Source organism: Dama dama, chromosome 30 (assembly GCF_033118175.1).
Source record: "Dama dama isolate Ldn47 chromosome 30, ASM3311817v1, whole genome shotgun sequence".
NCBI lineage: Eukaryota > Metazoa > Chordata > Mammalia > Artiodactyla > Cervidae > Dama > Dama dama.
The window spans coordinates 26,948,269-27,236,626 of record NC_083710.1 but is presented as its reverse complement, the minus strand read 5'-3'; the positions used below and the strand labels follow the sequence as shown (position 1 = coordinate 27,236,626).

Below are 288,358 nucleotides of genomic sequence, written 5' to 3'. Positions count from 1 at the left end.
TTTACAAGCCTTAAAATCACAGAAGTATGACTTCCATCAAATAGCTGTTTGCTATTTTCCATTTCAACATTTAGTTATGTAAGCTATTTTTAACATAAATAAGTTCAATCATGTACTCAGAGTACCTATAAAAGGGACTTTTGAAACTTACAATAAATTTCTCCCAACTCCCCTTTATTCATCATTTTCTAATTATGATTTGAAAAATCAAAGTCATTATTTAAATTTGAAAGGCCAAAAGATCTAAACAGACATTTCTCCAAAGAAGACATACAGATGGCTAAGAAACACATGAAAAGATGCTCAACATCACTCATTATCAGAGAAATGCAAATCAAAACCACAATGAGATACCATTACACGCCAGTCAGAATGACTGCTATCCAAATGTCTACAAGCAACAAATGCTGGAGAGGGTGTGGAGAAGAGGAAACCCTCTTACACTGTTGGTGGAATGCAAACTAGTACAGCCACTATGGAGAACAGTGTGGAGATTCCTTAAAAAACTGGAAATAGAACTGCCATATGACCCAGCAATACCACTCCTGGGCATACATACCGAGGAAACCAGATCTGAAAGAGACACGCATACCCCAATGTTCATCGCAGCACTGTTTATAATAGCCAGGACATGGAAGCAACCTAGATGCCCATCAGCAGACGAATGGATAAGGAAGCTGTGGTACATATACACCATGGAATATTACTCAGCCGTTAAAAAGAATTCATTTGAATCAGTTCTAATGAGATGGATGAAACTGGAGCCCCTTATACAGAGTGAAGTAAGCCAGAAAGAAAAACACCAATACAGCATACTAACGCATATATATGGAATTTAGAAAGATGGTAATGATAACCCTATATGCAAGACAGCAAAAGAGACACAGATGTATAGAACAGACTTTTGAACTCTATGGGAGAAGGCGAGGGTGAGATGATCTGAGAGAACAACATCGAAACATGTATATTATCAAGTGTGAAACAGATCGCCATTCCAGGTGGGATGCATGAGACAAGTTCTCGGGGCTGGTGCACTGGGATGACCCAGAGGGATGGGATGGGGAGGGAGGTGGGAGGGGGGTTCAGGATGGGGAACACATGTAAATCCATGGCGGATTCATGTCAATGTACCACTACAATATTGTAAAGGAATTAGCTTCCAACTAATAAAAATAATTGGGAAAAAATAAATAAATTTGAAAGGCCATTTTACTTATCAAGTGTTGATGGGTCTTCCATAAGCCACAATAAAAAGCCACTCAAAAACTCAGAGGAGAAACAGTGATTAAAGACGTTGGGCTCTGGAAAGATTAACAAGGTTACTTCAAATAGTAGAACCTACATGTTTGCTGTGGCTGTCCGGTGTCTGGGAGTCTCTGTGTGCATAGCATGAAGGATGAAGAGGAACTGGGGATTTACAGTGACATGAAAAAACAGCTGTAATTTTAAAAATTAAATGCAGAATATTTCAGCTTTGTAAAAATGTTTTTACAGAAGCAAAAAATGTAGAGTCCCTCATGCCCCCATCTAAACACTGATTCCTTCTATATTCTCCTTGAAAATATCTACTGATATCTGAGAAAGGGTCCCCCTGCCTTCCAGATGCTAAAGGATCATGACTCATTAGTCAAACAAGGTGCTCACATGTCCTCCCCGCCACCTCAAACCTCTATGCAGCTTTTTACAAGATGTTAATAGTACACATTGCCATGCCAGAGACAGAATACAAATGTGTTAGGCTTTCATTTTCATTTTAATGTCATGAGAAACTCATCTATAAAATAGGCTGAAACCTGCTTTTGTGTTTTGCGAATGTACTCTAAGATGACAACTTAGCAAAAATATTTTTATCTAACTCTTTTTACTGGATGAAGATGAACATTATCATATCAAAATTTCTCTTTTCCTTTTCTCTTCCCATTCTCTACTTGTTTTGAATGTCTGGGAACGATTCTGCACTTGTGCTTTCACTTAATAAATATATAATACACAGTGTGCATAAACTAAAAGTTTAGCATCTTTATCATATTTCATCATTTTCAGTACAAGCAAAACAACATACTACAGTACCAAGGCAAATAATATAGTCTTAGTAAGGGAATTATTTTAAACTACTGTTCAACCATTTATACCTTTATTCGAGTGATTTTGGATCTTGTCCTAAAATCAAAATATAGACAATAGCAGCTTGCTGAAGACCAAAGAGGAGTTTCTTTCTTTTATCAGCCCATTTAACCAATTTTTTTTAACACCTGCCACATCAAGCCCTGTCTTAGACAATTGGAATATAGAGACAAACATATAAATTGGACATTTTCCCTCAAAGAGCTTACATTTTGATGTATGTTGAAGGAAAATATGAGTTCAGAAATAAACCTAACTGAACATAATTTTTCTAAGGTGAGGTCATTTTAAAACTTGCCAAATTTAGAAACAGCTAACTTTTTGGAGGCTATACTTTGGTTCTTTCAAGTGTGAGATAGAAATTTCAAAACTCCAAGTGCTGAGGTCTGGCTTTGTGATTTTTGGATGTTGCTCTTTTTCTTTTTTTAAATTTTTAATTCCTTCATTCTCTGTCAAAGACAATGCTAAATGTCATTCAGATATTCAGCCAGTTCAGTTCAGTCACTCAATGGTATTCAATTCTTCGCAACCCCATGGACTGCAGCATGCCAGTCCTCCCTGTCCATCACCAACACCCAGAGCTTACTCAAACTCATGTCTATCGAGTTGGTGATGCCATCTAACCATCTCATCCTCTGCCATCCCCTTCTCCTCCTGCCTTCAATCTTTTCTAGCATCAGGGTCTTTTCCAATGAGTCAGTTCTTTGCATCAGGTGGCCAAAGTTTTGGAGCTTCAGCTTCAGCATCAGTCCTTCCAATGAATATTCAGGACTGATTTCCTTTAGGATTGACTGGTTTGATCTCCTTGCAGTTCAAGGGACTCTCAAGAGTCTTCTCCAACACCACAGTTCAAAAGAATCAATGACATTTAGCATTGCCTTCCCTGAATTTTGGACTTCCCTGGTGGCTCAGATGTAAAGCAGCTGCCTACAATGCAGGAGACCCAGGTTCGATCCCTGGGTCAGGAAGACCCCCTGGAGAAGGAAATGGCAACCCACTCCAGTATTCTTGCCTGGAAAATCCCATGGACAGAGGATCCTGTTACGCTACAGTCCATGGGGTCGCAAAGAGTCGGACACGACTGGGCGATTTCACTTCCCTTCCCTGAATTTGGCTCTGTGTTAAATAAGTAGCTTTTTCAAACAGACTAGTCATCCTGCCCACTTGAGCTGGCAAAGGTTTCTGGAACAAAGCCATGGCTGTGATGGTTTGTGAGAGTCAAGACCAGTCCTGTGGGCACTGTCATTTCAGTGCCTCTAGAGATGTGTGTGTTCTTCCCTTTCTTCCTTTCTTCCTTTATTTCTTCCTCCTGCACTCCCTTCCTTCCTTCTTTCCCTTCTTCCTTCCTTCCCTTGTTTCTTTCTCTATATTTTTCTCTCTCTCTCTCCATTTGTTTATTTATTGATTTTTACAAAACACCCTACTAGAGATTAGTTAATAGAATCTATATAAACTGATGAGAACTATTTGCATTTTACACTTAAAACACATTCAGTAAAATCATGCATCACTTTTGAGGGATATTCGTATAAACTTTCACATTTCGTCGTCAAAGGAAAGGCAACAAGAAAATATTTTGTGTTTGTTAGTTTCTCTTTTTTTTTCACTTTATGTTTTTACTTAGACACCAACCACAACTATCTTTAAAAACTGTTTACTGAGAACCAAGTAGTGCTTAATGAGTGTGAAGCCCATGCTAGGTGCTGGAGATAAGGTGATAAAAGCCACAGCCCCTAAGGAACTCTGACCCTAACAGAGCTCCTTTAATAGCCAATGTTGGTTAGTTTTAATTTCCCTTTTCACTTTTAGTTCCACTGTACATAGTGTTGTTTGTTAGTCTCATCCCAGGTTGTCTCTGCCGATGGTTGCTCTCTGATTTGAGGAGTTCTCCTCTCAAACTCTGCTTGTGAACTTGCTCAATGTTCACTTTAAGGAGAAATTGTCAAAGTCTGCCTCCTCTAACCCCACCTGGCCTTGACCACCTGCTGTAATCACTGCAGGACTATGACCATGCTTACTGGCAGCTGGAAGCTGTCTCTCTTCTGGCCAAACTTAGTGTTCAAGCTGTTGCCCTTTGATTTTTTGCAATCCATTAAAATTCTATGTCCTACAACAATGCAAGGAAGGAGCTATAAATGACTTTCACTGAGAAGAACAACTTCAAAATGACAAGTATATCACCATTATGCAGTATTGAATAGCAACAGAATTTGACTTTGATTGATGTGAGTTGAAAAAAAAAAATTAGGCATTTCACAGAATCAACAGGAGGGCTGGAGAACCAGGCTTAGTGTTACATACCTGGAAAAAACAACAGCCCACATCACACACAGAACTGATCTGCTAAAGAAACTTATTTCCACACTGAGCTCTGAGTATTGCAGCTTGCATTGCAAGCCCTAGTACTCTGAGAATGACCACTCCCATACAAACTCATGACTTTCTGCTTCTTTGGGTCCAGAGGGCTCCAATTCCATCCTTGGGGTAGGTACTTGTGACTGGCAAAACTTCTAAGCCCAGAGGCAAAGAAGGATGGGAAAGCAAGCCTCTGGCATTTTCAGTTTCCATAAAATAAGGTTGATTCTTCTTCCCCCTAGACTTACAAGATCTCAGAATATTACTCCAAAGATAGGCAGACAATTCAGATGCTGGACAGCTGAATAGAAAGACAAATGTCGGTTTCAACATCTGAATTGAAAATTGTCATCATATTGGTCAGAATCGTATATGCTGAGAAGCTGACAGGCTACTAAGGCCCTAGGCAGGTATTCTTATTTATCAGCGTTTATGGTCAGTTTCCCACAGGACACACACTATGGGAAGCGCGCGCGCGCACACACACCCACACACACACACACACACGGAAAATAAAATCACAAGCATACTTGCTCCTGAACAAGAGCTAAAGAGTTAATTTTTCTAAATGCTGGACAAGTCTATGAAAAATGGAAGCTGAATAGAAATGAACCATTTAGGATTTTCTTCATTTGCCTTTTTGCTTGTTAATGACATTTTAAAAAATATTTTCCATGCTAATTTTGGTAACTGAATACTGGATTGAATGCATTGAATGTATTCTTCAATCATATTACTGAGAAAGTTTTTGTTGTTAAAATCAAAAAAGTCATAATAAGTGTATGAAGTTCTAGCCTATGAAATATATAAGGGCAGGTACTTATTTTTAATATGGGAGCCTAAAATGTTAGATGCAACTGAGCAAGAGTACAGAATTTTAGCATATATAGTTTGTAAGAGCTTTAGTTTATATTCATAGAGTAGGATGCTGTATAGTAAACCCATATAAAGAGGAAAACTCACAATTTCCATTTTTCTCTTGTTTTATATTCATGTTGAACATGCCCATACATTATATAACACTAAAGTTGCTGAACTTTTGTTTTCTTTACTGGGAAACTGCTTCATAGCTCAGGGAACTCAGCTCGGTGCTCTGTGATGACCAAGAGGGGTGGGATGAGGGCAGTAGGAGGGAGTCCCCAGAGGGAAGAGAATATGTATACATACACCGGATTCACTTTGTTGTAGAGCAACATTGTAAAGCAATTATATTGCAGGAAAGAAGGATGGCCTTCCCTGCTGACTCAGACAGTAAAATATCTGCCTGCCATGCAGGAGACCCGGGGTTTGATCCCTGAGTTGGGAAGATCCCTGGAGAAGGGAATGGCTACCCGCTCCAGAATATAATCTCATTCTTTACTTCAGTTGTTTCAAGCAAACCAGACAGTTGAAATAAATCTGATCCACTATTACTGTTCTCAATGGTTACTCTTGTATACAGAGCACCAGCACACTCTGTTGGCCACTTAGAATAATGAATGTGGTCCCCATGTCAGCGCTCTGATGTCATTAAGTTCTGCTAAAATTATATGATTTTCATGGAGAAATCTAGAATTTTGGTATTTAGGTAACAATAATGTAAAATATTACATTTTACATGTAAAACGTAAAATTTCGCCCTCCTCGTTAGTATAGTGGTGAGTATCCCCGCCTGTCATGCGGGAGACCAGGGTTTAATTCCCCGACGGGGAGGCAACACACCCTTTTGGAGAAGGAAATGGCAACCCACTCCAGTATTCTTGCCTGGAGAATCCCATGGACAGAGGAGCCCAACAGGCTACAGTCCACGGGGTCGCAAAGAGTTGGACACGACTGAGCGACTTCACTTTCTTTCCCTTCCTAATGCATCTATACTGGCAGACCTAATCATCTGAAGGGCAATGGGATGAGGAAATGAAAAATACTTTTAGGTTATCACTCATCATGTAGGCAGACAGACCCTGAGTAAGAAATTAGAATCATCCCCTGGTATCCACAGTGCACTGATTCCAGGATCCCTGGCAATACTAAAATATGTAGATGCTGAAGTCCCTTATACAAATGCCGTAGTATTTGCATATCACCTATGTACATCTGGGTCTTCCCTGGTGGCTCAGATGGTAAAGAATCTGCCTGCAATGCAGGAGACCCAGGTTCCATCCCTGGGTAGCAAAGATTCCCTGGAGAGGGAAGTGGGTTGCCCACTCCAGTATTCTTGCCTGCAGAATCCCCATGGACAGAGGAGCCTGGTGGGCTACAGTCCATGGGGTCACAGAGTCAGACACGACTGAGCGACTAACACTTTCAGTTTATATACATCTGCTATACTTTATTTTTTTTTTCTTTTTTATTTTTTTTCCAGTGGGTTTTGTCATACATTGATATGAATCAGCCATTGATTTACATGTATTCCCAATCCTGATCCCCGCTCCCACCTCCCTCTCCACCCGATTCCTCTGGGTCTTCCCAGTGCACCAGGCCGGAGCACTTGTCTCATGCATCCCACCTGGGCTGGTGATCTGTTTCACCATAGATAGTATACATGCTGTTCTTTTGAAATATCCCACCCTCACATTCTCCCACAAAGTTCAAAAGTCTGTTCTGTATTTCTGTGTCTCTTTTTCTGTTCTGCATATAGGGTTATCGTTATCACATTTCTAAATTCCATATACATGTGTCAGTATGCTGTAATGTTCTTTATCTTTCTGGCTTACTTCACTCTGTATAATGGGCTCCAGCTTCATCCATCTCATTAGGACTGGTTCAAATGAATTCTTTTTAATGGCTGAGTAATATTCCATGGTGTATATGTACCACAGCTTCCTTATCCATTCATCTGCTGATGGGCATCTAGGTTGCTTCCATGTCCTGGCTATTATAAACAGTGCTGCAATGAACATTGGGGTGCACGTGTCTCTTTCAGATCTGGCCTCCTCAGTGTGTATGCCCAGAAGTGGGATTGCTGGGTCATATGGCAGTTCTATTTCCAGTTTTTTAAGAAATCTCCACACTGTTTTCCATAGTGGCTGTACTAGTTTGCATTCCCACCAACAGTGTAAGAGGGTTCCCTTTTCTCCACACCCTCTCCAGCATTTATTGCTTGTAGACTTTTGGATAGCAGCCATCCTGACTGGCATGTAATGGTACCTCATTGTGGTTTTGATTTGCATTTCTCTAATAATGAGTGATGTTGAGCATCTTTTCATGTGTTTGTTAGCCATCTGTATGTCTTCTTTGGAGAAATGTCTGTTTAGTTCTTTGGCCCATTTTTTGATTGGGTCATTTATTTTTCTGGAATTGAGCTTCAGGACTTGCTTGTATATTTTTTTTTTTTTTTCCCAGTGGGTTTTGTCATACATTGATATGAATCAGCCATGGATTTACATGTATTCCCAATCCTGATCCCCCCTCCCACCTCCCTCTCCACCTGATTCCTCTGGGTCTTCCCAGTGCACCAGGCCGGAGCACTTGTCTCGTGCATCCCACCTGGGCTGGTGATCTGTTTCACCATAGATAGCATACATGCTGTTCTTTTGAAATATCCCACCCTCACATTCTCCCACAAAGTTCAAAAGTCTGTTCTGTATTTCTGTGTCTCTTTTTCTGTTCTGCATATAGGGTTATCGTTATCACCTTTCTAAATTCCATATACATGTGTTAGTATGCTGTAATGTTCTTTATCTTTCTGGCTTACTTCACTCTGTATAATGGGCTCCAGCTTCATCCATCTCATTAGGACTGGTTCAAATGAATTCTTTTTAATGGCTGAGTAATATTCCATGGTGTATATGTACCACAGCTTCCTTATCCATTCATCTGCTGATGGGCATCTAGGTTGCTTCCATGTCCTGGCTATTATAAACAGTGCTGCAATGAACATTGGGGTGCACGTGTCTCTTTCAGATCTGGCCTCCTCAGTGTGTATGCCCAGAAGTGGGATTGCTGGGTCATATGGCAGTTCTATTTCCAGTTTTTTAAGAAATCTCCACACTGTTTTCCATAGCGGCTGTACTAGTTTGCATTCCCACCAACAGTGTAAGAGGGTTCCCTTTTCTCCACACCCTCTCCAGCATTTATTGCTTGTAGACTTTTGGATAGCAGCCATCCTGACTGGCGTGTAATGGTATCTCATTGTGGTTTTGATTTGCATTTCTCTAATAATGAGTGATGTTGAGCATCTTTTCATGTGTTTGTTAGCCATCTGTATGTCTTCTTTGGAGAAATGTCTGTTTAGTTCCTTGGCCCATTTTTTGATTGGGTCATTTATTTTTCTGGAATTGAGCTGCAGGAGTTGCTTGTATATTTTTGAGATTAATCCTTTGTCTGTTTCTTCATTTGCTATTATTTTCTCCCAATCTGAGGGCTGTCTTTTCACCTTACTTATAGTTTCCTTTGTAGTGCAAAAGCTTTTAAGTTTCATTAGGTCCCATTTGTTTAGTTTTGCTTTTATTTCCAATATTCTGGGAGGTGGGTCATAGAGGATCTTGCTTTGATTTATGTCAGAGAGTGTTTTGCCTATGTTCTCCTCTAGGAGTTTTATAGTTTCTGGTCTTACATTTAGATCTTTAATCCATTTTGAGTTTATTTTTGTGTATGGTGTTAGAAAGTGTTCTAGTTTCATTCTTTTACAAGTGGTTGACCAGTTTTCCCAGCACCACTTGTTAAAGAGGTTGTCTTTTTTCCATTGTATATCCTTGCCTCCTTTATCAAAGATAAGGTGTCCATAGGTTCGTGGATTTATCTCTGGGCTTTCTATTCTGTTCCATTGATCTATATTTCTGTCTTTGTGCCAATACCATACTGTCTTGATGACTGTGGCTTTGTAGTAGAGTCTGAAGTCAGGCAGGTTGATTCCTCCAGCTCCATTCTTCTTTCTCAAGATTATTTTGGCTATTCGAGGTTTTTTTGTATTTCCATACAAATTGTGAAATTCTTTGGTCTAGTTCTGTGAAAAATACCGTTGGTAGCTTGATAGGGATTGCATTGAATCTATAGACTGCTTTGGGTAGAATAGCCATTTTGACAATATTAATTCTTCCAATCCATGAACACGGTATGTTTCTCCATCTGTTTGTGTCCTCTTTGATTTCTTTCATCAGTGTTTTATAGTTTTCTATGTATAGGTCCTTTGTTTCTTTAGGTAGATATACTCCTCAGTATTTTATTCTTTTTGTTGCAATGGTGAATGGTATTGTTTCCTTGATTTCTCTTTCTGTTTTTTCATTGTTAGTATATAGGAATGCAAGGGATTTCTGTGTGTTAATTTTATATCCTGCAACTTTACTATATTCATTGATTAGCTCTAGTAATTTTCTGGTAGAGTCTTTAGGGTTTTCTATGTAGAGGATCATGTCATCTGCAAACAGTGAGAGTTTTACTTCTTCTTTTCCTATCTGGATTCCTTTTACTTCTTTTTCTGCTCTGATTGCTGTGGCCAGAACTTCCAACACTATGTTGAATAGTAGTGGTGAGAGTGGGCACCCTTGTCCTGTTCCTGATTTCAGGGGAAATGCCTTCAATTTTTCACCATTGAGGGTGATGCTTGCTGTGGGTTTGTCATATATAGCTTTTATTATGTTGAGGTATGTTCCTTCTATTCCTGCTTTTTGGAGAGTTTTAATCATAAATAAGTGTTGAATTTTGTCAAAGGCTTTCTCTGCATCTATTGAGATAATCATATGGTTTTTATCTTTCAATTTGTTAATGTGGTGTATTACATTGATTGATTTGCGGATACTAAAGAATCCTTGCATTCCTGGGATAAAGCCCACTTGGTCATGGTGTATGATTTTTTTAATATGTTGTTGGATTCTGTTTGCTAGAATTTTGTTAAGGATTTTTGCATCTATGTTCATCAGTGATATTGGCCTGTAGTTTTCTTTTTTTGTGGCATCTTTGTCTGGTTTTGGAATTAGGGTGATGGTGGCCTCATAGAATGAGTTTGGAAGCTTACCTTCTTCTGCAATTTTCTGGAAGAGTTTGAGTAAGATAGGTGTTAGCTCTTCTCTAAATTTTTGGTAGAATTCAGCTGTGAAGCCATCTGGTCCTGGGCTTTTGTTTGCTGGAAGATTTTTGATGACAGTTTCGATTTCCTTGCTTGTGATGGGTCTGTTAAGATCTTCTATTTCTTCCTGGTTCAGTTTTGGAAAGTTATACTTTTCTAAGAATTTGTCCATTTCATCCAAGTTGTCCATTTTATTGGCATAGAGCTGCTGGTAGTAGTCTCTTATGATCCTTTGTATTTCAGTGTTGTCTGTTGTGATCTCTCCATTTTCATTTCTAATTTTGTTAATTTGGTTTTTCTCTCTTTGTTTCTTAATGAGTCTTGCTAATGGTTTGTCAATTTTGTTTATTTTTTCAAAAAACCAGCTTTTAGCTTTGTTGATTTTTGCTATGGTCTCTTTAGTTTCTTTTGCATTTATTTCTGCCCTGATTTTTAAGATTTCTTTCCTTCTGCTAACTCTGGGGTTCTTCATTTCTTCCTTCTCTAATTGCTTTAGGTGTAGAGTTAGGTTATTTAATTGGTTTTTTTCCTGTTTCTTGATGTAAGCCTGTAATGCTATGAACCTTCCCCTTAGCACTGCTTTTACAGTGTCCCATAGGTTTTGGGTTGTTGTGTTTTCATTTTCATTCATTTCTATACATATTTTGATTTCTTTTTTGATTTCTTCTATGATTTGTTGGTTATTCAGAAGCGTGTTATTTAGCCTCCATATGTTTGAAGTTTTAACAATTTTTTCCCTGTAATTGAGATGCTTGTATATTTTTGAGATTAATCCTTTGTCTGTTTCTTCATTTGCTATTACTTTCTCCCAATCTGAGGGCTGTCTTTTCACCTTACTTATAGTTTCCTTTGTAGTGCAAAAGCTTTTAAGTTTCATTAGGTCCCATTTGTTTAGTTTTGCTTTCATTTCCAATATTCTGGGAGGTAGGTCATAGAGGATCTTGCTGTGATTTATGTCGGAGAGCGTTCTGCCTATGCTCTCCTCTAGGAGTTTTATAGTTTCTGGTCTTACATTTAGATCTTTAATCCATTTTGAGTTTATTTTTGTGTATGGTGTTAGAAAGTGTTCTAGTTTCATTCTTTTACAAGTGGTTGACCAGTTTTCCCAGCACCACTTGTTAAAGAGGTTGTCTTTTTTCCATTGTATATCCTTGCCTCCTTTGTCAAAGATAAGGTGTCCATAGGTTCGTGGATTTATCTCTGGGCTTTCTATTCTGTTCCATTGATCTATATTTCTGTCTTTGTGCCAGTACCATACTGTCTTGATGACTGTGGCTTTGTAGTAGAGTCTGAAGTCAGGCAGGTTGATTCCTCCAGTTCCATTCTTCTTTCTCAAGATTACTTTGGCTATTCGAGGTTTTTTGTATTTCCATACAAATTGTGAAATTCTTTGGTCTAGTGGGTTTATCCTGTTTGGGACTCTCTGGGTTTCTTGGATTTGGGTGGCTATTTCCTTCCCCATTTTAGGGAAGTTTTCAGCTATTATCTCCTCGAGTATTTTCTCATGGCCTTTCTTTTTGTCTTCTTCTTCTGGAACTCCTATGATTCGAATGTTGAGGCGTTTCACAGTGTCCCAGAGGTCCCTGAGGTTGTCCTCATTTCTTTTGATCCTTTTTTCTTTTTTCCTCTCTGCTTCATTTATTTCCACCATTTTATCTTCTACCTCACTTATCCTATCTTCTGCCTCCGTTGTTCTACTCTTGGTTCCCTCCAAAGTGTTTTTGATCTCATTCATTGCATTATTCATTTTTAATTGACTCTTTTTTATTTCTTCTAGGTCTTTATTAAACAGTCATCTGGTATACTTTAAATTGTCTTTAGATTATATAATATCTAATACAATGTAAGTGCTATATAAATAGTTGTAAATATAATGGAAATGCTATAGTTGCCAGCACTCAGCAAATTCAGCTTTTGCTTTTTTGAGCTTTCTAAAAAAAATTTTTTTTTAATATTTTTGATCCAAGGTTGGTGGAATTCCAGGATACAGAACCCTAGGGTACAGAGTCTTGACTGCACTCATTCAACTCAGCACTTTCTAAATACCTGCTGTCTGTAAGAGAGGCTAACCATATGGAAAGATGGCTAAGACGGTCCTGCCTTGTCACTCTGAAAAAATGGTAGAGTTGAAATGTTTATGAAATACTTTGGGTACTAAGTAAGCAAAACCTAGATAAAGTTTAACTTTTAACTGTCCAGTACCACAATTGTTAGCATTGTGAGAAATTTAATTCTCAGAAATAAGACAGAGATGAGCATGTTATTGAGCTTCCCTCGTGGCTCAGCTGTAAAGAACCCGCCTGCCAACGCAGGAGACAAAAGAGACGTAGGTTCAATCCCTGGGTCAGGAAGATTCTCTGGGGGAGGATGTGACAACCCACTCCAGTATTCTTGCCTGGAGAATCGCATGGACAGAGGAGCCTCACACGCTACAGTCCATGGGGTTTCAGAGTCAGACATGACTGAAGTGACTTAGCACACATGTATGAACATGTTATTAAGACCACAGACTCTTTTATTTCCAATATTCTGGGAGGTGGGTCATAGAGGATCTTGCTTTGATTTATGTCGGAGAGTGTTTTGCCTATGTTCTCCTCTTGGAGTTTTATAGTTTCTGGTCTTACATTTAGATCTTTAATCCATTTTGAGCTTATTTTTGTGTATGGTGTTAGAAAGTGTTCTAGTTTCATTCTTTTACAAGTGGTTGACCAGTTTTCCCAGCACCACTTGTTAAAGAGGTTGTCTTTTTTCCATTGTATATCCTTGCCTCCTTTGTCAAAGATAAGGTGTCCATAGGTTCGTGGATTTATCTCTGGGCTTTCTATTCTGTTCCATTGATCTATATTTCTGTCTTTGTGCCAGTACCATACTGTCTTGATGACTGTGGCTTTGTAGTAGAGTCTGAAGTCAGGCAGGTTGATTCCTCCAGCTCCATTCTTCTTTCTGGGACCTAATGAAACTTAAAAGCTTTTGCACTACAAAGGAAACTATAAGTAAGGTGAAAAGACAGCCCTCAGATTGGGAGAAAATAATAGCAAATGAAGAAACAGACAAAGGATTAATCTCAAAAATATACAAGCAACTCCTGAAGCTCAATTCCAGAAAAATAAATGACCCAATCAAAAAATGGGCCAAAGAACTAAACAGACATTTCTCCAAAGAAGACATACAGATGGCTAACAAACACATGAAAAGATGCTCAACATCACTCATTATTAGAGAAATGCAAATCAAAACCACAATGAGGTACCATTACACGCCAGTCAGGATGGCTGCTATCCAAAAGTCTACAAGCAATAAATGCTGGAGAGGGTGTGGAGAAAAGGGAACCCTCTTACACTGTTGGTGGGAATGCAAACTAGTACAGCCACTATGGAGAACAGTGTGGAGATTTCTATAAAAACTGGAAATAGAACTGCCATATGACCCAGCAATCCCACTTCTGGGCATACACACTGAGGAGGCCAGATCTGAAAGAGACACGTGCACCCCAATGTTCATTGCAGCACTGTTTATAATAGCCAGGACATGGAAGCAACCTAGATGCCCATCAGCAGATGAATGGATAAGGAAGCTGTGGTACATATACACCATGGAATATTACTCAGCCATTAAAAAGAATTCATTTGAACCAGTCCTAATGAGATGGATGAAGCTGGAGCCCATTATACAGAGTGAAGTAAGCCAGAAAGATAAAGAACATTACAGCATACTGACACATGTATATGGAATTTAGAAATGTGATAACGATAACCCTATATGCAGAACAGAAAAAGAGACACAGAAATACAGAACAGACTTTTGAACTTTGTGGGAGAATGTGAGGGTGGGATATTTCAAAAGAACAGCATGTATACTATCTATGGTGAAACAGATCACCAGCCCAGGTGGGATGCATGAGACAAGTGCTCCGGCCTGGTGCACTGGGAAGACCCAGAGGAATCGGGTGGAGAGGGAGGTGGGAGGGGGGATCAGGATTGGGAATACATGTAAATCCATGGCTGATTCATATCAATGTATGACAAAACCCACTGGAAAAAAAAAATAAAAAAAAAAAAAAAAAAAAAAAGAAGTACAAAAAAAAAAGACCACAGACTCTGGGAACTTACTATATCTACTCACATCTGCCCATGATTTATTTTAATATCTCAAGAAAAAGGTTTCTAGACTCATATAAATTATAAGCATATCTTGGGATGAAAATAATGCTGGGATTTTTAGTGCTTGTTATGTGCCAGGTTCTTCTCTAAGGGTTCAGCCTATGTGATCTCACTTCATTCTCACAGCCATCATATGAGACGTGACTCTTTTCCCACCTTGAAGAGATGCAGAGACGGAAAGCACGAAGGGCTTAAACAATTACCAGCAGATCACACAGCTTGTTATACTTGACAGAGTCAGGGTTCAAACCCAAGCACAGGATATAAGAGCTCTCGATTTTATCCTACACCGCAGGTGTTTCTGTGTTTAACCTATTGTATAAGAATGTGGGGAAGATAAAGAATGCTTAGCAGTGGCTTTTGGATCTTTAAAAAATCACTGATCTAGACAGCAATACCGCATCTGGTTGTCTATGGCTGAGGACTAGTCATGATAACACAAACTAATAGGTGTGTAGCTTTTAGCTATTCAAGTGATTCCCTAATAACATGTCAGGTCAACATTGCTATGATGAACAACGGATATGTATAGTCTATGATAATCACAATGTTTCTTCCTTCAAACTTGACTAAATACATTTTATATGTGTTTTTTTGCACCTGAAGCATTTGTGATATAGATGTGTATGTTTATATACATATAATGTTTACATATATATAATACAAATAAAGCATTATATACATATACTCTTTATATATGTATATGCTTACATATATACATGTAAACAAAGCAGCTTTCATGTACATATATATATATCCTGTTTCATAAAAGAAGAAAGGGTATTTTATTAATTACCATAAGTCAGACAAATTCTAATTCATCATCAATATACACTGAGATGCTCTGGTTCATTAATATTCTTGTTAATAAAAATTCATTTATCATTGATTCACATGCCTATTTGCTTAGGTCTCATAGTCATTTAATTTGTTTACTTCTCTTGTCTTCCATGAGATTGCAAGCACATTGAGTACTCAGATTAAATTCATGAGTCAGTTGCTTATATAACAGTTCCAAATGTTAAGTATGGAAAATAAATGCCCCATCATCAAAATAAGGAAATTATTAACATTATAAAATAAGCTCCAAATTTAATGACAAATATGCCAATTTTAATAAAAGCAAGTTGTTTCTTAAACAGTTGTCACTTTTTAAAATTGAAACCGAAATGATTATGACTTAATACAAATGAGAGATTCATACACATGCATATTTATAGTATTGTGCCCATAAGGAAACTCAGTAATAATCTGATTTGTAAAATCAAATTTGTTATGCTCCTTTAATTAGGAGCAAATGGGAAGGTACAAATAGGGGCCAATATCAGAGAAAAGATAAGCTCTATCTTAGGTGATTCAGACAAAATCAAATAGCAGAAATTGCATTTTATAATATCTTTTGTCTCCTAAAAACATTAATAAATATATGAAATCACTATTTCCATAATGATGGAGAAAGCAATATTTATGAATTTCAATATAAATGTAATTATATAATCTTGCTCTAAGTTCCAAAAAAAGGAAAAAAATGACAATAAGCTATGGCAAAGAAACGCCTTTAAAGCACTCTCTCATATATTACATTGTTTCTATATGTGAAATATAAATGGTTCAAATCAAAATCACTTATTATTGTACAAAACACACATCGGGAGTTGTTCATACTAGTCAGTGACTATTATTTGGAGAACTCTGAAACTGGAAATCTTAAGACCCATCCAACATTGGGGCAAACTCTTGGTGACTCCATGATGCCGAAACATGGAGTGGAAATGTCTAACCTGAATTAGTCAGTTTTGTGTTTTCTTTTCTTTCAGTATTAACAACAAAGAACTGGTATGAGTTTATTTTTATCAGGCTAAAAGCAAACTTAAACAGTCTTTTCCAACATTATTTGAGTGGAATAACACACTGCAAGAGATGAAATTTAGTGGTTACCATAAAGTCAAGAAAGAAGTTACCCCTGGGTATAGAGAAAGGAAGCCTGATGTATTAGGGAGAAGCACACACAAAGCTTCAAAGATACTGACAGTGCTTACTTTACTGACTTGTTTTAGTACTGCGTCCATAGGTGCTCATTTTAATTCTTTAAATTGTGCATATGTGCTATATGTCCTTCATTCAATGTAAGACAAAGTTCACAAGAAAAAAAATTAAAGGTTAAAATGATTTTAAAATCACTGAATAAACACATTTGAACTTCCTATATATCTATTGTTAGCTTATCTATTTGTTTGATAGTTACTGTGTTAGATTATTTTATATTTCTCTGGTTACCATAAAATTCTTTGTTTCTGCATGTTAGTCCTTAATACGTTTTAATTAGGATTAAGTTCTACTTCAAGTTAAAAAAAATAATAACAGTGGTCAAAAAATACAGAAGTTTATTTTTTCTCACATTAAAAAAAAAAAATGTCATAGGCTCTGGCAATCCAAGAATGATGTGATAGTATTGCTCAAAAAGTTCTCATGGACCCAGGCTCCTTCCAGTTTTCTGAACCATGAACCTTAGGCTATGACCTTACTATTCATAATATGAAATAGAATGTCAGCCTCCCATTCAAGTTCTCAGCAGCTATATAAAGTGAGTGGGATAAGATGGAAGGAAAAGTTGCAATATATTCCTATTAACACCTCATTGACCAGGTGTTGATCACATGGTCATAGCTTCTTACAAGAGAGTTGGGAAATGTAGTCTTAATTCTGATAGCCTTCTTGCCCTGCTAAACATCTTTTTTCTATGAAAGAAGAGAAAAAATACTAATAAATCCTAAGTGACCTGAGAATAATGTGGCAATGTTAACCATAAGAAATAGTATCTTTCTGATGATTATGTTTACATGTTTAAAAAATCTTTCTCTCCTTTAATTTAGAGTTTATCAGATTAGAAACTCCCTCTACTGATCTGTATCTTCTATCTTGTAAATATTCAGATTCATCAACTATGTTTTTTAAAGGCCCCCATTCAGTATACTCTATTCTTTCCAGCAATACTTGATTGTATTTTAATATAATAAACTAAAAGGGAAATATAAACATAAAATCAATATGTTGTTAGTTTTATTAAATTACCATGAAAATTAAAGTGTAATACCTCTAAGAATAACATTACCAGTTTTTTACCATTCATTTGTTGACTATATTGAGCATGTTAGGTAAATTTTAATGTAAAAATATTAAATGTAAGCTAGGAGTGAAATTTTCTTTTCTCCTATTCATAATTTGACCTTAACAGTAAGTGAAAAAATTAGTATAGTTTCCATTTCTTTCAGTCATTTATCGAAAATAATATATATATGTTAAGTTCAGACTACTACAAAGAAAAATTATTTTTCCTCATCCTATTTACATAGCTGAGCCAGAGTTTAAAAATTTTTTTAAATATTTATTTAATAAAGTCTGCTTCTTTCTCAGTTTTCTAATAACCACTTAATGCACCATCTTTAAGTGAACAACCAAAGAAAAAATGTTGACTCATCCTTCATTCTGAATTTCAAATAATTGTGATAAATCAAATTTCCTGTCTCACAAGTAATAAGTTTTACCTTTTTTCACCAATATTAAATCAAAGTACTATTACAGTATAATATTTGATAGTCAAAACAGACGAAAGAATGGAACAAAGAGAAACTCTAAGAAACTAAAGTGTAATATGTACATACTAAAGTGAAAGTGTTAGTCGCTCAGGCATATCCAACTCTTCGCAGCTCCGTGGACTATAGCCTGCCAGACTCCTTTGCCTGTGGCGTTCTCCAGGCAAGAACACTAGTGAGGTTAGCCATTTCCTTCTCCTGGGGGTCTTCCCAATCCAATGATCAAATCCAGGTTTCCTGCATTGCAGGCTGATTGTTTTCCATCTGAGCCGTCACTGCTCACTTTTGTTCTAGAAATGTTGTAACTGTCTGTTGCATAAACTGAGAGTCCTCTGATTTACACAGAGAAAAATTAGGTATAAGTAGAAAATGCAGTGATATCATAAAGTACTCATATACAAGTTGAATTCATAAACATTTTAATGGCAAACCTTCAGTTAAAAATTGCTCAGAAAATCATGAAGCCGAATTTTGCAGTCAACTACTAAATCCCAACTTGGAGATTCAATCTGATGTTAGAGTCTTCTACTCTGGGAGAAGGGTTTCTTGATTTACTTTCAGCTTCAAGTCTGCCTGTCATTTAGCACAAAGATAATGTTAGGGGCTGATTGCCTGAGTGTTAAGGTAGTTAGAGGGACAAGCAACTTTTTTTGTTTGTATTTGCTCTCTGTCTTTCCTCCCACTGTGTTAATTCAAGTCTCCTTCCAGGCTTAAGCAAGTCTCTAATGAAGATTGTACTTGGCGGTTGCAACCTGGAAAGTTTATCCACAGCCTGATATGGTGACAAAGCTTGCTCTGTTCTTGGCAGGGTGGCTGAATTTAACAAGAGCTCTGGAAGTCCAGGTGACTGTCAATCCTAGCTCTACTGTCTAGTAGCTGTGTGAACTTTAGCAAGTTAATTAACCTCTCAGTGCTTTGTAGGTGATTTGTATGATGGGTGTGATTATAAGAGAGATACACGAAAACAGATAATAAAAATAGATGCCTTGCATCTATCAAGTACTCAAAAAATATGTATCATCATCATATATTCTATATCAGTATTGATATATGTATAAGTGTATGTATAAACATGACATTTAAAAAGAAATTATTGAAGTAGTTTTAAAAGTATTGAAAAAAAGTTTTGAAAGAAAGTTTAAGAAGAAAGTTGGGTAGGGGCATTGGAAATTAGAGTTGTTCGAGACCAAAACACTGAGAAGGAGAAAGAGAGTGATTGAAATTACAATTAATCTCTTAAAAACTGTTATGATGTTGCTGTGCAGAGTACTTTTCACTCCACCTTGGATGATTCTGTTTGCCAGATCTGAGTTGTTACCCTAGATTTATATGTGATTTTTAATTTCTTGGGTAGTAATAGATACCCAAATTCCCCAAGGGTCAAACAAGCCTTGATCAGTGGACAAGATGCTGATTTCAATCCACCATTTCAAACATCTCTTTCATCACTACCCTCCCCTCTCATCAAATGCTTGCTGCTCGCTGTTTAGGGAACGTAATTCCTACCTCTGGGAGTTTGCATGAGTTATTGTTCTTAAATAGCCTTTCCCTAACTCTCTCTTCCACTGGTGAAGTCTTGCTCTTGTTTTAATACCTAGCTCAATCATTTTGTCCTTCCCTTACTCAACAAGGTCAGCGGCTCTCTCCTCTGAGGTCCCCCAACTCTTTCCCCAAGCTTACTTCACCTCCATTCTGCCTCACTTCGTGGTCTTTTATCCAAGATCACTAGACTATTAACTCTTTGATGGCAGGTGTTTGCTTATTTTGTTTTCTCCAGTATCTAGCACACAGCCTGGAATATAGAGTAAGTACTCAAAGAACTATTGTCATGATTGAATAAATGTAAGCTCCTTATGAAAAGCTGAGACATCACGTGAAGTATTACAGGAACTCAGAAGAAAGAGAATGGAATGTCATATTAACACACAATGATTTTCCAAGATACGTATTTCTTGTATAGAGACACTTGCATAGACTCATGTACTTCCTAGGAGCTAGAAAAAGATGAGATGATTCTTGCTTTTCTAAATTTACAGTCAAGTTAGGGAGACAAGACCAGTAAGCACTGTTCAAGATAAAATTCAGAGGTTTACAGAAGTCTAGAGATGGGGAAATCATATAGAGCTAAATTAGCATAAGCAAAGATAACTTTCTTGAGGAGGTGAGACTAGCGTTTGATGTCAAAAAAGACAGTGTTTGTACAGCGTAGGGGAAAAACAGATGGTTTCCGAGATGTGCGAAGCAAGGAAAAGCAAAGGGAGCCTGGTGTGTATGAGAACTGCTGAAACACAGCCCAGATTGCATGTTAGGAAGCCGTGGGAAATCATGGGAGACCAGTAGGTCGGGCCAGATTCTAATGAGGCTTTTAAAGTTACTGTTAACTAAAGTTTGAGATTTTTCCGGTAGCTGAAGCAAATGATTGATTGATGAAGCAGGGGGTGGGGAAACATTGCGCTGACTAAATGTTGACCATTATAATTTTCAGCGCAACAGCTGCTACTGAAATTGCAGTCATTCAAAACGAAAAATAGACGCTGTTGTTCTGAAATAGCTTGGACTATTTGGAACCCTGGAGCCTGAGTGCATGCGATGTGGTTTCACTAAGAACATGATGGAGTGCGGGTTCCTGTTTTTCTTTTTTTTCCTAATGACTTGTTCTATGGATTGAGAATTCAAACTGAGCAACAATTTCACAGTCGGAGTTGGAGTGTGGGTTGTATAAAGTTGCAGAAGCACTTTTCCAAAGACTTGAAAACTCCTCCCTACTCCCTAATTACACTCTCTAACTAGAATGATGTTTGAAAAACATCAACTGCTTACTTTCCTGACTCCTACAAGTCTATTTATTATCAACTCATTATTTACATTGTATTACTTGCTGATAGTTATTTTACCAAAGAATTTAGCCACGAAGTTTGAGTCTATTTACTTTAAGATAAACATTTACAAAACTACCCATGTCATGTAAATATTTGAGGTAGGAATAATCCATAAATATTGTTTACAATTAAACTCATGATTGCTTATTGTTTTCTACACCAGATAAACAATTTTTTTCAAGGTCATCATTTTAGTTTCTTAGGGATTATCAATCTTTATAAGTTGAATAAATTATTTTATAGTTCAACATTAATATACTATGCGTCCTTGTTTATTTTCTGGCCCACCATCTCTATACCTCTAATTTATTATAGGTGACTTTGCCGTATCAAGAGATTTGGACATCATCTCATAGTAGATATTTGAAAACAGAGAGAAGCTAAAAAAAAAATCACTATGTGTTGAATATATAATACTGGCAGCAATAGAAAGATGAATTAGAGGACAAAGGGAGAGATTTAGAGGCAGAGGGACTACTTAACAAAATAAATGGTTAGGGCAAGAACAAATTGTGCAAAAAAAAGAGAGAGAGAGAGAACCAGATTGAAGAGCATTTTAGGGGTTGAGTGGGACTTGTTTTTAGACAAATTGAATCGATGGGTACATATACAACTACCTACCAGTGGTGGAGTCCCAGACATGCTTGCTAAGGGTAAAAATGGAGCTCTCTTGGTTACTGTAAGGAGAGAATGGTAGAGGCTTCTCTGGGTAGTGGGTTGCTATAGCAACAGTATCCTGTCAAGCACAGAGTCCCTTTGTCTCTGCTGGTGACCCGTAGAGGTTTCCAGAAGGCTGAAAATGTATTTGCATCCTGGACCAATTGCCTTTTTTTTTAACAGAAAAGCAATCATCAGGTGGCTATCATAAACATGGTTAAGATTTGAACAGAAGCCTTATCTCATCTTATCAAATGTTTATGGGACTAAAACAAGTTTTATGTAAAAGTAGACTCCTTAAAACTTTGACTCTGGGAAAGTTGTTTAACATCTGTGTTTTCATATTTCTTCACCTGTAAGACAGAATAATAATTATGCCTATCTCATAAGCTTGTGATACGGTGCTTAGAAAGTGACAAGTTAAGTAAAACGTAAACATTAGCCATTACTGCTATTGTCATTATCATCTGCCTCATGTGAGTAGGTAGCGTAGTGTAGTAATTCAAAGCATGAGCTCTAGGAAGAAAATACCTGGGTTATTTATTTCAATATGGCACTTTTTAGCTGTGTAAACTTGGCAAGTTGTTTAACCTCCCTGTGCTTCTGCTTCCTCATTTTATTTTTCTTTAATTTTTATTGGGGTGTAGTTGATTTACAGTGTTGTGTTAGTTTAGGTGTACAGAAAAGTGAGTCAGTTATACATGTACATATGTCCACCTTTTGTTTTAGATTCTTTCCCATATAGACCATTTCAGGATATTGAGTAGAGTTCTCTATGCTATACAGTGGATTCTTATTAGTTATCTATTTTATATACAGTAATGTGTCTGTTTCCTCACTTTAAAAATGGGAAATAACTGTATCTACCTAACAGAGATGTTACATCAGTTAATTGAATTAATATTTATAAAGTACCTAAATTGATGCTTTGCAATATAGTAAATATTTAACAAGTATTTATTAAATAAACAAACAAACATAGACTATTCTTATCAGAGTCCTCTTATCATTCTAATATTCTCATGTTTCATTTTATAATAGTTATTTTTTAATTTAATTTGCTCTTATATTTTCTATGGCTTCTGAATTTAAAGAAAGCAAAAAGGCAGGCAGGAAAGACAACTAAATGTATTGCATTTCTACTTTGTTCCAGGCACTCTTGGAGGTACTGTATCATTTAATCCTCACAAAAACCGCATGAGTTGTTTCATTTACAGCACGCTACAGATAAGAAAACAGACCTGGAAAACTGGAATAACTCAGTGCCTCACAGGTGACAAATGTTTAAGCCTGAATTGAAATCCACATTCTCTTGATTCTAACACTAATATTCTTTAAATTATAAACAGAATTTCTTAAATAAGTTTAAAGTAAATGATAATAATTATTAACAATCATGATAATCACTGATAATAATTATGTACTCTTTTTTTTTTCATTTTATTCCCATCAAACCTTACATTTTTAGTAGTTAACAGTTTCTTCTGGATATTGTACAATACATCAATTTATCAACCTGTTATATTATTCCTGGGTGAGGAAAGTATAGCATTCTAACAAGGGAGATATTTAATGATTAATTTATGATTGATTATTCGATTAGTGGTGGATTCAATGGAAAACAGATCCTACAACATGACTTTAAAAGCCCATTAAAATATATAAATGAATGCAGTTTTCTATCATAACCATATCATTTGCTTTTTTCAAACTAACTTACACTAATTGTTTATCTTATAAAAATTATGTGTATCACTTTACATCTAATAGTTTTATTAGGTTTTAAGATGACAGTGAGATTGCTTTATGTCCTTTAAGACAAAGGAAACAGCCATTAAAATTATTTCTAAGGAATTGATAATGCCTCAAACTTAAGAGTTCACTCCCTTTAAAGCAGAAAATTAGATTCCATCTTGGATTTAAGATGAATGAAGTATTTGAGATACACAAAATCCATCATTGCATTTTTCATCCTCACCAAACTTAGATTTAATAAAAATGACTTCATCTGCTATTTTCAGGTTAATTTTCAGTTCAGCATTTTGTCAAATGATATTTCTAGCTAGAGTCCCCAGTTGCACAGAAGCAGCGATTTCCACATCAAAGTTTCAAGGAAAATAGAAACACATTTTCAGATGGCAAGAAAAGAAAATAATTACTGCTGTTAGTCACTCCTCAAGGGCCAAGGAGAAAATGGAAATGAGTTTAGATGTGGATGAAAAGGTGAAATGTGGTTCTTCTTTGTCACTGCCATGCATTCATTACAAAGCAATCTAATAAGCTACAGCATCAGAGGGAAGAAATAAGGATGCCATAAGTATGTTTTCTCTTTTCAAGTTCAAATAATCCATAATTTCTATTGCCTATCTTTTAGAAATTCCAATGAAGATATTTTCCACCTGCAAATTTGTTGGTGGCTATGCTTTCTATTCATATTATTTTAACTTACACTTAAAATGGAAGCATTGTATCCAAGGATTTGTTTTCAACAATGTAGCTCAGCAAGGACAATGACAGCTGCTCAGAGGTAATCTATTCAACTCTTCTAAACAAATGCAATATTCTGAGCACATATGTTTACATTTCTACCTATCATTCTGAAAAAATAAATAACCTCCATTACTATAACCCATACCTTAACCTAAAACCTGTACAAGCTAGTGAATAAAACCTTTGGGAAAAAAACATACAAAACTCATCCTAAGCAAATTCATGGTTAACCAGCATTCAGTCAGTTCAGTTCAGTCACTCAATCGTGTCTGACTCTTTGTGACTCCATGGACTGCAGCACGCCAGGCCTTCCTATCCATCAGCAATTCCAGAGCTTGCTCAAACTTATGTCCATCGAGTCAGTGATGCCATCCAACCATCTCATCTTCTGTCGTCCCCTTCTCCTGACTTCAATCTTTCCCAGCATCAGGGGCTTTTCCAATGAGTCAGGTCTTCACATCAGGTGGCCAGTGTTGGAGCTTCAGCTACAGCATCAGTCCTTCCAATGAATATTCAGGACTGATTTCCTTTAGGACTGACTGGTTTGATCTCCCTGCAGTGTATACCATGAAATATCAAAATTTACAACACTGAAAACTTTTCTTAAGAATTACTGTTTCAAGAAGTGAGAGCTTCTTTCAGAGAAATTGGAGCAAATCCAGTAGTATCTATGCCTTACATAGGAAAAGCTTAAAATGTTTGTAAACAGAGGGAAGGAAGGCTGGAATATAGTTGAAAAATTCACCATGGGAAACAGAAGTCACGTGCCTTCAACCATTACTAAGTATGTTATTCTTAGAGATGAACAAAGGGAAACGGGCATCAGGGAGCACTGAGATTTGTCATAAGAAGAAATATTTTTAACAGAATGAATGTTGGATATGTCAGAGATGTTCTATTTCCCTTGATTTCCACACTCTGTTTTTAACCACCCTGCTTCGTGCCCTGGGAGGCTGAACTCCATCAGTTGCACAGGCTCTTTTGACTTCCAGTTGGATTTGGTCCATGGAAAGTATTAGCACCTGAAGGAGCGTGAGATCCCAGCATTTATCACCCTGCTAACCCTTGCCAGCTTGCAGGCTGGCAGGGTTTGTCACACCAGCAAAGGCCAGAGCACCTGTTTGGCATCCCTCTCCTGTAGCACGGCCACAGTGAAAGCAACGGTGACATTTTTTCATGGACTCCGATATCCATTCCCCTTCAGGTCTAGGATGCTAAGAATTTCCGGCTTTTGCCAGTCCTGAGGTATGGCATCCCTTGCTGGTTTTGCTGGGGTTTTATGTTTTGTTTTGTTTGGTTTTTGTTTGTTTGTTTTATTTTGTTTTTTAGTCTAGCCCACAATTTCACAAATATTTCCTTTATTAAACTACACTTAATTACCCCCATTTGAGGGTGCCGTCTTTTCTGCTGACAAATATATGGAGCAAATACAGGCATTCTCAGCATTAAATTTTCAATCTCTTCCTTTAGCTACTAAAGAAATTAAAATGTCTTTAAAGCCGTTTAAATGATTTGGGGGTTTATAAATAACAGACCACTCCCCTGGATTAGGTAAGCCTCGTAATTAATGATAATTTAATACTGAATTTAAAGTTTACCTTTTTCTTATGAGAGCAGAAAAGTGTTTCACAACTTGGTAAATTATTGTATCAAGAGAAACAAACCTAGGTACCTTTCCAATTGAGTATTTTACCTCAATTGGAAAATTATGAAATTTTCTCATCTGATTTTGATTGCTATGTCCTACTTATAAATATATCAAATAACCAAATCTCTCATTTTTTTCAAACTCTTAGACATATTATTTACCTGTCACAACATATTTTAAACAATGGCAAAATTATATATTGATACTACTGTATTTGAGTCTTTATCAATATCTTAATATTCACATGGGTATCAAAGAATGGATTTTTATTTTTAAGACCCACAAGAGCAAAGCTCCAAACATAATCAGTATAGACAAGCTCTAGGATTGACAGGAATGGTCACCTTTAGTCCATTTGTGACATTCCCACGAATGTCATTCATTCCTGTCCCAGTTTCTCAGTATTCTTTTTCCCTCACCTGAAAATAAATGCTCAATCAACCAAGTTCAAAATAGAAATGAAAATAGTAGGCTGACACACACATTTTTTCAATGTTCCCTTTTGTAACTCTTTTTATCCAATATGTATAACCACATCAATAAGCTTTACTTGCCAAACTCCACCATGATATTTTTATTTACTTGGTCAAAAGGCAAAGATAATACTTCTCTATTAAATTTAATATGAACATGGAAAAGCTAACCTATCACTCATATTTAAACAGATCATAAACAGCATTATAATGGTATCAATATAGCAATTTTCCAGATGGTGAAATGGAGACTCAGAGAGAGAATGTGATTTTCTCAAAGTTACATAACCAGTAAGCTATAGAACTTGATCTTGAACTCAGGTCTCTTAACTCTACTTAACTGCTTTATTCATCACATCTTGTGAACATCCTTTGATCCAGTGGAGGAGAAAAGCAATAAAACACTAAACACCCAAGTCAGGATAAAGAGAGGAAGGGGAGACTCAGATCACTGATAGAAAACATCACCAAGTTTAGAATTTTAACTAGGACCAGCTTTACCTGAGGGGAAGAGACCTGAGACGTACAGTGTTCGTCATTGGCCATTAATCTCAAGAGAAGAGGCCCACTGGGCATAAAGGAAAAGGAGGGAATGCAGATTTCTTCCCCTAACTTTCTGTCTTAACACCTTTACTTTGATCTCTCCCAAGAGGAAGAGTTAAGAAATAGGTTAAAAATAAGTAATTACATCAATAATTTATTGACCAAGTTGTCCAGAAAGACTTGGAGCACTAGATAAATTAATGCCAACCATTTACTTGATGTGATACTAAGTAGCTGTTGGATTTGATGCCTGGTTATTTCATTCGTGTAGAACTCACTTCAGTGGAACAGGTATGCAGACTCCAAACCACAGTGGAGGTTTCAAAATTTGACTTGCCCCTCATTTGTTTGCTTCTCAGAAGGAATTACTCCCTTTCTGAGACTCATAATTAAAGCAAGGGGAAAAAGGAAATTCAATATTTTCATTGTACTAGGAATTAAACCATGTAGAATATTATCTGATGGAATTACCTTGAATGTGATGTTTGAACATGTGTGGGTGCTTATCTCCATTCTTCAGTCATTGATTCATTCAGCTGACATCTGTTGAGCACCTTCTAGGTGAAAAGCACATACCAAGGATTTCAGAAACAAAGGAGAAGCCTTGATGGTTTCAGTGGCTGAAGAGCCAGAAGACTGGCGAGAAAGACTGAGGTGCAAATGCCCCAGAGTTCCAGCTTGAACATCCTTGGAATACAATGCAGTCACATTTACACAAATGATAAAAAATGGTGCATGGAATCCCACTGTGTGCCTACAGGACCCCAGATCCTCTCTCAAGGAGTCCCAGGGTGGACTATCTCCTGTCCATCCATCTTGCTGCCTGGGCCTTCACACCCCAATCTGGCTCCATGCCTTATGACTCCATCTTCTACTCTTTCCAATAAGATCCTCTTAAAGTTCCCATGGACCACGTTGCCACTGCCATTCTGTCTTGAGAAGCCAGGGCAAAGACACATTGTCATCCCTCACTCTGTGATGGGTACAGTGCCAGCTTCACTAACGGATGATCAGTACAAGGACACAAGACTCTTCTTTCAAAAGGGCCCAGCACTTGGAGTTTTCTGCTCTCTGTTTACCACCTTGAAATCCTTAGTAAGTATTTCTTTCAGTGTGTGTTTTTGAGTTAAAGCCCAATGGGACAACACATAATGCACCAGAACTTGCAGCCTAAATCCACACATGCCTGCCCCCCAACTCCCACCACCTCTTGACTCCATGGTAGAAGTCCCAAATAGCCACTTCCCACCCTCTCATCCCCTGGGTCCTGTCCTCTTTCCACTCATTGCTTCCTCTCTACTCCCTGACCTCTGTCATTTTCCACCCAGGGTAGCAACGGGTCCATACTGGTGGGGAGAGGTCTACATTCCTCTTGTTGTCCTTCACCCCCGTAGGAGCCTGGGCAGTGGTCATGGGGCAGGTCTGGGTCACTTGCATGTGCCCTGTGATGTCTAGAGAGGATGCATGGTAATGGTTATCCCATACCTGGGCAGGCAGGATCATAGCATTGGTGATGAAGGCAAACCTCTGTTACACACTTGATCCAACTCCACGTGTTCCAACTTGGAGGAGACAGTCTCTTGGGACTGAGGGTCACCCAGACAGTGATGCTTGTGATGGCTACCAATAGGAAATGAAGATTTACTTCCCTGCCCTTTCTGGGGTCCCAGATTTTCATCTTGCACTGGGGCTGCAGATTATGTAGCTGACCCTGAATAGATACATCATACCTATTGGATATTATACTGAACAGAATAACTTATCCTACTGTTCCCTTTAATATGATAGAGTATGACGGAAAACGTTCACCATGTTAGAATAATGTGCAGTCAGAGAAACTAATGCTTGGGATATGGCCTTGACTGGCCTGAAGGAACCTCCATGCATAGAGGTGTTGAGGCAAAGGAGATGATTCATATGGTTAAAAAAATTACTTATATACAGAAATTTAAAAACTAAGTGAATATATTGAGAATTATGGAAGCCAGATTTCTCACTGCTTGAGAAAATACAAATATAGAAATGAGGAAGGTGAGAATAAATCTTGAAGTCTTGGGTTGGAACTGTGAACTCATGGTTTTTAATATATAAATAGATGGATGAGTATAAAAAGAGATAGAGATCTAAGTGAGCATATACATATGTGTATGTGTGTATATATATTTCTAGTTTTGAGTTCTGCAAGCCCAATGTGGTGGTGGCGGTTTAGTCTCTCAGTCATTTCCGACTCTTTGTGACCCCATGGGGATGGCCCACCAGGCTTCTCTGTCCATGGGATTTTCCAGGCAAGAATACTGGAGTGGGTTGCCATTTCCTTCTCCAGGGCATCTTCCCAACCCAGGGATTGAACCCACATCTCCTGCACTGCAGGTGAATTCTTTACTGACTGAGCCATCAGGGAAGCCCCATACCTAGCATCCTAATCTTGGTTTCTAAATACTGTGCTCCACTAAACAAAACCAGGACTCCTTGGAAAAAATGGATGATTCCAGAGCAAGAAACGTATACTATGGAGCTGGAATTCTGTGTGGTCCCAGAAAGAAAGGAAGGGATTGAAGAATATTGGGGCATGGCAAGGGAGCAAAGAAAACACCTTAAAAGGACAACTTGAGCAGCAAAATAAAAAATAACAATCAGTTATAACCCATTAAATAAGATGGGAATCCATGAGTCCATGCTGATATAATGTAAATGAAGGAGTGAATAAGCTAGTGGAAGAAAGGATTGCTTTATATAATAGTAAAACACCAACCATTAAACTGGAAAGAATGATGAACTGAGAATACCCCCTGCTGGCAGTCACCTCAGTAAAAATTGTTTCAAGAAACAGTAATCAATGGGTGATTATAAAAAAAATGAGGGGTTTCCCTGGTGGCTCAAGGGTAAATAATCTGTCTGCCCATATAGGAGACGTGGGTTTGATCCCTGGTCTGAGAAGATCCCACATGTCACAGAGCAACTAGGCCTGTGGACCACAACTATTAAGCCCGAGTTCTGCAACAAGAGAAGCCACCGCATCAATAGGCCCATGTACCTCAACTAGAGAGTAGCCTCTGCTTGCTGCAACTAGAGGAAAGCCCGAACAAACAAAAATAAATAAATAAATAAAAATTTTTTTTAAAGAGTGAAAGTTTGAAAGAAATGAAATTATTTACCTAGTCTCAAAGTTGTTCCCCAATTACTTTTTTTCAAAAATGAGTGTTGAACTTTGTTGACAGCTTTTTCAGCATCTATCAAGATTATCATATAGCTTTCATCTTTCAATTTGCTAATATGTGTATCACAACCCACTTACTTTAAAGTACTTATGATTTATTTAAAAATTAAAATAATAAGTGCATGCTGACATAAATAACAATTTTTAGTAAAATATTTTTAAAAAATCAGTGAGAAAACAGGCATTCCTTAATTTTTTGTAATTATTAATTACAAAATAATTACAAAATTATCAATATTGTGATTACTGAAAAATAGCCGATTTTCATATCTCCTTCTACTTTCTCTGATGTGACATGTTGTTTTGGTTGAAGTAGGTAAAAGATATGTAGTCTCACACAGATACATAGTTGAAAAATGAAAGAGTAATTTAACAGTCTTTGCAGATAAAGTTTAATATTCTTTGGTACTGTAGCAAAATTTAACATTAGTTTCTTAAAATATATCTTGAAAAAATTTTTATGAAATAAAAATCAATTGATGAAATTGTCATATTCTTTTAAATTCTATGTATCTTTTTTAGATTAATAGACTTTACTCTTAATGGCTTTATATTTATTTTTAAAAGTGAGCAGATAATGCTGAGTTCTCATATACACCCCTACCGCACACAGTTTTCCTTAAGATTAAGATCTTACATAATTTTGGCACATCTGTTAAAATTAATGAGTCACATCTGAGACATTATTATTCACTGAAGTCCATTGTTATGGTTGTTCAGTCGCTCAGTCGTGTCCGACTCTTTGCAACCCCATGGACTGCAGCACACCAGGCTTCCCTGTCCTGCACTGTCTCCCAGAGTTTACTCAAACTCAGGTCCATTGAGTCGATGATGCCATCCAACCGTCTCATCCTCTGTCACCCCATTCTCCTCTTAAAGTCCATAGTTCACATTAAACGTTGCTCTTTGTGAGGCACAGTTCTCTGGGTTTTTACAAGTATATAATGTCATATATAGTGTCATACGACATAATTTCACTGCCCTAAAAATCCCCTGCACTTCAGGTACTCATCTTTCCCACCACCACTACTCCCCAGATGGCTGTCAGCAATCAAGGTGCACACTGTCTCTGTAGTTTTCTCTTGTCCAGAATATCATAGCTGCAATCATATAAAAATTAGATTTTGCAGATTGCCACCTTTTGCTTACTGATATGCTTTTAAGATTCCTCCATTTCCTTTCATGACTTGATAGCTCATTTCTTTTTATTACTGAATAATATTCCATACTGCTACAATTTATTTATGCATTCACCTATTGAGGACATCTTAGTGGCTGCCAATTTTTTTTGGCGATTAGGAATAAAGCTGCTATAAGCAAATGCATGCAGGTATTTGTATGAATATCAGTTATCAACTCAATTGGGAAAATATCTAGAAATGTGATTTCTGGATAGTACAGTAAGACCATAGTTTTGTAAGGAACTGCCAAACTGTTTTCAAAAGTACCATTTTTCATTCCTAGCAGTGACAAATAAGAATTATTATTGCTCCACAGTCTCTATAGCATTTGGTATTGGCAGCATTTTTTTTTATTTTAGCCAGTTTAATAGGTGTTTGGTGGTACCTCATTGTTTTACTCTTCTAAGAGAGTAAGAATATTTAATAGAAAAATGTTAAGCATATTTAATATTCTCATGGACTAAACATGCATGGGGAAAAGTGGACAGAGAGCTTTCTGCAAGAAACTAGAGACTTTCTTTCTAAAATTTTTAAATCTGAGAGCACCATTAAGATGAAACATAATTTAAAGATTTCAAGAAGCATTGGTTTTACACCATAATGAGATGATTCTACATCAGACATTTTCAAATTCTCTCAGAGATTTTTTAAATTGCTATCTGCGGAATACATTATTTTAGTAAAACCTGGAAACACTTGCCACTAATTTGAAAACATTTTTGAAAGTCAATCAAAGATTTGGAAAGCGTGTTAGCCCTACTGCTTACAATTCCATTTAAATTAGGGGACAATCGTGTGAATTTCTATATTTCTTCTGTATGTCTGTATAAACTTGGAACTGAAGAGCAGAAGCCCGTACCTTGATGTACCACTTTATATAAGAGAAATAATGACAAATTTCTCTTCATTGAGTGTAGAATTTCTATGAAATGTTCCAACATTTGGGCTGCCCACAGTATTAGTTGGATTTCCTTGGTGGCTCAGACAGTAAAGAATCTGCCTACAATGCGGGACACCTGGGTTCGATCCCTGGATTGAGAAGATCCTCTGGAGAAGGGAACAGCTGCCCACTCCAATATTCTGGCCTGGAGAATTCCATGGACAGAGGAGCCTGGCAGGCTACAGCCCGGGGGTCACAAAGAGTTGCACAAGACTGAGCGATTTTCACTTTCACAGTATTAGTTATAGGAAATATTTTTATCAAACCTGACTTTATAAGCTCTCTGGCAAATTTAGTTGGTATATTTTACCATGTAAACCATACTCTCTCTGTGCGTATACCCGTATATTCCATTTATTTACTATCTCCATATCACTCTTGTTCTACAGTATGAGGATGTGATAACACTTCACACTTTAATTTTCAGATAAATCAAGTTTCTTTGGTGTTGTGTGAACCAATATACTTACTGCATTTGTGTTTGGCTGTTAGAAATAGTTCATGAGATACAATGTGCTCAGTTGCTCAGTCCTGTCTGACTCTTTGCACCCCCAAAGACTGTATAGCCTGCCAGGCTTCTCGGTCCATGGGATTTTTCAGGCAAGAACACAGGAGTGAATTGCCATTTCCTACTCCAAGAGATCTTCCTGGCCCAGGGATCAAACCCACCTCTCTTATATCTTCTACATTGGCAGGCGGATTCTTTACTACTGAGCCACCTGGGAAGCCATAAGATATAATATTAAGATATAATACAGCTCAGCTACTTTTTCATTTTAGAGGAGTGGTATTTAAGGCTGTTGGCTCAGCACATGTCATTAACACTGTGGATCTTGGAAGTTGGAACCCATTTGTTAAATATGAAGATTCGCATAGTATAGAGAAGAACAAAGAAAAGTAACCTACGCACACCTAGAGCTTTCAATATTGAAGACATAGTGCCATCTGGTGGGAGGAAAAAAAAGTAGAGGAGAAATACAAAACGCAGGGTCCCCACTAATGGCAGAAAGATGCTGGGAATCAGACAAAGGCAGGCAGGGGAATCGGGGAGAGAGGGCCATTTCTGAACCCTCAGTGGTCAGCTTGTTGCTGCAAACCGTGCTGTCAGGAGGGTGTCTCAGATGGGAGAAATTTTCTAACCGTAATCTTCTAACCTTCTTTCATTCATTCATCGTTCATTCATCCTTTCACCCATTTTCTTAACAACTGTTTGTGAAGCACTGTCCTAAGCCAGACATCATAGAGTTTGCACCTGGTGGAAGGACATGGACTATAGATAGATCTTTTTAAAGAGGTATTTGATGCTTCAGAGAAAGAATTAAATAAAGCAGGACTCCAGGAGTGCTGGATGGAGGAAGGGCAGGGAGGTGGTGCTCCTGGCCTATACTCTGATGCTTTGGGCCATAACTGGATCGAACTCAAGAGCAGCCTGTGGGACACCCAGGGGAAGAGTATCACAAGCAGGAGAAAGAGCAAGGGCCAAGGTTCTGAGAAAGGTCTGAGAAAGGGACTTGGCTTATTTGAGAAATAGGTGTGTGCCCAGAGTCCAGTGAGCGTTGGGGAGACATGGATGAGATGAGGTCCAGGAACAGGGGCAGAGCAGATGATTCACCAGTGTCTGCACGTTGCGAACCGAGGGACAATTTCTCAAGGAAATTGAGAGAAGCTAGTGTTTATTACTTTCAACTGAATGAGGGCAAGGGAAATTCACCTCATTTCTACATTAAATAAATATTTATGAGGGCCTGTTATTTGCTATACCTTGTGAAAAATACTGAAAACACATAGATAGACATGATGCTGTCAATGATGCCAGTCTAATGGGGAAAGTACGTTAACATAATTATAATAAATAGTCCTATCAGATAATAGTAAGGCTTGAATGAGATACTACATATAAAACTGTTAACAATTTTTGGGTAGGCTGTAAATAATAAATAAAGGTTAATCCCTTTATTTATTTATTTATTGGTTTACTTTGCAGTTGAACGGGATAAGAAGGCATGCTACAACCACCCATAAATAACAGAACGATGCTAATTTAGCATTGATATGATTGTAAAACTACACCAGCAATATCGCAAAAATATCCATGAGGTATCCTCTGTATTCTCTAATCATCAAGATAAAGAGTATATATCTAAGAAGAGGCAGTTCTACTAGTTCTTACCTAGAAAAGGTGTTAATTCATTACTAAAATACAAAAATGAAAGTTCAAAAGTGTTCATAAGTACGGCAGCCTCTGTGTCAATGTTACCTAGAATAAAAGGAGAGGCTGCCCACGTATATATGGTAAAAAGAATACACATTTGCCTTGACCAAGAGGTGCCCCCCCTGGATATGTCTACCTGCAGAGACGCCCTTCTGCTGGTCACCATAAATGACCAGTCATTTAAGAATGAAGGGCTTAAAAATTATGTTAACCTTACCCTCAGATTCACACTCACCTTCTATTTCTCAGTCACAATTAACTTTCATGACAGCCTTTTTTAACTACTTGATATTCTCAAAACCATGTGCACTCTGGATTTTTTTTTCTCTCTACCCAGAATGTTGCCCTCTCTTCACTACTCACCACCACATCTGACTCATAACCTCACGTATCCTTCCTTCAAATGTCACCTCCTCCAGGATGACTTCCCTGGTTCCTTCAGGTGAAATCCGGAATTTTCTCTTATGCTTCTCTGTAATGCTATGTATGTGCTCAGGCATGTCCGACTCTTTACAGCTCTACAGACTGTAGCCCACCTGGCTCTTCTGTCCATGGAATTTTTAGGCAGGAATACTGGAGTGAGCTGCCAGTTCCTTCTCTAGGGATCTTCCCGACCCAGGAATCGAACTTGCAGCTCTTGTGTTTCCTGCATTGGCAGGTGAATTCTTTACCACTGCAGTACCTGGGAATCCATGACAAATCTATTTCTTCTAGAATTTTAACTTGTTCCTGCATGTGTTTATTTCTCCATCAGAATATAACCTTGAGGCTAAGAGATTATCATCTGTTCATTTTTGCATTTTATATACTTATCACAGTGTTTGGAACATGATAGCACCTAAGTTTTTTCAAACTATAAGTCAAAATGAAGAGAAAATTCTAAGATGTGAGCTAGGAAGGGTCTTTTCCAGTTTCTGACATGAAAATATTTCCTGTAAACAAGTGGTCTTAAATTCACCACAAATTGCTGAGCCTCCCTTTTTTTTATTTTTTTATTTTGAAGCAAGTTATTTACTTATCAACATGATTAAAGTTGAATGTCCTTGGATATGCATTCCAACAGTTTAAAAAGTCTAAATGGAGAAATACAAGTGATATCAAATACCTAATTATTTTTCTTCTCTATTAGGTTTCAAAGATACACACTGTTCATTGTTTTCCTCCACATAAAATAAATGACAAAGCATAAACGTAGAAGTGATTCAGGGACATATTAAGAAATGGAAGCTGAGGTAGGGTTTTCCTGGAACCCGCATGTGCAGAGGCTTGCTATCAAAGACGAGCATTTATGCCAGCTTCAGAGTAAACCCTCTTCCCCCGCTGTCGGAAGGCAGCGTGTATAGCAACCTCACACTTTCTAGCCACTATTCGTCATCTTCAAACATGGTCATCCTAAACTAGTCCAACGTGGAGACTGCACTCTTCAAAGGATCCAGAAGCACAGCAAGGCTTAAAATATCACTCAACAGAAAGATAATGGTGCTTTGGCAAGGCTGTGTCATTTGATCGTTCGTTCTTTCATAAGTGCCACTAAGCACCTCTCTGGCCAAGCGTCAGGTTCAGCTAACAAGGTGTAATTCAAATCTCCAGCGAGATTGGGCAGGAATGTGCACCAGCTGATCAAGGTCCTGGCGGGATGAGAAAGCAGAGCACCCTGGGTCAGGGCTGGGTCCACAGCTTTGTCAGGACAGGAGCCCTCCCGGGGCTGAGGAGGGCCACTGCTGCTGTCTACACAGCATCCGAAAATAGGAAGCACCCGGGTGGCTACACCTGATGCCATAATCATCAACGGTCTTTCCTAATAGGAAATCGATCAAGTTGAACAAAAATCAGAACCTGGTTTAAAAATGTAGTATCTCCCTAGCGGCCAGTGAAAAGCTAGTAGGCTTTCAGTGAACTTAAAACATTCCTAGAGTAGTGTCTATATGTCAATCCCAGTCTCCCGATTTATCCCCACCTTCTCCTTATCCCCGGTAACCGTAACTTTGTTTTCTACATCTGTGACTCAATTTTTGTTTTGTAGATGAGTTCATTTGTACCCTTTTTTTTAGATTCCACAGCTAAGCAATCTCATAGGTGTCTTTCTCTGACTTATTTCACTAAGTATAACAATCTCTAGGTCTATCCATGTTGCTGCAAATTGACATATACAACAGTACCATACATAAAACGGATAACTAATAAGGACCTACTGTATAGCACAGGGAACTCTACTCAGTGATCTGTAATGACCTACATGGGGAAAGAATCTAAAAAAGAGTATGTGTATATACATACATACATATATATCATATGTATAACTGGTTTACTTTGCTGCACGCCTGAAACTAACACAACATTGTAGATCAACCATACTTCAATAAAAAAATTTTTTTAAAAAAAAAAGAACATCCCTAGAGGGGAGAAAACCCCTGGTGAGTACTGCCAATCTGTCAGGCTCTGTGGTGGGCTCTTTACCTAAAGGCTCTTGCTTTTACCTTCACCATCAGCCTATTCTTTTCATGTCATTATGCCCACTTCACAGACTGAGGAAACTGAGGGTCAGAGAAAAGTTATAAAACTTTTTCAAGTTCTCACGAGTGAGAAATATCACAGCTAAGATTTGAACTCAGGAATCAAATTTCCTTCCCACTATAGCAAACATCTCTAGTTTATTCCTGGTCTCAAGCTTTCTAGGTCTTATAAGCCCCCTTTTCATTACTCTAACCAGTCTTTATTCTTCTTTTCATCTCCTTCTCCCTTACGCTTTCTAAAGCTTTCAGAAAATGAACCAACTTCATTGCATGCCTCTCAAGATTTTGTTTCTAACCTCCAAAAATGTCAACCAAGTACAAGCAAATTTTGGACTCATTGTTTGGAAATTGCACACTTTCTTGTGTAGGAACCATTTCCAAACATAAGGAAATCAATCACACTTCAGAGTAGATTCAGAAACAGGTCAAAGAGAAAGTTGTTTCCTTGTAGAGACGCTCTCACCAGCAGCAATGGGTGCAAATGTATCCTCAATATTCCTTGTTGTTCAGTCGCTCAGTTGTGTCTGACTCTTTGCAACCCCATGGACTGCAGCATGCCAGCCTTCCCTGTCCCTCACTATCTCCCGGAGTTGGCTCAAACTCATGTCCATCAAGTCAGTGATGCCATCCAACCATCTCATCCTCTGTTGCCCTCTTCTCATCCTGCCCTCAATCTTTTCCAGCATCAGAGTCTTTTTCATTATACTTCACCCATATATAATGTCCTAAAACTTCACCTTATCTCCAAATAAAGCTATTTCACCCCGGCTTTTTGCAGAAAACAAATATTTCACTGGACTTTCACTGATTGTTTTTTCTTAATTCTAATTTTTCAAATCAATGAGCAATAGCAACTAGAGAACAAATTTGCGTAAAGGACTTAAATTTCTGGAAATGTTTGCTAGCTGTATGCCAGGTATATGTGAGTATTTATTTTCTGATATGTACCAAGATTTGAATTTTTAGACTTTTGGATTATAAAGGTAAACTACAAATGTTCATAGTTTGCTGGACAATTTCCATCACCCCATCAGTCTCCTCACTGCCACCTCACAGTCTCCATATACTGCCCTTCATCAAAAACTACAGTACCTGCTGGATTGGCTATCTTTCCACCCATGTTCTGTCATCATCCTGACCAATAACACATCATTGACAACACATACGACCTCCCAGAAAACAAGCTCCTTGAACTCCAAGGATATTCGCTTCCATTCAACTTCAAATACCCTCAGACCATCATTCCAAACTAGCTAGTGTTATCACCCAGAACAGTTGATGCTTGTGAAACCCGAATCCCAAGGCTGCTGGAAACAACTGAGAAACAATCACGCATACTTCTCTCAGATGAGTTTGTCTGCTGACTCATGGGGGACCTGTCTTAACTGAGTCTTCAGTTACCATCCCTTCTACCCTAAGAAATTCCCCTTTACTCCAGATGGTTTCTTCCACAATCTTCTGTAACTTTGCTAAAATTTCCTACCCAAACATCTTTCCCATGTTTATTTTTCATTTACTTATTTCTTTCATTTACTTATTTCTTCATTATAAAATATTTATTGAACACCTATAATTGGCCAGATCCTAAATTCAGGGTCTGAACTCCCACTTGGCAAGGAAAATGGGGTCCGTTAGAGAGGTAAGTCTTCAGCTTCTTGTCATGTCATCTACGAAGTACGTGGTACCCCTACTCCTCTTTTCTGGCTTCTCTGTATCAGGGTTCCCACACTGCTGAAGATGCTTCCATCTTTCCATCTATACTTGGCTTCTTCATTCCTTCCAGGCTGCTCTTCTTTACCCCAGCCTTTGGCTGGGCTATTGGCTCCATGTAAGCTGCACAAAAACATCTCAAATATCTCTAAGTTAAAAACAAACTGAGCAAAGAAACAAACAACAACAACAAACAGCAGCATGTAGCTGATTGACAATGTTGTCGTAGCTTAAGGGGGGCGGCAAAGGCACTCGGCCTTTGGCAGAAGCCAAGATTACCCTAAAATATTTCACATCATCACATGTCCCATCAACATGTTGCTGTGTTTTCACTGTGCTGATATAGTTGATGTCTACAAATTTATAGACTACTACAGCAATCTGAACTGTGAAGGTTGCTAATTTAAAATTATTTGAGAAATCTAAATTGTAACACTGAAACAAAACTTGACTGATTTTAAACTGACATCATATATATTCTTTGCAAATAATAGTAAATTTAACCTCTAATTGAGTCAGTCTCTTTGTTTTCAGGATCTGAGGACAGTAGTCAACAGTATGGATTTTTTACTAGTGTCAAAATGCCTTTTGGATTTACGAGCAAGACTTTTTGTCATCATGTTTCTAGGTGATTTCTTTCCTCAGGCCGATTTTTTAGGGATTGGAGGGAGGCATGGCCTTTATCAAAGTCACCTTGTTTTACAGAATCCAGCTCTACCAGCTTCTCTGAAGGTGTCAGGAGGAGGTCAGCTCCATAGATAACACCATAACATGGAATTCAAATGCAATTCACTTAGGTCTGTACTGATATCCTTTCTGAAGTTTCTTAAATTAAGAGCAGACTTTTAAAGGAGACCTGCTGTTGAAAACATAAGAAACTTCACAAACGACCTTAGATATTTTAGGAGGGCACATCGGGCATTAATTTCTGTTATGAACTAACCATATTTAGCAGACTGTCTTTTTGTATACCTACTTCACTCCACTTTAAGAAAAAAGTACAGGACTGCTTGCTAAATGGGGGAGATCACTGAGAACCACTCCAGCTAAATCATCAACTATTATTAAAGCACTGTCAGGTTTAAGGAACATATGGTGAAATCAAAGACATGCTGTCTCTCTCTAAGTTTCAGACTCTACCTTTCAACTATTTTCTAGTCCTATATTTATGAAGCATCATAGTGTGCATAGCTGTTAAGTGAGATATGGACTCTGACTCCAAGTATTTATAGTCTTGTAAAAAGAAATTTGGCCTGCTTCTAAATAGCTATAAAGCTGAGATAGCTAGGATAAATGCTTGAGGAAGATATTAGAAAATATATCATGGGAGTGTGGGGAAGTTAAAAACAGAGATGTTTTCACCTGGATGAAAGCTCCAACTCATCATGTTCCAAACTGTACACCTATATTCCCCTTGTCTCATGCACTTACTCACTGCTTTCTTCAAATGAAATGTCGAAGTACTGAATATATGCCAGGTATTGGGCTATGTTGATGACAGAAAAATGCATAAAATTCAATGCCTGCGCTCAAGGGAATTTCCATCTACTTCCTCAAATCTCTCCTGGTACATTGTGTCCTATCTCATAAATGGCACCGTCATGCTCCCCTTCCATCAAGCCAAGAACTTCAAAATCTTTCATTCCTTCTCCTTTATATTCAGTTGGACCAGAAACCCAGTCAGTTCTCCCTCTTTTCTTTCTATTCAGATTGTCTCATCCTAAGTTTAGCTATTTGCTAATAGTTTATTATAGTAAATTGCTGACTCCCCGCATGGGATCTCTCCAATGTCCTAGTCAACACCTCGTTGTTGTCACTGTTGTTCAGTCGCTAAGTCATGTCCGACTCTTTGCAACCCTGTGGACTGTAGCCCGCCAAGCTCCTCTGTCCATGGGATTCTCCAGGCAAGAATACTGGAGTGGGTTGCCATTTCCTTCTCCAGGGCATCTTCCCGACCCATGGATCCAACCCACATCTTCTGCATTGGCAGGTGGACTCTTTATCACTGAGCCACCTGGGAAGCCCTGAATAATTACATATTACTAATATTTACATATTACTGGATATTTGCATATTACTAAAAAGTGGAAGGAAAAACAACCATCCATAATCCAGGTTGGACATGAAATAGTGAAGACACTGAAGCCTACGGTAATAAATTTTAGCTATGTGTGCATGCTCAGTCGTGTCCAACTCTGCGACCCCAAGGATGATAGCCCAGAGACTCCTCTGTCCATGGAATTTTCCAGGCAAGAATACTGGAATGGATTGCCATTTCCTCCTCCAGGGGATCTTCCCAACCCACAGATTGAACCAGCATCCCTTGCATCTCCTGCATCACAGGCAGATTCTTTACCACTGTGCCACCTGGGAAGACATATCTCTAGTTCATAAGGACTTTGGCCCAATTATTACAAGTGCTTTTTTACTGTCTTCACACTGAAAGTAGTGATACCTCAAAATGGTTAAGAGAAAGGCATTAACATTAGAATTCTCACTTACATTATCAGAACTAGTCCTCCTCTGCGCGTCTGCTATATGTTGCTAAAAGACCAGCTCTGGAGTATGAATTCTCACACTCCCACATTACTCCTTCCAGCAAAGTTATAGAAATGACAAGCAACCCATCAAAACATTTGGCAGCTTAATACCTGTGCCTCACATTTCAGTGTCTCCTTTGATGTCGTAAGAAAAGCGGGTGGTTTCACACAAGAGAGCAAGATTGGGAGGTGTGTGTTTCGACTTTAACTATATCTCAATGTGATCATGTTACTTGAATTTTTGGTTCTTTCTAAACGAGAAAGACTCCATTGTCACAAAGTCAAGTCTGAAATAAATGATTAAAGGAGGTGCCCATGTTGTGTTAGTAGCGAATTTAATCTGAATCTTAAATCTCTACCATAAAATTATTCTGTAACGAATTAGGAGTTTGAAGTAAAACAATAAAAGAAATTTTTGCTCTACCTGAAAGCATTTAGAATTTATCAGAACTATTATCTTCAGTTCCAAGCATTGTAGTTTAAGGAGAAAATGGTTCAATGGAAATATAACTCAGAGAAAATCACCAGGTTGGTGAAGAACATGAGACACAGGCTATCAAGAACTGTTGAAGTAATTGGGGTGTTTATCTTAGTAAAACTGAATATTCAGGAGGGAGTTGATGATTATATTCAAGTATCACTTGAAAAGAAGGGTTGTATTTGCCTAATAAGACACTAGGATTTAACATAAACCCAATGGGTAAAAGTTCCAGGTAGGGAGAGAAAAAAAACAAGAAGTAATTTTTTTGATACCTCAGGAAAAGAAAAGGCTTCCTTGGAAGGTTGTATAATAATACATTCCTTATCAGTAGAGAAGATTAAAGAGCCACAGTGACCTAGTGGCTGATTCTATAAAACGGATTCTGATCTTAAATGAGTTGGTCAGATGACCATTGGGATCATTTGCAACTAAAGATTCTGTGATTCACTTATTCTATGAAAAGAGTTCTCATAAAAGTGATAAAGAGCTTCTGAATAACATATTCCAAGCATAACAACTGGAACAAGTTATTACTTAAATATAAAATATTCGTTTTTACACTCTGAAAAAAGATAATTCCAGCAGATTTTTCACTCATCTTCAAGGATCCTAGCAACATGTTAAGTAGACAAATTGTTAGAAATAAAATCTTTTTTCCCAGTTTTGTCAATTCTTTTTTTTTAATTAAACTTTTTGTTTTCCATTAGGGTATAATTGATTAACAATATTGTGATAGTTTCAGGTGACCAGCAAAGGGACTCAGCCATAAATATACCTGCATCCATTCTCCCCCAAACTCCCATGCCATCTTGCCAATTCTTTATGAAACAGCTAAAAGAGTACTTGGAGATGAAGTCTTCATCCAATGAGATGTTATAGAGCAAGCAAAAAAGCAAGCGGCAGTGTGGATAGTATTTAATTAAGGGGAAAAATTGAGAAACAGAGAGTATTAATGGTAGTACAATATTGTAAATGGATTTAATACCATTGACTTGTACACCTAAAAATGGCTGTGATGGCAGACTTTATGCTGTGTATATTTTACCACAATAAAAATAAAGGCAGTGATTATACTGAGGATAAAGAAAGAAAAAAGAGTAGAGAGGAAGGAGGAGGGAGGGAGAGAGAGAGGGAGAAAAGAAAGAAAGAGAGAAAGAAAGCAAAGCGAAGAGGAGTGAGGAAGGAAAGAAAAAAGCAAAGGAGAAAAAACATCTGAATATACACTAAACTACTAAGTAAGGGGTTGTTATTAAGAATAAATTTAACTTTTTGCTCTTCCATAATACTTGAAAATTTTTTCAATAATTCTATATTATTTTTTAAAGTTTATTTAAAATGATTGTTAAACTAAAGCTGACAGAGAACCAACCTCTCTTTAGCACTCAATAAATATGAATTGACTCATTGGAAAAGAACCTGATGCTGGGAAAGACTGAAGGCCAAAGGAGAAGAGAGCATCAGGTGATGAGATGGTTAGATAGCATCGCGGACTCAATGGACATGAACTTGAGCAAATTCCAAGAGATAGTGGAGGACAGGGAAGCCTGGTGTGCTGCAGTCCACGGGGTGGCAAAGAGCTGGACACAACTTAGTGACTGAAGAACAACAACAAATATGAATGACTTTCATTATAGAAGTTCTCAAAATATATTTCTGCCTTGAATACAATTTATTTTGGATGGTACTCGGTATTAAATGTCTATTAGATTTAAATAGAAACCAAATAAATTAAAAAGATAAATACAAAACAAATGAATAAAAAGTGAGGAAAGGAAAGCACTATTCCTTTATTCATGAAGATCATGATCAAAGAGAAAGGATAAGAAATGCATACACAAAATAACTCAGGGGCATATTTACCAAGCAACATATTCACAGAGCAGGCTTCACTAGAGAATAGTTAAAAAAAAAAAAAAAAAACAACTATGTACATAAATGATAAAGAATCTTAAATAAGGCCAGGGTTAAAATTAGATGGAGTTGCACAGAAATATTTTATGGATGAAGTAGGGATATTAGTGCAGGTTTCAAAGAAGGAAAAAGACAAGGAAAAAAAAGTTAGATTAATTGTAATTGTATGACTCCTCCTCTCTAACTTTTAATTATTGTACACTTTCATGGATTGTTAAAAAGAAAAGCCTACTCTGCATCTCTGTTTCCAAGGACATCCATCTTATATTTGCTAATTACCATTGTAGTTTAGTTTGGAGGAGAGTCTTATGTTATTCAGGTTTAGGAATCCAGGTGACAAATTTGTGGTTCTTCTTGGGTACACCATGTTTCAGAACATACTGTCAAAAAACCTTTGCTCCAACTTGTATTTGAAACAATAAGAGAAGTCACAAAAGGTAACTTAGGTAACTTTTCCTCCACTTAATCTCACAGCCACTGTGATGGCCCACTCCAGCTCTCCCATTGTTAGGTAGATACTGTTGTTGATGACCTGATGGGTAACTTCATGCATTAATATGGGCTCTTGAACTTTTATTACACTTCTTTTGGCTTGTATGGCTTTTTAGTGAAAAGCAACACTTTAATTTTCTTACAGACAACCATTTCAAGGCTGAATTGCCCATTTATATGACGTCCAAGACCTAAGCGTTCTCTAAATTATGGGCTCTGTAGATTTCATGATCACTTTCATCAGAGATAGAGGGAAAAGGAAAGGGGTAGATTAAATGTACATTTCCCTGGTGGTTCAGACAGTAAAGAATCCAGGAGACCAGGGTTTGATCCCTGGGTCAGGAAGATCCCCTGGGGGAGGGAATGGCTACCCACTCCAGTATTCTTGCCTGGAAAATTCCATGGACAGAGGAGCCTGGCAAGCTACGTCCGTGGGGTAGCAGAGAGTCAGACACAACTGAGTGACTAACACTTTCACTTTCATTAATATATTACCACTTTTAGCATCTGTGGTAAAGAATGGACTAGATGGCCAATTTGCTTAAGTGTTTTAAATCATTATTTGCCTTTCTTTGCAGAGGTGCAGTTGAAGCAACCCAGGATTCTAGACTTGACTCTTTAAGGAGCTTTGGGGAGTTATGATGTGTCTCACACATTTCTAGACACTCACTCACACTCACACACACACATGCATGCACACACACAGCTTATTTTTAATCCTCCAAACCACCTTGTAAGAAGGTATTTTAGGCTCGCTTCTTAAAACTAAGAGATGTTCACAGAACTTAACCAATGAACTCATCATCAGACAGAAATTCATAGTGTAACCAGATTTTGAACAGATTTCTTTTAACCCCCTGAACTTGCACCTCTGAGGTCTGGCATCCTTGTGGGTCTTGTGATCATTGGGCTGGGATCTCACACTCATGAGCATGGAGCCTGCCATTCCCTTCATGATGGGGTCCCCTTCCCAGCGGTCTCTTCCAATACACTGATGTTGCATGCTTCTGCATTCTAAACCTCCGCTCAGGAAAGCAGCTACTCAGTCGCTCTCCCCTCCACCCCCATGGAGCATGTAGTGCCTGGTGGGCTGGCCCCAGGCTCACCAACATGGACATGGACACCCTCTCTCCTAACTGTGCCTCAGTGCTTTTGGAGTGCTTGCTCAGTGTTCCAGGGGATGCCATGTAATTGAAAGGTTTGCACACTTCCTTGTTAGCATTCACGAAAGAGTTGCATTGAGTTTGATGTTCTTAACTCATCTGAACCTGTCTCAGTGTGTTGATTATACAATTCAAAGTGTAGACAAGGTGACTTACTTGATGAAAAACTCAGTCCTACTTCCTGGGCTTTTAAATCTACGACAGAAGATCCAAATTCTCAGCTCTACTTCCTCTCAAGTCACTTAGTCCTACAGGCTCTCATCTGCCTTTTCAAAAAGCCACTAGGCATCCCTGGCGGCTCGGTGGTAAAGAATCCACCTGCCCATGCAGGAGATGCAAGACATGGGTTTGATCCCTGGTCAGGAAGATCCCCTGGAGAAAGAAATGGCAACCCACTCTAGTATTTTTGCCTGAGAAACCCCATGGACAGAGGAATCTGACGGGCTATGGGCTCGCAAGAGTCAGACACAACTGAGCGACTAAACCACCATCACCATCCTTTATCCCTTGTAATTCTTTGTGAAAATGTGCTTCAGATTTCCAGGCGTGGCATTCAGGATTTAAATGAAAAACTGTTCTTCCTTCAAATAGGTCTGATTTTTACAAATCAAAAGTGCTTACTTTTAGGCTATGATTTTCCTAAGAACTCAACAAGCTGTACTTATTTTAAACTTCAAAGCAATTTCTTTGTGTCAGGGACTTTTTGAAAGAATAAATGCCTCCCTTTCAGTGGGGGGAGGGTCTTGAGATAATTAAGGAATGTGAAAGCAGTTTCAGAAAATAAAGATGTTGGTTGAACATTATAAAAAGTTTTAGCCTCAATAGTCTACATTTCCCTTGTTCATTTTTAAGAGTCCATCGAATTTGTTAAAGATACTTTTAATGTATTGTTTGGTTTGGTTTAAAGAGTCACAAAATTTTTAAGATTATTTAAAGTAATAGCTCTTTGACATCATCTTTAGCCCTTGAAACAGCATCTGAAGTAGACAAATAGGAATTTTTGGCTTAAAAACTGTGAAGACACAATGGACTATAGAATACCTCAAATTAGATCCTTTGAAACTTTGAATTTCTTCATGCAATTTTCATTGTTCAGAAACTCTATGAAAAATGTAAGTTGCACACTTTAATCCTTTAGATATAATTATACAGGCACACAAAATTTATTCTACAAAATGGCACCTATTTTATCCATATATTCAGAGGTATAACTATTGCAAGCCCATATTTCCACTTTTTAAAATCTGTTAAAGTTCTTATGTTGTTCTAAAATTGATAGTAATGATGGTTTCACATACTGTGATTTAACTAAAAGTGATTACACTATATAGTTTACATGAGCAAGCTGTACAGTATATGAACTATGTACCAATAAGCTGTTTTAAAATCTATCATGTACCATTATATTACATATTAAGTTATAAAATTAAATTTTTTAAAATGTTTGCACTTCGGAAATTAATTTTTTATTCTACTATTGTTCAAACTGTCATTCTTTCCTGAAATATATATTTACAAATATATCTCACAAAACAAGCACTGTGTTGAGGATCAGGATTCATTCAACCATATTTATTAATACACTGCTATATTTAAAATGCATAACCAACAAGGGATTACTGTGTAGCACGAGGAACCCTGCTCAATGTTATGTGGCAGCCTGGATGGGAGGGGACTTTGGGGGAGAATGGATACATGTATATGTATGGCAGAGTCCCTTAGCTGTTCACCTGAAGCTATCATAACACTGTTAACCAGCTAGACCCCAATACAAAATCCAAAGTTTAAAAAAAAAAATTGCTGTCAAATATCTTTCCAGGAGCTAAAATTACAGTTGTGAATAAAACAGATAAACATTCTTAACCACATGGAACTTGCAAAGTAATGAAGGATAACAGTGAGCAAGTATACTAGTAAATAAGTAAATAAGTCTCATGGCAGAAAACATCTGCAGCCACTAGACATGGGCAACTAGGTTCCTGCTCTGGGCTTCGAAGTTTAGAAGCACCTGTTCTGATCCTTCGCCGGCCATGCACCTCCTGTCTGCACAAGCCATCCACAGGGTGAAGGGTATGTGTTCATCCAGCCCTGAGGGCCGGGGTGTCCACAGGCCTGTAGCTGTATGTTACTGCATGAGAAAGCTGAAGGTAGGAAGAGAGGTGTGGAAGGCTGAGGTTTCCCCTTGCTCTCTAGCCCTAAGTCCTATACACATAAGAATATGCACGTTGGGGCTTCCCTGGTGGCTCAGTAGTGAGGAATCCACCTGCCAATACAGGAAAGACAAGTTTGATCCTTGACCTAAGAAGATTCCACATGCTGCCAAGCAACGACGCCCATGTGCCACAACTCCTGAGTCTGTGCTCTAGAGCCCAGGAGCTGAAACTGTGGAGCCCACAGAGCTAGAACTACTGAAGCCCACGCGCCCTAGAGCCTGTGCTCCGCAAAAGTGAAGCCATTGCAGTGAGAAGCCAGTACCCCGTGACCAAGAGTAGTCCCTGCTCACTGCAACTACATAAAAGCTTGTGCAGCAATAAAGACCCAGCAAACCAAAAGTAAATAAATTGAAATTTATAAAATCTTTAAAGTAAGAAATGTGTACTTTTGATTGATTGTTACAGGCTGGACTACTTCACGTCTCTGTAGGGGTATAAATTAACTTGCAGAAAAATGATAATTATGAATATAACTACCATTCATCATGATGTAAATAAATTTTGTCTGGTAGAGTTTCAATCTATTTCTACTCTGTAAAAAAGAAAAAAATTAAAAGACAACCTCAAACATTTTACTACTTTATAGAATACTTGCCAGCTTTGCATCTATTAGCAACTTCATTTCAGCATTCCTGACTATACACATGTGTGTGTATGTATATGTACGGGTGTGTTAAGTTGTGTCCAACTCTGCGACCCCCTGGACTGCAGACGGCCAGGCTCCTCTGTCCATGGGATTTTCTAGGCAAGAATACCTGACTGGGTTGCCATTTCCTTCTCCAGGGGATCTTCCCCACCCAGGGATTGGCAGGCAGATTCTTTTCCACTGAGCCACCAGGGAAGCCCTGCGACATATATGTATACATGCACATTTATACATATGTCAAGGGTCTCCTTTGAATTTGTGCAAACATAGGTTCTTCCCTCATTAATTCATTAATGAGTTAAATGACATCTTTATACATATTCATTTTTCCTTACAGGATTTTACCTTGTGAAAATTGCACTTCAGAAAGAGTTCAAAGTTTAAAATAGGATCATCAGAGAAGGTCTCACTGGTAAAATAATATTTGGGCAAAGGCTGAAGGATATTAGAGAGCAGCAATTTGGTTCTCTGAGGTAAGAATGTTTCAAGCAGAGAGAAAAACAAATTCAAAGGTCTAAGAGAGAAGACATAAATAATGAAAAAAAGAAATTGATTCACTTCCATCTCTTACGACCTATGTACAACTGAGGTTTTTGAGAGCAGACACAAAACAACAAACAAACATTGTATGGATATGGGTGACAGACATCTGGAGTCTATGTAATTCAAAATACACATTTCTGAGGGGACATAGCAAAGGAAATAATTGATTCTGCTTGGATGAAGAGACAGAAGGCTTCCCTATTGAGATAACAATGAACATTTGGTAAAACTGGCCGACAATCAGCAATTTAATCATGCTGCTATGTGTCTGTCATTTTGAATTGACCTTGTCTAGTCATTTTGAATTAAAATGACATTCAAAATAAATTTATTTTTTAACAGTTATCCTAGATCATGAAGACGCTAAATTTAAGAAATTAGTCTGAACACAAATCACCTATTTGAATAACGCTGTCTACTAGCAAGCAAAAATTCTGTAGTTATATTTCTAATAGAGTTTTGTCCTTAATTTCATACTAAAATAATCTTGAAATATGGTTGTTCAGAATATTCAGAATTAAGATGCATTAACTGGTCCCAAAATCATTGAGATCTGAGTGGTCAGTTAAGTCATTTCACTGTATTGCATTTTAGAATGTATAGAGAGAGTTTAAGAACTTTAAGAAATTAGAAAAGAAGTCATATTCTACTAACCAAAACTTAAAATCTGTAATAATTGAGAGATTACTGTCTCACTTTACATTTTGCCCCAGAAATGAATAAGGCTCAGAGATAATAAACTTGATTTATGGATACAAAACAGGTAATTTGTATTTCCTATTATTAACAAAATATTCTCTGAGCTTCTTTTGGAATGTCAAAGCACACATGAAAAGAAAATAAGTTTCACCAGCAAATAAGTCATTCACATATTTTTAAAAGCTGACAGAAGAAGCAGGTTGTCTGACCAGTTTTTATTCCATTCATGCTCTTTTATGTGAGAGACACCATTCTGAAATTTTAAAACATTAGGCCAAAGGATGAAGGTACATAGTGTTTTGAAATATTTGTCTGCATTCCCCAGACTTTCCTTAAAATGCATAATCGTTTGGGGCAGTATAAATAAATGAATAGCTCTATGGAGATGCATGTATGTCCGTGGTCACAAGCAGAGTCAGAGAGTCCCTGCTACCACTTTTGTACTCGGCTCTTCTTGTCAGCCTACAACAGAAATAGATCCTTGTCCTCCTTCCAAGAAACAGCACAGCAAAGCATGCACAAGACAGCAAGGGGTACAAAGAATACTCTGAAATAGTGCTTAAAAATTATCATCACAAATACAATGAGAATCTACATCCTGACCCCACCTTAGCTACACGGACGTTAAGTTCTGGTTTCCAGAAAGTGTCAGGGTCTAGTAAGCAAGAATGATGAAGCAAATGATCAGAACATTGTTGATTTCACTCATGACTACCTTTGATGGCTATGGTCACGAGTGCAGAGCAGCATTGATGCCACTTAGCGTGAGAGGCGGCTAGAAGAGCACCTGTAGGAAGAGACTGCCAAAGGCTGCTCTCAAGAGGAGGAACAGCAGAGAAGGAAAAGGGGAGAGGAGCTTAGCAGCAGGAAAAGGAAGCTCTTATTTCTTTAGATCTCGCAAAACCTGGGAAGAAGCTACACAAAATTCAGAAGTTTGGGATGCAGACAAGAAATCTACACGCAAACGTGGTATTAACATGGTTTTTAGATGTCTGGCTGGTGAATTGAAGTTGATTTCAGGAAACCTCAGCAGTTTAAAGACAGCTGGAATGCAAGAAACTCCTTCACCTAAAGGGATCTACAAAAATATGTATCTTTGGGCAAAAGGTCAAAAATGAGGAGAAAAACTACTGAGTTAACACTGTCTCCTGATTTACGATGATTAAACTTGTCAGCTAGTTTTGTTAAAGTCCAATTTGGAGGGCAAACCACTGTCCATGTCAGTGTCACAGATATTCCACATAAAGCAGTAGATCTGTAACGTTCCTAATCTAAGTCACTTGAGGCATCAAAAGAAAAAGGCTCTGTGTGTTTTTGTGTCTGTGTAGTTGGATTATACACAGGCATTCATAGAAAATTATTTTCATTAGTGTTGTATTTTGAACATTATCACATTCTAACTAATCTCCAGAAGGTGCTGTAAAGATTAAGAATTAAGCAATTTGAGGTTATACTGGCTCTAATGATAAATTCATTTTATAGATCCTCAAAGGTTACTAAATTAAGGTACAAACTTCAAATCTTTCAAAATTTATGTGCTGCTGTTTTTTTAAATTTTTATTGGAGTATAATTGCTTTACAGTTTTGTGAAGTGAATCAGCTATATAGCAAAGTGAATCAGCTATACATGTAGACATATCCCCTCTTTTGGGTTTCCAGAAAGCACTGGGTAGTTCCCTGTGTTACGGTAGGTTCTCAGTTGTCTATCTTCTGCAAAGTGTCAATAGTGGATATCTGTCAATCCCAATCTCCCAATTCATCCTATCCTCCCTTTCCCCCTTGATGTTCATAGGTTTGTTCTCTATATCTGTGTCTCTATTTCTGCTTTGTAAACAAGATATCTGTATCAACTTTTTCAGATCCCACATACGATATTTGTCTTTCTCTTTCTGACTTACTTCTGTGTGACAGTCTTTAGGTCCATCCTCATCTCTACAAATGATTCAATTTCATTCCTTTTTATGGCTGAGTAATATTCCATGATATATATGTACCTATGTATCACTATCTTATTCAAGCCATTTTGTAGTAGCAACTCAATTTCCAGTGGCTAGTACAAACCACCCCAGTCAATCAAGTAATCTAGTTTGTCAAATGTTTGGTTCATATTATGAAAAACACAAAGCAGACATGTGGAAATCTCAGCCTTTAGTTTTATGAAGCCATTTCTGTATCTCCTGGTGGAAACACTCCTTCTTGGAAACTTAGAAGACTTAAATCATAAAAGTCCCAAGTTGCAACAAAGGGAAGCAAACATTTGCTAATAGACCACTGGAAGGAACTGTGAGAGGAGCCATACAGATAGTCATTCTGATGTTAAACATTTGTTGTGATTAATGTTTTATTGACATTATAAGATTATAACTGCTATGCTCTTATCAAACAAGTAATTGTTTCATCAATAATTAATTTTGGCAAAATAAGAGCATTTCTCCCATATAAAAATTAAATATTAAAAGAGTATGTGATGCAGTTAAAATTAAGGTAATCAGCACGCAACTTATTCAATGCCACAACTGCAAATCCTTTCAGGAATGAAGCAAGTGGATAAAAGTTTCATAAAACTAAACATTAGATATATACATGATGCTATACATTTACTGTAGGATTTGAGCCATAGGACAAGCATAAAACGTGGATTATAAGCTTTCCATATAATAAAAAATTCACTTCGTGTATACAGATGCTCAGAAAATATAATTTAACTGGGAAATAGATGGAAAATAAAAATGCTTTTTGAGACTTCGTAATTGCATAAAAGTTTTTAATGCACTTTTATGGTTCGGAAAAATTGGGCTGGAAATGAAAAATAACTCGCAACATTTATAATTAACTCCTTTGTCAAAATGTTTTCAGGCAGCTAATTCTTCAGGAAATGTAGCATGGTCCACTGCCAGTTAGAATGACTTAATGCTTTATTTTCCCTAGGTAGTATCTCACACCTGTTTCTAATATTTGTTCCTTTGAAATAATTCCATGCACTTGGTTCACTGATTTCTCCTTTTCAAGTCTGCCTAGTCTAAAAGAGTTGAGCATAACTACTAAACCCAGGTGGTCTAGAAATCTTTATCACTGCAAGAATTGCGGTTAACCCCGCTGGGTGGCAGCGGGTATGATGCTTAACAAAACGCTCCACTTTCTTTAAAGGAATCACATAGACCACACGGTCCTACTTCTCCATTCGTGGAGTTGCCTAATGAGATGGGTTAATGGATCTGACTTCTTCAAATAAGTGATAAAGCAACTTCCAACATAAACATGAATCATTATGCTCCAAGGAAAGCAGTGGTGATAAATTTCTTTTTGTGGTTTTGAAATCCAGCTAAAGATAACCTGAGTAAAAGCCGTGGGCATGTGAATCAGTTTATCCCTGTAACGTGTTGGAGCTTTATTTCCATTTGTATAGTGAACTTTTGCCATTCAATTGAAAGCCATGGATTCACAAATATATGATCTTAGATTCATTGAGCATGTATGAAAAAAATAATTATTCATTGTTTATTCTGAAAGAATTCCTGACCTTACAAAAGCCACAGTTTGGTGACAAAAGCAGCTAAAACCACCAAAGAAATGTAGTAAATGTCAGAGTTTACTACCAAAGTTCAAAGAAGGAAGATGTAAATCAGAACTGTAGGAGAAAAACCGCAAATCTGACATGATGTTCCAGGGGATTTAACCTAAGCTGGACCTTGGGGCCAGGAGGGACTAATCAAGAACAGAGTTGGAGAGAGTTTTCCCTGATGAAGTAACAGTTAGAAGGTCAAAAACAGTCATCGTGTTCAGAAAATGTCAGGCAGTTTTATGGGACTGACACATGGACCATTTGTGGAGGTGATAGACAGCATTAGTGGGTAGGCAGGCATTTGATGACGAGGTCATGATATCTGCACTTGCTTACTTGAGTTTTATCTACAAGTCTGAGTAACCAGTGGAGGATTTTAGGCTATAAAGTGACATGATTACCTGCATTTTTAAACGAATCTCTGGCAACCTGCTTTGATTGGCAGAAAATCAGGTTATATATAGGAGAGATATGGGATAAAGACCATAAATAGTGGCGATTAAAAGATCCCTGGGTGGAGAAGATCCCCTGCAGGAGGGCACAGCAACCCACTCCAGTGTTCTTGCCTGGAAAATCCCATGGACAGGGGAGCCTGGAGGGCCACAGTCCATAAGTCGTAAAGAGTCAGACACAACTGAAGTGATTTGGCACACAGAGAGATGGTAAGAAGGCCGTTAGTTTCCAGGGACTGAGGGAAGGGAGAGATGAATAGCAAAGCACAGAGGACTTTAACGCAGTGAAATCACTCTGTGTGAATCTGCAATGGTGGATACATGTCATTATGCGTACATGCTCAGTCACTTCAGTCATGTCTGATTCTTTGTGACCCCGTGAACTGTAGCCCGCCAGGCTCCTTTGTCCATGGCATTCTCCAGAGAATACTGGAGAGGGTTGCCATGCCCTCCTCCAGGGGATCTTCCCCACCCAGGGACTGAACCCTGGACTTCTGTGTCTCAAGCATTGCAGGCAGATCCTTTACCCACTGAGCCACCTTGGAAGCCCTCATGTCATTATGCATTTGTCCAAATCCATAGAATGTATACCATCAAGAGTAAGCCCTAATGTAAATTATGGATTTGGGTGATTAGGGTGTATACATGGAAGTTCATCAGTGGTAGTAACAAACATACTACTCTGGTGACCATGTTGACAATGGAGGAGGCTGTGCTTGTGTGGGAAATCTCTGCACCTTCTGTTCAATTTTTTGTGAACCTAAAACTACTCTAAGAAATAAACTCTATTAATAAAAAGTAAAGTGTTCCTGTTGTCTTTTTTTCTAAACAGTTAATTAGACTAGATGGTGGAGTGCTAAAGAGTCAACCACGTTCCTTCCCTAAAGAAGAAATGTTGAGGAGGTCCGCTGCCCCGTGCATTGTTCATCTTCATAGTGTGGACCAAGCTCTGGTAGGATGTAAGGAATACTGTGCTCTATGTCACAAAAATATTTGAAGATATTTCCAGATAATTCAGGAAAGTGGAGAAATGCTTGATGCATTTCAAAAAACTCTTGTATTTACACATATGTATGAGATCTAGAAAAACGCTATAGATGATCTTATTTGCAAAGCAGAAATAGAGACACAGATATAGAGAATAAACTTATGGATACCAAGGGGAAAGGGGGAGGTGGGATGAATTGGGAGACTGGGATTAACACACATGCACTATTGATACTATGGATAAAATAGATAACTAGTGTGAACCTACTGTATACACCAGAAGCTCCACTCAGTGCTCTGTGCTGACCTAAATGAGCAGGAAATCTGAAAAAGAGGGGATATATGTATATGTGTAGCTGATTCACTTTGCTGTATAGCAGAAATTAACACAATACTATACACTAATAAAAATTACTTTTAAAAAAAAGATTCTAAGACAACCTTGTGCTCTGCAACCTTTAAAAAGGTAAAGTTCATTTAAAAAATTGTAAAAGTCACAAGAAAATCCTGAAATCAGTGAAATACTATAATGTTGTACAGAGAAGTTCCCCCTCCCTCTCCCTCACACGGAGATAGCATCAGGTGGTTAAACATTCCAAAAATGTTCAAGTGCTTGAGGTTTTGGTCTCATAAAAGCCTAGTTAGTCATCCTTCTAAGTAAAACAGATTTCAGAGATCAACAGTGTCCTTATTTCATCCCCTTTTTCCTCTTTATATAAGAGGAAGCTGACCACAGTGTATTGCCTAAAACCACCTAAGATAATGGCAGAATTACAACTAGAAACCCCAACCATTTGTTCTTTCTGCCTATTTATGACTTCCTTTAGTAAATTATTTTAAAAACTTTTTTCTGCTTTATCGTTCCTCCAAGTCTCATCTCAAATATTTACCATAATAACGTGTTATCCAAAAGTGATCATACTTTACAGAAGCTTTATTCAAAACATCACTTACAAGGCTATAACATTATGTAACCTTTAACTTTTGAAGAATATCATTTCAACGTGTCAATGGGTTTTATACAAATATTTCCATCAGATTGAGTGTGCCAGACGCATTCTATAGAAAAGAGGAAATCATCGCCCAAAGGTTATATCCAGAGAGTTCTCAGCAAAAATAGAAAGAACAGATTTGGTAAGTTTTATTAAACACGATTTGGCTAGAAACCATATGATTATTTAGGTAATAAAACGAGCATATGTTGTAGAAATACAGGTTAAGCTGTGATTTCAACAAGTCGGCCATTTCTAATTTGTGGGCTTTGATGTGAAATCCCAGTATTTTCAAAGGCGAAGTCCTGGTAACAACTGGGATTGGAGTATTTGGTGGATGGTAAGAAATCTAGGTGAAACTTGAATTTAAATTCACTGTGTCTTTGGATAGACTATACTTGTACTTATTCATTGATGAGGAAGGAAGAAAAAAAAGATCACTGGAGGACTTTTTAAAAGAGGTGACTGTGCTTGTGAGTTTAGTTTGTGGAAACAGGGGGTGAGAGAGAAAGCCCCATGGTACAGTAAATCCTTCCCCTTGAGAAGCACTGCCCAGTGAATAATAGGTCTTGAATTGAATTGTCAATTCCTTTTGCTTTGGGAAAAAGAAAAAAAATAAAAAAGGGTGTGGAAAGATATAGGAAAGTCTGTCTCAGGGGTTAAAGGACGGCCATCTGAATGGTAAAGGAACTGCCGTCTGAATCTTTCTCACATCTCCAATATATTCTTTTTCATCTCTGACTAGAAAAATAAAAAAAATTGTTTTTTTGACCCTATATATTGGTTTTATTTAAACATTCCAAATGAACAACTTCTTGAGATATTTATAAAGTACTCTCAAAACAGTTTGAAATCTTTTTCTGATTTTCTTCTGTCATTCTATAATGACAACTATATAATTGTCAATTCTATAATTGTCAATTCTATAATGGGAACTCCTGAGATTGTCAGAAGGTATGTACATAAATTAAGATTAGACAGTTTTTCTCATCAGACTTCATACCTTTGATTCTCATTCAACATGAATTGTGAAGATGCAAAGATAACAACAAAATATTTCTAGAACCAAACTCTTGAAGTAACTTAGCCAATACAAATGAAATTGCTCATAATTCAATGTCAGTTCATGTAAAACAAATCATCCTTAATATCAATAATACCTCAACATCTTAAAACTGTATTGGCCATTTCATCAAGGTTTGCTTTATCAGCACTTATTTTTCACTTCTTTTTCAGTTTCTTTTTTAAAAAATAGTACAAGTTTTTATCAAGTTGAGGAAGTTCTCCATTTATGGTTTGTTGAGAGTTTTTATTTTACCCATGAATAGTGGTTCAGTTCAGTTCAGTCGCTCAGTTGTGGCCAACTCTTTGTGACCCCATGGACTGCAGCACGCTAGCCTTCCTTGTCTATCACCAACTCCTGGAACTTGCTCAAACCCATGTCCATCAAGTCGATGATGCCTCCAACCATCTCATCCCTTTCATTCCCTTCTCCTCCTGCCTTTAATCTTTCCCAGCATCAGGGTCTTTTCAAATGAGTCAGTTCTGCCCATCAGGTGGCCAAAGTATTGGAGTTTCAGCTTCAGCATCAGTCCTTCCAATGAACATTCAGGACTCATCTCCTTTAGGATGGACTGGTTGGATCTCCTTGCAGTCCAAGGGACTCTCAAGAGTCTTGTCCAACACCACAGTTCAAAAGCATCAGTTCTTCAGCACTTGGCTTTTTTATGGCCCAACTCTCACATCCATACATGACTACTAGAAAAACCATATCTTTGACTAAAGTAATATCTCTGCTTTTTAATATGCTGTCTAGGTTGGTCATAGGTTTTCTTCCAAGGAGCAAGTGTCTTTTAATTTCATGGCTGCAGTCACCATCTGCAGTGATTCTGGAACCCAACAAAATTGTTTGTCACTGATTCCATTGTTTACCCATCTATTTGCCATGAAGTGAATAGATTTTGGATTTTGTGAAATGCTTTTTCTGTATCTATTGATACTATCACACCATTTTCCTTTTTTTTCTTTTAAGCTTTATTGAGGTTAAACTGATATACAAAAAATTGTACCACATAATGTATACATCTTGGTAAGTTTGGACATATACATACACCTGAGTTACCATCACCACAACCACAGTACTAAACATATTCATCAATCACATGGCTTTACTTACTCTATATAATTGATTAATCTAACTAATCTTGCATTCCTACAATGAATCCCACCTCCTTGTGGTGTATGATTCTTTTACACATTGTTAAATTTCATTTGTTAACAGTTGTTGATGATTTTTGCAATTGTGTTCATTAAACATAATTGGTCTGCAGTGTTTCTTTCATGTAATGTCTTCATATAGTTTTAGAGTAATGTCAGTCTCATAGTAAGAGCTTCTGTTGTCTGGAACAGGTTGTAGAGAATTGGTATAATTTCTTCCATAAATGTTTGGTAGAATCCCATAGTGGTACGATCTGAACCTGGCGATTTCTTACTTGGAAGATTTTTTATATAAACTTTCTTTGATAGTATAGTCCTATTCAGATTATCTATTTCTCCTTCTGTGAAATTTGGCAGTTTGTGTCATTCAATGAATCAGTGAATTTCACATTTGTTGTCAAATTGATGGGACGTCCCAGGTGACGCTAATGGTAAAGAATCTGCCTGCCAATGCAGGAGACGTAAGATATCCGGGTTTAATACCTGGGTCGGGAAGATCCCCTGGAGAAGGGCATGGCAATCTACTCCAGTATTCTTGCCTGGAGAATCCCATGGACAGAGGAGTCAAATTAGTGGACATGGAGTTTTTCACTGGGGGACAGGGTCTGATCACTCCCTGGAGTGAAAATCTGATTCAGTCACTTTTGGGTAGAATGCTTTGCTTTGCTTTTTTTGCTTCTTTAACCCACAAGTTGATTCTGATGGATTTCGAGGTTTAAGAACCACTAATGCACAAGAATGGTCAACAAGTTTAATTAATTGCCAGAGATGAATCATTTGACCATATATCTTCTCAGAAGGGTGTACTCTGCTGAAGCAGATAATCCTCCTGGTCTGCAGGAGTGCATAGTGCAGGCAAAAACCTATATACAGCTATTTCCACCTGTAGAGTCTCCTTATAAGCTCAAGGTCCCTTCCAAGGTGCTTGGAGTATTCTCAGTTTTGAAAGCTTTGCATTCAAAAATGCATTATGTGTAGGGTGTTTTATTACATGAAGGGAAAGGCTGGAATAATCCACAAGATAATGAATTCATTTTGGAGATATCAGTATGAACTCACAATTTAGCTTAATATAAACAGGTATGATTAAGTACAGAAATATTTATAGAAATAGAAAATTTATAGATTAGAGATTTGTTTTAAATTAATTTATGTTGATGTATATTTGATGTAGGGCTTCCCAGATGGCGCTAGTGGTAAAGAAATTGCCTGCCAATGCAGGAGACAAAAGAGACGCCAGTTCGATCCCTGGGTCAGGAAGATCCCCTGGAGGAAGGCATGGCAACCCACTCCAGTATTCTTGCCTGGAGAATCCCATGGACAGAGGACCCTGACGGACTACAGGGTCACAAAGGGTCAGACACGACTGAAGCGACTTAGCACTCACACATATTTGATGTAGCTCAAATCTGCAGGCTCTTTGTGATAAGCATTGATGCTTGTAAGTGTGCTGGTTAGTATATATTATGAGTCTCCATCTTACTTAGGTTCCTGTTTGGGAATGTTGACTTTTGGTTTACAGCCACAGAGGCATTCCTGACGGTCACAGAAAGGGTTGGACACAGGAAAGGCGGATGTAATCTTGTCTTGATCTGGACCAGGGGCACAATGATTCTGACTGAATGCATGCCTCGGCAGTTTAAAAACTCCTGTGGTGATGGTGGTGGTGCTTTAATTGCTAAATCATGTCCAACTCTTGTGACCCCATGGACTGTAGCCCACCAGGCTCCTCTGTCCACGGGATTCTCCAGGCAAGAATACTGGAGTGGAACTGAATGCATTCCTCAGATGGTTTAAAACTCTTGTGGTGGTGGTGGTTTAGTCGCTAAGTTGTGTCGAACTCTTTTGTGACCCCATGGACTGTAGCCCACCAGGCTCCTCTATCCATGGGATTCTCCAGGCAAGAATACTGGAGTGGGACTGAATGCATGCCTCAGGCAGTTTGAAAACTCTTATCACACTTTATCTGGATTTGCTTACTCTTTTACTAAGGCATGTTTCTTAAGGGAACTTCTCTCTCTTGCTCAGTCACTCTCTCTGTTTCTCCCTCCTTTTCTTCTTCCCCACCCCTTCCCCTTTCCTACTTGTATTTCAATGAATGACTGGGCTTCTCACCCTGTGTTTGAATCTACAATCTTTACAGAGTGAAATTAACACATTTAGGGGTGGTAAGTGAGCCTTTTTTTCAGCTGTTAACTCTCAACATATTTATTGTTTTATAAGATGCACAAAGATTAATCTTTTTCTGCATTCCTGTGGTATTCACTTACTACCTCACTTGAATGAATGAGCTGCAACTCACTACTATCACCGCATACAGTCATAGCTTCAATTTCATGTAAATAACTTCACTGCTATATATCTTCATGGTTTTCCATGTTGGATAGGACTGTGAGAAGAAACTATTTTTTAAGCTGCTGTAGACAGAGTCTCTAATCCATTCACACCTGATACACGACATAAGAAGCAGCCTGCTCCCAAACGCGCTCAGCTATTTCATACTTAGACGTGTCTTTCACAGCATCTGCTTTAGCTCTCTGACCAGCTGCGGCTTACACTCGCTGTCAAACAACAGAGAAAAAAAATGTTTGCTATGTCTTAGCATGTGCCTTTCGGGCACAACCTACCTAACATTCACTCATTTATTAATAAGTTCAATGGACATTCATCAGATATCTAATATATACAAGACATGATCGTAAGCACTGCTGACGTAAATGCAGAAAACAGAAATGGCATTTTGATCTCCTCTATCCAAACATAGACAGTTCATTCTATTTTATGTTCACTTGTTTTAACTAAGTAAACATGGAATAAGGACGTCTTGTATACACATTATTCTAATAGCTACCATTTGCTTTTGCTTTCTCTTTGAGCTTTCTCTTGACTTGTTTGAATAATAATTATCCTACATATTAGAAACAATAGGACTGGAATTTCTGACACATTTGAGCATCCAGAAGTAGTTATTTTCCTCCCTTTTATTTTTGACCACATTTTGGCTTTTAGGATCTTACTTTCCCAACCACGAGGGAACCATGCCCCCTGCAGTGGAAGTGTGACGTCCTAACCACTGGACCACCAGGGAAGCCCCCAGAAGGAGATTTTATAAACCATGGCTTATTGTCCACCGAATGTCAGGCTGGCAGTAACGGATAGAAGAGACCATAAGACTAACTTCTAAACCAAGTAACCACATGAGTGAGATGATTCCGCAAGTTGATTCTGAGTCTAAATCGCAAACTAGAGAAATATGCAATCTAGACTGCAGCTTGAAGGGTGAGAAGTGAACTCCCTGGTTATATCAAATGGGGGTTGTATTGTAGATGGGGAACACTAAGGAATGGGGGTAAAAATTGATTCCCGATCTTGGGGCAGGAGGCTGGCAAAACCAGACAAGGGATGAAGGTCCTAGCCTCGTATGTGAAGAATCAGATGATTTGCTTGTGGGCCATTGGAGATGTCACGAAGGGCTGATGAGTGCTTCTGCCTCCCAATAAACCCCATCACAATATTCTCCATCATTTCAAATAAACATACTCACTAAACACACAAATGTTGGCAGCAGTTCTTTCCCATAATGTCCAAAAACCAGAAAGCCCTGGCATCCACCAGTAGGATAATGAATAAACAAATATGGCAAGTCTGCACAACCAAATACAAGTCAGTGATCAAAAGCCATGAACTACTGATATGAACAAATCTGCCTTCCAGCTGGCTCAGTGGTAAAGAGGATAACTCCCAAGGCAGGAGATGCTGGTTTGACCCCTGGGTTGGGAAGATCCCCTGGAGAAGGAAAATGGCAACCCACTCCAGTACTCTTGCCTGGGAAATCCCATGGACAGAGGGGTCTAGCGGGCTACAGTCCATGGGGTCACAAAGAGTAGGACACGATTTAGTGACTAAACAACAACTGATACAGGCAACAAAGTGAGCTACAGAGTACAAAATGTACTCTGGCTGGGCATTCATATTTCCAACTAAAACTCAGGAGTGCTGTCCACTGAGTTTTAGTTGGAAGACGATCAGTGGACAGCAACAGACTCTACCAGGTTAATAACTATAAAAAGCTACCTTACAGACCTGTTGTGTTTCATAGGGTGATTAATGTGTGAGGCTTAGCATAGTAACTGGTACATAGTAAGTAATAAACAGTTGTAGCTTGCGTTTGTAATAATAAGTATTATCAACTGTTTATATGTGCTTAAGTTCAAAGGGAGACTTGTGCTATCCAACTAGGTTTCGGGCTCAGAAAAAAAACCGTGTTGTCAGCTGAAAGCCAGTTCTAGCAATAGCAAATATCTCCTCCCTGCACAGATTATTCATTACAATCCCTTTCAATAATTAAATTTTTTTCAATGTATCTTGGGTGGCCTGATTTTTTTTTTCTTTTTTTTTTTAGTTCAAGATTCCAAGAATAGTTACATCACATTCGGAGATGATTAGCAGGATGGAGTTTTGTTTCTGTGACTGCTCTAATGGGTTTTTTGAACGAAACAAGTGGATTATGTATACTTTGCAACAGATTTGCTAATTTGCCAACAGGAATTATTTTTGATATTTACTTCCTAAAAGCATTCCCTTAAAATAAGTGAGGTTTTGTTTCATTAGATTCAAGGCTTAATGCCAATGAATTAAAAAGAAAAATACACACACCCCAGCTGAATTGCCATCAGCTCAGTTCAATTGCTCAGTTGTGTCTGACTCTCCACGACCCCATGAACCACAGCACGCCAGGCCTCCCTGTCCATCACCAACTCCCGGAGTCCTCCCAAACCCATGTCCATCAAGTCGGTTTTGCCATCCAACCATCTCATCCTCTGTCGTCCCCTTCTCCTCCTGCCCTCAATCTTTCCCAACATCAGGATCTTTTCAAATGAGTCAGCTCTTCACATCAGCTGGTCAAAATATTGGAGTTTCAGCTTCAGCATCAGTCCTTCCAATGAACACCCAGGACTGATCTCCTTTAGGATGGACTGGTTGGATCTCCTTGCAGTCCAAGGGACTCTCAAGAGTCTTCTCCAACATCACAGTTCAAAAGCATCAATTCTTCGGTGCTCAGGTTTCTTTACAGTCCAACTCTCACATCCATACATGACCACTGGAAAAACCATAGCCTTGACTAGACGGACCTTTGTTGTCAAAGTAATATCTCTGCTTTTTAATATGCTGTCTAGGTTGGTCATAATTTTCCTTCCAAGGAGTGAGCATCTTTTAATTTCATGGCTGCAATCACCATCTGCAGTGATATTAGAGCTCAGAGAAACAAAGTCAGCCACTGTTTCCACTGTTTCCCCATCTATTGTCCATGAGGTGATGGGACCGGATGCCATGCCCTATATGACCCAGCAAATTTCTCTTCTGGGTGCATACTCAAAGACTTAAAACAGAACCTGAACAAATATTTGCACACCTATGTTCATAGAAGCATTATTCACAATAGCCAAAAGGTGGAAAAACTGCAAGTATCCATCATGGAATGAATTAGATAAAGAAACTGTGGTCTATATGTACAATGGAATATTCAATTCAGTTCAGTTCAGTCACTCAGTCGTGTCTGACTCTTTGTGACCCCATGAGTCTGAGCACACCAGGCCTCCCTGTCCATCACCAACTCCCAGAGTTTACTCAAACTCATGTCCATTGAGTCGGTGATGCAATCTAGCCATCTCATCCTCTGTCGTCCCCTTCTCCTCCTGCCCCCAATCCCTCTCAACATCAGGGTCTTTTCCAATGAGTCAACTCTTCGCATGAGGTGGCCAAAGTACTGGAGCTTCAGCTTCAGCATCAGTCCTTCCAATGAGCACCCAGGACTGATCTCCTTTAGAATGGACTGGTTGGATCTCCTTGCAGTCCAAGGGACTCTCAAGAGTCTTCTCCAACACCACAGTTCAAAAACATCAATTTTTTGGCACTCAGCTTTCTTCACAGTCCAACTCTCACGTCCACACATGACCACTGGAAAAACCATAGCCTTGACTACAGAGACCTTTGTTGGCAAAGCAATGTTTCTGCTTTTTAATATGCTATTTAGGTTGGCCATAACTTTCCTTCCAAGGAGTAAGCATCTTTTAATTTCATGGCTGCAATCACCATCACCAGTGATTTTGGAACCCAAAAAATAAAGTCTGACACTGCTTCCACTGTTTCCCCATCTATTTACCATGAAGTGATGTGACCAGATGCCATGATCTTAGTTTTCTGAATGTTGAGCTTTAAGCCAACTTTTCCCACTCTCCTCCTTCACTTTCATCAAGAGGCTTTTTAGTTCCTCTTCACTTTCTGCCATAAGGGTGGTGTCATCTGCGTATCTGAGGTTATTGATATTTCTCCCGGCAATCTTGATTCCAGCTTGTGCTTCTTCCAGCCCAGCGTTTCTCATGATGTACTCTGCATATAAGTTAAATAATCAGGGTGACAATATACAGCCTTGATGTATTCCTTTTCTTATTTGGAACCAGTCTATTGGTCCATGTCCAGTTCTAACTGTTGCTTCCTGACCTGCATATAGGTTTCTCAAGAGGCGGGTCAGGTGGTCTGGTATACCCATCTCTTTCAGAATTTTCCACAGTTTATTGTGATCCACACAGTCAAAGGCTTTGGCATAGTCAATGAAGCAGAAACAGATGCTTTTCTGGAACTCTCTTGCTTTTTCGATGATCCAGCAGATGTTGGCAATTTGATCTCTGGTTCCTCTGCCTTTTCCAAAACCAGCTTGAACATCTGGAAGTTCACGGTTCACGTATTGCTGAAGCCTGGCTTGGAGAATTTTGAGCATTACTTTACTAGCGTGTGAGATGAGTGCAATTGTGCAGTAGTTTGAGCATTCTTTGGGATTGCCTTTCTTTGGGATTGGAATGAAAACTGACCTTTTCCAGTCCTGTGGCTACTGCTGAGTTTTCCACATTTGCTGGCATATTGAGTGCAGCACTTTCACAGCATCATCTTTCAGGATTTGAAATAGCTCAACTGGAATTCCATCACCTCCACTAGCTTTGTTCGTAGTGATGCTTTCTAAGGCCCTCCTGACTTCACATTCCAGGATATCTAGCTCTAGGTAAGTGATCACACCATCGTGATTATCTGGGTCATGAAGATCTTTTTTGTACAATTCTTCTGTGTATTCTTGCCGCCTCTTCTTAATATCTTCTGCTTCTGTTAGGTCCATACCATTTCTGTCCTTTATCGAATCCATCTTTGCATGAAATGTTCCCTTGGTATCTCTAATTTTCTTGAAGAGATCTCTAGTCTTTCCCATCCTGTTGTTTTCCTCTATTTCTTTGCATTGATCACTGAGGAAGGCTTTCTTATCTCTCCTTGCTATTCTTTGGAACTCTGCATTCAAATGGGAATATCTTTCCTTTTCTCCTTTGCTTTTCGCTTCTCTTCTTTTCACAGCTATTTGTAAGACCTCCTCAGACAACCATTTTGCCTTTTTGCATTTCTTTTCCATGGGGATGGTCTTGGAATATTAGTCAGGCTTAAAAACACCAGTCAGTCCCAAAGGAAATCAACCCTGAGTATTCATTGGAAGGACTGATGCTGAGGCTCCAATACTTTGGCTACCTGAGGCCAACACATTGGAAAAGACCCTGATACTGGGAAAGATTGAGGGCAGGAGGAGAAGAGGGTGACAGAGGATGAGATGGTTGGATGGCATTACCAACTCAACGGACTTGAGTCTGAGCAAACTCAGAGACAGTGAAGGACAGGGAAGTTTGGCATTCTGCAGCCCATTCTGCATGGGGCCACAAAGAGTCAGACACGACCTAGTGACTGAACAAGAACAAGAAAAGAAATTCTGGCACATGTTATAACATGGATGAACCTTGAGGACATCATGCTAAGAGAAGTAAGCCAGTCACAAAAGAACATATATATGTATATGTTATGTATACATATGTATGTGTAAGTGTATAATTCTACTTACATAAGATACTTAAAGTAGTTAAATTCATAGAGACAGAATGTAGAATGGTGATTGCCAGGGGCTGGGGGCAGGAAGGAGTGAGGAGTTACTGTTTAATGGGGTCAAAGCTCTAACTTTGGAAGATAAAAGCAGTTCTGAAGTTGGAGGGTGGTGATGGTTTCATAACATTGCAAATGTGCTTAATGTCATTGAATTGTATGCTTAAACTGGTAAATTGGATATTATGCATATTTCATTATATCTTTTAAAAAAAAATGACTGTGAGAGGAATATATTTTAACTGCATTGAATTCCTTCTCCCTTAAAATCCATCAAGTGTAAAAACTCCCATACTTGATGGCTTACATCTGCATTCATTCACTCTTTGGTTCATTCATTCAACACACATCTGTTGGGTAACCACTCTATGACAGGCTTTCTTCCATAAAGAAAGATTTCATTCTACTCTCATGAAGCTGAAAATTTTATTGGGAGAAATCCTAACAAGTATTATTAAATAATATTATGTAAAGTAGTGACATGAGTCATAAGGAAGAAAAAAATAAATTTTAATGTGCAGAAAGTGAAAGCTGCTTAGTCGTGTCAGACTCTTTGTGACCCCGTGAACCATACAGTCCAAGGAATTCTCCAGACCAGAATACTGGAGTGGGTAGCCTTTCCCTTCTCCAGGGGATCTTCCCAACCCAGGGGTCAAACCCAGGTCTCCCACATTGCAGGCAGATTCTATACATACATGAATTCAGCTAAACCACCAGGGAAACCCAAGAGTACTGGAATGGGTAGCCTTTCCCTTCTTCAGAGGATCTTCCCAACCCAGGAATTGAACCAGGATCTCCAGCATTACAGGCGGATTCTTTACCAACTGAGCCACCAAGGAAGCCCAGTGATGAGAACACACTGTAATTCTGTCCTGTGTGATATTTTATCCACATTTACAAATGGCGTTGAGTGAGGCTGTGTTTATTTCAGGCCCAGAAGGGTCCTATTTCATTTATACATATTTTTTATTCCCAGTCCACAGCAGTGCATGGCACATTGTCAGTGTCAGATGGACAGCAGTCAAGGCAGCGAGGTGGGGGCGGCAAAATGTGAGTATAAACCTAAAGTTATGTGAATAGAACAAATTTCCGTTGTTGGAACTGCAACAGATTTTTTTTTTAAATCAATTGGTTCAGTGCTTTGCAATTCATTCTATGAAGCTGGAATCTGGAAGTACCAGTTTCACATAGTATTACAACCTTCCTTGTTTTTAAGTTGGACCGACTGCTTTCTTAAGATTTCATTTTTCCCCATGATTCCCTACTGTGAGAACAAGCACTGTCTCATGATAATTATTTCCATGTCTAATAAGATATTTAAAAGGCATAACTGTCCAAGAACGATAATATCCTGAATCCTCAATTTTAATTTTTAAACTTAAAAAAATAGGTAAATTTTATACTCATTTTCTGCAATTTCATATTTAGTTCATTCCAATGTACTCAGTAGCTTCAAACAATGGTAATTAAATGTGGCATTGCAATCTTTTTTAAGTTTACTTTCTCAAAAGGGCTACACAGGTCGAGGTTATTTGTTGATGCCATAGTGTTTTAGAACTTCTCTAAGACATTTAGAGAAGAAAAGCAGGAGGACAGCTCTTTGAAATATGACTTCAAGGGATACTATTTCATAACAAAAAGACTGTGAGTGTGTAGGCACAAGGTCTGTTTGTCAGAAACAGAGTCTGGATGGGTGTGTGCTTGTGTGTATTTTCATTCTGAGAGCACAGGAGTAACAGAAGCTTTTGGGAATGTTTTTGAAAAAGTCTTGTTCCCATGTGACAGGAAAAGACATTACATGATATTTACTGTTCACATTTCAACCCTAATTATAAAGACTCAGCATCTTAGGATAATTCTTTCTGGAGTCAGTAGAAGACACTCCCATTGAAAAGAGAGACAGTTGTTCAAGTGTGTCATGTATCAATGCAAAAAGACAGAAAAAAAAAATAGGGTGGAAAGGGCTTGGCTCTAAAATTGACTTCCTTTCTACACAGGAGAATCCCAATTTATTGGCATCTGGGGCAATGTACAAAAAGAAAACCTTTGTCTCAATTGCTGAGTATTAGCAGAAAAAGGCAACCCACTTGCTTAGAATCACACTTTCTCCTATTATTCTGTCTGATAAATAGTTTCTTTTACCTTATATTTATGCATACAAAGGGTAACTACCTTCTTACAGGATGTCTCCAAATTTCAGAAATTTCTAAATTTTCAAAGTACATAACTTTGCAAAATAAATAGAGTGCTCACTGTAACTTTGTGACTGTCTGCTCAGCATTAAAAGTGAGAGATATCTGACAATCATCTGTTTGTATTCATTCATCAGCTGATGGGCAATTAATTTGTTTTCACATTTTATTTTAATTGGAGAATACTTGCTTTACAATGTCGTGTTGGTCTCTACTGTACAACAGTGTGAATCAGCCATAAGTATGCATATATCCTCTCCTCCTTGCACCTCCGTCCCATCTCACATCCTCTAGGTCATCACAGAGCCCTGAGCTGAGCTCCCTGCGGTATACAGCAACTTCCCACTAGCTGTTTTACACACAGTAATGTATATATTTCAATGCTACTCTCTCATCTCACCCCACATTCTTCCCCTGCTGTGTCCACAGGTCTGTTCTCAACGTTTCTGTTTTAGCTATTAGGAATAATGCTGCTATGAACATTTACATTTAAATTTTTAGGTGGACGTGTATGTTTTCAAGTCTCTTGGATACATACATAGAAGGAGTATTACCGGATCACGTTGTAGCTTTGTGTTTCAGCCTTTTCTGAAATTTGCATACTGTTTTTTTTTAATGTTTTTTCTTTTTCATATTATACTCCCATGGGCAATATATGAGGATATCAATATCTCCACATCTCTACCAATATTTTTTATTCTCTTTTTTATTATAGCAATCCTAGTGGGTATGAAGTGGTATCTCATTGTGATTTTGTTTTCCCTAATGACTAATAACATCTTTTCTTGTGCTTATTTTATATCTTCTTTGGAGAAGTGTTGATTCATAACTTCTACCCATTTTTCAGTTGGGTTATTTGTCTTTTTTCAGTGGTAAGAGTTCTTTATATATTCTAGGTACAAGTCCCTTATCAAAAACATGACTTGATTTGCAAGTATTTTTTCCCACTCTGTAGGTTGTTTATTTACTTTCTTGATGATGCCCTTGGAAGCACAGACGATTTTAATATTGATGATGTCCAGTCTATTTTTTTCTGGTTTGTACTTTGGTGTCATAGCTAAGAATCATTGACTACTCAAAGGTTGCAAAGATTTATACCTATATTTTCTTCTGAGAGTTTTATAGTTTGACCTCTTACAATCAGGGTTCTCACCTACTTTGAGTCAGTCATTGTGTATAGTGTGAGATAAGGGTTTAATGTCATTCTTTGAATGTGGATACTCAGTTCTCTGAGCACCATTTTTATGAGGAGACCATTTTTTCCCACTTAACTTGTGCTGGAACCCTCTCATAGTCCTAGCTGATTGCCGCATGGCTAGGCATCTGAAAGACAGCTGATACATAAGCTTGCCAATGGCAATGAAGTAATCTGAGATCTAAAAACTCAGTCTAGTAAGAAAGAACTCAGTCAATGATATTGTTCCCTCTTAGAAATTTGAATAGACATGCAAAAAGAATTTAGTAACTGAAAGAAAAACTAAAAGGTCATAAAGAAAAAAATGTATAGTCATATGATGATTGTGAACGAACTGGATTATTAGTAAATAGATGCTATAGATAGTCATGTATGGATGTGAGAGTTGGACCAAGAAGAAGGCTTAGCACCGAAGAACAGATGCTTTTGAACTGTGGTGTTGGAGAAGACGCCTGAGAGTCCCTTGGACAGCAAAGAGATCAAACCAGTCCATCCTAAAGGAAATCAATCCTGAATATTCATTGGAAGGACTGATGCTGAAGCTGAAACACCAATAATTTGGCCACCTGATGCAAAGAACTGACTCATTGGAAAAGACTCTGATGCTGGGAAAGACTGAAGGCGGGAGGAGAAGGGGACAACAGAGGATGAGATGGTTGGATGACATCACCAGCTCAATGGACATGAGTTTGAGCAAGCTCCGGGAGATAGTGAAGGACAGGGAAGCCCGGCATGCTGCAGTGCATGGGATTGCAAAGAGTCAGACATGACTGAGCGGCTGAACAACAACAACTTAGACAGAGAAAGTATAGAAAGAGAATGATTTGTCTGATCTAACAACTTAGAGGAAAGTGACAAGAGACCCTAGAGAAGCAGAGCCTAAGAGGGCTGAGTCACTGTCAAGGCAGTGGAGAGATTATATAGAAGCCATTGCTATGGGTTTAGTGGCCTCCCAGGTGGTGCAGTGGTAAAGAATCCACCTTCCAACTCAGGAGATTCAAGAGACGCAGGTTCAGTCCCTGCATCTGCAAAATTTCCTGGAGAAGGAAATGGTAACCCACTCCAGTATCCTTGCCTGGCAAATTCCATGGGCAGAGGAGCCTGATGGACTACAGTCCATGAAGTTGCAAAGAGGCAGACATGACTGAACATGCATGCACACTATGGGTTTTATATGATATTTTTTTCTTAAATTCCTAATAACTACTACACCTTTCATTGTGTGAGCCAGACAGATTTGCTGATCCTTGCAATCAGAATGACTGCCTGTATGTGTTCTGTTAAATCTATAGTATCCATAGAATACTGTTAAATGAAATGAGACAGCTTATGATAGTAAGTCTGATACATATCTGGCTCCTAATGAAAGCTGCACAAACACCCATTCCCCTCACTTACTCCCAGACTCTCCTTGTAGGTTTCGTAGGCACTGTCTGAATTCTGGAAGGTATCAGAGATGCCCCAAGTCATCTTGTTGTGCTAAATCATAACTGAAATTCCTTTGACTCCTGGAGTAAACACTGTAATGAATGATATATCAAATTTAACTGTTGGGCAGATGGAGCCTGTCCAAATAACATCTTTCTTCAGATTTCCTATTCATCCACCACAGTACTTTTTTTACTTGGAGACTTTTTACCGGTTGAAAGTATTCTGGATCAGATATACTTTTTTCCCACTTAATAGGACAAATCACATTAGAAAGTAATACATATATGCCATGAATTCCTAAATGACTTCACAGACACTGTACCAGTACTTTCTAAACCACATATTCTTTCCTTTCAACTAATTGTGATCATCTTTTTGTCTTTGATTTCATGGAATGTTTAGTCTTTTTTTTTGTTTTTTTTTAATGTCACTTGTCAATGGATTACACTTGAGAAGATAAGCCTGCAGCAATGCAGCTTTGCAAGGAGGCAGTAATAGACAAAAATGATAGAGGTGGAACGCAGATTTCAGGCAAAGTTCCAGGTAGGCTACAATAGCAACATTCTTGAAGACTTAGAACTTCATTCAAATTTTTCTGAATGTTGACTTTGCTTCTGGGATTTAAGTCTGTGTAATTATTTTCTTTCTTTATGCCTCAGATCATTCCTGACAATAAAACATGATTTACATGAAAATCTGGATTATAACAACATAATTACTGATTTTGCTAAAATGGTGTTAAAGGGTTGTTTTTTTTTTTGCACAGTGAGTTAAGTTTCATCTGGGGCAAAATGAGGACTGCAGCCTGGTAGACTGCGTTTCAGACAGCTCTGAGAAACTCTCTGAGGACATGAAAGGAGCAGCCAGGATATACAAAGTGCTTTGTGGGTAGTCAGGAACATCACACGATTGCTGTTAATTAAAGAAACCAAGTATCTCAAGCTAAGGAATTTAGTGCTTTTCTATGTTTGGGAAGATGCTAGAGTCTGGGCTCACTTAAATCATCCCTTTGATACACATCTCAGGTATCTGGGGCCAGTATCCTGTGTCTTCACAGCCTGAGCTTCCTCAGAGCTCACCATGTGGGAGGGGCCGCCTTTTGATGGCTGCTAGATGGCAAGTATTCTTTCCTTCCTGAGTTCCCTCAGGTCTCACCAGCTCACCGTCCATTGCAGCTGCAATTGCTGGTGACAGTAACGTCCTTGATTACCGATATGGCAGGAAATATTCCATTTCTCAATGGCATTAAAAAAAGTTTCACAGAATAAATAAGTACAAATTGTGAATGTCTTTATTTTATTATTCATTTAAACCTCATTGATCCATCAGCAGAACTTCTGTATTGGATGTGGGTCTCCATTTGTCCTCTAGCCCAAGCCCTGCAAGTATTGGGGGACAGATGGCAAAACAGAAGATAGAAATTTAAGGCAAAAATAAACTTAATACACCACCAAGTAGGAATGTGATGACTTTTGGTGGCTTTCAGGTGAAAAACAAGAAAGAGTAGTACTTGGAATGGGAATTTATTTGTGAGGCACATTGCATCTGTTTTTTCTTCCTTGCTAGAATCATTTTATTTGCTTTCTAACTTAAATGCCAAAATGTTAAATCCTTGGCTCAAGCTCCCCTCAAGGGGAATGTCTTTGTCCCTGGAACCTGAGATGTCCGATAATACCCTTATTATTATTCACTTTTTATGTTGCTATGATTTTTTCGTATGGGGAAAATAACCAGAATCTTAAAATAGAAAGCCCATCATGTTTTATTCTCTTACTTAAAATATAAAAACTTTACATCAATGAAGTTTAATGCAGAGATAATTCTTGTAGGTAAGACAAAAGCATGGGCACTGTAAAAGCCAAGAACATCATAAATAACACTGAGCTAAAATCAAGCATCATCAGAGAAATAGAGAGATGCTTTCCTTATTCATAATGCTACCTGAACTCTGCAGTGTGATTGAGAAACAATATTTCCTACCTTATCAGTAAACCAAGGATGTCATCAATGATTGAAGCCCTCCAATGTGAGCTGGTGAGCCCTGAGGAAACTCAGGAAGGTAAGAATACATGCCACCTAGCAGCCATCAGGCTCTGGCAGCTTCCCATATACAGAGAAGGGCTAAATTCCTTAACTTGAGATATTTGTTTTTCTCTAATTAGCAATCATCTTCTGATGGTCCAGACTATCTGTCCTTTATTGCAGAATTTCTGCATAATCTAGTTACCCCCTACCCTCCTCAGAGCAATTCTCCCAGGGTTACTTGAGATGCTGCCTCCCAGGTTTGATGTCCTAAAAATTTCCTACCAAATAAAACGTAACTCTCAACTTTTAGGTTGCACATATTTTTTAAGTCAACAAGATTAAGGATGGTTGCAGATAGCATTGTTATTTTGATAACAAAATTTAAGTGATTATTAATTCTCCATTCACTTTATCACTTTAAAGTCACCACTTTGAATCACTTTAAGGACTCAGGATTTTTCTTTCATGTACTTTTGAAGGATGTCTGAAGCAAAGCAATATTTTCATATTTGGCTTCCTAGAATGATACTATGTTCCATGAGTGCACCAAAGGCAAATTTCCTGGTGTATTATTTTGTCACCATGGATGGCATCTTACTATCCTTCCATCAAAACTGAAACTTCATTTTTGTAGAAAGACCTTGCCTGTTCCCCAAACTAAATTTGGTCACATAGCTTAGTAGAAGTATTCCTCATTTTATTGCATTTCTCTTTATTGTACTTCACATTTTTTACACATTGAAGATTTGTGGCCACTCTGCCTGGAGCTGGTCTATCAGCACCATTTTTCCAACAGCACTGGCCCATTTCACATCCTGGGACACGTTTTGGTAATTCTAGCAATATTTCCAAACTTTCTCATTGTTGTTACTTTGTTATGATGACCTACAGTTACTGATCTTTGATGTTAATATTGCAAAAAAATTATGGCTTGCTGAAAGCACAGATGATGGTCATCACTGTTAGCAATAAAGTCGTTTTTAAATTAACACGTGCATTTTTGAGACCTAATACTATCGCATACTTAGTGACTACAGTATCGTATAAACACAATTTTATATACAATAGGAAACCAAAAATGTCATGTGACTCCCTTTATTGTGGTGGTCCGGAACTGCACCAGCACTCTCTCTGATTTATTCCTCTATTTTCTGTGTGTTCCTGTATAGGGATTTTTACAATTGCCATCTCCTTATGCCTTTATGTGTTTACAGTCTATTCCACTAGATGAAGTTTAACTGCTACAAGGACTACAAGGACCGTGTGTGTTAAGTTCACTACACATACCTGTTACCTTGAACTGTTTCTGGCAAACATTATTCGCTTAAAAATATTTGGGGCATAAATTTTATTCATCTCATCACCATTTATGATGAAGACTTAGAGAGTGCCGATGTTTGAGGTTTCCAAAAGGTCACACAGATAGAAAAAAGCTTGAAGAAGTTGAAAATGGTTTTGTTTGGGGATGAAGGATAGGAAGACCAATAAGGTGGCCCTGGGTTTTTCCTTTTGAAGGGATGCTGGGCAATAAGGGAAAGTTTTATGGCCTCTTGAGTTTCCTTTGCTTAAGGGAGAGATAAAAGATTCAGAAGAGGGGAATCTTGATCCTGGTGTTTTCCAAAGTAGACAATATTTGCATCAGCCCCTTTAACCATGAAGGGCTTCCCTGGTGGCTCAGTGGTAAAGACTCCGCCTGCCAATGCAGGAGACGGTTCTATCCTTGGATTGAGAAGGTCCCCTGGAGAAAGAAATGCCAGTCCACTCCAGTATTCTTGCCTGGAAAATCCCATGGACAGGAGCCTGGAGGGCTACAGTCCATGGGGTCACAAAGAGTCAGACATGACTGTAAAATCACACGCACATTTATTTCAGTTGAGGTCTATCATTTATTAGTTTACTGGTTCCTCTAAGGGGAAATAAGATTGTCAGACACTAGCTTGAGAGATTTTATCTATATTCTCATAAATAAAGTTATTTAAGTATTGAAAATTTCCAGTCTTCCATTTCTGGTCCATTCTATTTGGCTTTGCACTCTCTGGGAATATATCACAGACTTGGCTTTGGTCCAACATGAGAACATGAAAAATCATATAATGTCTAAAACCCACTCCCTTCCCAAACTGAAGCTTTGTGTCTTATTTGTCTTAATGTCACTAGAGCCGAGGGCAGTCTCTGGCACAGAACAGACCCCTAAGGGGAAAAAAAAATCCATGCAAAAGTACCTCATCTACAGATCATTCTTTCCCCACATCCCCACCCCCACGCTCAGTCTGATTAGATTGAAGAAACCAAGCATGTAGGGCCTGTTTGGAGTCAAAGAGATGACACCATAGAAGCAGGGTTTGGGAGAAAGTTGCTAAGAATTTGGAGAAGCCCCTCCTCACACACATGTCCCCTGGGTAAAAAATAAGGCTTAGAGGAGGTCCAAGCAGGACAAAGCAGATTTATCCATTTACTATGTAGACAACTATAGGGCATTTTGGATATAAGATGTAAGTAGGACTGAGGTAATGCCAATTCACTCATGTTAAAAAATAGCAGCCAATCAACTGGGGAATAGAACAGAGTTTTACTCTCCCAGGACAGTCTGTCCTTGGAGATGCAGAATAGCCATGCTTAAGATGGCTGATCAAGATGCCAGGAAGATATTATCTGCCCTAGAGGACAGACGTTTTTTAAATTTTTGCTATCATGTACCGCTTAGAGAATCTGCTAGAGGTGTTGGGCCATCTGAAGATTGATGTACATTTCCTGCAGTGCATGGGAAAGATTACAAAGATTAGGGTATCACAGAAGAGCTTAGCATCTTTACACTTCAGCACAGAAATATCAGAATATTGTCAAACCCCTGTAGGTGAGGCAAAACTTTTAGAAATACTAAGTAGATGACTCTTTACTGGTCCCTTAGACAAAAAGAAATAGAAAAGGAAAAAAGAAAGAACGAGAACAGCAAGCATGGTGGTGGATTCTAACTGTGAATAATTAAGGTGGGTGGGACAGAGCCTGGTACAATACTTGGTGGTAGGGAAAATGCTTTCCCTTGCTCTTTCCTTTTTCCATGCCAATTGTTAGAGAATTTTCTGGGGACATCTGGGCTTACTTTGCCCCATTACTTAGTCAGCCTCAAGTGGAATGACTTAGACTGATAATTTTAGTAAGAATAAACATGCCCTGCCTCTTCTCCTTTGGAGCAAACCTGGAAGCAAGCTATTTGCTGGTGATGAGGCCAGCTTTACTCTTCTTTTATGCCTACATCTACAAAGTCAGACATGACTGAAAGTCTAAGCACAGCACATGCTACATCTTAATCTGTGCAGAAACTTGATGGGTAAGGAGCTATATGTTGGTTCTCCTTCGAGACCTCCACTACCTGATACAAAGTGATGCTCACTGTACATGGTAATTTTTCATTTATTCACTGATATGCACATGTTCTCACATTAAGCAAATGTGAGACTTCTTAGGATTCTTCTCAAAGAATCCTTACAAAGCAGAAATTTGGGTATGTTCTACAGAATCTTTTAAAATCAAATAAACTAAGTCAATTTTATTTTAAATTTAAACATCATTTTGTATGAAAATTAATAATGAAGAAAAAAATTATCAATGACTCCATGTTTAGATAACCTTGATGAAAGCTACTTTAGAATTTATTCAGAGCAAGAAACAATTTATGATGGTCAAATAGCCAAGGTCTTCACGTTAATGCATGTTTATTCTATAGTAAGATGCTCTATTGTGGTTGTCATTGTCATTGCTGTGTTCTCAACATTTACTAGCCAGGATTTTTTCTGCTAACTTACAAGGCTGCTTAAATGAAATAAATGGTAGTCAGACAAAACTAATTTTTTCCTCACATATAATTGCTGAAATAAACCTCTAGAAATCATGTTAAAAAAAAAAAAAAAAACAGGCTGTAGAAAGATACATAAGTAGATAACGTTTTCTGGTAATCTTTGAAACATGTAATAAACTTAAAATTCACAGTATCAACACAGACTTTGCTTAAAGGGATTCCAATAACATCCGAAAGGGATGGCCCATCTAAAGCATGGGTGACTGGTGAACAGGAAAACACATCGAGGAATTCCCTGGTGGTTCAATGGTTAGGATTCTGCATTTCCACAGCACAGCTTGTGGAATCAATTCCTGGTAGGGAATTAAGATCCCACATGCTGGGGATCTTGTGTGGCATGGCAAGAAAAAAGGAAAACAATAACAAAAACACACCAGTGTGCATCTAGCTCTTTGGGTAATGTCTGGTGGACGTCTGCTCTGAATGTAAGTCATTAAGAACAAGTTGAGCAGGTCAGGCAACTCGCCATCAATGCATGTTATCAGCAAAGACCTATTAAACTTTAACTCCACATTATGAGACTTTTGTGGCTGAGAATGTTGAGGGTATGTGTAGCCCAGGAAATGCATGGTCAGAATAGTTACCACCAGGTATTCGGTAAACAACGTTTGTGACTACTCGAACACAGTGATGTGATGTTAGATGAGTGATAAGACATTTGATATAGACATTGATTATCTTTAATATAGAAAAGCCTAAATGCAATTCCAAATGAAGCAAACCTTATATACAATTAAGAAAAACACCTATTTCACTAATTTTTAACATATGTTACTATTCTGAACATGTTACATATTAAAGAATGATTTGAGTATATTGGATTTGGGGATAAGAAAGCCTTGAATCCATATATTGCTATTAAATCATTATCACAACTATAAATACATATTTTACAATTTGATTTTATTACCCTCTAAAAATATAAAATACCTTATGAGAAATGGAATATTGTCTGCCATATTAGTAAACAAAGGATGTCACAGTCATGTGATGTCATGATAATGTCAGTCATATGATGTCACAGTTGCAACCAGAGCCTATAGTGTGCTGGTGAGCCCTGAGGGAATTAGGAAGGAAACAAAAAACACCTGCATTCTAGAAGCCACCACTGATGGCTTCTAGATGGCTTCCCTGATGGCCCAGATGTAAACAATCTGCCTGTGATGCAGAAGACTTGGGTTTGATCCTTGGGTTGGGAAGATCCCCTGGAGAAGGGAATGGCAACCCATGCCAGCATTCTTGCCTGGAGAATTCCATAGACAGAGGAGCCTGGAGGGCTACAGGCCATGGGGTTGCAAAGAGTTGGTCTCAACTGAGCAAATAACACTTTCAGCAGCAATCAGACTGCCACTCCCAGTGGTGAGCCCTGAGGATACTCTGGATGAGAAAGCACAGGGCAGGCTCCAATAGCAGAGATGCCTATCAAAGGAATGATTTCAGTGAGCCCAGATTCCTGCATCTTTCCATACACAGAAAAATATGAAATCCCTTAGCTTGAGATGTCTAGTTTTCTTTAATAAACAGTAATCTTGGGCTTACCAAGTGGCTCATTGGTAAAGAATCTGCCTGCCAATGTAAGATATGCAGGAGACACGATTCCTGGGTCAGGAAGGTACCCTGGAGAAGGAAATGGCAACCCACTCCAGTATTCTTGCCTGGAAAAAATGCCATGGACAGAGGAGCCTGATGGGCTACAGTCCATGAGGTCACAAAGAGTCAGACACGACTGAGCTCTACTAGCAGTTTGTACAATCTGCTCTTTGTTGCAAAACTCATATGCTGGCTCCCCCAACCTTGCCTCCATGGAGCAGTTCTCTCAGGGTTATTTGAGATGAAATCCTAAAAATTTCTGTGGAGTAAAACATAGTTCTTAACTTTCAGTTTTTTGCACTTATTTTCTTAGTCAACATTTATAATGTTAAAATTAAACCAAATTTGAATTATTTCTTTTAGTCATAAGAAAACCTGCTTCATGTATATTTTAGTTATAAAAAATAGTGAAAATAATTTATTCTGCAACGGATTTCTAAAATGCTAAATTAATTGAAATTAGCAAATTTTGATTAATATTTGGTAGTATTAAATGCAGCTTGTATGTGGGTGTGTTAAGTCACTCCCTCTCTGTCTGACTCTTTGTGACCCCATAGACTGCAGCCCACCAGGCTTCTCTGCCCATGGAATTCTCCAGGACAGAATACTGGAGTGGGTTGCCATGCCCTCCTCCAGGGGATCTTCCCAACCCAGGGATCAAACCAGCGTCTCCTGCGTCTCCTACATTGGCAAGTTCTTTACCACTGAGCCATCAAGGAAGCCCAGTAAATGCAGTTTAACTAACAGAATTACAAAATTTCATTGCAGTTAAGCCTAAAAACTGCATGGGATATATGAAAGAGGGAAGAAATGGATTTTCAGGTCACAATCTTTCCCCTAGGCTATTGCCACTAATAATCCTGTTTTCTCTCTCTTCCTCTCTTTTCTTTCTTTCTTTTTTGTTTTCTTTTTTTTTTTTTGGACAATGAGCCAAAGCATCCAGAAACATGGATTAAAGAGTTTGAGTTCATTAAATATAATTTTATTTTTAAGTCCATTAGGAGCCCATTGAGATAGTCTATAAAGAAAAGCATATTCCAAAATCACTTGAGAAAGGGCCATATAGAAGAATGAGACAGAAGAAAAAGGTAGGGATCTGGGGAAAGGATGACAGAGGTCCAGATTTAACATGGTTAAAGCCCAGGCAGAATTCCCTGATGAGATAACACATACAGTTAAGTGAATGACTATGGAAAATACAGGAGAGAAACACAGGTAGACTGCATACAGATATTTTCTTCTATTTCCTACTGAAACTCACTCAAATGATGATAAGGGGATTTTTTGTAAACATTAATGCACAAGGATCAGTGGTAAAGAAGATGTGACAGGAGCCAATTTTTGGAAGCTAGAATCTAGTGAATTGATTAATATCTAACTTTACAGACTAGAGGGAGCCAGGACCTGAGTTGGCAGCAGAGAAAGGCCATCAGTAAAAACCATCTGGGCTGCAGAAACCCAAAGCAGCCCAGAAATTGGAGGGACTGTGTATCTGAAAGTAAGGATTCAGTTAAAAATAAACTAAGATAAGCTAACTGTGCAGGTATGTAGTAGTTAGCGCCCAGATCCTGACTCTTACCCCACCATGCTGAGTAACTGCCCCTCATCCATCCAGGCAGACGACAAGCGTACCTTCCAGAAAGGTTGAACTGGGGAGAATGTGAGAACAGACACCAGGCTCCACTGGCTAGAAAGTGAGCCCTTGAAACTGAGAACTGCAGATGTGGTGACAAACCTATGTAAGAAAAGAAAAGTCTCCCACAATTTAGCCCTGTTAACCCTGAAAGTGAAAGTCACTCAGTCGTGGCCGATTCTTTACGACCCCGTGGACTGTAGTCTATGGAATTCTCCAGGCCAGAATACTGGAGTGGATAGCTTTCCCCTTCTCCAGGGGATCTTCCCAACCCAGGGATCAAACCGAGGTCTTCCACATTGAGGGCAGATTCTTTACCAGCTGAGCCACAAGGGAAGCTGTTAACCCTAAGGAAACACTAACTGACTTATTCTCATCCTTCTAAGAACAGAAAATCCCTTTCAGGGGAAACCATTCAGACCAAGCAGACCAAGAGGGAACACACACATACGCTGGTTGTTCAGCGCTTCTCCAATGAAATAACCCAGCCAGATCACCCTACTCGAGACCTACCTCCTGGGAGGTCCTTCCAACACACACACACTCTCTCTCTCTCTCTAATTATTCTAACCTGAAAGGCAAAGGTCAAAATAATCAAAGAAGTAACCCAGAAAAGAACATAGGAAATGCAAGCAGCAGAAGAAAACATCCCAAAACTTTAAGTACTATCTTCAAAAATATGAGAGTATATAATATTCTTAAAGTGAAAATAGATTTTTTTTTTTTTTTTCCTTTTTGCCCAGCCACATGGCGTGCGGGATCTTATTTCTTCCACCAGGGATGTAACTCAGGCCCCGTCAGTGAAAGTGAAGAGTCCTAACCACTGTACCACCAGGGAACTCTAAAATGGTCTTATTTAAAAAAAAGAACATTCTGATAAAAGAACTAGGAAAATTTGAAAAGAAGATTACAGGAATGGAAATTGTTAAAAACAGATTGAAAAGCAAAGTTGAAAAAGTTTCCCACGAAGTAGAAGAAAAAAAAATAAAAAAATATATATATATAAAGTACATAAGAAAATTAGGAATCAATATCAAAATAGAGGTCTTCTAGAAAGACAGAGAACCAAAAAAACAACTAGAGAGGAAATGATTTCCTGGACCTGGGTATGAGCTTTTGGACTGAAAAGACCCATGAGTTCCTAAGACAAAAAAAAGACCTGTGTGAAATTACAGCATCAGAAAAAATTCAGAACTCTGTGCATAAAAGATATAAATTATAAAAATTACTGAGGGAAAAAATGATCAAAATCAAAGGAGCAAGGATCAAAGTACCATCAGGCATCTGAACTACAACACGGAAAATAGCAGGCCATGGAGTCTGAAAGAAAATTATTTCTAACCATCAAATTATCACTCAAGTAGGAAAATATGTAAAGATCTTTTTAAAGATGCATAGCCACAATAAGTATGTGGTGGTGGTGGTTTAGTCGCTAAGTCGAGTCCGACTCTTGCAACCCAATGAACTCTAGCCCACCAGGTTTCTCTGTCCATGGGATTTTCCAGGCAAGATACTGGATAACATTTATCCATGGCATCTGTATCAGAGGAAAACTCAAAACTTGCAAGATAAAGGTAACATTTCTGATTTTGGAGGTTTTTTGTTTGTTTGTTTGTTTGTTTTTTCTTTTTTTTTTTAATTTTAATTAGTTGGAGGCTAATTACTTTACAACATTTCAGTGGGTTTTGTCATATATTGACATGAATCAGCCATAGATTTACACGTATTCCCCATCCCGGTCCCCCCTCCCACCTCCCTCTCCACCCGATTCCTCTGGGTCTTCCCAGTGCACCAGGCCGGAGCACTTGTCTCATGCATCCCACCTGGGCTGGTGATCTGTTTCACCATAGATAGTATACATGCTGTTCTTTTGAAATATCCCACCCTCACATTCTCCCACAGAGTTCAAAAGTCTGTTCTGTATTTCTGTGTCTCTTTTTCTGTTTTGCATATAGGGTTATCATTACCATCTTTCTAAATTCCATATATATGTGCTGGTATGCTGTAATGTTCTTTATCTTTCTGGCTTACTTCACTCTGTATAAGGGGCTCCAGTTTCATCCATCTCATTAGGACTGGTTCAAATGTATTCTTTTTAACGGCTGAGTAATATTCCATGGTGTATATGTACCACAGCTTCCTTATCCATTCATCTGCTGATGGGCATCTAGGTTGCTTCCATGTCCTGGATATTATAAACAGTGCTGCAATGAACATTGGGGTGCACGTGTCTCTTTCAGATCTGGCCTCCTCAGTGTGTATGCCCAGGATTGCTGGGTCATATGGCAGTTCTATTTCCAGTTTTTTAAGAAATCTCCACACTGTTTTCCATAGCGGCTGTACTAGTTTGCATTCCCACCAACAGTGTAAGAGGGTTCCCTTTTCTCCACACCCTCTCCAGCATTTATTGCTTGTAGACTTTTGGATAGCAGCCATCCTGACTGGTGGGTAATGGTACCTCATTGTGGTTTTGATTTGCATTTCTCTAATAATGAGTGATGTTGAGCATCTTTTCATGTGTTTGTTAGCCATTTGTATGTCTTCTTTAGAGAAATGTCTGTTTAGTTCTTTGGCCCATTTTTCGACTGGGTCATTTGTTTTTCTGGAATTGAGCTGCAGGAGTTGCTTGTATATTTTTGAGATTAATCCTTTGTCTGTTGCTTCGTTTGCTAGTATTTTCTCCCAATCTGAGGGCTGTCTTTTCACCTTACTTATAGTTTCCTTTGTTGTGCAAAAGCTTTTAAGTTTCATTAGGTCCCATTTGTTTAGTTTTGCTTTTATTACCAATATTCTGGGAGGTGGGTCATAGAGGATCCTGCTGTGATTTATGTCGGAGAGTGTTTTGCCTATGTTCTCCTCTAGGAGTTTTATAGTTTCTGGTCTTACATTTAGATCTTTAATCCATTTTGAGTTTATTTTTGTGTATGGTGTTAGAAAGTGTTCTAGTTTCATTCTTTTACAAGTGGTTGACCAGTTTTCCCAGCACCACTTGTTAAAGAGGTTGTCTTTTTTCCATTGTATATCCTTGCCTCCTTTGTCAAAGATAAGGTGTCCATAGGTTCGTGGATTTATCTCTGGGCTTTCTATTCTGTTCCATTGATCTATATTTCTGTCTTTGTGCCAGTACCATACTGTCTTGATGACTGTGGCTTTGTAGTAGAATCTGAAGTCAGGCAGGTTGATTCCTCCAGTTCCATTATTCTTTCTCAATATTACTTTGGCTATTCGAGGTTTTTTGTATTGCCATACAAATTGTGAAATTCTTTGGTCTAGTTCTGTGAAAAATACCGTTGGTAGCTTGATAGGGATTGCATTGAATCTATAGATTGCTTTGGGTAGAATAGCCATTTTGACAATATTGATTCTTCCAATCCATGAACACGGTATGTTTCTCCATCTGTTTGTGTCCTCTTTGATTTCTTTCATCAGTGTTTTATAGTTTTCTATGTATAGGTCTTTTGTTTCTTTAGGTAGATATACTCCTAAGTATTTTATTCTTTTTGTTGCAATGGTGAATGGTATTGTTTCCTTGATTTCTCTTTCTGTTTTTTCATTGTTAGTATATAGGAATGCAAGGGATTTCTGTGTGTTAATTTTATATCCTGAAACTTTACTATATTCATTGATTAGCTCTAGTAATTTTCTGGAAGAGTCTTTAGGGTTTTCTATGTAGAGGATCATGTCATCTGCAAACAGTGAGAGTTTCACTTCTTCTTTTCCTATCTGGATTCCTTTTACTTCTTTTTCTGCTCTGATTGCTGTGGCCAGAACTTCCAACACTATGTTGAATAGTAGTGGTGAGAGTGGGCACCCTTGTCTTGTTCCTGATTTCAGGGGAAATGCTTTCAATTTTTCACCATTGAGGGTGATGCTTGCTGTGGGTTTGTCATATATAGCTTTTATTATGTTGAGGTATGTTCCTTCTATTCCTGCTTTTTGGAGAGTTTTAATCATAAATGAGTGCTGAATTTTGTCAAAGGCTTTCTCTGCATCTATTGAGATAATCATATGGTTTTTATCTTTCAATTTGTTAATGTGGTGTATTACATTGATTGATTTGTGGATATCAAAGAATCCTTGCATTCCTGGGATAAAGCCCACTTGGTCATGGTGTATGATTTTTTTAATATGTTGTTGGATTCTGTTTGCTAGAATTTTGTTAAGGATTTTTGCATCTATGTTCATCAGTGATATTGGCCTGTAGTTTTCTTTTTTTGTGGCATCTTTGTCTGGTTTTGGAATTAGGGTGATGGTGGCCTCATAGAATGAGTTTGGAAGCTTACCTTCATCTGCAATTTTCTGGAACAGTTTGAGTAAGATAGGTGTTAGCTCTTCTCTAAATTTTTGGTAGAATTCAGCTGTGAAGCCATCTGGTCCTGGGCTTTTGTTTGCTGGAAGATTTTTGATGACAGTTTCGATTTCCTTGCTTGTGATGGGTCTGTTAAGATCTTCTATTTCTTCCTGGTTCAGTTTTGCAAAGTTATACTTTTCTAAGAATTTGTCCATTTCATCCAAGTTGTCCATTTTATTGGCATAGAGCTGCTGGTAGTAGTCTCTTATGATCCTTTGTATTTCAGTGTTGTCTGTTGTGATCTCTCCATTTTCATTTCTAATTTTGTTAATTTGGTTCTTCTCTCTTTGTTTCTTAATGAGTCTTGCTAATGGTTTGTCAATTTTGTTTATTTTTTCAAAAAAACAGCTTTTAGCTTTCTTGATTTTTGCTATGGTCTCTTTAGTTTCTTTTGCATTTATTTCTGCCCTGATTTTTAAGATTTCTTTCCTTCTGCTAACCCTGGGGTTCTTCATTTCTTCCTTCTCTAGTTGCTTTAGGCGTAGAGTTAGGTTATTTATTTGGTTTTTTTTCTTGTTTCTTGATGTAAGCCTGTAATGCTATGAACCTTCCCCTTAGCACTGCTTTTACAGTGTCCCATAGGTTTTGGGTTGTTGTGTTTTCATTTTCATTCATTTCTATACATATTTTGATTTCTTTTTTGATTTCTTCTATGATTTGTTGGTTATTCAGAAGCGTGTTATTTAGCTTCCATATGTTTGAATTTTTAACAATTTTTTTCCTGTAATTGAGATCTAATCTTACTGCACTGTGGTCAGAAAAGATGACTGGAATGATTTCAGTTTTTTTGAATTTTCCAAGGCCAGATTTATGGCCCAGGATGTGATCTATTCTGGAGAATGTTCCGTGTGCACTTGAGTAAAAGGTGAAGTTGATTGTTTTGGGGTGAAATGTCCTATAGATATCAATTAGGTCTAGCTGGTCCATTGTGTCATTTAAGGTTTGTGTTTCTTTGTTAATTTTCTGTTTAGTTGATCTATCCATAGTTGTGAGTGGGGTATTAAAGTCTCCCACTATTATTGTGTTACTATTAATTTCCTCTTTCATACTCGTTAGTGTTTGCCGTACATATTGCGGTGCTCCTATGTTGGGTGCATATATATTTATAATTGTTATATCTTCTTCTTGGATTGATCCTTTGATCATTATGTAGTGTCCTTCTTTGTCTCTTTTCACAGCCTTTATTTGAAAGTCTATTTTATCTGATATGAGTATTGCAACTCCTGCTTTCTTTTGGTCTCCGTTTGCATGAAATATTTTTTTCCAGCCCTTCACTTTTAGTCTGTATGTGTCTCTTGTTTTGAGGTGGGTCTCTTGTAGACAGCATATATAGGGGTCTTGTTTTTGTATCCATTCAGCCAATCTTTGTCTCTTGGTTGGTGCATTCAACCCATTTACATTTAGGGTAATTATTGATAGGTGTGGTCCCGTTGCCATTTACTTTGTTGCTTTGGGTTCACGTTTATACAGCCTTTCTGCATTTCCTGTCTAGAGAAGATCCTTTAGCATTTGTTGAAGAGCGGGCTTGGTGGTGCTGAATTTTCTCAGCTTCTGCTTATCTGTAAAGCTTTTGAATTCTCCTTCATATCTGAATGAGATCCTTGCTGGATACAGTAATCTAGGTTGTAGGTTATTCTCTTTCATTACTTTCAGTACGTCCTGCCATTCCCTTCTGGCCTGGAGGGTTTCTATTGATAGATCAGCTGTTATCCTTATGGGAATCCCTTTGTGTGTTATTTGTTGTTTCTCCCTTGCTGCTTTTAATATTTGTTCCTTGTGTTTGATCTTTGTTAATTTGATTAATATGTGTCTTGGGGTGTTTCACCTTGGGTTTATCCTGTTTGGGACTCTCTGGGTTTCTTGGACTTGGGTGGCTATTTCCTTCCCCATTTTAGGGAAGTTTTCAGCTATTATCTCCTTGAGTATTTTCTCATGGCCTTTCTTTTTGTCTTCTTCTTCTGGAACTCCTATGATTCGATTGTTGGGGCGTTTCATATTGTCCCAGAGGTCCCTGAGGTTGTCCTAATTTCTTTTGATCCTTTTTTCTTTTTTCCTCTCTGTTTCATTTATTTCCACCATTTTATCTTCTACCTCACTTATCCTATCTTCTGCCTCCGTTATTCTACTCTTGGTTCCCTCCAAAGTGTTTTTGATCTCATTCATTGCATTATTCATTTTTAATTGACTCTTTTTTATTTCTTCTAGGTCTTTATTAAACATTTCTTGTATCTTTTCAATCTTTGTTTCCAGGCTATTTATCTGTAACTCCATTTTGTTTTCAAGATTTTGGATCATTTTTATTATCATTATTCTAAATTCTTTTTCAGGTAGATTCCCTATCTCCTCCTCTTTTGTTTGACTTGGTGGGCATTTTTCATGTTCCTTTACCTGTTGGGTATTTCTTTGCCTTTTCATCTTGTTTAGATTGCCATGTCTGGAGTGGGCTTTCTGTATTCTGGAGGTCTGTGGTTCCTTTTTATTGTGGAGGATTTACCCAGTGGGTGGGGTTAGATGATTGGCTTGTCAAGGTTTCCTGGTTAGGGACGCTTGCGTCAGTGTTCTGGTGCGTGGAACTTGATTTCTTCTCTTTGGAGAGCAATGGAGTGCCCAGTAATGAGTTTTGAGATGGGTCTATGTGTTAGGTGTGACCTTGGGCAGCCAGTAAGTTGACACTCAGGGCTATGTTCCTGCGTTGTTGGAGAATTTGCGTGGTATGTCTTGCTCTGAAACTTACTGGCTCTTGGGTGGTGGTTGGTTTCAGTGTAGGTATGGAGGCTTTTGGACGGTCACTTATTACTTAAAGTTCCATGTAGTCAGGAGTTTTCTGGTGTTCTCAGGTTTTGGGCTTAAGTCTCCTGCCTCTGGATTTCAGTTTTATTCTTCCTGTAGTCTCAGGACTTCTCCAACTATACAGCACTGATAAGAAAACTTCTAGGTTAATGGCGAAAAGATTCTCCCCCGTTAGGGACACCCAGAGAGGTTCACAGAGTTACATGAAGAAGAGGAGAGGGAGGAGGGAGATAGAGATGAGCAGGAGGAGAAAAAGGGGGACTCAAGAGGAGAGAGACAGATCTACGCAGCTGTTTGTTCCCAGAGTGTTCTCCGTAGCCCAGTCACCTACAAAGATTCACAGAATTGGATTGGGAAGAGAAGGGGAAAGGAGGAAATAGAGGTGTTCTGAGTTAGAAAACAGAGAGTCAAGATTGGGAGAGAATAATCTTCGGTTTAAAAATAGGGCTTCTCTTCTTTTTTTTTTTTTTTTGGTAAGGTTATAGTGTATTGAAAATGAAAATTAAGTAGTAGTAGAGGAGTACTAGAGGACTTTAAAAGAAATAAGAGAAAAAGAAAAATAGAAAATAGAAGAGAAAAAGGAAAGAAGAAAAAAGAAAAAGAAGAAGAAAAAAAAAAGAAAAAAAATTTTTTTTTCCCTAATTAAAAAAATCATAAAAATCTATGGAAATGAAAGTTAAGGAGTAATGGGGGAGTAATAGGGGATTTTAAAGGAAAATAAAAGAGAAAAAAAAAAGAAAAAAAAAGAGAAAAAAGTAAAATTATATCTAGGAGTTTCTCTGGAGCTGTTGCAGTCAGTGTGGGTTCGGCTCAGTTTCAGATAGCTCCTCCTTCCAGCTTACACTTCTTGATATCTACAGGCCCCTTCCGGTGTAGTCGGTGTTTTCTAGAGGGATTTTAATCTGTTGCACCAGTCCCTTCTGAAGCGGTTCCCTTTGTTTATTTGGCTTCTGTTTGCCGGTCTCTTCAGAGCCTCATTTCCGCCCTGACACAGGCGGGCGGAGGTGGACTCTTAGTCAGGTAGCTAGTTCCGTCGCTCTGCGGGGAGGGGCTGGCGCTGCGGGGAGGGGCTGGCGCTGTGGGGACCGGCTTGCGCCGCGGGGACGGGCTGGCGCTGCCGGGAGGGGCTGATGCTGCTTTCTCCATCTGTGCTGCTCAGGCTCCCGGCTGTTCTATATGGAGCGCGCCCCACGCTGCGCGAGGTTCCAGCCTTCCGGTGTTCCACAAAAGCGCGGAACGAAAAGCTGCGGCTGCTTTCTGTGCCTTCCCCGTCAGAGCGGTCCAGGCAGCCAGGGGCTTGGTGGGCGCACTCTCCCCAGGTGTGGCGCGCCCACTCCCTTCCGCGGACCCAGTCTCAGTTTCCGCTGGCGCCAGTCGGGTGCGCGCGCCTTCTGCCCTCCGCCCCCAGCCCCAGTCCCCGCCCGCGCCGGTCGGGTGCCTGCACCCTGTGTCTCGCCACGCCCTTCCCCTCCCCCCTGCCTCCTGCCTCCGGCGGGGCTGGGCCGGTCCGCAGCCGGCGAGCTCTTCTCTGGACTTCCTCGGTCTCTTTGTTCTGCGAACGGCCGGCAGTGTGTTCCGGCCGGTTAATTTTCTCTCTCTCTTTTGGTCTCCCACAGTGCAAGTTGGTAACTCACAGAAGCTCCCTCCGATTGTCCTCAGGGCACTCAGGCCCGGACCCTACCCCAAGCAATGCCGCCTAAGACTCCCTTCCCGGGACGGATCTCCGTCCTTAGCTCTTTTGTCTCACTTTTTATCTTTATATTTTGTCCTACCTCCTTTCGAAGACAATGGGCTGCTTTTCTGGGCGCCTGATGTCCTCAGCTAGCGATCAGAAGTTGTTTTGCAAAGTTTGCTCTGCGTTCAGTTATTCTTTTGATGAAATTGTAGGAGAGAAAGTGGTCTCCCCGTCCTACTCTTCCGCCATCTTGGCTCCTCCCCTCGAGTTTTTTTTTTTTTTTGGGGGGGGGGGGTGGTCTTCTCAACTCTGAACATAAACTTTTGCCATTGAGTAAATTACTTTCTTTAATTCAATCATGAGATTGTATTCAGCACTATATTGGGGCTTCCCAGGTTGTCTTACTGGTAAAGAATTCACCCGCCAGTGCAGGAGACAAAAGAGACACAGGTTCAATCCCTGGGTCAGGAAGATCCCCTGGAATAGGAAATGGCACCTCACTCCAGTATTCTTGCCTGGAAAATTCCATGTACAGAGGAGCCTCACAGGCTACAGTCCCTGTGGCTTCAAAGAGTCAGCCACAACTGAGAAATGAAGCACACACAGTCACTATGTTGAGCTCTACGAAAACATTTCTCTGGATGAGCTGAAGTAACTCCCAAATTCCAAAATTTTTAACCTTTACTTATAGATAACATGTATAAATATCATGTTCTATTTTATTATATGACTAACAAGATATTTGACTAAAATATTATTATCCCTACCTCAATATTTCAAATAAATCACTTAATGAGCTTGTTAATTCAATTATTAATGAATCCAATCATTATTTAAAAGAAAGCATATGTAACTGGAATAAAAGATATTAATATAGATAGGACTGTTTTCTTTCTCATCAAAGTAAACTCTATTCTGTAATGCCTAGGAGTTTAGCATTTAGCAATAGTCAGAAAATAGTAAATGAACATCTCTAAGTGCTAAAGAGTCAACAGTTAGCTAACTAAGCATGGTCCCTTCCTTTGTGACATTTTCTAGGCTAGTGTCATTCTAGGCTAGTGCTAGAATTGACAGTCACATAGACATTATACCTATTTGCATGTCATGAGAACATGTCAAACAAGATTATGACACATGTCAACCTTAGGAATTTCAGATTAAAATTGTTATACATGTCTATTAATAGCTATGTGTTGATTTGTGCTATATATCAAGTACAGTGCTAGACCCTGGTCATACAACAATAAATTGATTAGGTTTTATAATCCAAACAGCAATCAACATCAGTTTACATAATCATATTCAAGTTTCATGTCTTTGTTTTAAGCTCATATATGTTGATAGAGTTCACATGTTGCTGTGAATTTTCTAAGTTATTTAGCTTGCATATGAGAATAAGAAATCAGTGCCCATCTTTTTGGGCACTGTTTGAAGACTCTTTTCTTCAAACTGTAACAAATATTCATTGAGTTTTGAGATCCTCGCCATGTGATAGTAGTCATGAATAATTAAATAAACACCAAGTGACAAGACTATCATAGAAAAGCATCCAAGTACTCCTGGATGTTAGAAGATGATATTGGCAAGTATTCCAGGGGGTGCAAGAAAGGATTTATAAAAGAGAAGGCATTAGAGTTTAGTCTTGAAGGTGGGTGGATGTTTCCTAAGCAGAGAAAAGCGTGCCAAGCACAGAAAAAAAACGAGAACCTCTGGATTCAGTCTGAGGATTTAGAGCACAGAGTTCAAGGGGGAAGATATCAAGGGAATACGATGACATCTTTTTAGAGGGTATATTTTTGCCATGAGAAATGTATGTGTTTGAACTGAATTATCTATCAGGAGCTCTTTTATAATCTGACTCAAGGGCCAAATATCCACTTCCTCCTTTTATGTCAAGCTTTTTCACAAGAAATGTATCATTTTGAGGCATTCTATTTTGGTCAATGCTGGTTGATAGAATGTAAAAAAAAAAAATCTTTAATGTATTTTTCAATTGAATTTTTCATTAACTCAACAGATATTTGAAAGCATCTGCTCTACCCCAAGCACAATATACAGACGTGGAGAAACACAAGAGGTAAACAGGATCCAGTCTACCTTTGAGAATTTGCTGGTGAACTGGAGAAACAAAGGTAATCCAACATAATTACATACAAATATGACTTGCACTCTCTGATAAAGATGAGGGAATTTGGGGAGTGCAAAGATGTGACTATCTCAGGGAAAATATAGGTTATTTAACAGAAAAAGTAATATTTTCTGTGTCTTTTGAAATGATTAAGGACTTGCCAGAAGGAAATGTGAGAAGAAAGTATTCTAGGCAGAGGGATAAAGATAAATGATGTCTTCTAGCTATAAATGTTCCTGGTAACTATATCTCTGCCCTAGTTTTGTATGCTAATGAAAATGTTTTCAAATGTAAGAAATTCCTATGTTTATAAACATTTGTTGCTCAGCCACTAAGTCATTTCCAACTCTTTGCGATCCCGTGGACTACAGCATGCAAGGCTTCCCTGTCCTTCACCACTTCCCAGAGTTTGCTCAGACTCATGTCCATGAAGTTGATGATGCCATCCAAGCACCTCATCCTCTGCTGCCCCCTTCCCTTCCTGCCCTCAATCTTTCCCAGAATCAGGGTCTTTTCCAATGAGTCAGCTCTTTGCCTCAGATAGTAAAGTATTAAAACTTCACCTTCAGTCCTTCCAATGAATATTCAGGGCCAGTTTCCTTTAGGATTGACTGGTTTGATCCTCTTGCTGTCCAAGGGACTCTCAAGAGTCTTCTCCAGCACCACAGTTCAAAAGCATACATATGCTGCTGCTCATACATACATACACATATATACATACATACATACATACATACATGCTCAGTTGCGTCCAACCCTGTGTGACCCCATGGACTGTAGCCCACCAGGCTCCTCTGTCCATGGGATTCTCCAGCCAAGAGTACTGGAGTGGGTTGCCATGCCCTCCTCCAGAGAAAACATACATACTTGCCCATTATAAATGTCTATTTTACTAGATATTATATGCAGCCAATTGGACACCATGCTTTTGAAAGATATTATTTATAAAATAAACATATCCCAAACATCAAAACCAGTGGGCCCAATTTTCATCTCTCCATTATATCCTTATGTTTAAATACATACACAAGCAATACATAAGCTAATTATAAATTCTGTAAGAACAGTTCCCTTGGAAATACAGTAGTACTTTAAGCATGGAATAGATGCCGAAACACCATCATCACTAAAAACATTTATGAATGTTTTTTATGAAGTATTTTTTATCAGAGAAAGAATGCACATAACTATATTTATATGAATGAGTCACCAAACCAAAATAAAATTAATACCAAATATAACATACATATAATAGAGCAATGTTCTGTACAGACTTTTCAGTAAATGCTTGGTGAAAGAAATGAAACATCAGCAGAATGCTATGTAAGGAGGAAAATGCAGGGACTATGAGGAAGTCATATAGAAAACAGAGGGAGAAGCACATATAGGTGTTAATACTTGTGTGTGTGTGTGTGTGTGTGTGTGTGTGTGTGTTGGGGGCAAGTTAAAGATGGAACAGAGTATAATTTGTGAAGCATGGGGTGTTAGTAATTGCTTAATAAAAACAGTGCTTACATGACTTATAACTGATCATAGAATCCATTAAATACTTGATGTGTAAGAATGTCTGAATTTCTAAGCAAATCCCTGAGACTCGCTGATCTCATATGAACTATGGTACAAATGCCATTGGTGTAGGAGACTTTCATCCTGACATTTGTAATGTTCTCAGCAGACAGTTGGTTTGGGGAAGCTGTTTTGACCTTCTGCCCTTGGATAATTCTCACTGTTAGTAGATACAATCATGCTGATTATAAATGCCCTCTAAGCTGACTAAGAAGATGACATGTTTTATAGATGAAAACAATCAAAACATTTCTGTGTGTTTGCATCAATTAGAGGTGATGGTGGTTTAGTCACTAAGTCATGTCCAACTCTGAAACCACATGGACTGTAACCCATCAGGATTTCCCAGGCAAGAATACTGGAGTCGGTTGCCATTTCCTTCTCCAGGGGATCTTTCTGACCCAAGGATCGAACCCACACCTCCTACATTGCAGGCAGATTCTTTACCACAGTACCACTTGGGAATTCCTTGAATCACTTACTAGTATGCTATTTATTTCTTACCACGACTCCAAATGAAACCTCATACTGACTCAAGAATTGTCCTTAGACTTATTTACATGTAATTATTTGCATGTATCTTTGATTTTATTCTTATTCATCTTTCCAATATGATCTGTCTTTCTAGTTACTGTGTAAATCCCCAAATATCTTGAGCCTACATCTCTACATTGTAAATATTCAATATAGGCTAAGGACAGAATGATTTTAGATGACCACTTACAATATAAGCTCCAGATGCTTCTTAGAAGAATATGATGGATACAAGTCTTTCTTCATTACTATAAATATATATATAGGGCCTTTTAGAAAAATATGAGATAAATTTTATTAAGTTTAGGTATATATTTATATTCACTTTTTTCTTGTTATAAATCTCAAGAAAGAAGTCACTGACTATATTTATTTCTAATGGACAAGGCTTCAGTAGAGACTTAGAATGTATTCTGAAATAATGATTATGCTATTTAGCTGAAATATAGTATTATGAGCAGAATAAGCAAGCTTTCAACAACTTTTCTTAACTGGGAAAAATAAGCCCTTTTGACATAAACATCACATTTTAAAATCAATAAAATAGAGAATTATAAAAGTCAAAAGGACAAAAAAACTCACTAAAAGTCAATAAATAAGGGGCAGGTTATTAAAAGTAACCTGAAGTGTTTCTGGGTAAAATGGTCTTTTGATGGGTCTACTTGGCTAAGCTACAATGCCCAATTATTCAATCAAGCAATCATTTAGTTGCTGATGTAATTCAAGTTCAGAATCAGTCGACATTAAGTAAATAATGTGGGTGGGCCTGATTGCATCCGTTGAAAGGCCTTTAAGAGCAGAGATAAGGCTTAGATAAAGAAGAAACTCAACTGGTAGACAGCATCTTCAGCTCCAGAGTTCTAGCCTGGCTGTCCTGACAGCCTGCCTGTCGATTTGGGAATTGTCTACCATCCCCAAGACTACATAAGCCAATTTCCTTGCAATACATGTCTTGATACACATCTCTTACTGCTGTTCTTTCTCTGATTGAACACTTTCTGATACAAGGCATGCAAATAACAATGTTAATGCTTTTATATAAAGCATCTATCTCAGCCCCTCATTTTCAGTAGCAAAGGACTTGCTATAATTGCATCCTAGAAAAGAAATTTCCTAAGACTATGGACATTTTAAAAATAAATTTGCTTAAAACCATTTCAGAGAGCTTTGTATTAACAGGGGTTGAAAACTATATATTCAAATATTTTAAACAAAACACCTTAATATTTTGTAATCAGGAAGCCATAACCAAGGAAAGTGTTCTTTAATTTCATTTGATGTAACATATAAACAATAGCCAAATAAGAAAGTTTCAACAGAGTCTTTCAGGTCATTACTTTCATAGGTTTTTAAGACAAGTGCCTAACGTGATAGTTCAGCATTCCTAGATTATTTGTTTATGCAATGAGAGCCATTAATCATTCCATTTGCGTTTAAGTATTTGCAATTGAACCTAGAACTAGAGTGCTGATAGAGTATATACTTGAAGACTGACCCTGTGGAATTTCTTTTCTTACTTTAACAAACAATTCAGTTTAGTTCAAACATTTAGTGAATACTCATTAGTTGCTAGGAATACAAATTCTTTAGGATTAAGCTTTGCTTATTTGCCTATTGAACTCGAATATAAAATGAATGTCAAGATCCAAATACTTACACGACTGAGAAATGTTTCAAAATTAGAAAGTCACCATTATTCATATTCTGAAAGTAGTTCTCTTCCACTGACATTCAAGTGAAACTATTTCTAATACTTTCCCAATCTTAAAGCATACCTCTCTCCTTCCTAAGTCAGAAGAAAACATTTTAAATTGCCTTTGTAATGCCATTCTGTAGCTAACCTAACTACCACTAAATAATCTCTTAATGGTTAGATTAGAGGAAAAGAAAAAAGAAGTTTGGCCAGGACTTAGGGTATAAAAATAGATGACAAAATTAGAAGGAGTATAAATAGATGAATATGAAAGGAGGGTAGAAAAATGATCAAAGGAAAAGAAACACAAACAGGAAACAAAATACAAAACAGAAATAAGAAGCAGATGACAGATGTGAATTAAACAGCTAAACATCAGGAAATAAAACCAAGGGATATAGTTCAAGTGAAATGAATTTTAAAAACCATACTTCTGTGGAATAATCAATTAACAATAAAAATACATTTTAGCATCCTTAGAAGAAAGCTTATATAATAAATCTCATATGATTTGATCGTACTTTACCACCAACTAGACAGTAGGAAGACCAAACTCTTGTTAAGTCTAAGGCAAGGAAACTGATCCTCAAGAATGCAGATTTATAACATCAGTAGAGATGACTTGGGGATACCCTCTTATTTTTCTCCTTAGAAATCTAGGAGTGGTATAATGCCTAAATTCACTTGTGAGTGATGGATTGCGGCACAGAACTCTTTTAAAAATGTATCTGGACTCATTTTACCTTCTAATATATTAGTGTTGCTTAGTTGCTAAGTCATGTCTGACTCTTTGCTACCCCATGGACTGTAGCCCGCCAGGCTTCTCTGTCCATGGGATTTTCTAGGCAAGAATACTGGAGCAGGTTGCCATTTCCTTCTCCAGGTGATCTTCCTGACTTAGGGCTCCTGCATTGACAGACAGACACTTTACCGCTGAGCCACCAAGAAAGCCCAACATATTAATAGCATAAAATAATACATGTCTGTCTATTCCTATATTTAGCCCACAACGTCTGGGCAACCGGCCTGCTTTATTAAGAACTCTTTTTGTCTTTATGGAATTGCACAGGTACAAATGCAACCTGTGTGTGGAATGAACTTCGCCAAGTCTTACCAGGAATCTCTGAAGTCAAACGAGTTCTCATAATGCATAGAATCTCAGTCTCCTCTCAGTCCTGAAAGTAGCAGAAGTTTTCATGCATAAAAGGCTGGTTGTAAGCAATCCCACTCCTGGGCATACACACCGTGGAAACCAGAACTGAAAGAGACGCGTGTACCCTGGTGTTCCTCACAGCACTGTTTATAATAGCCAGGACATGGAAGCAACCTAGATGCCCATCAGCAGATGAATGGATAAGAAAGCTATGGTACATATACACATGAAATATTATTCAGCCATTAAAAAGAATACATTTGAATCAGTTCTAATGAGATGGATGAAACTGGAGCCCATTATACAGAGTAAAGTAAACCAGAAAGATAAGCACCAATACAGTATACTAATGTATATATATGGAATTTAGAAAGATGGTAACAATAACCCTATATGCAAGACAGAAAAAGAGACACAGATGTATAGAACAGACTTTTGGACTCTGTGGGAGAAGGCGAGAGTGGGATGATCAGAGAGAATAGCATTGAAACATGTATATTATCAAGGGTGAAACAGATCACCAGTCCAGGTAGGATGCATGACACAGTGCTCAGGGCTGGTGCACTGGGAAGACCCAGAGAGATGGGATGGGGAGAGAGGTGGGAGGGGGGACCAGGATGGGGAACACATGTAAATCCACGGCTGATTCATGTCAATGTATGGCAAAAACCACTACAATACTGTAAAGTAATTAGCCTCCAACTAATAAAAATAAAAGAAAAATAAATAAATAAATAAATAAAATATACAAAGAATATCACCCACAAGTAGATATATATATTTTAACCCATTAAAAATAATCTCGATTTTACTGACATGAATCAGTTCAGCTCAGTCGCTTAGTCGTGTCTGACTCTTTGCAACCCCATGAACCGCAGCATGCCAGGCCTCCCTGTCCATCACCAACTCCTGGAGTTTACCCAGACTCATGTCCATTGACTCAGTGATGCCATCCAACCACCTCATCCTCTGTCATCCTGTTCTCCTCCTGCCTTCAATCTTTCCCAACATCAGGGCCTTTTCCAATGAGTCAGTTCTTCGAATCAGGTAGCCAAAGTATTGGAGTTTCAGCTTCAACATCAATCCTTCCAATGAACACCCAGGACTGATGTCCTTTAGGATGGACTGGTTGGATCTCCTTGTAATCCAAGGGACTCTCAAGAGTCTTCTCCAACACCACAGTTCAAAAGCATCAATTCTTCTGTGCTCAGCTTTCTTTATAGTCCAACTCTCACATCCATACACGACCACTGGAAAAACCATAGCCTTGACTAGATGGACCTTTGTGGACAAAGTAATGTCTCTGCTTTTTAATGTGCTGTCTAGTTTGGTCATAACGTTCCTTCCAAGGAGCAAGCATCTTTTCATTTCTTGGCTGCAGTCACCATCTGCAGTGATTTTGGAGCCCCAAAAAATAAAGTCAGCCACTGTTTCCACTGTTTCCCCATCTATTTGCCATGAAGTGATGGGACCAGATGCCATGATCTTAGTTTTCTGAATGTTAGCTTTTCTTTAATACTCTTAATAAGTATATAGTCTCATTTTAATATATATCTGTATGCATGAAAATGTTAAAATTATTTTTTTCTTGTTTTGGTATTCTCCCCAGTTATATAAAGTTCTTTTTGAAAAAAACAAAAAAAAAGGCTGGTTGTAAGCAAATTCTACAAAGCAAAACAAATTGAAGGACTCATGTCAAAAGATCGGTTTGGGTGGGTTTTTTCTTTTTTCGAGGTTTCATCAAACGTTTTAGTTTGGTTTTAATTGGATGATAATTGATTTACTATGTTGTGTAAATCACCATGAGAATACATATATCTCCTCTCTCTTGAGCCTCCCTCCCACCCCCACCCAAATCCCCACCCCTCTAGGTTATCACACTGATAACAGGCTGAATTTCCCGTGTTATATAGCAACTTCCCACTGGTTGTCTATATCCCACGTGGTAGTGTGTATATGTCAATGCTACTCTCCCAGTTCACCCCATCCTTTCCTTTCCCCACTGTGTCCACATGTCCGTTCTCTAAAAGGTCAGTTTTATAAAAGTTATTCCCTTGGATTGTTTCTCACCCAATACACATCCTCTAGTGTAAAGTAAGGCAAAGTGTGTATTTCTTAAAATCAAGATGTTTGATTCTGCCAATGTGAGGACACTAGACCAGGAGGAGTAAAAGGAGTAAAAAGAACACTAAGAGTAAAAACAGAAAACGGTAAACACATGGCTAGTTTGTTTAATGTAAATCCTGACATAAAAAAACCTTCTTTACAAAATCCCTATTTGCTATGTTAATCTTTTCATCCTTGCCACTGTTGAAGAATGTTCCTCTTCTGGTATTACAAATCCTGGATTGTTTCCAAAAGCTGCCTAACCCAAGAAAAATGTCTCAAGGCCCTAACCTATTTGCAAAGTTTTATGAACATTAAAAAAAATTACAGATTTAAGTATTAAGCATGGCTCTCGGCTTATTAAGTTGGCATGTGTGTGCTACTTCTCTAAGACTATTTTACATGATGTTGTTTCATTGGAATCAGCATGTTGAAAATTTCCAGGTTTGTTTACCTGAAGCGTTAGTTGTTGTAATTGTTGTTCAGTCACTAAGTCATGTCCAACTCTTGCGACCCCATGGACTGTAGCCCACCAGGCTCCTCTGTCCATGGGATTTCCCAGGCAAGAATACTGGAGTGGGTTGCCATTTCCTTCTCCAGGGGATCTTTCTGGACCAGGGATTGAACCTGTGTCTCCTGCACTGCTGGGTGGGATTCCTTACCACTGAGCCATCAGGGAAGCCCTGAAGCATTAGTTACTGACATCCTAAAAACTTTCCGTAGTATATGTACATGCCCATTTAGAGTGCATCATAAAACTATTTCAGCAATTAAAAATTAGAGAGCATTATTTTTGTCAATTAAGTTATCAACTGAAATATTAGAAACTGAAAGCAATGAAAGGAACATAAAAAGTGGGAGAGGTATTGGACAGGAAGAAACAAAATAATGGATAGTATTTGATGAATGATGATTCTGATGCAATCACCGTTCTATTTACATGTATTATTTCATCCAATTCCTGTAGCCATTCAGCTAAACAATACCTCATGGAATATTCATATTTCTATTTTGTAAATGAAGAAACTGAGAGCTGACGAAATAAAATAATCTGCTCAGTGATTACACAAGTAGTATATGGTGAAGGGAGGATTCAAATTCAGGCATTCTGCCTCTGATTTCTACAACTGTACACTATTCTACATTAACTCACTTAAATTATCTTCCTGAATTATACATTGATAGCTCTATAATCTGAATTATACCCTAGCAAGAAGTCATGAACTGCCAATACAAACACCAGAATGACATTCCAACCAGGGTTCCAGTTGCCTCACATAGATTTTACATAATACTAGGCGATGATGCCTCCTGATTTTCTGCACTTAAAAAAAAAAATCTTTTTCCTGATTTTTCCTGTAATACACTGTAGAAAAGAAATGCTATACTTTTTGGCCCTGTGGCCCCTTCGTGCTCCAAAAAATGCTCTGAAAATTTATTGAGGATCTCAAAGTCTTTTTGTTTATGTAGGCTATATCTTTTTCTATTCACTGTATTAAAAATTAAATCTGAGAAGTTTTTAAAAGCTGAATTTATAGCCTTATTTTAAAATACATGGGACTCCCTAGCAGTCTGGTGGTTAAGACTTTGCCTTGCAATGAAGGGGATGCAGGTTTGATCCCTGGTTGGGGAGCTAAGATCTCACATGCCTCATAGCCAAAAAAAACAAAACAGAAACAATATTGTAACGAGTCATTAAAGACTTTGAAAATTCATTAAAGACTTTGAAAATGGTCCACATCAAAAAAATCTTAGTTAATTTCATTAAGCATAATGCAAATCCATTGGGTGTTATCACATGTAAACATACTTTTATAAAAAATAACTACATTTTCTAAAAGAAAAAAAAGCAAGAAACTTGGCATTATTTGACATTTCTGACAAATCTTTCAACATGTAGCTCCATAGAAAGCTGCTGGCTTGTATGTCTGCTTCTGTGTCAATGACACTCTTAACTGCCCATACACTGGTGGTGAAAAAAAGGAATGACCAGTAGGGTCATTTGGTACACTGTGTTGACTTGTGCTAAGGCCCAAGAGTTTTGTACGTCATTACATTTGCTGATTCAGTGCAAAAGGCCAAGAGACCTGATATTTAAATCCCAATAATTTAAAAAAGAAAAAGAGGAACACAACCCTGACCAAATGAAGCTTTTGTTTCTACCAGCACAATAATAATAAAACAGTAATGGAAGAAATCTTTATCATGGAATGGTTCCCATCATGTCATTTTAATCCAATGAGGAAAGTTATTGGGAAAAGAATGGAAACCTTGATCTGACTCCAAGAGCAAATGCAGCACCAGGCTCCTCCTTTTCAGGTGGCAGCTGTTTCTTGTAACCAAGACACATGTTTGTTTTCTAAAATACTTGTGAGGACTAAGGAATAGCTACAAATGCCTTATGTAAAATTAGATTCGTATTTTTATTTGGTTTATGGAACTTCACCAAAAAAAGAGATCAAACACTGTTGAAAGGAATTGTTTGAAGTCCATAAAAAAATTTTTTTAAAAAGATTAGAATGAGCCATGTTATGATACGTCACTCTTCCTTTGATACACACTGGATACAACTCTGGCAGACATATATGTCTAGCTAAAAAAGATTGGTGATGGCCATGTGACCAAAAGCATGTGACCCAGTAAGGAAGAATAGATTGTGGTGAAATTGACTAGCTTTTCTCCTGGCAGTAATTAGCACCTTGGCTGTATACAAAACAACCCACCAAACTAATCTTTGTTCTGGCATTGTTATTAAAAGATGCTGTTTACTTGGTATGCCCACACCAAAGGACAGGAAAATCTTGCACTAATCAAGAGGGGTCAATAAAACTGAGTCCTCTGTTTGTTGTTCCCAGAGGGCACCTTTAAACACAGAACAAATAAAAGAATGAATTGATTCAGAATGGCGGAAACAACACGAGCCAATGGGAAGCATAAACAAAAGTCCAGCAGAGATGTTCTAACAACTTCCTTAGGCCACAGGGCTACTGGCCAATCTCAAAAACTGAAAAAAAACAAAAGTTACATTAAAGTCCTGTATCAGACATATTTTCTGAGCATCCAGAAAATACACTGTTAAATAAATGTCTCCCTCCAATGACTGAGTAATGGTTTCTGTCTTTAGTACATGATATTATTGCACTTACTTGAGTGTTTGTAAGTTCCTCTGCCTCTGAAATTGTGATGTTAAGGCTGAGAAACATCCTCCTCTGTGTTCCAAGAGCCTGGCACATGGAATAACAGAGGAATGTATGTTACACTATAAGGGCAGAGATCTTCCACAATTGCATTCCCAGTGCCTAGACCACTAACACCCAGTCGGTACTCAGTAACCTTTGTTGACTGGGCGGCACAATTATGACTGCATGTGTGCTCAGTTGCTGAGTTGTGTCCGACTCTCTGCGACGCCATGGCTGTAGTGCCACGCCAGGCTCCTCTGTCCATGGGATTTCCCAGGCGAGAACGCTGGAGTGGGCAGCCCTGCCCTCCTCCAGGAGATCTTCCCAACTCAGGGATCGAACCTGCAATTCCTGCATTGCTGGCAGATTCTTTAACCGCTGGGCCCCTGGGGAAATCCACAGTTATGATTAGCAGCCACATATCTCTCCCACTGAAAGAAGAAACTATTTTCCTTTTCTTTTAGTTTATTTTAAGCTGAATTTTTCCTAATCATGACATAGATTTCTATGGTTCTTTTTTTTTCCATACTGATTTGCCCTGGGTAGGCCCTTAGATTATCAATTCTTCAAAAGCCAGAGGCAATTGTTTTACCCATATCTGAACTCTGCACATTTTTCTTTGCAACAGTAAACTCTAATGATGTTATTCATGGTAAAATGTCATATCCTATTCTCAACTCTTTTCATTTTATGTTAAGAAAATGTTAAATCTATCTTCTTCATGTCTCACTTGTACATCCATCAAAAAGTTAAGAAAATCAAATACGGGTATTTTAGAAAAATGCAATTAGTATAAGCACTTAGAAGGCCCTCTGTCTTCCATCTGCTCCTGTTAGCTCTGGTCCAGGCTTGTCCTAAGACGTCTCCTTGACAGACAGGATCAGGGTGTGGCACACAACACAGACAATGGAGTCTTCTAGTTCTTGAGCCTCATAACAGGAGGGGGTGTGTGTCTGTGTGTGTGTGTCTGTGTGTCTGTGTGTGTGTGTGTGTGTGTGTGTGTGTGTGTTGGTTGCTCAATCATGTCCAACTCTTTGTGACTCCATGCACTGTAGCCCACCAGGTTCCTCTGCCCATGGAATTCTCCAGGCAAGAATACTGGTGTGGGTAGCCATTCCCTTCTCCAGGGGATCTTCCCAACCCAGGGATCAAACCCAGGTCTCCTGCATTATGCATTAAAAAGTGAAAATTTATAGAATCTTACTTCTGTGTGATGGGTATTAGGAGAAAACAAAGTTTGAGCTGAATGAAAATTTTAGTTTTAATACTAAAGTTGCAAATGTAATCATACCAAAGTTAGGAAAAAATAATATATGAAAATTGTCTTGACATAGTAATCCCTAAAATAATTCAGTAATTGACATCAGGATTCAATGTTCAGTTGACCATGGCAATGTGAATATGATCTAGTTAATTTTCTTGTTATCTTCATAGTCTCTAGATTGTGATTAATTTTATCTGTGATTTCCACTGGGTGTTGATGTGGCTCCTCCTATAATAAAATCTTCTCCAAAGAGTTTTCAATAACCCAAACAATAAAAAAACATACACGAGACAGAAGTGAAAGTAATAACCACATCACCAAAAATATGAGAATGTCTTATGAAGGAATAATGTAAATTGAAACTAGTAAGTTTATTTACTGAGTCATGATTGTTGCCTAGATGGCATTTGACTAAAGCTTTGCTGTTTGGGCTAAACAAAAACCAAGAAGGAAAAGGAGTTCCTTCCAGGCTATGGTTGCTTGTGCCAGCTTCTATCAGGTTATCTGCACTCCTGATCCAAGGACCCTGGCAGCCTTACAGGAGCACAGGGCACCAGCTGCCTCCATAGCTTTCTGCACCTGGGTGTGAACGCTTCAGGCCTGATAGCTGAGGTCAGGGTGGAAATTCACAAGCAACACCAGTGTATTATAGTAAACATGGCTCTCATTCTTAATTGTAAATTGGAACTTCTTGAAAACAGTTTCTTCTAATTTATTTTCTGGAGTGCTACTAAGGGAAAGGGCTCTGCCAAAGGGAAGCCCAAACATGCATGAAACTACAAGAGATCACTGCTTGGTCTTCTTTAGGGGCAGAAGTCATGGAGCATGGTGGATTTTCTTCTATTGACCAGCCAGACTGACAGATTGGTACTGCCCCCTTGTTCATAGAAGGCTCTGACCATGTTCATCCAGGGCTTTCTTTTTCCTAAAGAGTCTGACTTCATCCTCATTCCACTACTAAATTAACTTCCCTGAAGATTGTGCATCATCTTCTGATCATCAGATCCAATGACTGATGTTCATTTCTCATCAGACAAGATCCTGCTGAACCAGTCCATGTCCCCTTCTACTTCTGACCATGCCTTTGCCACTTGCCCCCCACCCCACCTTAAAAAGTGGCTGTTTGACCTTATTCTTTTCTCACCCCTGTCTTCCCTTCCCTTTGAGATCCTATTCACTCTCCCAGACTTCATCTAAAAAACATACCACTTGGCTTTCCTTCCTTAATTATCTGTTTGTGGTGCATGTATGCTAAGTCGCTTCAGTTGTGTTCAACTCTGCAACCCTGTGGATGGACTGTAGCCCACCAGGCTCCTTGGTTCATGGGATTCTCCAGGCAAGAATACTGGAGTGAGTTGCCGTTCCCTTCTCCAAGAATCTTCCAACCCAGGGATTGAACCCACTTCTCCTACATCTCCTGCATTGGCAGGCCGGTTCTTTACCACTCATGCCAACTGGGAAGCCTCTGTTTGTGAAGTAGCATCTTTTCCCAAGTCACCTGAATCCCATGTACAGAGGAGCCCGGCAGGCTACAGTCCATGGAGTCGCAAAGAGTGGACACAACCGAGCGGCTAACACAAACATTTTGTTCAAATATTAAACTTTACTGAATCTTCACCTTATTATATTTAACCATATGAAGTTTCTATTTATGTAGGTCCAAAATGGTCAAATATCAGTAATTTCACAGGATTCACTTTACCATTGTACAAGTTCAAGTGCTTTTAATCTCAAACTACTCCAATAGCCTCCTGTTTCTTATACTTCCATTTCTATACCTACAGCTCTTTCTGAAGGTTGCAATTTATTAATCCTCCTAAAATATTCAACTTTGAGAACTTATTTATCTTAAGTAAAGAGTCTAAATAGTTTTCACTTTTCATTGATCACCTTACAATTTGCCCCAAACCTATCTTTGCAGCCTTTTGCCCTTACTCATCTTCAGATTTCCTCTGTTCCAATTGAACTGGTATAAATATCATCTCTCTCAGATATTTGAGCAAGCTCCAGGAGTTGGTGATGGACAGGGAAGCCTGGCGTGCTGCAGTTCATGGGGTGGCAAAGAGTCGGACACGACTGAGCAATTAAACTGAACTCAGATACATACTTCAGAAATTCCTCTATAAATAGACTTAAACATTAACCGTACATATATTAAGGTTATATAATATATTATATATATAATATAAACATTTCCAGTATCATTCACTTCACATCCAATTACTGTTTTCATGACATGTCTTTTTCTACACACTTTAAATGCCTTCAAAGTACAAATGATATCTTTTATGTCTCTTTATTTCTTCATTAAGCAGACAAGAGAACTTTGTATATAGTAAGTGATCAAAAGATGGTTGCTCTTAGAGCTTTTTTAAAAGATCTGAGATACCTATCTCCTAAATACCATCACTTAATCTTCTCATCTGGAAATAGTTCTCTGGGCCCAGAGATGGGATGTCTTTTAAAGCAATTTTTAGATGAAACTCTCCTATCAATGCTTCTGCAATTTATGATATCATGCACTTGTGGACTGATCTATCTCCTAAGCAGACTCCTAGGTTTCATCAGAATAAAAACTGATGAAAGATAGATTCGTTTCACAGGTTTTTAGAATCTTTCAGTAGACTTGAATTTCTTTAAATTGCTAGCAATGAAGTCTTTTAGAGATGGGCAGTGATATAGCTCAGAATCTATGAAATCCAAAGAGCTCGATTACTAGAGTTAAATTGAGAGCTTTGATACATGAATCCTGTTTTCATGGGACCTCAATAATCTGTTATCTGAATATCCAGATGAGAACATGCTTCTTTTGTCATCAAGTCATAATTGTTTGGTTCTTCCACCACCTGCTTGATTTATTTTTAAATACCCTAATCTTAGTCTTCTTGTGGATCTAAATAAAATAATTTTTAAAAGCCCTGCTGGGCCCCTAACATTTTCTATCCATGTTTCATTTCTGCTGCCAGACAATTGCTGAGATCAATCCAAGATGATTTAAAAATAGTCTTGTCTTTGTGTTTAGATAACTCCCTGAGAAGGTAACTCTAAATCTTAAAGTAGTATTTCTTGAGAAATTTCTATTACATGGTCCACTTTATTGCACAAAGAATAAAAAAAGCTAAGAATGAATTGTTTTGACTTGAAAACAATTCTGTCCTTCACCAATAAAGGTAAAGATAAGAAATGACTTCATAACAGCATACTCTCTTCTGAACCTTTACACCCTTTTCAAAGACTACTTACAAAAGAAGAGTCAATAAACTTAAACAAAGATTTATACCATTAAGCTCCAATGAGGAAAAGATTCATTTCAGAGGACCACAAAAAAAGATAATGAATAGGGAATAAAATAAATTAAATTTAATCTTTGGATGGGACATACTTGGTTAAATTTCTAAGTATTTGATATCATACCATACAAAGTCATTTGGTTTAAATTCATGATTAAAGAAAACAAGATACCACATTTATTTAAATGTCCTGTATTCATTAATTATTGAACCACATGACTGGATTGCTATTTTACCTCGGTTAAAGATTAATTCTGGCTGTTCTTAAACTTTCCTTAAATCTTTTTACTTTATAATTAAGTAGAAAGGTTATACCTAAAGTTAATTTCTATGTCATATTAGGAAGGAAGGAAAATTGATTGCACCAAGCAGAAAAATTTCCCTTAACTCAGACATATTGATTTTAAAATGAGAGCCAAACAAGAAAAGATCTTGTTTGTCTCTTTTTTTTTTGATTAACCTTCATTCTTCCTTTATTTGTCTTGGAATGGATTACAAAGCTTTCTAACTAAGCATTTCATTTTTTGGTTTATATTCAATGTAGTATTATTAGAAAAAAGTTTACCCTCTAACAGAAATGCATATGTCTGCTAGTTTTTTCTTAAGTGCTGCCATCTGCAAACTAAGTGTAATTAATGTAATTTTAAATTAAGCATCATAATTTATTTCTCCAGAAGAAAAAACTTGCATTTCTATTTGCTACCTTCCAATTCACACCCCAAAATATTTATTAAATGTCTACTATGTGAGAGTAATTTAATACTTCCAATAATATTTTATAAGAAATGCAAGCAAAACATATAGATACATTTATTTTCTTCATAGGCAAGAATACAGGAGTGGATTGCCATTCCCATATCCAGGGATTGAACCCAAGTTTCCTGAATCTCCTGCATTGGCAGGTGGATTCTTTACCTCTGAGCCACCTGGGAAGCCCTATTGTACTATTATAAATTTATAAATGTAATTATAGCTATATATTATAATCACATATATTTATGTAAAATATAATTGTAGCATTATAAAATTATAAATATAGTGCTTTGCAAAGTTCAGTGAAACACTGTAGTGAATTATTGAACTTGAGAGGATAATAGGAACCCTCAAATTTGTAGCCAGCAGAATAGAAGTGCAGGTGATGTGGTGTCTGAGGTTGAGGGCAGCCTTGTATGAGACTGTACCCTGAACTTGTGAAATCTAACCAAACTCAGGCAAGTTAGAGTAAGAACTGTATTGTGCACAGTATGTTACTTCCAAGAATAGGTTCTACAAGATGTGGTGGCTTCTGCTTCACTCTCTTCTCTTTCTCTCTGGGATCCCTTGCTCTGTGGAAATTAGTTGCCATGTTGTAAACAGTCCCAGAAAAAGTTCCACAGTGAGAAACTGAGACCTCCAGCCAACAGTTATGTGAAGGAGACTCTTGGAATTGAATCCTCCACCCTCAGTGAAGACTTTAGATGACTACAGTCCTAACTGACACTTTTGTTATAATTTCACTTGAAACCAGAGATAGCACCAGCCCTAGATCCCTGAACCACAGTAACTGGAGAAAGCCAAAGTTTAATTGTTTTTAACCACTAAGCTCAGGGCAATTTGTAATACTACAATAAATAACTCAAAAGGGAGGACAAAGTTAATTCCGTTTGGTTTGAAGATTCTAATCTCTTATTTTCCAGTGCATCTCCAGGTACAAGAATACCTTGTAACTGCCCCACCTCTGCCATTGATTAATTTTTCTTTGGAATGGATCTCAGTCAATTTGCCTATATGCCCCCTAACCAGTAAGACTGTCCCTCTAGACTTTAAGATAGGCTAAACCAACCCCAAAACTCAGTCGCTTGTCATACCAAAATTATGTTTCATGATCAGGTTGTAGTTAGATGTGGTCTAAGCCAAGGATCAACAATGTGTTTCTTTCATTTTTTCACATCTGTACATGGGAGGGTATCACATGGGGGTCTTATCACCAGGGTTCGAAACTATGTACCTTACTTCTGCCCACATCCTGTGACCAAACTCAGCCACACAGCACCATCCCAACTTCGAAGAAAGCTGCAAAATGTGCTTTTTATATCTGGCCAAGAAGAAAAAATGGAATTTATGACCATCAGGAGTCTTTCCTATAGAGATCTACTTTCTTTGGGGTACATTGGTCTGGTCAGTAACACAAAAAGATATAAACAATAACATCCTCTACCCCAAATAACAAAATCTTCATTATCGACAGAAGATACCTTAGTACAATATCATTAAATATCTCTATGAAGTGGCACTTGTAGTGTATCATGACTTTTAGTTTCTGTTTTGGTGAAAATGTTATGCTGTTTACACTGTTAAAAAACAAATAATATGAAAGGTAGGTGTCTCTATTTCATCTACAATTATATTTTTTTATTCTATCACACTTGAGACAGTTACATTATCTGTACATTGCTATATGACCTGATTGTGAGGATTGGGTTGAAGGACATTAAAGGCAACAGTGAGTGCGGGAAGGGCATCTCATATACACCTAGAGACACACTCACCCAGGTCATTTGTTCTGACCTGGGTTGCTTCCAAGATGGACGAGTTAGTGCCTAATTTCTCCAATTCCTCTAATATGCAGGCATTATCTTTACTGAACTTTTAAGTTTTGCTCAGCTCAGACCCTGAGCCAGTCCTCATCATGGAAGTCTTCATTCCTGTGGGCTTAGACTCACCAACATGGAGCAGCAGAATATAATGAATCCTGCTGCCCTAAGTACATGCATATCAGATCCCTCACCCGCCTTCTCCTTCTCCAGCCCATGCCCCTGCCTCAGTTCCTCCTGCCCCTGCCATATACACACACCTTTCACGGGTGCCCTGACCATATGCTTGGGGTTATGCTTAATTGTTGGAGAAGGAAATGGCAGCCCACTCCAGTATTCTTGCCTGGAAAATCGCATCTACTGTAAAGAGTCGGACACGACTGAGCGACTTCACTTTCACTTTCACTATGCTTAATTGTATGTCCATTTCCCACACTGGAATTGAAGCACTGGGCTAAAATGTAACCTACAACATTTAAGTTTTAATATCCACTTTATTTCTTGTTAAATATGAATCTGAAATCTCTGTATCCTTTTAAAATATTTAATTTGGACTAAAATACTAGAGGGAGACCTATAATATACATATTTCTAGTGTCTCTGGGCCTGCTCATTACTGAATTTCTCCCTGTACGAGCAGCTTCTGATGAAGTTTCAGCATGGATGAAGGCCAAGCTTCTACAATTATGACATTACGCTATGGTTGGTTTTATCCAAGGACCTTTTGAAGAGTAAGTGAGCTAGAGAGAAAGAGAAGCTTAAAAGGACTTTATATTTATTTTTGAAAACTGAGTATTCTAAGCAATTTTTGGCATTTGTAAGATATTAAAGAAATCACTATAATATTATATTTTCACATATATGGATTATAATGAAATGAAGACTACAAAAAATAGATCTAAATATGAAAAAAAAAATTGATTCTGTTGGAAACCAGAAAGGCAATATATATTAATACAAAACATCTTAAATCATTCTCTTTATATGCTTATTCTCAAGTTCCTGGGAACCCAGAAAGAAAAAAAAAAAATGTATTATCCAAGCTAAACAGGGCTCACTCAGAATCTACAATTTAAATTAAAATTTGAGATAAAAAGTCAATTCTGCGGTTAATTGGCATATACCCTAAAGAAAAAGGAGATTATCCAAAGATTCAGATGTTCCCTCTCCCAAAAATCTGCCTGTAAAGCTACCTTGAACTTTAATAATAATGATAAGATTGAAATTTTATCATGTTTTATTATCTTCCTGAAAAACAGGTAAGGATGAGGGTAGAGAAAGAAAAAGAATTGCTCATTAATTACTCTCTTTTAAATCTTGATTCATCCAAACTTTCCAAACTGGAAATGCTTGATATCTTACCCTGAGCTTTGCTATTTATCAATCTATAGATTAGAGAAAGAAAATTAAAAAGTAAAACAGGCTCATGTGTTCTGGTCTATTCTGCAAAGACTCTGAAAATATGCTTTGAATAAACAGGCATGGAGTATTTTTCTTTCTCTTCTCCCTGGAAGAGGAGAGCAGGGGGCAGAAGTTTCCACTGTCCTTTCTTCTAAGCACTCTCTGTTTTATCTGCCAAGCATGCTTAGCAAAAAAAGGGGGCTGCTCACAAACTCAGTTCCAAATTGTCTTCTTACGATGAGAGGCTGTATGAATCACTGAACTGAAGACCTGGGCAAGACCCCAGCTGCTTACAATCAGTAACTCTTCCAGTTGAGATAAAAAGAAAACTGACACAGAGACAACTTAGATGGAAGCACGTTTAACCTTTTCCTCTCTGGAAGTAATAACTGAACCAATTCTGTCTTCACATGAACCCTGGGTGGGAAGTTTTTCTCCCAAATTAAACAAAGGAAAAAATGTAATTATTTTTCATTGCAATTACTAACTCTAGGTTTAAATTCTTACATTCAGATGTAGCTCACCTTTCTGGAGGGCTCCCCAGCGCATAACAGTGTTCTTCATCCTTTTTTTGTGTGTGTGATTTTATCTGAGAAACATTAAAAGGGATGCACTAATCCCCAGCCCCATCCTCACCCAAAGGGGTGGGAACTACAGTGTTCATTCACTAAAGCGCAGGGCACTAACCCTGTGTCTGATTTATTTTAGGTTTTAGGAACAGAAAGATGAACAAGAGGGTCAAGAGAAACCATGCTTCCCTTACGATCTGTAGGACAGTCAGGTCATCTCTCTCTGTTTAAAAGCTTAGTTCCCACGCTGTGAGCTGTGAGCCTTAAGGGGTACGTCCCCTGCTCTGAAGATGTCTGTCTGTCTTCTTCCAAGGAAACCCAGAATGTGCACTTTCTCACGGGGCATTGAGACAAAATCAACATTGTGGACAACAGGGGTGTTCCAATCGTAAATGCATGTACAAAGTAAGGGTAGGAGTCAGCAGCAGGATCATCATAGGAAAATGAAACAAATGGTGCTCAGTGAATGGAAGGACCTTCTCTTTCCTGTCACTCTTTGCTGTCTGTTCCTGTTTACTTGTCAATGAAAATTGTACTGCCGTGTCGCCCCAAACCCAGTGTGGAACTTAGAATAATTGCTCACTTTTCCCAGCTCTTTAAATTACACAATAATTCAGCTGCCCTATTACTCTCCAGCCTTTTCACACAACTGCCTTTTCCTGTAATCTCTCAATCCATTTTACCTGTGCTTGATTCACTTGCAATTTCTCACTGAATATTTCTTGAAATATTCAAGTCTCCTCACTGCCTCCCTCTCAGTATCACCCACCAGCTGTCGGTGGCAGAGTGGCTGCTCTACGTGGCAACTCCACTCCCTCTGCAGTGTTAGGACGAAAATCAGCAGCAAAAAAAAACTCTGTCTTTACCAATCAGATAAAGAAGCCAATATGCAAAAAAAAAAAAGTTTTTTCTTTGTGCTTGAACTATGGAACCTGTCATTAAACCTCTACATGGCATTGCATTTCCACAGTATATTTGGGAAAACTTTTTGTAAAGTCATAAACATCATGCCACTGGGGGTATCTTGCCTTTTTTCTTAATGGTGATAAAACTTGCGATTTGCTTGTTTACCATTTGTGCTAAGTTATACATTTGTTTTGCTTCGTTTAGTTTGATTTGGTTTTTTTTTTTTTTCATTTTTAATTGGGGGAATAATCGCTTTACAATGCTCTGTTGGTCTCTGATGTCCAGCAACGTGAATCAGCCATCAGTATGTACATATACCCCCTCCCTCTTAGCCCTCCCTCCCACCCACTGCATCCAGTCCCTTTAGGTCACCACACAGCGCCAGGCTGGGCTCCCTGTGTTATACGGCAGCTTCCCAATAGTTATCTATTTCACATATGGTAGCATATATATGTCAATGCTAACTCTCTCAATTCATTCCACGCTCTCCTTCCTCCGCTGTGTCCACAAGACCGTACTCTGCATCTGCGTCTCTCTTCCTGCCCTGCAAATAGGTTTGTTTTTAATTCAACAGTATAAGCTCAGAGCCTGGCACGCCTGAGTGAGTGAATAACACGAAGTCTAGATTGGTGTGCAGAACCAAGGAATGGCTTAGCAACCCAGCTAATTGGCTACAAACTTAATCAACAAGCATTTACTGCTTCCTACACAGCGTGCATGCAGCCTTCTGCATCTTACTACCTCTTGAAACATGTATCTGCTTTTCAAACTGTCAGCATTGCTTTTCATCAGCCTGACTAAGGTGGAAAGAGACATGCTGGGGTGGAGAGAAAAATAACTCTGCTTTACATGTTCAAACTTGACGGGGTGTCATTTTTGGTGTTTGCATAACAAAAATCTGCCTGAGAGGGAATTATGTCAAATATGTACGCATGGTATTTTGCCTGCAGGAGCACCAGAAATCTTAGAGCCTTCAGACCTCTGCGAATCAAAGACAGACACACGGCGTCAGCCACCAGGTGATGTAAAGAAAAGGTTTTGTGGGAAAGTTGACGGATCTCAAGTTAAGTCATTTGCCCACAATCATGAAGTAAATCAACGAAAACACCAAGGTTCACACAAGGTGAGCAACAAAAGGCAACATATTCCCTGTTGAAAAAGCTCATGTTATATCCACACACTGTTTCTCTATTTTTCATTTCCATTTGAATGTCTACATCAGTCACACTGAAGCTGAGTGACAAGTCAAACAGACCTTGGGTTGGGGACGTGTATAAAGAATCAAAGGTTATTGAGTAGGAGGTTCTGAAATCGGTCAGCCATAGTTTGAAATTCAAAACTTCTGGAAAGGAAAGGAAGGAGAGAGAATCAGAAGAAACCAGGACAAAGTGGGATGAGCTTTATGATTCAGCCAAAGGGTTAAATCTGAAAAGATCCTGTTACTGGCCCCTTCTCCATCATTCCCCCTCCTGTTTCCAGGCTCTGTTCCATTTTAATCCTTCTGTTGAAATTTCAGTCTTTAGCCTGCTGTTTGCTTCTTCTGTTAGTTTCTATAGAGCAGGTGTTTTAAATCTAAGATCCATGAACTTCTGGATAAACTGGAGGGGTGGAAAGTTCCTCTTCATGAACTCCTTGAAACTGCAGGCAAACTTTTTATATATATAATTTTACTTTTATTCATTTATTTATCTTGGTTGAACCAGGTCTTCACTGTGGGATGCGGGATCTAGTTCCCTGACCAGGTATCAAATCCAGGTGGCCGGGGGGGGGGGTGGGGGGGTGGGGGGGTGGGGTGGAGGGGTTGCAGGGGGTGGTCCCTGCATTGGGAGCGAAGAGTCTTAGCCACTGGACCACCAGGAAAGTTCCTGCTGGCACACTTGTGGGTGAATTGTGCAGCTGTATATCTCCCAGGCACGGGGTCAACAGCCTTGATAAAATTGCCTGAGTGTTCATACTATGCAAATATGAGTCAATTACTGCCACAAAAAGTAAAGAAGAGTGACATATCAAATCCTATTCAGAAATCAAAAAAAAATGTTTTGTTTAGAAATTCAAGGGAAGTATTAGCTGAAAAAGTGTTGATAAGAAACAGAACTGTCCATTGCACTACTGTGATGCTAGCTGATAAGGGTAAATTAGAATCACACCAACAGGAAGCCCCCAGCTCCCCTCCCACCACCTAAGGGTCAGCCTCCCAAGCCTGCAGGGCCCTTTCGCTCCAGCTCTGTTGTGATGACTCAGAGTGAAGCTTCCCTCCCAGCAGCAACGGCTCGCTGACTGCTGCTGTCTCTTCTTTCCCTATAAGGGCCAGCTCTCTGGTTTTACTGAAGTTAAGGCTTTCCTTCCAATGTTTCCTGGAGTCCTTTCTCTCACAAAATGTATGTATGTATAAAAGAGAAACAAGTAAGTAAATAAACAGAAATGGCAACCCACTCCACTATTCTCACCTGGAAAATTCCATGGTCAGAGGTGCTTGGCGAGCTACAGTCCATGGGGTCGCAAAGAGTCGGACACAACTGAGCGACTGATGCGTATATACATACACTACATACATACACATGTATGTGTTTATTTATTTGTTTCTCTTTCTTCTGCTAGTACATCTAAAAGTATATTTCTGTTTGCTATGACATCACTGATATCATAGAGTTTCTATGATGCATCTCACCTTCCATCCTGAACAGTGACAGTTGGTATTCAATGACAGGTTTAATACTTTTAAAATGCCCAGTTTTAGAAAAGGTATTCACCTACACTACATCTAAAATGTAGCATTTTCAGATTACTACGCCCTTGTGCTAAAAATAGATGACTCTAACAATTGACTTCTCAGGCTAATCTCAGAAAAGAGATTTTAGAACTAAGCAATCCAAAAGAGATCCTGTTCTTAACTTTTTACAGTAATTCAACTTTATATAATAACCAAGGTATAAGAAACAGAAAAACAAAGCACTCAGTCTTCATTTTTTTTCTGAATACTTAACTCACAAAGAGTCTAAAGACTGAAACAATTTACTAAAAATTTTAAAATATAAATACAAAATAGAAGCAAAGCATGTGTCTAAGCTAAGTTAGAAAATATTCCGATGAAAAAAAGTGAAAAACTGAAAGTGTTAGTCACTCAGTCATGTCTGATTCTTTGCGACCCCACAGACTGTCCAGGCTGCCAGGACAGCCTGCCAGGCTCCTCTGTCCATGGGATTTCCCAGGCAAGAATACTGGAGTGGGTTGCCATTTCCTTCTACAGGAGATCTTCCCAACCCAGGGATCAAACCGAGGTCTCCTGCATTGCGGGCAGATTCTTTACCATTGGAACCACCAGGAAAGCCCCATCCCAATGAAAGAGCATCCTTAACAGAATTAGGTAATAAACACTTCTTCATTCAATGGGACTAAGTAATGATAAAATAGGTTAATAATAAAAAGGTTAATTTTATCTTGATTAGCAAGACATTTTAGATGTAATTAATAGAAAGTCAGCTCAAAATAGCCCAAGAAAAGAAATGAGAGAGGGGAATTTATTGCCTTTCATAATATGCAAATGTTCTTATTTCTCCTTCAGTTCTAAGTAGCCTTCTCTTGAAAGTTTTCTTGAATCGCTAGAAATCCCAAGTAGGTGATTCCACAGGATGCTTTTAGATTCCATCTTGGGGGGAATTTCATTTGTGAATTATAAACAAAATCCATTTTCCTAGGAAAAGACTAATGGTTATATAGCCGTGTTAATAAGTAGCCATCAGCATTGTAAAATCACTTTAATCTCTGACAGCTTGCCTCAGGGAACATACTTCTGTAAGCCAGCCAAGCAGTAACAGCTCCTGGTGGATCAGGAATTAGCCAGTCAGAAATAGACTCAGACTCAGTCCTCTCAACTCTCCTTTAAGTGCCAACCAATTGTCAGCAATCTCCTCAAAATCTATTTCTACAGATGATGTTCAATGCATTGACATGCTTGAAATTCTGCCAGACTCTGAACTGTGTTCTTTTTCTGAACCACGTATGAGATCAACAGTCTGCTCCGCTCAGAGAGACTGTGCCTGACCAATGTATAAACAGCCCACTCATCTTTGAGCTTTCTGTTTCTTATATTGAATCATCATCTCATAACTCTTTGACAATCTATATTGCACTAGTCTGTTTTCTTATCAGTATCCACCACTGGACACTCTCATTAGGGCAAAGACAGAATCTGTGTTTGTTGGCATATGTTGATTAAAGATGAGGATGCCTGTGGGGATGGATGAATAGATGGCTCAACTGATGGAGGCATGGGCAGATGGACAGTGGTATTGAAAGCGTTAGTCGCTCAGTTGTGTCCAACTCTTTGCGACCACACAGACTGTAGCCTGTCAGGGTTCTCTGTCCATGGAATTCTCCAGGCAAGAATACTGGAGTGGGTAGCCATTCCCATCTCCAGATGGCAGTAGAAAGGCACAATCACATGGTTACCTGGAAGGTTCTGGGAGAAGGCCCTCTGGGCAAAAAAATCATAGGTCTCATAGAGGGCATCAGTAGCAAAAGTAATGAAAAAGATCATTCCTAAAGAGATTGTGATTATATGTGAGATATTGGCAGAAATTCTCAAAATAGGTGGGGGTAAATATTAATAGAAGAACCCCCAATGCTGGGAAAGATTGAAGGCAGAAAGACAAGGGAGTAACAGAGAGTGAGATGGTTAGATAGCGTCACCAGCTCAGTGGACATGAATTTGAGCAAACTCCGGGAGACAGTGGAGGCCAGAGGAGCCTGGTGTGCGGCAGTCCATGGGATTTCAAAGAGTTGGACACAACTTAGCAGCTGAACAACAAAAACAAATATTAATGGGGTCTTTTTTGGTTTCCTAGAGCAGAAAAAGGGGTCCTTGAGAGAGGAAATGATGCAAAGACAACAGTGTCTCAATGAATATGTGATCTATTATTTACTTATCATCAGGTGGAATCAGAAGAAACTCAGGTTACTAAGTCATCACCAAGCCACTGAGAGAGTTGAAAGATTGGAACCCATGTTATAGCATTTGATTTTATCCAAATCACACTGCCTTAGGTTGGGTTCAGTGGGAACCGAGCCTGAGATCAAGATTTTGGTTCACGTGATTTACTGAGGAAGAACTCTCATGAGATTGGAAGTGACAGGTGTAGGGGACCAAAAAAAACTAAGCAAGAATGTAATATCAACTAAAACCTAGCTTTAGTGTGATTCCTCCAGGAAGCTCTGAAGTATGAATTACTCCACAGAGTCTGTCCCACCTTGAGGCAAAGAGGCTTGCTTTTTACGTCATCGGCCTTGGTCTAATGGTGAATGGGTAGAAGGGAGTATTGGCTAGTCTACTGAGGTGGTTCTTGTTTGGCCAAGGGTAGATCTCACAGAAGGGAGAGGACATGAGTTGTCATGAGTCAACACTCAAAGCAGCTGTCCTATGAAAAGACCAGCACAGAACTCAGAGTCTTTGCCCCAGTTGATTAGCATTATACAGGTAATGTATGAGTGTTGATGATGAATGCTCTCAGCAAAAAGGAATATTATATTTGATATTCTTCTCATGGATTGCCAGATTTTTATTGCTACATTTTATTTTTATTACTGCTACCTTTTAAGAACTCCTATAAATCAGAGCCATCACATCTTATAAAATTGCTGAGAGTTTCCTAACATTATTAAAATTGAATATGTCATTTCAGTGACATTGGGAAAATAATCAATTGTACAATATTGGAGAAGTCAGATGGATTCTGATATTCCAATAGTTGTCTTCCTTTATTCACATCGCCTGCATTGAGGACATGCAACATAACCCCAAAAAGAAGCCATACTTAGCATCTACTTTTGTTTGAAGGCATTAGTTATTTTAATAGGCTACTTTCCTATATCTAATGTTATCCAGAACACTTGTGAAATATTTTGGTTTTTGTAATTGTAATGCACCAGTACTTTCCATCACATAAACTCCCAGATGATGTCATAGTAGTACTATCTCAAAAAAATGTTTTACCAACTTTTTCTATTTCTCTGTGTGTGTATGTGTGTGTGTGTGTGTATAAAATCTTATACATGTACATATTTCTATTATTTCTTTAATAGCTCTCCTATAGTCAGGCACCAGCACAGCAAAATCAGTACCTAAGATATTGTTTTTAAGCACACACAGTAGCCTATTGGAAACATAATATATTATAAGTGTAGTGAGTTATATACTCTAAGGAACAGAGATAGTAAGCAGAGTCAGATATTTCATCATAATGTAAAAAAAGATATTCTACTGCAGTATCTTATACACATATCAGCATGCCTATAAAAGCAACATGTTTCTAGATAAAACACAGAACCCAAAGATATACATATATGTTTTCTGAGTTAAGGCTCATGTAGCTTAACAGCATATTTTTACCATCCTACCTACACTGGAAAGCTATACTCATAGACACAATCAGACAGATATCAACATGCAGGAATCTGGAGGCATTAGGAGGAGTAAGTAGGAATGTGCTGAAAAATATTAGTTTGGCTACATAATTAAAAGAAGAAGATAACTTCTAGAATTTAAATGGCAAGTTACACTGTTTAAAATATCGTAATTATATTATTTCAAAGTCTAAAATAATAGCACAAAGAGCTGGAAGGAAAACACTCACTGGAGTTTGAGACATTACAACTCTCTGTAACCAGAGCCTATGATGAATATCTTTAAGCATAACAGTTTTACACCAGGAATAGATCAAAGAGATGTAACAGCCTTGTGTATATAATCACAGCCTTCCTTCCTTTGATGACAGCACAGTGGATGTGGGTGTGTACACGGACATGGATGTAAACACGTGCTCTTTTGAAACAAGACTCCCTTGTTCAGGTCCTGTTGAATTCCAGTTCTTTGGGTCCATGAAGTCTTCCCACATGTTAGAAGTCTCACATTTCCATTCCTATGCCTTGTGAAATCTGTTTTTCCACTCTTCTAGTTAGAAACCATAAAGCTGTCTTTAATTCTTCTGTCATCTTGACACTCTATAACACTCCTGTCCATTCTTAGCATACTCTTTTGCATGTAGGAAGCATTCAACAAGTATTTCCTCAAAGTACTTGCTATCCATATATTTTCACTTCCACACTTTCTAGCCTTTCCTTTCACTCCTTATTTCTGCAGCAACCCTACTCACCTTACTCCCGTCATTCCAATGAAATGACATCCTAAGCACTATATTCTCATTTACCACACAGGAAGTTAGCTGCCAGATTAATCTTCCTAGGACAACACTAATTATTGATCACCTTGAAAATCCCCAGCAATCACTGCTAGTTTGGTTTTCAAGTCTTAATGTCATTTTTTAATCTTTTTACGACAGTGTGTTACAAGGCTGGGCTAGTTTCTGCTGGGCAACAGTGTGAATCAGCCACAAACGTCCATAAGCCCCCTCCCTTGTGAGCCACCCTCCCACCCCCCATCCCAGCCCCCCAGGTCATCACAGAGCCCGAGCTGAGCTCCCTGTGTGATACAGCAGCTTCCCACTAGCTAGCTATTTTACACGTGGTAGTGTCTATATGTTAATGCACTCGCTCCATTTGTCCCACCTTCCCCTCCAACCCAGGTGCATTTCCTTTTTTTCTAAAGTGACTCTCTAACATGAATGACTACAGCAAACTCATCAATACTTTGATTTCTATCACTACGATTTGGTCTATTTTTATCAGTACCATCTGCTACTAAGATGTAGAGTTTTTGTTTTTGTTTTGGCTGGGCTGTGTGGCTTGTGGGATCTTAGTTCCCTGACCAAGGATTGAACCCGGCAATGAGACTATGAAATCCTAACTGCTGGACAGCCAGGGAATTCCCTAAGGGACAGTTTTACCCACACCCTTAACTTGTGATGTCCTCCTTGACCTACAGGCTCTCCTCTCTATTCAGTTATTCAAGTGCATCCTTCAGTTTCCAACCCAAACCTACTCCCTTCATTAAACCTTCCTATCTTCGACTTCAAGTACTTCTTTTTTTCCTAAACAATTACAGTCTTCAGTCTATGCTGCAAAATTCATTATTTATTTATATATTATTCTGAATTCCTTTCTAATTTTCCCTTAACTTCCTTCTGATCTATCCAATTTGATGGTTCAGTTTTTTTTTTTTTTAAAGGTAAGACAGATTTTAATCACCATCTTTAAGCTCAAAAGTCATGAGTACTAGGCTTAGAAGATAAAGTTACTTATTTTATCAATGTTATTACTGATCTTGATGCACTAAGTCAGAAAATGTCTTGAATAAAAAAATTGAAAGAAATGTGAAAAAAACACTTTTTCCTTCTAAGAAATCAATGTCTTTAATATGATAAGCATCATATGTAAGTTATGGGAAATGGCAGGTTACATCAAGTTCAAACTCATTAATATGAATTTGAAAACTTTCAGAAAATTGTTTCAGCAGATTTTACTTTTCTTGTTCTTCCAGTCGCTGTTCTAGTTTTCTTAAGATGCAAACCAAGGAAGGTGAGAAACCTAAATATTCTTAAAAGTAGTAGAAAAGAATATGATTACTTTTTACATGATAAGCTAACAATTAAAACGTTTGTTTCTATTAAGTTAGTTTCTTACATGTATTGGATTTAGTATTTAGGTTAAAATATATCCATTCATTTACAGTGAGGTGAACACATTTTGTTTTCTATAGCTGATAATTTCCATTAATGAGACCAGATCGCCTTCCTTCATCCACTCAAATCCCTGCAGCTTAGCCTTGCACATAATAAGCACTCAAAAATTATTTTTTCAAATGACCTGTGATGATATATTCTTACTTCCAAGTGTTCTTTTTTCCTCCTTGTTCCTACAGCTACCTGAGTCATCTGGTCCTAGGAACCATATTTGAAATATTATAAATAATTATAACAAGCACTTGTTAAATAAACATTGATCTAAAATGATTCTCTGGTGTTGATTTGTTTGCTTTGGATATGAAGTTAATAAGGTCAAGGGATTAGGTACAGGAGCTTCCCTGATGGCTGGGTAGTAAGGAATCCGCCTACCATGCAGGAGCCGCAGGAAACACAGGTTCCATCCCTGGGGGGCAGTGGAGATCCCCTGAAAGAGGAAATGGAAACTGACTGCAGTATTTTTGCCTGGAGAATCCCACCAACAGAGGGGTCTGGTGGGCTACAGACCGTGGAATTGCAGAGTGGAACATGATTGAGCAGCTGCTGCTGCTGCTAAGTCACTTCAGTCGTGTCCGACTCTGTGTGATCCCATAGACGGCAGCCCACCTGAGTAGCAGCAGATATAAAAAGGCAGCATTGCCTACCCTACTGTGTAAAGCGACTCCTCAAGTGATTTCTCTGTTAGTTTGCTACATTTTAATTTATCTTTCTATTTTCTTTTAGACAGTTTTTTGTGACTTTTTAAACTCTATAATATTATCATAAACATCTCTATTTGCATAGAACTCATTTTAACATTGCATTACTTCCTAGGATAAGTTCTTAAAATGACAATAACTTCTTCAAAGGAATAAAAATATCCTCTCTTCATTGGGAACCAACCAATATACTAACAAATAAACTAATTTCTTTCCAAAGAGTGTGGTAACAGTGTACACATTTTCTATAACTTAAGATTCCTTTTTTTGTTTTTCTTTTCCTTTTAAATTTCTGATGCTGTTGTGTTTGTTTCTCTAAAAACTGAAGAGGTTAAAATGGAACTAGGGAACTTTCCAGTTAATTTCTCTCTGCTGTTTTAAATTGTGCTTAGCAGAATAATATGGCTTATTTTACTTTGAAATACCCTTGAAACACAAATAATGGAAGCACTATGTTGGCAGACAAGATTGTGTAGAATAGAAAAACCCAGTCATCAGATCTATATAACGTGGGTTCAAAGCCCAGCTCAGTCACTAATCAGTCATGCCATCCCAAGAAATCTGTTGTGCTTAGGTCTTCATGCCACCTTTTCAAAGAGATACAGATAAACAGAGCAAATAAAATGGCAAAGGATCTGGAAAAGGTATTGCAAAAAAGCAGTTGAGTGAAGCAGTGATATTTAGTCTGGAGAAAAGATAACACGGTAGGGACACGAGGGCTGACCTCAAATACCTGGGGAGCTATCATGTGGAAGAAGGAGTAGATAGAATCCATTGCATGCCAGCGAAGAGAATAGATGGAAATCACAAGGAGGCAGTGTTCAGCTTTATGGAAGGATGAACTTTCCAGTAATTACAGCTTTTCAGTGATAAACCTGACTACGATCTGCACTAGCAAGCTTTCTGTCATTGGAAGGGCTCTAGCTGCAGCCAGATGACCATTTATCCAACTGGTGAAATTTAAATACTGAAGTCTGGCCAGGAAGGCAGGAGATGGGGAGGGAATTTGGGGGACCTGGCAAAAGATAACAGGGCTGAGCCTGCAGAGAGCAAATTAAGATATGGCTGGAGATCCTAGGAGGGCACAGGCAGAAGCAAGGCTGGCATCTTTTAGGCGGGGGCTAGAAAATTCCTGGAAAATTGGGTCTAGAGATGGATTCATAAATTAAAAATTAAAAAAAAAAAAACCATTTTTGGAAATGTTTAAGTGACCTACCTTCGTTCTCAAGAACGAAGTCATCTTAAAAAATAGCTTCTGAAAATAAATCTGTAATGGTTTCTGTGTTCTGACCTTATAATTCTGTTTTAAAGCCATTAAAGGGTCTTTCCCCCTCTAGAAGTATATACACTATTCATCTCATATTAAAATTAGATAGATTTTTAAAAAACTTTTTAAAATTTGTCCCTTAGATTACTCTTATAGAACTTAATTTATGTGAGATGTAAACGAGAAAAAGTCCTCTGCTTTAGAGGGGCTTTTGTAAAACTCATGTGGTCTATTCCTAGGATACTATGCATACCTCAGTGAAGGCCTATTAATGGGGGTCAAGAATAGTATTGTTGTAAGAAACCTACAGAAGTCATCCCATACTTTTTTTTTTTTTTTAATTTAAATCCCAGTAAGTTTTTTCCCTTATTTGTTCTTTGTTTAGTTCTTCTGGGTTAAGCTGAGTGGTGGTCTCTTGTTTCAACTTAAATTCCACTTTGTTCTGAGTTTTGCTTAAAATTTATGGGTGAAAAATCCACAGCTATTCATATCCCAGGATCACTGAGTTTAAAAAAAAAATATATCTTAACATGACACAGCCAAATTTTGGGGACAACCATGTTAAAGGGTGCCGAGTTAAGGCACTTAATGCTGAACCTCGGGCCACGCTGAGTTTTTATTGCTAGTTCAGCTCAGGTCCCTGCAAAGCACAATGACCTGGCCACTCTCTTCTCCTTCCTCCTTTGATTGCTTTCTTCAACAGGAAGAATTTTCACAATTGTATGGATTGAGTAGGTTTCCAAGGGCATGGATCTAGTTATCCCTATTAGTGAAGGCCATCAGAAGATGATGCTGGGAGTGGGATGGGGTGGGTGGGAGGGGGCTCAAGAGGAAAGGGATATATATATACTTTTGGCTGATTCATCTTGTTGTATAGCAGAAACCACCACAACATTGTAAAGCAATTATCTTCCAAATTAAAAAACAAAAAATGTGATGCTATTATGAACCACTTTCTTCTCTCTGCAGTGCTCAGTAAGCCTTTGCCTGAGTAAGAGAAACATAGGAAGCCTTTGCCAAATATGCTTAAAGGATTTTTGTGTTTTTTTTTTAATGACATATTTCAGAATGTAAAAGAAAAAACAAATTAGCAGTAGTCAGATTGTAATTGAATTGTAATTCATTTACTTTTCATCTTATCAAATTTATTTAATTCTAATTTTGTGATTAATGGCATGAACTTGGAGGGGGGGGGGGGGATGAACCCAGCTGTGTCTCAATCTGAGCCACCAGGGAAGAGTTTTCTCAAATATAAAATGGTGATATTGATACGTAACTACTATGATGTGCTGTGGTTGTATCTGGCTCCCTGGAATGTTAACTGCTTTCTCATGAGAAAGAATTTCTCTCATGAGAAATTCCCACAGTGTGAATCTTAGTGTAAAGAGAGCCACTCAACACCAGGAGGACAAAAACACCAGACGCACAGGTCCCCTGTGCCCTTGGCAGCTAGAATGTGGACCTGTGACTTAAGCTGGGATAATCCCCTCCTGCCTGGATATGTGAGTTTACAGTGACAGAGAGAGAGAGTTCATTTGGTCAGTCACTGCCGTGACATCTGGACTCTTAGGGCAGCAGAGGTGGTGTTTGCAGAGCTGCTGTCTCACACCCAGTGTTGGAAAGTCCAGTCCCTAGACAGACTGGCTCAGTATTAGTCGCTCAGTCGTGTCTGATTCTTTGTGACCCCATGGACTGTAGCCCACCAGGCTCCTCTGTTCATGGAATTCTCCCAGCAAGAATCCTGGATTGGGTTGCCATTCCCTTCTCCAGGGGATCTTCCCAACCCAGGGATCGAACTGGGGTCTCCCGCATTGCAGGCAGATTCTTTACCATCTGAGCCATCAGGGAAACCCAAACAATGTGGAGTTTAGCATAAAATATAGAGATGAAGACAATGTGTCTTACTTGACAGGCAATGGGAAGCCTAGAAGAGATTTTAGCAAAATGCTATGATCAAAGAAGAACTTTCATTTTTTTCTCTGGAGCAATGCATAGAATAGCAGATACAACAGCCAGGAAACTGGGATTTGAAGAAAGTTAAAAAAAAAAAAGAAAAAGAAATGATGAACTGAACTAGGATGATGACAGACAAGGGTGGGAAGAGAGGACAGTTGTGAATGGCATTGTGGAGATAGAGTCTCTCCAACTTCACAGCTGTAGAGAATGAGGTGAGTCATGGTCAAGATGACTTGGAGGGTGAAGGTCACTTTGTAGCAGGTTTATAACTCTGTCTGGTGAGAAAGTTGAAACAGTAGATACAAATGATTCAAAAAATTCAGAAAGAGAGAAATGTGTGCAAAGCTTGAGGGGCTGCTATTACCGAGGGACATTGTTTTTCTAGAAAATAGGAAAAATTAAGCAAGATTTTAATCAAAGAGGAAGCAATTAGAAAGACTGGAAATCCAAGCGAGAGAGGAAAACTAATAGAACAATTAATAAATATGGTTAGGATTTATTATTTGTTATGATCACAATCAAATGCTTCCCTTTCACTAATAGAGCTTCCCTGTGACTCAGCTGGTAAAGAATCCACCCGCAATGCAGGAGACCTGAGTTTGATCCCTGGGTTGGGAAGATCCCCTGGAGAAGGGAACGGCTACTCACTCCAGTACTCTGACCTGGAGAATTCCATGGACTGTATAGTCTATGGGGTTGCAAAGAGTCGGACATGACTGAGCGACTTTCACTTTCACACTGACCCAAATATTTTGGGGTGCTTCCCTGATGGCTCAGTTGGTAATGAATCTGCCTGCAATGCAGGAGACCCCAGTTCAATTCCTGGGTCAGGATATAAGATACTAAGAAATTAGTTCAGCAAATGAGAAAAGGAGAACCAAAGAGAAACTAAGAGTTTGCCATCTTTACTTAGTAAAAATTTGGAATATTATCTCTATTGATCAATCTATATCTACATATTTCTAGATATAGAAAGGTATTTGAAAGCAATGACCATTTTTGTTTATTTTGACTTTGCATATATACATACACATAAATACATTCATATTTTATTATTAATATTTCACCTTTCCAATAGCATCATGAGGAAAGTCTAGGCAATATTTTCATCTTCCTTCTCTCCTTTCCAATCACATTTTTTTAGAGGTGGAGACAGTGACTTGTCCAGAGCTCAAAGCAAGTAAGTGGAAAAGCCAGCTTCAAAAAAACAAGGGTTCTGGCTTCTAGTCCAGTGTGCTTTCTTTTTTCCACAGAGTAGACCCCTATTTGAGCATAGCTTTATCTAGAAGATTGGGTATATATGACACTATGTGTATCACCTTATAATAGATTCATCTTGAAAATGTATCTATCCTCCTAATGAAATTTAATTTAGTTTTGTATTGCTAGGTTTTAATTTTGATTTTCTCTTTGATTAAAAAATATAGTTACTTAATGATGTATGTAAGCTATCCATGTCAATGAATGCAAAAATTGTTTCATATTATCTGAAAGGAAACAATTGACCCATTGGCAAAGGGCATGAGGTTTGACTTCTAATTTTCTGACTAGGTAGTAGTCATATTTTTTTATTAGTGGAGTCAGTCTTGCCAGCAAGAATGATAACTATTGCTTCTGAGCATAGAACATAAGGAAGGAACTGGAAGGTCACCCATAAATTTGGTCTTAAGGCACCAAACACCAAAAATCAAAATATTACCAAAGAGGAATTTGTCCACAAAGACTGAGGGCCTTGGTTTATAGTTGAGGAGACTGGTTGCTAAACAAAGGGAACTACTCCAAGTCACTTGGTGGATGTCAGAGCCAAGGCTGAAATCCAGCTTCTGGTCAACCAGCACAAGGCTGTTCACCCTCTCAGCACCACTCTGAAATTAGTTAGGTTTGGATTTATAGTAAGCTGAGGTTCTGAAACTAACAAAGAATAAAATCCTATTGAGAACTATTACAGATGTTTTACCTAAAACTTCAATCACTCGTCTGTAAGTACTTTTACGATGCCTATTGAGCAATCTCTTCTAGTAGTCTTTTGAGCCAGTAGCGGAACATAAGAGAGGTGAAATAAACTGAGAAACCACTCTGAAACAATCAAAATGTGACCACGTGTATCTTTAGCGCATCTGACTTAAGAGCCCCAAACCTACTATCCCATTTCTACCTGAATATCTTGCCTGCATCTTTTATTTTACAACACAACAAGTTCTTGGGTGCTTAACCTTAGGTCAGAGATCCTTTGAGCTTTAACAATCAATAAACTTAGCTTTAAGTTGGTTTGAGGAGACATTTTGGTGTGTGTTCCATAGAGTAAACAAATTTAAAAATTTATTGTAAAGGATATTTTCCCCAGAATATATACAGCAGGTGTATAAAAGCTTTAAAAGGCAAGAACTGAAGACTTAAGCTTGGCATTTTTAAAAAACTACATGTTTGTCAACTTATTTTATCTCTTAAGATTTGCAAGTGTTGGTCATAAAATATTTCTTTGCCAATTTAAGTATAGAAATATTTTAACACTGAGGTATTTATCCAAATAAGGGATCATTACCTTCAATAATCTTTGCTTTCAGATGAGAATTTAATATTTCACCATTTTATCAATGATCATCAATGCAAAATACATTTAAGTAAATAAATGTATGTGTTACTTTCTCTGTAATTTAAAAAAACAAGTACCTAAGACATTTACCAAAAATAATTTCTTAGAGTCACTCCTTCACCTCTATCAAGGCAACCTAAATTAAAAAGTCAAAAAAATTATAATTTACTGATTTCCTTAGGCTACTTGAAAATAAATGTGGACCTCTATTCTTCTTACCATTAAACAAAATATTGAACTCTGCCCTTCAGGCATACTGCCATACCTCAAATGCTGATCTTATCATTGCTTGCAAGTCAAACAGAGTTGGACTTTAAAAGGAAGAAAGGAAAGCCCTCCAGCCATTGGGAAGCACCAGGGGTCAGGCTGGCGGTCTCACTGGTCAGAATGAACCCACAGTCACAATGCCGGACATTTTTCAATCAAGACCCATACCAGGATTTGAAATAAAACATAGAGAACCATATTCTGAAAATGATGTCCCTTTACATTTGGCCTTTCAGTCATCCCTTTCAGATGTCCCTTCCAGTTCGTTTTATTTGTGAATAGGACATCATAGAATTTTTCTTTTGAATTCTGTACATAATAATAAACAAGCATACTAAATTATAAAGTAACAATACCAAAACAAATCAGAAATTGATGAAGAGTTGGATGGGGATTTTCCCATATGTTTAAAAGATTGGTCACATCCCTTCTGTGTTCCTGGATGTCCATTTTGTACTAAATTGTAAAATGCATGTATGAATTGTACAGAGGAGTTCAAAGTTCTCCAGAAGTACAATATACATAGAATAGGCTGAAATATATTCCATTAACTAAATGTTATTTGTTTGGATAAGTGACTCACTTAAACTCTCTCCCTCTCCACTCCCAGGCAGAGGTTGCCCAGTGGGCTTCCTGGAGCGGACTCTGACATCACTCAATACTCTTGTAGAGGTGGTGCTGGGTTCTGGAAAATAGCTCTCAATGCTGCAGGTAGCCATCAAAACCCTAAGCTGGAGGAGCACCGGATAAAAGCACCAAACGGTTAAACGGATAAATGCTTCTCACCGAAATGTATCCCCATATGCATCTTAAAGGCTTCCCTGGTGGTTCAGTGGTAAAGAATCCACCTGCCAAACAGGAGACGCTGGTTTGATCTCTGGGTCAGAAAGATCCCACTCCAGTATTCTTGCTTGGAAAATTCCATGGGCAGAGGAGCCTGGCGGGGCTACAGTCCATGGGGTCGCAAAGAGTCAGACACGGCTTAGCTACTAAACAACAACAATGTATCTTACATCTTCAGTTTGGACAGAAATGTAAAAGGACTTAACACTGTCTTACACTCCCTCCCCACCCCCACCCCCAAATCTAAAATACCCTTGAGCAGGAAAAGGGCAGAATGACCATTATTTCAATTTTATATTCCAACTAATTGTTTGATTAGTATTATTGGAGAGAAAAGAATGTGACCTAAAATAAAACATCTTGCTCAGGAAAAGCAAGACTGCTTAAAGAACAAATGTGAAAACGGTAGAGTGTTAATTGTGAGGGTTCAAGGGGGAGGGGAGCAATTAGAAAACCTTTCCGGAGGGGAATCTCCGCACTTCTGAAGCCTGACAAACACAAGGGGGCAGGCAGAGCTCGAGTCAGGCTTCAAAACCGGCTGCCTGAAGGGAGCTAACCTATTTTAGCTCGCCCTCCGGATATTTATCAGTTCTCTCGGCAAGCCAAGAACTGTGATGCTGACAGGCGGGTTTAGTTCGTACTTGGTCTAATTACTGCGAAGAGAACAGGAACGTCTTTAATGACAGCTGCCCTAACAGCGGGCTTTGGAAGAGCCTGGGGCTACACTCCCCAGAACTTATTCTTTGGGGCGACCCCAGCGATTTCTATCTGACTGCATTTCTCACCCTTTCCAAAAGCCTCTTTCTCCTTTCGCAATGAAATTTGGTTGCAAAGCGGGGGCTTGTTGAAATCTCACCAATCCCGAGAACTGTACCCGTCATAATTTAAAAGGAGACAGCAGGGGGCGAGGGGGAGGCTCTGCCTCCTCTAGTTTGACTTTTAATTCCAGCTCTCCTTCTTATGCAAATTTGCGCCCGAGTTTCTCCCTTTACTGCCCCGGGTTTTGATTCAAACTCCAGCCAAGTTGCTTCTAACTTGCCTCTTGGGCTTGCAAGTTTCAGAAAGAAATAAACATTTCCTGAGCGGGTTCCCATTGGATTTGGGGAGTGGGAGGTAAAATGGGGATTCTCGTGGATTGCAGGAGGCTGAAGTCCCAACCCTAGCAGCTCAGAAAGAAGCGAGCCCCCTCACTTCCAGGACAACCTGTTGCGCCTTCTATCTCCTCCCCTGCGCGCCGTTTCCCCGCCTTGGCCCCCAGGACGTGATTGGCAGGAGTCGCTACCCAACCCTGGTCTCGGGGCCTCCTCCCCGGACTCACGATTGGCCTCCTGGGAGGACTGGAGTAAGGGGGTGCGAGGGGTGGGATTTCCCTCAAAGCTCAGGGTCCCGGGACCTGGAAAGCAGGAGTGGAGGAGACTCAGTCCTCCGCTCGCCTGAGCCGCGAGCCGTGGAGCTGGGCCGGCCGGGATGGTGTAGCCTCCCCGCGCAGCCCCAGCCTGGACGGCGCGGGGCCACTTTCCCATCCTTCTGGTCCATCTTCGCTGCAGTGAGACGCCGCGGGAGCCGTGCGGAGTTCCTGGCACTTTCCGGAGGACGCTCTCACCTACTGCCCGGGACTGGGACTGACTGCGCTCTCCAGGGGACCGGGTTGAGCCGTCACAACCGGACCATGCGAGCCACCGGGACCCCCGGGGTCACCGCGCGCACGCGCCCCGCAGGAAACCCCACCAAGTCTCCACCGACGCCTCCGACGCCGCCCGGGCTGGTGCTGCTGCTTCTCCTGTCACTGGTAAGCCGCGTCCGGGCACAGCCACCTGACCCCGGCCGGGCCTTGCTGTCCCCGGATCTCGCGGGGGTTGCAGGGGTCCCCGCCGAAGAAGCCATAGTGCTGGCGAACCGCGGGCTCCGGGTGCCCTTCGGCCGTGAGGTCTGGCTGGATCCGTTGCAGGACCTAGTGCTGCAGGTGCAACCGGGGGATCGGTGCGCGGTGACCGTGCTAGACAACGACGCGCTGGCCCAGCGACCCGGCCGCCTGCGTCCCAAGCGCTTCCCCTGCGACTTCGGCGCGGGAGAGGTGCGCTACTCGCACCTGGGCGCGCGCAGCCCGTCGCGGGATCGAGTCCGGCTGCAGCTGCGCTACGACGCGCCGGGAGGGGCGGCCGTGCTCCCCTTGGTGCTGGAGGTGGAGGTGGTCTTCACCCAGCTGGAGGTTGTGACGCGGAACCTGCCCCTGGTCGTGGAGGAGCTGCTGGGGACCAGCAATGCCCTGGACGCGCGGAGCCTGGAATTCGCCTACCAGCCCGAGACCGAGGAGTGTCGCGTGGGCATCCTGTCTGGTTTGGGCGCGCTGCCTCGCTACGGGGAACTACTTCACTACCCGCAGGTCCCGGGCCCGGCCAGCGAGGGGGACACCCAGGAGCCCCTCCTGATGGACTGCAGAGCCTTCCAGGAACTGGGCGTGCGCTACCGCCACACCGCCCCGAGTCGTTCTCCGAACAGGGACTGGGTGCCCATGGTGGTGGAGCTGCGATCGCGAGGCTCTCCTGTGGGCAGCCCGGCTTTGAAGCGCGAGCACTTCCAAGTGCTGGTGAGAATCCGAGGAGGGGCTGAGAACACCGCCCCCAAGCCCAGCTTTGTGGCCATGATGATGATGGAGGTGGACCAGTTTGTCCTGACCGCCCTGACCCCAGACATGCTGGCCGCCGAGGATGCGGAGTGTGCCCCAGACTTGCTGATCTTCAATCTCACCTCTCCATTCCAGCCCGGCCAGGGCTTCCTGGTGAGCACTGACGACCGCAGTCTGCCCCTCTCCTCCTTCACTCAGAGGGATTTGCACCTCCTGAAGATTGCCTATCAGCCCCCCTCTGAAGACTCTGACCAGGAGCGTCTCTTTGAACTCGAGCTGGAAGTAGTGGACCCAGAAGGCGCTGCCTCCGATCCTTTTTCCTTCATGGTAGTGGTGAAGCCCATGAACACGCTGGCTCCAGTGGTCACCCGGAACACTGGTCTTATTCTCTACGAGGGCCAATCTCGGCCCCTCACTGGCCCTGCAGGCAGTGGACCACAAAACTTGGTCATCAGTGATGAAGACGACTTGGAGGCCGTAGAGCTGGAGGTGGTGGCCGGGCTCCGGCATGGTCACCTTGTCCTTCTGGGTGCCTCCAATGGCAACTCTGCCCCTAAGACCTTTACTGTAGCTGAGCTAGCAGCTGGCCGAGTGGTCTACCATCACGATGACAAAGACGGCTCGCTAAGTGACAACCTCGTGCTCCGAATGGTGGACGGGGGACGCAGGCACCAGGTACAGTTTCTGTTCCCCATCACCTTAGTGCCTGTGGATGACCAGCCCCCAGTCCTCAATGCCAACACGGGGCTGACCCTGGCAGAGGGCGAAACTGTGCCCATCCTGCCCCAAGCTCTGAGTGCAACTGACATGGACTCAGAGGACTCTCTGCTGCTTTTTGTGCTCGAGTCACCCTCCTCCACTGCAGGGCATCTGCTTCTCCGCCAGACCCATCTTCCCCAGGGGGAGGAGATGCTTCTCGGGAGCCCCTGGAGAAAACAGGGAGCATTCTATGAGAAAACAGTGACAGAGTGGCGGCAGCAAGACATAACAGAGGGGAGACTTTTCTACAGGCACGCTGGGCCCCACAGCCCTGGGCCAGTGATTGACCAGTTCACATTTCGTGTCCAGGATAACCACGACCCCCCTAATAAGTCTGGGCTACAGAGGTTCATGATACGCATTCATCCCGTAGACCGCCTCCCTCCTGAGCTGGGCAGCGGCTGTCCCCTTCGGATGGTGGTACAGGAATCCCAGCTCACACCTCTGAGGAAGAAGTGGCTACGCTACACGGACCTGGACACGGATGACCGAGAACTCCGTTACACGGTGACCCAGCCCCCAATGGACACAGATGAAAACCACTCACCAGCCCCACTGGGCACCTTGGTCCTGACCGACGATCCTTCGGTGGTGGTCGCCCATTTTACCCAAGCGCAGGTCAACCACCATAAAATTGCTTACAGGCCTCCAGATCAGGAGCTGGGAGTGGCAGCCCGAGTGGCCCAGTTTCAATTCCAGGTGGAGGACCGAGCTGGGAACGTGGCTCCAGGCACCTTCACCTTTTATCTGCAGCCAGTGGACAACCAGCCGCCCGAAATCCTCAACACTGGCTTCACCGTTCAGGAGAAGGGCCACCACATCCTGAGTGAGGCTGAGTTGGGCGTGCGTGATGTGGACACTGATGTGGCCCACATCACCTTCACGCTCATACAGGTGCCCAAACATGGCCACATGAAGCTGTCTGGACAGGTACTGCATGTCGGTGGGATTTTCCACTTGGAGGACATAAAACAGGATCGGATTTCCTACGCCCATAATGGGGCTGAGTCTCTGACCGACAGCTGCTCCTTGGAGGTCAGTGACAGGCACCACGTGGTGCCTGTCACTCTCAGAGTGAATGTCCGGCCAGTGGATGGGGAGGTGCCCATGCTGAGCCTTCCTGCAGGCACGCTGGGGTCCTATCTGGACGTTTTAGAAAACGGGGCTACTGAAATCACTGCCAGTGTTATCAGAGGGACCAACGGGGATGCTGATGATTTGATGTTGACTTTCCTCTTGGAAGATCCGCCCCTATATGGAGAAATCCTGGTCAATGGAGTTCCAGCAGAGCAGTTTACCCAAAGAGACATCTTGGAGGGCTCTGTCGTCTATGCTCACACAAGTGGGGAGATAGGTCTCTTGCCCAAAGAAGACTCTTTCAACCTGAGTCTGTCGGATATGTCTCAAGAATGGAGAATAGGCGGTAACACTATCCAAGGAGTTACCGTGTGGGTGACCATCCTCCCTGTTGACAGCCAGGCCCCAGAAATTTCTGTAGGTGAACGGTTTATCGTGCTGGAAGGCGATAAAAGCGTTATAACCTCAATGCATATAAGTGCTGAAGACATCGATTCTCTCAATGATGACATCTTGTGCACCATCGTCATTCAGCCTACCTCGGGTTATGTGGAGAACATCTCTCCAGCCCCCGGCTCTGAAAAATCGAGAGCAGGAATTGCTATAAGTGCTTTTACTCTGAAAGATCTCAGGCAAGGTCATATAAACTATGTCCAGAGTGTCCATAAAGGAGTAGAACCAGTGGAAGACAGATTTATATTTCGCTGTTCTGATGGCATTAACTTTTCAGAGAGACATTTTTTCCCCATTGTAATCATTCCCACCAACGATGAACAGCCAGAAATATTCATCAGGGAATTTATGGTGATGGAAGGCATGAGTCTGGTGGTTGATACACCCATCCTCAATGCCGCTGATGCTGATGTTCCTCCGGATGACTTAACTTTCACTATTACCAGGTTTCCCACCCACGGTCACATCATGAACCAGCTGATAAATGGCACCATTTTGGTGGAAAGCTTCACCTTGGACCAGATCATAGAGAGTTCCAGCATCATTTATGAGCACGATGACTCTGAGACTCAGGAAGACAGTTTCGTGATTAAACTCACAGATGGTAAGCACTCTGTGGAAAAGATGGTCCTCATTATGGTTATTCCTGTTGATGACGAGACCCCTAGGATGGCCATCAATAATGGACTGGACATAGAAATCGGGGAAACCAGAATTATCAACAACAGAATATTAATGGCAACTGATTTAGATTCTGAAGATAAATCCTTGGTTTACATTATTCGTTATGGGCCGGGACATGGCTTATTACAGAGACAAAAACCTGCGGGTGTCTTTGAAAATATCACGTTGGGCATGAATTTTACTCAGGATGAAGTAGACAGAAATTTGATTCAGTATGTCCATTTTGGGCAAGAGGGCATTCGGGATCTAATTAAATTTGATGTGACTGATGGAATCAATGCCCTCATAGATCGCTACTTTTATGTGTCTGTTGGAAGCCTTGACATTGTCTTCCCCGATGTGATAAGTAAAGGAGTGTCCTTGAAAGAAGGTGGTAAGGTCACCCTCACAACAGATCTACTGAGCACTAGTGACCTGAACAGCCCTGATGAAAACTTAGTTTTTACCATCACCAGGGCTCCCATGAGAGGCCACTTAGAAAGCACAGACCAACCTCGAGTGTCTATCACGTCTTTCACTCAGCTCCAACTGGCTGGCAACAAAATCTACTATATCCACACAGCTGATGATGAGGTAAAGATGGACAGTTTTGAGTTTCAAGTCACTGATGGACGTAACCCTGTCTTTCGGACATTCCGTATCTCCATCAGCGATGTGGACAACAAAAAGCCAGTGGTCACCATCCATAACCTGGTTGTCAGTGAAGGTGAAAAGAAGCTGATTACTCCCTTTGAACTCACTGTGGAAGACAGGGATACTCCAGACAAACTCTTGAAATTCACTGTCACCCAGGTACCTGTTCATGGTCAACTCCTATTCAACAATACCAGACCCGCCGTGGTTTTTACCAAGCAGGACTTGAATGAAAACTTAATCAGCTACAGACATGATGGTACCGAGTCAAGTGAAGACAGCTTCTCCTTCACAGTGACTGATGGTTCCCATACAGAGTTCTATGTTTTTCCTGATACAGTTTTTGAAACAAGAAGACCCCAAGTAATGAAGATCCGGATCTTAGCTATTGACAACAGAGTCCCCCAAATTGCAGTGAACAAAGGGGCCTCTACACTTCGCACTCTGGCCACAGGCCACTTGGGGTTCATGATCACAAGTAAAGTATTGAAAGCAGAGGACAGAGACAGCTTACATGTTTCTCTCCGGTTTATTGTGACGGAGGCCCCTCGACATGGATATCTCCTCAACCTGGGCCAAGGCAACCACAGTGTGACTCAGTTTACACAAGGTATGGTTCACTTTTCTTTCTTTATAATCAAAGGGCACTCCAAGTCTTCCTTCTTAAGATATGGCTGTCATTGATAACTTTGTAAGTAGAGCGTGAAATTAGAGGCCAGGGAGAACTTCCCTGGTGATCCAGTGGTTAGGACTCCATGCAGGGGGTGTGGGTTTGATCCCTGGTCCAGGAATTAAGATCCCATGTGTCACGTAGCACTGCCAAAAAAAAATTAAATTAAAAAATAGAGTCCAAGGAAAGAGAAGGAAAGGGAAATAAAAGAAAGGCGAAAATACAGGGACTCTGTTTCCTAAGAGAACAGCTCCCTTCTTGCCATATGTCTCACTGTAGTGACTTTCATTAGTAGGAGTATTGTATTTTGAAAATATAAGCTAAGATGCCAAAGAAAGAGCTGAACTTCAGTGAATTAAATTTGAAGCAGGCTTTTCAACTCTGTTCCATTAGCCCCACTGTTCCTCTGAGCAACCTGTTTTGTATGCGGAAGACAGTTCATGAAGCATGTTAGCATCGTAGAGAAAGATGTGCTTTCTAAATTTTCTGAATCCACATAATTATTATTACTAGCCACCATTCAAACAGGGGCCTCCCAGGTGCCGCAGTGGTAAAGAATCCATCTGCCAATGCGGAAGACACAAGAGACACAGGCTCCATCTCTGGGTCAGGAAGATCCCTTGGAGTAGGAAATGGCAACCCACTTCAGTACTCTTGCCTGGGAAATTCCATGGATAGTGGAGCCTGGCGAGGTATAGTCTGTGAAATCACAGAGTTGGACATGACTGAGCACATCAGCGTGTTACCATCCAAATAGACCCTTCCAATTTGTATTAATTTGATTGCTTTTTAGAGGGTTGTTCTAAGACTATTATTATTATTAGCAACTTTGTAATGAAGATAGAAAGATGTATTTATATTTACTTTGTAGATTTTAGAATTTTTATAAGATTTTATGAGACTAACACCTGTCCAAAGATATAACAGGTAAACACTTATCTAGATTTAGAACGATGTACAAGGCATGTTACCTGAACCACACAAGAAAAGAAAGTATATTTAATAAGGTGTAAGAAGACCAGGTGGCGCTAGTGGTAAAGAACCTGCCTGCTAACGCAGGAGACGTAAGAGACACGGGTTCAATCCCTGGGGTGGGAAGTCCCCTGGAGGAGGGCATGACAACCCACTCCAGTATTCTTGCCTGGAGAACCTAATGGACAGAGGAGCCTGGGGTCGCAAAGAGTCAGACACGATTGAAGTGACTTAGCACAAGCAAGAAGACAGGAAGTCCATCACCAAAATATATATCCAGTTCATTGTTAAGAGCCTAAAGATATTTTAACAAAATTAGTAGTAGGAAGAAATTATTTTCTCATTTCACACCTCCTCTCTGCCTTGTGTCGAACACAGTAACAAATGGTATTGCCTCAAGCATCTGCATTCTTGGAGATGAATGCATTTTTGTAACCTCGATTTTCTTTGTGTGTCCACAGAGTCTGAGACAGGAAGGGCAGGTGACCTGTGCAGAGTTACTCAATGACTAAAGGGAGAAGCCCATTCAATCTGCTGGCTTGGGAGTTAGACCTCTGTTTTCTAGAATGTGCAACTTTCATTACAAAGAGTTTTGGGTTGCTTTCATGAAAATCTCACCCTTGTCAGAATGGAAACCAGATCTCTCCTGTGTGAGCTCTGTGGGTTCCAAATGGAGTTAAACCCCAGGACTTCCCAAGGGGGAGTGTTATTGTCCTGTAACAGTGTTAGACTCTTAGGTAACAAATGCTTTAATAAACATGGATGTCCCAGAGTGTAGTTAAAGTAAACTGCTTCTCTGTTTTAGATTCTGGCAAATAGCCCTACCCTTCAACCTCCTGATTCTTGGCTGAAAGCCTGAATATATATCCTAGGGCCTGCAGGGACAGGAAAACTTCTGGGTGCCAAGTGTCATGCAAGACCAGCAGGAAACTTGTGTGTGAAGGCTTTCTGAGGATAGAGATGCATGCACTCTTAGACTGGTTTCTTTTCTTGGAAATGAAAGAGAATGAAAGGAATATTGAAAGGTTATTCTTTAGAGGATCGAAAATGTTACTTCAAACGAATCCTGTGATCAGAAAAAAGAATCTGATTTTAGTGATTTTTTAAAAAAAAGAATTTCTGAATGAAAATAGGGCAAGGATATTTAATTTAAATTCCACGGACCAAGTCCAACAGCTCAAAATATTGGAATATTATTTCCTGAATACTTAGCCATTAAATCATGCTATTTCAGTACAGACCTTTGCTCTGTCACTGGCTTGGAATCACCGTGATTGCTTTTTTGTAGTCATTTGTAAATATAGAGTAGCTGTGAGTTTATTATAAAAAGTGAATATAAATTTTTAAGATTACATTTTAGGAGAAAGCATCACGTTCCAATGAGAGTGCAAATACTGAACATAGGAAAATTGTTTTTATTTAATCACACAAGGACTCATTTCAACAAGTTGAGGCTGGTGTTTGATTCAGAGGAGTTGTTATGGAAATTAGATGAGTGGGTAAAAATGGAGAAAGCTCCGTTATCGTGGTTACCATGGCTGCTCTTGCAGTAGAGGAAGTCATGTTGTTGCTGCTGTTCAGTCGCTCAGCCACGTCCTACTCTTTGCGACCCCGTGGACTACAGCACACCAGGCTCCTGTCCTCCACTGTCTCCCAGAGTTTGCTCAAATTCATGTCCATTGAGTCGGTGATGCTAGCTAACCATCTCATCCTCTGCCAGAGGAAGTGCAAGCAGTGTCTAAAGTGACGACTGTGCTGTCTTTTTCTTTGTTTTATCATGAAGGGACAAGCTGAACAATATTTTGATGGATTTTCAATACACTGAATTAAGTCAGCTTAGCATATATGGCTTGGGAAGGTTATTGCCAAACAGATTGACTAAATGGTCCCTAAGAGAAAAAAAAAAAACAAAAACATGATTTCTAAAACATATTAACTTTCACTCTTAGGAAAAGTAACCAAGGTAGAATTAGACAGATTAGGGAAATTTTTTAGTTCTTTTCAAACATCATGTTTGGTCGAGATATGCTTCTTTGCTCTGTCCACCGCAGGTCTCAAGTACCAGGATGTTTTTTCTGTACAACAAATACATAGTGATAGCTTATGGGAGATAATTTATCACTTTCTGAGATTTCCCCAAAGATAACCAAGGTGTGGTTACCAGGAATGTCAATTAATTTAGAATTTAAAAAAAAAAAATGAAATGATTGTGTAGATAAACTGAAATAAATCTGATGCAAGTTTAAGAGCAAGAAGAAAATCTAGTTAATTATCCTAAGTTTACTTTAAAAAGACAGCATTTTGGCTATTAGATTTTTATCTTTTTAATACTTCTGTACCTTAAGAGGCAAGTGTTTATATATATATAAACATAATAATATGCTCAGTCGTGTCTGACTCTTTGTGACCCCATGGACAGTAGCCCACCAGGCTCCTCTGTCCATGGATTTTCCAGGCAAGAATACTGGAGTGGGTTGCCATTTCCTTCTCCAGGGGATCTTCCCAACCCAGGGATTGAACCTAAGTCTCCTGCATTGCAGGTGCATTTGTTACCAACTGAGCCAGCAGAGAAGTCCTATATCTAATACAAACACATTATATATATATATACACACACGTATATAAATACATATATATAAAAGTATATATAAGCATATACATTTTATATAAAATACTTATATTTTATAAATACTTATTTATATTCTATAAATACTTATATATAGAGGAACCTATAGAATAACTGTTGCAATCAAAGTCTTTACTTGAGATTTTGAACAATGCATTATTAAGAAAATTATAAAAAGAGTTTTCGTTTGTTTCATCTAATCAATAGTTTAGGTCTAACTTGGAGGGAAAATTTAACTCTTGAGTATCTTATAACTGAATTCATGTTCTCATTACTTTAAAAAAGAAAACTTCTGAAAAATCAGCCTTGAAGTGGTAATTTGTTTTAATGGAACTATCTCCCAAGTACTATAGTTTTTGTTTAGAAAACATTGATACAAGGACTGGGTGTTTTTTTTTTCTTTTTCTTATAGTACAACCTTTAGATTCTCTTATAGAATTAAAGATGACCTTTCCACATGACCAGAGGATGTTGTCTTTCTGCTAAGCACCTAAGAGTCAGAGCAGAGTTCCCTTCACTCCTTCACTAATAAAACTAAAGGCTGTAAAAGTTGAGAGTTGTAAGAGTAAACTGGGAAAGAGCAATACATGAGGCTTCACTCCTTACCCTGCAGAAACATCATCCATACAAAGGGAAAGATGCAAGTGTGGGCTACCAGACCTCCAGCCTCTTTAATTTTAGATTAAGACACATTTGAGCCTTTATTGAGTGTAAGATCCTTGAGCAAAGGACCATGGAAACAGAAAACAAAAATTTTCAACCTTCTACAAAAGGTAACCATGCAGAAAGAGGCAGAATTTGGGGAAATTATAGTAGAGTTAGAGATGAAGTTCTAAGGAGAACAAAACATCTTGAACTTGCTTTGTCCTTAAGTATCTTTATGCACAAGAAGGTACTGTTAACTATTAAATCAGATTTCCCCCTCTTCAAATGTCTGATGGTAAGCAAGTCACCTTTCAAATCTATGTGAGCCAAGGTAGATTGTATGTTGGAGCTATAGAAGTTCATGGAGTAATTGGTCATTTTTAATACTCTGCATCACTTGAGGGATCTTCCCTGGCAGTCCAGTGATTAAGACTTCACCTTCCAATGCAGGAGGTACAGGTTCAATCCCAGGTTGGGGAACTAAGATCCCGCATGCCTCGAAGCCAGAAAACCACAAACAGAAAATAGAAACTAATACTTTGCATCACGTGATACTATTCCTTTCATAAAATCATTTTCTTATATGTGATGCCTAGAAACTCCATAGCTTGAACTGATTTAAGATCTTAGAAGATGAATAAACCACACACGAGATAAATATTGCTTGTCACTGTTGAAGCAGTCTTTAGCCATGATCTTGATATTAAGTAATCTTGAAAATAACTACTTTCTGATTGGCCCAGATCTATAATAATAGTGGTCTACTAGTGAGTCATGGGAGTGTCACAGGACAGAATGATGTTTGTTTTATTATGTTGTCTGTGTGGCATTGTTACGGAGAAAAACACAAAATGGATGAATAAATTTTAAAATTGTGTATTAGTCAATACTGAAAACAAACCATACCAGTGAACTTGAGAGCTTGAATAGAAAATAGTAGAAAAAAACATTTCCGAGGCAGAATAATTTTTCACTCTGAATAAAGGTTTCAGCTTTTACTAGATGTTTTCTAAGTTCTCTTTGGTACTGGGTCATGATAGAAACTTCAGTCTGTGGGATTTTTTTTTTTTTTTCATTTTTTTCTTTCAAAAATTTGGAGAGCTTAGAAACAGCCTGCTGTAACACAAGAGGAAAGAAAAGTTAGCCCAAAGGGAAAGCAGAAGAACCTCTGTCCTCTCAGGGCCAGGGAGGCAAAGGGTGTGATTTCTGTAGTGCCAGGAAATCTGCCATGCCTCAAAATATCTCCCTTTCCACCTGTCATGGAGTCTGACATTCCGTATTTAGATAAGTCACTCCTTTGGTGCATGAACATGCAAATACCACTGGGAGGGGCAACACCTTGCTATTATTATAGCCTAACTCTTGCACTCTATTTATCTGTGTAAGGGATCAGATTTCCAAGGGACAGCTGAAATCAAGGGGGCTTAGAGATAGGAGAAATAAGATAGCACCGATTCCCTTAGGAGAAGAAGATCTAAACGTGGTTCAGAAGAGTAACAGCCAATAGGACTTACCATCCGTAATGAATCACCAGTTTTGCCCTAGTAATTAATCATCTTGTTATTTGGTTGTTTTCTAGCTGACATTGATGATATGAAAATATGCTATGTCTTAAGAGAAGGGGCTAATGCCACAAGTGACATATTCCACTTTACGGTTGAAGATGGGGGTAAGTATTCACTCTCCTGTTAGTATAAACAAGGAGAGTGACTTTTATTCATTGCTCTTTGACAGCCTCCATACAAGGAATCTGTATCAAGTATCAGTTTAGGCTCACCTAAATTTTTATGGAGTGAATTTGGTATTTTCTCTAGAAAATCTTATGTTCTCAATCAGACACTATCCTACTCTGCAATGATCGTGAATATATGTCCTAGTTATATTATTTTTGTCTTGTGATTTGTAAAGCACTAAAGAGAAAGATCTATATAAATAGGATCCTCACGTCCAGTTGTTCAGATTTTGCTCTGCATAAAGCTGCCTACTTGAGGGGACAAGATGTTGAACCAGCCAGCCCCACTTGTAAAGCATGTCCTATCTAGCTGTATTTTCCCCAAGGGGGTGCCTTTTTCTAATTTGCTTGGGTGCTGTGTGGACTAAGGCTGGTGGATGATACATAGCATTCACCAAGAGATCAATGCTAAGTAAATATATGTTTCATCTCATCAAGTTCAGTATGTCTAATGATTGTCTTAGTTTGGGGAATTTAGAGACTTAGTCTAGCTAAACTTTTCCTTAGTGGAGTCTGAATACTGCAGAGTATAGACTATGACCTGAGATCTAAGCCACCTCAGTAATTTTTTGTCGTCACTCCCTCAGTGCCCTGACAGCCACTCCCATTGTTTAGTTCTCACACCCTAGGAGGAAAGCTGGCCACTTCTAGATTGGTCATAAAGATGTTTGTGTTCTTGTTTGCTCTCAGAAGAAGCAAAAGGATCTCAGGAAGAATGTGTGGACAGGACACAGGAAATGAGGGGACCTGTGTGCAAGGGAAGAGAGAGGGAGAAATAATTCTGATTCAGTCATCTGTTTCTTTATGACACCTTATAAAAATGCACACTGTTCTGTCATCTATCTCAAAAAGATTCCGTGCTTACCCTTCCTATTTTTTGAAGTATTAAATCGTGCTTGTTTAAAATATCATTGGACGTAACAGGATTGCAAGCTCTGAAAAATGACATCTGCTGAGTGTGTGCCAGAGAGGCAAAAAAAAAAAAAAAAGTGTCAATTTGGGTTCAACTAAATTTAGTAAGTTTAATAACTTTATTTTTTAGCAACCAAATTATACTTTACTATTCCACATATTGATAAGTGAATCTTAGTAGGAAACCAAATTCTGAGAAGGAAATCAACTTGTAGAAAACTAATCTGCTTGTTGAATCTTGCTGCTCAAATGGGAAATTTCACTGTGAGTAAACTTTAGAATGAGACTCTGAAATAATTCAGATTTGTATTTTATATACATATATTTGTGTATATATATACACACACACACAGAGACACACACACATATTTTTGTTGGCTTCCCAGGTGGCATAGTGGTAAAGAATCTGCCTGCCATGCAGGAGACACAGGAGATGTAAGAGACACAGGTTTGATCCCTGGATCAAGAAGATCTCCTGGAGGAGGAAATGACAACCCACTGCAGTATTCTTGCCTGGAGAACCCCATGGACAGAGGAGCATAGCAGGCTACAGTTCAGTGTCACAAAGAGTCAAGCACGACTGGGCATCTTAGCGCACACACACACACACACACACACATATATATATATGTTTTCCCTCATAGCTCAGTTGGTAAAGAATCTGCCTGTGGTGCAGGAGACTCTGGTTCGATTTCCTGGGTTGGGAAGATCCGCTGGAGAAGGGATACGCTACCCACTCCAGTATTCTTGGGTTTCCCTTGTGACTCAGCTGGTAAGGATTCCGCCTGCAATGTGGAAGACCTGGGTTCGATTCCTGGGTTGGGAAGATCCACTGGAGAAGGGAAAGGCTACACACTCCAGTATTCTGGCCTAGAGAATTCCATGGACTGTATAGTCCATGGAGTCGCAAAGAGTCAGACATGACTGAGCAACTTTCACTATATATATATATATGTATATATATATATATATATATATATAAAATATATAAACTTAAGGACTAAATTGTTGGCTTAAAGCACCATGTATATATCTCAGAATGACTGAATAAACCTCAATAACAAAAGTATCATTTTCTTTAAAACTGCCAAAAAAGTTTCAAATCCAATGACTACAATTCCAAGACATCATAGCCCTTACTTTTCTATATATTTTACTTTTTCTTTCTTTTTATTCACGTATATGCTCTGTTATTCTGCACAATTCTTTCCTAAGCTGGATGGACTTTCAGTATTTACTCTGAAATTTTGGTCTGTGTTCAAACATGAGAAAACACTATGCTGTATCATATTTCACAATATTAAGTGCGGAATGACTAGCTGAAGAGACTGGGTTTATTTTTGGATTTGCTGAAAAAATGAATGAGCCTCTAAAGACTGTGTTTATGGAAATAGGAACTAAATCATTTTGGGAGCTTTTTCAGAGCTAGAGTTTCATGTGAGAGAGAAAACGTCCAGAGATACTGTCCTTTACTTTTCTTCCCCACTGATCATGTGTTACTCATAGGGTTCAGGCAGATTCTGGCAACTTTCAGTGGAACAGAATTTATTTTTAATTTCCCCAATGCAAGAAAACTTCTCTTTGACGGAATAGTCATAGAGAACCTGCAAGGTTATAAACTGAAAAGTCACATACGTATTTCAAAATATTTTTAGTCTGATACTTATTTTTTCCATTGTCTATAACATATCCTAATATTTGAATGAGAAGTGCAATGCTACTTAAACTTACAGAGAATATTGAGTGAAATTCTTCTCTCTGGAAAGTGTGAGGTATTTTGACAAACAGAAGTAAAAAAAAATTTTTTTTGCAATATTTGTGAAAAAAGAAAAAATAATTTTCTTTCCTTTCTACAAAAATATTATACTAAGAATTTTAAATTTTTTCTGACCTAGCTATGTATCTTCTAGTTGTGCAGTCAATAATTTCATCAAAATCCATTCTAGAAAAGCCCTATTTTATAGACTGTAATAAAAACATGTATTTTCAATATGGTCAAATGTAACAATGTAAATTTCATCAACTAGATGACATGTTTTTGAAGACACATTTATGACATCATTTAACACTTCTCAAAGATATGTATGTCTCAGGAATTATGGCAGGTACTTGAATCTTATGAACAAGGATTAGCCTTGCTTCTCAGTTGGAAGGATCCAGGTCTTGGAACAACCAGATAATTTCCCCAAACACCACCATCCTTCCAGAAAGTTACAAGAGCTCCTCAAGGGTATTTATTCTTCCCATCTGATGACAAACTTTTTAGACCAGAGGGTTTGGTTATTGAATTCAGCTATTGTGATTTATTGTCATTTATCAATATTTTATTAACTTTCCTGGTGACTCAGTAGTAAAGAATCTACCTATCAATGCAGGAGATGTGGGTTGAATTCTTGGGTCGAGAATATCCCCTGGAGAAGGAAATAGCAACCCACTCCAGTATTCTTGCTTGGGAAATTCCATGGACAGAGGAGCCTAGCAGGCTACAGTCCATGGGGTCACAAAGAGTCAGACACGACTTAGCTACTAAACAACAGCAATCAATACTTTATATAATTTTGTAAGCCTATGTATAAACCATTCTCATGAAATATATGAAATGCTTTTAACATTTCACATCAGGGAAACAAATCAAAGTCTCACATCATAAAACCAAGAACTCTCTACCACCAATTCTCTCTTCAACCCACTAAATTCACTTTCTTCAAATCTACCATATTTATTTTAGAATAGCAACTGTCTAAATAAATTTACTAGAGCAAATAGAATCTTCAAATAATCTTAAAAATAAAATATAGCTTTGAATTTCAGGAATCAAGAATGGGAGAAGAGAGGAAGGAGAACAGAAAACTAAAATCTTCTGTTTCAGATTTAATTATCACAAGAACCTGGCTAGCCACAGAATTCTTCTGTTAACATGTAGTAATGGACTGGGACCATCCACTACTAATGGGTGGTGCTTAGGACAGAGTTTCTACTTTTCAGTTTTTGGAGGGCTTGGGGGCAATTACCAAATGACAGGACTATAGAGTTATCTATTCAAAGAATAGATAATGTCAGAATTTTCACCTCAGGGAGTTTTGCTCTGTTTGGACTTAATGAATGTTACTTAATATAGCAGGTATATATTATACACACACACATATGTATTCATACCTCATGCACACATACTCATGTGTCATTATTCTTTCAATTGGATCTTTTATCAGACTATCATTTATGCAATTTTGCCTTCATAGCTCCCAGCATGGTTAAATATATATATGACAGATGAGGAAACTGAATCACAGATATAGGTAACTGACCTTTTGCAAGTTGCATGATGAGGCAACTAGAGGCCAGTTTGAATCTTGGATTCTTTCCCCAAATAGTAACTTTGACACATTCAGGAGAGACTTGAGAGGGAGGAATGCTCAAATCCTTCTGGTTTCTCCAGACTGAGTCTTGCATGTTCAATAGATGAGACTGAAGAGTTCAGTTCGATTCAGTTCAGTCACTCAGTTGTGTCCAACTCTTTGCAACCCTGTGGACGGCAGCACGTCAGGCTACCCTGTCCATCACCAGCTCCTGGAACTTGTTCAAACTCATGTCCAATGAGTCAGTGATGCCATCCAACCATCTCATCCTCTGTCGTCCCCTTCTCCTTCCGCCTTCTGTCTTTCCCAGCATCAGAGTCTTTTTCAATGAGTCAGTTCTTCACATCAGGTGGCCAAAGTATTAGAGTTTCAGCTTCAGCATCAGTCCTTCCAATGAATATTCAGGACTGATATCCTTTAGGATGGACAGGTTCAATCTCCTTGCAGTCCAAGGGACTCTCAGGAGTCTTCTCCAATACCACAGTTCAAAAGCATCAATTCTTCAGTGCTCAGCTTTCTTTATAGTCCAACTCTCACATCCATACATGACTACTGGAAAAACCATAGCTTTGACTAGATGGACCTTTGTCGGCAGAGTAATGCCTCTGCTTTTTAATATGCTGTCTAGGTTGGTCATAGTTTTCTTCCAAGGAACAAGTGTCTTTTAATTTCATGGCTGCAGTCACCATCTGCAGTGATTTTGGAGCCCAGAAAGATAGTCTGTCACTGTTTCCCCATCTATTTGCCATGAAATGATGGGACCAGATGCCATGATCTTCATTTTTTGAATGTTGAGTTTTAAGCCAGCTTTTTCACTCTCCTCCTTTTACCTATCAGAAGATTAGGATCTGCTGATAGGTAAAAGTTCTGCATCATTTGGAGTATAGTTTTTTATTTTAGAATACCTTAAAGGTCACTGTATCCTAACATTTATAGTATTCTTTCCTGGTACCACACTGTAATTTTTCTAACTACATGTGGAGAAAAATGTATTCTTTCTAAAGTTAAAATAAATACAAATCAAATCAGTCTTAAGATACCATTTTATACTTGTTTTATCAATTACAAAGAAACTTTTAAAAAATTCACCTCAGGGATTATGATGAAATAGTTATACTTCCAAACTATTTGTGAAGTTGAAAACTAAGAAAATGAAGTTGAAGAAACATGTCTGAGTTGTAGATGGAATCAGGAAGGCTATAAGACTCCACTGGAGACATAGCTTAACAGAAGCAAAGACTTGTAGGCACACGTATGTCACTATGTGAACAATAGCAATCTGGAAATTGCTCTAAATGCCAATAAAAATACGAAGAGCTTTTTAGTAATGGTATCAACACCAGAAAATGTTATACAGCCGTGAAAATTCATAATTATAAAATTGTCATAATGTAATTCTTAAAATGATCATTTAGTAATGAAATAGGTATATTGGAATATTAATAAAGAACATGCAGCAATTCCCTGGTGACCCAGTGGTTAAGACTCTGCACTCTCATTGCTGAGGGCCCGCGTTCAATCCCTGGTGGGCTTTCCTGATGCCTCAGACGGTAAAGAATCCACCTGCAATGCAGGAGACCCGGGTTTGATCCCTGGGTTGGGAAGATCCCCTGAAGAAGGAAATGTATTCTTGGCTGAAGAGAAGAATCCCATGGGCAGAGGAGCCTGGCGAGCTACAGTCCATGGGGTCACAAAGAGTCAGACATGACTGAGCGACTCACACTTTCACTGTTAGAGTACTAAAGTCCAACAAACAGCGTGGTGCAGCCAAAAAAAAAAAAAAAAAGGGAAATATTATATAAAAATAGGTCATCCAACCAGGTTTTCTGGGGCCAAACAGCACATGCATTTTCATAGTTACAATCTGAAAGGTCAGATTCTGGAGTTATGAGATGTGCTTCTGCTGAGAAGATTTCCTACATAAGTGTGCATTACAATCACCTATGAGTGCATGCTTGCTTGTGTCTGACTCTTTGTACCCCCATGGACTGTAGCCCACCAGACTCCTCTGTCCGTGGAATTTTCCAGGCAAGAATACTGGAGTGTGTTGCCATTTCCTCCTCTAGGGGATCTTCCCAACTCAGGGATGGAACCCTGCATCTCCTGCATTAGCAGGTGGATTCTCTACCACTGCACCACCTGGATTTAACTAAACTGTCATCCATGTCTTTTGTTTTTACTCTTTATGCCTTCTCAAGGGTAACTCAGTATAATCATAATAATAATACAGACTTGGAAAATACATCCTCTTTTGATAATTGCTCTTTGAATGAAATTCCATATCCAGTACTCTGGAATTTTGTGGGAAGAAAAAAAGCATGCATTCTTTTATTTTTCTTTTATTTTTTTTATTGGAGTATAGTGGCTTTACAATGTTGTGTTAGTTTCTGCTGTACGGCAAAGTGAATTAACCACACGTTTACCTGTATCCTCTCTTCCTTGGGTTTCCTTCCCACTTAGGTCATCTCAGAGCATTGAGTAGAGTTTCCTGTGATACACAGTGGGTCCCCATTAGTTATCTATTTTATACATAGTAGTTTTATGTGTCAATCCAATCTCCCAATCCATCCCACCTCACCTTTCCCCTCTTGTTATCCACGTTTGTCCTATATGTCTGTGTCTCTATTTCTGAGAAAAGCGCACATTCTTTTATCCCCTTTTTAACAGAGCATTTCTTGTCTGATTTCTTCTCAGCATTTAACTCTGTAATTTTGCTATTCTCACATTCTGTGTATTTTAACATGGAAGCGCTCCTGTCCCTTTCTAGTTTTCTCGACAATAAACTCCTGTAGCTCTTTATTGTGATGTGAAACCCAGTCTTAGGTAACTGTTCCAGGCATGCCCCACCCTCAGCCCTAATGACTGTTAATCACTCTTCAACTTTCGACTCAAATGTCATTCCCTCTCTAGAGTTGTTCCCAGCATGTTGATAACAAAATTTGTCATGTCTTTTTTGTGTGTGTGTGCTTCTGTCCCTATCTTTATTTATAACAAGAAAGTTGTATCCTGATTACTTGCTACTGTGAAGATCTTTATTAGTAGAGAAGAAACTTTTTCAAATCAAAAAGATGTCATTAATCTTGATACCACAGTGCCTGCACATGGGTGAACACAGAGTAAATATTTCACAAATATTAATATAAATGAATAGATAAATGGCAAAAAGAAGCTCTATTTTATATAAGGATTAATTAAATAGTATTCTATGAAAAGTTCCTATAAACAATTCCCAGGGGACTTGTGCATTCTTTTAGAACATTCTCTTATCCTAGCATTAATTTAAATCCCTATGGCACCAAAAAAGCTTTTTAGTAAAGCTTTCACATTTTTAAACACATGGAACTAACTCCTATAAAATGCCTTTGAAACCTTCCGTGAAATATACTTAAGACTGAAGAGATTCACAGTAAACACCAGTTTAGAGCTCATATTACTTTTAAAGAATTCTTTTCAGAAAATGAAATAGTTGTCAGTGTATTATATAAACAATTGTATCATATAATACAATTTAAAAAATTTAAAGAGACATAGACATTTTTTATAAATCACTGAAATATTTATGGATGTGGGAGTTGGATGGTGAAGAAAGCTGAGTGCCGAAGAATTGACATTTTTGAACTGTGGTGTTGGAGAAGACTCTTGAGAGTCCCTTGGACTGCAAGGAGATCCAACCAGTCCATCCTAAAGGAGATCAGTCCTGGGTGTTCATTGGAAGGACTGAAGTTGAAGCTGAAACTCCAATACTTTGGCTACCTCATGTGAAGAGTTGACTCATTGGAAAAGACCCTAATGCTGGGAAGGATTGGGGGCAGAAGGAGAAGGGGACGACAGAGGATGAGATGGCTGGATGACATCACCGACTCGATGGACGTGGGTTTGGGTAGACTCCGGGAGTTGGTGATGGACAGGGAGGCCTGGCATGCAGGCATTCATGGGGTCCCAAAGAGTCAGACACGACTGAGCGACTGAACTGAATTGAACTGAACTGAAATATTTAAGTCAGAACCACTGCCTAAAGTGTTTTTAGTCACCCCAATTTTTTTGCCTCATGTGAGACAACTTTACAAGAAGAGAAGTAGAAAGTATATTAGCATAAACTATCCTCAACTCTTATTAAAAAGTCATTATATACATTTTTTCTGTTTCTTATTTCAAGTCTCAAGGTGTCAGCATCAGATTCATCAGATTCAAGATAGTTCACTTTTTCTGCAATCTCTCTTGATTAACAATGTTGTGATAGTTTCAGGCATACAGCAAAGGGATTCAGTTATACATATACATATATCCATTATTTTTCAAGTTCTTTTCCCCTTCAGTTATTACAGAATATTAAGCAAAGTTCCCTGTGCTATACAGTAGGTCCTTGTTGGTTATCTGTTGTAAACAGAGCAGTGTGTACATGTCAACCTCAGACTCTGACATAAATCAAGATACTTCTTGATGGGCAGAAGAAAGAACTAGGGTATATGATCATCTGGCTGGTTATACTAAGTAGGAGGGGCCCTACTTTTTCTCCATTATGGAAATTGTTGGCCATTTCCTCATTTCAGCTCTCATATGACACGGGCATGCCGACTAAGAGAGTCTGTCTCCGGTTTTGGCCCTGAAACTCGGGTGTCAGACATGATATGTGTCTTGGCCATTATAAAGCATCTGGTCCGTAGCCAGACATGTGTTGCCACTGTCTTTGATTGTGCTTTGTGGTCTAGTTTTTCATCCGCCAAGATCCCTAATTCATATGCTATTGAAAGATATAAATAGCTTCTTGGCATAGTAGAAAAAGCTGCAAAGTCATTTCTGTATGTGAAATGTCAGTTGAGGACGAGTCTTTCAGATTTTTAGTCCGTACTTGACGATTGAATAGTCAAGACCCAAGGAGACTGGACGCTCTTCATTCTGGTGAGAAGGAGCACAACTTCCTGCTGGAAGGTGACCAGTAACTTTACGGTTTAAGGCAAAGTCATTATTGATAATTAACTTGAATTTAAAGCAAGGCTGAAAAAAGAGAGATAAGCGCAGTAAGTTGGAAAATGAGGTCTGAGTACAAGCATTAAAAGATTATACAAATATTCAACTGAGAGGGAAAAAAAGCAAGCATTCTTGGCAATAAAGTTAATTGCTAGTGACATGAGAACCAGAGGAAAGATACTAGTGTCTCAGGGAGTTATAATAAGAAAATGAAGTAATGTCAGGCACTGATGCAAGTATTTTTTAATCTGTAAGAGAGCACAGATCCACTAGAAAACTGATCCTGGCAGGAGGTGTTGGTGACTATGGCATAATGTTTGTAAGCCTTCCTTTTTTCATTGAGCAGTTCAGAACAGTTCAAGTCATCAAGGTCTTTCAATGCCAGACCGCTGCCTTTAAAAGCAGGAATCAGAAATTCTCCTCCAGTCCAGTCGTTAGGATGCCATGCTTCCATTACAAGGGTACTGGTTCAATCCCTGGTCAGGAAACTAAGATTCCACAAGCCACTAAAATCACATGGCCAAAAAGGAAAAAAAAAAACAAATAAAAAATAAAAGTATGAATCTATAAAATATCTGTGCTGTATCCATGAAAGAAGTTGTACTTTTTAAGTAGAAACGTATAAACTACATTTTATTAGTTATTATTGTTTAGGTTCATTCCAAAATTTTATGGATGTACCACTTTTATTAGCTTTAGTTCAGAGGAAGCTTTGTCGAAAGCGTTAAATCTTCCCATGAATATGAATCTGTATTAGATATATCATTTTTTTGTTTGTGTATAGCAGCTTTATTTTAACTGTCAGCAATTGGAAGCAACCAAGATAAGTACTAGACACATCTTTGAAGTTTAGTATGGTTCTATGTTTACTCTCACAACAAATGATAATCACCTTTTAAAAACTAAGCAAATGTTTCATAAGTGATTAAAATACCATAGTTTCAAATCAAATATTTATTCATGGTATATGTTACATAACTCAAAAATATTCCAGTCTGTCTCTTTAAGTTTGCTCTGGGCAGTCAGGAGAAATAGAATGTGGTGTTCAGTGGTCTAGTACACAGTTGTAATTAGTATAATTATATATTTGTTAGAACCTGTAAGAATACAATGAGGTTTTCCTAGTGGCTCAGATGGTAAAGAATGTGCCCACAATACAGGAGACCCAGGTTCAGTCCCTGGGTAGAGAAGATCCCATGGAGAAGGAAATGGCTACCCACTCCAGGATTCTTGCCTTGAGAATTCCACGGACAGAGGAGCCTGGTGGGCTATGTCCATGGGATCGCAGAGTCGGACAGGACTCGAGGTGGCAATAATGATAAAGAAGCTACCAGCCAATGCAGGAGACATAAGGAGGTGTGGGTTCCACTCCTGGGTCCGGAAGATCCCCTGGAGGACAGTATGGCAACCCACTTCAGTAATCTTGCCTGGAGAAACCCTTGAACAGAGGAGCCTAGCAGGCTACAGCCCACAGGGTCGCACATAGTCAGACAGAACTAAAGTGACTTAGCACACACGCACACACTTAAGAATAACAATAGAACGAGAATGCAATGAAAGAGTTTCTGTGGTGAAACTTACTGGGTGAAAATAATTTCCTTATTCATTTGTTTATTGAATTATTCAGCAAGTACTTTTGGAGCAGCCACTACATTTCAGGTGTCTATCGGGACCTTGAAAAACAGTGACAGTCATGGCAATTATTATCTGATCTGAAGTTCTGATAGGTATGGATAATAGAACAGTAGACAAATACAACACGTGTGCATTGTTTAAACTATTGCAGAGGTTATCAGTGAATCCAAGATAAAGATGCACCTATCAGGAAAGTCTTCAGAAAGGTGATGTTTAAGCTTAGACTTAGGATGAGATGAAGCTGTCATAGGAAGAAGGGAGGAAGAAATGTTCCAGGTGGAAGGAAAAGCATGTGCAAAGGCCCTGAACTTGGTGTATTCAAGGGGCCAGAAGAGCATCAACACACCTGGAGCTCAATTAACAAATGAGAGAGTGGCACCAGGCAGTGGATGCCAGAGAGCTAGATGGGGGCCAGATGGTACAGAGCCTTACGAACCCAGTGTAGGCATTCAGATTTTGTTTTAAGGGAAAGAGACGCCCCCAGATCTTTTTAAAACAAGGGAGTTCACAAGTTCTAATTTGTGTTTTCAGACGATAGCTCTTGTGGTGGTAGAGAGTCAAGGGGGCATTTCAAGGAGGAAGAAGGGAGACTGATGTGGGGCTGATGCAGGAAGACAGATGTGATATGGAGAGGTGGATGGGCTTGCATAATTTCACATCCCAATCTACAGGACTTACTGATGGATTGGAAGAAAGAGAACGTAAGCATGATGCTGGGTTTCTTGGCCAGAGGAGAGTGGCGTTGCATTCACTGAGATGGGAAAGACTAGGGGGGCGTGGGAATGGTATAAGGGAGGAAATGAAGAGGTCACTTTGAACGTCTTAATTATGAGATGTCTCACTTCTTTGAAATGTGTACACAGGAAAGCCAGTCTCTTGACCCTGCATATCTTCCTGATGGAAATCACTCTGATGGAAATCAGAGTGAGGGGAATTAGAACTGGAATAAATATAGGTTTTGCCTCCAACAAGAATTGGTGATATGACCCTGGGCCAGGAGACTGAACCTTTCTCAGCCTCGATTTCATTTTTAAGGTGGGATAATAATAGCACCTGGCTATTAGGGTTCTTTTGAAGATTTCAGTAAAATTATTCATGGAAATAGGATCATTCATGCAGGACAGTTTCTGTGGCAAGGAAGCAACCGTGCAGGTAGCTACTACAGTGAGGGTTTTCAGAGCTTTTCTTTTTTCTTTTTCTTTTTTTTCCTTGCTTTTATTTTCCCTCTCTCCCTTCCTCCTTCTGTCCTTTTCTTTCTTCCTTTCTCTTGCCTTTCTCACAGTAACTGTGTGTAAAGTTTGACTGTCTGTTTTTGGTGAAAAGATGGGATAGGAGGGATGACAGTGGAAAGATAATTAACACTTCTTCAGTGCTGACTTTAAAGGATAACAACGCTTCCAAAGTTATTGGACCACTAGTAAGTAGCTAAGCTGAGATTTCCATTAATCTAATAATAATGAGTTTCCACTTTGGCCAAATCATGGAAATGCAAAACACTATACTTCTTGAGCTCACTGTGCATGTTTTATTTCTCTTTTTTTGATGCTTGGAAGTGTACGTTTTATAGACTTGAAGATTAAATATAGTAATGCACTTTTACCAAAATGTAGTACTCTGAAACACCTTGATTTAGCAGTTGTGGGAGGTTCAAAGGATAGTTTTGATTGCAAGTCTAATACACTGGGCTGCAATCAGCTGAAGATAGTGATAACATACCATGTTTGTCCAGGTCTTAGAATCAACTAAATATGTTTAGTACAGAAAGCTGTAGTCATGCAACTGACAGATTTATAAAGAAAATAGCAATTCAATAAATGCATCTTTGAGAAAATTAGTATATTTAAGTAATAAGGCAGCATATATTTTTAAATTCTTCATTGGGGTCATTGGAAAATAAGGGCTGTGGATATTTAAATTTTGCTCCTAACGTTCCTTAAAAACTCAGTATTGCTTGTGCAAATGATTTGTAGTAGAGAGATACTTCTTGATTCTGTGTAAAAAAAATGTGAAATCTTATTTTCCTATGATATCACAGGAAAACTAGTTGCTTTTTAAAACTTTGTCCCTCTAATGTTCTTATAAATAGTGTCTGAGTTATTACTTTATAGATTTTATTTGGGCTTCCCTTGTGGCTCAGCTGGTAAAGAATCTGCCTGCAATGTGGGAGACCTGGGTTGGGAAGATCCCCTGGAGAAGAGAAAGGCCACCCCCTCCAGTATTCTGGCCTGGAGAATTCCATGGACTGTATAGTCCTTGGGATCACAAAGAGTCAGACACGACTGAGCAACTTTCATACATTTTATTTAGCAGCCTCATTTATTTGTTTCCACCTTATAAGTATTAAAGCCATGGATCTTTCTGCTATATTCCAGCGAAGTCAAAGGGACAAATGTCATACCTAACCCTGACTGCAAGTAAGGGAAAATATGGTTTATTAAAGCTTAGCATTGTGATAAAGTGAGGAATGTATGAACCACACACACATACACACAAAAATATAGATGTTTTGGCTCTTGTTTGACAAATGTAGATTGATTTCATAATGTACATTTCTTGGGAACAAATATGTTTGTGTAAATGAAGGGGAAAGGTTTTCCTGAACTTCTAGTTTTAAAACAGTGTCAATTAACTAAAATTGATTTATTGACCTGTTTCTGCCCCTAAGAATAAAAAATCAATTGCCAAGCCGTGTTGCCTAAGTGATTTTTCACTTAGGGAATAAATAATATAAATATTAGGTTAAGAAAACAATGTATCTTTAGATGGTTATAGTGTTGTTACGGTAGAAGATTCCAGAATAAGTTATTCAGTTATTCCTAGTAATGTCTCAAGATTCACTTCTTGCCAATGCTACTAATATTCTTGGTACTAAGAAATTCCAAAGAAAAGATTAAGGGAACATAATTATCTCGCTATATCTGGTTTTCAGTTTAGAACTACTTTTTATCCTTCTTGTTAATTGTGAAGAAAGCTTAGAAAATAGAGCGTTTTGAGTTATCTTTTGATGAAGGAAGCCAGGACACAATTCTCCTCGTTTTGTTTCGAGATGGCTCTGATGACTGTCCTCCAAACTGAGACGGCAGACCTGCCTGTTCTCCATTTCTTTGCTGGTTTCCTTGGTGCAGAAAGGTCTGATCCTCTCATCCTGGTAATGCCCTGCTTGTTACCTTTAACTCCATTTGTGTAGCTGTTAGAGGCATGTTCGGAGAACACTAAAAACAGTGTTTTCAGGCGTAGCTCAAGAGAGCCACTTCAGGAATTGAAAAGAGAGTAGTAAAACTGGTCAGTAGACTTCAGAAATCCAGGAGCCAGAAAAGCACTGTTTTGTGTTCCCATAGTCTTTCTCTTGCTTTACATGTTTATGTAGAAATAGCCCCAAATTAAATGCACTGCATCATTGCTCTAGAATTAAGTAAGCTACACTTAACCATTTAAGAAATTGTTGGCATTGAAAAAAAAGATTTGATGAGTGAGTTGTACTATAATCATACACTTGAAACACTTCTATAAAGCATATATACGTATACATAATATATTGTTCCACTTACAACCTTATAGTTTGTTATTATTATTTAATTTTGGCTGCACCAGGTCTTGGATGCCGCGCAGGCTTTTCTGGAGCTGCGTCCAGCGGGGGCTGCTCTCTAGTTGTGGTGTGAGGGCTTCTTGTTGTGGTGGCTCTTCGTGTTGTGGAGCACAGGCTCTAGGGCTCACAGGATCAGTACTTGTGGCACACGGGCTTAGTTGCCCCATGACATGTGGAGTCTTTCTGGACCAGGGAATGAAACTGTGTCCACTGCATTGGCAGATGGTTTCTTGACCACCAGGGAAGTCCTCTTATGCTATTTTTAATTATTTGTGCTGCTATTTATATAATAACTTAAAATGTTTGTTTCAATGTCATCTTTTATTTCAAGCAGCTTTCACAAGGTAAAGGATACCTTCCCTGGGCAATGATCTGACACAAGATCAAACTCTTCCCTCACTTTTGTCATTATTATTGTTCACTGTTATTCGGTCATTCAGTCGTGTCCAACTCTTTGCGACCCTATGGACTGCAGCACGCCAGGCTTCCCTGTCCTCCACTGTCTTCCAGAATTTGCTCAGACTCGTGTCCATTGAGTCAGTGATGCCAATCATTTCATCCTCTGTTGTCCCCTTTCTCCTCCTGCCTTCAATCTTTCCCAACATCAGAGTCTTTTCCAGTGAGTAGGCTCTTCACATCAGGTAGCCAAAGTATTGGAGCTTCAGCTTCATCATCAGTCATTCCAATGAAATATTCAGGACTGATTTCCTTTAGGATGGACTGGTTGGATCTCCTTGCAGTCCAAGGGACTCTCAAGAATCTTTAACAGCACCACAATTCAAAAGCATCAATTCTTCAGCGCTCAGCCTCCTTTAGGGTCCAGCTCTCACATCCAAACATGACTACTGGAAAAACCATAACTTTGACTATATGAGCGTTTGTTGGCAAAGTGATGTCTCTGCTTTTTAATATGCTGTCTAGGGTTGTCATAGCTTTTCTTCCAAGGAGCAATCATCTTTTTATTTCATGACTGCTGTCACAATCTGCAGTGATTTTGGAGCCCCAAAAAAAAAATCTGCCTCTGTTTCCACATTTTATCCCATTGCCATGGGACTGGATGTCATGATCTTCATTTTTTGAATGTTGAATTTTAGCCAGCTTTTTCACTCTCCCCTTTCACCTTCATCAAGAGGCTCTTTAGTTCCTCTTTGCTTCTGCCATTAGGATGGTATCATCTGCATATTAGAGGTTACTGATATTTCTCCAGACAATCTTGATTCTAACTTGTGATTCCTCCAGCCCGGCATTTCTCATGATGTACTCTGCATATAAGTTAAGTAAGCAGGGTGACAATATACAGTCTTGACATACTTCTTTCCAAATTTTGAACCAGTCAATTGTTCCATGACCAGTTCTAACTATTGCTTCTTGACCTGCATACAGGATTCTCAGGAGGCAGGTAAGGTGGTCTGGTATTCCCATCTCTTTAAGAATCTTCCAAGTGTGCTGTGATCCACACAAGTCAAAGGCCTTAGTGTAGTCAGTGAAGCAGAAATAGATGTTTTTTTCTGGAATTCTCTCTTTTTCTATGATCCAGCAGATTTGGCAATTTGATCTCTGGTTCGTCTACTATTTCTAAATCCAACTTATACATGGGGAAGTTCTTGGTTCATGTACTGTTGAAGCATGACTTGAGGGATTTTGAGCATTACCTTGTTAGCTTGTGAAATGAGCTCAAGTGTATGGTGGTTGGAGCATTCTTGGGCTTCCCTGGTGGTTCACAGGGTAAAGACTCTCTCTGCTTGCAATGCAGGAGACCAATTCAATGAACTCCAATGCAGGAGTTCAATCCCTGGGTCAGGAAGATCCCCTGGAGAAGGGAATGGCTACTCATTCCAGAGTACTTTCCTGGAAAATTCCATGGGCAGAAGAGTCTGGCGGGCTACATGAGTCCATGAGGTCGCAAAGAGTCAGACACGGCTGAGAGACTAACACTTTGAACATTCTTATATGTGAACGTGCACTTTCCCAATATTCTTCGCATAGGCTTTCATGGTGACATCAGACTCTGTCTTGGTTTTATTATAATGGAGATCTTCTTCTTACATGTAATGCCTGGATATGATCTAGTTTAAAGATTTAGCTTTTAGACATTTCAGCTTTTGTAGATGCTGCAATTTCTCTAGCTTAGTTATAATAATAAGCGTACTGAATCTTACTGATTTATGTTCTAGACACCACTGAGAATGGAATGAGTTTATACTCTTAATAGACTCACTTCACTCCCCTTTTCCAACATCATTTTGACAAAGATGAGAGAACTACTCACCCCTTTCCCTCCTTCTTCCTTCTACCACCTCAAGTATGTGTGTGGTGAAAGTCAGCATCGATAAGAAAAGATACAAAGTCAATTAAATGTTACCTTATATGTTTCATTTAATTAGGGAGAAAAGTAACACTGTAAGAGATAAAGTGGATTAGCAGAGCATTTTATGCCAGAGATTCTTCTGAATAAATGGTGTTGCTAAGTGATGTGATAAGTAAATGTGTCTAGAAATAAACCAGTCTCTACTTTTACCTGCTTGATTAAACATTCCCTGTATGAATTTATATAGCGTATGTGGTGAAGACCATACTTACACAATCTTCAGAATTTTAGACACAATATAGCATTTGATTTTGAGATTTCAGACAAAAAGTTGCCTTTTAAATAGAAGATTCCTAAAGTTTTAATATGTTAACCAAGTCAGTAGCTTAATATATTCATTTAGAGGTAGTTTTTTAAAGTCTTACTACTTAATTTAAAAATTGAAAATAATTTTAAAATTCTAAAACAATTTTTTCCCTGAAAAAATGAAGTAAACCAAGTCCATGTAATTATAAAAGCATGAATTAAAAGAGCATTTGACACTTCATTATTCCTATCCACAAATATCCACCGTGACCACAAACAGTTTTAAATTAAATGGTTTAACTTATAGATTCCTGAAACTAAGAGCTCAGGAATCATGAAAATAGGGCAGACTGGAAACACAGATGTATAGACTGGTTTTGAGTAAGGGCTCTTCTGTAATTCTCTAGAAAATCATGATTTTGCCTTATTAGATAGTTACCTAATCCATGGTGATTGAGTTACTTGGCCCAAGGTTTTTTTTAATTGTAAATAATATATACAACTAATTCATGATTAAGGCACTTTTGAATCTAGCAAATTCCTTTAATACCGGTTCTGCCATATTCTTACTACTTCCTTAGGGGTTATCCTGGGGCTTCCCTGCTGGCTCTGATGGTAAAGAATTTGCCTGCAGTGTAGGAGACCCGGGTTCAATCCTTGAGTCAGGAAGATCCCCTGGAGAAGGGAATGGTTGCCCACTCCAGCATTCTTGCCTGGAGAATTCCATGGACAGAGAAGCTTGGCAGACCAAAGTCCCAGGGCCACAAAGAGTCAGACACAACTGAGTGACTAACACTAGGATAATATATCAATATAGACCCATTCTCATATTTTAATGATCCTTCAGTATCTTTATTAAGTAGAATTCAGAAAGCATTTTATATATGTTTCTATTTTTACCCCATCAGTTACTTTGAAACAGGGCAGTACACACACACATTCACTTACACGCTCACACACACACCGACTTCTCCTGTGGGATCCTCATGTATCACTTTTTTGTCAACCAGTTTTACACCTTAATGAATTTAAATAACATTTCCTGATATCAATTTCAAAATTGCCCTCTTACGTGATAATATGAAAAAAGGCTGAAAATATTTTTTCACATTCTGAGTTATTCCTGGATGGTAATTTGATTTGGCATTTAATTCTTACAGTAGTTAGGTGGCTGTTATCACACACGACGCTTCTGTCGTCCCCATTTCTATTAATGGTATGTCTGTTCTCTCGGTGTTCTAAACATCTTTATAAAATATTTTTGGACCCATCTGTATTGCTCTTCCATGCTAACAGGTGGAATCAAGCTGTATTCTTGTTGCTTTTAAGAGTTGATGAGACCAAGACCCCCTCGGCATTCCTTTTCCCTTTTTAGGATTAATGGAAAGAAAGTATGGTTTATAATAATCTTTTGAACTTTGAATTCCTGGCATGCTTATTCAGAGCATCTACTAGCTCCGAAGTCATTTTATATCCCCCAGTGATAAGCTATACCTAAACAGAGTTTCTTTAGTATTTGCTAATAGCTCTTGTTCTACCAGTTTCTCTCTCTCTTTCTCAAAAAATTACACTAATACATTGAAGAGATAATTCTATTAAGTCTATTAGATGCTTATCTGTTAATTACATCCCCTCAGTTTTGAATAGAGCCATCATTGCAAGCTTTATGGTGGCAGATGGTATGGGCCAGCAGATAGAAGAGATAGGAAACAGTGTGTATTGAATACTTCCTGTGTAACCAGCAATCCACCCTTAGTCAATTTACTGGATTAGCAGGAAAGCAGTCAGTGGTTTCTGTTATCACCATTTTGTTGTTGCTGCTCAGTTGCTCAGTCGTGTCCGACTCTTTGCAACCCCGAGGACTGCAGCGCGCCAGGCTTCCCTGTCCTCTTTGCCACATAAGCTAACACATTCACAAATTCCCCAAGGATTAGGGTGAGGCTATCTTTGGGGAGCCATTATTCTTCCTACTAAAGTAATCCTGCTTGTAGGAAATAAGCCAAGTGACAAGTCAAGTCCCAAGTTGGTCCACATGTTAGTAGAACTCAAGAGCCACAAGGTAGATCCTCCTATGCAAAGATATCTCACCCACTGCCTGCCATGATACCTGAAAATCCACCATCAGAATTAGTGTCTTTGAGGTTCATGTGCGAAAGTCCCTAAGGCTCCCCCAAGTAAAATTCAGATACCTTGGGTCCTCAGGAGATTTGTTGACAACTTATTGAATACAAGGAACATCTCAGGAGCAGGAAATAGGGAAAAGGGTAGCAAAGAAGGTCATTGAAAGGGGAAGCAGAATGATGCTAATTTTCTTCCTAGTCTATTACATCGTTTGGCCCAGAGCTAGTCTTACTGGTAAGATTTCCCCCTTACTCAGGAATATGAGGCATGTACAAACAGCATTGGAACTTTTCCTTGATATATTTTCTGTATTCTTAATCTTTATTTACTTCTCTCTTGTTGATACTTGACAGTTTAGAGTAAATCAGTTGGCTCACTATCAACTAGAATGGAGATGTAGGTTTGTCTACAGAGATTGAGACTAAATGTAGTCAATTCAATTGGAATTGTCAATCAAATGTCAAATTGTCAAGTCAAATCAAAATTTCATTGATTTCTTGGTATGTGCAAGCCACACTGCTTAAAAACATGGGCTTACATGTGCTCTACATGCGCGCGTGCCAAGTCACTTCAGTCATGTCCGACTCTTTGCGACCCTATGGACAGCAACCCACCAGGCTCCTCTGTCCATGGGATTCTCCAGGCAAGCATACTGGAGTGGGTTGCCATGCCCTCCTCCAGGGGATCTTCCCGACACTGGGATTGAACCCGAGTCTCCTGCAACTTCTGCACTGGCAGGCGGGTTCTTTATACTAGCACCTGGGAAGACCATATGTGCTCTCACAGATACGAATTTTGTCTCAATTCTGAGTGGATACTGACATACGAAAACATGGGTTTATAAATTCAGACCAGAATGATCTATGTGAATTAAAGGAAGCTGTCTGAATCACATTCTATAAAATTAAGTATCTGGAGTGTCCCATGCACAGAGGTAGGGGTTCTGAGCCTGAGCTGGACCAGGGTAAGGGTAGGCTACCAGCCCACAGCCCAAGGGGCAGAAAGCTAAAGTCCTCAGTCCAAATGAACTGAATTAAAGTGAAGATGCTGTGGGGCATTTTGCATGTACTTTATGAGACAAATGGCAGACCCTAGAGAAACCAGGTTCAAGCAACCCACTTCAGAAGGGAGGGAGAAAGACTGAACCTAAACAGCATGGGGCCCCTTGACCTCCCTGGCGTGAGCAGAGAGATGGTCGGGTACCCAGAGGGTTAGGGTCCAAAAGAAGGAGTCCTTTTTCTAAGATGTATTACTACTCTCCTCACTATGGATCCCGTACTACTGAGGGTATCCTCAATGTGGAAGCACACAGATCTTTCCGATCATGACTGACGAAAAGAGGTGCTGTGACTATTGAAGTAACTGTGTGTTTGGTAGATCAGGAAGGAAAAAAAGATGTTTAGTAGGCTGACAGTGCATGGAAATTGACTCCAGATGTCTCTAGAACTCGAGGAAAATGAGATTAACTGATAAGACATCAGAGGGAAGAGAGTAATGGGGCGCATAGGTAGGGACCAGGAAGGCAAGAGAGAGCAACCCTGAAGAGAGGATGAGCCTTGGGTGAAGACAGCAGACCAGAGGGAGGTGAGGGAGGCAGAGGGAGCCACCGAGGACAGAGAGTCAGGCCAGCCACACAGCTTTATAGTCACTGGGCGCTTCTGCTCTGCAAGTCGTTCCGTCGTGTCCGACTCTTTGCAAACCCAATAACTGTAGCCCTCCAGGCCCCTCCGTCCATGGCATTCTCCAGGCAGGAACACTGGAGTGGGTTGCCCTGCCCTTCTCCAGGGGCTCTTCCCAACCCAGGGATCAAACCCAGGTCTCCCACATTGCAGGCAGATTCTTTACCTTTTGAGCCACCTGGGAGGCCCCTTTGCTGTGGGACAGTGGTAAGCTGATCTTTAAGAAGAGTTCCACGGGGACTGCTCTGGTGGTCCAGTGGTTAAGACTTCACCTCCCAGTGCAGAGGGAGCGGCTTCAGTCCCTGGTCAGGGAGCTGAGATCCCACATGCCTTGTGGGCAAAAACCCAGAACCAAAAACAGAAGTAATATTGTAACAAATCCAGTAAATGCTTTAAAAATAGTCCTCATCAGAAACAATCTTGGGGGGAAAAAAAGTGCAGTCTTATCACTTGTACCAGAACAATGATGGATGTGACAAAGGTGACATCTACTGATGCTGATCCAAAAGGCAGGTTAATGGCACATTTTATGAGAAAGAGTATGCATATTCAAGCAACACAATTTCAGCACACTGTGAAGCTGCAAGGGAAAAAATATTGACTTTTTTCATAACTCTTATTTCTGAGACTAGTTTAACTCTTAATAACATTTTAGCACTGCTGAATCCAGTCATTTGAGTGAAATCTGCCAAATTTTATTCCAACTAACAGTAAATTAAGTAATGTTTACTCTTACATTTTAGTAGAATAAATACACACTCATTTTCTCCTTATGATACCCAAAGCTACTAGTGCCAGAAAATAAAACTCTGAAAATGAAAACAGTGACCATCGTTCTTGAATACTACCTATAGCTTAGAGAGAGTAATTTCTTAGTCCCAGTCAGGTATCAAAAGTACACAGACAGTTTAAAAAATCCCAAAGCCCAAGCCAGTCCCAGGAATTTGAATCTCTGGAGCTGAGATCCAAGCATTTGCTATTTTTTTTTAACTCCTCAAGTAATTTTAATATGCAGCCAAAGAGTGAGAAACACACTTAGACTCTAAATTCTAAATCCTGCCTGGAATTTTGACCTCTTTTTTTTTTTTAACACTGATTTAACTGACTAAGCTAAGTCTACATTGCTTGAGAAGTGGTTCTCAAATTTTAGCATGCATCAAAATAACCTGTAGGGCTTGTTAAAACACAGATTAAAAGGCCCCACCCCTAGAGTATCTGATTCAGAAGCGCATTTTGAGAACCTCTGTTCTAACAGGATGATGTAAAGATAGAATCAAGCAGAGTTTATATCTGGTAATATTTTTTCCATCCTACTGCCTGACTACTTGACCTCAGAGATTCAATCTATGACCCAGAGTTAATATCAAACACGAGATTTCAAATACTTCCTATTTATTACTCATTTCTGACAATCTGTTGAAGAGGCTTGCAAAAAGTCTTGCTGAATGTTGAAAATTTGAGCTTTGAAGTATTTAAAGGCCAGCTCAAGATGCCCATGGGGGTGTGCTGCAGTCAATGTGTTTATTCATCTTGAATCTGTTAATATCTGTGTCTGGCACACAGTAAGCAAGTAGAGCTTGTTAACACAGGCATGAGTTTTTCATTTTGTCAGATAGAAGAAGAAATTTTTGATGATACCACTTACATAGAGAAAATTTCCTTTGTATCTATCTGCCTGTGCACTGATTGCTTATCCATGCTGCTGGGGGAGAAAGAAATAAATCCTGAAATGGACAGTTTTTAAATGTAAATTACACTTGTTTTGAAATATACTTTTTAGGGAAGAAAAGAAAAAGATGAAGTTATACCTAGGACTTTTGGGGAATTGTATGTAACCCCAGCATATATTCTGTCAGCCACAGGCAGTGATTTGGGTGTGTAAATGGATGTGCAGACACACACATTCATTTATTAATTTACTCATTCATTAGCTGTTCATTATTTAGCAATTTTGTGTCAGGTACAATACTAGGTACAGGTTTTAGACAAGGAAGAAAACAAGGAATCTGTGCCTTTATAGTTCTTCTAAGGGTGGGAAAAAAAAAAACAGTGGACAGGTAAACAGGTAAAATTTTCAAATGGTTACAGATCATAGTAAATAGTCTAAAAATAAAAGGAAACAAATTGTGGGGGAATGATGGAGAAATAGAGGAGATACAGAAGGTATTAAAACTTTCCTAGGCAAGGTCTTGCAGTGAAGACCCTCATTAATCTGCATTTAAAGCGTTAGCTTCTCAGTCATGCCCAACTCTTGTGACCCCATGGACTGTAGCCCACCAGGCTCCTCTGTCCATGGGATTCTCCAGGCAAGAATACTTGAGTGGGTTGCCATTCCCTTCCTCAGGGGGTCTTCCCAACCGGGTCCCCTGTATTGCAGGCAGATTCTTTTCCCGTCTGAACCACTAACGAAGCCCCAAGCTGCATTTAAGCTGAGCCCTAATAGGTGAGGGGGATTTAGACCAAGGAAGACTTGGGAGAAAATGAAACACTCAGAATGAACAGTGTGGGTCATTTCTGCCAAGACCTGAGGTAGAAAAGAGTCTCACCTCTTCAGAACTGAAAGAAGACCAGAGTAGCTGAAGGAAACTGAAGTAGAGGGAAAGTGAGTGGAAGCCAGATAATTCAGAGATGTTAACCCTCGTAAGAGGCTTCCCAGGTGGCTCAGTGGTAAAGAATCTGCCTGCAATGCTGGAGACACAGGTTCAATCCCTGGGTCAGGAAGATCCCCTGGAGAAACAAATGGCAACCCACTCCAGTATTCTTGCCTGGGAAATCCCATGGGCAGAGGAGCCTGGTGGGCTGTAGTCCATGGGATTGCAAAGAGTCAGTCACGATTTAGCATGCACACAACCCTCTTAATAGCCATGGATTCCATCTAAAATACAGTGGATGTCATGGAGAGTTTCTGAGCAACTGAAAGCATTCATCTAATTTACTTTTGCAGATCTATAGAGAACTGATTTGGGCATCTTTCAAGCTCAAGTAATTGGATAAATGGCAAGGCGTTTTGGTGGTGTGGGGATGTAATTTGGGGGAAAATGAAAAGTTCTACTTTAAACACATCAAGACTGAGATGTCTCCGAATGAGGCGGCGGGTGTGCAATTTCGTATGGGATCTAGGACTCACTGAAGTCTGGGCCTATTTTGAAATGTGAGTTTTATTATTATTTATGTATGGCGAGGCCAACAGATTAGTCCTATGACTGCTATTAAAAAGATAGTTTGGGTGGTCCTGGTGGCCCAGGAGTTAAGACTTCACTTTTTAATGCAGAGGGTACAAGTTTGATCCCTGGTTGGAGAGCTAAGATCTCACCTGCCTCTGGGCCAAAAAACCAAAACATAAAAAAAAAAAGTTTGTTACTCACAGTTCCCAAGAGGCAGGAGTACATCATGTCATGTGGGGCCACATGGAGAAGCACCAGGGTTGGGGAAAGGGGAAAGTATGGGTAGGAGCCTTTACTGTTTCTTTTGCACAGGCAAGGTGGGGTAGGCAGGCTTAGGAGAAAAAGGCAGCCGGTTTGAAAAATTTCAGCAGTCTCTGGAGAACAGGGCTGTCTTTAACAGTCTGGTACCTGATCCTGGGATGATTAAGCAAAGTAGTATTGCTTCCTGGAGTGTAAGAACCTAATGGAGGAGTTGGTAAAGAGTACAAGCTCTGGATGGGTTGCTTTGCATATGAAAAGCCTGTGACTGGGAGCAAGACCCCAGATTCCAGAACATCAAGAATACAGAAAATCAGGGACTCCCATGGTGGTCCAGAGGTTAAGACTCAGTGCTTCCAATGAAGGGGGTGCAGGTTCGATTCCTGGTTGGGGAACTAAGGTCTCTTATGCCACAGGATGTGGCCAAAACAAACTATAGAAAATCAGAAAATATAGTTAATCTAGGACTGGAGGTATGAATTTGTAAGTGGCATCTATTATGTGTTTATGAGGGCAGGGATGCTAAATAAAGGTTGAGAATTATTCACTATCCCAGACACCTTTGTGCTAAGTCACTTCAGTCCGGTCCTACTCTTCGTGACCCCATGGACCGTGGCCCACCAGGCTCCTCCGTCCATGGGATTCTCCAAAGAATACTGGAATGGGTTACCATGCCATCCTCCAGGGGATCTTCCTGACCCAGGAATCAAACAGGCACCTCTTTTGTCTCCTGCATTAGCAGGCAGATTCTTCACCACTAGCGCCACCTGAGAAGCCCCTTCCCAGATACCTTTGGTAAGTGCTAAAAATGATATCTAAAACAGTGGTGGAAAAATACTTTTTGTTGCTTTTTTTTTTCACCCTCCACTAGAAAAGAGTCTGGCTGTAGGGAGCTTAGAAAAAGAAATTGCAACTGCTTTCTTATTGCCCAAACTATTCTTACTGATGTTTTAGCCTAGATGTGTGATTGTGGGTGGAAAAAAATAAAAATATTTACCCAGTATGGATATAATGAACTTACAGCTGTTGCTGCACCTTCACTTGGAATCTGATAGCTGTTTCTAAAAGAGTTAAGTGGTGGTTCAGTTAATCGGTAAGACTACTGCCAAGTTGCTAGGTATTTTAATTAAAATAGTTGAAATGAAAAGTGGTGATTGTCAGGTCTGACAAAGTAAGATTCTTTCCTGACTTTAATTAAGGTGCAAAGAAAGTATTGTTTTAATTCCCCAAAGATTGTCAGAGGTAGTTTTATGCTTTAGGTATAATTTCAGCTGTACTCAACCAGAAATTTTCCTCTATTGCACCAAAACACCTCTAAATTGTAGGTATTTAGGTTTTAGATTCTAGTCTAAAGGATAGAAATCTGTACCATATCACTGATACAAGTAATTTTAAAAGAATTCCTCTGCATAGTGTACTATTTGATTCATTTATTTTAAATGCTACATAAAATACAGATCTACCTTCTTCTTTTCAAATGCATTTGGAAATTTTTCTTTTATCGATAAAATATTGCAGGCTGCCTGAAGGTGGGAACCATGTTTGGTCATCATTTTATCTGGCACTTAACATAGATAGCCCTTGGGTTTTCCAGGTGACTCAGTGGTAAAGAATCTGCCTGCAATGCAGGAGACTCAGGTTTGGTTCCTGGGTCGGGAAGATCCCCTGGAGAAGGAAATGACAACCCACTCCAGTATTCTTGCCTGGAAAATCTCATGGACAGAGGAACCTAGAGGGTATAGTCCGTGGGATTGCAAAGAGTTAGACAGAACTGAATGACTGAGCATGCATGCAGCATAGTCCTAGGCACAGAGTAGTGAAAGCTGAAAGTCACTCAGTCGTGTCCGACTCTCTGTGGCCCCATGGACTGCATAGTTGGTTCATGGAATTCTCCAGGCCAGAATACTGGAGTGGGTAGCTGTTCCCTTCTCCAGGGGATCTTCCCAACCCAGGAATCGAACTAGGGTCTCCTGCATTGCAGGCAGATTCTTTACCAACTGAGCTATCAGGGAAGCCCAGGCACAGAGTAAGCTCTCAGTAAAATCTAGTGGATGAATGAATGCATGGACACCAAGTAAATTAAAGCAACAGTAATTATTATGTGTGCTCAGTCGTTCAGTCTTGCCCAATTCTTTGGAACTCCATGGACTGGGGCCCTCCAGGCTCCTCTGTCCATGGAATTTTCCAGGCAAGAATACTGCAGTGGGTTGCCATTCCCTTCTCTAATTATTAGCTATTGATAGGTAATAAGTGTTGCCATGTACTCATGCTTTTTGCACTGCGTAACCTCTCGATATCTTTTTTCTTCAGCCCTGTTTAGCTTCTGCCAATAATATTTCACAATTTCATTATGTAATTTTAGTGATGGAAGTGGAACAATTCAGGACTATAAAATTAATTCTATTTATCTTTAATTACAATTGCAAGTGAATCCAAGTTGTTGGATGAGCATGGCTTATGTGCAGCTGGTTGCTCAGCAGCAGCACTACTGAGCGGCTCAGCCAGATCAGATCAACCTTGTAAATGCATATTGGATGTGAGGTCGGCCCATTTCTTGAATGAAGGAAGTTAGGCAAGTAGAGGTTTAGGATGCACTTAGATTCACACAGAACGTTCACGTTGCATTCAAGACTAGAATCCTCAGATACCGTGATATCATAAATAATACAGAACATTGTATATCTTTTTCCTTTTTTTTTTCTACCTGGTGGTTTCTACCTGACTCTTTGATAAGGATCAGGGCACCAATGTTGTTATTGGTAGGACTGGCAGTGTTACCATTTCTCACCAAGCAGGATTAATACTACAGGACTGAATATACAGTAAGTGTGAGCTTAGGTAGTCTCCATTTGAGTGATTGAGAAGGTCACGTATCAATGGCTTTGTGTTTGAGATGGAACATTCACTAAGGCTCCCAACCCTATCATTTCCATGAATATGCTTCACAAGTCACTGAGCCCATGAGATAGTCCATGAAAGAAAGTCCACAGAAAGCTCTATGTTTCAGAATTACTGCCTACTTTATCTTCCTCATAAAGTGCCCTAAAAGTTTGAGAGTTCTGAAGAAAGGAAACCTTTAACTCATTATTTCCCATACTCATTTGATCACAGACATTTTCTTTTTCAAGTAGCATCAATTAGGATACCGTAGACTTGTTCTTTCCAAAACATGACTTATGGACACTATGGAGAGAATGAAGAGTTTTGGTGCATGTGATATTTTCCCCATGAATTATATATGAGATAATAGCAAGATAAGAACTTGTATGTCATTCTTGAAATGTATTGCTACATAGCTGTCCGAAAAGGTAATGCAATTCTGTCATGGCCTCAGGAACATCTTAGCATATAATTTCCATTATTGCAACATCAGCAAGATTGTGATTTTCTTACATTTTATTTTAATCATTATCACTGAATTCTACACCAAACTAGGAATTTAGACTACTTTTATTTCTGTCATCTCCAGTGTTTCTAAAGGACTTGAGTTTAATCCTCAATCAACTTTATTTACCCATAAATACTTCTTTAAGGACACTATACGTGTTTGTGAGTGATGCATTTGATGAGTGCAAAATTGTGATAGGTGAACTGAAGCTTTCTTTAGATGTTTGCACCACTATTAAATGTGGGCTCTATCATACCTAGTAGTTTAATGTTTGTGGTCAAAGCTGGGTCAATATGTTTCTTTCAAAAAAGTACATAGAGTATTTAAAATCGTTTCATATACTGAATTAGTAACATCGGGAGAAATGATAGCCTTATTTATGACCTGGCAGTAAACATTAAGTTATCTTATGTTGGCTAACCATAGTTTTATCCAAATTTGTTTAATGATAAAACAGAGACAGCTGTCAGAATAAAGCTACAAATCTATGAGGTAGATAAATGAAGAGATCAAAAACACTAGGAGCAATTTCTTTTTTCTTTTTTTGTACAATTAGAGCATAGTTGTTTAGGAGCGATGAGGGGATTGAACCCTGATGGCCAAGAATTTAGAAACAGTGTTAGAATGCTGCTTTCGGTTAATGCTAAATAAACTGAGAATCCATTGTCGTGCACATCTCATGGTACCCCTCGGTTGCGGCATGATGTCTTATTTTCTGTTGCACTGTTGAGATTCTCTTATTTTCTGTTGGACTGTTCCAGTATGCTGCTGGTGCATTTGTTTAAAGAAAAAGTGTAGGGGAGGAGTGGATAGTTATACATTTAACTTCTTTATAAATGGTTACTCTGTTTGTTTATAAAGTGATTCTCTCAACCATTATTCAGTGGTAAAAATGCAAGTGGCATCTAAGAACTTCATATATGGAACATGTACAGGGAAGGTGAAATTGGCAGCTTGGCAGTTAGTAAAGGCACTTAGGTGCTTGCTAGAGGGATTTCTGTGAGCTTTCGCTTTGCTATCAGTGTGAATCAGTATCCCGTTCTGGGAGAAAGGAATGCTGCCTTCCTGGAGATTCTCATTAAGACTTGGCACTTTCTTGGAAAGAGTTGTAAGAAGAAAGTAAAAGAATTATATTTGACCTATTCCTCAGGCAACTCACCCTCACTCCCCACCCTCCCCAAACCTATTATTTGCACCTATGTGATTTGAGATGTGCTCATGGCTTATTCCTACAATTTAAAGTACTTTTACTGAACCGTGATTTGTCATCTAGATAAGGCTCCTTGCCTTCGTTTTAGAGGTGCAGGTAAGATGAGGAAAATAGTCAAAAATATTATTGTTTGTCTATTAAAGGAGGGAAAGCTCAAAGACACTATTTTAATTCAAGTTTCAAAAGTGTAAATTCTAGCCAAATACACCAAAATGACAATAAAAGTATCTTTATGCAACTTAATTTTCCATAAATTTCTCTTCTTCAAAGTCTTCATCTATGTCTTTGCTGAGAAATACTAATGCTGCTGTGAATGTTGTTTAAACTAAAGGATCCATTCATTTTGTTTTTGAACTTAAATCCACATGCAAAGCTTAATGCTTAGTGTTCCATTTCTGCCTACTGCCTTTTAAATAACAGGACCCCATTCAAAATTTTATATTAGAGAACTTTTCGTAAGAGTGGAAAGAAAAAGAAAATAACTTAGATAAGACTGAGAGCTCTAGGTTAACTTCCAGAAATTGTAGCCTCTGAGGAAATAATTTCTGCTTCACTGACTTTATTTTACTTGGTAACTAATTTAGATATTAAATCAAGAAAATTGTAATGACTTAAGCATAAAAATTAAATGATGAAAGTTATTATCAGATAAATTGGCTTAAAAAACATCATATAGATATTACTGGGGGGAGGGGAGAGTAGACAGAAATTATGTCAATGAGAAGTACCCATCAACAAGTCCCCTGTTAGATGTTCTAGCTTGTCAAATGGATCTTTTATGTCATTACAATAAGTTCCCTACATGTGAATAAGTTCTGCTCTGAAGGCACATTTGTAAGTCCTGTTTCTTCGTTAAGTCCAACAAAGTTAGCTTAGGTACCTGACTAACACAGTCGGTCACATAGTACTATATTACAATAGGTTTATAATACTTTTCGCACAAATAGCACGTTAAAATAGACAGAGATTGCCAAGATACAATCCCTGGCAGGAAGAGGTATAACAATGAGGAAAGAACCGACGCTGGTGTCAGACAGACTGGGTTCAGAGTCCATAATTTATGTGCCGAGTCTCCAGCTATGCTGTCCTTCTAAAATATCACTAACGCTCACTAAAGGACCTGATGGAAGTTCTGAAAGGAAGAAATCCTCCCAGCAAGCATAATAATGGAAGTTCACAAGAAATTAATAAAAATAATTATCAAATCTCAATGAAGATTCAGTACGGACTTAATAGTGAACCTGTAGAGAACGTTATCAAACGGGGTTTGTGGAACCACCAGCAGAACCTGGAATCCTGATACGGGAGGAAGATCTCACTGGCTTGGTAAATGGTGAGAAATATTACTGTGTTGTTTTGATATTGTCTCAGTAATTTTACAATGGTTAAAGAACTATTCGGGGTGAAAGCAATGTCAGAAGAGGCTCTTTGGCAAGGACAATAGGAAAGAGCCTTCATTATGGAGTATTTAGTTACCTGCACAGAGGATGGCATCATCTGTGGATGATGGAAAAACTATCAGGTGGTTGCTAGAGTCGCCAAGTAATGAGAAAGGGTGTCTTGAAGGTCTAGATAGTAATATGGACTCTGAAGAGGGAATTGGGAGTAGAACTGCCCGTTTCGACCAGTACCTCCTCTTCACTAATGAACAGGGCGGCCTCTAGTGGAGCCGATTTGGGGGCAATGGTTTCTCCTGGGGATGTGCAGGTGTGGTGAGGACACAACAGCGAAGGAAAAAAGATAACCTCAAATGCACAGGAATGTCTGCCTCTAACAGAGCAGGGATACAAAGGGCACAGCTCTTTTCCAGAAACCATACTTATCCCTGCTATCTACAGGAAATGAACATTTTCTGGTCTACCGCTTTTACTAAAACATTCGTTGCAACCCACCCACTAAAATAATTTCACTAGCCACTGATTACATGAATCACAGTAGAAGATTTTTCTCATAATTTTTAAAAAAAAAGTTTTTTAGGGAATTCCCTGGTGGTCCAGTGGTTAGGGCTCCATGCCCCCACTGCGAGCAGCCCAGGTTCAATCCCTGGTGAGGGAGCTAAGATCCCATGAGCCACGCAGAGTGGTCCAAAAAAAAGTTTTATAAATCTTTAATCTGTACGTATCTACAGCAAGTGGTATAATGATTAAAACGGAGGCATAATGTCATTCTTCAGTTCAAATCCCTTTCCTTTGTTTTACTGTTGTAAGAAATTATTGGACAAAATACCTCTGATATTTATCTTAGGGAAACGTAAGCTGTCTGCATTTGATAAATAATTAGCTTACATAGAACTGTATTTACCACCCAGTTAATGATAAAAATAAGTCTTCTAGTCTCAAGTCAGGGAAAAAAAAAAGCTCACCTAAACAAATGTTTAGGAAGCCTAGTGAACAGGTTGTGTAAGTAATACAAGGAAAGCAACATTGATACTAAACACTGGACTTTATGGTTGCCTATTTACGTTCTTATTTAAAAAACATTTTCAAATGAACAAACCAAGTAAAATGAGCTCATTCTTAGGAAGTTTCAGGACTTCCCTAGCAGTCCAGTGGTTGAGACTTCGCCTTCCTAGTGTGGGGCGTGTAGGTTCAATCCCGGGTTGGAGAGCTAAGATCCCACATGCTCCATGGCCAAAAAACCAAAACAGAAAAAAATGTAACAAATTCAATAAAGACTTTAAAATACTGGGGGGGAAAACAGTTTAAAAAATTAAAAGCTCAGCTTACATTTTAAAAAAAATTTCACTTTGTAAAAACAATAGCATGTATTGTCCTATCTTTTCAGTAATCACATGTTTTCTGAACTTTACATGTTCAATATACATTTTTGAGTCTGGCAAGAGGCACAGAACAACATGAGAAAAGAGAACCTCAGACAGATTCATGGGACAAAATGTATTTCTTGCTTTTGCAGCTGTGAAGTATTTTATTTATATAAACAGTTAAAAGATTTTCCTTGACCCCTGAACCTTTGTGATTAAATTATTGTTTATGCATATTGCGTAGCAGCAGTTCTCAGATTATTTTGGATTTAGAACTTTTTACTCTTACATAATTCTTGAGGATTGCAAAGAACCTTTGGGAAGATATATCTATGGATATATGCCATAATTTAAACTAAGAAAATTTTAAAGTATTCATTTATTAATTCATTTAAACATAATAATAATGAACCCATTATTATTTGTCATTTTTATTGTTTAATATTTTTATTAATAATGGCTATATATTGCTAAATAAAAATCTTAGTGAGAAGAGTGGCACTGCTGTACATTTCTAGAAATCTCTTTAACATTAGGTTTAATTAAAAGACAATCTGATTTTCATATCTGATTCTGCATTCAGTTTGCAGTGATAAGTCATTTGGGTCAAAGTATATTAATTATTCAGCCTCACTGTTTTTCCTTGTGGAGAATTTTAGTATCTTCATACTATATATAATTATTAGAAATTGAGGCTAAGTCTTATGTGTAAGAAGTTTGTATTGTGCTCAGTCATGTGTCTGATTCTTTGTGACCTCTTAGACTATAGCCTGCCAGGCTCCTCTGTCCATGGAATTTTCCAGACAAGAATTTTGGAATGGGTTGCCATTTCCTACTCTGGGGGATCTTCCTGACCCAGGGATTGAACCCACATCTCTTGCATCTCCTGTTTCGGCATGCAGATTCTTTACCACTGTGCCAACATAAGATGTTTAAATCATCTCAATTTATAACATGTATCATAATCCAATTTATAAATGCGTCCTTTAGTTTAGAAATTATATGGTCACATTTTGATAAGCAGAGACCTCTGACCACAATGTATATATATCCAATAATGGCTATATTTGAAACTGGCTATATTTAAGGTGGGAATGATCTGCTCTCTTTGATGGATCTCTCTTTTTTTTTTTTAGCATTTTAAAAATTCTTTGATATAGGTAATACATAATAGAATAATTACAAACAAGTAAAATAAAAAATTTTTTAATTAAAATCACTCCTGAACCTTTACAATGGAAAGCAGTTATATTTTTATATACATTCATTCAGATCATATCATCATGGATATATGTCTATGTCAGTAAGATGGTTCTTTCTTAATTATATCTCTGAAAAAGATCACTGCTTCTTTGTCATCCTATTTTCAGTTTTTATTCTTGGTAAAAAGAAAAAAATTATCAAAATAGTAATTACTTATCAGCGTAGCAGGAAATCATAGCAAGAGCTTTTGAAAAACACTTACTTGGGAACAACTTAGGGCAACTTAAATAGCTGTTGCTGGACAGCTTCACACACATCAGTGAGGAGTCCAAGAATGTTTTGGTTAGTCAGAGAACCAACGGAGTGGCTTTTTGAGTAGACCCAGAAGCTGACTTTTCTGTTGTTGGGGACCCTGTTCCAGGTGAGTGAGTGCATGGGGGACCCGTGAGCACCTGCCCAGGCAGGTAACACTGAGGGCTTCCCCTTGCCCCCTGATCCCAACTACTGTCTCCACCCCTCTTTCCAGGTGATGAAGCTAGGAAAATGGGATTTAGTTTACCGGACCCCCTCAAAGTCACAGAGATGCTGTTGCTGTGAAAACTGGAATCCCTGTTTATCCAAGGAGCAGAGGGTTAGCAGTCAGTGGCAGAATGGGGAGGGGGGTGCAGAACATGATTCTCTTTGGCTCATGAATCCACTTCAGTATCTTCTAACACCCCCCCTCCAAACTCACACACACATCCAGCCACAAGCACTCTGAACCAGACTAGTTTGCACTGTTTACTCAATCAAGCTTTGCTTTGCCTCAGAGGTTCACTTAATGATACAAGATATCTCAAACCTTGAAAGATAATTTTTAACTAGAAAGTGACCTATTTGGAAGAATGGTTTATAGCAAGTGGTTCTAACTGGCTTGTGTTTTCTGGCCTTGGGGTGCTACAAAACTGTTTCAAAAGAAAACATCTAAAAGCAGATGACGGAAATAGAGGTTGGAGAGACTGATCTGTGAAGGCAACTTGTTTAGAAGTTTTATGATTTTATTAATGAGTATATCCTCAAAACTGCTCTCAGTAACCAGGGAGCAGGCATTGTTTTTCAAAAAACAAAGGGTATTTATAATTGATTATAGTATTTTATGCTATTTCAACATGTGAAATCTTTTTGGTGGTTTGCGTTGAAATGGTTCCATTTTTACACTTTCCTCCCAAATGTTTATTTTTATATTAGACTATATTCTCTCCATCCATAATATATAGCAAGGCCCTTTTGATCATGTGGCTTGTAAGAGATGCAGGTCCATACATATATGGTTCAACCTCAAGCATTAGGAAAACAAAGCAGGTAATAAGTAGATATTCCTAGTCTTAATAAACAATGGAAAACCGCCATGGAAAGAAATGTGTACTGATGCTCAAAACCAACACATTTCCCTGTGATGAAAATTCCATTCACCAATAGATAGTGTTAACTTTTAGCAGAAAACACACAATTAAATAAACTGTTTATTTTCGTTACAGCTTCCATAATTCTTTTTGTTTTCTCTCTTATAGCTTACTTTTAGTTCCCTTTGCATTTGACAGTCTCTCTGTCTCAAATGTCGTTACTCCCGTCTTTGTTTAAACCAAGTCCTCTTTGTCTTTAGAGAGTCAATTTCTGCAGGGTCTCCTTTTGTAAACTGTTGGTGACAAAGATTATGTCACTTCTTTGTGCTCCCCACCCATGAAAGTCCTGTGTGTGTTTATACCCGGTGTGGGCATTTCAGCAGCTGGTGCCCTTGTCCATCTCCCTTTGGGTGCTATGTCTCCTTCATCTTGGTACTATCTACCCCTAAAACAGCCCCTTGCACATGGCACATTTTTTTACAGTTTGTTGAATATATAAAACAATGAATTAGATTTCACTTTTGAATGATTAGAAATCCCAGAAGCTCCCCTGTACAGTTGTTATTTTACTGTGAGGTGTGTGGAATGCTCCTGCTTTTACTTTTTAGATTTCTTTAAATTAAGAACAGTATCCAAGACCAATCTGAAGGGAGGAATACACAGTGTTCACTTTTCTTTCAAATACCTATTGCAAAGTGCAAGCTTAAAGGCTGCCCGATGGAATTGACTACTGAGATTTGATTGGTGATCTTGGTGAACACAGGTTTCCAGGGGCCAGAACACCTGCTGCAATAGAGATCAGGTATTAATGAAGAAATCAGTATTCATTAGGTTGAGTCCTCCTTGACTTTTATGGGAAGGAGACAAATTGGATAACTTTTAGGTTTAGCCCTCTGAGGCTGCCAACGCCTGATCTGTTCAACCTGGCCCTTCATAATATTGAATGGTTCCTCCTATATTTGCCTTCCTTTCCTTATACTGTTTCCTTCCTAGAAACCAGAAGCTGGTTTCAGTGTGTTTTTTCTAAACACATCCTTCTAAGTGTATTGTGTTGGTCACTCAGTCGTGTCCGACTCTTTGTGACCCTGTGGACAGTAGCCCTCCAGGCTCCTCTGTCCATGGGATTTCCCAGGCAAGAATACTGGAGTGGGCTGCCATTTCTTTCTCCAGGGAATCTTCCTGACCCAAGGATTGAACCTAGGTCTCCTGCATCACAGGTGGATTCTTTACCCTCTGAGCCACCAGGGAAGCCCCACCCTGATCATCCTTCTCTCTAAAACTCAGCCAAACACCCAACAGCTCCATGAAGTCTCCTCTCATCTCCCCTTTCACTGGCTTTCCTGTGTTCCCTCCTTTCAAACAGAACCTCTGCACCAACACCTCACATGAAGACTTCCCTGGTGGTCCCGTGGTTAAGACTCCGCTCTTCCACTGCCGGGAACTCAGATCCAATCCCTGGTTGGGGAACTAAGATCTCACATGGCCTGTGGTGTGGCCAAAAAATAAAAAGCAAAACAAAAATACCTACCACGATCACTTTAGTGCCACCATTTCCCAAAGAGATTCTAGCCCATGCCTCTGAGGACACAGATTTGGGGTCTTACTTGGTTATGCAGTGCTTAGCTGGAACTTGTTTTATTGATCATGATAACATAACTGGAATATATCGTAATGTAATTTAAAGTTGCTTTTTAAAAATTAGCCGTGTGATTGGTATCAAAACCTCAAATTGATATACACAGTCTGAAAGCATTCAGAGAAAGGTATTATTGCCTGCTAATAGCAGCATAATTTTGTCCTTCAGTTTAGAGTGGCTACATTTAAGCCTGTTAAAAATAACAAGATGGATCACAGTTTCAGCTATTCCTTCCACCTATAATTTAGCTGATTCTTTTTGGCAGTTCAAAGCCAAACCACATCCATACTTTTACCAAAACTTGTAACTGTGTTTTTATAAACTCTAAGAAAACTTTCAGTGATGAGTTATAATAATCTATTTTAATATGTCCTCAATTAATGTTTTTTGTAAGTAAATAAGTCATTCATTGAAACACAAGTAGTAGGCTGTTTGCTCAAATATTTAACAAGCCATAGAGAAAAAAATGATTTAAAAATAACATTTTCATTACATACTATAGTTTCATGCTATAGAAATGTAGTATTTTGAGTTAGAAACAGTAAAGAATCATAGCAAAATAGAAAACGAGAATCTGAGATCTTACACACCCACAAATTGAAACAGCCCTTTACCAAGACATGCACCATTAGGAACTAAGACTTCTCAAAGGAGAATAGTGAATTGTTGATTTGATTAATTGGAGCCAGTGGGTGAGTCTAATGATCATGTTGCTCTGTGTGCTTCATTCTTTACAAAAGAAGCAAAGACAATTGCAGTATCCCATTTGCAAGCATTATTCTTCTTAAGGAAACAAACGGATCATTCTGTATTCATTTCTCTGGTTTCGTTATAGCATCTGTCATGGTGAAAAATTTAGTAGTGTTATTGGCCCTGTAGGTATCAGTAAGTGATGATGATAATTAAAATTTTAATTGCAAATAGAAGCACAGTTGCATGCGGTCAATTTTAAAAAATGAGTTCTTGTATGTTAAGGTTTTAGGAAACTTTTACGCAAGGCATGCCTTTGGAAGCTTGCCCCATTACTAATGGTTAGTGTTAAAAGATAGAAATGAGACTGGACTTGCAACTCTTGGCTCTTTCGTGCCTTAATAGTGAAATTAGCAGGTGAAATTAAGCTTTACCTTTCAGCAGTGCAAGGCTCTTATGTACATGCAGGTCATCCACACACAGGAAAAATAAACTTACATAATAATATAAAGAATATATGCTTTTGCTTTATACTCATTGACTTCAAATCTCTATCCTGCAAGGTGTTTAGCTCAAGGTTGCAAGGGAGGAAACTGAGGCACAGAGGGACTGAATAAGAGACCTCAAGTCCCGTGGAATATTTGGAAAAGCTGGGATTCAGACTATATGTCTAAAAGAGAGTCATCTGGCCACAAGCAAGACAATACATTGTGCCCGATGTAGCACCAGGAGGCACAAGAGGGCGAAACAGTGCTAGACGTTATGAAATAGAAAGATGAGCAAGTGACAGAAATACGTTGTGCTCTTTTAACACATTTTAAAACATGGCATCACAGCAGATGGTGAGTGCAGCCATGAAAGTAAAAGACACTTATTTGCTCCTTGGAAGAAAAGCTACGATCAACCTAGACAGCATGTTAAAAAGCAGAGACATTATTCTGCTGACAAAGGTTCGTCTAGTCAAAGCTATAGTTTTTCCAGTAGTCATGTATGGATGTGAGAGCTGGACCATAAAAAAGGCTGAGCACCGAAGAATTGAAGGTTTTGAACTGTGATGTTGGCAAAGGCTCTTGAGAGTCCCTTGGACTGCAAGGCAATCCAGCCAGTCCATTCTAAAGGAAATCGGTCCTGAATATTCATTGGAAGGACTGATGCTGAAACTGAAACTCCAATACTTCGGCTACCTGATGTGAAGAACTGACTCATTGGAAAAGACCCTGATGCTGGGGAAGATCCAAGGCAGGAGGAGAAAGGGACCACAGAGGATGAGATGTTCGGATGGCATCACTGACTCATGATGGACATGAGTTTGAGCAAGCTCTGGGAGGTAGTGAAGGACAGGGCAGCCTGGGGTGCTGCAGTGCATGGGGCACAAGGAGTCAGACATGAGCAACTGAACTGAAAACACGGAAGAAACATTACGGACAAATAAGTGGCAAACAAGCAGAGTTTCCCCCGAAGTGAAAGTGAAAGTCGCTCAGTCGTGTCCGACTCTTTGCGACCCCAGGGACTATACAGTCCATGAATTCTCCAGGCCAGAATACTGGAGTGGGTAGCCTTTCCCTTCTCCAGGGGATCTTCCCAACCCAGGGGTCAAACCCAGGTCTCCCACATTGCAGGCAGATTCTTTACCAGCTGAGCCACAGGGGATGCCCAAGAACACTGGGGTGGATAGCCTAATGAGGACTTTAATGCCCTGAAATTACTCACTGAATTGCCACCAGTTTGGAATTCAACACATCTTTCTGAATAATCAATATACACAAGCCACTGAAGTCCATTCTTGAGGATGTGAAATGCAGTCTGTGGCAAACATTTACAAACATGGAGCTCTGTTATGGCAAGCCAATCATTGTCAGAAGTACATCAAGATGTTAAGGTTCTGTGCTTTTAGTTTTTCCTAGGAAACAGCACAAATCTGAGGTAGTTATTACCTTAATAGCACTTCAGTTAATGGGCTCCCTGACTCTTAACCTTTAGGAAGCTTTGTTTTCATTCCCTTACTTGAGTTGATGCAGCTGTCTTCATCCGTCATGGAGGGTAATTATCCACATGAATAGTTATGCAGCCACTGCTCCTGGCACACATTTTTCTGAGGATGTGAAAATGGGAATCACTTCATCAAAATACCAGTGCAAATGTTTCCAAAGCCAAAATGCGTAAATCTAGGCCTGAAGTCTTGATATGCTTGTCAGGATAGAGGAGGCACTGAGGATCCTCTTTTTTTTTTTTCTTTCTCTTGTTCACCTAATAAATACTGAAAGTTAAAAAAAATGCACGTTGTTCAGAGGCTGGACATACACTAGAAATAAACTGCTAAAAATATAGCTTTGAATTATGAACCTAAAATAAGGCAAACTAGCACTTTATTTACAATAACATCTAGGTAATCATTTTCCTATCTGTCAACATTTCTTCCATGCAGTGTTCTCAACTGTTCGGGTTTTAAGGATCTCTACTAGAGATGGAGTTCACATTTAAAGTTACTACTCTGTAGAAGTGTTTTAAAGACCTGTTCAGGACAGATGGGTAGAGATGGATATATTATGAGAGTTCTACAAAAAATATACACATGCACATCTAATAATGAGTGTTTATTTCTTCTATGTTCCATGAGGCGGGATTCCCTAATTTATACAGCACAGGGATCATGAAAGTGAGACGTGAGATCAGATTCCTCATACAGAGAAATTTTATGGACTAGAAAAGGTATCATAATGTGAATTTGGCAGAAGGGATAAAACAGAGGCTAACTGTGAGGATCTACCTGGTACCATCAATTTCTGAGCTCAATTTTTAATGTCTTTAGACACAAATTGGGCTTCCCAGGTGGTGCCAGTGATAAAGAACCAGCCCGCCAATGCAGAAGACATAAGAGACGTGGGTTCGATCCCTGGGTTGGGAAAATCCCCTGGAGGAGGACATGGAAACCCACTCCAGTATTCTTGCCCGGAGAATCCCATGGGCAGAGGAGCCTGATGGGCTATAGTCCATAGAGTTTCGAAGAGTCAGACACAACTGAAGTGACTTAGCATGCACACGCGCACACATCTTCTATGTTGGCAAGAGCCAACACCTGTGAATTACTGCAACTGTTAAATGACCGTCAGGGCAATGGCAACCATATAACTTGTAGGAATGGCCCAATCACATGTCTGAATTAGATTTGCTAGACTAACTTATGGAGAAGGCAATGGCAACCCACCCCAGTACTTTTGCCTGGAAAATCCCATGGACGGAGGAGCCTGGTAGGCTACAGTCCATGGGGTCTTGAAGAGTCGGACACAACTGAACAACTTCACTTTCACTTTTCACTTTCATGCATTGGAGAAGGAAATGGCAACCAACTCCAGTGTTCTTGCCTGGAGAATCCCAGGGACGGAGGAGCCTGGTGGGCTGCCGTCTATGGGGTCGCACGGAGTCAGATACGACTGAAGCGACTTAGCAGCAGCAGCAGACTAACTTAGGCATTGAACTAGGACTGCAAATGTTGTAACATTTCACATGTGTGATACACAGCATAGTTGGCAAACTTATCTGTATGGAGCATTGATTTAAAAAAAAAAAGGAGCAAGTAAAGCAAAACAAGTTCTGAGGAACAAAATTGATACCCCATCTCATCCGCCTTCCTCCCAGACATTCCCTTATGCTGGGGAGAGGGAGGATCTCCTTTTGTCCAAATCTACACTTATACAATCCAGGGAGGACTCAGCTAACTTAATTTTTGGCATACTTGGTCAGTTTTCTATAGATTTTTCTCAGTCTGAGTAGTATGTTCTTTACCTTTATGCTATTTCCCCAAAAAAACATTGTGCACCAAGGTTGCTCCTCTTTGCTTCACTCAGTCTATGGAGTTCGGTTAGTCATTTATTCCAGGCCCCCAGCAGATTTCAAAGATTATATCAGGATGGGTTGCAGAAGGAAATGGCAACTCACTCCAGTATTCTTGCCTGGAAAATCCCATGGACAGAGGAGCCTGGTGGGCTACAGTTCACGGGGGTCACAAAGAGTCAGACAGGACTGAGCAACTGAGCACATTAGGATGGGTGCAGAGCATCTACTTAAAAGAGGAGAGCTTCTATAACATAAGTGACGGCAAACAATTTACAATAATAGAAGAGAAAATCTATTTTAAAACAAGCCAGAAACTCAGAGGGCACAATGGAGTCTATTTAGTGTAAGTACAGAAAGCCTTGTGCTTCTCAATAAGCCAAGAGGCATTGCTTTATTACAGAGTAGTGTAATAACAGCTGTTCATAACTGTGTTCCGGAGCCTCTAAGCCAACCACCGTAGCACCCTTTACTCTCTGATTATCTCAGTCCTTAGCAAGCAGAAGAATAAAGATATCTCTCTATGAGTTTTCCCCTATTACGTCATGAGGTGGCTTTTTACATCCATGGTCCTGGCACCTAGCACAGTGCCTGGTTCGTGGTAGCCACTTGTAATTACTTGTACAGTAAATGGCTTAACAAAATGGCTAGCAATGTAGAAAGATAGGTAGGTAGGTAGATAGACAGAAACAATTAAATGTAAAGGCTACCTAAGACCAGAGAAATACTTATAAAAACATATAAAGACAAATTCTCCTAATTCTCATAGAAATGGGAGAGGTAGAAAAAAGACAAAGTGAACAGAGTAAACATGAAGATGTTTTTGGATTTAAAGAGTGTCAGCTAAGACCATAAACTACCAACATCTGTGAAGTCAGAAGAAAAGCATCTAAAATATTTTGTTGTTACAGCTCTAGTTTACAGATTAGTGGCAAACCTTAGTTTTTCTTTGAATGACTCCAACTTGTTTCTGAACTTAAGATAATCCCAAATAATTCTATAGAAAAGAAGCCAACTCTTCAGTTAAAAAGGATGCCACCTTCCTTATCCAGGTAATTAAGCAGATTTCAACAGGACTTTTACTCATAGAGGCCATGTGATAACAAATAATCTCAGTCATTATTTATTTAGCTTTATATAAACGAACATGACGCTGTGGAGTTCACTGAATCACCTGTTTTTCACTCGAAGTCAAACTGTATACCTTTGGATTATATCTTATTTTTTGCTTAGGCAAACGACTTCATGGCCATTAAAATATTAGCTAGTATAAATGACCCAATAATCCTCAAATATGAAGGTGATGCCTGCATGGAAAAGAGAACTATTGTAGAAAATATAGAAAATAGAAATTGAGGAGCACATAAGTAGTACATAGAATCCCATGATTGGGGCTAAATATTCATACATTAAGCAGGCTTTAATCTGATTCAATTATTTTAAATTTTGTTAAAGTATGTTTTTAATAATACAGTAATAAAATGAAAGTTTTGTTGAGTATACTTTTCATATTTTGTGATACATCTTTATTAAAAAAAAGGTTACAATCTGGGCTACAAAACTATCCTGAGGTACTTCCCTGGTAGTCCACTGGCTAAGACTCTGTGGTCCCAATGCAGGGGGCTGGATTCAATCCCTAGTCAGGGAACTAGATTCCACCTGATACAACTAAGACCTGGCATGGCCAAAAAAATTAATTAATTTTAGAAACTATCCTGAAACATACCTCATTTAAATACAGTTATTTGACCTTCCATCCCATACTTGTTATGGATATAGTCCCTGACATTTCATAATAGCATTCTGTGTATTTCATTCTGGGCTTTGATTGCTTATAAAAGTTGAGACATGGTACTTAATCACCTCCCTGAAGACACCAGGCTTACTTCTGTCTTTCCTGTGTGGTTTTCACGTATTTTGTCTCTTCTTAAAAATGTTTATGAAGAAATAAAATGTAAACTTTAAAAATATTTCTCATATTTTGCTCCCTTCTTCTCTATTGACCTAAGATGTCTAGGTTATCATGCTAACCCTGTTACCATTTTTTTTTTCTTTCTCTATTATGGGAGCACATCAAAACCAGGAAGCTGACTAGGTCACTACTGGGGATTATCCATATTCTTAGAAGAGATCTAGGGCAAACACAGGAATTTTCTGCCTGCATGTGTTTGCCTACCTCATTTCTTCATGTTCCTTTCCTGGCTCCCCACAGCTACCCTCTGAGCCTAGTTCACATTCTGGTAACGTATGCTTTCTAGACCTCAGCATTCCTCTATACAAAGAATCTGATCCCATTTCTCACTTTCATGATCCCTGTACAAATCAGGAAATCTTGCCTCGCTGAATCGAGTTGAAATAATTATTAGATGAATGAGTGTACTTTTTATAGAGCTCTTACAATTGCAGTCATCTCTACTCATCTGTCCTAACTTGGCCTTTGTGTGTGTGTGTGTTCATTGCTCAATCATGTCTGACTCTTTGTGACCCTATGGACTGTAGCCCGCCAGGCTCCTCTGTCCATGGAATTCTCCAGGCAAGAATACTGGAGTGGGTTGCCATGCCATTCTCCAGGGTATCTTCTTGATCTTTATACCATTTCTGTGCTAACAAGAAGCTCTAAACATAGGCTTGGTAACCATGTATCTTGTTTTTCTTCATGACAGCATCTCCAAGCCTATTTGACTTTTTGGTAAGGCTGCAAACAGAATTCATAAGTAGAGAAATGTATGTACTTAGAAGCTTCCATAAGTTTTTAGACCGTTCCTACTGAAAGATCTGTAATACTGTCTAAATGTGTTGAGCATGAGGAATGATAAGGTCCTAATCCTGACTTTGCCAAAACACATAAAAATGTCCACATCCATATTCGCAACATACAGATCACTTTTCTAACCAAAAATCTCTCCCTAGAAATGATAGGGGTGAGGGATGCTGGCTGGCCAGGGGTTGGTATAAGAAAGATAAAGTGCAACAACCATGTAATTTTATGAATTTTCTCCCTGAGAGATTAAGTAAGAATAATGGTCTACATTATTGTAGAATTCCTATATTGTAGGAGACAATTATTGAAATACATGCTTTAAAATATATAATTGATGTTAAGAAGCTCCCCACTTATAAAAAAAAAAATCCTGAAAAAATAAAGGTATTTTAGGCTGACTTACTTAAGAGAAGTTGTTTAACACCTGACTATTTTCAGGTAAAGGGGTCTAAAATGGAGGTTAGGAAGAAAGAAGGGAAATTGTAGCGTTGGAGGGCTAGAATGAAGGAATAAGAGCCTTAAATGACTGAAGGTGATTGATTCCTCCAGAGAACAAAGGTGTAGCAGAGACACATAGAGGCAGACTTTGCCTACCTGGCGACATTACCAGGGTCCTTGATGAAAACCAGAGCAGGGTACCAAACACTGGCCAGGTGCAGCCTTCCAAACCAATGTAGACATCTTAACTCAGAACTTGATCACAAACTGGGGCAATTCAGTCTGGTTCCCCCTTGATTAAATTCATTTAGCCCAGTGCCTATAATTTCTATCAGATATTCCCTTGTTTGGGTCCCATCCTTCACCTCTCCTGACCCTCCCGTATTGAGAAAAGAGAAACAAGAGCCAAAAAGAGAAGAAATAGGAGTATTGCTTACCATTTTACTCATTTTATGATCGGTAAGAGACTAAAAGATATTTGTAAGATTTTCATCTCTTAAGAAAGCATCCTGGGACTTCTTTGGCGATCCGGTGGTTAAGACTCTGAACTCCCCAGATGTAGAGGATGGACTTGTGGACACAGCCGGGGGAAGGAAAAGGTGGGATGAACTGAGAGAGTGGCATTGAAATCTATACATTTCCATGTTTAAAATAGATAGCTAGTGGGAAGCTGCTGTGTAACACAAGGAGCTCATTCTGGTGCTCTGTGATGACCTAGAGGGGTGGGATGGGGGACGGGCAGGAGGGTCAAGAAGAAGAAGATATACGTCTACATATGACTGATTCATGTTATTATACAGCAGAAACCAGCACAACATTGTAAAGAAATTATCCTCCAATTAAAAATACGAACACGCTCTGCGTTCTCAGTGCAGGGGGCATGGGTCCTGTCCTGGTCAGGGAGCTATGATCCCGCATGCAGCATGTGCATGCGTGCTAAGTTGCCTCAGCTGTGTCCAGCTCTTTGTGATTCCATGGACTGTAGCCCACCAGGCTCCACTGTCCATGGGATTCTCCAGGCGACAGTACTGGAGTGGGTTGCCATGCCCTCCTCCAGGGGATCTTCCCGACCCAAGGATCAGACCCACATCTCTTAAGTCTCCAGCCTTGTCATAGGACAGACCAAAAAAGCATCCTGAGAGTCTTCTATATTCCTAATAGTTTTCCTATTATTATTCTTTAAAGATACACATGGTCTGGTTTTCTGTTTGTGTGAATTTTCTCTTGTAAAGATTTTTCAGTTTCAGTTTCTTGAATGTATATCTAAATATATATACACTTTGCAATATATACTCTTCTATACATATACCCCAATAGTGGAGTTAATTAACTATTTGCACTTGGTCTTTCAGTGAATAAACGATATTTTCCGGGAGAGCTGGCTAGTATCATAACAATAGTCAGTTGAGATGTGAATTGATGACCCAAGGATGTTTTTTTGCTTCCTCCTGAAAGGAGGAAAATATGATGAGTACAGAGCTGTCATGTTGATTGATATTCTCATGAGAAATAATTACTGATCAGGGTGAGGAAGAAGTACAGACTAGGAAACAATGTGCTTTCACATTTTTTTTTTAAATCTGTTTATCAACCTAAAAGTCTTTGTTGCAGCCTTATCCTCTTTCCAAAACCCAGCTAAGTCTGTTCTTCCCGTGCCTGTTGTTTTAATAGCTTCAGAAGCATTCTTCTTAGTAAGCCTTTAAATCCCTTATCAGAGTTAGGCAGATCATCAGGTTCAAATATCCACAGTGAGTGAGATCCAACTGCAAATGGGAGGCTGACATGGCTCATTTTACATTGTTGGTGATTTTTGATGTGTTTTTTTGGAACTGATGAAAATTCTAATCTTTGTCTCTTCTGACATCTGATCCCACATTTGACTAATTAAAAAACAGAGCTGAGGCACTATAGTGTTAAGCCATAAAAATGGCAAGGCATGTGTCTTGAACAGTAAATGTGGTCTCTAGGGAACAAGTTTACCAGTAATCAGTTGTATTTACTTGAACTTAGTTTATTTTTCTTGGCATTCTGCAAGCTAACATATTTATTTTTCCACTTGGATTAGGAAATGGAAGCACCTTGAGCCAGAATTTGTATGTTGATACAAATTAACTTTATTGGTTTTTGCTCAAGATTGTGAATTTCAATTCCAATGTTTGGTGTCAAATGTGAACAACTGAAAATGATGTGACCTGGATGTGACTGACATTCCACAGGACTGTCTGCTTATATCTGGATTTTAAATGCTTTTTGGCAACCACTCCAGTATTCTTGCCTGGAGAATCCCATAGACAGAGGAGCCTGGCAGGCTACAGTCCATGGAATCACAAATAGCTGGACATGACTGAAGTGACTTAGCATACCTGAAGTCAACTTATCCCAAAGTACAGTCTGTAGACCAGAATCTCACAGGATAGCTTCAGGAATGGGTTCCCTGGTGAAATGAGATTGGGAAATTCATCACCCTCTAGCATGCTTCTTGTGCATGCTCAGTGACGTTCACATATTAAACCCCTAAGAATTGCCTCAGTGAAGAGTTCTGTTTAGACAGTTTAATCCCAGGACATTTCTCTCCTAGTTGACTCAGGATGATTTTTTTCAAAACAAAATGCTTATGAACAGATAGGAAACATACAATTTGGAAAAAACGTATCCTAGGAAATGCTTCTCTAACTTGTTTAGCAGAAGACCTGTCAAAGGGCTGTGTATTCTGTACTTTTGGAAGACGTTTTGGACAGTATTTTCATTCTTTGTATAAGCCAAAGAAAGGGTATGTGTGTGTGCCAGCACACAGGTGCATTTGAATAGGTAGTATTTCTCTTTTCAACTACAAAAAAACAACAAAAATGGAAAACAACGTGACCTGTGCCCAGCTTCACCCTCCTAAAATGACCTTTGAAAGCCCTTCGACTCCATACTCTCAACTCTCAGCTGTTTCTGGTGAAGCCTCATCTGCTCAGAAGCTCCTGATGGGAAATCACTGCCCACATCCTTGATTTCATACTAAAATCCGTCATGCATACACTGTCACTTTGACATAGTTTATGCATTTCTTGAGACAGTCACTCCTAACTTCCCTGATCTGCCATAAATTTTGACCGAGTAGGAAAACTACTGACTCAACTACTTGCTGAAACAAGAGAATACACTCCTTGTACTGGAAACTTTCCACATCAAGGATGGTTTTGAGAATGCCTGCATATTCATGTGCAAAGAGAAGGCACATTTATCATTCGACCACATGTACCATCAATTCATAAGAAAGCATGAATTTACAGAGAAAAGTCAGATTGTATATTTATGAGAGGTTATATATGTTGATATGTCAGAATATAGTAAGTTTTAGATGATTGACATTTGAGGCCAGGTAATTCTAATCCTTAATTCACAGTCTACTTCTGACTGTAGCGTCCCTACCTCCCTGGTCTCTACTCACTAGATACCAGTAACCTCCCCTCTTTCTCTCCCCCACTGTGACAACCAAAACTGTCTCCCAGTGTTGACAAATGTCTCCACAAGGGCAAAGTCATTAACCCTCTCTCCCCCACTAAGAACTATCAGTTTGGACTAGGTTCTGAGTTGCAAAGTCAATATATTGGCTTTCTAGTGAAAGTGAAAGTCGCTCAGTCGCATCCAACTCTTTGCAACCCCATGAACCATACAGTCCATGGAATTCTCCAAGCCAGAATACTGGAGTAGGTAGCCTTTCCCTTCTCCAGGGGATCTTCCCAGCCCAGGGATCGAACCCAGATCTCCCGCATTGCAGGCAGATTGTTTACCAGATGAGCCACAGGGGAAGTCCATTGGCTTTCTAAGTCTGTCTTCAAAGAGTTTTCTGCAACCCATGAATTCTCTGCAGTCAGCGGTGTCTCACATCCTCAGAATATTCAAATCATGCCACAACATTGCATATTAACCAAGTGAAGAATATGCAGCTTATCTTGGCCTGAAAGAGAATTTTGTCATACTGATTGTCATTTTAAGTAGAAAGAGAGGAGTCAGAAAGAAACTTTTACCTGGGGCACTTTGGCAAAAATCTGTTAAATCTACCAGTTCAAGTATATAAACATTGATTGTTTATAGTGGGTGTTTTGGTTAGCCATGTTATTTATTCTTGGGTAAATTTTAATATTTTAAGGACTCTTTTTATTGTAAGCAAAACTTTTCTTTTCCTTATGGCAATATTCATATGCTCAGTTGTATCATATCTTCCACTGGCAGAAACCTAATATGGGGAATTCCCGGGCGGTCCAGTGGTTAGAGCTCTGTTGGCTCATTGTAAGGGTGGGGGTTCGATTCCGGGTGGGGGAACTAAGATCCTTGCAAGCCAGGGTGGCCAAAGACAAATAAGTAAACAAATAAATAAATAACATTATTAATAACATTGCTAATGATACCTTTGGTTCCCAATCCCAATTCTAACAAGTCCTTGAATAATTTTATCAGATTAATATTTGTGAAAGCAGAATTCAGATTCTGCCCTTCTCCACCCCAAATTTCCTTCTTCCCCCCTACCCTCCGCAGCTTATCTCCTCCTTCCCGACCGCACTTCTGCAGACCCTACAAAGCTGGACTATTTTACTGATGCACATAACAGGCTCTCCTTCTGCACCTGTTTTCCTGGGATTTCTTCCTCTCAGAGGGACACCATCCTTCTGTCCCTCCACGGTGTCTCTTCTGCCAAGATTTTTGTGGTCCCAGTTGACTATCCTCCTGTCCCTTCTCTGAGCCCAGGTACCATTTGTTCAACGTTTCACCTTACGTTTTTGCATTATAATTTACATATGGTTTTTGGTTTGCCCTCCTTGCTAGAGTCTAAGTCTTAACAGAAGGGACTATACATGAACCATCCTTATACTGTATAACACGTGTGTTTGTACAGGGCTCTGATTAAACAAACACATTCGCTGTATGTTGTCTTATTTCCTTCCAAGGTCTGGTGCTTTAAACTATACCAACCTGTCTTTATACTTACTGTGTCTGTTGTCTTTTGGCAGCTATATATGACAGTAAAATCACCCAGGGTAGCTCTGGCATAATTTTAAAGGGATCAGAGCAACCATCAAAAAGTTTGATTAAATAATGCACAAGTTGAACACAAGAGCCAGCTTTGAAAAACTAATCTGAAATAAATGAAAAGAATGTGAAAACAAACATATGACATTGATGGTATTCTACTCCACTCGCTTCCGGCTTCCCCACACCCTATCCCTCCTTCCTTTCTTCCCTCTCTCCTTTCATCCTGGATAGACATCAATGACAAGGCTTTTTTAGTTTGTCACAGGAGCCATAACTAGGTAACCAGTTGTGATACAATTCCATACACTTCTTTTTAATTTTCAATCTAAAAATCTAAAATTTCCAAATCTTGATTTTACTTCTGACAACAAATATATCTAAAACCGTGTTAATGACTCAGATTTAAAAACAATGACAATAGGTTAACCTAAAGCTTGAATTTTCAGGGAATTCTCATGTAGTGCTAACATCCTAGGACACTAAGTTAAAAATCATATTTTATTGATAGAATGGCTTTTGTGTTGCCATACCAGACTAATCCCTCCATCCCAGCCATCAAATTTAAATTGTGGTGATAATATAAACAAGTTAGGTTAAAGAAGATTTCTTTTTTAACGACCAGATTAAAGCACTTCTGGCGTTTCCTCCCCACCTTTTATATTTTTTATCTCAAGGTAGATATAACACATTTTCAAAAGACAATCCAAAATAGAACTCAGTCTATAATCCTTGTTAATTGTCATGGTTGTGTCTTATAGTAATGTGCATGGTCCTCTTATACAAATAAGAATTAGGGAGCCACCTCACTTCACAGGGAATTAACTAAATGGTGCTAAACCGGTTACTCCGAGAGGTACAGGAGAAAGAACAGTGGCTTTCATTTCCCTGCAGAGTCTCCTTGGGGCTGGGGGGAGGTGTCTGGCGCCACAAAAGGAATTAGGCTCCAGTTTGAACAGAAACCTGAAGGCTATTAAGTTTATTTTAAGAATGTGTTGCCAGAGATCTAATAAATTTCTACGTTGCCTCAGGCAGTGCCTGCGTGAAATCTTGCTTCACCAGGTGTTTGGTTTTGTATATTTTTTTCTTTTCCCCAAAAGCAGGAGAGGGCGTGAATCTTCCTGACAGATTTAACTAACACAATTTTGCTGAAGTAGTTATTGTTTCTATGAAAGTATGGTGGTTTTTCAATTTTACTCCTATTTGTAAATGGGGAGGGGGGGGAGGAAATGATAGAAAATTAATTATTCCTGGGTTGCTTTTAAAAGAAATGAGGAAGTCTCCCCACATTTAAATATGTATATATATTTGATCATTTTAAACACATGATTTTTATGATTTTGTGCTTAACCACAGTATTTGAGATCACAGTCTCTTAAATGGAAAGACCAGTAGACTAGGAGTGAAAACCTCCGGGATTTATTCCTCTTCTGCAAATAGCTGCTTTGTAATCTTATTCAAATCACAGCCTTTCCGGATCTTGGGAAAACAGGGCCATGAGAAAAAATGCAATCAAGAGTTCATTCTTGCTCTAAAGTGCTTGGAGTTTATACATGCCTTGTTCAACAACATAATTATTCCTTGAATTAGTTGATGTTCTTGATCTGAATACAGAATCCCACTTTCATTTTCAGAAAATAGTCTCACTCGTTACTCATATTACCGCATGAAAATGATGGCGCTAGTTTTTAATTTTGACTGCACGTGATCAGCTTGGAACCTGCCTGTTGTAAATAAGAGTTCACCTTGAAATTGTACATTTGCCCTGTCCTTTGTCCTCTCTAGAGCTACCTCTGAATTCCATATCCTAGGCATACATACCAAGAGGGAAGACATTCATTCCACCAGGTTTAAACTCCTAACTAAGAAAGCAAAGTATTACACAATTAGGTTTGATTAAGGAAGTATTTTTAAGCCCTAGGTTAGGAGATATAAGCTCATAGTTCTCCCCTTACTTTTTCATTTTGTTACAGGGGCTGAAAATAAGCACATTCCTTTTTTCTCTAGAGATGGACTTGGGGGTAGGGCCCATGCTTGGAGAACTCTGGAGGACTCCTGCAGGTTGGGGCTTGCTGGCTGTGACCCAGCTGTGGCCCTGATGGAGCACATCGGTCAACCTGGAAGAAGGGATCTCCTCCCAGCATCCCTTGCTTTTGGCTATGGCCCCCAATTCATTCATAAAACCAGAGGGTCGTATCCTTAACTTTTCTGTGATTCAATCTCAGATATTTGAAAACTGACCTTCATACCCTTGTTTCCCCACTTAATTCTTATTATTTGTCAGCCTCACTCTGCATAACACAAGAGGACTTCCTGATGGTCCAGGGAAGCACACTCAGACCTTCAGTTTTGCTTCGGTCCATGGGCACTCATTTAGAAATTAGGCTAAAGCAAATTAAAATTCAGCTGGAGTCACCTATGCATAGAATGTTGACCTAAAGGAAGTAATCTGATTATTCCGAAGAAGTGTGAAAGCAATACTAGCAGGCTGGATTTGAATCCTAGGTCTGTCACCTACTATTTGTTGTCGCTGTTGTTGCTTAGTCGTTCAGCTGTGTCTGACTCTTTGCGACCCCGTGGAGCCCGCCAGGCTCCTCTGCCCATGTGTTTTCCCAGCCAAGAGTACTGGAGTGGGTTGCCATTCCCTTCTCCAGGGGATCTTCCCAATGCAGGAATTGAACCCACATCTCCTGTGTCTCCTGCAGGTGTGTGGATTCTTTACCATTGTGTCACCTGGGAAGCCCATGTCTTAGTGGTAAAGAATCTGCCTGCCAGTGCAGAAGATGCAAGAGATGAAGGTTTGGTCCCCAAGTCAGGAAGATCCCCTGGAGAAGGAAATAACAATCCACTCCAGTATTCTTGCCTGGAAAATCCCATGGACAGAGGCACGTGGCAGGCTGCAGTCCATGGGGTCGCAAAAGAGTTGGACATGACTGAACTAATGCATGCTTAAGCTCAATTCCACGTAGTTTATGTGACAGTTACCCAGATATCACAGTGCATGTGTTTTCTCTTAGGAAGGGTGTGCGTGTTAGTGCCTTTCCTAAGAATGGCCTAGAAGACCTCTGCACAAGCATATGTATCCATAGAAGTCAATATGTGCTGTGCGTATTTCTCTCCCGCTCTGGGTCTTGGTCATGGTCCTTGTTTTTCTGTATGTTTCTACATATATTCTCTACATGTCTCTGTGGATCTGACCCCTTGTGCTATGCAGCCTATTTTTCAGAATGTGTTTGATAGTGGGAGGGCTTCCCCCACGGCTCAGCAATAAGGAGTCTGCCTCTGAATGCAGGTTCGATCCCTGGGTCTGGAAGATCCCCTGGAGGACGGCATGGCAACCCACTCCAGTATTCTTGCCTGGAGAATTCCATGGACAGAAGAGCCTGGTGGGCTACAGTCCATGGGGTCACAAAGAGTTGGACATGACTAAGTGACCAACACTTACTTACTTACTCCCTCTTTGTCTTTAATATTCAGTTACTTCAATAGAAAAAGGAGAGGGAAATAAATATTGAGTAAATGTCCTGAGCTCCTATCAAATTCTTTGAAGTTCCCCTTTTACTGAATTTCTTATCTCCGTTCTTATACTTAATCTTCCAGGAACACTTTGCCTCCCCTCCCCACCATCTCGCTGAGTATCCAAATACTTGTGCTTAAGACTGCATTTAAACGCTATCTCTGCCATGAATTTGTCTTTGATCCCCTCAGGTTAGCATAATCTCTCACTCTTGTGAGCTCCCCCGGTTCTTTATCAGTGGCTCTCTCCTAGCACTTGTCAGCCTCTAGCTTATACACATTATCTACATACTCATGCCATCTTCCATACTTGAGTGTCAACTCCTGGGGGCGGAGGGTGGATGTTAAGAGCCAGTTGGCTCCAGCTTTGTACCTGGTGGTTTTCCATAAACAGTAAAATCCACCTGACTATAAGGGCCAGAAAACAGAATTCCAGGAGCTCTCAGAGGTTCTGTTATGGAAGATTCTAAGGTCAAGTAAACTTTTTGTTCTGTTTTTTTTTTTTTTTTTTTTTTTACTAATTAATTTTTCTTATTGGATTATAGTTGATTTACAGTGTTGTGTTAGTTTCTCTTTGTACAGCAAAATGAGTCACTTATACTTATATCCACTTGCTTTTAGATTCTATTCCCATGTTGTTGTTCAGTCACTAAGTCATGCCCAACTGTTTGCAACCCCTTGGACTGCAGCACACCAGGCTTTCCTGTCTGCCACCAACTTCCAGAACCTACTCAAACTCATGTCCATCGCATCAGTGATGCCAGCCAACCATCTCATCCTCTGTCATCCCCTTGTCCTCCTGCCTTCAATCTTTCCCAGCATCAGGGTCTTTTCCAAGGAGTCAGTTCTTCACATCAGGTGGCCAAAGTATTGGAGTTTCAGCTTCAGCATCAGTCTTTCCAATGAATATTCAGGACTGATTTCCTTTAGGATAGACTGGTTGGATCTCCTTGCAGTCCAAGAGACTCTCAAGAGCCTTTGCCAACATCACAGTTCAAAAGCATCAATTCTTTGGCACTCAGCTTTCTTTACAGTCCAACTCTCACATCCATAGATGACTACTGGAAAAAACCATAGCTATAACTAGATGGACCTTTGTTGGTAAAGTAATGTCTCTGCTTTTTAATATGCTGTCTAGGTTGGTCATACTTTTTCTTCCAAGGGGCAAGCACCTTTTAATTTCATGGCTGCAGTCACCATCTGCAGTGATTTGGGAGCCCAAAAAAAAATAAAGTTTCTCACTGTTTCCACTGTTTCCCCATCTATTTGCCATGAAGTGATGGGACTGGATGCCATGATCTTAGTTTTCTGAATGTTGAGTTTTAAGTCAACTTTTTCACTCTCCTCTTTCATTTTCATCAAGAGGCTCTTTAGCTCTTCTTCACTTTCTACCATAAGGGTGGTGTCATCTGCATATCTAAGGTTATTGATATTTCTCCTGGCAATCTTGAGTCCAGCTTGTGCTTCATCTAGCCCAGCATTTCGCATGATGTACTCTGCATATAAGTTAAATAAGCAGGGTGACAATATACAGCCTTGACGTACTCCTTTCCCAATTTGGAACCACTCTGTTGTTCCATGTCCAGTTCTAACTGTGATTCTTGACCTGCATACAGATTTCTCAAGAGGCAGGTCAGGTGGTCTGATATTCCCATCTTTTAAAGAATTGTCCACAGTTTATTGTGATCCACACAGTCAAAGGCTTTGGCGTAGTCAATAAAGCAAAAGTAGATGTTTTTCTGGAACTCTCTTTCTTTTTCAATGTCTTTCTTTTTCTCCCACAGTTTGCTCAAACTCATGTCCATTGAGTCGGTGATGCCACCCAACCATCTCATCCTCTGTTGCCCCCTTCTCCTCCTGCCTTCAATCTTTCCCAGCATCATGGTCATTATAAGTATTAAGTAGAGTTCCCTGTGCTATATGATAGGTTCTTATTAGTTATCTCTTTTATATATAATAGTGTGTATATGTCAATCCCAGTCTATCCCTCACACCACTTCCTTCCTGGTAATCATAAATTTGTTTTCCACATCTGTGACTCACATTTTGTTTTATAAATAGGTTCATTTATACCATTTTATAAGATTCCACGTATAAGTGATATCACATGATATTTGTCTTTTTCTAACTTACTTCATTCACCATGACAATCTCTAGCAAAGTTTAAAAGTTCATCGTAACACCAAAAGGGCAATGAAATAAATTCCTTATTTTAATTTTCATTTTTGATTATCACAATAATTAATAACATTGATGCTGATGGTAGTTGCATGGCTACTGCCCTTACTTTCTAAGAGAACAAGACTGCTTAAAAATCAAATTTTCCCTATACATTAGGTAATATTGTCATCTTAATCTTTTCTATATTAATATCTATCTCTACTGCTGATTTAAAGGTTGATATCCAGCTTTTTAAAATAGCCATATATTTGATTTCCAATTCACTCCCAGGGTGAACTTTATTCTGAACAAATGGAACTGTAGCAAGCTAGAGTCAGACATGACTGAGCCACTGAACTGAGAACTGAGCAAGCTAGAAAACCCTAGGGCTTCCCTGGTGGTTAAGATGGTAAAGAATCTGCCTGCAATGCAGGAGACCCAGGTTCAATAAGAAAATCTTAGCAGGTTGGAAAAATATTACCAGTGGAATTATGTTCTATTGGAAGCTAACTTTTCTTCATGGGGAAAAAAAAAAAAAGTTGTCAGAGCTTCAACAGGCACCCAGAAATGACCGTTTACTTAAGCACAAGTGAAAGTCGTGACACCAGTTTTGTATTGAAAGCAGTGTCCTTTGTCTTTGCAGAAATTAGGCAGCCCTAAGTTCCTAGGGAGGGCTAATTGAAGGTTGTGACTCTTTGTTATTCTAAAAAAAATCTGTTGTGTTCCCATTGAGAAAGAAGCTGAAGATGACTAAAGACCAGCTGGAAAAGTTCAAAAGAGGTCTTTTCATCACAGCCTTAATGGCTGTGGTGTCAGGGTTTGGGGACAAAGCATTTGGGAGTGTAGTTATCAGCTGTCAAACACCTGTTGTATGGATTTATGACACTGGTTACAACTTTAATTTATTTCCAATGAGAATAGCTCCTTGAGCATCATAGATGACAGAATCTCTTAGAAAAGCAAAGAATGACGTGGAAGTGAAATTTTGTCAGTTTTTTAGGTTGTTTAAATTCATCTAAAATTTCACATTCAGTAAGCTGTGGCTATTATTATTAAAAGGGTCAACACTGATTATCCCTATACTTTGAGGTTTTAGGGGAATTTACATGGTAGGTAACCTTTAACGTGTAGTAAATAACATGTCTTTACATTTTTCTTCTGTGGACTAGTTTTTGAGACTTTATTGAATCTGTTACAGTATTGTTCCTGTTCTATGTTTTGCGTTTTTTTTTTTTTTTTGGCCACGAGGCATGTGGGATCTTCACTCCCCAACCAGGGATCGAACCTGCACCCCCTGCATTGGAAGGCAAGGTCTTAACCACTGGACCTCCAGGGAAGTCCTTTTACATTCTTTAGATGAAGTACAGAGTTCCATGTGCAAGACCGATTTTATTTTTTTTTACCTTAAATCTTTTAATGTTGCAGAATTTCATTCCTTTGAACTAAAACTAGGAGCTGCATCAAAATGAACTTACGTGCAAGGTCAATTTTAATAATCAGAGTTACAATAAAGTTCAGCTTAGGTCTTCAGATCCTTATAGCACTTCTGCACAATAAGTAGTGCCTAAAATTTTGCAGATCTGAGATGCAATATGATTCCCGTATGTAGAAATCAGAAGAGTTATGTAGTATTTAATTCTATTCAAAGTGAAGCTTTATACACTAACATTCTAGCCTCTAGTAAGATATCTACTTAAAAATCCTCAATGTAGAGTGAATGCTGAGCATTTAAAACAATTACCTGGATTGAGTCTCGATCTTGTGAAGCAAAGTTTCTCAGTGTTTCTTTTGAATTTTATTTCAAACAAAAGCTGAAAGTGGTGGACATATGAAGTCCTTGGCGAACTTACTCAGCTGTCTGTCACTTGAAACCCCTGATTAACCAGTAACCTGGCACTCTGATCCTTCCAGGACATAAACACCAACCGGAAAATAAGCTTTATAAATCTGTAAGTAGAGGTGAAATTGGTCATCCCTAAGACCATCTCTGCTACTTTATAATGCAACAGAAGGGTTAAACAGGGCTTTTGTCATCAATAACCTCTGGAGGTCTGATCTAGACAAATCCAAATCCTAGTAGTTCACATTCATAGGTAATCATTTAAAATCTTTACGTGGTGTTCATAGAAGTATACACACTTTAGGAAGAGTGCTATTAAAAGTAATTTTATTTAGGAAATCCCCTGGTGGTCCTGTGGTTAGGACTTGGTACTTTCATTGCCAGGGCCCCAGTTTCAGTTCCTGGTTGGGGAACTAAGATCCCTCAAACAGCATGGCACAGTCAAAAAAAGATTGTTTTAATTACATTTTTTTTGTTGTTGTTTTAAAAAGATGAAGTGCTGAAAAGGGTATGTTACACTTATATAGGATATTTATATTGCCCGATAAATGAAGCATTTCTGAACTTCTTTCAACCAAGATGTTAAAGTGTCTAATTCATTAAATCAGCACTTTTCTAACAGTAAGCAAAATGAACTCCCTGCTCTCCTGGGTCATGGGTTACAGTGGGAGGAGACAGAGTGAACAAACAAAAACGAAAGCATAAATGGGATAAGAGGTTGTGGAAAGCACTGTAAGGAAAAATTACCCAGAGTAAAGGTGCTAGAAAATGCTGGGTTTTTTTATTGGTATTTGCCGTTTCATATTGAATGTTAAGAAAAGCCCTCATTAACTTGAGATTCTTAAAACATACAACATTTAGAAAAAGGGTAATATTTTCCGAAATATTTCAGGAAAGAGTTAGAATCAGATCTTAAAACTAGCTAAAAATGATTAAAGAGAAATGGTATGCTTAATGATCTCATTCTTAAACATAGGGGAAAGAAACAGTCAGGAAGAAAGTATACAGAACTATAATAAAATTCATTTGTTGAACACATTAAACACAAGAGTTACTGAATAGGTCAGACGTGATTAATCACAGTCAAGTCAAACTGTAGTATGTGTTTTATTTTTCTTTTTTTGTAAGCTGAGAACTGTTAAGAAATAAGGAATAAAACAGGAGTTGCAAAATATCCATTTTATAACTGAATATCGTATTTGCTCCATAGGCCTTTTATCGATAGTCAAGGAAGAAGTCGGTAGACCTCACAGTGTCCCTGCCATTACACTGGCTTTGGACACTAGCAGGACGAATTTGACCAGGGCCTGTTCTGGGGTGGGGGGTGGGGGGATTCAGGTAGAATAAGCGTGAAGATAAAGAACTACAGCTACCCTGACTGAAGATACAAAAGAAGTGCACACAGCATGCTAAGCCAGGCTTCCTGAGCTGGTGATTTGGCCTTAAATAAATTAAGGAGGAGTAGGAAACTACAGGTATTCTGAGCAGAAGACTTCCCACATGCAAAAATCACTCATCAAGTTCAGAAAACAATGGGAAGTTGGGTATGAGTGGATGTTCCTCCCTGTGGAGAAGCCACGGGATGTGAAGCTGTAGGTATTCAGATGGACTGACTGGCTTGGTATAACTGGACCAGAAGTTTGGAAGAAAGTCTAGGACTTGATGGAGCCACAATCTGAATGAGAGGGAAGTGCAGCATAAAGTTGTTTTCAAGTGATAATGAGAAATCAGAAAGCTGTTAGGTATTACTTATATAATTAAATGTTATTCTATTCTTATTGGGTATCTATGACTTCCTAGAAGAAATGTTCTCAGTAATAGAACATAAAGGCAATAGTGTAAAAAAGTATTTTTAAAGACAGTAAGACCAGGTCTTGGTGATAGTAGAAGAATGAACGGCCACTCTCAGTCTCTGATGGAAATGAGTACAGTTAGGAAATGTGTACAATTAAACAGTAGGAGAGGCTATCCACTAAATTGCAAAACTGCCCAAAACTATCGACAGATGAACAGCTGCAGAATTACTGAGATGAGAGAGCTAGAATGATGACAGGAGGCTTCATGGAGGAGATGGTAAAGGGAGACTTTGAGTAGAAAGTTCAAGCAGAAGAATGATGGGGACATCATCACTGTAGGCAGGAGAGTAGAACTGACAAGAAGAGTCAGGGTGACAAATCCACGGAGCAGCAAGACTCTTGGCTGAACCTCAGAGTAAGCAGGTTAGAGGCAAATGGAATAAGACAGGGCAGGTAAAACCAGAAATCTGCCAAGACGGCCCCATGGCTTGATGTGTGCAGCAGCTGTAGGGAGATGGGGCAAAGGAGGACTGAGGATTTAAGGCAGATTAAGAGTCAGGCAGTGGGTGAGCTGGGTGGATTTGAGCAGGCGTGGTGCATCGCAAGGAGCGAGCGAACTTTTGTCGAAGGAGGCTACATTTGTATCACACTGTAATGCATGCATATAAGGCTTATCTCACTTGACCCAGGCATCAATTAACATTACCCTCATTTGACTCTCCAGATGAGGAAATAGAGGTCTAGGAAAGAAACTTGCTCAAAACCAAACAGCAGATAGAAGTGAAGTGGGCTGTGGACTCCAGGTTGGGGAGCACCCAGCCTGTGCCGCGACCCCCTCCAGAACAGTTCCCAGTATCTAGGACATGGCAGGCACAATAAGTTAAGAGCAGAATGTGGAAGGAACTCCTGTTCTCCAGTCTATTTATCTTATTAAATTAAATTTAAGATTAAATTTAAATTAAATTTAAGACTTAAGATTAAAACTTAAACTAAAAGTTGAAACATCTTCAACCCCACCCATCGAAACACCAAGCAGCTCCCTATTTGTAACGTCTCATGTTACATCCCTGCATTGACAAGCATCAATATTTTTCTGTATTTTAAGTGTTTTAAGTATTTCAACAAAAATTTCATATTTTTTTGTTTAATGGCTGAATTCTCTTTCATTGATTTTTATGTACCAGAAAAATAATAAATTCTAAGATTTTCGATTTGGAGGCTATTACAGAATGTATTGCAATGCACAGTCCCTTACAAATATATTTTTGCTTCTCCCACAGAAGGACTTACGAGATCAAATGGTATGAACACTTTTTTGTCTCTTACATACATTGCCATGTAGCTGTCTAAATGGCTTGTGCTAATTTACGACTTAAACAGCAATAAACAAGAAAAACAATTTCCTTACGTAATCTCAGCTCTACTGGGTGTTCTCTTTCATCTTTAGCACATGTCAATTCAAAGCTCAAAGATGCTGCAATTAAAAAATAAAATTTTCCAGCGAAGATGAACATTTGTTTCACGTGTTTGTTCACTCGCTGTGTTTCTCCATGTGCAGATTTTTTTGCCCTCAGTCTATTAAAACCTTGATGTTTTCCTGTCTCATTTCTTTCTCTCTAGCATAGCCCTGTGTGAACTCAGAAGGAAAGAAACTGGAATTAAAATTGCACCTCTAGCTGTGTTTAGTATTTGGGCCTTTTCCCACCCTTTTACGGAAAGACTTAAAAGCAATTATTGATGCCTTTGTTTATAAACCTCACCTTACTCTGAAATAATTGGTGTAGATCAAAGGAAATAGAAGGATACATGCATAGTGATCAGCTGATAACCACGTCTCTTTTCTTTTACCTAGCAGAGCAGCTTTCACATTATAGAGATCACACACAAGGTTTATTTTCCCCGCATAGGAAGCCAGCTCCATTTTGGGGGGATGGTGGGAGGAGAAAGCCTTATCTTCAGAGTAGAATGAAATCAATGAAAGGAGCTGTCTGTTTGCTCTAAGGAATGGAGTGGACTCTAGTGGGGAAGGGAGGCGGAGAAGGGATATTTGTTTTTCCTTAAGTGGTTATAATTAAAGCCTTCCACCCAATTGCTCAGTGAACCAGAAAAAGCTATTTGTGAGCGGTGTGTGTGTGTAACACCACAAAAACGGTTTGCAGCTTTCTTTTTGGTAAAACTTGCTCTCTAGCGGCACCTTGTGGGGAGTGAGTCATCCTTCAGCTTGAATATTTGATTTTGTGAAGAAACAGAATTGCTTTTGATAGTCCTGAGCACCTTCCTAGTAATCCATTTCCCCTGCTAAAGACTAAGGCATTTTGTGAAGATTTATGTCAGCTGTTGTGTGTCTTCATGACAGTTGGTGGACAGTAAGCTGGTTTTCCTTGGATATATACTAGATTGTGAATCAAGCCAAGTAGCTAGAGGAATTCCTAATTTTTCGCCATTTGAGTTGTCTTTGGAATGTCTAAGGTCATTCATTAAAGAGAGCGCTAATCTGAGGCTTTACACTTTTGTTTTCCAGGTGGAAACAAATTAACCAAGCAGCATTTTCATCTGAACTGGGCATGGATCTCCTTTGAAAAGGAATATTACTTGATCGATGAGGACTCCAAATTTCTAGATGTTGTGCTTAAGCGTAGAGGTTATTTGGGAGAGACTTCCTTTATAAGTAAGTTTAATTTGCACTTCTGTCCCCATATCCCTTTTTCTATCAAAAGTTCATGATTCTACAATAATTAAAAAATGTTTCATTTTTCTGGTCTAGGTTTAAAGCTTAGGGAGAGACTGACAATTAAATTAAAGGCTCTTTATACTGCTAATGAAACATGCCAAAAGTTTTGTGTTGAGGCTAAATCAAAGAAACAAAGGCTGAAAAATAAGGAATATGTAATCAAAATATATATCTCTTCAAAATTTCTACCTACATATGATATTACCCTGGTATAAATTAACAATAAAATGTCAATAATTGCTCATACGTGAAAATAATTTAAATGTCACTAGATCTTAGAACGTTGTTTAGTCGCTCAGTCATGTCCAACTCTTTGCAACCCTATGGACTGTAGCCTACCAGGCTCCTCTGTCCCTGGGATTTCCCAGGCAAGAATACTGGAGTGGGTTGCCATTTCCTTCTCCAAAATCTTAGGATAGGCTCAAGCAAATCTGTAATTTATAAGATAAATGTCTGCTGAAATATCAAATTATGAAAGCTAGTTTGATAATAAGTAAACAAAAAACCTACTTAGTGACCTGTTAGGCATTGAAGCATAATTTACTATCTGTTGCATTCAAATGTTCTGGCAGGTCGCTAAAAGTTTCAAGAATCCTAACACTACATAAAAGTGCTACATAAAAGATATATGTTGTAACTTTTCTTCAGAATCAACAGAAAGGTGTTAAATATCCATCACTTTTTGCTGCTTTACCCCTTTATGTAAAACTGAGAGTCAGAAACACATGCGTACTTTTTTTACGAGCTCTCATCTCACGCTCAATTTCATGTAAGCGTAAAATAGAGAAAAGGAGGTATATTTGTCATTTTAAGCAACCATTTTATCGGCACAAGATATTTGGCATCTTAGTGAAGAGTGATTGCACCCCAGGCAATTATATTATTTGTTGGTAGCCTATGTTATATAGGGGCTTCTCTGGCCTCTCAGTGGTGAAAAATCCACCTGCTAATGCAAGAGATGCAGGTTCAATCCCTGGGTGGGGAAGATCCCTTGGAAAAGGAATTGGCAACCCACTCCAGTATTCTTGCCTGGAGAATCCCATGGACAGAGGAGCCTGGAGGGCTACAGTCCTTGGGGTCACAAAAGAGTCAGACATGATTTAGCGACTAAACAAGATCAGCAATGTTATACAGACATCTAGGCTCATAGAGTTTTCATGGGGTGAAATAGCTTTCATTGAGAGTATCAACTAAAGAAAGAATCTAGGGAAATGTTGGCAAAATTAAAAAGCTGATAACCCTGTGTTTGTTTCCAAAATGATTATTTGAAATTTTACTGGTCCACAAAATTAAAAAACCTGAAACAGTAGAACCATATCAATGCATGTGCACACACACAGACACACACACACACACACACACACACACACACACACAAGCCCACACCCCAAGCTTTTGCCAGGACCTCTGTCCCCACCCACCTGCCCTGATTACTCCTGATGCCTGGCTGCAGTATATTAATTACGCTTCATTTCAAAGATGCTTTTTGTTGTTTTAATTTTAGAGGAGGGTTTTTCACACCCTGCTTCGCCAGTTCCTCAAGATTGTTCTAGCTTCAGGAGGACTGGTTGACCCTTAGGCCCATCCCCCAGCTTTGCTTTTAGCACACATGCTTCTTTGTAGACAGTCATGTACAGCCTGCATTTAACCTTCTAGAGCACAGTGAATGCTCTTATTGCCCTCAAAGAACTATGCTGTTTCCGTGCACACACAATGTGACCTTCAGATCAGAAATCTAATTGATTCTGTCTTACATAGTCAGTGGTGTGCCTTAACTCTGCTTTGTACTTGAAAATAGAGCAGAGAAGTTGCAGGGAAAATAATAACTGAAAAATAGAGCATCTTAGCGATTCTTCAGCAAGTTTTCATCTATTTGCATGTTACCTAAATTCCCACTCCTAGTGTGTGAATTTAATTATTCACTCACTTAGTCACTTGATAGGAATGGGAAAGTTAATAGTTGAAAAATATTTTTCAACTATCTTTTCAGGGACTTCCCTCAAGGTCCGGTGGTTAAGACTTCACTGCCCAATGCAGAGGGTGTGGATCGATCTCTGGTTGGGGAGCTGAAATCTCATGTGCCTTGCAGCCAAAATACCAAACGTAAAGCAGAAGCAATGTTATTACAAATTCAATAAAGACTTTAAAAATGGCCCACATCAAACAAAATATTTTTTTAAAAAAAAACCTATCTTTTCAGATTTTTCTCTCTGTTGCACTTTTAAGCCGGATGCTAAAATATGGAATGAGTGCTCTTTTTTTCTCCTGCAGTTATTTTTTTCAATGAACCAGTATTTCCTTCTAGTATGGAAATCACTCACAATCCTATAAAGGCTCTATCGCTCTACCAGGCTAACCTCACCAGGTTACTCAGTAACCTGGGGTGATGGAAAGTTGGAAAGACTGTGCATGGCCCTCACTCATCAATCATTGAAGATGGTAATAGAATTTACATTAGGACTGGAATGGAAAAGTCAGGTTAATGTGAAGGGTGATCCCATAGAAGTTCTACAATGGATATTTTTTCATATGACTGTTCCCCTACAACCTCCAGTTTCATGTATGGACATTTAGAATTGGATAGTTTTATTATAGCTAATGGGGCTTCCCAGGCAACTCAGTGATAAAGAATCTACTTTCCAATGCAGGAGACTCGGGTTTGATCTCTGGGTAGGGAAGATCCCCCCGGAGGAGGAAATGGACACCAACTCCAGTATTCTTGCCTAGAGAATCTCATGGACAGAGGAGCCCACAGTCCATGAGGTCACAAAGAGTCAGATACGACTGAGAAGCTGAGCACGAATGCATTATAGCTAAAGACAGGACCACACTTTAAGTAACAAGGTAGACTAGCCCTGTGTTTAGGCTAGGCACACAGTTAATAAATCATGAGTTTTATACATTTATTTTTCCAGAGATAATTGTTCATTTTATAATCATAATAACTCAGTAATAAATTAAATCTGTATTTGCATTTCACAGAAGAAATTCAATTTCAAACATATAATTGCTTCCAGTTATCAAACATTTACCTAATACAAGCTATTCAGCCAAGCATATTAAGTACTTTACCCATCGCTTTTTATACTTTACAATCCTTTATTCCCTAACTCAACTAGTATTTTCTTGAGTGCTTGGTAAGTGCTAGACACTGTGTTAGAAAATGGACTATGAGGTAATGACTATAATGTTGTTTAGTCACTAAGTCATGTCTGATTCTTTTGGAACCCCATGGACTGTAGCCCACTAGTCTCCTCGGTCCATGGGATTTCCCAGGCAAGAATATTGGAGTGGGTTGCCATTTCCTTCTCCAGGACATCTTCCCAACCCAAGGATTGAAGTGGCAGGTGGATTCTTTACCACTGAGCTACCTGGGAGTTTCCTGTAATGAGTTATTGAGTTATTATTATGGGCCAGGCCTAGTTCTGAATACCTTACATTGTCAACCCCACTAGAAGAGGGTCATTACATCCTCCATTATCCAGGTAAGGAAACAGAAGGGTTACCATGTTCTCAAAGTTACACAGCTACTAAGGGGCAGCAGTGAGATTTGGTTCCAAGCCTGACTGTCTTAATTACCACCGTGTAGGGCTTCTCAAATCCTTCCCATGATCCCATAGCCTCTGTGTGGCTGAGGAAGGACTGAAATCTAACCTCTCATTCCAAAGTGCATGCTAAGTCACTTCAGTCGTGTCTGATCTTTGTGGCCCCATGGACTGTAGCCCACTAGGCTCCTCTGTCCATGGGATTTCCCAGACAAGAATATTGGAGTGGGTTGCCATTCCCTTCGCCAGGGGATCTTCTTGCCCCAGGGATCGAACCTGTGTCTCTTACATCTCCTGCATTGACAGGCAGGTTCTTTACCACTAGCGCCACCTGGGAAGCCCAAAGTGCCTTACGTAACCTCCATGCCATTTTTCCACACTATAGGAAGAGATGCAATTGTAACTTTATTCAGTAAATCAGAGTAATATGTTTTTTTAATAATTATCTTTGAAAAAAAGAAACATCAATTTAAGCCTAATTTGTAAGCTTTTACTTTCCAGAATTCTTCTTGCCCCATATAATAATATTTCTGTAATAGGTATGGTTTGCCAGCTGAGTATTTGTATCTCCAAGTAGGAGCAAAATTTTTGAACATTGACTATGTGACTGTTTTGTCTATTGCATTCAAGTGTGGACCATCTCCTCTACAATCTATACACCATTTCTTCATCCTTTATTAAAGTTAGGCACCTCTGTCTAGGGCCTCATGGAGGTATGATGTATTTAGTATGTGTCTACCCACCCATGTGAGTCTTACGCACATTACATGGGGAATCCTGTTAAAATGATTCTGATTAAGTAAGTTTGGGGTGTGGCTTGAAATTCTGAATTTCTAACGAGTGCCCAGATCTTGCTCAAGCTGCTGACCCATGGACCACACTTTAAGTAACAAGGTAGACTAGCCCTGTGTTTAGAGTGGATCCTATGTGTTAATTATGAAAAGGGAATCTTTATTTTTACTCCAAGCAAGTTAAATATTCCATCTGGCTCTTAGTCAACCTTTTAAAAAAGATGACATGCCTTTCATTGTTTTCTCATGTTTGAGAAACATGTCAAACAGTTTAAGATGACAATCTTTTCCACAAAATAGAAATCTATTTCTCTTCATTTGATAAATCAAAGATATTGTCTGTTTATACTTCACATCCAATTGAAAATCTCTTATAAAATCCACCAGAAAAGTTCTGGGTGTTTTTGGCAGCAACAGCTGAGATTTGCTTTTGCAATTTATTTTTTATTAGGTTGGATGACTTAATTATCAATGAGAAGGATGACTAGTTGGAACTAGCAGGACATTCCTTGTGTTATACAGAATCCTTCTGGTTTTTCACTGCCTTTTGAATCTCTGGGGAAATAATGCATTGCTGATGAAACAAAACAAAACAGAAAAGTGGGCAGTAGCTATCAGAGGTGAAATAATAGATTCTTTTGCTGATCGTACCACTGGGAATAAATGGGTCAATGAGCCCCGTGTGTGCTGGAACCTCAAAGAGAATGATTCCTTTCATCATCACCTTGGCAGTAAATTGTGGTGGATCTAAGAAGCCACTTTGTGTGTTCTAGGAACCAGAGAGCTAAGGGGAAGCCTGAAATGCTCAACAAGATATGTAGTGCTGAAATTCCTGGTTCTGTGCCCCTTTTTTGTTGCCATTCAATAAATTATGCTTTACCTCTTATTGAACGATAGGCAATATTTCTGAGATCTATAAGAAGTGATATATTCAGATGAAAAAATATTATTCAAATTGTTCTTGCATAAGCACCACACAGGCAGAGATTTTATGTTTTGTCTCGTGCATAGTAGGCACTCTATGTATATTGGTGGTTGAACGAATCTTACTTGGTCCAGTTTCATTTCTAGTTTGAAGAACAAAGGGACATTTTTTTTCTGGAAACAAGATAATTTTTTCAATTAAGTGAGAAGTGATACAAATAATTTATTTTCAGACTTTTTAATTCCAGTAGGCTCAAAATTTTATTTTTCTTCTTTTAAATCTGTCTTTCTACCAACTTCTCTGAAAATGGCCAGTGTTTAAAGGAATATATTTGAAAATTATTCTATTAACTTGAATCATTAAGAGGTTCTAGTTTAGTGCCCAAAGATAGAACAAGTACTAACTGTAATTTTGTAATTTTTCTGTGATGTTGAATTTGTTGACTCTTATTCATTGCTTTATAGATAATATATTTTATTATTTGAGTATGTGGCATAGTAATGGCAAATAAAGATCTTCTCATAATGTTCTTGGAGACTCAGAGGTCCTTCAACCTTCCCAGCTAGTGGAAATTGACCTTGAGTGAACCCACAGAGTAAGCCAAACATACTGCTCACAAAAGTCGTATATATTTAGCTCTCCAGTTCTGTTCACTTGGCTTCATGGAATTCTGGAGTGCTCCACAAAGAAAAACCTGACAATAGTCATGTTGACAAACAGTGAATCAGATTTTTTAAGGGTTCTAATGTTGAGTGAATATTGTAAGTTTTTATTATTATGCTTGGTCATTTACAGCTCAGATTATCAAAGAATTCACTGACTCACAGAGTCTCTTGTTGGCTTATATTTTCTAGTTAGAGAATTTTTCTCAAGTTTTTAAAATATGACACATACAATACAACCCATGCAAAAAAGTAAGTGTGAAGAGTTTTTAGGTTATATGAATTTGTGGGTGTAAGACTGTTTCAGAGCATGAGTATCAGTTTCCTCTATCTCATTTTATAAGCAGTTCTAATACAAACTTAACTCAAAAATATATGACAGAGGGTCCAGTGGTCCCTAGGGGTCCAGTGGCTAAGACTCTGTGCTCCCTCTGCAGGGGGCCTGGGTTCAATCCCTAGTCAGGGAACTAGATCCACATACCTCAACTAAAATTCCTGTTTGCCACAACTAAGACCTGGAGCAACCAAATAAAGATTTTTTTAAAAAAGAATATGCGAAAGAACCATACTGGGGCCACAGTAGAACAGAAATCATGGACTGTTAATGCCTACAGCAAGACACTTGGAATTATCCATTTCATGGAATCAAAGCAGGATTTACTTTGCACTGCAGGATATCGTAACACAGAACGTTAACAACCCAATATAACAACCCTTAATAACCCAACTGAAAATGAAACTACGGATGTTGTGTTTTTGTGAAGGTATTGGCACAAGAGATGGGACTGCAAAGAAAGACAAGGACTTCAAGGGCAAAGCGCAGAAACAAGTGCAGTTCAACCCAGGCCAGACCCGGGCCACGTGGCGAGTGCGGATTCTGAGCGACGGGGAGCACGAGCAGTCCGAGACCTTCCAGGTGGTTCTCTCAGAGCCTGTGCTGGCTGCCCTGGAGTTCCCCGCAGTGACCACAGTGGAGATCGTAGACCCCGGAGATGGTAAGAGCAGCCGTCACCTCGCCCGTGTTGTCGCTGTTGAATTTTTATGACAAAGCACTTTGCGAAGGAGGTGTTTACATGTACTGTTTGGATTTCCATAGCGCAGACTTTTCTAGATGAATGGTTCAGCATTCCTAGATATGCTGCTGGATTAGGTAACTCAAAAATGAAAGAAGAGAAGCTCCACTTTTTTTAAGTCAGTGAACTACGAGTATGCATAGGATTATCAACATGTTCTTTCTCATTGTCATTCCATCCTTTAGAACCAACATCACTGATCTCATTTTTCTAGAATTATTTCATGACTTTGTTGTTGTTGTTGTTTAGTCACTCAGTCGTGTCCAGCTCTTTGTGACCCCATGGACCGCAGCACACCAGGCCTCTGTGTCCTTCACTATCTCCCAGAGTTTGCCCAAGTTCATGTCCATTGCGTTGGTGATGCCATCCAGCCATCTTATCCTCTGACGCCCTCTTCGCCTTCTGCCCTCAATCTTTCCCAGCATCAGGGACTTTTTTAAGTCTTTTAAATGTCATTTAAACAAATACTTTAAGGATTAGGCGGTTTGGGGATTAATTTGTTCTCCACATAACACTTAATTATTCAAATTTCTTCATATCTTCATCAGTCAAAACTTTTCATCCTGCTGTATGTTTATCCATATTTCTTACATAACCGCCAACCCAGCCCCACTCTTTGGTGAAAAATGTCTTGAATCATTGCTCCTAATTTCTATGAGATCACGTTTTCTTGTCATTGCACAGCCTTGGCTGATGTTGGTTAAAATGAACCTCCCTGCTTTTGAGTGTAATTTGACCTTCCCTTCCCCTGTCACACTCCTACAGTCCTGACTTGTCTCAGTGCAGCCAAGAAGAAAAAAAAAGGTTGAATTGGCTTTTTGAGGGCTGGCATTTATACAAAACTTGGAGAGACTCCGCTAAAGCTGAAATCCTGTCAGAAGACAGACGTGACTTTCTTTTAAACTGCCAGCCTACTTTATTTCATCAGCCAGAAAACTCTTAAATGTTCTGTGAAGATACAATCTACTGAGTACATGAAATGGAGACGTGTGTGGAAATCTCTGGGTTAAACAACGGAGCATAATTAAGGAGAGAGGATAGGAGAACCGGAGCCCTGGCTCTGTTTGTTTAACATCTTTGTCCTTAGTTGAAAATGAAGTTCAGTTATGTTTATCATTTCCATTAAAGAACAGTTAACAATTTAATTACATTTAATTTTATCTTCATTATCTAGGAATAAACAATTAAATTTTCTTTTAGTCCTGAGTTTTGGGTAAGTTTTGGGTAAGCTAGCATAATAAAGCTTCTCTCTTTGGAACAAGTCTGTGACAGCTTTACTACATATAAACTGGTCCATTAGTTAGAGCTTGTTTGAAGCCATTGCTTGGTATTTGCCCATTGGTATAATTGCCATACTTGACCTTAAGGAATAAGACACTTAAATTCATGTGCTTTCCTATTTATAAGCCCAGTGTTACACAGAATACTCTCTACTCATATTAGGTCTGAGAAGTGGGATTTTAATAACAAATACACACACACACACAAACACACACACACACATGCATACTCTTTATATAATCTTAAAGGCTACCAAATAAAAACTTGCCATAATTTCGTCTTATGTAATGGTCATCTAAGCTGTCTTGGCATTTTCAGGATAAAGTTCAGCCCCATTCATTCCAGGCCATGATCATCCCTGTGATGACTCACAAATGTTCTGCTACAGCAAATGCCTGGTATGTTCCATGTCTTGTCAAAGACCAGTGGTCTTGAAATGACAAGACCTGGCTTTGATTCCCAACCCTACTATCTCTAGTTGTCTGACCTTAATCAAGTCAAATAGCTTTCATTAATATTTTGCTTCCCAATGAACAAAAGAGAAAAATTACTCTCTTGCTGCATTCTTATGAAAGAGTTCCATAAAAACAAGAAGCACAACACAAATATGGTTGTTATTTCTCTTATCATAAATATAATGTCAGATTTCATATTCACAGATTAAGCAATCTTTTTTCTTTCCACAAAGGATTGCTTTCCTAACCATTTCAAAAGTTCAGTTGTTTCTTTCTACTCTCTCTTATAACACCTATAAATTCACTAGCTCTAGGAACCATTGTGTCTATAAGCTCTCTTGCTGCATATTAATTCTAGGACATGTTATGACACTGTTTTTGCATGTATTAAAAATGTATCCAACTCACACTGGTGCTGAGTGCAGCACTCTGTATTGGGGATGCAAAGATAATAGGATAAATCTTCTCTATCAAAGAGTGTATGGAGTAATGGGAAATAGAGATCTATATATAAGTGATGGCAACAGAGTGTGATGTAGTAGAACAAAGAATGATGTAGAACAACAAAGAATGTGCCTTATGGGAACAAGAAGGGGAGAACAGCAGCTCTGCTTTGTCTTAGGGTGGGAACTGCTTTTACTTATTAGCCATTTAACATTATAACTTTTGCCAGCTCTTTACTTACCCATAACTGATACTGATAGTGATAATAACTGAAATTCATCCAGCACTTGCCGTGTGCCAGGCAGTATTCTCAACACATTTTACACCTTCTTTCATTCACTCCTTCACCTCACTACCTCTCGGGCTTCTGGACCAGTGTAGGCGTTTTACTTGATAAAGTTCTTCTTTTTGAATTCTATTGCTGTGAAGCATGGGTCATTGTCTTAAGAGAAAGAAAAAATTACTAAACACTTGTTCAAAGGACCACATACATTTATACATTTCTGGTACCAAAAGGTCAATAAGAAAAAAAAAATGCTACGAAATAAAACTATTTCATGTGATGGAAAACTTTCCAAAAGTTTCCAAAATAAAAACATTTAATGATGTGAATGAAGATTATCCAAAGATTCACTCTAACTAAAATATTTGCATGGTGCTTTAGAATAATTTTTGGACGTCATGGTATCCTAATGCAAACTTACCACACTTACCATGTGACTTAGATATGCTTTCATTATTCTTATTTTTTAAAGTTCCTATTAAATTAGCCTATTTATCTGTTTTGGAGTTTAAAAAAAAAAAAGAAACACATTGAAATGTAAGAAAGCTTTCCATCCTTTCCATAGATGTTCAACTATCAGTGGCAGACTCCACATTCAGTGCCATGTGTTGGTTAGTTTGGGGGCATGCAAGCAGCCTGAAGATGTCCCCGAATATCTTATGGGTCATTTTTTAATATTCCAAACTTCTTAAAGATGATGGACACTCAGTGCCTTCGTCCAAGCACTGCATTTTTCTTTCCCTTCTTTGTTCTATTACAGCAAAGAGTTTTAGGAGATATTTTTTCTATCCTGTTTTTAGCAGTCTCTCTTTTTCAATCTGCTCAATATAGTTGAGAAAAGGACATCTTTCAAATGTAGTTACAACTGTTTTATTTCTGAGAACAGAAGTCATTTTTTGCCTGAGTTACAGCACAGTCAAAACCTAAAAATAAAGTTGCGGTTAGATGAATCAAAGTACTCCTTTCAGCTTAGTCACATAGACTAATACAGAGTACATTCATTTTATTCGACTTCATCTTTCAAAACAAAGAATAGTGAGACCAATCTGAAGATATAAAGGTAACACATGTTCCTTGTCGAGAATTCAGAGATTTAAAGAAATGAAAGTCACCTGTGGTCCTACCATGTGAAAATAACCATTGCTTACATCTCAGAGGATGACCCCACAGTCACTCTTTTCTGTGTCTCTGTTACTTAGTAAGGGCTTCCCAGGTGGCACAGTGATAAAGAATCTGCCTGCAGATGCAGGGTACAGGAGATGCAAGAGACCAGGTTTGGTCCCTGGGTCAGGAAGATCCCCTAGAGTCCCTGGGTCAGGAAGGTTTGGTCCCTGGGTCAGGAAGATCCCCTAGAGTAGGAAATGGCAACCCACTCCAGTATTCTTGCACGAAAAATCCCATGGACAGAGGAGCCTGGCAGTCTACAGTCCAAGGGGTTGCACAGAGTTGGACACGACTGAGCCCAGCTCACACATTTACTTAGTAGAAAGTTCAACTGTTTCTCCAATATCACCCTTGCTTTGTCTCTTGGTGTATACAGTAGTATGTATCTGTTAATCCCAAATTCTTAATGTATTGCTCCCCCAAGCTTTCCCCACTGGTAACCATAAGTTATATTCCACAATAAAACTTTCCCCCTCCTCTGACTGCTTTGGATCTCAGCCAAATATAAGTAATGGTGGCTGACTCCCTTGCTATAGCAAAGCTCTGAATAAATCGCCTTTGCTTGTTTCATCCGTAGGGTGATCTTTTTTCCCATAGTATCTTGCTCTGAGTAATACCAAAGTGCTTCCAATGGACTTTAGCCCTGAAAGCTCCATGGATCCCCCTACCACCCACCTCATCACACTTTACTGGCCCCGTGTTCTGTCCTGTCCTCCTTGCCCAGCTTACTCAAACCACGTTAGCATCCTGGCCGTTCCTTGTATGGGCTTCCGTGGTGGCTCCGTGGTTAAGAATCTGCCTGCAGTGCTGTGGGAGACACAGGTTCGATCCCTGGGCCAGGAAGATCCCCTGGAGAAGGAAATGGCAACACGCTGCAGTATTCTTACCTGGGAAATTCCATGGACTGAGGAGTCTGGCAGGCCACAGTCTTTGGGGTCGCAGAGTTGGACTCCACTTAGTGACTAAACCACCACCACCATTTATATACCTGGCCCTGGGCCCTTTTCACTTGTTCATACCTTTGCCTGGAATTTGCTTCTCTGAGTTACTCACACAGGGTATTTCATTATCACTTTACAATCTCAGCTCAAATGTGACTCCATCAAAGAGACTTTCCTGTTTAATACGGACCTGCCATGGCATACACATGCCCCAGCCCTCTCTGCACCCTCAACACACTTCATCTTCTCCATATCATTTATCACCTCCTGACATACTATATATTTTCTTGAATATTTGTGTATTTTCTTCTTCACTCCCAACTAGAATGAAAACTCCATGCGAACAGGGATTTTTTTACTTCCATATGGCTCTGCTTAGTTCAGTGTCTGGCAAGTTGAAGTCACCCCATCAACGTTTGACAAATGAATAATTAGTTGTGAAAGCTTATATCCACAGCTTTTTTAATGGTGCCATTTTTTAAACTTGTATACCAGAGTCCCAGGAGAAAACAAAAGGCACATTCAGAATTAGCAATTTTAAAATTCTTGAATAACAAGACTATTTGCAAAGGTGAGGGCGAGAATTGGGAAACGACCAGGGCTTCTCAGGTGGCGCTGGTGGTAAAGAATCTCTGCCAATGCAGGAGATGCAAGAGACATGGGTTCAATTCCTGGGTCCAGAAGATCCCCTGGAGAAGGAAATGGCAACCTACTCTAGTATTCTTGTCTGGGAAATCCCCTGGACAGAAGAGCCTGGCAGCTATAGTCCACGGGGTCACGAAGAATTGGACCTGACTGAGTACATGACGGATAGACAGTTTTACATTGAACCATAATTTTTAACAACTTCATCATGCCATTTTTACTATTTACACTGCCTCTCCTCTACTTTACAAAATGAATCATAGAGACTTACAGTCTCGTATAAATATAATGTTGTATACTCAGTATTATGGTTATTCCTCTAGGAGAGGAAGGAAATGACAGACGTGTTCCTTATGGTCAATACGTAGATTTATCAATTCTACAGGGACTGCTATTTAGGAAACAGCAAACAGAATCACCAGGTGTCAAACAATGCATAATTATACTTTTAACCATTAATCATTTAGAAGGGACATGTGGGGTTAAAAAAAATAAAAGAATGGACATTACAAGATCTGAATTTTAATCTTAACTTGATCAGTAAGAGTTCTTGACAAGTAATTTCAACTCTGTGGGTCTAAGTTCCCTCATCAAAGTGAGAGGTGAGACAAGAGTACTTCTACGGTCTCTTCTACATCTAAAAACCAAACTGCTCCATTGGAAGATGGTGATCTTCACCAACAGAATGAGGTTGGATTTAAAGGAAGTGTGTCAGCAGCACTCACTAATTGAGGAAAAAGCAGTTACTGGAGTTAAAAGCAATGTTGTGTTCTATTTCTGGGTTAAGAATTCATTGGTCTAGAGCCTACATGCATTATAGCTGTTTCTTCTCCCCTCTCTTCCCTCCTTCCCCTCACACTGTGCTCTTCTGAAAGAGTATGTGGGGAGCGGGAGAGGGAGGGGCGTGGTGCCTATATACAATGGAATATTACTCAGCCATAAAAAGGAATGAAATTGGGTCATTTGCAGAGACACGGAGACTGTCATACAGAGGAAGAAAGAGACAAGCAAATATGGTATATCAACGAATATATGTGGAAGCTAGAAAATGGTAAAGATGGTCTTATTTGCAAAGGAGAAATAGAGACAGAAATGTAGATATGGGGGGGGCGGGGCGCGTGCAGGGAGGGTGGGGTGGGGAGGGTTGATGAATTGGGAGGTTTGGATTGACATATGTACACTGCTGTGTATAAAATAGGTAACTAGTGAGAATTGACTGTATGGCACGGTGCTCCGTGTTGAGCAAAATGGGAAGGAAATCCAAAAAAAAAAAAAAATGAGATGTATGTATACATATGGCTGATTCGTTTTACTGTGCAGCCGAAGTTGACAGCAACACAGCTTAACTATACTCCAATTAAAAAAAAAAAAACTAAATAAGCCATAAGTATACATATATTCCCTCCCTCGTGAACCTTCTTCCCACCTCCCCCTGTCCTACCCATCTAGGTCATCACAGAACACCAGGCTAACAATTATGATAATGATGATAAAGAAGAGGAAGAGAACAGGAGGGTAACAATGAACCAAAATAATAATGATATTAAGAAGAATAATAAAGAAAACCGAGATGTATAACAAATAAGTAAATAAAATTGAGATCATACATAAAGAAAAATTTTAAAATAAAAGAATATGCAAGGGGAAATGATCAGTCACAAGAACAGTTTTGATTTGCACAAGATTGTTTCACATATAAGAAGCTCAGACAAAAACAATTATATTTTCTCCTTAGAATCAACTGTGTTCATCCCCCAGTCTGAATACTCCATCGAAGAGGACGTTGGCGAACTGTTCATTCCCATCAGGAGAAGTGGAGACGTGAGCCAGGAGTTGATGGTGATCTGTTATACGCGGCAAGGTAGCTCAATTTACAAATGAAATAAAATGTCCCCGCAAAGATATAAATAAGCCTCTTAACATGTCGGAGCTATAACGTTAAGCCATCAGGGTTATACTTTATTAGTACAATTTTCAAAAAGAAAAAAATTGCATGCAAACATCCTCCTTTACTATGACACCTTTGAGAGGAGGGTCTGGAAGGACTCTGATGCTTATTGAAAACATTTCTGATTTACTTGGTTTACTTACTCTAATAATCAAGGCCTTTGGGACTGCAGGAAATTGAAGTTCCTCTTGCCCACTCAAGCCTGCTCAAGTAGAAGGAGGTTACTATTAAAAACAACAACCAAAAAAAAAGAGGCAAGGAAATGCATACCCAAGGAAAAGAACTAATTTTAAACTAGTTTGAGACTCATTGCAAACAAATATAAAAACGCTTGTCTTGCTCATTGAGTCAGCTTGCTCTGAAAGGTGATTTTATGTAACAAAATTTAGATTAATACATAATATCATTAGTATTCTAAACACCTTTCTAGGAAACAGGTACATTTTTTCTAAGCATATAAAAGAAAAGATCATAGATGCAGTTAACACCTTAGCAGACTCTCATTAAAATTTTCATTAATGTATATGAGTTTAAAGTCAGTAAAGTATGGTGGTCAAAATGCAAATTTCAGGATCAACCTTGAGCTCTGGGTACCAGAGCAAGTGGTTTGACTTCTATAAACCTCAGTTACCAAACGTGTAAAACCCAATAGACTGGTTAAGAGTATTAAGGAGGCAATGCATGGAAATCACTTGGCACTTTGCCTGCATACCATAAGCATTTGAAGAATAGGAGCTATTATATTATATTATTGTGTTGCTTTAAAAAGACCACTGGCAGGAAGTAGAGGAGAAAACACTTGAAATGTAATATTTGTCATATGTTGGAGACCATTATGAAGATGACTCATGATGCTAGAACAGTATGGAGGCGCTATTGTGATTTCCAGGAGTGTTTATAGATATGATGGACCATGAAAATGCTACAGATGAAAATAATCATTTCTGGAAATACCCTTGTAGTAGGTTTTATAAGTCCCTTTCGGATCCTCCCTGCCTCCAGGAACAGCAAGAGGAACCGTGCCTACGTCTGTGCTCTCCTATTCTGATTACATATCCCGGCCCGAGGACCACACCAGTGTTATCCGCTTTGATAAAGATGAGCGGGAGAGGATGTGTAGGGTCGTTATAATTGATGACTCCTTGTATGAAGAGGAGGAAACGTTCCACGTTCTCCTGAGCATGCCGATGGGTGGGAGAATTGGATCAGAGTTCCCAGGGGCTCAGGTTACAATCAAACCCGACAAAGACGATGGTAAGTACTAATTTACCTAAAAATTATTCCTCCTACTGGGCAGACCAGCCCTCTAAACCTTCTAGAGACAAAGTCCTCTAAACGGAACGAATGAGAGTGTAAAAGAATTTTCATGTGCACATTTGTCTTATGCTTGACTTTATAGTGTGATTAAGTTTCTAGGCTGGCTGCATCAGTCCGTTGTCTTTCTTGATTCACTGCTCTGGAAGGGTAAAGTCACGCCTTTGTGTGTTTTCTCCTTTGTACAGTTTCTTTGATAATGCCATGTCCCGTTAAGTGATTAAACTTTAAAAATTTCATGGCGAAGAATCAAAGCAGTTTTAGTAAATGATTTGTTATTTTAATTGTTTTGCTTTGATTGTAAAAGTTTCTTTTTTGTAACTTGAATCTCTGTGTTTGAACTTGTTTAACCAAGAAACTAGCAGACAATTCTATTAAATGAAGAACTAGGAAGGTGATAAGTATATGGGAAATTAAGTCCAACAGGCTTCCAAAAAGGAGGAGAGTTTATCCTGACTCTTCTTCATGAGGGAAACCTAATTACCATAAAATAATCCTTCTCCCAGGCTTCCCTGGTAGCTCAGATGATAAAGAATCCACCTGCAGTACAAGAGTGACTAACACACACGTACACACACACACGCACACGTTTGTTCATTCAGTGCAGTTCAATTACTCAGTCGTGTCTGACTCTTTGTGACCCCCATGGACTGTAGCCTACCAGGCTCTTCCATCCATGGGGTTTTCCAGGCAATAGTACTGGAGTGGGTTGCCATTTCCTTCTCCAGGGGATCTTCCCGACCCAGGGATCAAACCCAGGTCTCCTACATTCTAGACAGATGCTTTACCATCTGAGCCACCAGGGAAGTCCAGTTTGTTCGTTAGGAAGAGTATATTAAGTCAGTGCTAGCAATATTTCACTAATCTTTGCTGTCAATCTTTGGAAATTAATTAAGGAACATTTCAGCTGATTCCATTTTCTGCTTTTGTGTGCCAACCCGCAGAGGTTTTAGCTATAGTGGCTGGCTTCCTTGACCACCCTGGAGAAATTATCACGCTGGTAGATATAAACCAGAGACATGTAAAAGGTAGAACGATGCACCCTGTGGTAAATGGAACTCAAGTCAGTGCCATTCAAAAGCTTACTGACATTAGAAAAGCTTTCTCAACAGCAGGAGTACCATAGAGAAGAAAATATTTCTAGTGCTAGAAAAATACGTCACGGCATGGTGTGTGAGTGAGATATGGTTTATTCATTTGTACTGAACTGACAGGCCTGGCCACCATCCTTTTTATTCTTGAATACTATTATTTGCATTTGGGTAAACTCCAGTTAAGTAAGGACTTCCCTTGTGGCTCAGCTGATAAAGAATCCACCTGCAATGCAGGAGACCTGGGTTGGGGAGATTCCCTGGAGAAGGGAAAGGCTACCCACTCCAGTATTCTGGCCTGGAGAATTCCATGGACTGTATAGTCCATGTGGTTGCAAAGAGTTGGACACGACTGAGCAACTTTCACCTTCACCTCAGCAGTTAAATAATGCCAGGTCGATATGCAAGGAATGGCCAAACTCAGTTAAACTAACAGCTTGATGAAGTGACATTCTGTACTTCATCTTAGCCAAAAGGCCGAGAAATGATGACAAAGTTACATTCTGTATTTAGTATGCTTGAGTTAGAACAATATTAAAAATCAAGAAATGGAAAAATGAGTTTCTAACTGCTCAGAATATTAATGCATTGAAGCCATTAACAGATTGCTTAATATAGTTGATAATGCTAAGGATTCAGTGAAAGCTAATGGATGTTTAATGAGGTTCTAGCCTGTGGGAGGCATTGCAAGAATGCGCTGAATAGTAAAGATTATACACTTTTTCCACATGGAAAGAATACTAGTTTAATGATGTAGATATTACACTCTTTGAAAACAAAAATAAGATAAAGGAAAACATATATGAAATGTCTTGCCTTTTAAAAAAACATTTAATCTCACATACCACACACACAGCCAATATTTATTGTATACTTACTAAGTGTAATGTGTGGGGACTATAGAGACATTTAATACAGAGGCCAAGATCTCACAAAGCTTAAAATCTGTTTGGGAAAAAAAACCTAAGTACATAAAAAGTTAAAGGAGAATAATTTTAAATGATCATTTGGAACAGTAAAATGGAGACAGAAGATGGCAGCTCAGTTCAGTTCAATCGCTCAGTCGTGTCCGACTCTTTGCAGCCCCATGGACTGCAGCATGCCAGGCTTCCTTGTCCTTCACCATCTCCCGGAGCTTGCTCAAACTCATGTCGGTGATGCCCTCCAACCATCTCATCCTCTGTGGTCCCCTTCTCCTCCTGTCTTCAATCATTCCCACTACTGGGGTCTTTTCTAATGAGTCAACTCTTTGCATCAGGTGGCCAAAGTACTGGAGAAGGGAATGGCAAGAAAACTGAGCAAATGTACAAAGTGAGGTACCTTATTGGAGTTCTCAGATAAAAATTACACCTTTAGACCTTTAAAACAAACTGGTTTTAAATGTTGCCTCTTTTTAAAATAACTAAAAACTAAAATATTCAGGTCTACTTCCCTCATTTTGTACCTCCTTTGGGTTAGACATAAACCATATTATGATAAAGGGTCACTTCATAACATTCTTTCAAATTGTAACAGTTTCAGGAGAGGAGTTGTGCAGTTACAGGATCAATTTATTTTTGACAAACTCATGAGTGGGAGAGGGCAGGAAGAAAAAGAGTGTTTGTGAATGTGAATGAGTGAGTCATCCCCTAAATATGATTTAGGAGGGTCCAGAGAAGGGAGACATTCCAGGCTTGATGATGGGAGGACCCACAGGGTCCCCAACCCCAGTCCTCTCTTCTTAATTCTGGACCTGGCTGGACACAGAGCCTAGAAACCCAGCCATTTATTGGGAACAGCTCCACATGGGGCTGGGGTGCAGGGATATCCACTAAATTAAAGGCAAGTGAGCAAGCGCCTGAGGCTGCTGGGGTGGGTTCGTTAGCAATGGGGGTACCTTTGACTCAACCTGGTATGGTCATCGGCTCTAAAGGACCTCGCTACAATGCTGTTGGGAACTAGTCTTTTTGAAACTGTTGATACAGTGTACTGCTCACAGCAGGAAAGGCATTCAGAGCTTTGTTTCTCTGCACACACGCGAACTTGGCAAGCAGCCACGTGAATCTCTTCTGCCAGTCTCATGAAAACATTCACGGCTATTACCAGAAAAGGCAAAAGCTCCAGAGTTCTCTATGAGAACTGCTCACCATTTTCTATAATTTACATTGAAGAATGACCTTATGGCTCCCAAGAAAGTGAGCACAGGGAACTGTGCCAGGGTGTGGGGACGGTTCACCCAGAAGTAAGCTCTCAAATTCATGGAGAGTAAGCTAACAGCTGTGTTGTCTTCTAGAGTGATTCTAAGATATTAAGGCTGCAATATTGAATAGGATCGTACTTTTGCAGTGTTAAGCCAACTCATCTTTGTTTTTCAGGTCTCCATAGATAGCATATATGTTATATAATAATAACTATAACAAGGATACTGGAGTGGGTTGCCATTTCCTTCTCTAGGACATCTTCCCAACCCAGGGACCAACCCATGTCTCCTGCATTGAACATTGTGGATTCTTTACTACTGAGCCACCTGGGAAGCCCAATAACTATAATATATAGTCATTAATAGGGGCTTTCCAGGTGGCACTAGTGGTAAAGAACCCACGTGCCAATGCAGGAGACATAAGAGACATGGGTTACATCCCTGGGTCGGGAAGATCTCCTGGACAAGGGCATAGCAACCCACCCCAGTGTTCTTGTCTGGAGAATCCACGTGGACAGAGGAGCCTGGCCCACAGTCCATGGGGGAGCAGAGTGTCGGACTGAAGCGACTTAGCATGCATGCATAGTCATATGTAACTATTGTATATGGTAACAGTAGCTTAGATGTGCTAAGCCTTTTACTTGAATGATTTCATTTAATACAGAGACACACAGACTATGAGCATGGTTCTGTTATACTCAGTTTTATTATCTTTGAGTGGCTAGGTAACCTGCTCAGGGTCAAATAGCGGAGAAGAATTTGCCAGGCTGACCACAGAGTCCTAGGCACCAATGGGTATGTTGCCACATCATAGTGTACTGGCAGCATGTATACTTAACAGATATTATATTTTGTATATTTTACACTGTAATATTTGAAAATAGCATGAGGCATCCTAGTAGAGATGAAACAAGCTGTATACTTTTCTATGCATGCAGCACTTGATGATCCTAGAACACTTCAAATGTCAGCAGTTACAGATATTAGGCTAACTTGTGCATGAATTATTTTGGTTCACCTTCATCAATTAAAATTCCTCCAGGATCATTAGGAGAACATATGAGTGGAGTCTGGCTGTTCAATTGCACAAAGTAAAGCATTGCTTTTCCACATCGTTTAGCAAAGTGCCCAGTGGAAGGTTTTCCCACCTGAAGGACTGGATTTGAACTGTCTTGTCAAGCTCTTATGGATAAATGGCATCTTGTGTTTGTTTTGTCTTTTGCTTGGTAATACTATCTGCCTCACTCCCCTCTTTTCCACATGGGAGAGAGAATGCTGGCTATGTAATACCATCTTGTAGACATCGAAGGATAAATATTGCTGATTTATTATCACTAAATCCCTGGAAGCAGGTCACTGAAAACATTAGAAACCTCAAGATCTCAGTCACAGGTGAGCTCCATGTTAGTGCTAAAAATCACATAAATGTGAGAAGCAACTTCTCAGATCCTAGACTTCAGATTTTAATAAGCCCAAATTCAATAAGCTTGAAATTATTATTAAAAGAGATATTAAAATTAAAAAACAACAAACTTCATTAGATATCAAACCATTAGAAAAGATCTTTCAGTAAATGTTAGTGTCAGCATCAGAAACTCCAAATTATTCGCCAGCAACAGAGGTTTAATGTATTCTTTTGTCTAAATCATAAAACACAAAGAAAATGCTGATAAGCTGAAGCTACAGTTTATCTGAAAACAGAACTTTTAAAGCCTGACCTGCATGCTCCATGATGTAGAGAGAAATGAGAATCTATGAAATACTACAGTGAAATCACAGAGGTCTGAGTATTTATTTAATAAGTCCAGACAGTGCACATATATGTACCTGTGGTCTGTTGAAAATACATGCTGCATAAAATCAATTACTAAATAGACATCAACATCTCCTTTAATTGTTTTAGAATGAAAAGTTAGGAAAGCGTTTTGGAATTTACGTACTGTTTTCTGAGACATTGGTTAAGTAATTGGTCACTGTAGAAATGTGACACTTGTTAGTTTGGTTTTCTATGACACTTGTCACCAAATAAAGGTAGATCTCAGATTAGAAGTCGGGAAGGGCCACCATGTTCTCTGGATATCTTCCTTGCTCTGCACAGGTAGATGTTACCTTTCACAGGAGGCTCATGAATTTTATGATTTCCCTAAGAAGCAGGTCTTCATTCTGTCTTACTGAACCAGACGTTTGAATCTCTTCTCTCCCTTTATTCCTAGTTTATCAGTCACATACATACTTTTTTTGTCATTGGCCTTTTAAATTTTCCTTTAAATGATGTCAAGAAGCTTGCTACTGACCTCGAGAGATACAAAATTACCCAATAAAGAATACAGGTAATATCATTTGATAAAACCAGAGAGCTGCATCATGCTACAAAGAATCACAATAATAATGTATGTTAGGATTATCAAGTGTAGCTAAAACTAGAAAAGCCTCTTTTCTTTGGGCCATTTGTAGCAATTTGAAGAACTTTCCCTTCACACTTCTAGAGACATAAAGCATCACTTCATCCTTTTCCTAAGAAACAGGTCTTCATTCTGATGTAGTGAGACAGATGACTGAAATAACATATATTCAGACATTTGCTTATTTAAAACGTTTTCTAAGCATCTCTAATGCCCCAGATGGTGTTGCTGGGGTGGAAGAGAGAAAGGATTTGTCCTGCCCTCAGTCACTCTCTCTATCTATATATAGATAGATATGTATATGTGTATATATATATACATCAACACCGCATAACACTTAGTAGCACCTTTCCTGAGTAGCCTGCAGCCCTGAAGGCACGAGGGACGCCATGATGAACAAGACAGGCCCAATCTATAGAGGATTTCCTCAAGAAAATAGGCAAAGAGATACAGGATAGCCACTGATAAAACCAGGCTCCACATGCAGTGGTGCTTTCAAAACAGCATCGAGTGCTGCCTGAGGTTCCGGAAAAGCCACACCAAGAGTCAGGAAGACTGAGTCATGGGAGTTGGCAGCCCAGAAATTGACGTGTATTGTCACACGTCCCCTCCGGCTGTGACAGTCTCATCACCATGAATACCACTACAGTGTCCGGATGAGCCAAATCACAGAACAGGTCAGCAGCCATGGAGTTAATAAACACAGTCCTGAGGAAAGAAATCAAATGACTGGTAGAGCTTTACTAGTCAGTACTTAAAAGTCAGAAGAGTCAGAATATTGACACTGCGAGAGAAGGATAGCTTTCTCTTTACACTTCATAGGGCTGAAATGTATCTCAGCTTCCATTTCCCTGAGGGTGTTTCACAAACAGTCTGCTTTACAATCTCAGGGAGAGGATGCCACAAAGCTGGAACTCTGTGGTCAGAATGCCAACAAGAAACCTGATCTTTGCTGGCATTGTTTGAGAATCACGCTTATTCAGAAGGGTGATTTTTCAGGATTGCACCCACCGCCAGGGAAAGCTTTAAAAAGCTTTGCATTCTTAGTCCTGCAGGGTGATCCACTAAGTACAGAAGAAAATTGTAGACGGTATAGATGCCACTTTCGCACTTTGTGGACCTGTGGTGTGTGGTCCCTAGCTCAGTAAGCTGGTAAAATACTCTCTACACTACACAATGGGCTTCCCCGGTGGCTCAGTGGTCAAGAATCCACTTGCCAATGCAAGGAGCCACACGAGATGTGTGTTTGATCCCCGGGTCGGGAAGATCCCCTGGAGAAGGAAATGACCACGCACTCCAGTATCTTGCCTGGAGAATCCCATGGACAAAGGAGCCTTGCTGGCTACAGTCCATTGGGTCACAAGAGTTGGACACAACTGAAGCGACTTAGCGTGCAAGCACGCACACTACCCAACAGGGTTGAAAGACATACTGAGATTTGAACCCACTTTCCAAGGGGTCATTATCCTCCCAATGCATCTAGCTTGCTTGCCCTAACTGACACTCGTCCAGAACATATAAAGTTCTTTAAAATGTCAGCACATCTTAACAGCTCTATGTACCAAACTTACTTCAATACACTGAGAGGACAAATAAACTATTAGCAGGAGAGGTTTGATTAATTCTCTGAGGACAACTTCATTACTGTGTTCAAAACATGATATCCCTCGACATTTCTGTGAAGAGAGAAACTCCATTAAACTCTTGTGTTATCATTGAGGGGGACCCGATAATCAAGTTATGTGAGGGGTCTGTTTCTTATTTTTCTCTTGAAACAAGGAAAGTATTATAGGCATATAAGTCACCATGGCCCTAGCGCCTTAGCTTCTGAAAGAAATCAATGCAAATCAAGGAAAAAAATAGAGAACAGTAGTCCTTGCTCTAACCTGGTTTTCCTCCTGTATTCTTTTTTTTTTTTTAATTTATTATTTATTTATTTGGTTGCACCAAGTCTTAGTCGCTGCATGTGGGTTCTTTAGTTGCTGCCATGTGGGATCCAGCTCCCTGACCAGGGATTGAAATTGGGACACTGCATGAGGAATGTGGACTCTTAGCTACTGGACCACCAGGGAAGTCCCTCCTCCTGAATTTTTAATCTTGGTGACTAGTTCTACTATGACTAGACTTTTATCTTCCACTCTCCACCCCAGATCCTTGATTTTGTTTCCTTTATACCTACAAATGTGATATGTTTACTGTCTTTTTCACCCATCGGAACTGCTACCATCTTGTGCTAGCCAGCTTCACGTGCATGCGTGCATGCCAAGTCACTTCAGCCACGTCCAACTCTTTGTCACCCCGAGGACTGTAGCCTGTCAAGCTCCTCTGTCCATGGATTTCTCCAGGCAAGAATACCGAAGTAGGTTCCCATGCCCTCCGACTCAGGGATTGAACCTGCGGCTCCTGCATTGCAGGCAGATTCTTTACTGCTGAGCCACTGGGGAAGCACCCAGCCAGCTTCGTTACCTGGCCTCCATTCCTGAGATTGCTAACTAGTCTCTCTGCTTCCAGTTTGCCCACCTGCCACGGGCATCCATCCTCCAGACCCTTTACATGTATATTTCATCACATCTCTCCCCTTCTTGAAACTGAACCCACTTGTCATATGATAACTTCTAGGGTAAGCTTCCAACCCCTTGACATAGCACACATGACCTGCTATTGCCTTATTTTTTATTTATATTTATTTGACTGCACTGGGTCTTAGTTGTAGCATGGGGGATCTAGTTCCCTGACCAGGGATTGAACCTGGGCCCCCGGCACTGGGAGCTCAGAAGTTTCAGCACTGGACCACCAGGGAAGTCCCTGGCTGATGCCTTCTGTTTTCACTTTTCCCCCATCTCCTCACCCCAAGTAGCATACCAGCCATGCCAAATGCTTCCTAAGCCCCCAGACACTTGAAGCTGTTCCTTTTATCCCAGGAAGTTATATGACTTTATTTTTTTTAATCTCGCTTTTTAAAAATATCAGATAGCTCTTCATTCTCTATGAATTAAGACAAAGCACAAGTTGAAAGGGTGAAATACGATGTTATCTTGGGACCCAGATATATTACTGAGTAAATTTTATCTGAATATGAGAAATCGTTTGAAAATCAGAGTGTCTATATTTTTATCTTCTGGGTTTATGGTTTCTCCTTACTGTGCAAACCATTTATAAGAAAGGATGATTTTCTAATTCTTATTTTTCCTTGAGAGGAAGCAACTGTTTTCCTTGCAATAAAGAATGGGGGTAGTCCGCATAAACAGGTCGCATGGATGTTAAATGAGAGAACTAGTGTCATCATCGACAAGAAAAGCACCAATCTGAGAAGGCCAGGAAGGGAATTTGCATAGACCTGAAAGCTTACTGACCTGACTTTGCACAGCTGGGCTGATTTTCTCCATATTGCAGACCAGAAACCTAAGAACCAAAGAAGTTGACTTCCCCAGTGTCAGACATTTCTGAAATGACTGAAAGGGGACTTCACGCATGGCTTGTAGGAGAGCTTCTTTTGTTTTTTTTTTTTCCTCATCACACTGCAAGAGGACAGAAGAGGACTGGACCACTTTTGAGGTTCTACACTAAGATGCAATGGAGCGCAGTTCGCCCACTGCTGCTGAGTAATACGGGGGAAAACAGGGAAGGAGGATTCTTACAGAAAAGGAGCCCATTGTCTCAGCTGGAAATGGAATGGCTTTAGCTATTTATTCTAGAATCCCTTTCTTTGCTGCCTGCAGACGTGTTTCAAGTGTCAGTTATTGAACAGTCTGTGGTCAAGGTTATTTATTTTTCCAGTGTCAACCACATGCCTTTATTCCTGAGACCTCACACAGACTGTGCTTGACACCACATTGGCCGTACTCTTTCTCCGTTCAGCTGTTGGGATTCCCACATAAATCATCCTGATGTCAAAGTCTCTATGGATTCTGAAATCTTACTTATGAAATTCACTTTAGTCAGCAGGAATACAAATGTATATGCCTGCCTTCTGATGGGTGATTTGGGGAGCAGTAACAATTTTAAAGGGAGAAATTAAGCATAATGTGACACCCTATTTTTCTTTCCTTTCTATAAAGGTTTGATCTTGTTTTTATTTTTAATGAAGACATTTTTCTTCATAACTGAGAAATATTGATCTATAACATATTCTAATTTTTCTCTTACATGGAACATTCCAGCTCTGTCTTTACAGACTCTCATTATGCTTCTTTAAAGAAGTAATATTGTAAAAAAAGTGCAAACTTTTCCATTATTTAATCACTTTCAGAGACAGCACTACATCATGAAAAGAAGCACAGCTTTTGCAATCTCAGAGACTTAGGCTTGAATCCTGTGTCTACTACATCCAAGCTATGTAACCCTAAGATAATTATTTAATCTAAGTTTCCATTTCATTTGCTTTGTAAACAGCAGGTAAAAACAATGACCTTACAAGCCTATTGACCTATAGGCTGTTGGGAGCACTAGAGTAGATTCTAGAGATTCTGATGTGACCTAAAGAGGCAGACACTCGGTAAAAGTAGCAATTATGTCATAATATTACTCTTGCACTAACTGTAATATTTATTGGTGTGTTTTCACAAGATGAGGTTTAGAAACGTAATGATTACTTTGTGTTTTTAAATATTTATTTATTTATTTATACTTTATTTCTGGCTGTGCTGGGTCGTCCTTGCTGTGTGAAGGCTTTCTCTAGTTGCAGCAAGCTGGGCCTCCTATTTAGTTGCAGTGGCTCTTCTCATTGCAGTGGCTTTTCTTGATGTGGAGCACAGTCTCTAGGGCATGCAGACTTTGATAGTTGCGGCACATGGGCTCAGTCATTGCTGGGCCACCGGCTTAGTTGCCCCGAGGTATGTGGGATCTTCCCGGACCAGGGATCAAACCAGTGTCCCTTGAATTGCAAGGCAGATTCTTAACCACTGGACCACCAGGGAAACCCTAAATGTGATGATCCGTATTGGTAACACTGGAAGCAGTCTGCACACATTTTTTCCTTTTTTATGATCTCATGTGTCAGGCTCTATGCTTCTCATTGGAGTTTACAGATGATTACGGATGAACAATATTTGATTTCTGCCTTTGGGGATGTCTCTGCCTAATGAGGGAGAGGAGTGAGTGAGTGAATAGAGTGTGAAAAGTGCAACATGAGAAGTGTGAGCTGACCGGACTTGCTTGACTGTCAGCAGGGAGGAGGTTATATGTGAAAATGGAAAGACGCCAACTCTGTAGGGCCTTGCAGACTCTTAGATAATGGTTTTTTTGAAAGCACAATAACTTCTCAGTTCCCTGGAACGCACACTGCTCCACAGCACCGCGAAATACTGCGGCAAGGCAGTAAAGAGGCCAGACTCGGTTAAGAGTTTAAGATGTTTCCGATCTTAACAAGAGAGAAGAGACTCTCTGCTTTGTCATACATGCTTTTCTTAAATCTAATATTTTAAGGAATATTAGATTTAATATTTTGAGGCTGTGTTTCATGGAGGCATGTTATGCAGATTAATCCTTGCTTAGTATTGATATCTTCATTACAAAATCGTTGCATGAGAACCAAATAGAAGTACATCACCTGAACGGCAGTAGCCTTAGCTCCCTCGTCAAACCCGTCCGTCTCCCTGGAGGCCACTTGCGCATCATGCGTGGCTTTTTTGCACACAGTCACATGCACACGTTTCTTTTGACTTGGACTAGAATTAATTGTTGTTATAGCAAAGAAGCAACAAGCACATATTTCCTAGAATATGGGAGACAGTCTGTCTTCCTTCCCACTTACTGGCTGTTGATCTTGAATTCCTGGACTTCAGTTTCCTTATCTGCATAGTAGAGATGATAGCAAACCTACCTCAAAGGGTTATTAGTGCTTAGGACAATTCAGGCACACTAAAAATACTCAATTAATGTTTGCTATTTTACTTGGCCTTCCCTTGCTGATTCAGATGGTGAAAAAAAAAATCTGCAATGCGGGAGACCCAGGTTTGATCCCTGGGTTGGGAAGATCCCCTGGAGAAGGGGGATAGCAACCCACTCCAGTATTCTTGCCTGGAGAATTCAATGGACAGAGGAGCCTGGCAGGCTACAGTCCATGGGATCGCCAAGAGTCGGACACAACTGAACGACTGTGTTATGAATATTATTTTATGTTATTCTTACTTCACGTAACAGTGTATCATGAAAAACTTTATGATGGTACACATAAACCCTACTAATTCTTTTCAATGGCTGCACAATATTTCACAGTGTGGCTGTAACATATTTTAAAAATTCCCTACTGATGAGCATTTAACTTGTTTTCAGATCTTTTTTCTGTTACACACATGAGATAGTAAATATCTTTTTCACATATGCAAAATATCTTTTATTTCTCTAGTGTTTATCATTACATTAGGTTTTAGATGCCATAAAGAATAGTGGTTAGGGAATTGTACATTGAATCCATTGAGTTGAGAAATCAATTAGTGAGTTATGATCAGTTTTCCTTCCTGTCCCTTGTTTATATGAAACAAATATTAAAAGTCTTAAAAACACTCTTCTAGAGGTGGGTTCTCAACAGTATTTGTTGAATAAATAATATTCAGGAAGCCTTCTTCAGAGGCTACTGGATGGTAGAAAACTCTAATGACCTTGACATTTAAATTTTATTTTAAACTTATATCAACCCTAAAAATGACAAAATCAGAGTTTGGCAGTAAAACTAGATTGACAGTAAAATCTCTGATAACATTGTTTTTTCTGGAGAAAAGCTCCCCACATATTCTCAGCTGAAATCTTGGAAAGATTCAGTCCTTAAGTTATAAGCATTTTTAGACATGTCCTGTCTTTTCTTTCTTCCTTCTGAGGAAATTATAGTTGGCAAGGGAAAGAAATGTCAAAACATGCCTTTAAACTGATATATACTGAACCTATATTTGAACTTTATTTTTTCAACAGGAATTTTGAAAATGCTTGTTAAAGACTAAATATGAAGTCATTCTTAAGAATGTTTATATATTTTTTGAAAGAAAAGTACAGAAAGGCCCAGTCAAAATTATTTAACACTAGTTTTTTTAAAAGATGTTGTTTATAGAAGGAAGTTAACCTGATTTTGTTTTTCTTCTTATTTACAAAAGTAATACATGCTACTTGGGGAAAAAAAGTAAACTATATAGCATGTTAGTGTGTGAAAGAAATGGATGGCAAAGGAGGTCAAATTTCCTCCTAATCCCATCTCTAGGAAATAACAAGTTAGCAGTTTGATATATATTCTGTATATATTCTACACCACCTTGCTTTTTTCTTATTGACTTAATATAGCCTTCTTGCATCCTTTTATTTTACCTATTTTCCTCCAGTTTTGTTTATAGCTGTGTTTATAAGTCTTTTTGTTCTTTAATCTAGTCTTATCGGTTTTAAATAAGAAAAGTTAAACAGTTTACCTTATTCTAGTTAAGTAATATATTTGTGCTTTTTATTTAGCATCTGTCTGTGTGGATTTTTCCTTTACGGCTTCTTCTTTTGCCAAGAAAGTTTTCTGTATCCTTTGTGACTTTTATTTTCTGCTGGTTTCTGTCCTATTAGTGACAAGTCTTAATTTTAATGAAGATACTTTACTCTCTGCCTAACAAAGTTTACTCTCTTGAAAAAGACGAGGACATGGCAGAGTTTAGAGACCCACTGATCTCCTCCTAACTTTCTCTCTGTTGTTTCAAGTTTCAGCTTCAGCATTAAGTTGAAAATATCATTTATCATGATCATTTATGCTTGCAATAAGTAGTTGGATTTACCAGCGTATTTTATCAGTTGCTCAGCCAAGTCTCTTTTATTCAGTTCTTCTCTTTGATTTTACTTTTTTTCTGTACTTTTAGCAATTTGTCAATGTGTATCTATAGGTGAGTAAAACCTTTGTCTTTGATCGCTGAGAATATCTATATTTTGCCCTTGAATTCTGTTTTCATTTGCTTTCTTTGATTCCAGTATTGGTTCACGGCCTTAAAATACCAGCAAAAGCTTTCACTTTTGGCTCCACTCACCACTATGATGTCTTATTGCTCTCTTACATTTTTAGTTCACAGAAATGTTTACCTTCTTTTGAACACAGCTGTCCCATTCCTTATCAAGTATAATAATGATAAGTGGAAATCGTCAAAGCTACCAAAAAGAAATGTCATGCTGTCTTTCATTTTTAATCTCTCAGTACTGCTGATGAAGCCAAGTAGAGGGTATAAAATCACAAAACTGTCTTTAACCAGACATCAGTGTCTTACTAGCTTTTATATATACATATATACCTTTAATAAAGGAAAGGAAAAAAATCAACTTCCTAGCCTCGTGTTTCAGTTTATGAATGAACTTAATACAAGCAGTCTCCTTCTGAGGGATTTTGCACTTGTTTTCAGTTATGCCCTGGTATAAATGAAGTACAACATGTACCTGTGTATGTATCTTTGTACATTTACATCAACATTTCTGTTTTATTAACTCCCACTTATTGAATTGTGGGGTGAACGTTATGTTCGTTAAAATCTTGTGACCACCTTTTGTATTATGACCTCTCTCTTGCCTTAGTTAAGGTTGGTGAGCTTAAGGATACACAGGGCTTCCCGGGTGGCTCCGTGGTAAAGAATCCACCTGTCAATACAAGAGACAAAGACGTGGAATCCCTGGGTCCGGAAGATCCCCTGGAGGAGGGCATGGCAACCCACTCCAGTATTCTTGCCTGAAGGATTCTGTGGACCGAGGAGCTTGGCGGGCTACAGTCCATGTGTCGCAAAGAGTCGAACACGACTTAATCAACTGAGCATTCACACAAGGACACACACTTTTTCTTTGTATGGATCATAATCCACTAGTCCCCTGATGTGTGGTTTTAGGCAGATCTCTTAATTTCCCTAATCCTTAGTTTCCTTATCTGTGAAAACAGAATTCACATACCTCATTGGGTGGCTGTAAGGATGAAGTAAGATAGTGTTGTATCTAACCACAAATTACTGTTTGCTAAAACACTGACATAAGCAAAAACAACCTGCACATTGCTGAGACCTGTAGAGGGTTTCAAAAACATTGGTGTGATACATGGATGGAATAGGAGTTATCTCTGTACCTTCTGCACAATTTTGCTGTGAACTGAAAACTGCTCTAAAAAATATAGTCCACTGAAAAATGAGAAAGAAAAAGAGTGCTGGTGTCTGGGGGTCACCCCACCAGAAATTCTGATTCGAGGTGAGACCGAGCCTCGGTATCTTTAAATCTCCTTGGATAAATCTGATGCACATCTAACCTGGAAAAGCCTGCAGGCAAAGTATTTTAAAAGTGAAAGTTAAGAAATCTCTTGGAAGTTCATTGTGGTGGCTTTCCCTTGCCCCTGTGGGCTTGCTCCAGATTCAAAGGGCTGCCCTCCACAGTCATTTTACTGCAGACAAGTTCTTCACCCTCCTGAGGCTTTGTAACCCCACTGCATGCTGCTGACTGTGGTCTTCTAACTCACCCACCACAAAGACACACAGTCAGTTCCCTACATACGAATGATTCCATTCTGACAGCACACTGGTCAGTCCAGTTTGTTCCTAAGTCCAACAAAGTTAACCTTGGTAAGCAGTGATGGCTCAGACGGTAAAGAATTCACCTGCAATGCAGGAATCATGGGTTCAACCCCTGGCTTAGGAAGATCCACTGGAAAAGGAAATGGAAACCCTGAAAATTTTTCTTGCCTGGAAAATTCTGTAGCCTGGTGGGCTACAGTCCATGGTGTCCCAAAGAGTCAGACATGACTGAGCAACTAACACTTTTCACCCAGCTAACACAATTTGTGTACTATATAGTACCATATAGTACTATAATAGGTTTATAACTGTAACTGTGCTATAATAAGTTAATAATACATACAAAACACAAACACAAAAAATTAAGAAAACATTTTTATTTATTTATTTTTCCCACCCTTGCCTTCTCCCACAGAGTCCAAAAGACTGTTCTATACATCTGTTTCTCTTTGCTGTCTCACGTATAAGATCATCGTTACCATCTTTCTAAATTCCATATATATGCGTTAGTATACTGTATTGGTGTTTTTCTTTCTGGCTTACTTCACTCTGTATAATGGGCTCCAGTTTCAATCCACCTCATTAGAACTGATTCAAATGCATTCTTTTTAATGGCTGAGTAATATTCCATGGTGTATATGTACCACAGCTTCCTTATCCATTCGTCTGCTGATGGGCATCTAGGTTGCTTCCATGTCCTGGCTATTATAAACAGTGCTGTGATGAATATTGGGGTACACGTGTCTCTTTCTATTCTGGTTTCCTCGGTGTGTATGCCCAGGAGTGGGATTGCTGGGTCATATGGCAGTTCTATTTCCAGAAGAAAACATTTTTAATCTCATAGGACAGTAATATCAGCTACATCCCTGCTGCCTTTACACCTGCTTCAGGACATTCTGGGTTCAAAATAAAGATATTCTATTACTGTACTCTGTACAGTGTGCGTGTGCATGCTTAGTTGCTCAGTCACGTCTGACTCTTTTGTGACCCCATGGACTGTAGCCCACCAGGCTCCTCTGTCCATGGGATTTCCCAGGCAAGAATACTGGAGTGGGTTATCATTTCTTCATCCAAGGAATCTCCCCCTACCCAGGGATCGAACCTGCATCTCCTGCACTGGCAGGCTGACTCGTTCCCACTGAGCCACCTGGGCAGCCCGCTCTGTATAGGACTGTGTAATAAAGTGCCCCGAAGCACAGCCGCTGGTAGAGGACAGTTCAGACGTGTGAACTAACTTTTGTGTTTGGGCATACGAATACACGTTCGCACCTTTGAGTTCTCAACTTGAAGGTTCGTATGTAGGGGACTTCCTGTATCTGTTCATTTGGTCTGGCAAATCAATGGTCCTGTTTTACAGGATGTTCATTCACTCCACAAATAATTGAGCAACTTATGGCCAGGCATTGTTAGGAAAACTTCAGTGAATAAAGGAGGTTGAATTCTTCCCCTTAGAGAGCTCAGAGCCTGTGGGAGATGCAAGCCTGCCATGGCTGGAGGGAGGGAGGGCTCTGATGGAGAAGTCAGGGGATGCCCTGGCACAAGTGACTTCTAAACTGAAACCCAAGAGGAGCAAGAGTTATCCCAGTGAGGAGGGGTGAAGGGTGCTCAAGGCAGTAGCAATGACTGGGCATGCCACATTTGACATTCAAGACACTGGATTATTGGATAGAAAGGAGGCCAAAGTGCAGTTTAAAAGGCAAATGTTTTTAAAACCAAATGTTTAGTGTTTTACAGACCAGCATTTTTAATTAGTGAAAAGATGGTTAGGGAGTTTGGGATGGACATGTATACACTGCTATATGTAAAATGAATAACCAGCAAGATCCTTCTATATAACACAGGGAACTCTGCTCAGCGTTGTGTGGCAGGCTGGATGGGAGAGGAGTTTGGTGGAGAATGGATACGTGTTATATGCATGGCTGAGTCTCTCTGTTGTCCACCTGAGACTATCACAGCATTGTTAACTGGCTATTGATCCGTCACTAAGTTGTGTCTGATTCTGTGACCCTATGGACTGCAGCACTCCTGGCTTTCCTGTCCTTCACTGTCTCCCGGAGTTTGCTCAAATTCATGCCCATTGAGTCGATGATGCTATCTAATCATTTCATCCTCTGCCGCCCCTTCTCGTTTCCCTGCATCAGGGTCTTTTCCAATGAGTCAGTTCTTCTCATCAGGTGGCCAAAGTACTGGAGCTTCAGTTTCAGCATCAATATTCAAGGTTGATTTCCTTTAGGATTGACTGGTTTGATCTCCTTGCTGTCCAAAGGGCTCTCAAGAGTCCCAAGAGTGTTCTGCAGCACCACTGTTCAAAAGCATCAGTTCGTCAGCATTCAACCTTCTTTATGGCCCAACTCTCACATCCGTACATGATCATTCAAAAAACCATTGCTTTGACAGTAAGGATCTTTGTCGGCAAAGTAACATCTCTGCTTTTTAATACTCTGTCTAGGTTTGTCATAGCTTTCCTTACAAGGAGCAAGCATCTTTTAATTTCATGACTGTGGTCATGGTCCACAGTGATTTTGGAGCTCAAGAAAAGAAAATTTGTCACTGCTTCCATTTTTTCCCCCATCTATTAACATGAAGTGATGGGACTGGATGTCATGATCTTAGTTTTTTGCGTGTTGAGCTTTAAGCCAGCTCTCTCCTCTTTCACCCTCATCAGGAGGCTCTTTAGTTCCTCTTCAGTTTCTGCCATCAGAGTGGTATCACCCACATATCTGAGGTTGTTGGTATTTCTTCCAGCTATATGCCAATATAAAATAAAATATTTAAAATAAAAAAGCCTGTTTTCAATCCTAAGAGCACTGAAACACTGACAGGCTTTCAGCAAAGGCATTCCCATGGTGAGATTTGCTTTGGTGGATGGCTTCTGGTTAAGAACCTGGCTGAGTGGCTGCTAGAGGGGTTCAATGGTGGGTGATTCTGGGGTGATGCTGGCTGCATCTAGGGTAGGGGCGGTGACAGAGAGAGAAACCAGGGGCAGGGCCGTGGTGGTGAGTATACTTTCTTGTTTGCAAGTTTTCCTTGAGGTGCCCATGGCATGGGACTGTGTAGGCAGCTGGTTATCAAGATCCAAAGCTCAGAAGAGAGATCTGAGTTGGAAATAATTTAGGGAGGTTCCTTTGTATTATTTGCAGCACTGAACCAAAAGACGGCATAAAAGTTTTTGTTTTGTTTTGTTTTGTTTTTTCATTCAATTCTAAGCAAACATCTTAGAGCTACAACGCCTACTTGACTGATAGTCCAGGTACACGTGAGTAAATAAGATTTGGCTCCAGATAGCAATTACTCCAGGCACCTCTTCCTTTCATCTCCTGAGACACAAAGTAATTGTAAACATCAATCTAGACACCACAGGCTCAGCAAGGGAAAAAAGTTCACTTTTTCCCTGTGGGGAAAAACTTGAGTTATTTTCCCTTTGTCTTCACTGCAGGTGTGTGTGTTGTGCGACTTGCTGAGCCGTCCTCATCAGCTTTGTTTGTAAGAAAGAGACGTGATCCTATCTGTGTTGTTTGTGTTGAAAGTCTCTCCAACCTTGAAAGGCATATTAATGTTTAATGAACTAAAACAGACTTTTCTGTAGTCAATGCCTTGATCTGTGCCCTGTATTTAGAAGTGTTAAGACCACAAAGAATACAGAGAGTAAAGTTTGGCTTCCCTTAATTTCACACTATGTCATGTGGCCAATTTAAAACTTCCCTTGTGGTGCTCACACACTGTTTGGATATAACTTATCTTTTGTCTCCAGAGGGAATAAGCATGCATTCTGCCGTATTTTCTGTGGATGATGGAGTGGTGAAGAATGACTGTTTTATGGCATTTTGTGGATGTGAGTTGTGGCATACATGACTATAATTGATCATTCTCTCATTCCGGGTAGTAATATCAGCTGCTGACTTTTCCCTATTAAGACTATGAACTTACAAGACACAGCGTGTATTTAAGATCTGACTCTAGGGACTTTCTTAGTGGTCCACTGGTTAAGACTCTTTGCTTCCAATGCAGGGGGCATGGATTCAATTCCTGGTTGGGGAACTAAGGTCCATGCCATGGGGCATGACCAAAAAAAATTTTTTTTTGTTCACAAAATTAAATAGGTCTTTTTTTCTGATTTGCTTGAAGTTGTAATGTGGATATTTACAAAATTAATAGACCAAAGTCTACAGTTTACTTAACTTTTTAGAGAAACCAAGTGCCCATATAAAAACAAACAAGCATTGTACCAAAGAAAGGTGAGTTAAAATCTTATTTATAAATTATAATAATTTGCGAGAACAAGCAGTTTTTTGGGATTTTGCCTAGATGTCTTTCAGCTGTTGACAGTTTTCATGCATCTATTCTTTCTTCCTTTCACTTGATTATTATCTATGCATTAAAATGTCCAGTAACCTCTTGCTAGTTATTTTGAGTGATTATTTATAACTCAACTCATTGCTTGAGGATGCTTAAGTCCTTCATATTACATGAGATTCTGTCCAAATGTTGACAAAATATAAATAGTCTTTAAGTTTTAGAGGTGGATGATGAGGTATTGAGAAATTGAAACTAGGCAGTTAACAAGAGTTATTTCTCTTCTAAAAATATTCAATTGTGTTTTAATTTCATTATAGTCACTTTATACTTTAATCACAAAGATTTCAAATTGATTAGTAGACCTATTTTCCAGTCATCATGAATAGAGCACAGAGAGGAAGAGGAAATTATGTAAATAACTCAAATCCATAGATATGCAAAAGTCCATTTTAAGAAAAGAAATCTTTCTTAATGCCTTCTATTACCTGCGGTAGTAAAATTGAGAGATTTAGCATTAAAATTCCTCTTCCATCTTCCCTCTTTCTTTCTGCTGGAAGTAACTACATACTACATAATAGCGATATGATAATGTGGTTTGCATTATTCCCATAAATCTTATGTATTGTTACATGCACCATTACCGCCCACCTGTCTCTCTTTCTCTTCTTTCTTGTTTTCTCTCTCTCTCTCACACACACAAAGAACATAGGTCAGACACATAATAAATGTCTTACATATGGTAACTGTTGTCATCACTCTTCATCCTTAACAACAATTAGGATTAAAATTTTTGAGAGTACTACGTAAAGCATTTTTTCTTATATGAAATGCACATAGAGTGATACCATAAAAACACATGATCTGCAATTGACGGAGTGAGTCTGAACACACAATGGCAGAACAAATCTTTGGCTCTGTGGAGCCCATTTGGTGATTAATGATCACCTTCCCTCACGTGATTTTCTTCTGTTCCACCTCTAGTATGTGTCTGGGAGGCATAGGGAGACAGGAGGACAGGAGGGATCATTATTAAATAGGTGGTTTTCCTTACTGCACTTCCCAGATCTCCCCCATACCTCAAATCTAATCTGCACAGTGATGTGGTTTGCCAGGAATGTAAGGAGACTTAGATTACTCGCTGGTGCGGATGATCAGGCCTCTGCCGTAATTACATTAATAAAAGCCTTTAAAAGACATACAATGTGCTTGGTGCGGCTGTCTGGTCCAAGTAAGCATTTTCAGGGTTCTGTCTTCACCTTTGCCCCCTACTCAGGTGTGAGAAATGTAAGAAATTTATTGGCTTGTAGTTGAGGTCCACCTTGACTGAGGTGAATAAGATAATACCTTCATCTGCACACATCCACTGACATGCCAGGCACCCTCCAAGTCTAAAGGATGAGAAGCAGGTGAAAGTATGCTATGGGCAGATTTATCGTTTCGTGAACCAAAACGTGCGGCAAAACGTCCAAGGTTGTTTGTGTTATTCAAGAGTCCAAGGAGCTCTATGCTTTTTATTGTACACCCCATAGGAAGAAACAAAGAAAACACTAGTTTCAATGAAGATGATTTATCTTGCAGACAGGAAAATAAAGAATCTTTACTCTACTTGAGCAGTGCCCCAAACTGGCTTTCCTGTGTGGCTGTGAGCCACGATTGTCGAGTTTTGTCTGATTTTTGTGTTTGGTAATTCAATTAGACGATCTGAAATGGGATAGTCATCTCCTGAATGGCCCTGCCTTTTAGGAAACACTGATGTGAGTTGTGTAACCTTTTAGACTTAGTCCTTTGGAGTCTTGTAAAACCACACAGATGACTAAAATGTCTCAAGCTAAAGGCTGTTTGCCTTATTACGTGAATATATGCAATTAATTTATCTTTGTTAATGGTTGCTTATAAAATAAACTCACAGTGGGTAAAGTGTACGCTTTATATGCTATTTCTGCCTTTTCCCATGAGCCTATAAATATTTCAGAATAAGTCTGGGGATTTTTTAAAATAAGCTCACAAATCATCTCTCTACTTTCTTCATTAGTCAGCTAACTGTAGTCCCTCAGACTTCCGGCTGTTTTGCAAGGTAAACTGCTGGTCACAAGGGGAATCAGGGAATGTTGTTAGATCAATTTGTCACCAGTAGTGGAGAAAAATATAAAGTCTCCAATGTATGTGTCTATTTTAATGACCTAAGTCACCCAATTTTCATACATGTTTAAGACAAATGTAAACTCCTTGGTATGAGATCATTTCTCTCGCGGAACCTCCATTGGTATAGAGTACCCTCAAAACCTTATCAGTTCAGTTCAGTTCAATCGCTCAGTTGTGTCCAACTCTTTGCGACTCCATGAACTACAATACGCCAGGCCTCCCTATCCATCACCAACTCCCGGAGTTTACTCAAACTCATGTCCATTGAGTCTGTGATGCTGTCCAACCATCTCATCCTCTGTCATCCCCTTCTCCTCCTGCCTTCAATCTTTCCCAGCATCAGGGTTTTTTCCAATGAGTCAGTTCTTCGTATCAGGTGACCAAAATATTGGAGTTTCAGCTCCAACATCAGTCCTTCCAATGAACACCCAGGACTGATCTCCTTTAGGATGGACTGGTTGGATCTCCTTGCAGTCCAAGAGCCTCTCAAGAGTCTTCTCCAACACCACAGTTCAAAAACATCAATTCTTCGGTGCTCAGCTTTCTTTATAGTCCAACTCTCACATCCATACACGACCACTGGAAAAACCATAGCCTTGACCAGACGGACCTTTGTTGGTAAAGTAATGGTCTTTACTTTTTAAAGTAATGGTCTCTGCTTTTTAATATGCTTTCAAGGATGGTCATAACTTTCCTTCCAAGGAGTAAGCATCTTTTAATTTCATGGCTGCAGTCACCATTGCAGTGATTTCGGAGCCCAAAGAAATAAAGTCAGACACTGTTTCCACTGTTTCCCCATCTATTTGCCATGAAGTGATGGGACCAGATGCCATGATCTTAGTTTTCTGAATGTTGAGCTTCAAGCCAACTTTTTCACTCTCTTCTTTCACTTTCATCAAGAGGCTCTTTAGTTCTTCTTCACTTTTTGCCATAAGGGTGGTGTCATCTGCATATCTGAGGTTATTGCTATTTCTCCTGGCAATCTTGATTCCAGCTTGTGCTTCATCCAGCCCAGCGTTTCTCATGATGTACTCTGCATATAAGTTAAATAAGCAGGGTGACAATATACAGACTTGATGTACTCCTTTTCCTATTTGGAACCAGTCTGTTATTCCATGTCCAGCTCTAACTGTTGCTTCCTGACCTGCATACAGGTTTCTTAAGAGGCAGGTTAGGTGGTCTGGTATTCCCATCTCTTGAAGAATTTTCCACAGTTTATTGTGATCCACACAGTCAAAGGCTTTGGCATAGTCAATAAAGCAGAAATAGATGTTTTTCTGGAACTCTCTTGCTTTTTCCATGATCCAGCAGAGAGGATGCTGGCAATTTGATCTCTGGTTCCTCTGCCTTTTTTAAAACCAACTTGAACATATGGAAGTTCACGGTTTGTGTATTGCTGAGACCCCGATTCAATTCCTGGGTCAGGAAGATCCTCTGGAGAAGGGACAGACTACCCACTCCTGGTATTCCCTGGGTATTCTTGGGCTTCTCTGGTGGCTCAGCAAGTAGAGAATGTGCCTGCGATGCGGGAGACTGGAGTTTGATCCCTGGGTTGGGAAGATCCCCTGGAGAAGGGAACAGTTACCCACTCCAGGATTCTGTCCTGGAGAATTCTATGGAGTGTATAGTCCATGAGTTCACAAAGAGACAGGACTGAGCAACTTTCACTTTCAGTGGACTAGAATATGTCATTAAGGAAATAGTCTCCAAAGTGATAACTCAGTAGGAGACATTTTGACCAGTCGGGCCAAATTTATAAAATTTTAGTCTTATTTGTTTTGTTTCATTTTGTTGTTATTTTACCAGCTAAACGTTTAGGAAATGCATTTAGGAACCATTCATAATTCCTTATATAGGGGACAAAGTAACTCATATGCCTCAAAATGAGAATGTTCCATTAGAGGGACTTCCCTGGCAGTCCAGTGGTTAAGACTCCGAGCTTCCACTTCAGGGAGCACTGATTCGACCCCTGGTCTGGGAATTAAGATCCAGGAAGCTACAAGGCACGGCCAAAAAAAACCCCAAAAACAAGCAATAAAAAAGTTCCATTAGACACTTTACTGTGTGTATTTTTGTTTTTCAACAGAGACATTTTGATCTGAAACCCTGTATAAGTCTAGACATTAAAGAGATGTCATCAGGACCTCCCTCGTGGTCCAGTGGCTAAGACGCAGTGCTCCCAAAGCAGAGGGCACTGGTTTGATCCCTGGTCAGGGTTCTAGGACTCTCATTCCTAGAGTATTTTGGCATGGCCAAAATACATTAAGCAAATACAGAGAGGTGTTATCTTGCTAAAAGGAAAAAATACGACCTTGTATGGAAGTCTATGAGATGAGGCATTACAATTCTTTGTAATTATGTATGCAGAGTTGATGTGGAAAAGTAAATGTAAGTGAAGTGGTTTCTGTTTCCTTCTTCACAGAACCCGTCTTCTACTTTGGCGACGTCGAGTACTCTGTGGATGAGAGTGCGGGCTTGGTGGAGGTGCGGGTGTGGAGGGGCGGCACGGACCTGTCCCAGGCTTCCAGTGTCACCGTGACCTCGCAGAAAACAGACCCTCCCTCTGCTGATGGTGAGCGTTTCCTGCAATGATTCTTTTTGATTATTCTACAATTTTCAACTTCCTATTTCAAAATGCCTTAAAGCCCAAATCCTTCACTTCTGTTAAAGCAGTCTGACTGAATGTTCTTTTTTCCTGACGTTATTGCTATACAGTAGGTAAATTTACACTCTGTTTACTATTGTGAGAAAGTGCACCCCAGGGCCACAGATTGAAAGCTAAGTTATAAACATATAAGTCAAGAACTCTAACTTTGAATGCCTTTTTTTGCCCGAATAGGTTCCCTGTACTTGGCAAATCTACCATGGCTGAATCCTATGATGTCATTGCACAATAGGACCAATCTTGCAGGCCACCCTTACAGAATCTAGTGACATTTTAAGTATCATGCAGGTGTGGATCTCTGGCTTAGCTCCCTCTTCATTTTAAACAAGCATCCCCATAAGTACTTGAGCCCCAAAGACTTTTTCTACCCTTCATTATACAATCTGTCCTAACTCACACGCGCTTGCCTTTGATTCTGGAATCTACATCTGCAAAAAGTTGATCATGAAACTTAGGACAAGCATAAGATATGAAATTTCCTGCTCTTGTCTCATTTAAATGACCCATAAAGGACTTCCCTGGTGGCCCAGTGGCTAAGACTCCATGCTCCCAATGCAAGAGATCAGTTATCGAACTGGTCAGGGAACTAGATCTCACGTGCTGAAACCATGAGATCTGCAACTAAGACCCAGTGCAGCCCAATAAATAAATAAATAAAAATACTTAAAAAAATAAATGACCAATAGTACAATTTACCTCTTTCTCAATCATACCTACATGCACACATAAGACACACATTACAAGCTCATCACACAAAGCAAGTAGTGGGCATTCCATTTTAAAAGTCACCCTTAAGTTTTCACTTTTTAAATGTTGCAGAACCAGCAGAGTGCTTTGAATGTGGTCTGTGTCTAATAAAATTTTGTTTAGCCAAATTAGTCATTTCTTTAGAGAAAATTCAAATCAAACAGAGAGATGAGACTAAAGATGTAGAAACAGAGGACAAGAAAAATACAAAAGGAAACACAACGAGATACAGAGATTTTTAAAAATAAATTAAAGACATGTACTTAATTATAGTTGCATATTCAGAGATAAATAGATACAAAATTAGAGTTAGAAGAGCATTAGATATGAAAACAAAGAGATAATACTGAACTGTCTCCCCTATTCCCAGTCTTCATGGATGTCATGCCTAAAGATTAAGAGAAAGTTTTGTTTTTTAAATACTTTAGACATATATGGAGGTGTCAACATTAGTATGCATCCCACAGTCTGAAAAATAACACACTAAAAATGAAATATGTCTTTGAGAATAAAAGATTACTCTTTTTGCCAGGGGTAGGAATGGGTGAAGTGTGTTGGACAAAAGCTTATATTTGAAATATGTTGCTTTAACCAGCAGGCAATCACGCACCTAAATAAGATGTTCTGTAGTAGTTTCTGAAAATAACAATGGTTTTTAAACCAAGGTTAACTATTTCCATGTTTATATTTCATAACGTATTATGATCAAATATTTGATTGATACGCTGATTAATTTTAGACCTGATTTTTATTAGCTCTAATTGAGAATTCCAGAATAGATAAACTACAAGACAGAAAGCTAAAATAACAAAAAAGTAAAATAAACTTAGACATAGATAAGACAGAGTTAGGAACCTGATCTTTGAGCTACCATCTCAATAACCAATATAAATGCTAATCTTTTACATTTCATTAAATATACTCCTCTGTAATGTTATGCTAGTCAATATATTTTTAAAAGAATTATAAAGAAGTCTGTTGAATACATAGTTTGCATCTCGTAATTTTGTGTACATTTAGGCAGTCCCCAGCTGAAAAATTCTTTTGTTCCTGTCACAGCCGGAACAGACTATGTGGGAATCAGCCGTAATTTAGACTTTGCACCTGGAGTCAACATGCAAACCGTTCGTGTTATCATTTTGGATGATCTCGGACAACCAGTGCTGGAGGGTATTGAGCAATTTGAATTGGTGCTCCGAATGCCTATGAATGCAGCCCTTGGGAACCCCAGCAAAGCCACGGTGACCATAAATGATTCTGTCTCAGATTGTGAGTGTTTATTAATTGATGATGATAAGTAAGAAGATAGGCTAGAGTTTACATAAATGTTAAGTAAAATGATAAGCTAGGCTTTATATGGATGTGAATTTGAGCAAACCCCGGAAGATAGTGAAGGCCAGGGGAGCCTGGCGTGCGGCAGTCCACGGGGTCACATAGAGTCAGACACGACGAGCGACTGAATAAGGGCAACAGCCTTTTCGAAGGGATGTGAGGGAAAGATCGGTTCCAGCTCTCAGTTTGCAAGTGGCCATCTTTTCCGTATGTGTCTTTACATACCCTTCTGTGTGTATCTATGTATTTAAATTTCCCTTTTGTATAAGGGCGCCGGTCATATTGAATTAAGGCCCACGCTGATGCCCTCGTTTTTCCTTCATTAGTTCTGTAAACACCGTGTCTCCATATAAAGTCATATTCTCAGGTATTGGGTGTTAGGACTTCACTCTATGAACGGAGGGCGGGGGGTGGGGGTAGACGGACAGTTCATCCCATAATTATACCTTAGCTGACAAACTCTTTCTTCTCCTGTTGTTTTCTGATTGTTTTGATAGAATTAGACAGTCTCAGAAGAAAAACTTTTAGTCTTCCTTTCAAATTAAAGTAAAAGTGAGATTGTTATCATTACCTTGCTTGTGGGTCAAGAACTCCCTCCCACAGGTGGGTGCAACTGCGTGAGATTGCACAGACCCTTGAGTATTAACGGTCTTTTCCCACTTCTCCACACCAGACACTTTCTGTGACCTCTCTACACCCAGACAGTCCAGAAATTACTCCTAAGGATAGAGCAAAGGCAAGGCTCTCTGACTCGTCATCTAAAAGAAATTCTGAATAATCTTCTACCGTGATGATCTTGACATTACTTGGAGGAGTCTAACCTATTGTCAGTGAGATCTATAGTTAATTGACCTGGCATAGGTGTCACCTGTGTTTTATATAAAGGCTTCCCTGGTGGCTCAGATGGTGAAGAATCTGCCTGCAATGCAGGAGACCGGGGTTCGATCCCTGGGTCAGGAAGATCCCCTGGAGAAGGGAATGGCAACCCACCCCAGTATTCTTGCCTGGAGAATCCCATGGACAGAGAAGCCTAGTGGGCTACAGTCCATGGGGTCGCAAAGAGTCAGACATGACTGAGTGACTAGCACTTCTTAATGCAATTTCACATGTATTACATAATATACATATTATAGTCATTGTCGTCTTTTCCATTATGGTTTGGGTAACTACGCTTGTAATTATGTACACAATCTTTAATGTTTTTCATATGAAGAAATTCTGAAAGACTCTTGATTAAGCAATATATATAGATGGTGGTGGTTTAGTCACTAAGTCATGTCCGACTCTTGCAAACCCATGGACTGTAGCCCACCAGGCTTCTCTGTCCATGGGATTCTCCAGGCAAGAATAGTGGAGTGGGTTGCCATTTCCTTCTCCAGGGGATCTTCCCGACCCAGGAATTGAACCCAGGTCTCCGGCATTGCAGGCAGATTCTTTACTGACTGAGCTATGAGGGAAACCCAATGTATATAGATACAGATATCTTAAAGTCTCTGGTTTTATCTACTTTTTCCCATTTCATTGCATCTCCCTACTCCACAAAAGAGGCAGAGCAAAATGTCAAGGATAAGGAAATCAGAACTCTGGGTTAAGTGGTTAGCTCAAGCCCAAAATACTGGCCAGTAACCGGACGGAGACTGGGATCCGGTTCTTCTTCTTGTTGTTCTGGTATTCTTCCCACTGAACCATGTTTTCTGAAATTCCATTTTCCTCAAATTTCTGTTCACTTTGATTCAGGTATTTATGTTCTTGTGTTTTCTGCAGTACCTAAGATGCAATTCAAAGAACGAGTATATACTGGCAATGAAAATGATGGGCAGATAGTCGCCATGATCCACCGGAGTGGGGATATCCAATACCGGTCTTCAGTGAGATGCTACACGCGACAGGGCTCCGCACAGGTGATGATGGACTTTGAAGAGCGCCCCAACACTGACATCTCCATCATCACATTCCTCCCTGGTACGTTTCAGCTTGAAGCTTTCGTGTGGAGTCTGCAGAAGCCAAGTTTCGGGTATGAAGGATCTATCAAGGATACTTGATTCTACAAGTTCTTGATTCCCTCAAGCTTCTGACATGGTTTAATGTGCACTAGATGATAATAAAGTGAGGTTGATTTTAACAGGTTGAATGCGTTTTCCTTTGGTTTCTTTGTCAGTGTATTGATTAGTTTGCAGTGATGTGCTATATTGTTTGGGCTTCCCTGGTGGATCAGTGGTTAAGAACCGGCCTGCCAATGCAGGAGATACAAGTTTGATGCCTGGGTCAGGAAGATCCCCCTGGAGGAGGAAATGGCAACCCACTCCAGTATTCTTGGTTGGAAAATCCCATAGACAGAGGAGCCTGTCAGGCTACAGTCCATGGGGTCGCAAAAGAGTCAGACACTACTGAGCACACATGCTATATTGGTTATTCAAAACTTATTCAGCAGAAAATGGCATGTACAGATTTTATAATGGTGGGAAAGACTTAGTGTTCAAATGATAGACATGAAAAGAAATAGGTGTCACGTTTTAAATATGGATTCAATGTCTTAAAATACTTGACTACTTTGATCCAATAATTGTGTAAGAAACATGTGAAAAGTGAAAGTGAAAGTTGCTCAGTCATGTCTGACTCTTTGCGACCCCATGGACTATGCAGTCCAAGAAACATGTACTGTGATCCAATTGACAATGACCAACTGGTACAAATTTGCTAAATTTGCATCCTGATCATAATGTTAGAAATTTGTGGATGATATTGTCATTTGCACTTTTCCCCTTGTTTTCAGACATGAGTGACAAAATTTAAAGACAGACATTGAAGAAATTTCCTGTACAGACAGGAAACTGTCATTGCATACGTTCAAACCTCGTTGTTCATTCGGCAAATAGTAACTGAAGGCTTATTACATGCCAGACATTGCTCTTTGCACTACTGATGCAGCAAGGGACAAAACAACATCCCCGCCCTCATGGTGTTTACCTTCTAGCTGCAGAGGTATCCCTTATGGCTTAAGGGGTGTGACTAACCTGCTGTCATGATTATTGTTCCAGGGGAGATTGAAAAGCCTTGCATCCTGGAGCTGATGGATGACGTATTGTATGAGGAGGTAGAGGAGCTCCGACTGGTTCTTGGCACCCCACAAAGCAACTCTCCTTTTGGAGCTGCAGTTGGGGAACAAAATGAAACTCTGATAAGGATCCGAGACGATGCTGATAGTAAGAAGCCGTGTCTTGTGCTCCGTTGTAAATTGGGAACTGAAATCCATCTGTGTTCAAGTTTTAGGTGGCTCAGAAAATAAGCCCCTCTTCCTGACTAGGCTTTTTAAGTGGTTGAGAAATAGGAAAAAGGGGACTTCCCAGGTGGTCCCGTGGTTAAGTCTCCACCTTACAATGCAGATGGTGCAGGTTCGAACCCTATTTGGAGAATCGAGATCCCACATGCCGTGTGGTGCAGCTAAATAAATAAAAAGAACTTTTTTAAAAAAAAATTGTTAAAAAGAAACAGGAAAAAGGCTAATATAAATGGAGAATGCAGTGAACCATTTACAACTGTCAGTTGATGATGAAGAACACTGTTTATATGTAAATGCTGAGTCCAGAGCACTCATACCTGTTTGCTACTCCTCCTGCCTTCAGTGTGGGTAGTTCTGGGACAACAGTTTCCTCCCTCCCCTCCCGCAATCCAGTGGCCCACTCCTGTACAAATTTTGGCACACAGAGACAGCCCAGAGCACGCGATTTCTGGGGGCTGGTTAATTTCCAAGAAAGGAGCTGGGCCACGCATGCCCAGTTTCTCCTGACACACTCCCCAGTTATACTGAGTGAGGGGACAGAGGGAAGCCCGGCATATGATATAATTAAGCTCCTCCCACATGGAAAAGGGGCTTCCCAGGAGGCACTAGTAGTAAAGAACCCGTCTGCCAATGTAGGAGGCGTGGGTTCAATCCCTGAAGATTGAACATGGGTTCAATCTTCAGGAAGATCGAACATGGGTTCAATCTTCAGGAAGATCCCCTGAAAAAGGGCATAGCAACCCACTCCAGTATTCTTGCATGGAGAATCCCATAGTCAGAGGAGCCTGGCGGACAGCAGTCCATAGGGTCCCAAAAGAGTTGGATATGACTGAAATGACTTAACATGCACATACATGGGGGGAAAAAACTGTCAGAAATGGAGGAAAAAGCATTCCCTTTGCAAACTTATTTGCCCATGTTTCCCACTGTTTCAGAGACAGTTATTAAATTTGGAGAGACCAAATTCAGCGTCATTGAACCCAAAGAACCAGGACAGTCAATGTTTATAAAAATTCCAGTGATTCGCCAAGGAGACACTTCAAAAGTTTCCATCGTGAGAGTTCACACCAAGGATGGCTCGGCCACTTCTGGAGAAGACTATCACCCTGTGTCCGAAGGTATGGGGGCTCTCGGGGTGTGTCTGGATGAGTTGTGCTCACACTGCATTGGTGCTGGTGTCCTTGAGAAAAAAAGAGAAATAGCCATTCATCTGAAATACAAGTACACATACTCCTTTAAGTTAACTTCCTTCAGAAAAACAAAGTCAGTGGAATTTATTTCCAGGCATTTCCTTTTTGATTTACAAATCAAATTTACAAAATCAAAGTCTTAGGATTTAAGGAAATTTTGAGTAAAGTTGCTAGATGTTTTGAGTCTACTTTCATTTTCAACAATCTTTACCTTCATTATGGTCGTTCGATATTAAATAATAACTTTCCTGAATATTCTATTACATGGAAAAATGTGTGTCATAGCCAAGAAGATAGTCTTTTTTAGTTTATAGAATACCAACAATCCAAAATGTCAAAGCTTGAAAATTTTGTGTTAATGGAAGGCAGTGAAAAGGGGGACAGATGACCAACCATAGAGTCCATGAATTCTCTGGGCTTCAGGAGTTTGTCATAAATACATTTCATCCATCCCTTTTCTTCTTCAAACTTTTGGGTCATTTCACCATTTACTTTTAGAAGTATAAAGCAAATCAATTATTCTCTCTTTCTCTCTTTGGATTATTTACTGGCAAAATAGACATAAACTGATGTCCAAAATTAAGTTTATGAATTATTTGTGGTTAGTTGTCCTTATCCACTTTGTTTCTAGTTTTCTACCTGTCACAGCCAACAGTCTGTGATCATAGACTACAGGCATTCATCTTGGTCTGCTAACTTGAGAACAGTTTAGAAAGTGCCTAATAGTTACTAATCAGTCATTAACCGAGTTAATGAGACAGTAGGAAAAAATAGCATCTTGTACAAGGGAGCATGTATTTTCTTTGCATATATGGTGAAAGTTTGATGAACTACTATAGAGCTTCAAAGTTATCCTCATATTATTTTCTATGTAAAGAATGATAATCTATTTGAAATAAATCACTTAAAATTGAAAAGGAGGGGAAAAAACTGATCAGCTATGAAATTATAAAATCTGAAATAAGTATTTCTAACATAAGCATGTTTTACATGAAGGAAACATCTTCTAAATATGTACAACATGACCTTTAACAGAAAATATTTTTCTTAGAAATAAAACAATTCTTTTTGCTAAAACAAAAACAAAGTCATATGTATATAGTAAATTGACAAATGAAGTCAGAAAAAACATAAAATGTTAAATCAAACTGTGTCTCTTTTGTCCTATAAATATTAGCATGCCATTTATAAATGCTTATAATAAAGATTTAATCTTTCCTGAAATATAACATCTTTTTATGGACCAAATTGTGGTCAGTCCTTTACAATAAACAAAAAATGAAACATAGAATAAAAGTTGAAGTATTTTTGTGTTAAAAATGTCTGAGGACTCTTCTGGCAGTCCAATGATTAAGACTTTGCCTTCCAATGCAAGGAGTGCGGGTTCAGTCTCTGATCAGGGAGCTAAGATTCCACATGCCCTTTTGCCAAAAAATCAGTATATCACAGACGCAATATTATAACAAATTCAATAAAAAAATTTTAAATGTTCAACATCAAAAAAAAAACAAAAAATGACTGAAGTGGCAGATAAACACTATAAAGTGATTGAAGAAACAACTATTGTTTAGCGTGTATATGTAAGAAGACAGTAATTTAAGTTTTTGACATCTTAGAAACTGGGTTTGTATAATTCACAGCACTGCAGAACTCAGATGTTTATAAGGCTAAGACAAGCAATGAAAATGAGTAGATCAAGGAGGGTGTGAGGGAAAGATGGAATAATGGAAATCTTCTTCAACCAGAAAGTCCATTCCCTGCTGAGCAAAACTTGTATGGTCATAGCCAGATGACTGTGTGCAGTCAGAAAAGTGCAAAAGATATGAAAAATCTGTATTTTCCTGTGAAATCCCCGGATATTGAAGGACTGGAAACTAACTTTCCATTGCAACATCACCACAGGTCAAGCCAAACAAATTGGTGACCTGGAATTGATCAGCTATTTTCACCCTCTGGAACAAGAAGCATAAGTCCTCCTGGGGTGGGAGAAATCTAAGACTGATAGACTCAAACTACAGCCTAAGGCCAATGTGAGAAATGCCTTTACTGAGAAACAGAACTAACTTGAAAGATGAGTCTGGCTTACTAACACAATTTTAAAGAAAAAAATCTTTTTCATAATTGATGGAAGTAGGCAAAGAAAGATACACTAAAGACACATTTTCTTCTGTCACATTTTAAAGGACTTCTTAATTTAGAATTGTAATGATCAAATACTGCAGCATTTGTTATCTTCTCAGATTGGAATGATTATGCATTATATTCTTTATTTTCTCTCCTGAACCAATTTCTCAAAAGACATTGTAAAGCCCACAACGTTTTTTATCCAAGTTTGGTCAGCTGCTTATTCATGAGTTCAATAAAATCAATTAATTTTTTAATATCTTGAGAATTTTAGAATAAATGATTAAAAGAGGATTATCATGATTGGGTTTAATTTTCATAACAATGAAGGAATTATTTTTAGTGAGGAGGAACAGGGTGAAAGCAAAAACGCCATTAACACTTTTGTTTAAAAAATGTTCTGCATTTCTAAGATTAACATCAACAACCAAAAGAAGTCTTCTTAAAATATAATTTGACATGATGTTAAAAATTTCAACCATTTTATGCCCAGCTTTTTTAAATACATACATAATGAAAATACTATTCACACTCAGTAATATCTGTGTGATCATATATTTGACACACGTCCTATTGGTCTAGAAATTCTGGGAAATGGGAGGTGAGTTTGTCTGATTGTTCCAGCATTAGAATTATGAATTGCCTATTCCATCACTCTGCATTTTTTCAAACTGTGGATCAAAAAAATCAATTTAGTAGCTTATGATTAGAGTTTTCTTCTGGATAAAATGGAATGGAAAAATATTAGTATGCAATGCATGTAGTGAGAATAGATGATGTTTTGAAAACTTTATTCATTTTATTCACACCCACACGTGCACACAAACAGATGTGAGTATGTTTACATAGTCTTAAGTATACTGGGCCACAATATGAAATGTATTTCTCATTGTGGGTCATTGTCAAAGGTTACCAGAAACCTCTCGTATTCTTATGTAAAGGATTTAAACCTGTGATTTTGCATTTGTAGAAATTGAGTTTAAGGAGGGAGAAACCCAGCACATTGTTGAAATTGAAATAATATTTGATGGCGTAAGAGAGATGAGAGAGGCCTTCACTGTCCACCTAAAACCTGATGAAAATATGATAGCAGAGACACAGGTAAGTAATCAGATATGGATATAAAGTCATGGCCAGTATTTTATCAGGGAAAATGTGTGTAACCATCCCAAATATACAGCTAAGTCATGGACTTCAGACTTGTATAAAGAAGATGCATATAATCTTTTTTCACCTCCTAAATAAATGTTTCCATTGGAAAACAAGAATGAAGAAATTCCTAAATTCCTTAGTGGTTCAATGATTAGGACGCTATGCCTTTATTGCCAAGGACCTGCGTTCGATCCCTGGTCAGAGAACTAAGATCCCACAAAACAAGTGGCACGGCCAAAAAACAGAAAAGATTCTTGTCTCTTTCTTGAAAAATCATGTTTGTAGGACGTCAAGGACTAGAGTCTCTGAGTCCCACGGCAGCCCAGTTTACCCTTTCCATTTTAGTCAATAATGATTGAATCTGGGATTAACCTTTGTGCTTTGTAGTCTCAGCACAAAGATGAGGCTATTAGTTTAGTGCCACAACTCATTAAAACACACATTTTTAATCCATGAAACAATTTTCTAACCCCCCAAATTCCCACCTGATCATCATAACTATTAAATTGATGTCCAGAGGCTCAAAGACTCAAATGTTATGGTCCTAACAATTCTTTTCTGTTTTCATTTAATTTTATTTTGTATCATCAACCAGATTTTCTTCAAAATAAACATAATTTCCATAGAATTTTGACCTTTAAATCTAATCTTTAAAACTAAAGGATTTTTAAATTTTTATTTTATATTGGAGAATAGTTGATTAACAATGTTGTGTGAGTTCCGGGTTTACAGCAAAGTGATTCAGTTTTGCGTACGGGTGTATCTGTTTTTTTTTCAAGTTCTTTACCCATTTAGGTTATTACAGAACATTGAGCAAAGTTCCCTGTGCTATCCAGTAGGTCTTTGTTGTTCATCTATTTTAAATATAGCAGTGTGTACATGTCAGCCCCAAACTCCCATTCTATCGCTCCCCACCACCCTTCCCCCCTAGTAACTGTAAGTTCATTCTCTAAATCTGTGAATTTGTTTCTGTTTTGTAGATAAGTTCATTTGTATCATTTTTTTAAGATTTCACATATAAGTGATATAAGAATTAAGGAACTGACCAATTTTTATATTATCTGTGCTTACATTTATTATATTTCTTTTACGTATTAGTGGTTTCACTATTAGTGTAAGATATTTTTCCCTTAAGTACAGGTATTTTTAATATTTTATAATTTCTGCTACTTGATGGTATTTAGAGTGCCTTGGGTTTTTTCAAGTCATAGTTAAAATTCAAGAAGTAGGGACAGCAAATCTTTTTCAAATATAAGTCTTGATCACCTAAGAAATGAGCCTTTAACTTTTATGGAGCATTGTATTAACCTCTCCTGAGTAAGAGGAACAGAGATTCATTCAAATGACTTCAAGTGATCAAAGCCTCTTTTAAGAGGACACCGGTAAGTATAGGCTTAGAAACTGGGATGTGTCATCAGATACTGGAAGGTGGTTCAGGAGCTAAGGCAAATTTATCAGCAAGGTGTTCTTATCACCCTACCAGCAGTAGGTGTTCACGGGACCCTCTTCTGTCTGCGACTCAGCTTCTCCCTCTGCCTTTGTTTCAGGCTGTGCTTCTGCTCGTCTGAAGCTTCACTTTTCACAGCCATCCACTTCGTCAGGGTCCCTAGAACCTACCTTCTCCCATGGTGTCTTTCAGCTTTCCTCCTGCTATTAATCAATTGACTTTGTCATCGTCTTCCACTTTACAACCCCAACAACACTTTACAGCCAAGTTAGACTTAGCTAGTATCATTGCAATTTGGAGAAAAAATTACAACCACATGCTTTGTGGGCCACTGGCCAACAGACTGCCCTGGGCTCAGGTACCCTTCCTTGGACATGCTAGGGTTATTAGAAACAAACCACATAGGACCTGTCACACTGCAGGGTCTCTGGGCATGACAATTGCTATTATATTGAAACCATGTACTTGCCAAGTATTGTATTGTTCTGCACAATAGAAGCATCAGGAGTCTGATATATCAATAATCATGGATAACTATCTTTTCCTTCAAGGCGACCAAAGCCATTGTGTATATAGAAGAAATGAACAGCATGGCCGATGTCACTTTTCCTTCTGTCCCTCAAGTTGTGTCCTTGCTGATCTACGATGACACTTCCAGGGCCAAAGAGAGTGCTGGACCTGTGTCTGGTTATCCTGTCGTCTGTATCACAGTGAGTAGGAAATGGAGGAAAATTGTAAAGTAGTTAAAATAGTTATGAACATTAACCAAGGTAGCATGGGCTTTGCCGTGATGAGATAAAAGTGGGAAAATACTGCAGGATTTACTCTTTGGTCTTTGGAAAGGAAAATATCACTCAAGTGAAGCTCCCATTTTTCTCCCTTCATCCGACAAAGGTTTACTAACTGATGTGCCCATAGTGTGTGTCTCATATTATCTCAGGATCTGTCACTGGGAGAAAAATTAATAAGATATAAACTTTGTGCTTGAGGAATTTAAAAATAAGGAAGAGGAAAATATGTACGAATTTATCACTCTACTATAAGGCACAATGAGTATTATCATGATACAAACTAGGAAATAGAACAGCAGCTCCACCTGTGAGGGAAGGTTTGGGATGGTCTGATGGAGTGTCAGTAGTTTGAGTCACATAAGGAAACATCATTCCAGAATGAAGTGGTTGCATTACAAATGGCATAGTATCATTACTTTTTTTAGTAATGAACCATCTCTTTGCTATAAATTATAAGCACCTTGTGAGCAAAAATTCGGACACATTTATTTATTTTATGTTGCTTTACAATTTTGTGTTAGTTTCTGCTGTTCAACAAAGGGAATCAGCTGTGTGTCTGTATACACATGTCTCCTCTCTCAGGGCCTCCCTCCCACCTCTCTAAGTCATCACAGAGCTCTGAGCTGAGCTCCCTGTGCTCCCAGCAGCTTCCCACTAGCTATCTATTTTATACATGGTAGTGTGTGTACTGGGCTTCCCTGGTGGCTGAGACAGTAAAGAATTTGCCTGCAATGCAGGAGATATGGGTTTGATCCCTGGGTTGGGAAGATGCCCTGAAGAAGGAAATGGCAACCCACTGCAGTATTTTTGCCTGGAGAATCCCATGGACAGAGAAGTTTGACGGGCTACAGTCCACGGGGTCACAAAGAGTCAGACACACAACTGAGTGACTAACACACGTAGTGTATGTATCTCAACACTACTCTCCCAATTCGTCCAACCCTTCCTTCCGCTACTTATTTTTATATTGCAATATCCCGGGTTTAATGACCTATATATAACAGGTGTACAGTAAGTGTGTGTTGGATTATCAAGGCAAGCAATGATTATGTGGTACAAGTAATAGAAGTCTTGAAATTTATTAAGGAACATGGACCTCATTTGTTGGGTAACAGGGAGCTCTTGCCCAGAAGAATGACAGGAGCAGACAGGTTGTAGTGGGAGTGTTACCGTGGCAGCAATGGCCTCCTGACTAGAAAGGCTCTGAATTAGATAGAAAGGTGATGCTGGGAATGGAAAGAAGGGGCCAGCTTACGAGACACAAAAAGAATCAACCAAGTTCACTGGCCCACCAGACATGGGGGACAATGTAAAAAGTGGGGGAGTGAGGGAGAGAGAAAGACAGGGATTATCTGACAACTCTAGGGATGCAAGAGATGATGAAATGAGTGTCACTTTTATTCAAGTTATCAAGTTAAAGGTGGAAAAGCTCCATAAGCTGTTTGAAATGCAAGGTCAGAGTCCCTGAAAGCTAGCATGGCTAGGAATAGGAATTTGAAAGTTGCCTGAGTAGCATTGTTGACTTGGGGGGAAAAAGACTAGCACTGAAGATAGTAAAGTAGAGAGAATTTAAGAGGAATAATTTCCATCTTGTTCTATCCTGTGGCCCTAACACAGTTATTTGTTTCCCATAGGCTTGCAACCCTAAATATTCAGACTATGAAAAAACAGGCTCTCTTTGTGCAAGTGAGAACATCAATGACACTTTGACCCGGTACCGATGGCTGATCAGCGCCCCCGCGGGCCCCGACGGCGTGACCAGCCCCATGAGAGAAGTGGACTTTGACACCTTTTTCACTTCGTCCAAGATGATCACTTTAGACTCCATATACTTCCAGCCTGGCTCCAGAGTGCAGTGTGCAGCTCGAGCTGTGAATGCTGACGGCAGTGAAGGCTTGGAGCTGATGAGTCCTATTGTGACCATCGGTAGAGAAGAAGGTAGTACATGGCGGTTTTCACATCATGTTCGCTGGAATACCAAGGAATGTTATATATGTCTAATTTCTAGTTATTCATTCATCCAAATGCCCCATGTATTCTGTTATATGTTGATAATTTTAAATGATAAAGTGAAAGTGTTAGTCACTCAGTTGTGTCTGACTCTTTGCAACCCTATGGACCGTAGCCCACCAGGCTCCTCTGTCCATGGGATTTTCCAAGCAAGAATACTGGAGCAGGTTACCATTCCCTTCTCCAGGGGATCTTCCCAACCCAGGAATCGAACCCTGGTTTCCTGCATTGCAGGAGGATTCTTTACCATCTGAGCCATTGCTGCTCTTAAAATGATAGGTATTTTAAAATGATAATCTATTTTCACAAAAATAGTCTTTAGAAAACAAATATATACTCATTGTTCATTTTTCAGTCACTGTGCAAATGTCACAATTTTGCTGGAATATGAAAAATAAGGCATGATTCCTGCCCTCCCAGAGTTCACATGCAAGTTGAAGATAGATGCATTTTAGTCTGGTGGCGGGGGCACAGAAATGCAAGTCATTGTGATGAGTTCTAATCTGAATGGATCATGAAAGGTTTCATCAAAGAGGAGATGCTTAAGCTGAATCTTGAAAATGGGAGTGGGGGAAAGGCATAAGCAATGACTCATAGATGCATGAAGAAACCTAGAGTATTCTGGGAGCTGGAAGCAGAAAAATAAGCAACATGTGAGGGAGAGGAGGGGCAATCAGATGAAGCAGATGGTACACGTGGGTCGGATCTGGGCAGAGTGGCTCATGTGAAGGTGTGAAGCCAGGGCACTCGTCTCTGGTTGTTGGATGAGCAGGAGCTTGCTGGGTCAGGAGGGGAAGGACAGTCCAAGAAGAGAGGTATGTAAGAGTATCTATACTTTATTATTACAAGGGAGTTCATAAGGGATGTACATACTGTAAGAAATCATATATAGAGAGAAAGCTATATATTTTGGTCTCAAGACTCTCTGATTCTAATTTCTGTTTCTAAAATGAGTACATTTTTAGCTTTATTTTATTATAAATAATGTATATTTTATGATTAGTCTTAAGTATTTAACTCTAGGATAACAATCTCATTCATTTAGTTAAGCTACAGTTACTTTTTTCCTGTTGTTTTCCAATCATTTTTACTATGTCTGTTTATATTAAACTGATCTTGTGAATATGACTATAACTGATGATGAGGCAGGACTGGAGCCCAGACACAGTGGAGGTGGGAAATAGATGTGGCTGGAGACAACATTGAAAAGACAGAAAATCTACTTTATAAATTAACCTTTTTCCTGGCAGAATTTTTAAACTAGAGTTTTAAAATAGCTTTTTATAAAGCTATTTTATATATATATATGTATATAGTTTTTATAAGATTCTATTTCTAAAAATTCCATTTGTGTACAATTCTTCAGAAGAATGTTTGTTGCAGCAAGAAAGGTTATATGGACTATCTCCTACCCTTATATATTCAGGATTAATATATATTGATAAACTGTGTATTAAACATGTTCTTTTATCAGGATTCAAATGTATGATTTTTAAGTTTCTTTTTTTTCCCATTTATTTTTATTAGTTGGAAGCTAATTACTTTACAATATTGTAGTGGTTTTTGCCATACATTGACATGAATCAGCCATGGATTTACATGTATTCCCCATCCCGATCCCCCTCCCACCTCCCTCCCCACCCCATCCCTCTGGGTCTTCCCAGTGCACCAGCCCTGAGCACTTGTCTCATGCATCCAACCTGGGCTGGTGATCTGTTTCACCCTTGATAATATATGTTTTGATGCTGTTCTCTCAAAACATCCCACCCTCGCCTTCTCCCATAGAGTCCAAGTCTGTTCTGTATATCTGTGTCTCTTTTTCTGTTTTGCATATAGGGTTATCGTTACCATCTTTCTAAATTCCATATATATGCATTAGTATACTGTATTGGTCTTTATCTTTCTGGCTTACTTCACTCTGTATAATGGGCTCGAGTTTCATCCATCTCATTAGAACTGATTCAAATAAATTCTTTTTAATGGCCAAGTAATATTCCATGGTGTATATGTACCACAGCCTCCTTATCCATTCATCTGCTGATGGGCATCTAGGTTGCTTCTATGTCCTGGCTATTATAAACAGCACTGCGATGAACATTGGGGTGCACGTGTCTCTTTCAGATGTGGTTTCCTGGGTGTGTATGCCCAGAAGTGGGATTGCTGGGTCATATGGCAGTTCTATTTCCAGTTTTTTAAGAAATCTCCACACTGTTCTCCATAGCAGCTATACTAGTTTGCATTCCCACCAACAGTGTAAGAGGGTTCCCTTTTCTCCACACCCTCTCCAGCATTTATTGCTTGTAGACTTTTGGATAGCAGCCATCCTGACTGGCGTGTAATGGTACCTCATTGTGGTTTTGATTTGCATTTCCCTGATAATGAGTGATGTTGAGCATCTTTTCATGTGTTTGTTAGCCATCTGTATGTCTTCTTTGGAGAAATGTCTGTTTAGTTCTTTGGCCCATTTTTTGATTGGGTCATTTATTTTTCTGGAATTGAGCTGCAGGAGTTGCTAGTATATTATTGAGATTAATCCTTTGTCTGTTGCTTCATTTGCTATTATTTTCTCCCATTCTGAAGGCTGTCTTCACCTTGCTTATAGTTTCCTTTGTTGTGCAAAAGCTTTTAAGTTTCATTAGGTCCCACTTGTTTATTTTTGCTTTTATTTCCAATATTCTGGGAGGTGGGTCATAGAGGATCCTGCTGTGATTTATGTCAGAGAGTGTTTTGCCTATGTTCTCCTCTAGGAGTTTTATAGTTTCTGGTCTTAGATCTTTAATCCATTTTGAGTTTATTTTTGTGTATGGTGTTAGAAAGTGTTCTAGTTTCATTCTTTTACAAGTGGTTGACCAGTTTTCCCAGCACCACTTGTTAAAGAGGTTGTCTTTTTTCCATTGTATATCCTTGCCTCCTTTGTCAAAGATAAGGTGTCCGTAGGTACGTGGATTTATCTCTGGGCTTTCTATTTTGTTCCATTGATCTATATTTCTGTATTTGTGCCAGTACCATACTGTCTTGATGACTGTGGCTTTGTAGTAGAGCCTGAAGTCAGGCAGGTTGATTCCTCCAGTTCCATTCTTCTTTCTCAAGATTGTTTTGGCTATTCGAGGTTTTTTGTATTTCCATACAAATTGTGAAATTATTTGTTCTAGTTCTGTGAAGAATGAAATCCCTTGCATTCCTATACACTAACAATGAGAAAACAGAAAGAGAAATTAAGGAAACAATACCATTCACCATTGCAACAAAAAGAATAAAATACTTAGGAGTATATATACCTAAAGAAACAAAAGACCTATACATAGAAAACTATAAAACACTGATGAAAGAAATCAAAGAGGACACAAATGGAGAAATATACTGTGTTCATGTATTGAAAGAATCAATATTGTCAAAATGACTATATTACCCAAAGCAATCTATAGATTCAATGCAATCCCTATCAAGCTACCAACAGTATTCTTCACAGAAGTAGAACAAATAATTAAGTTTCTTTTAAAACCAAAGTATTGTGTTGGTGCCAAAAAAAATTAAGCAATGACTTTAAATGAATCACCCTTAATTAATAAAACAGACATGCATGATTCTAGGGCCTGATTCTGATTTTGTTGACATTCTCATGAAAACCTTTTGAACTGTGGTGTTAGAGAAGACTCTTGAGAGTCCCTTGGACTGCAGGGAGATCAAACCAGTCCATCCTAAAGGAAATCAGTCCTCACTATTCATTGGAAGGACTGATGCTGAAGCTGAAACTCCAATACTTTGGCCACCTGATGTGAAGAACTGACTCATTGGAAAAGATCCTGATGCTAGGAAAGACTGAGAGCAGGAGAAGGGGATGACAGAGGATGAGATGGTTGGATTGCATCACTGACTCAATGGATATGAGTTTGAGCAAGCTACAGGAGTTGGTGATGGACAGGGAAGCCTAGCGAGCTGCAGTTCATGGGGTCACAAAGAATCGGACACAACTGAGCGACTGAACTGACACTTACTTTTCTCCTGTTGTTTTTCAGTCATTTTTACTGTATCTGTTTATATTAAAATGATCTTGTGAATATGACCATAACCGATGATGTGCAGCACATGTTAAATCACGTTGAACAGTAACTTTTTTTCTCAAACTTTAGAAGATACTCCAAGTCTTAAGAAGTAGCCATTGAACTGTCTGCTGGAATCACTTCTCACACCATGGTCTTTTGATTCCTCATAATATCTACTCTCAGCAATTCCTTGGTTCACAGAGAATTTTAAAGTACATAGAAAAATAATAGTGCCTATTAAAAATGTATATACTTTAGGTGTCAACCGTTATCTTCTTTTAGCATAAATGTATATTCATTGTGCCTTAGGTCTTTGCCAGCCCCGAGTGCCTGGGATAGTGGGAGCAGAGCCCTTCTCAGCTAAACTGCGCTACACGGGCCCCGAGGACCCAGAGCACACGAACCTCATCAAACTCACTGTCACGATGCCTCACATAGACGGTAGGTGACTTGGGTAAGCAAAGCCGTGGAGATAGTTTGGGCTTCTCTTTACCCGGTTTATTTTACTGAAAACAGGCAGAGCTCATTTCATTGCACTTCGAAGATACTGTGGTTTTTACAAGTTGAAGGTGGGTGGCAACCCTGCTTCCAGCAATCTGTTGGCACCATTTTCCCAACAGCATCTGCTTGCTTACATCTCTATGCCACATTTTGGTAATTCTCTCAATATTTCAAACCCTCCACCAGCAAGAAGATTTTGATTCACTGAAGGCTCAGGTGATGGTTAGCATTTTTCAACAATAAAATATTTTTCAGTGAAGATGGGTCCACTGTGTTTTACACATGACGCTATTACACACTTTACAGTATAGTTGCACTGGGAAACAAAAAAAAAATTCATGGAACTCACTTCATTTTGATATTCACTTTATTTCGGTGATCTAGAACCAAACCGGCAGTATCTCTGAGGTCTGCCTGTTTTCTGAATAACCAAGCGTACAATAAATGCTCAGTTTACAACTTAAGTTTCAAGCCTTGCTTCTTTTGAGTGTTTTTTGCAATCTGTCTGCTCAGTTTTATTTTTTCTGATAATTTCAGCGCTTAAAAATAGGTAAATGTCATACATGTCACAACACAATGAAACAAAGCTTTGGTTGATGTGCTATCTTCTATGAAATGGCATAGTGTGCCTTCAAAACTCTTAAATTTGGACTTGCATTAAAGCACATGGTATCTCAATGCCTGCCTTCAACATCTATTTGCTGTTTCATAGCAAGAATCTCATAAATCTCTGCCAATATTTATTGCAACAGCTAAGACATTTCTTAGCCATTAAAATAAGACAAAAATGCCCCTAACAATGATAAATTTTGTGTTCATTTTCTCTGGATAGGGAACTGTGGCCAGAATTTCTAAATTAGTAACTTTATCCACACCTTAGGAACATTTCCTCATGTACAGAAGACATTTTCACATTCTATTCCTCTTAATTCACTTTATAGCTAAAGTATATAAACATTAATTCTATTACTTGGTATGTTAGTTATAGTTTAAGTAGCTAATGGAGAGGCAATATTAGGCAATATAGGTAATATTACAAACTAAAATATATTTATATGCATGTATGTGTGTGTGTGTATATATATATATATTTATATATATGAGAAGGAAATGACAACTGGCTCCAGTATTTGTGCCTGGGAAATCCCATGGACAGAGGATCCCGACAGGCTACAGTCCATGGTGTTGAAAAGGAGTCAGACACAACTTAGAGACTTAACAACAGCAAATATATATGTATGTATATGTATAAGGTAGAATTTATATATAAGGTAGAATTTATCTGCCTCATAAAAAAGGACATCATTTTGCCTTGTCTGCTTATTGCATACCCAAATTTTTGCTATGTGGACAGGAATCTGCCCCTCCTTATTTCATAGTGTAAAGTTGGGTCCATGTTTGACCACCCTACCTTTAGACCCATGTGAGCTCTCACCATGTGAGAGGTGTGACTCAGACATGCAGACAGTGGAGGAGACCATCAGGGAAGGGCAGACCTATAACAGTCCTTCCTAATAGAAAGACTGGTCCCTCATGCATCTCCTAGAGCTTGACTTAGCATTTTCTAAGACAGTCAATGCTCATAGCTCTGCAGAAGCTGACCAGTTCTTTCGTGGGGCCAGCATTTTGCTCTGGGAGAATCTAAGAAGGAGAGGTAGAAAAGATTCCAGGAGAAAACCTCTTTCATAGCCCTTTTTGCTGCATTGCTTACCACAAGGTTCAACAAACTAGGTCCCGTGGGCCGAATCTAACCTGCTGCCTGTTTTTGTGTGGTCTGCAAGCTATGAATGCTTTTTACATTTTTAAATGTTTGGAAGAAATCAAAAGAAGAACATTTCATGATACATGAAAATTATTTAAAATTATGCTGCTGCTGCTAAGTAGCTTCAGTCGTGTCCGACTCTGTGCGACCCCACAGACGGCAGCCCACCAGGCTCCCCTGTCCCTGGGATTCTCCAGGCAAGAACACTGGAGTGGGTTGCCATTTCCTTCTCCAATGCATGAAAGTGAAAAATGAAAGTGATGTCGCTCAGTCGTGTCCGACTCCTAGCATCCCCATGGACTGCAGCCTACCAGGCTCCTCCATCCATGGGATTTTAAATTATAATCCCTAATAGAGGCTTCTTGCACACAGTTATGTGAATTCCTTTACAACCCATCTATGGCAACCTTGGCTCTGAAATCACAACTCTAAACAGTTGCAGCAGATCCTTATGGCTCACAAATCCTAAAATATTTACAATTTGAGTCTTTATAGAAGAAGTTGGGCAATTCTTATCCAATACTCTATGGTGGTAGTTTTCAAAATTTTTGGTCTTAGGGCACACTCAAAATTATAGCCAAAAAGACCTTTCATTTTTGTGGGTTATAGCCTCAAGTATTAACTGGATTTAAAATTAAAATTGAAGAATTGTTAAATATTTATTCATTAATGTTAAAAAATAACAAGAAATCCATTACATGCTAACATGAAAAATACACTTTTAAGAAAAAGAACTATATAAAGCAAAATGAAAGAATGGCATTGTTTCACATTTTTAAAAACATCTTTAGTGAATGGCTTAATAAAAGACAGCTGGGTCCTTATATCTACTTCTACATTCAATCTATTACAATATATGATTTAGTTTAGACTGGAAAAATCCATTGTACACTACTGAGAAAATAAGCATGGAGAAGTCAAATAATACCTTAGAGTCATGAAAAGAGCATTAGTATTACAGATTTCCTGAAAAATTCTCAGGATCCTCAGGGGTCCTAAATACCACTTTAATAATCACTGAAAAAGAAAGTGAAAGTGTTAGTCACTTAGTGGTGTCCGACTCTTTGCAACCTCATGGACTGTATCCCGCCAGGCTCCTCTGTCCTTGGGATTTTCCAAGCAAGAATCCCTTCTCCAGGGGATCGTCCCAACCTAGAGATCGAAGCCTGGTTTCCTGCATTGCAGGCTCTTCTTTACCATCTGAGCCATCACTGCTCACTTACCTTTTCAAGAGATAAAGAGATTATGAAGCAAGGGTTCAAAGCCCTTTGCTGTTGGTGAAAATGGTAACAGTGATTATCGCAATTCCTTGTAGGCATGCTCCCCATAATCTCTACCAAAGAGCTTTCCAACTTTGAGCTCACACTCAGCCCTGATGGCACCCGTGTTGGAAACCACAAGTGCTCCAACCTCTTGGATTACACCGAAGTAAAGACCCACCACGGTTTCTTGACTGATGCTACCAAAAATCCAGAAATAATTGGAGAGACATATCCTTACCAGTACAGCTCGTCTATCAGAGGTTCCAATACCTTACGCTTCTACCGAAACCTGAACCTGGAGGCCTGCTTATGGGAGTTTGTTAGCTACTACGACATGTCCGAGCTGCTCACTGACTGTGGCGGGACCATTGGAACCGATGGACAGGTATGGACCTTTAACATCTGAGCTTTGGTCACTGGACAAACCGGCTGGACAGAAGTCCCGGCTTCTGTTTTCCATCTTGGTGATGTAGGTTATTGGGCACAAGAAAGAGTAGGTGATTGGCATGAGTGCTATAAAAACCCATGTCTATTTCTAGAAATCTATGTCTTTTTTTAAGCAATGTGTCAGTAGCATTATCTTTGGATTGAAAGGACACCATATAACTATGCAGTAAGCTCCAAATCTACTCTGATATTATAAAACTGCAAATACTAATTTCTCTTCAAAGTATACATTTGCATTTTTTGTGTTGTGTTACAGATGCCTGGGATGTATCATGAACCATCTAAAATAAGGATTTAGTCCTCAGAGTCTGTCCAGTTTTTCTCCCTCCTTACTTTCTTCTTCATCTACCTTCTATCTTTCTCTCCTTCTACCTCCATTTTGCCTCCTTTATCTTTCTAGTTTTCTCCCCCTTTCTTCCCTGTCTGGTTCATCACTAACATAGTCCATCACTAACATAGTCAAAAGTATTTTCATTTAAAGCTTACTGTTATTTCTACTTTACAATTACTTATTCCTCTTCATACGACACAGGCAGACATTTACACATAAAAATACACACACATAAACACAGTCCACCCCCCACCCCCACCACCATCAGCAGTAAAGTTGTTGTTAAAATGGTGGTGAAGCAAGGTCTTCATTAGCGGTTATAACAGAAAATCTAAAATATATAGGGTGTAGCTTAGATTTGAAATGAGTATTTGAATTAAAACTCATGTTCCATCCTACCTGGCTGAACAGAGTTTATATAAGTAGGCTTATACATTAAACTAGGACTTTCCTGGTGGTGCTAGTGGTTAAAGAACCTGCCTGCTAATACAGTAGGTGTAACAGATGTGGGTTTGATCCCTGGGTCGGGAAGATCCCCTGGAAGAGGGCACAGTAACCCACTCCAGTATTCTTACCTGAAGAATTCCATGGACAGAGGAGCCTGGCAGGCTTTGCACACTTGCATACATTAAAGTGTCAAATGGTATCCAGAATATAGCTTGTCTTTCAAAAGTTAACCATGAGTCTATATTTCTTTCTGTGCTATATTCCTGTGATGTTAAAATATAAGACAACTAATAGCAAGGGAAACGTAGATCATAACTGTGGGTTTACTCCCAAAGCAAAGCTGTAAACCTTGACCAGTTCTTTTGGTGTTGATATCGAATGGCCCTGTATTTTATGTCTGGGATCTATTGGACTCCAAGGATGTGAGACTTTATCTCTATGTCCTCTAAAAGCAACAAATATCCAGAAACTTGCTTGAATTACTAAAAATCCCAAGTAAGAACACCAACAGGAAGACAGTATAGAACAGTATAAAGAGCCTGCATATTGAAATTTAGCAAATGCAGACCTAAAGTTGGCTCTGACATTTTCTAGCTCCATCTTCTTGGACAGGTTACTTAAACCCTCATAAGTGTTGCTGTTCAAGTCCCTCTTTGCCACCTGGAAGAAACATGAAAGAAGCAAAGTCCTACCCCAGAATAAAGCATGTTAGCACATCTACATCAGCGTTTTTCTTTAGAGGACAAGTATCTCCAGTCCTTTGATTGTTCCTCACAGAGCCTGTTTTCGATCCATTATTAAATCATCCCTGTATTCTGTCTGGATGCTCTTCTCTCAGGATCTTGCTAGAGTCATGGGCTCTACTGGCATAAACCCAATGGGACCCAGTAATAGGATTCCACTGTTGTTCTGGTTCTTGTTTGTTAAAAAGCTCTTCGTACCATGGAGCCTCTCTGTTGGTCTTATCTAATCTATGGTTACTTTTTAGTCTCAAGAATGTTTTCTATCTTCTCTGCAAAAGGGCAGTACTTCTCTGTCTTTTATGCATGCAATCCAGACAGGCTTCCCTACTGAAAAGCCTGCGCTTAACCCTATGCTCAGTCACTTCAGTCATGTCCGACTGTTCGGGATGCCATGGACTGTAGCCCGCCAGGCTCCTCTGTTCATGGGATTTTCCCAGTAAGAATACCGGAGTGAGTTGTCATTTCGTACTCCAGGGGATCTTCCCAAGCCATGGATCAAACCTGCATCTCCTGCATTGTAGGTGGATTCTTTACCAACTGAGCCACCAGGGAAGACAGTATAGCCAACATCTGTTTAATGTTTACTATATACCTGTCATCATGTCTAAGTACTTTACATAACCTGCCCTCACAACAACACTATGAGACAAATACGAATTTTTTTCCCTTTTTGGAGATGCTGAAGCAAAAAAAATTCAAATAACTCATCCCAATTCAATTCATTTGTAAGCCTGTGCTCTTAACCACATCATGATACTTATCTGGAGATTTAATTGAGTGAATTCAGTGTCATTTATTTGGGTGAATGTGAGGAATGGTTATGGTCACAGATGAAATTGCAAGAAAGACAAATAAACTTTGTTCTCTGTTCCTGATACAAGAACAGAAATAACCCCAGGTCTGTTTGTCCTCTGCCAGCCAATTCCACATCTCCCTGGCCAAGCAGCAAATAGATATGCCTTTCTCTCTTCTAGTCCTTTTCTAAACTTGCCAACTTAAATCAAGGTAATCACTATGCAAACAAATTTTACTAAGTGGTAATTGCTTCTGCCAGGAACAACATGATGAAGGACCGATTTTTATCTTTAATGTTCTTAGTAGCAAAAGCTACTGCCTGGAAATATTGCCAGGTTTCTGCATTTTTCTTTGTGATTAAAAAGCTGTTTGTAACACACTCTTAAAGGTTTCTGGCTTGTCTAACCTCCCAGCTTCAAATTATTTAACTTACAAGACAGAATTGCCAAACTGAAGGAATCACATGAAATATCCAAGATAGTTATCTGTTAACAGCAAATGAAATTTTATTAAGTTTTATTCAGTTTGACTACAACTAGTTTTAGCTAATGTTAAGACTGGTTCTGCTTTTTCTGTCTTATTCATTGTTATGTTCTGGGTCTTTGTTGCTGTGCAGGCTTTTCTGTAGTTGCAGCGAGCAGGACTACTGTCTTGTTTCGGAGCACAGGCTCTACAGCACGCAGGCTTCAGTTGCTCCACAGCGTGTGGGATCTTTCTGGACCAGGGATCGAACTCGTGTCTCCTGCACAGGCAGGCAGATTCTTTCCCAATGAGTCCCCAGGGAAGCCCTTATATTTATTCATTTATTTTTGGCTGCACTGGGTCTTCGCTGCTGCGCACAGCGAATGGGGGCTGCTCTCTAGTTGCAGTGTGTGGGCTTCTCATTGCGGTTGCTTCTGTTGTTGCAGAGCACAGGCTCTCGGGAGCACAGGCTCAGCAGGTGTGGTGCGTGGGCTTGGCTGCCCTGTGGCATGTGGAATCTTCCTGAACCAGAAATCGAACCCATGTCACTTGCATTGGCAGGCCGATTCTTAACTACCAGATCACCAAGGGAGTCCTTCATAAACATGATTTTTGGTTACTACTTGATCTTTCATATTAAAAAGCAGAGACATTACTTTGCCAACAAAGGTCCGTCTGGTCAAGGCTATGGTTTTTCCAGTGGTCATGTATGGATGTGAGAGTTGGACTATATAAAGAAAGCTGAGTGCAGGAGAACTGATGCGTTTGAACTGTGGTGTTGGAGAAGACTCTTGAGAGTCCCTTGGACTGCCAGGAGATCCAACCAGTCCATCCTAAAGGAGATCAGTCCTGGGTGTTCATTGGAAGGACTGATGTTGAAGCTGAAACTCCAATACTTTGGCCACCTGATGCAAAGAGCTGACTCATTTGAAAAGACCCTGATGCTGGGAAAAATTGAGGGCAGGAGAAGGGACGACAGAGGATGAGATGGTTGGATGGCATCACCGACTCAATGGACATGAGTTTGGGTGGACTCCGGGAGTTGGTGATGAACAGGGAGGCCTGGTGTGCTGTGGTTCATGGGGTCACAAAGAGTCGGACACGACTGAGTGACTGAACTGAACTGAACTTGATCTTTCACCTTGTTGGTGTGCCATCATAATTATTTAACCATTCTTCTATTATTGGCCATTTAGATTATTTCTGATTCTACTATTGTAACGTCCTATAGATTTGTTCTTACTCCTAAAGAATGTGTGGACTAGTATTGACTCCCCCTTGTTTCAAGGTCCCTCATTCATCTGTGATACCACAGTTGTTCAGAAAGGCATCTAATGGGACAGATGCCAAGGTCTCCGTCCAAGTGTTCTGGATGTGTAGACTGCTATTACTCAAGAGACTTTGGCTAAGAGTTCTAACTTGTTCAAACAATGTTCTCTGCTGAATAGCTAAGTACACACTTTATTGAGACGTCAAGCTATTGAGATCTATGAGCTGTCCTTACACATTCACACACACCACCGTCTTGATGATGTAGACATGTGTCTGTCAACAAAAGCAGCAACAGAAAGAAATCTCAACCAGTGGGAAATCCTCAAATAGGATTCTAACAACTCTGGCTCAGTTTTCCTTGACGCAAGCACAAGTCACATGTCCCACATAGAATATCATAGCTATCACATATCCCATATCCATCATGACTGTTGATACGTGACTATCAAATATTTTTAAATGATTACTGTTCTCAGTGTGTGTTATAATTAAAAGACCTCAGGTAGAAGAGTCTAATCTGTGCTGTCCAATTTGGCAGTCACTGGCCATGTGTAGCTATTGAGCATTCAGAATGGCATCAGTCCAAAACGGGATGTGCTGTGCATGTAAAATTCATACCAGGTTTCAAAGACTTGGTGCAAAAAAAATTAATAATGTAAAATATTACATTAAAATTATTTTTATTGATGGCATATTAAAGTGTAGTATGTTTGATGTATTGGATTAAGAAAATTAACTGCTCATTCACATGACATTTAGAAATTAAATGAATGCATTGCATTCTTCATTTTTATAGGAATGAACAGGTAAATGTTCATTTACCTAGATGATCTACCTAGTTCCATTTAGGTTCCAGTTCCTTTAGACAGAGATTCTAAGCTGAGAAGAAGATGCAATAAGATGCTGATTCCACATCCAGAAACAGTTAAACTCTAGTTTACCAGTGAAATCAAATGAAATCAAGTGAGAAATAGTAAGGGAGCTGTACACCAAGTAACTTGTCCCTAGGACATCAATGTTAGTTTTCTCCAAATTAGCACACTCAGTAACATTTGATGGATAGTGTGTAGTGTAGGCAAAATTATTCTTTTAGTTTAATTGGGAATCCATGTCTGCAGCCTATTTTTTAATGAGTATTTATTAAAATGACAGGATGAAATAGTCATCTTAATTACTGGTGGCATATGGATTAGCAATCACCCTCCATTACACTGTCAGGGTGTTAAAACTGCACTTCACGATCACTTTCTCAATGACTGCAAGAATAGCAAGTCTTAGAAAATGCTATCTTAAAGGACCTCGATGTAAAGCCCCTCTTCTGCTGGCTACGTTAGCAGATAACGGGGAGTGTTAGCTACTACACAGCTGAGAATCAAATAATGGGCTTGGTGGATGGTGTTCTTTTATTTATTTATTTTTGGTTGTGCTTGGTCTTCATTCCTGGGCGGGCTTTCTTTAGTTGCAATGCAAGGGCTTTTCATTGAGCTGGCTTTTCTTGTTGTGGAGCACAGACTCTAGGTCACAGGCTCCATAGTTGCGGTGTGTGGGCTTAGTTACTCCACAGCATGTGGGATCTTTTCTTTCTGGATCAGGGATCGAACCTGTGTCCCCTGCATTGGCAGGTGGATTCTTTACCATGAGGGAAGCCCCAGATGGTTTTCATTTGATTATATTTTTGTTCATGATTCAGGTGGTCATTTTGTGATTTGAGGAGTTTACTTTTAACTCCATGAAAACATGATAAATGACAGTTTATCATGTTTTTAATTATTCAGTAACTCACATGTGTGATTCCTGTTGCCAGCTCAGGGTAGAAAGAGAAATAGATGTATCAGAAAACCTGACTCAAACTTGTGAGCAGTATGATCTGACCTAAGCCCATTTCCTCATGTGTAAGAAGAAGATAGTTGTCTTTGCCCTGCTCTTCTTCAGAGCTATTCTGAGAATTAAGGATGATAACCTTTGTTAGGTGATCATAAGACAACGCTCAGCTTTGGAATATAATCAAGTGTGAAAGAGTAGAATAAGCATGGGCCAAAGACTGGTTTCTGTTACTGGCAGGGCTACTCCAGGAGGAAGTGGGAAATTTCTGTTGGGAAATTTGCTTTATTTCTTTCAGTCTTAACTTTCCTGTCTCTATCCTTCACCTGTCTATCCACTCATTCAGTCATCCACACCTATAAATACATCCATACCTATAAATACAATTACGGGAGAGAATGAAAATGTTGAGTAGCTTTATTTGTGAACCCAACACAATGACAGTAGTAGGCGCTCAGTACATAATTGTTTATCCTCCATGACCCCAATCCAAAATTAAGTGAGGGGACAGTAGTGCTGTAAATGCTATCATTTCTTTTCCTCTATGATTAACTCAAAATCTTCAGATGAGTGAAAGGAGAAAATGGCTTGTACAAAATTAAGCGTGTTTAATTAACCCTGGATGGTGCTGGTAGATATCATTGTATTGTTTTAGGTCCTAAACCTAGTGCAGTCCTATGTGACTCTTCGGGTCCCTCTGTATGTCTCCTACGTGTTCCACTCCCCCGTTGGGGTTGGAGGCTGGCAGCATTTTGACTTGAAGTCCGAACTCCGTCTGACATTCGTGTATGACACTGCCATCTTGTGGACCGATGGAATTGGCAGCCCCCCAGAAGCTGAACTCCAAGGTGAGTTAACAGAGACTTGGAGAATGAAAAATTTTCTTACCTATATGAATGACTTAAGTGACGTTTTTGCTGCAGCTAAAAATAAGAGAAGCAACTTCCAATAATGTTATTGTTATCGTTCATACTTTAAAATAATTTCATTTTGTCATGGAAAAATTTATTTTAACTAAATTATAATAATGCCTCAAATTTTTGCATTTGTGACTGTTAAATATAATGTCCATTTAAGGGTGACTAATCACTCTTGTAGTACTCAACACAGTCTCTCTCTCCCTCTAGATTTTAGATAATGGATGGAGGAAGTTCCAATTAAAAGAAAGGAATGAATTCAGAGAAAAAGTTCCACATTTTTGTTTCTGAAAGTGGGAGAGGCATTTTAAAGCCTAGTATAAATTGTGTCCTGGCTTCTATTTCTGGGTTTACAGCTAACTGGCTGTGTGATTTCAAACATATTGCTTAATCTCTGGCACTCAATTTCTTATGAAAGATAGACTAGACTTCTAATATTCTTTCAGTTTAAAAATTCTATTGTTTTGTAATACTTAAGCTGAATGCCTTGGAAGAGTGGTGGTGTGAGCCACTACCTGTTGGGCCCCAAAATCATTTGCTCCAAACATAACTTAGTTTCGATCTCAGTGTCAGAATCATAACTCAAAGTCCATAAGCAGAAAGTGAATTACTCCATTAGTAGAATTAATGCTGTTTGTTTTCAGGCACATACTGCTGTCCTGGTTCTTTGCATATCTGACCATCATTACCTTTTATGAGACAGAGAGAAAATACTGTTGATATTTTCTCCAAAATCTCAAAATCTATTATCTTAAACAGATTAAGAATACCTTAAAGCTATGTGAAAGGAATATCATCACCCTGAATAAACCTTCTAGATCACTGCAAATGTTTTAATCCCATATCTTGCCTTAGAAATGTACATTTAAGTGAATCTTACTGCAGATTCATCTCTCAGTTCTCAGCTTCCACATAAGGATCTCATGTTTCCTTCTTATACCTGGAGCCAACTTTGATCAACTTGCTAAATTTCTTAGGAAGGCTTTGGAGTTTTCATTAAGCCTATAACATTTGGAATTATTCTGGAGAACAAAAACCTGTTTCCACCTACATGTGCAGATCTTCAAAGTTTGACCAGTTCATTCTGTCTCTCAATTTACAGTTTAATTTATGTAGACTAAAGCTTTCAAAAATACCTTGACCTATTGTTGTCAATCTGTATATTTCATATGAACCTCATTTGTATGACCTAATTCTATTTTGCCTACCTTCCAGACAATTCTTCTTGTTAGAAAAACAGAACAAAATAAGAATACTTCTATCTCTCTGATCACTTAGAATTTTTCTGATAATACCCTTTGGCTAGAATGCTTAAAAATGAGATGAATCTGAATTTGGTTTTGGAAGAATCACCAATATTTCCACTCTTGTGCATCATCCCATCCTAGGTTCTCTCTACCCAACCAGCATGCGCATCGGTGAAGAGGGGCGTTTGGTTGTGAACTTCAAGACGGAGGCTCAGTTCCATGGCTTATTTGTGCTGTCACATCCTGGTAAGCCCCATTACCCACACACAGCCACTCTCCAGACAACAAGAAGATAGGTTTCCATATTTGCATGTGTTTCCACATGCTTACCTATGAGCTTTGAAGCCCTTAATTTCAAATGAATTGTGTATGTGCAAGTATCTAAAAGAGGGCTTGACATTGTTCAGCTATATGTCTCATAAGCTGCAAAATCATTGCTGGAGACTTCTAGAGAAAATACCAAATGGTTAAAGCTAATTTAAAAGAAAACTCTATTGGGAGTTGCCTAGTGGCCAAGATTCAACATTTTCACTTCCGTGGCCCGAGTTCAATCCCTAGTCAAGGAACGGATATCACAAGCCACGTGGTATGGCCAAAAAAATAAATTAATTAAATAATAGAAATAAAAGAAAAATCTACCAAGTTAATTAAGAGGAATTTTCCTTTTGATAGAGAGCATAGCCACAACATTCCCCTTCTCTACTTCAAATGCATTGTTCAGAAATTTGAATTTTGATCATTTATTCAGCAAGCACAGCTCTTTTCCAGGTATTGTAAGAAACCGTTATAATGGTGTCAGAAGTAGCATTTCACTATGATACCTAGTTTCAGACATGTTAACTCTCTTAAGTATTACCTACGTAATTTTACTAATTTGGTGGATTGTGCTATGCATATCAATAATGTGGCAGTCACTAATGTCCCATGTTTAAGCTTTTCTAAAAATTTCATTTCATCGGAAATAACTTCTTATTCGACTTCACATTATTAAACTGGCTTGCACATTTTACTGGTGTGCCAACTCATGTCAGATTGGAAGGGGAAAATAGTTCACATGCTGTCTTCTGTGTCCTTCCTTTTCCTGGATCCAAGCTCTAAATAAAAGAGAGACTAAGCCTGAAGATACAGGAAGAGAAACATGATTTGCTGTAATTTTGTGAGTCTGAGTTCCAAAATGCAGAACCAAAAAGAATCATTTAGCTTTATTGCAGCTGACTGTTTTGGGAAAATGAGGATTTCCTGGTCTTTACAGTGTCCTTCTGCCTGTCTACCTTTCTAATAAACTGAGGCTTTGTTTAGACACGATTGAGGCAATCTAATTAAAATTAGACTCCATTTATAAATTGGGTTTTCCCGGATCTGTTTACCCAGAGGCGAGTAGACTGAGGTTCACTTCATAGCTTCAGTGCACAATGAATGCATTCACATCAGCCTTTATTGAACGGCTGTGCCTCCCTGGAAAGTAGCCTTGAACCATCTGAGCATTTCTGTACAATTATTTTTTGACAGAATTATAGAGTGGAAAAAGCACTGCAGTAGGAATGAGAAGGCACATATCCCAGCTGTGTGATCTGGAGAGAGTCACACAGTCAATCTTAGTCCAGTTTCTTTATCTGCGAAATGAGGATAATTATACCAACTTTGCAGGCTTATTATAAGCATACATGCAAATAAGGTATCATAAGGCACTTTGAACACTCTAAGCTGTTATGACCCTTTTAACCACTAGACCATTATTGTTGTTGGCACTTTTCTAGCATCCTTCACAAGCTCAATGATCGTGTCAGTAGATCATCCAGGTCTAACGTTTTCCCTGCGTCTCATAAGAAGTGAACCAACCTATAACCAGCCAGTCCAGCAGTGGAGCTTCATATCTGACTTTGCAGTAAGTGACTAAGACTCTTCATTTATCTTTGTTACTGCCTTTGTTGCACCTCAGATTTTTAAGTGAAAAACACGAATGTCCTCTCTGATCCTCAAAGGTCCGTGACTACTCGGGGACCTACACAGTAAAACTGCTGCCATGCACCACTCCATCCCATCAGGAATACCGCCTGCCTGTCACCTGCAACCCCAGAGAGCCTATCACTTTTGACCTTGACATCCGCTTCCAACAGGTGTGTCTCATAGAATGCTTTTCCCGTGTGTACATGTGTACTACGTGTGTGTGTGTGTGTGTGTGTGTGTGTGTGTGTGTGTGTGTTAGTTGCTCGGTCATGTCCAACTCTTTGTGACCCCATGGACTGTAGCCCTCCAGCCTCCTCTGTCCATGGGATTCTCCAGGCAAGAATACTGAAGTGAATTGCCATTCCCTTCTCCAGAGGATCTTCCAGACCCAGGGATCAAACCCTGGTCTCCTTCATTGAGGGCAGATTCTTTACCGTTTGAGTATAGGGAAGTCCCTTTTCCCAAGTAGAAGCCCACTTTGTTAAAGGCATAGTTTACTTTTATCAGTTAAAAAAAAAAAAATCTCACCCAGTGACTTCAATTCTTGCATGCTGAGAAAAAAGGAAGTCAGGCAGGAAGGGAGCAATAGAGGAAAGCATTGCCCTTTATTCCTTATTGGTTCAGTATATCAAATTCACTGTTTAAGAGTATGTAAGGGTTATTTTTTCTTATGTGATCTGGTCTCCTCTGGAGTCTGCTGCCTTGGAGATTTGAGACTTTTCCCCAGAGTTCTGTACTTCTTTGTCTTGTTCTTGATCATTGAGGAGAATGAATATCCTGTAGTGTATGCCACCTCAAAGCACCTAATTGTCAATATGCATTAAAAGAAATGTGATAAAATCTATTGCCCGAGAACTTACACTAAATGTTGGCCTTCCACTGACCGTGATATTTACACATCCTTTATATATCCCCATAAATCAGTGGAAATAAGCTCAAGCAATGCTCGTTAGTCCCATTCAAAAAAATGATTTAACCTTGGAACTTCCCTGGTGGTCCATTGGTTAAGGCTTCAGCTTCCAATGCAGGGGGTGCAGGTTTGATCCCTAGTCAGGAAGCTAAGATCCCACATGCCTAGCAGCCAAAAAAAAACCAGAACATAAAAAACAGAAGCAATATTGTAACAAATTCAATGAAGACGTTAAAAATGGTCCACATAAACAAGTGTTTTAAAAAATGGTTTAATGTTGACCATTTTGCCTTCTTAAGAAGGACAAAGCCAGTGTTATAATTCCTTAAGTCGGTTTGGTTGGATATGAAAATTGATCACAGTGCAGTTTAGTGTTTTTTATGCCAGAGTACAGTACATGTGCGTTTCTGCAAATAAAGTGTTTGTACGCCACCAGAACCATCAACAACACATAAGAGGGCTTTTACACTTGATTTTAGGTCAGTGACCCAGTGGCGGCTGAGTTTAGCTTGAACACCCAGATGTACCTCCTCTCCAAGAAGAGCCTCTGGTTGTCTGATGGATCCATGGGATTTGGGCAGGAGAGCGACGTTGCCTTCGCAGAAGGTATCACTTTACAAAGGGGAGGCCTGCTCTGTCTGTTTGCCATTGTGTCTGTTATCCTTTGCTTTATTGGGATTGTGATTGAGGGGGACAATTATAACTTATTTTATGGTTTTGAGAGTGTAATTGGGTCTTCATCATTTTGGCAGAGATGGGGGAGGGGGTCGTTGAAACTCGATTTGTGTTTAATGTGCTTTGCGACCCCATAGACTATAGCCCTCCAGGTTCTTCTGTCCATGGGATTTCCCAGGCAAGAATACTGGAGTGGGTTGCCATTTCCTTTTCCAGGGGATCTTCCTGACCCAAGGATCAAACCTACATCTCCTGCATTGGCAGGTGGATTCTTTACCACCAAGCCTCCTGGGAATCCAGATATATATTACAGGCTGGTTTTTATTCTCAGAAAATCAACCTTTATTTCCCTTAGTGAAGTGGAAGTCTCTCAGTCGTGTCTGACTCTTTGCAATCTCATGGACTATACAGTCCATGGAATTCTCCAGGCCAGAATACTGGAGTGGGTAGCCTTTCCCTTCCCCAGGGGATCTTCCCAACCCAGGGATCGAACCCAGATCTCCCACATTGCAGGTGGATTCTTTACCAGCTGAGCCACCAGGGAAGCCCAAGAATACTGGAGTGGGTAGCCTATCCCGTCTCCAGGGGATCTTCTTGATCCAGGAATCAAACAGGGGTCTCCTGCACTACAGGCGGATTCTTTACCAACTGAGATTTCCCTTAACTAAGTGATTTTTGAAACAAGTCTGCAATTTTTTCCTTGAATGTTTTTTTTTTCAATTTGCATGCACTCAATATTTCATACACTCAAGTACATGAGAATGTAGCTCATGGGTTAGAGTTGTGCCTGTCTTGTTCAGTGGTATATTCTGAGAACCTAGCAAAATGCCTAGTACACATGGTAGGTGTTCAGTAGTAGCTGTGAAATAGATGAGGAAATACCAGGGAGTTTCCTTAAACCCTCCTTTAAAAGCAAATAAAGCTAATTCGGCTTTTTATTGGTGTTTTCTTTTTTGTGTTATCCTATAATGATTTGCCTACATCTTGCCAACTACTGTACTTGTGTAAACTGGACTTGAACTACAATGGGATGTTATGAATGTTAAGTTATAAGCCATGTCTCAAGGTTATTCCCCCTGGCATGTAAGGGTCAATAAATCTTCAGTACTTGTGGTCATCTGCCAAGTGGTCCTATCTGAGGCCTGAGAGTGGACCAGACCCTGAAGCTCATGCAGGAAGTTCTTCAACATTTGATACCAGATTAGGAAGAGAAGGGAATACTACTGTTAGTGTCATTATTGTCATAAACTGTTTGCTGTGTCACATAGACACACCATATCCCTTAATCGAAAGGACATTTCCACGTGTCTGTTGCAGGTGACATCATTTATGGTCGGGTCATGGTGGATCCAGTGCAGAATCTAGGTGATTCCTTTTACTGCAGCATCGAGAAGGTGTTTCTGTGCACCGGGGCCGACGGCTACGTTCCCAAGTACAATCCAACGAATGCAGAATACGGCTGCTTGGCTGATTCGCCTTCACTCTTATATAGATTTAAAATTGTGGTAAGTGCTCTGACCCAAACAATGCACCAGATTAGACAGTCAAAGTTAATTGTTTCTGTCTTCTGTTTTAAAACAAAAGCATCTTTTAAAATGAAACCAAATGGTGACATTTTATGGTAAAGGGTACTTGCACAAAACTAATAGGAAAACCTCCTGCATTCACAAACGTTGGCATTATCCACAGCAATCCTCATTTTCCTTATTGCCTGAAGGACAAAGCTCAACCAGAGACACAAGCCACCAGCTTTGGAAATGTCCTGTTTAATGCCAAACTGGCGGTGGATGACCCTGAAGCTATCCTCTTAGTGAATCAGCCTGGATCTGATGGATTTAAAGTCGACTCAACACCACTCTTTCAGGTGAGCCAGAAACAAGGTTACTTAGGATAGCTGTGCAATCACATGCAAGTCACTTAACATCGGAATGTCTCAGATGTTTCCCGCAAAAGAGACAGTAATTGCCGTATTGTGTAGAGTTAATGTGAACTTTGAGTAAGATAATGCATGTAAACCACACCAGACCGTCCTGAGTACATCATGAACATTCCATAAACATTAGCTATTATTATGTTTATCAATATATTTGTCGTGTTTTATGTCTATGTGTAATGAAGACCCTTATTCAGCCCAGAGTATAAATCTAAACCTATTGGTTAGGAACTCTGGTGGTCTTCTTCAAAATCTCCTTTCATTTGATTTTTCATGACTGTCGTTGTTAGAGTGATCTTAAATGAACAGCTGGACTCAGAAAAACAATTGTGCACAGCACAGAAATCTCCATTCTTCATAGACCAAAATAGGAAGAGCCAACCTAGAGACAGAGGTAGAAAGAGACCCAGGAGACCACAACACTGAGCAGACAAATGAGACAAATTCAGAGATGTGTTCACACTGTGAATCCTTGGGGTAGCAAGAGCATCTTTTAGGATGTTTACTGAAAATTGACCAAATAGGATGGGCTGGAGAAATATATTACCCTTATTCCGCTAAGGGTTTCTCTTGTGGCTCAGCTGGTAAAGAATTCACCTGCAATGCGGAAGACCTGGGTTCAGTCCATGGGTTAGGAAGATCCCCTGGAGAAGGGAAAGGCTACCCACTCCAGTATTCTGGCCTGGAGAAGTGAATGGACTGTATAGTCCTTGGTGTCGCAAAGAGTTGGACACAACTGAGCAACTTTCACTTCACTATTTCCCTAAAGAGGGAATTTAAGGAAGCATGTCTGTTATCCTGAATCTTTTCAAATAGGAAGTTGAAGTATGAGTTTTTAGAATATTTACTTGTTAATTTATTTATTTGACTGTGCTAGGTCTTAATTGTAGCAAGAAGGATCTTTAGTTCCAGCGTGTGAACTCTGAGTTGCAGCATGCAGGATCTAGTTCCCGGACCAGGGATTGAACTCGGGCCCCCTGCATTGGGAGCACAGGAACTGAGCCACTGGGCCACCAGGGAAATCCTGATTTTTTTTCTTTTGTGTTTGTTTTTATTGTTAACCCTCAAAGCATTTGACCTGAAGTCAAATCCTGACGTCTTCAAAGAGTCATCAGAGAACACCTTCTCTCCACAGACCCTGAAAAAAGCAGGAAAAGTTTTCTATGGCCATATATGTAAATACACAGCAAGACATACTAGAAAAAGAGTTCTGAGCTTCAGAAAGTCTTACCTCTAGACCTGCCTGTGATTCTAACTAGTTCAGTGATATAGGGCAAGTCACTTAACTGCTATGTATTCTCATTTGCTCATTTTTAAATTTTTTTTAATTTTTAAATTTTTATACATTTTTAAAGCTTACTGTCTTATTTATAGGTATTAATATTACAAGATATTGGCTCTATCTCCATGTCATATAGTACATCCTTGTAACCTATCTTGCATCCAGTATTTTTTTTATCTCCCACTTCCCAATCCTTATGTTGCTCCTCCCCTCTGCTGGTAACCACTCATTTATACTTTATCTGTATTATCCACTCATTTTTGTTTGTTTGTTTGTTTGTTTTTAATTTTTATTAGTTGGAGGCTAATTACAATATTGTAGTGGTTTTTGCCATACATTGACATGAATCAGCCATGGATTTACATGCGTTCCCATCCTGAACCCCCCTCCCATCCACTCATTTTTTAAGTGAGTACGTTAGACTGTGTGGTCTGGAGTTCACTGCAGCCCTGACAAATATTGACCAGCACATGCTCCCTTAAGAGCTGCACAGAGTATTTTACAGAGTGCTTTACACAAAGCCTTGCACAGACTACACATGTAACGATATTAAATATATTAATTCTGCAGACTAAATTAAATGATTATTCATGATTTCTATTATGAACTTCTCTTGCATAGAGTCGTGAATTTTTAGGTTGGCCTAGGATTAAATTTTCTAATGAGTAGCATTGTGTTTCTAGGTCGCTCTGGGTCGAGAATGGTACATACACACCATCTACACAGTAAGATCGAAAGACAACGCCAATCGAGGCATTGGCAAACGCAGCGTGGAGTACCGGTCCCACTCTCTGCTGAGTCAAGGGAAGCCCCAGGCAGCTACCAAGAGCCGGAAGAAGAGGGAGATCAGAAGCAACCCTCCGCTGGCGTGGGAAATCGGGGCTGAGAACAACCGGGGAACAAACATCCAGCACATCGCCCTGGACCGCAGCAGCAGGAAGCAGATCCTTCACGGGAGGGTCTCCCCTGACGGCGTCCTCCCCCGGGAGCTCGACAGTCCCAGCTCTGAGGTCAGCCTGCTCACGGTGGTGGGGGGCGTCGCGGTGGGACTCCTGGCCGTCATCCTCACTGCCGTCGCCGTGATGATGCACCAGGGCAAGAAGGGTGCCAGGAGGAAGGACGCGCCCAAGGACCCCGGCAGCCGTGAGCCCATGATGCCCTCGGTGAGCCCCCACAGCGACAGCTCGGAGGTTTGATGGCCGCAGGGGAAACCCAGCCTTTTCCTCCAGTGCCCAGGAAAAGACAATCGAAACCCAGTGCTTCTGTCGACGGCAGAGAATTGGGGACTTCTGTGACAAAGCTGCTCAGAGGACCTGACTGTACTAGTGAACGTTCTCATTCTGTCTACTCGTTCAGGCATCAGAGGACACATTCAGATGTAGACCACATCTTTCCTCTTGCCTAGAAGGCATCAAGTATATATCCAGTGGTACACAGAGCCATGGTAGACGGCGACGAATGTACTCACCTTAGGCATTTTCTCTACGCAGTGGAGATGAACCTGGTGCTCACAGACTCCTTCAGAAACTTAACAGGAGTCTCTTGTTGCTATATCGGTGTGAATCTTGAAGGTGCAATTATCACACTGCTTATTCATTATATAACATTTTAGTACTCAAAAGGTTTTCATTAGTAGTCTTGAAGAATGATAAACACACCGTTTATTGTGACAAGTTTTCTAATAGGCGAAGACGGCATGGAATTACGACCAAGGGTAGCTCAACCCACAAATCACCTCTTTTTCCTACTTGAGAGGGAGTGGAAGGAAAGATAGAGGGCAAGTAGCTCAGTCTCTTGCATTTGCCTTGTTCCTCATCTTCGCTGGATCCTTCTTGTTTCATTTGCTTATTTAATTTTAAATTAAACCAAAGAATATGTTAAGTCTGGAGAAGATGGTTGAAGAGAGACTGCTCTGTTTGGGTACGTAGTAAGAAATAGTAGAGTTCTTGCATGATAATAATATACCTTATTGGTGCTCGTTTGTAGGACATGAGAAGGATGTGACAGTTTGATGATGAAGAAATGCCATAGAGTTAGATCCCCATTTACAAGACAATGTTCTCGAAGAACTGAGCCTAGATGTTTGCAGTATTGAACCCATAAATGATAAGGAGAAATGTCATTATGATAGTGAAGGGAGAAAGTGGTATTTATTAATATAATATGTTTAACCAAAGTGCCTCTTACATATACTTTATATAGAACAAAAGAACATTTTGACGATGACACATGAGGTTAACCCTCACAGTAGCATTACACAATGAGGTCCAAAACAAATTGTCCAGAAGACATTTTATTAGCTTTCTAATCAGCACCTGGTCCAAACAATGGGAATCCCTTCAACTGTCATTCCAGAGATCATCTTAGAGATGGCCAGCATCACTGATCATATTCTTCTTCTTCTTCTTTTTTTGTCCATGCACAAGGCATGCAAGATCTTACTTCCCCAACCAAGGATCGAACCCATGCCCCCTGCAGTGGAGCTCAGAGTTCTAACCAGTGGACCACCAGGGAATCCCCAATCATATTCTTCTTTGATCAAAGAAGAAAGCTTCACCTCTCTGACATCTTCAGTTCAGTGAAATGACGCATTACAGTCCATCTCAGTATCTGAAAATACTGCTTCCAGGGTTAAAATCCAAGGAACTTGAGTGAGCTTGTTTGGAAAGCCTCCCATTTTCTTTCTGAGAGGTGTACTTCCACCAAATAGCAGAATTTTCAGTTGATAAGAGAAAATATCAGTAGTTTAGTGACAAATCTTCCAAAATCAAGTGAAAATAGGTCAGCAGGAAAAGAACCTGACCTAAAGACTCACCCTCAAGTGCTGCCTGGGTTTCCCTCTCATGCCTAGGCATAACCTGGCCAACCTGGACATCCTGGAAATTTTTAGGAGGTCAATGGCTCAGTCAGTAAAGAAACCGCCTGCAATGCAGGAGACGCAGGTTCAATCCCTGGGTCGGGAGATACCCTGGAGCAGGGCATGGCAACCCACTTGCCTGGGAAATCCCAAGGACAGAGGAGCCTGGCGGGCTGCAGTCCACAGGTGGCAGAGTCAGACGTGACTAAGTGACTAACACAGTCACAGCGGCCTCCGCAGGTCATTCAGGCGCTTTCAAGCTGGTGTCTGTGAGCCCCAGTCATTTCGCTTCACTGAAAAGAAGAAGTGACGTTGGTGCTGGGAGAGCGGCCAGAAGTAACCAGTGCTTCTCTCTTCTTTGGGGCAGCCCTGAACTTGACATTCAAAGTCTTTTCAAGAATAGGGTAGACTGTAGTCTCCTTCCATTGGGGAATACATGTCACCTACAACTCCAAGGCAGGTGGTCCACGGGAGGACTTCTATACACAGAAAGTACTGTATGACCCAGGAGATCACTTATCAAATAAACATTAATACTTTCTTTTTTTTTTTTTTTTTCATTAATACTTTCTTAATGATCCCTTTTCCTTTTACTTTGCTTTCTGGTAGATGCTTAGCGGCTTCTTTGGCTACCTCGTGACTTGCGTAGGAATGAGCATTTCTTAAGCAACTTTAAATAGCGTGTGGACTTTTTTTTACTACTTAGTATTGGATTCAGTTTTATGGAAACTGAGAACAACTACTCTTAGTTGACTTTATACTATGTTTAATTAAGATGCTCTGAGCCTGACTGTCATACAACCTTGGGGGTTTCTGTCACTGAGTATGCTCAGTGAAATGTCATTATAAGAAGCCTATTGTAAGCCTTTGGGCCAGGCTGGTTTTATACCAAACTTCTCTCTGCAATGAGTTATTCTGATGAGATGACTTTGGATAAATTGGAGAGCTCACATAATATAGCAAATGCCCTTTCTAGAAAAATCTCTTCCTCTCTGCCCATCTCCTCTATTTCTTTCCTTTTCTCTTCTTCTTCCTTCTTTCCTCCCCATGGGTGTGGAGGGAAAAGAGCCTATGGGAAATAGGCAGGTATAGCTTTCTTAAGTATGAACTACTTGGACTTCTGCATCATTTTTTAATATCTGTACACATAATATGTGATTTAATAGACATCTAATCATTAAAAACTCTTTAGTGGAAAAAAAAGGCATCAGGCATATGCTTTGCTATGCAGTAAGACAGACCCTTATAGAATAGTTTCAATATTCTGTTTTTAGAGAATCGTTCTAATAAAATAAATTCCCAGATATATATAAAATAAATACCTAAAATAAATTCCCACGGAGGACAGGGTGTAAGCAGAAATCGCTCCTTAGATCTCAGCAGCTTCTGACTCCAATAAAACAAGGTCTGTTGACATTGCATAGAAAACAGAAAACTCAATATTAAGCATCAACTGCTCACCTGGCATGTGAACCAGGAAGCATTAAAATACATAGGTGTGTTTTAACAGATGATTTTATTTATTTCAGTTCATTCCCTCAGTTAATGTTTACTGAATGTTCCTCTAGGATTAGCCCAAGCTACTCTTACCCTTGGGCAGGTTACAATCAAATGCGGCTGTTTCTTTGGACGGAAGGGATCAAGATTTGCATTTGTTTCTCTCTTGGATGAGGAAGACTCTAAGCCCATCTGTGAACTACAGTTTAACAGTCTCTCTCGATTCTAGCAGAAGAGTCAGCTCTTCTCCATCTAAAGAACCCCACGTGTTATGGATCATTCTGAACGCAGATCTAACACCAAATATTTCAAATCAGAAATTTAATGGAATCATCCTTTGCAAAACGACACAGAGAAAGTATGTTGCAGAGATGTCCGTCTCTAAGTCGTGTCTGACTCTTTTGTGACACCATGGACTGTAGCCCGCCAGGTTCCTCCATCCGTGGAATTTCCCAGGCGAGAATACTGGAGTGGGTTGCCATTTCCTTCTCCAGGGGATCTTCCTGACCCAGGGATTGAACCTCCATCTCCTGCATTGGCAGGCAAATTCTTTACCACTGAGCCACCAGGGAAGCCCCAGCGATGTAGGAGGCCTGGCATATTTTTTCTTCTTCATGGAAGATAGGCCCACTTTATTGCAAGGATGTGGTGTAACAGCTAAGCTCTACTGGTTCTTAAACATCAACCCCATCTCCTAAAGTTGCACATCGTGATTCACACAAGCATCACGATTTGCAAATGATATGAAGAAAGGTCAACTAGAAATCTGCCATTCTACTGCAGAGCGTTTGTGACTAGAGGGTTGACTCTGGGCTCAATGCCAAGGGATTCAGTTCTGGAAGCAATGAAAGAGTCTCTTTATCAAGTCATCTTACCTCTTATTATTTTTCAAGGTACCAACTGCAAAGTGTTAGTCACTCAGTCATGTCCAACTCTTTGCAACCCCAGGGACTGTATCCTGCCTGGTGTCCATGAAATTCTCCAGGCAAGAATACTGGAGTGGATTGCCATTTCCTTCTCCAGGGGATCTTCCCAACCCAAGGATCGAACTGGTGTCTCCTGTGTCTCCTGCATTGCAGGCAGATTTTTAACCATCTGAGCCACCAGTCAACTCACCAACTCCAAAGTCAATTTTTAAAATGAAAACAGAACTGCATAAAAACCACAGAGAGCCCTTCCTCAGACAATTTGGTGCTAGGGGTTAAAATAGCCGCAGCCTGAGAAATGTTAGGGTAACAATAACAGTGAAATGTAACGACATTTAGATTTTAAGAGTTGGAAATTTGATTTCAGCTACTGCTTTGAAATTATCTATCTAGGATTAACTTAGAAATCAATGTTATACTTTAATAGGAAAAAAAATTTTTTTTAAGATGTAAATAATTTACAAATTAGAATTTACATAATTGTACTAATTTGAAAGCCAGAATATTATGGATCTTTGAAACTTTCATTTTTTTTCTAGCCATGATAGCAATAATGAAAGGATGGAAACAGGTGTCTTCACTGACCATATGGCAAATGAATAGAATGCACATGCTCAACAGTCCAACTTGTCAAGGCTTTAAAAAGTATAATTTGGCCAGAAACTATAAATACTGCTCTTAACACACACACAGAAGCTCACATGCATTAAAAAAAAAAAAAAAAAAAAAAATCACACTTCTAGGAAATAATGACCTGAAAGCTATAGTTTTAACTGGAATTGCCCATTATGAAGATTTTCAAGGTCAACACAATGCTCATTTGTTAAAAACAGACCATAGGAGGAGTTTCTTTGATACTAATTTGAAGGTTAATGTGTTTCCTGAAGAGATCTTTTCCCTAGAACTGATTCTAGTATTATTAATACATAGTAATGACATAGGTTTCTAGTTTCTTCTTAGAAACTATTATCCATATGTTCAAGGTAACCCTGTTTAATTCTCTGTTTCCATATCCTTGTATATTAAGAACATAATACTTTGAGATTTTGGTAGTTATTTTGATAAGAGATTCTAAAACAAAAGTGCATGATATTTTCCTACAGTTTTTACTAAAAAGATTACAAAGAAACCTTTAAAATAGGGAAAGAAAGCTGATTCTTTTAGAACTAAAGTTGATAAAATAATACAGACTGTGAGACTCTTCGTTTTCATGGAAGAAAAATGAGAATGTTAAACTTACAAATTTTAAACAAGAAAGGTTTTTTTTTTCTTTCCTGTCTTTGAAGTGCATTTGCTTTCTATTCCTTGATATTTGTTTATATTTTTTTCAATATTGTGTTTTGCTAAAGAACAAATGCAATAACATCAAAACCAACCGCTCTAACAACAATATCTATTTTTACTTTGTTTTCTTTCCTTTCTTTCCTTGTTTCTCTCATGGGCTTGTTTTTTTCCCTCCCTGAAATTTGTCGTTTTTTCAGTAATGCTTCCCTTTTAGTTTTCAAACCATTACTGTTTTCACTAAATCATTAGTGTTCTCAGTCATCTGAAAGCTGGCAAGTGAGCACAGGGCTTGTGTAGTGTCCCTTCTTTAGAAAACATTAAGGCTTTTGGATGTAGGGGGAGAAAGAACTTCCTGCAAAAGATCAAAAGCATCATATTGAATAATGTGATGACAATCTGTCTTGATTTTTCTCTCAGTGGAGAGTCAACATTGACATTTAAAATGTGAAAAATATCCCTTTAAGAATTTAATTGAGCAAGAATAAAAGGTCAAAGATCACAAGATGAGGTTCTTTTGGATGATGGAATACCTTGGAATGAAATGAATGGCCAAAAACTTTGTTAAAATGTTAACAATGTTGAAGTATTTAAAATTACAATCATCAAATGCACAAAACTGTTTTACTACTGCCCAGATGTGGCCTCCACTGAGTACATAATTATTTAGACACTCTCAGTGAATTTCTGCTACAGATATTTATTTTTTCTGATGTTTGAGAGATCCTGTAACAGGGCTGTAGCTAAAAAGAAGAAGAAAGAAAAGAGAAATGTAAACTTTAAAAACTAACATTAAAAACAAAGACCATTATAATAAAAATCACTTAAAATATAAGAAGATAATTATTGGTAAGACTAAAAGAAAATTTCTGTAAGGGCCCACATTAAGCACATTACAAAAAGAAGTACAAAGCAGACTCTTTGTCTGTGGCTTTAGGAATTCAAACTTTTGGCAAGAAATTTTTTAAGTCCATTTGTCTATACAAAAAACTTTATCCTGGACAAAGAATTGTATGCATTATAATCATTTTAAGTGCCTGCTTGTATATCAAGTGCCCTCCAAAACACTCAACAAATTTATGTTTGTCTAGCCACCGAGTGACATAACTGTGTGTAATAGAATTATTTGAGAACTTAATAGCCTTTGTGATTTTTTTCCCATGGGAATTCCTCAAAGAGAGTCTAGGTTCTTTTTCTCTATTTACTAAGGCACTGCATATTTGCTGGATATTGAAGTTTATCCCTGGGAATTCAATTATGCAAGCAATTTGGAGTTATTCAGTCTTAAGTCCGTGTCTAAACGAATTCTTGCTACCCCTTGTGTTTTATAACTGCACCTGTTTTCCTTTACAACATATCACATGTTGAATATAAATAAAACCCATATAAACATAAAAGTGTTCAAATGGCTAAGTCATTGGGGTGTATTCTATACCTTTTAGCCACACAAAAATCACGGAATCCCTGTAGTCTGCAATGACTGGCAGTTGTTTTCCATTCTGATTCTACAGCCTTGAGCATCTGTAGGTTTTCAGCCTGGGACCTGAACCCCCATGACTTCCTTAATGCTGGTGGTAAAATATCACTGCTCCTCAGGGTTTTAGTGCCTGCCTACCCATTGTAACAGGGGCAGACACAGCCAGAGGGCTGCCAAGGCAAGGGATATTTAGAGGCAATAACGTACTTAAGTGACTAACACTTCATGGGGTGGGGCCATGGGGGGTGAGAGGGAAGGTTGACCAGACCTGGCTAAGCTCTGAACCTGCCCAGCTGCACTGGTGAAGATGAACCAAATCATCTGATCTGTTGCCAAGGGTCTTTACTGCCAAGGAGATTAGTCACTTCTTTGCAAAGTTAACCTAAGTCAATGGGCTTCCCTGGTGCCTCAGTAGCAACGAATCCACCTGCCAATGCAGGAGACTTAGGTTCTATCCCTGAATTGGGAAGCCTTTCCCTTCTCCAGGGGATCTTCCCAACCCAGGAATCGAACCCAGGTCTCCAGCATTGAAGGCGGATTCTTTACCAGCTGAGCCACAAGGGAAGCCCAAGAATCCTGGAGTGGGTAGCCTATCCCTTCTCCAGCAGATCTTCCTGACCCAGGGATTGAACCAGGGTCTCTTGCATTGCAGGTGGATTCTTTACCATCTGAGCTATCAGGGAAACCCTGCTATTGAAGTATTATCCCCCCAAAATGGGCAAAATATACAGAATTAGGTGGAGCTGGGGGGATTGGGGGGAGGCGGTGGAAACTCCTGTGTCAAAGTTCTCCCAACACTTCCAAGACTCAGGGGAGAAAAGGTTTGTTTTAGCAGAAAGGTTGTGATCAGCAACAGAAATGTGTGGCTGGATTGATCAGTCCCCGCCACAGAAGAAAAAGAAGGTCTGTATGCTGGAACTTTCCAAGCTGTGAGGGAGAAAGCCTGGCCTTCAGGAGCTTGGGGAAGGGAACCAAGAAAGGGAAGACTGACCATCCAGCTCCACAAGGATGCTGACAGTTCGAACTAAGACCTCCCTGCCAGAAAGTCACAACCACTCCCAGAGGCACTCAATTTAAAGGAAACGTCCCCAAACTGGAATTAGTCAAAGTGAACCTGACTAGAGAAAAAAGCCATCAGGAGACGAGTCAGGCCGATTTGAGCTGACCCTATACAGACTCCTGCCTAACCCCCAGCTGCCATATCTTAAATGGAAAGTGAAAGTGCTAGTCTCTCAGTTGTGTCCAACTCTTTGCGACCCCGTGGACTGTAGCCCACCAGGCTCCTCTGTCCATGGGATTCTCCAGGCAAGAATACTGGAGTAGGTTGCCACTGCCTTCTCCAGGGAATCTTCCCAACCCAAGGATCAAACCTGGGTCTCCTGCATTGCAGGCAGATTCCTTACTGACTGAGCCACCAGGGAAGCCCAATAAAACTCTTAAATGTAAGTTTTATTATAATTCAGGTATGACAAGGCCAACAGATTAAGAGATAATTGCTATTGAAAAGACACTTATTATACTCAGCTCCCAAGAGGAACACCAGGGGAGCAACAGTGTCCATCAGAGGGCAAAAGGAGTGAAGGTAAAGTGTAGGCAAGAGCCACCACTGTGGTTTCCATGGGAAGGGATGGATAAGGCAGGTGAACTGGTTTAGGATGAGCTGAATACAGAGCTGAAATTATTAGGTTTGAATCATTTCACTGGGCTCTAGACAGAGCTGTCCCTGCTTATCTAGTGTCTGATGCTGGGGTGATTGGAGCACATAGATCTGGACCAGAGTGTTAGAGCCAGAGAAAGGAGGCTTTCTTGGATTCAAGAAAGAAAGAATTATTTCTTGGAGAATTCCATGAGCAGAAGACCCTGGTGGGCTACAGTCCCTGGGGTTGCAAAGAGTCAGATGCCACACTTTCACTCTTTCTTTCACTAGAGCTGTAGAGTCAGTTGAATCTACTGAAAAATTCCTAAGTTGTGAATTGTCCAAAAATCATATAAAGCATGATATGGCTTCATGGGGATAAAACAGGTTAGAAAATCAAAAGTAGAGTGGGATCTCCATTTTGCATTTATATGCAGATAGTTCCTGTGTTTTGAGGGGAGCACACGGAGGGAATGTGAATGGAGATGGAGGTAGGTGGAGAGGGAGAAAGTGAGGGTGGGCGTTACATGGGAAGTATGGGTGGAGTGTGAAAAGGAGTTTGAGTGTATGATGATTCGTGTGCACACGTGTGTGCAAGCTCTCAAGAGTCAGTGAGTGTCTCAAGTGTCTCAAGACACAGTGGAAAACTATAGTGAGCACCCAGACTTTTAGAACCTAAAAGATTGGAATTGAAGGCAAAAAAGCAATGCAAGGGCTCCATCACCTCCCCCACTCACCTCCCCCTGGGGAAACTCAATGATTTTTAAGAGCAAGAACTTTGGAGGCAGATCTGACTTCCAGTCCCAAATCCATCACTCACAAGCTAAGGGACTCTGCATAAGTCATTCAACTTTTTGAAACCACTTTCCCTTTTTAAACGTAAGAATACTTTTTAGCATCCATGAGGGGCTGAACACAGCGTCACACACAGCAGACATTCAATAAAGGATAACTTTGAAAAATCCTATCCCACTGCTCAAAATGGATCCCAAAAGAAAACCGCACCATGGCAACAAAACAATCTCCAGAAAAGCAATTTTTAAAATACATTCACATTCTATGGAGCCTTTATTTTTGAGAGGTTTGGGGGCATGGGTTAGAGAGGAAGAGTAGAGTTTACAAACAATCCTTGGTGACTTGTGGCTCTTGGGACTAAGGAGAGACTGGAAACAAGAAGTTCGCGGGCTACTGTTCCCCCGTGAGTTCCAACAACACAACCTTTTGCCAGCTTCTCACTTGTGAACAAATAAGCAGACTGGAGCCTGCAGGGTCACAACATCTCATCTCACCCTCTGACAAAGGTGCTGGGAGGCCAGGATTGGCCATCCTTCCCAGGAGGAGGACATGCAGCCAGGGAGCTGAGGGCAATCTGCCTGGGAGAGGGAGGTGGTGATAAATTTGCAGCCAGAAGCCTCAGTGCCTCTTTAGTCCTAAACATCAAAATCAATCATAATTTTAAGCATTCTGGGGATTTTGTTGTCACAATTAGAAATTTAGCTAATAACTACTTTGGAATTACAAAGCAGATAGCTAGAACTGGAAAGTGAGCAAATAATCACTTTCAATTGATAAGGCAAATAGCTAGTATAAATGTGTTACTTTGCCGATTATCTAGAGTGCCAGGGGAATCTTCCCAACCCAGGG

General features: G+C 39.4%; 1 protein-coding gene across 1 annotated transcript; it reads left to right on the top strand.

The window, feature by feature from the left end:
- The first annotated feature begins 128,570 nt into the window (after positions 1-128,570).
- FREM2 (FRAS1 related extracellular matrix 2) lies at positions 128,571-278,884 on the top strand. The gene is made up of 24 exons (XM_061133235.1): positions 128,571-133,743; positions 139,626-139,715; positions 200,221-200,367; positions 207,118-207,348; positions 214,375-214,500; positions 215,590-215,841; positions 239,928-240,077; positions 241,977-242,186; positions 244,014-244,211; positions 245,288-245,452; positions 246,465-246,647; positions 249,814-249,944; positions 251,994-252,152; positions 253,868-254,171; positions 258,596-258,727; positions 261,865-262,196; positions 268,785-268,977; positions 270,435-270,539; positions 272,051-272,178; positions 272,276-272,410; positions 273,630-273,756; positions 275,143-275,330; positions 275,543-275,689; positions 277,724-278,884. The coding sequence occupies exons 1-24, from the start codon at positions 128,571-128,573 to the stop codon at positions 278,234-278,236; spliced, it is 9,519 nt and encodes a 3,172-aa protein (XP_060989218.1). The 3' UTR covers positions 278,237-278,884.
- Positions 278,885-288,358: the final 9,474 nt, after the last annotated feature.

Bases quoted from the DNA above. Each gene is read 5' to 3' on its own strand.
- FREM2 (XM_061133235.1), top strand. From the start codon at position 128,571: ATGCGAGCCACCGGGACCCCCGGGGTCACCGCGCGCACGCGCCCCGCA. The intron at 249,945-251,993 runs GTAAGTAATCAG...TTTTCCTTCAAG, and splicing joins ATATGATAGCAGAGACACAG to GCGACCAAAGCCATTGTGTA. The intron at 275,331-275,542 runs GTAAGTGCTCTG...TATTGCCTGAAG, and splicing joins TATATAGATTTAAAATTGTG to GACAAAGCTCAACCAGAGAC.